Consider the following 288358-nt stretch of genomic DNA (forward strand, 5'->3'; position numbering starts at 1 on the left):
GACGTATTGATTCATCATACACTTATAAGGCCTCTTAGGCCCTTGGAATGAAACCGCAAATCAGACAAGATCCTTAGTTATCACGGAAAGTGCATTTGTTCTATCATTACCGGGCAACCTCTTTGGAGAATGGCAACCCACTCCAGTATTCTTGCCTGGAGAATTCCATGGACAGAGGAGCCTGGCGGGCTACAGTCCACGGGGTCGCAAGAGTCTGGACACGACTTAGAGACTAAACCACCACCACCACCACCACCCTCTATGGGGCTGACCCCTGCTGCTGTCCAGGGAGCTCCGACAGGGCCCCTGCCTACAGGGAGTCACCATCTAACCAGGGTAAGGGGATGCCCAAGTGATCACAGGGGAAGTGAAAGTCACTCAGTCGTGTCTGATTCTTTGTGACCCCATGGACTATACAGTCCACGGAATTCTCCAGGTCAGAATACTGGAGTGGGTAGCAGTTCCCTTCTCCAGGGGATCTTCCCAACCCAGGGATCGAACCCCCGTCTCCCACATTGCAGGTGAATTCTTTACCAGCTGAGCCACCGGGGAAGCCCCAAGTAATCACAGGTACAAACCCACAATCACCTACCAGGCTGAATGGTACCAGGACAAAGGACAGGACAGGAGGAGGATGCTTAACAGCAGGGCGGAATGCGGGGGTGGAGGCCCCAGGGACGCCTCTCTGAGCAAGGGGGTGTTTGACGGAAGACCTGTGCAAGACAAATAAGCCTACAGGGGCCACAGGTCGGGTCATTTGACAGGCACCAGGGAAACTGTGCACAGGTAGGTTGTGGGAACACCAAATGGGACTGCCAGCCCACAGGCCATCCGTTCTGTCCCAGAACGCACCTCTCACCTCACCACCGCCCCAGAATCCACCTCTCCCTGTCCCAGAATCCACCTCTCCCTGCCCCAGAATCCACCTTGGTCATTCCTAGAACCCACCTCTACTGATTTCCAGAATCTTCACCTCTTTCATGTCCCAGAATCCATCTCACCCTTGTCCAGGAACCTACCTCTACTGTGTCCCAGAATCCACTTGTCTCTCTCAAAAACCACCTCTAACCATCTCTATTAGAGCCCCAAATGCACATCTCTTGTGCCCCAGAATTTACCTTTGCCATATCTTAAAATCCACTTCATCCCTGTCACCTCCCCACTTTTCTTAAGTCCATAGGAGGAAGAACTTTTTTTTTTCACCTCTTTTATTCTACTAAAATAAACCAAGATGCATACATTGGGAAACTGTAAAATGCATCCAGATTTGCTCCAAGTGTGGGTAATCGACACGGGTGTCAGATTTAGAAACATTAAACATGTTGTATCTTTTCACTGCCAGACTCGCAATGGTTGAGCCTGGGTAGGGTGGAGAAGAAGATAGGAGGGTATTTGGTGCCTCTCACGTTCAGAAAGTTGCTCAAATTTAGACTTCTCCAAAGACACATATATTCAGTCACTGCATCACCCTGACAAGGGTGAAAAAGAAAACTATTTCTTCATAGTTGTAAATGTGTGTTCCATTGCTGGACCACACCATCTGTAGTACATTATGAATTAATATGGTCTATAAATCTCATAATTATCTTTGACCAGTGCAATTATATAGCTCTGTATTTGTTAAGAGTATTTATTTGTTCAGTGGCGACATTACCATACACACATTCTGCTAACCCTGCTTGCCATTCTTTCCTCTGGGAGATCCTAGAAGGTGAATTCCCCCACGGAAAAGGGTATCAGGCCTTCCAAAGGGGGCTTTTGGGTGAAAGCTCCAGAGGAATTGTCACTGCACTAATGGAGAATTTGAGATGAAGGCCAAGTGCACGTAAATTGCCTGTCTTCAGCCTGGCTGTCACCAGCACCCCTCCTCCTCTCCCTGTCGTCTCTAGGGCAGTCATTCCCGACCCACTCTCAGGCTGCATACCCTATCATTATGCCATCTCGTGCACTTGTGGGGTCCACCCAGCTCCCTCCTCCTATAGATGGAGTCACTAGGGGTCCAGACAGAAAACATGCCTTGCTCAATCAAGGTCACAGCAAGTCAGTAGGGGGATATGTAGACCCTCAATAAATACTTGATTGGTGCATGAAACAAACGGGTATAGTCACTTTATAGAGCAATTTGGTAGCATTTGCTGCAACAAATATGTATACTCTAAGAACCAGTAATTTCACCGCTCTATATGTACCCTAGAAAAATCCTAAAGGAACAGTTATATTTTCAGGTTATATAACACTGTGTAGCTATTGAAAAGAGCTACATGTATGTATGAAAATATAAAGCTCCTGAAAAAATGATAAAGCCAAAATAAGAATTAAATAAGCAGTATAATTTCATTGACATAATACACACAAATACAACACAAAACATCATGGTGTCTGTGGACACATACACATATTTATGTAAAGCGAGGATAGAAGCACTGGAAGAAAACCCTAGTATCTTCTCCTTTTTAAAACCTGAAATAACAGGACTTCCCTGGTGGTCCAGTGGTTAAGAATCTGCCTGCCAATGCAGGGGACATAGGTCTGATCCTGGTCCAGGAAGATCCCACATGCTGCAGGGCAGCTCAGGCCTGTGTGCCGCCAGTACTGAACCAACGGTCCAGAGTCCAAGGGCCACAAAAAAAGCCACCGTAACGAGAAGTCCCTGGAACCAGAGAGTAGCTCCCGGTTCCTGCAACTAGAGAAAGCCTGCATACAGCAACAAAGGCCTCTTTTTTCCCAGGCAAATGCTATGCACTTGCAAATATACACAAGTATTTTAACTTTTAAAAAAGAAAAGACACAGAGGTTCACTCTCATCACTCCTACCCAACACTGTACTGGGCCTTCTCACCAGTGCAATAAGGCAAGAAAAAGAAATAGGAGGTATTGGGGGGAAAAAATTATTCATAGTAGCAACAAAACTGTAAAGAACTCAGGAATGAATTTAACTAGATTGGGGAAGATAAAAAAGTGAAATAAAAGTATTGAAGGGCACAGAATAAATCATGAATAATGACAACGTATGCACAAATTCATGGATACCAAAGAGATGACACCATAAAACTGTCAGCTTCCCCGAATGATCTATACAATTTAAATCAGTTTTTATGACAGTCCCCCTATTTTTTGTGCAACAAGATAAACTGATCTTAAAAAGTTTATAGAGGAAAAAAAAGCAAAGGGCCAAGAAAGCTGAAGACAAAATGAAATTACCTAATAAAAGATAAGCCAGGGATACGAGCAGGCAAGTCACACAAGAGGAAACACAAGCAGCCAATAACCAACTGGGAAGGTCGAGCATGCCCTCTGCTCATGAGGGAAAGACAAATTAAAACCACAATGAGATACTGCTCTGCTTTCATCATGCTGGTCAAAAAAAAGGCCAGCTGGTGCCAAGTACTGGTGAGGCTGTACAGCAACGGTGCTCTTGTATACTGCCGGTGGAGCGCACATTTGCACGCCCACTTGGCCCTCTGTCGGAAACTCTGAAGGTGTGCACAGCCCCCAGGGCTGCCACGCTCCTTCCTGGTATATATACGCTCCAGGGCACTGATTTTGAAACGGAGGTTTCCACTGGTGGTTGCGGAATTTATACAGTGAGTCATGACCGCAGTTTAAATGATGAAATAGCTAAGACAGTTGTCTTTTGTTTTTTAGCTAAGACAGTGTTTTTTTTTTGGAAAGCGTCCTAAGAGTACTGTGTATCTGTGTACATGTGAGTGTTGCACTGGGTCTCAGCATAACATGAATTTCTGATAGCTGGTGGCAGTCAGGTCAGCTTGAAAGCCTACCTGCTAGAGAAGTGTTCAGGGTGGGACGTGTACAGGAATGTACACTGCAACATTTTGTGAAAAACTGGAGGTGGCAAGCATTCACGGGAGGAAAGTGCACACAGAAATTCATACAAACAAATATGATGCAGCAGTTAAAGTGCTCGAGACAGAGCTCAATGTTTCACCATGGATAAATCTCCAAAATATAAAGTTGAGCTGGAAAAGGAAATTGTAGATAGTATGCATAGGATGATAGAGATGCTAAGTGTGAACTCATGCAAAGAAGGCTGTTTAGGAAACATACATATATTTTATATGTTATATATGCATGCATAGATACACATTAGTGTTCACAGAAAATATATATATTAATATATGTATTAATAGTAAAAATCTTGCATGGGGACAATTAATGCAAATTCAGGGGGAGTTACTTCTGAGGAGGGAGTACAGAGGAGGAGAGGAGAGGAGAGGGACTGGGGGAGAGGGTAAATGGTGAGAAGGGCTCCAACAGCATTTTTAATATGTTATTCCTTTATAAAAACCAAGGCCTTCCCAGGTGGTGCTAGTGGTAAAGAACCTACCTGCCAACGCAAGGGACATGAGAGGGTTCAATCCCTGGGTTGGGAAGATCCCCTGGAGGAGGGCATGGCAACCCACTCCAGTATTCTTGCCTGGAGACTGATGCTGAAGCTGAAGGCCAACTCATTGGAAAAGATCCTGATGCTGGGAAAGATTGAATGCAGGAGGAGAAGGGCGCAACAGAGGATGAGATGTTTGGATAGCATCACCAACTCAAGGGACATGAGTTTGAGCAAACAACAGGAGAGAGTGAAGGACAGGGATCGCAGAGTCTAATATGACTTAGCGACTGAACACCACAAAAACCAAAGCAACAAAGCAAAATGTTAAATTTTCTAAAAGTGAGGGGTGGGTCCATAAATGTCCTGTCATTCCCTATGAATGTTTAAACTGTTGTACAATTATAAATTATAAGGAGGCAATCTGATTAGGTGAAACAAACTTTGCTTTTAAATGTTTGGGTTGCAAGTTTCCAAAATTACCTGAGCTACTGGGAGATTTTCCAGAACAGCTATTTCAACTGTTTCAGCTTGGAGGTTCCTAGTAACCCAGTAAGGGCCAGAAGAGGGGCCAAAGGGAGTGGGGTGACAGGCACGTGCCCAGGGTGTCTTAGTTACTTGCCTCTGAGCAGCTGGCTTTTCATTAGCTTCCATTTTTGGGCACCAAAAGATCCTAAGACTAAAATAAGTTTGTAAACCATTGCCCTGCTGCTGCTGCTGCTGCTGCTAAGTCACTTCAGTCATGTCCGACTCCGTGCGACCCCATAGACGGCAGCCCACCAGGCTCCCCTGTCCCTGGGATTCTCCAGGCAAGAACACTGGAGTGGGTTGCCATTTCCTTCTCCAATGCATGAAAGTGAAAAGTGAAAGGGAAGTCACTCAGTCGTGTCCGACTCTTCGTGACCCCAAGGGGTGCAGCCTACCAGGCTCCTCCGTCCATGGGATTTTCCAGGCAAGAGTACTGGAGTGGGGTGCCATCGCCTTCTCCGCTACCCCAAATAAAAGGTAGGAAGTACTGGGAGCAGGGTTGGGAGGAAGGATTGGGAGTTCGAGGTTAGCAGATGAAAACTCGTATACGCAGGATGGATGAAGAGAAAGGCCCTACTGTATAACACAAGGAACTAGATTCAATAAATATCCTGTGATAAGCCATAATGGAAAAGCATAGGAAAAAAGAATATATATGTAAAACAATCATTCTGCTGTAGAGCAGAAATTCACACAACATTGTAAATCAACTGTACTTCAGTGAAAAAAACAAAGCTACAAGGCTTTGTTGTGGACACTATCAGGATAAGCCTGAGGCAGAAATCTTATAGGGAATGCATTTGCATCTCCCCAAACAGCTTGATCACACTGGATGATACACTCTGGTTGGGGAGCATATACGGAGGAGTAACTCTTATCTGCCCAGAAAGCAAAGCCACACTTCCGTTTCATCAAATGCCTAATGGGCTTCAAGAACACATCTAAATCACCTTGAGCAGATCCAATAAAGTGCTGCTAACATCTCCTTTGTGTCTGAACAGACGGTGAACTTCCTGCTTACAATGCAAAGAAGGAGAAGCAGATGTGAGCCTGCTGCTCATGAAGCCCAGGAGAGCTCGCCGTAGACACTGGACTTTCAGTGAATTCATCGGAATTTCTTCGCAAAGCCAACACCTGTTTCCGCCACTGTCTTCCACTGGGTCACCCCGTCCTTGAGCTGGCTCACTGCCTTCATCTGGACCACTCCAGTCATTCCCCCATCTCCAGAGGCTTTGAAGGGTAGGCGTGAGAACCTACCAGTCTCTGTGATGGAAAGACAGACATCAGAAGCATGACCGGGTTCATAAGCTCTTTAAGAGAACCAGCCACTCTACCCAACCTGGAACAGACTTCAACCTCTAAATGGACTTCAGTGGGTTTTGCTCCCTTTCCCACCTTTAAGAGCCCTTCTTGGTGGTCATCAACTGTGATCAACATAGGCTTCCATTTCTGCACCCAGTGGGGGTTGATATTAAAATTATTTAACAACCAGCACACCATGGCAGCAACCATCAGAATGGATACAGACTATCAAAACAACAGGCACAGCCAGACCAATGCCTACAGACCTGCAGCAGCCTCAGACCAAGTGGCAGAGAAATCTTATCTTTGTGGAATTTCATCCAGGCTGCCTCTGAGCTCAGCAGCAGACACATCTTAAAGCTCCCAGCTAGAATGGAGAAGCAGCTTCTTGTTCGGAGCCCACTTTTCTACATTCCCAACAGTAGGAAGCCGTACTGCCCATCAGCTACTTCCAAGCTCTGAGAAGTCACCTGAGAAGACTATTCAGCACAGAATTATTGAACATACACTCTGTGCTGTGTCCACTGAACACTCAGCAGTGATCGAGTACTGGTGGCTTCTGGGTTAAATCCAGCACAAAGGTACGTTCAGTGTGGCCTGCATGGGGCTTTTAAAAATTGTCAATCTGAAGACAGAAGACCTAAATAGACACTTCTCCAAAGAAGACATACAGATGGCCAACGGGCCCGTGAAAAGATGCTCAGTATTGCTCGTAATTAGAGAAATCAAAACTACAATGAGGTATCATGTCACACTGGTCAGAATGACCATCATCAAAAAGTCTGTCAAGAATAAATGCTGGAGAGGGCACAGAGAAAACGGAAGCCCTCCCACATCGCTAGTGGGAATGTAAATTGGTGCAGCCACTGTGGAGAACAGTGTGAAGGCTCCTTAAAAAATTGAACTCAGAGCTATCCCATGATCCGGCAGTTTCTCTCCTGGGCACATATCCTGACAAAACTCTAATTCGAAAAGGAACATGCACCCCAGTGTTCACAGCCGCACTATTCACAACAGCTAAGACAGAGAAGCAGCGTAAGTGTCCATCAACAGATGAATGGATAAAGAAGATGTGCTACATACACACTCACACAATGGAATGTTAATCAGCCACATAATGAATGGAATAATGTCAACTGCAGCTACATGGATGGACCCAGACATTATCATCCTAAGTCAGTAAGACAGAGGAAGACAAATAACCATACAACGGAATCTAAAACATGATACAACGTGGAATCTAAAATATGATACAAATGAACTTATTTACCAGACTCACAGACATAGAAAGCAAACTGAAGAGTTCCCAAAGGGGAAGGATAAACTAGGAGTTTGAGAGGAACAGATACACACTACTGCCCATAAAACATAAACAAGACCTACTTTATAACACAGGGAGCTATACTCAATATCCTGTAATAACCCATAATGGAGAAGAATCTGAAAAAGTGTGTGTGTGTGTGTGTGTATAAATCGCTTTGTTGTACACCAGAAACAGAACATTGTAAACAACTACACTTCAATTAAAAAAATTGTCAACTTTAAAAAATTAGGAGACACCACGTGCAAACCTGGACTTCCAGCTTATTTTGAAAAAAACCGGCGATTTCTGGACACATGGGGCCAGATTTCAGCAAAACAGCAAACAGGCTGGTAGGAGGCTTGCTGCAGGCACCCCCCAGTGTCGCCGCTCCCAGGACCAAGGAGGACAGTCACTTGCTCCCATCACTGTCTCTGCACTGTGTGTGTTTTTATACTAAGAACTAGTCCCTGCTTTCATGTCTCTGTCAAAAGTGGAAAAACAAAAGCCAGACCGAGAGAGCTGAATGATTTTTATTAGCCTTGGCCTCCTTCCTTGTTTATGTTACCTGACATGTTCCGTAGCCCGGAACACAGCGATGCAAAAAAAAAAAACCTTTAAAAAATGAATTTCTGCCTCTGAGAACTTGCAGGAGTGAGGATTAAACTTGACAAGCTTCGGAGCCGGCAGAGGGGAGGAAGGAACAGTGAGTGCAAAAGGCTTACAAGTGTGAACAATCTGGGCATGTTTACAAGTGGACACAGGGTGGGACGAATTGCGAAATTCAGATTGACATGTGTAAAGTAGATAGCTAGTGGGAACTTGCTATAAAGTTCAGGAAGCTCAGCTGGGTGCTCTGTGATGACCTAGATATGTGGGGGGTGGGGGTGGCAGGGAGGAGCAGGAGGGAGGGGATGTTTTATGCATATGGCTGACTTCACTTCACCGTACAGCAGAAATTAACACAACATGGTAAAGCGATGACACTCAAAGAAAGAAAGAAATGGCAGGAAGCCCACGTGGCTGGGGGAAGGGAGGGAGAGTGTGGAGGGAGAGGGGTTTGGAGAGAGAGCAGGCTCAAATCTTTTAAGCCCTGGGAAGGAGCTTGGGTTTTATTCTAAGTGGCCTGACCTGGGTTCTGCTCAACACCACGCAGGTTCTTGAATGAGTCTTGGTTACTGGTCCTTGTAGATCAGGGTAAGTCAGGGTGGTGCCAACAGCAGGGGAAGAGGAGAGGTGGGTCAAAAGATACCCAGTTCACCCTCCAGGAAAAGGAAACCACATCCCAGCGTGGATGAGGAGCTAGGCTCAGGCTCAGGGTCTGCCGACAAGGGCTATCTATGGCCAGACGTCTCCAAATTCAGGGCAGAAACGCCTCCTGGTTCCAGGAAGCCCAGGGATGCAAGCAATAAAAAAAATTTCAGGATCTGGTTTGGAAGATAAGCTACTTGGATGCGGACTCAGAACTGCCGAGATGGACTGAGAGGCACATTCGATTGGTCGGGAGTCCCTCGAGAGATGGCCCTGATCTGATCTTACTGGAATCTGCAACTCCTGTAAAATGCTGCCCGGGGCATGACTCACAGAGGTGATGTCCAAACCGCTGCCTCCATCCCGGCCCCCCAGGCTCCTCCCTCTTTCTGCAGCTGCAACCCGAGAGGCCTCTGCTCCCTCCAGGGAGGGGCCCTGGGACCTGGCGTCAGCTTCCTTGCCTGGCCAGCTGCCTCTGCACACTGCAGGTCACCCGGATGTCCTGGATTTCAGGGCAGAGCAGCATGTTGGGAGAGTCCAGACAGCAGAAGTCTCGTCTCAGGTCAGGTTCCTAGAGGGAGCAGGTGAGCGTGTAGAGACACAGCTGGAAACCACCTGGGTCACTGTTACAGGCTCCTGCTCAGTAAATAAGCCTAGGGTGGCTCCTCAGACCTAAGTCATCTTTGCATTTCTTATTAACGAGTTTGGTTTTCATGCATCTGGGAATTTGCAACAGCCCGAACCAGATGCATGGGGGTTTAGTTGAGGGGTTTTTTTTTTGCAAGCTTCTATTTTGCTGTCTTTTGCTCTACATTTCCCCCTTGCTTCTACCTGTCTGAGGTAGTCATTTAACAGCCCTACCAGATTCTATCTAGCTGATTCCATGGTGGTGTGGGAGGGTGGCTGGGTCACGACATGTCATCAACTCAACCTACTGGTCGACACATACGCCCTCCCTAGAACTGCAGGGCTGTGTATTCCAAGTTCCTTGGAGTCTTCAGATGGCAAAGTTGTCATGGTTTTTCTTAACCTGAGATGCACTGTTGGGAATTTTTTTTTTTTTCCTTTACAAACTCACTGCACTTGGTGGGAAAAGCAAGGAGCTTTAGACTCAGATCCAGGTTTGAACGCCCAACTCCATCCATCACTGGCTGTGTGGCCTTACACAGGGGTTACCCGAACTCCCTGAGCCTCAGATGTCCACCTGACAGGCTAACTACCAACCTCATGGTATGGCTAAGGACTCAGTGGGGTGACATGAATCCCTTATACTGTCAGCTTTAGGGGAGATCCAAAATATCAGCGTCCTCCTGCCCCCAGCCTTCTTATTCCCACATTTCAACCCTTTTCATCCAGGCTGCTGCCCTCAGGATCTCGCTTAACCACAAGAGGAGTTGCTGTGATCACACAGTTCATTGCCCTTCACAGACTCCAGTACTCCTCAAGAGCTTCAGCCAGCATGGAGCCCTTGCCAGCCTTCTAAAGGCTGTGTCCTGTAGAGTGTGATGCTTGGAGCACCGTGTTGATTTGAGAAATTGGAAATTCAGAGCGATGGATTGGAAGTACAGGGGGTAGGGGGGACATGGAAGAGACTTGGGGGATCAGAAAGGGCTGTGAAAAACCATGGGACCTGCTGAGAATAGCAGTGAACAACCCTGATGAGGCTGGGCAGTGGGTGCTGGAGAGATCTACCTGGCATACAAGAAGGAAGCCTTCATACCGGCCAATGAATGAACTTGCGGGATGAAGAAGAACTTGGGGAATGGGCAAACCAGCCAGCAGCCTCAGGGCAGTTAGAAGGATTGGGTTTTTGCTCAAAGAGGACCTCCTTGGCCTGGGACATACAACAGCCCTTGAGTTGATGCCCTGCCTAGCTTCCCCGCAGTGCTTACCACCATATTGCATATTCACTGTCTATTTATTGGTTTGGCTCCTCCACTAGGATACAAGCTCCAGAAGGGCAGGGACACTTGGTCTCTCTTGTCCTCTCCTGCATCTCCAGCTCCTAGAACGGAGCTTGGCACACTGCAGAGACTTGGTACCTACATGTGAATATGTATGTGACTGAATACATGAGAGCCATCAAGGAGATGGGTGGGGATGGGAGGACCCTGGAGATAGATTTGCCATGGTTCCCAAACTTAGGATGTCTCAGGATCACTGGGGCTGGGTTCAAATGGGGATTGTTTGGCCCTGTGCCTGATCAGCTCAGTCTGGGGGTCTGCATTCACCAGCTCTTCAGACTGTTCTGAGGACCTCAGATGTTTTGAGGGCCCCACTGAGAAAGCCTGGACTTGCCTTAGAAGCTGCTGGATTTCCTCCCATCTCTCCCCCTCCTGGAACAATCTTCCCTGAACTCATCTCAGAATCACTTTGTGCTATCCAGGCTCTCGCCTTAAACAGCTCTTCTATATACAAATCTTGATCCATCACCTTGGGGAAGCCCACCCAGAGTATCTTGAAGCAGCAGCAGCAAGAGCTTTCTCCAGATGGTTCCATTCCCAGATGATGCTCCTGGGCTCCCCAAACACTCCTTCCTACGAATTCTACTTGCCGGCACACTATGAAAATTAGTTATTTTCACCTTTAGCTGTTTGCTATTCAGTACTTCATGGCTTCTGGGATCTTATTTCTCAGTGAATTTCTGTGTCTGATCTGCCCATGGTAGAGAGCACGCTTGGAGGACAGGGACTGCTACTTTTATTTTCCGTCTTTCCCTGAGTGCCAGCTGTCTGAGAGGATGCTCCATGAATGCTCTTACCTCAGTGGCCAATTAGCAGCCACGGCCAGGCAGTGCCCAAGTGCCTGGGACGTGAAAATGATGATAAGGGCGATAACAAGAGCAGCTTCTTAGCTGTGCAGCCTCTGAGCACCTTCCTTTTCAGAGGACCTGTGACTTGGTAGAAGAGGAATTTTCCAATTGTTATGTAACTTTCACTGTTTCTTCCCTACTCTTTGGCTTTCTTTCCTGCCCTGATAACGTGATCTGTCCCTAAAGGAATTTAATCCTTTAGCCTTAAGAAAAATATGCCCACAGTGTGAATCTTTCGGTGGATGCGGAGAGCTGGAACTTTGCAGGCAGAACAAACGGGGCGCTAATACCTTCACCTCTGCTGACTCACCTTCCACTGACAGCAGAAATCGGCAGGACAGATGGCTCTGGCCCTCTGCATTTGTGGAAATGTTATTTTACTTCTGTGCCCATTGCTCATGATAAAAGCAACAGCAAAAATAATCAAAGGGCCACCATGCCTGGCCGTCAGTTGTTGCTGGTGGGGGTGATGTATGTATGTATGTATACATGCATGCATGTGTGTGTGTGTGTGTTGCACCAAATAGTCTGATCTTTCATGAACATGCTTCCGACACTCCTTCAGTTTTTCCTCCCAACCCCAAACCAAAGACCCCTCCTGGCTCCTATCTCCATCGCTGGCCCCCACCGCCCCCCCAGCACCGTTGTTTTGAATATTAGAAGCCAACTCTGATTTCCTTCCACTCCCAAGTGCTTGCTGCAGCCGGTGGACACAGCCCCCACCATCTCTCCCACCAGCATCCCACTTTCCCATTCTCTTGGTTACTGTGGCAATTCCCAGCTTCACCATTCCCCAGTCAGTATCCCCCCATCCATTCACCTCGTATATCACTGACAATTTCGGCTTTCTAAAGCAACTTCTGAGCTTCCCTGATAGCTCAGCTGGTAAAGAATCCACCTGCAATGCAGGAGACTCCGGTGCAATTCCTGGGTTGGGAGGATCCACTGGAGAAGAGATAGGCTACCCACTCCAGTTATTCTTGGGCTTCCCTGGTGCCTCAGCTGGTAAAGAATCTGCCTGCAATGTGGGAGACCTGGATTTGATCCCTGGGTTGGGAAGACTCCCTGGAGAAGGGAAAGGCTACCCACTCCAGTATCCTGGCCTGGAGAGTTCCATGGGACTATATAGTCCATACAGTTGCAAAGAGTCGGACACGACTGAGCGACTTTTTCACTTTCAAAAAATCCCTGGTTTCAAAGCCTCATGATGTACCCATGGAAAAGACATGCAGATTCATTGGCTTGGTTGTCAAGTCCTTCCAAGGGAGCTCCAACCAACCTGGCCACACTCATCCCCTCTCCTCTGGCATTGGTATTTTCACAGGTCGTCTCTATGTCCAGGGCTGCCCTCCTTCATTGCCAAGTCTGTAGAAACCCCGTTCACTACACCAGGCCTCATAGCGTGACCATCAGTGGATGTGTCAGTGTAGTCAGTCCTCACTGTTGAGGGCTCTGGGCACGGCGCTAGGTGCTGGGGATTACAAAGATGAAAAAAGCATGGCCCCTGCTCTCAGCAGAGGTCACAGTCTAGTAGAGGAAAGCAACAAGGGAGCAGTCAGTAAAGCTAATTGCTTCAATAATTCAGATTTCTGTGTAAGCAGAGAAAAGAGGTACCTGACTTTGACCTTGCTTGCGGGGCCAGGATGGTGGGAAGGGAGGGAAGCAGATATGGAGGCAGTGATCCGGGGGCAGTCAGGTGAACGTGAGAGGGTGGCCCAGGAGCCCAGGAAGGAGACGAAGCAAGCACAAGGGGCTGAGGGAAGCCCAGCCAGGTGGTCTGTCACCGGGGACAGCTGGGACAGGCAGCACAGAAACCCTGGGCCTCAGCCAGTTCGCTGGAGAGGGGAAGCAATGGGAATTGTCTCCTGGCTCTGGATGCTCATTGGTCAAAGTTTATCCCTTGGGGCTTTGAGTCTCCATCGAGGCCTCTAAAGAAGCTTCTGGGGAGATCAGATCCCAGGTCCTGCTACATGAAGCTTCAGCCAAGCCTAGACGTGATGGGAGGTGCAGTCTCCACGAGGCTGGTGTGCCTGCGGACCTGGGTACCAGAGCTGCTGTGGCTCCTACATGCAAGTGCGGTGGACGGTGTGCCTGATTCCAGCCTCACTCGGGAGGTGGTGGGGGGCAGAGGGGGAGGGGGGCAAGGAAGTCAGCAATGGGGTCCGTGGAGACGGGTGATGGCAGCTGGGCTTTCCAGGAAGCAGAGCATCACTTCTGAGCGGTACCATCCACCTCTTGAATTCTCATTTATACTTATGCCTTCTCATGATATCTGGCTTCCAGACCATAATGCCTGGTCTCTTTTAGAAAACAAAGCTACCACATGGAAGGTAGATTTCAAGAAGGCAACTCTAGGGGGCAGAGAGATTAGCTAGGAGGCAGCTGCGATTATCTTAGTAAGGGATGATAAGCATCTCAACTAGGATGGTGGCAGTGGTGATGGAGAGGGAAAAAAGAACCTGGTAGATATTTGGGAGGCAACATGAACAAGATTTGATGGCTGATGGAAATGGGGATCTTATGGACTGCATCGTGCCCCCTCAATTCATATGTTGAAGTCTTAACCCCCAACATGATGGTATTTGGAGATGGGGGTCTTGGTAGGCAATTAGATTTAGAGGAAGTCACAAGGGCAGGCCCCTCATGATGGGATTAGTGCTCTTATAAGAAGAGACACCAGACAGCTAGCCCTCCTCCTCTCTCTCTGCCTGTGAGAACAGAGCAAGAAGGTGCCTATCCATAAGTCGGGAAGAGAATGCTCACCAGAATGCAACCATGCTGGCACTCTGACCTGGGACTTCTAGACTCCAGAACTAATGGGAAAATAATTTTCTGTTGCTTAAACCACCCAGTGTATGGTGCTTTGTATGAAAGCCTCAGCTGACTAATACATGGAGGTTGATGGAGAAGAAGGAATTAAAGTTGATTCCAAGGTTTCTATCTCGGGTAACTGGAAGGAAAGGTGGCAATTTCAACTTGTGAAATGGAGAAGGCAGAGGTTTTTCTATGATTTGAATCATGGGAAAAACCAAGGGAACAAGGACACTGGTTTTGAATGACCCGAACAAAACCCAAAGGCCAGAATAGGAGGATGCAGTTGACATGTTTTTATATCATAAGAGAAATTTCAAAAACTCTCATTTGTCTAATTCTTTTTCGAATCTATTTTTGAAAAATTAATTAAAGGAGATGAAAAGAAAAATCTCATCTTCTGGTATGCCAACCTGACAACGGTTAAAGAAAAGCATTATCTTTCATTTCACGTTACCACCTTACAGAGTGGCTTTAAAAAATAGATATATAATCATCCCAGTTGCTGAGCTCTTTTTTAGCTCAGAGAGTAGGAGGTAGACAGGCATGCAAGAGGCTCATTTAGCAAGTGTATTCCCAGTTATGTTGCTGCATTGTCCTGTGGAGATTTAAACTCTGAAAACAGCAAATAGGCTTGCTGTCCATAACAAAGCCACGTCTGAAGTCAGGAGCCCGTGGATCATGAATCTGCTTCAGCCAGTATCTCCCTGGGACTGATTTCTAAAGGGCAGAATCAAGACAGCATGCTGGGATCCACAAACGCTGTCAAGCCACTCTTATTATCATTCCTCTTCCATTGTCTTCTTTGCCAAGTTGTGCTATTGTTTCTCTTTCAAATCAGGTCTTAGAAAAACACATTAGAGGGACAGTTTTGGACATCTTGAAATTTCCAGCAGCTCTTTCAGTAAGTGCTGCTCTGTTCCCATGGAAACCAGCAATGTTTTGAAGAGGCAGTGACAGGTTCAGCACAAACCAGCTACCATGGGGAGTGCATGTCAAGTCTACCGGCTGAAGTCAAAGGCAGAATTACCACCTTCGAGGGCTTTCCTTGACACAGCCAACCTGACCTTCTAAAGAGAGAGAAACAGAATGATGATGATAAAGTCATTCCCCACCCCCACTTCCCGGCATGCCAGGTCTGTATTCGGTTTCTTTCTCCATCAGCAAGTTGTTCTGACTGTCTTCGGTACTCCCACTTTGAAGCCACTAGCGGAGCAGATGTGGGGATTGTGAAACATGTGTGATCGCAGTGCTAGCAAGAGGAGACGTGCTCTGGCAGGGGACATGACTCGCCCATTGGCTGGCATTTCCTTCCTTGCGGAATCCATTCCCAGGAAGCCTAGCCTGTCTTGCTAGGAAATTTCAAGTTGGATTAGTTGTTTTAAGTATTCATGGTTTTTATTGCATCAAAAAAGAAAATACTTACGAATAAACCTTACCAAGGAAGTGAAAGACTTAAATGAGAACTACAATAAAAGAAATTAAAGATGATTCAAAGAAATGGAAAGATATCCCATACTCTTGGTTTGGAAGAATATTATTCAAATCACCATACAACCCAAAGCAATCTACAGATTTAACGTAATACGGATCAAACTACCCATGGCATTTTTCATAGAACTAGAACAAATAATCCTAAAATTCATATAGAACAATAAAATACCCAGAACTGCCAAAGCAATCCTGAGGAAAAAGAAAATAGCAGGAGGCATAACCCTCCCAGACTTCGAACAATACCATAATGCATTACCAGTCAAAACAGTGTGCTATTGGCACAAAAAGAGACATATGGATCAACGGGACAGAATCAGCTCAGTCGTGTCTGACTCTCTGGGACCCCATAGACGGCAGCACGTCAGGCCTCCCTGTCCACCAACTCCTGGAGTGTACTCAAACTTATGTCCATTGAGTCGGTGATGCCATCCAACCATCTCATCCTCTGTCGTCCCCTTCTTCTCCTGCCTTCAATCTTTCCCAACATGAGGGTCTTTTCCAATGAGTCAGCTCCTCGCCTCTGGTGGCCAAAGTATTGGAGTTTCAGCTTCAGCCTCAGTCCTTCCAATGAATAATCAGGACTGATTTCCTTTAGGATGGACTGGTTGGATCTCCTTGCAGTCCAGGGGACTCTCAAGAGTCTTCTCCAGTACCACAGTTCAAAAGCGTTAATTCTTTGGTGCTCAGCTTTCTTTATAGTCCAACTCTCACATCCATACATGACTACTGGAAAAACCACAGCTTTGACTAAATGGACTTTTGTTGGCAAAGTAATGTCTCTGCTTTTTAATATGTTGTCTACGTTGGTCATAACTTTTCTTCCAAGGAGCAAGCACCTTTTAATTTCATGGCTGCAGTCACCATCTGCAGTGATTTTGGAGCCCCCCAAAATAAAGTTTGTCACTGTTTCCACTGTTTCCCCATCTATTTCCCATGAAGTGATGGGACCAGATGCCATGATCTTAGTTTTCTGAATGTTGAGTTTTAAGCTAACTTTTTCACTCTCCTTTCACTTTCATCAAGAGGCTCTTTAGTTCTTTGTTTTCTGCCATAAGGGTGGTGTCATCTGCATATCTGAGGTTATTGATATTTCTCCCATCAATCTTGATTCCAGCTTGTGCTTCACCCAGCCCAGCATTTCTCATGATGTACTCTCCATATAAGTTAAATAAGCAGGGTGACAATATACAGCCTTGACGTACTCCTTTCCCTATTTGGAACTAGTCTATTGTTCCATGTCCAGTTTTAACTGTTGCTTCCTGACCTGCATACAAATTTCTTAAGAGGCAGGTCAGGTGGTCTGGTATTCCCATCTCTTGAAGAAATTTCCACAATTTATTGTGATCCACACAAAGGCTTTGGCATAGTCAATAAAGCAAAAGTAGATGTTTTTCTGGAACTCTCTTGCTTTTTCAATGATCCAGCAGATGTTGGCCATTTGATCTCTGGTTCCTCTGCCTTTTCTAAATCCAGCTTGAACATCTGGAAGTTCACAGTTCACATACTGTTGAAGCCTGGCTTGGAGAATTTTGAGCATTACTTTACTAGTGTGTGAGATGAGTGCAATTGTGCGGTTGTTTGAGCACTCTTTGGCATTGCCTTTCTTTGGGATTAGACTGAAAACTGACCTTTTCCCGTCCTGTGGCCACTGCTGAGTTTTCCAAATTTGCTGGCATACTGAGTGCAGCACTTTCACATCATCATCTTTCAGGATTTGAAATAGCTCAACTGGAATTCCATCACCTCCACTAGCTCTGTTCGTAGTGATGCTTCCTAAGGCCCACTTGACTTCACATTCCACGATGTCTGGCTCTAGGTGAGTGATCCAACCACTGTGATTATCTTGGTCATGACGATCTTTTTTGTACAGTTCTTCTGTGTATTCTTGCCACCTCTTCTAATATGTTCTGCTTCTGTTAGGTCCATACCATTTCTGTCCTTTATTGAGCCCATCTTTGCATGAAATGTTCCCTTGGTATCTCTAACTTTCTTGAAGAGATCTCTAGTCTTTCCCATTCTATTGTTTTCCTCTATTTCTTTGCATTGATCGCTGAGGAAGGCTTTCTTACCTCTCCTTGCTATTCTTTGGAACTCTGCGTTCAAATGGGTATATCTTTCCTTTTCTCCTTTGCCTTTCACTTCTCTTCCATTCACAGCTATTTGTAGGTAGCTACAAATACACAACTTTGTATTTGTGTAGGTAGTTACTTCCTTTTTAAGGTGAACAGTATTCTATTGTATAGATGCACCCAATTTTGTTTATCCATTTGTCTACTAATAGATATCTGTCTACTAACAGACACTCCATTTTTTAAACTGAGTGAACTCTGGGAGATGGTGATGGGCAGGGAGGCCTGGCATGCTGCGATTCATGGGGTCGCAAAGAGTCAGACACGACTGAGCGACTGAACTGAACTGAAACTATTATAAATAGTACTGCTATGAACATCTACATACAAGTACTGGTTTCAGTTCATTTGGGTCTATATCACCTAGAACCGCAATTGCCTTGTCTTCTGATAATTCAGTGTTTACCTTCTGGAAGACCCGCCCAACTATTTCCACATGGTTATACCCGAGTTTCAACTTCTCCACAATCTCGCCAACACTTACTATTTTCTGTTTAAAATTATGTCTATCCTAGAGGGTGTGAAGTAACTCAATAAGTTTTCCATGTGCTCTTTCCCAAACACACGGAAAAGTTAAAAAAACAAAAACTAAAACACACCCCAGAACACCTGTGTTCCCTCCGCTTAGCTTCAACAATTTGGATTTGCCCGAGTAGTTTCTTGTGATGTCTTTCAACCCGTTCGTCCACCCTAGGAATTTTCTGTAAACTAGGAATTGTGTCTAAAAGCCTGACAGGTTCAGGTGAACCATCTCAACATTTTAAACAATAATAGCAGATGAGAGTACTGAGTACTTACTAGGCTTCCATTGTTCCACAGACATATTCTTACGGAATCTCAAAACGAAACAGCAGTTGTCTCTTTCTGCCTGGAATCCACCGTCTCTCTTCTGACCACAACACTTTGACTTTCTTCTCGGAAACCACCATTCCTTTGCTGGTCCTCCTGCTTAAGGGATGCAGACCCCCAACCCTTAACAGCAAAGAAGCACCTGATTAAGGCCTAACAACAAGAGCCACAGTGATTAGCCAGCTAGAGGCATGTGATCTTCTTGGGCCAATGAGAGCCAGCTTCTGAACTACTCCAGTTAATAGAGTAGAAGGCCTTTAATTGTAGTACTTTACTGTTCTTTTATGTAGAGAAAGTACTGCCAAATAGTTATGAAAGGGCATCATTTGTCAGATATACCCTGAGTTCAGAAATGCGCACATGTGAAAACAAAGACTTCCCTTTGTTTTGTGGCAGATTTGGTAAGAATCCACGTGCCAATGCAAGGAACAGGGGTTCAATCCCTGATCTGGGAAGATTCCGCGTGCAGAGGGGCAACTAAACCTCTGGGGCCCAACTACTGAGCCTGCGAGCTGCAACTACGTGAAGCCTGCATGCCTAGAGTCTGTGCTCAGCAGTAAGAGAAGCCGGTGCATCGAAACACAGAGTAGACCCCATTTGCCCCAAACAGAGAAAAGCCTGTGCAAAAGGAACGAAGACCCAGCACAGCCAAAAATAAAAATAAAAAAAAATTTTAACTGTGGAAAGTTAAAATGTCTGCCATCTCAGCCTCCCTAGAGAAGAGCTGTCTGAAGAGTGGGGCGGTGTTTTCTGGGGAGAATTGTTTATTTCGCCACGTCCTCTTTCCTCGTCTCTAGTGACTGGGAGTGGAGAAGGAAATGACAACCCACTCCAGTGTTCTTGCCCGGAGAATCCCAGGGATGGCGGAGCCTGGTGGGCTGCCGTCTATGGGGTTGCAAAGAGTCGGACACGACTGACGCGACTTAGCGGCAGCAGTGACTGGATGACATGAACTGGGAGGATGCCAGCTGCAGTTCTGGATGCTCAGAGAACCCATCCAGTCTCCCCCAACACGTGCAGAAAATGCCCTGTACTCACTTACTCATTTTCCCTAATGACCAGGGTCTCTTGGGGCCCCAAATTTTCAGAGACTCGGACTCCATTTTGATGGTGGCAGGGTTGGGGAGGGGGCGGAGGCATTAGAAGCAGCTTCACAGTTCCCAAAGGCCGTCTGTGATGGACAAGACATTCCCATGGGGACTACGGGTGGTGGTTCAGGGCACTGGGAAGGAGGTCCCAGGAGCCACGATACCCCCAGAGATCTCCAGGCACTAGAGAAGTCAGAAATCAGAATGTTTGAAGGGTGACCACTCAGCTGTGTGATACTGGGTAAGTTACCCAGCCTCTCTGAGCCTCAGCTTCCTTATCTATACTGGTTTGCCACTTACAGGGTTGCTGAGAGGCTTGATCACAAATCCAGGCAGACTGTGGGTGCTTACCGCTTGTTAGCTGTCACTCTGCCCAAGGTCATCCAGACCTTAGGGCTTGGCCAGCCTTGAACCCAGGGAGGTCTGGCTCTCCTGGTGTGTTCTTAACACCTCCCCAGGATCCTTTCGAAGTCTACTTCTCCTCCCCCTTCTCCCCCGACTCTTGTCACTACCTTAAACTCACAGCTAAATTGTAACAGAAGAAGGTTTTGTGGCAAATGGCTCAGCAAGATTTAGAAGCAACTTCTGGGAACATCTGCGGCACATGTTGATGAATTCCAGAGGACAAAACTGGGATCAACTCAGCTCACTGCCGAGATTTACGGTGGGGGTGAGAGAGGGGGAGGCGGGGGGCCTGGGTGTGGAGTAACACCCACCCACCGGGACCTCCAGGGCCCTCCCAGACCCTCCAGTTGCGTGTCTTTCAAAATCAGGAAGCTTAGGATTGAGGTTTTTGTCCATGCTCTTTCTGCTGGACTCTCAGAGGTCAAAAGATATTTTCACGGAGGTGGACACAGGAGAAATCCAGCGATGGATGTGCGAGGCAGGTTTCCAGGCAGCCGGAGAAATGTGCAGTGCCTGACAATCGGTCCGTGGGAGAGGGAGCTGGTGCGGGGGTGATGTGGTGGATGGGGGCGGGGGCAGGATACAGGCAGATATCAAGAGAGAAACGGGGACAGGCGGAGAAACAGAGAGAGACAGAGGGAAACAGAGACACAGAGAAACAGAGAAGAGACAGAAACACACAGAGAAGGGCAGAGAGAGAAGCAGAGACGGAGAGACAAAGAGACAGAATCAGAAGGAGAGAGGGCAGAAGGAAGGAGAGGAGAGGATATTTATTAACTTCAAGAGAAAGACAAGAGAGAGCCAAGAAAAAAGAGGAGGAAAAAAAGGGAAGAGGGGAACTTGAGGCGAGAAAGAGATCAAGATTAAAGAGAAAAAGGACATAGAGGAGAGAAAAGCTGAGGGGAGGGGAGAAAGGAGGTGGGAGGGATCTGATTTGCCAGAGAGGCCATTTCCCATATCTGTCTCCTGTGTTTTCCCTCCAGCAGGAGGGCTAAATTAGCAATAATCTCAGGCTTGTGGAAGCTCCGTACTCCAGTCTAGTATCGAGGCTGTGTTAGAGGTTTAGGGACCTGCTTTTTAGCCCACCATTTTCTGCCCCAAGGTAGACCCCTCTCCCAGGCACTCAGTGCTCTATCACAGGGCATGACTTTGGGAGGACCCTGTGAGACATCTGTAGCTGGAACCGGGCATATGATTTGCAAAATGAAAACACAGACCCCTTGTTCGAAAATTAAGACTTTCAAGACATTGGCAGCTGAGCAGTAAACCAAGCAGGGGGTTCTTCCAAGTACAGGATACCTACCACCCCCATTTAGGTACTGCAAGAGAGTGGGAGAGGAAAGAGCCCAGGGCCTCAGAGAATAGTAAGAGGCACTTGCTGTGGGCTTCTCTGTTGATTTCATTCATTCAGGAAACAGATATTTAACTGCTAGCCTGCGGCTACAGTCTTAACTATGGCAATAAACATCTTCATTTCTCAACTCTTTTCACATGCTAAGCACTTGCATTATTTCATTTTATTCTCGTTCATAAAAAGCCAACATGGCTGTTATTACTTCCAGCCCCATTTTATGAATGAGGAAACTGAGGCCACTGGTTGAAGTCCCAGGGCTATTAAGTGGTAAAGCCACACTCTTCACTGTCAAGGCCAGTCTGTCTCCTCTTCCAAACAGGACAGGAGATGTAAAGTGAGGCTCAGGAAAAAGGAGCGTCAGCTTCAGGATTTCTGTTGAACAGGGAGACTAGACCGACGGAAAGGAGAGTAGACTTTGAACAGGGGTAGGCGTTTTCACATAAACATAGGCGTTTTCACACCCTGGGGAATGGGCAGGATTGACGGGAAGCAACAAATCATGCCCCGCACCCCACCCCAAGCACAGCCCGGAGCACAGGAATGAGCAGAGTTCATAAATTCAGCCTTTGATGTGCAGTGAAACCGTCAGGTGCAAGGAGTTGCAGTTTCGTAAGTCTGGTTTGTTTTTTGAAGTCGCTAACACACCATATCAGGCTCCCTTGCTGTGGGCACCATTTGATGGATATCCTCCAGAACGGGGTTCTAAGCCTGGGGGTAGGAGTGGGCTCCGGTTCTCCTGTGTTTGGGTGTAGCTTTTCTGGTGGGTATTCTCCCCAAGCAGATGTGGAGTCAAGACCTTTTGGTCCTTCCCTCCCCCTCCCCACCCAGCCCCCAGCCGTGTCCTCAATGTGTCTTTTGTCTTTGGGAAAAACTTTAGCTAAAGAATAAATTTAATCCGAGGAATGAGAAAAATGCAAAAGTAAATTAAAAGCAGTCAGACAAGACAAAACAGCAATTGTTTAGTCATTAAGCACAAAGACCCTCATTTCCTCCTCAAGGGCTATAGATAATATTCTGAGCCATATCCTGTGAGCTGTACACGAAACTGAAACCCACACCTGGCGGAAGAAGTTAACCACATGATGACCGGACTGTAGCCAGGACATAAGCTGCCCCAATTCCAAGACTTGGCCTCAAGGAAATAGGGACAAACCAATCAATCCTAGAAGTGAAGATTAACTGTACTTAAAGCAGTCAAGATGATGCAGGTCAGACCACCGTGTGACCAATTTCGAGAAGGCTGTCAGAGCTGACAGTGCGTTTCTGCATGTAACTGCCTCCCCCAGCCTATAAAAATTCGTGCCCACTGATTGTCAGTGGAGGGCAGTCTGCCTCTGGACAGGCATCCACCCTCCCCACTGGATGCCAGCATGCAAAATAAAGCAAACTTTCCTTTCCACCAACCTGGTCCCTTCAATGGCTTTTGAACTGTGAGCAGCCGGACCCTGACTTTCAGTTACCAAAAATGACACTAAAAGGGAATGTTTGGGAGGTGATTCCAGGAAGCATCTGAAGGACAATAGGCAAGTAACCTTCAGAGGGGAAGGAAGACTATAGTGTGTTCTGAGCACTGGGCCACCTGATGCAAAGAGCCAACTCATTGTAAAAGACCCTGGTGCTGGGAAAGAGTGAGGGCAAGAGGAGAAAAAGGCAGCAGAGGATGAGATGGTTAGATAACATCACTGACTCAAGGGACATGAGTTTGAGCAAACTCCAGAAGATAGTGAAGGACAGAGAAGCCTGGTGTGCTGCAGTTCATGGGGTAACAATGAGTCAGATGCAACTTAGCCATTGAACAACAACTGAGCACTGGGAACTCTGGGGACAGCATAGAACATACCTCAGTTATTCCTCCCAAGGGAAGTGAGAACTGTGCTATTAATCCCTCAACTCCATCCCTCATTGGCTGAGAGCTGCTCCCAGGTGTATCTTACAGATGCCCTGTAAGCCACATAGAGCGTGTGATTCTTACCTGTGGGTCTTGACGTTCAGTGTATGAGTTATTACTAAATATAAAATACTATAAATTTTCATATATATATATGAAATGTGAATATGTGAATATGACTGCCTGAGTATGTTTGTTTGTGGGGAGAGGCAGGAACACAAGATCTATTTTCTCAACTACTTGACAAAAATAATGTTCCATTTAGTACTATATCTTTTAGTTTCAAGGGACAGACCCCAACTCAAGTTGGCTTCATCCCAAAGAGGTTTGGTTCAGATGATTCCAAAGGCCAGAAGAAGTGGGGCTGACTTTCAGTCCAATTGGATCCCAGAGACTCAACCACCTCACCAGGAATCGTGTCTTTTTCCCACTTCTGGGCCTTGTTTTTCTTGTTCTTCTTTTCATTGCCAGCCAAGCTTATCCCACGTGGAAGAAAGATGGCTGCCAGCAGGTCTGGGCATCCCTCTTGCAGCCTGGCAACTCCCCATGGAGATTGAGCCCACTTTGGGTCATGTGATCACCTCTGAGCTAATCCTGGAATCTCTGATTGGCCAGGCTGTGGTCTGCTCCAAGAGTCAGGCTGTAGGGTGGCTCCACCCAAGCACGTGGACTGAGATCCTCTCTCTCCCAGTGGCTCCCCAAAGTAAAATGGTGGAGCTCTTAGGAAGAGAAGGGAGCCTGTGTTTCCATTACAACCAGCATGTGGGGTGCTTTCCGCATAAAAGGAACTTCCCTTTTGGAAAATGTTGGGATATAGACCAAAATGTACCAGCATTTTCTTAAGAGATAAACAGTTGGTTACCCATGATTTGGGGATAAAATTGGGGTTCTTGCCTCATAATCTGATGAAATCATTTTGATTATATAAACCTCCCAGAGGAACCTCCAGTAGAAAATAGTTTAAAGTCAGGAAGGAGGGACTGTGGGGGAGGGAAACTGAGGCAGATTGAATACATCTCCATTGTAGAGAAGAGGTTCAGATGGAAGAGTCTCCTTCCAGGAGGGATCCCGCAGTACCATGGGTTAGAGTCCGACTGATAAGAAAAAAAGACTCTGAAACTGCTGGCAGAGTCTTTCAGATAAATAAGCACAGCGGTTCCCTACTGATTGTCCTTCACATTCTTCTTAGCTTGTGACACGACATTCTGCTGCAATAAACAACCCTTGTAAAAAATCCTCCACCCCTGGTGCCTTGTATTTCTGTGGGATAAGTGGAATAAATTATGATTTCGCACACCATAGGCTATAACTCAGCTTTAGAAAGAATGAGCTGGAGCTTTGTGTAATGACCTGGCGAGATGCTCAGGATAGATATGTCCTCTCGCTATCAAGGGGGATTTTTAAAAAGCAAGGTGCAGAATTTTTTCTCTTTTTTGAGGAAAATGAAATCTCTCCTTTGTCTTTTTAGGAGCGAAGGGAATGAATGGTGTGGAAGGAAACCCATCGCACAGTGAATATTACTGTTTTAAGGATGTGGGACTAGACTTGAGAAGGTTATTAGCTCACTTGCTAGTCTGGTGGATTGTGTGAATTGTTTTAATCTGCCTGGGCTATTTTTGTACACATATATTTCACATGCAAGCAAAAATGTAAAGACAGAAATAAATATGTGGCATTTATGAATGACCTCAAAGTAACAAACCTACCCTTTCTGCTGACCCCCGCTTCTGAAACAGTTGAGGAAGGAGGTCCAGGTTGGGGGTTGGGGAAATGAACAGGCATATCTTGCTTTTGCAGAAGAGGGTGGTAGGGTTGGTAGATAAAATATCCAGTTAAATGTGAATTTCACATAAAGGATGAATACATTTTAGTATAAGTGTATCCCTAACTGCACGTTCCCACTGGCTCAGCTTGGGTCATGTGACCATCTTGGGACTAATCAAGGAAACTCTGATTGCTCAGAGGGTACTCAGGTGCTCACAGACTCAGAACTTACTTACACTACAGAGTTACATATATTAAAAAATCTGATTTTCAAATTTAACTGGTGTCCTAGAGTTTTATTTTCTAAATTCGGTGACTCGATGTGAAAGGAAGGAAGATGTCCGGTGGGGGGTGGGGGTGGTGAGCAGCGGGCCCCAGTTCTAGAGCGGGAGAGCGCGTTAAAGTTTGGGGAGGGAGAGAGATGAGGACAGGTGCCCAGGAACATGAGACTCTTGGGGACAGAACTGGAGACAGAGGATTTAAAATAAGTTTCCTTGGCAGATATGCCTCCCCCTCAGTTCCCTTGAGGGACCGTCAATAGAATTCAATTCTCACCAGGCTTCCCTGGTGGCTCAGATGGTAAAGAATCCACCTGCAATGAGAAGACCTGGGTTCAATCCCTGGGTTGGGAAGATCCGCTGGAGAAGAAAATGGCTACCCACTCCAGTATTCTTGCCTGGAGAATCCCACGGACAGAAGAGCCTGGCAGGCTAGTCCCTGGCGTCACAAAGAGTCGGACGCGACTGAGTGACTAATATTTGTGAACTTAGAGTGGTTGAGGGTGAATGAGCCCTGGGTCCAAGGTGAGCCCATTTTTTAACCATAACCCCTTTGGCCCGGGTCTGTTTCGTGGGCAAGGAGGAAGAACCAGGGACGTTTGTTTCTCTTTCTCTGTCAAGAGTCAAGGGCAGTGCACTCATCCTTCAAATTGAAAACCATTGTATCAGAAACAATGCATCTCATCGGATGACTTTGTCCACAGGGAATGACCCACAGGCAGTGACGCGTGCCTGTCCTTTAGGATTAGGCAGACCTTCAACTAAAGCCAGGCGGAGGTTGCCACCTGGTGGAGGAAAGCTACCCAGACCCTTGCAACCAGTCATACTTTGGTTGATATTCTTTCTTCACAAATACTTAAGAATGCCTGTGTCAGGCAACAATGTTGCCAACAGTAGTATTAATAGCATTGTCTTAAAATGGGAATTTCTGGGGCTTTCTGGTGGTTGAGTGGTTAAGACTTTACACTCCCAATGCAGGGGGCCACGGGTTCGACCCCTGGTTGGGGAACTAAGACCCCGCCTGCCATAGGGTGTGGCCAAAAAAAAAAAAAAAAAAAGATAAAGGACTTTTATTGTGTGTTTTTTTTAAGTTGTACATTAAAAAATAAATAAAATGGGTATTTCTTAGTTGAATGTAAATAAAAACTTAGAAATGTGAGGAAATAAAAAATAGGTCTTTAAAACTTGTAAGCCATGAAATTCATATTAAAGCTACTTTTTCTGTCCTGTGCCATCTTTTAGGTCAGAAGGTTAGTAAATCTTGGACAGACTCATAACAAGGAGAGAGAAAGATGGGGAGAAGAGGGAAGACATCGGAGGGAGGTGAGAGACTTGGAATGGGAGGTTGGTGGGGGCACAGGAGCTGAAACATTGATAGAACTTTCCAGAAAGTGGCATTCATACCTTATCTTTGCTTTTAGGTTCTGCTTGGGTGAAATATTTTCTCTGTTTATACAGTTTCTGAACATACAGAACCATCACCTGTGTTCACGGAGCTGGTTTCCAGCATTATTATTCTTGGGACAGGTAGGTGGATGTTGGCGCCATCAGAGGCCCAGAGTTTTCTATCCACTTAGTATCTGTCCATGCTTAGTGTCTTGCCTTTGTCCTCATGCTGGAGTCTTTCATTGCATGATGGACACTCAAGTCCTGAAGCATCATGACTAGGTTCAGAAAGGAGGAAACAGGGAGCAGGGATGTTGGTGCTGTATCAGCTGAGTCTGTCCCCTCTTCCCAGGAAGGCAAAGACTTTCGTAGACAACCCTCCCTCCCCAGCAACACACACACACACACACACACACACACACACACACACACACACAGCCAACTTCAGCTAATGCGCATTGACCAGAAGGAGTTAGAAGATCAACCCTAACACCAAAGGAGGCTGGGGAAATGGGTAACAGGATTGTCATAATTGAAACCAACCGTGACCTGTTGTTGGAAGATGGGCTCATGGCTGCTGTTGTTGCTGAGCAAAACTGAAGTTCTGTTAGCAGAGAGCAGAGAAACAGACATTGGATAGGGTGACTTTCAGTGTCTGCCCCAACATTCTATCACTTTTTCCTCCCACACACAGGGATGTAGAAGCCCCATACCAGGGAGCTTCACAATGATGTAGAAAGACATCTCCTTCCTATTGGGGTCCCTCACCCCAATATGCTGCTTATCATTGATTGAGTCAAGATTCAGACTCAGAGCTCTAGCTCCTAACCACTGCTGAGTCCAGCCAAACACCTCCGGGGACAAAGCCAAGAGAGGCTGACACTGCATTCAGGGGGTCCATGGGATAAAAGCCTGCTTGGGTTCTGGGTGCTCCAGGAGGGAGCGGCACTGCTCAGGCTGGCCTGCAGGCATTCCTACCCTGGACATGGACCAGGAGCCGGACCTCCTGCGTTCCTTCCCTCATGGACAAGCTGTGTGGACTTGGGCGAGTGACTTGGCCTCTCTGAGCCTCAGGCGCCACATCTGTAATGACAATAATTTTACTAAGAGTAGAGCCCAAATGAGAGATTAAAGGGCATCAAATAACTAGCAAACCCAAAAGAGAGAGGGCTTCCCTGGTGGTTCAGTAGTAAAGAATCTGCCTATCAATGCAGGAGATGCAGGTTCGATTCCTGGGTGGGGAAGATCCCCTGCAGAAGGAAGTGGCAACCCACTCCAGTGTTCTTGCCCGTCAAATCCCATGGACAGAGGAGGCTGTCGGGCTACGGCCCATGGGATCACTAAAGAGTCGGACAGGACTGAGCGACTGAACAACAACAAATTTAAAATGTAGGAAAAAACGAAACGGCACGCAGTCAACAAATGCTAGTGACTAGGACTATAATGGTTATTGTTGCTGTACTATCCTGGGAGGGGTCTCACTGGTCACTGCCTTAGGGTTATCTTGCTTCTGGCCCAAGGCAGCCCGTACTGCTCAGTTTGAAGCGCATTTACTGGTGCGGGTGGGTTCCAGTCTCAGGGAGAGTTCTTGTCTCTCCACTACTGTTCTAAACCTGCAGGCAGTCGGGCCTGGGAAACAGACTCTCGGTTTCCGAAAGTATCCTAGGCACACTACCTTGTCGTCTTTATCTAGTCTGTCCTTCCTCCTCGTCTCCGTTCCAGGACTGATTGAGTGACAGGCCTATGGGTGAGTCAGCCCCACCCTGGTCCCGCCAGCGGCCCCGCCCCCTAGGAAGGTTCTCCCCGGAGGACCTATCAGAAGCCCCGCCCCTTCGTTTCATCGCGGAAGATGATTGGACAGCTGCGAGGAAGGAGCACGCCCCCACCACCACAGGGATGCTACCGCACGTGCCTCTCCAGCCCTTTCTCCATTTGTTGTGAGTTGTCCCTGAGATCTAGAGCGACCTTGGAGACCCTGTTCCCCTAATCCTTGAGAATTACTTAAGCTTTGGATTCGATTCCCCACGTGGCCGCCGGAGAGAACATTAAACAGAGTCCAGTCCTGTCTCCCTGCTTGGGGTCTGTCCCCTTGCACCCTCTCCGCCCCTCTCCCACCAAGCAACCCCCTCGCTCCACCTTCCAGCCACACTGGCCTTGTCCTTCAAAGAGGACAAACTCCCATCGGCCTCCCTCTGCCCCGAGGATTCCCCAGCAGCCCGGTATGGCTCTATTCCTCTAAAATCACCTCCTTGATCGCTCACCCCCAATCCCCCTCCGCACCTGGCTCCTCCCGGCACTTGTCATTCTTGGCACGAATCGTGGCTTGCAGTCATCTATCAGGATTTCTCTACTTTCTTCTGGGTACCACTTGGAGCATCGCTTTGTCAAATGGAGACATGCTAGTGATGGTTAATTGTATGTGTCAACTTTACTGGGCTAAGGGGTGCTCAGCTAAGGCTAAGGGGTGAGTCTGTAAGGGTGTCTCCCCTAAAGATTAGCGTTTGAATTGGGAAACTGAGTTACAAAGATCACCCCCACCTAGGCAGGTGGGCATCTTCCAATCCACAGAGAACAAAAGGTGGAGGATGGAGAATTTGCTGGGCTTGAGGTAGAACATCTCTGTTCTCCTGCTCTTGGACATGGATGCTACTGGTATGTCCTGGATGGTGGTGTGTCTGATGACGGCAGTGGACACACTGTTCTGCACTTTCCCAGAACCATTCCCGAGCTGGCAGTCCTGCCTTGGCATCAAAGTGTCAGTATGTGTCACCCCAGTCAAATCCCCAGAAGCAGGAAACAGTTCCCTCGGTGCCATCCTGGAGTGTTTATAACAAAACCCCCATAGCTTTGACTCTTTTTCGTTTGTTTTATTAGCATCAATATATACAAAGTGGAAAATGACTTCATTATTTTAGCTTAGAAATTTTGTTTTGCATTTAATTTGGGCAAAAAAATGGAAATGAAAACTCCCCAGGAGAAAGCCTACCTACCTTTGGGGGCTCTAAACAACTCAATAAAACCTGACCTCAAATGACCCAGTGACCTCAAAAAGCATAGGAAAGTCAGACCCTTTGGGTTGACCCTAAAGAAAAAGTCATTTTTACCAAGGCTCACACTCAGCCTCAATCTACCCATGTGTTTGCCAAGTCCCGTCCACGTATACAACCATTTGGGTCACGCAGCCACTTTGTTTCTTGCTGGGCTGTTTGGCAGTTTCCAAAGCCATCAGCCTGAGGTTCTGCAGGCTCTCCAAGGAGCTGGCTTCAAAAGATCATTTTTTAAAGCATGTCTGTGGAACTAAGTAAGGATGGCCATCAAGTAGCGACCGGAATACTTATGTTGGCTAAATAATTCTACCCTCTACCCCTGAAAAAAGCAGAAGGATGAGTTCCAAGCTGAAGAGGATTGAGTGTGTGCCTTTTAAAGCACAAGGTGGTAGCTGGCAGATACAGCTTATACGAATTAGCATGTAATACACACCATCACATGCATTCTTTGAAGCTCGAAATCTCTGTAAACGTATTTCCCCGATGTTTTACAAAGGGTAGCTTGTAGGACGGTTCAGTCCGTTCTCGAGTTTCTCAGGATTGTAGCCTATTCAAAAATATTTAATCCCAGCAGATTTTAACATTGATCTTAGAAAAACAGACATGACAGGAGCTGAAGTGAGATGCCTGGTAAATTTTTGGCATGATTATCATGATTTGTTTCACCTTTACATATTACAAAGACACATTCAGATATTTGAGAAAGAAAAATAGACACCAACCTGTCCTTCAATCACACTATACCTTGTCAAGCTTGCATGATCCAACTTTTGGCTTAAACAAACTTTTAAAACATGGTTACAGGAGCTGTACTACTAAGACAGAACTGATACATTGGAATCCTTAAAAAAAAAAAAAGAAAACAAAACTCCACCTCTCTACTCTTTCCAACAGCCAGTAAGAAAGCCTAGGCCATAGCTTGGCCAGTTTTAGGGAACGGGGTTAGAATGAAGATTTTATTTTTTGTCAGTCTGTACGAAAGGCAAACGTTTAGTGTTCACGTAACCATAGTCTGTTCTAATATTAAATGTCATTAATAGACTTCTTCATTCTGGATGACCCAGGGTTAGGGCTAAATCAGCCACAAATAGATATCAAAGCAACGACTGGATTCTGCCTTTTTTTTTTAAAAAGGGTTTGCATTATTTGCATTGCTGCTGTTTCTCCAGACATGACATTGCTCACTAACAGTCTGGAACATTTCTCCTCTGGTTCTTTCATAGAATGGGGTGGACTCTGGGCGGATGGAAGGCAGCGTTTTATGGCCTCTTGCTGTGCATCATGAGTGCATGCTGGAAGGAGCAAGTGTGCAGGATCCTTTTCTGGCAGAAGGAAAATATAGTGGGCCTCAGACCCCCCGAGACTGAGGACCACGGTCCTGCTGGGAGGAGGGTGTATGTGTCTGTGTGTCTGCAAAGCCAACTGCTCTATTCTGTTCCAGAGGCTTTCTAAGCAAGCGTCCAAGACGTGGACTCCAGGCCATTGCCCCAAAGGCAGGGCAGCCTGAAAAGCCTTTCAATGTTTGAAAACCGGCTGATTTAAAACAATTCTAGAGAGCATGAGAAGGTGCCAGAGAGGACCCCCAAACCACCAGGCTGGTGCACCTCTCTGAGCCATCAGCCATCACTTGGGAGATGAACTAGCCTCACATGGGCTATTACTTCCGAGCATCCTTACCCCTTGCCTTCTCTTTACACCTATATTTAGAAAAAAAAATCTTCCAGATAATCACATGCTCACCAGTCCTATTGGGGTGGGGCAAAGGACCCTGATAAAATACCAGGATGCTCACAGGATTAATGAGCTGCTGAGAAGCCCTTCCCGGCCTGAAACTTCTCCTTCCCTCCTCATTGGAGTGCAAATAGTATGATGGGATGCCATGGAGGTTTTAAATCCCCTTTCCTATTTCTAAGCACCTCCATGGTCAAGCATTCACACCACCATTCAACATCTGGCTAGAGCTTCAGAGAACAGAAAAGCAGTTTCTTCCTATGGGACCCTCCCTCCAAAATACTTAAATGTAAGGGTCTTCTGAAGGTGCCACCTTGCTTGAATCTCCACTATTTTAAGGGCTCTGGCGTTCCAGCATCCCGGGAGGGCATCAGAGCTCATCTCTGGATTCCTCCTATGCAACCCTATACCCTTTTAACTATACAGGCAACATTCCTCATGCCTCCAAAGCATGCAGATCAATCATCACAGCTTGAGGGTGGCCTTGCTGAACACAGTGATCGCTGGCCCTGGGGGCATAAATTACCTGCTCTTTCATCATTGGAAGAGTGTCACGGAAAAGAACATTTTATCCACTCCATTCCCTTACCCAGCGATCCCCCTCATCCAGTTCTTCACTGGAATTCAAATCGCTCATCTTCTCTGAAAACTTTCCTTTGTCATCTGTCACCTTTATAGAAAGAAAACATTTTCTTAGTTTGCCAGCAGCCAGGGAGGCTGGGGTGGTGAAAGAGAATGTTCATGTCACAACTTTGCTGCCCCCAGAGGGGCCGGGGGGAAGAAGCTGGGGCGAATCCTTTGAGAAGCCCGGGAAATCGGAAGGATGGATGCAGACTGATTTTGGAGCAGAGCTGTTTAAGTCTCCGTGCCAAATTCCAACCCCAGTTAATTCAACAAGAAATACCCCTTTCCAACCTAACCTTAGATTTGTACGAAAACACCATGGGCATGGATCCTGAAGATGCATGCAATCTGATGCAGCCGTAGTTGCTTATGGGAGAGACAGCCTGTTGCGTTCTGTTTTTTTCCCCTCTTCCCTCAGCTGCTGCGTTTGCCGTTTTACAGGTCCTCCACCCGCCTTCACGACTGAGGCCGTGCCACGAATTTGGCTGCAGCTGCTATACATCCAACCACACACCTAAACTCGATTTTAAATATAATAAATACAGCGAAGAAAACAGTAAGTCTCCAGTAAAGAGTCTAAAGAAAAGCCAGCCGACACTCCGGGGTTTCCATCAAATGCCACATGGTCTCTAGATGGGTCTCTCAAGGAGGTTGTAGCTGCGTTCGTATTTGTACGTTCCCGTCCCACGTGGAGCTCTCTCTAGATGGAAACTTCGTACTCTCTGGTTTCCTGTGAGAAAGCGGAGCACAGATCTGGTGACCCCTTGTGTGGCAGAGGGACTCCTGGCATGGTTCTGGATCTCCACTCCTCCCTGTACCCAGCACTGGACAGAGGACTTTGCAGTGCTCTTGGCTCTGGCCTTGACCTGCTTTTGCCAGTGGGTTATGGTAAAGTGGGGCTTAAAGAGTACATGTGTGTTTCTGCCTGTGTCTGCCCTTCTGCCATCAACATAAGCGGAACATGCCTTGATGGCCTCTGGCACGATCAAGATGCTGATGAGAAGATGAGAGTTCTGGACAGCAGAGTTGGGTCACTGGCCAACAAGCCAGTCCCAGATGTGTACGTGAGGGCTGCTGAACCAGGACTACTGCCCAGCTGAAACTAGCCAAAAACACTGTCCCATGGATTGATGAGCAAATTAATGCTTTTTGGTTTGAGCGACTGACTTTAGGGGCTGTTTGTTACTCAGCATTATCATAGTTCTAGGTGACTGATACACAAAAGTCTAATACACATAATGATACACATGAGTCTTAATAAGGTCTACTTTCCAAAGTACTATTTTTCGTCAGCTTGACCTTCTTTGAGGATTCAGAAACAAGCTACATATGTGTAAAATAACATATGACTTTGTCTTACCAGTGGCAAATCTAAAATGACCACAACATGTAGGCAGCAATCAGTTCCATTTCTCCAATATTCACTGAGTGTGTGTGATACACTCCAGGCTCCCAGGGCAGAGAAGGGAGATACAGGAGTCAGAGACTTGGACCTGGAAGGGGTTGCTGTCATATGCTTTAATGGAAGTCTGTATTTCCCACTGGGTCAACACAGATAAGCAATTCTGTCTGTGTTTCATGGTAGATGAGACTGTGGTGGGAAGACTCCAAGGTGGTCCTCATGATCCCCATCCGCCTGGCTTTCACATGCTTGTATGATCCCTTCCCCTTAACTGTGGACACAACCTATGACTTGCTTCTAAGCAACAGAGTACAGAAAAGGTGTTAGGATGTCACGTCTGTATTTTATATTTTATAGGACTGTGGCTTCCTCTTACAAGGAGACTCTCTCTCTCTCTGATTTTGAAAAACCAAACTGCTATGTTGTGAGTCGTTCTACAAGAGGGACACACGGAAAAGAACTGAGGTTGACAGCCTACAAGAAACTGAGCCCCTCGGTCCAACAACCTGCAAGGAACTGGATGCCATCAGCATCCATGTGAGCTTGGATGTGATCCTTCCACAGTCAAGCCTCAGATGAGAACGTAGCCTCGACTGACACCTTAACTGCAGCCTGTGAGTCCTGGAGGAGAGGACCTGCATAAGCTGTTCCTGGACTCCTTACCTACACAATCTATGAAGTAATAAATGGGTGCCTTTTCAGGTTCCTAAATTTGCAGTAATATTGTCACACACCAATCAATAACCAGCGCAGGAGCTCAGAGTAAGTGGGAGTGCGAGAAGGTTAGCAGGGACAAGGAACAAGTCAAGTTTATGCCCCCCAAGTACTGGGAGACAATTGTACACCATCACACAGTGAATTTGAAGGGCTGTGATGCTGCAGAATCACAAGTAGTCTTCTGGGGTCTTGGTGGGGATCAGCCACTGGCCATGCCTTTCTGTCAGCGGCATCGTGAGCAAGAGGAAATTAAGCCTCTTGTTTTGATGTCCACGAGTTCAGAGCAAAGAGGGAGATCCCGGGGAGAGAAGGGAGACCGACTCACCCCCGTCTCATAGATGGGGTTGTCGAACTCGGTCTCCACGGTGATCTGGCTGTAGGGGTGGGAATACATCAGAGGCAGGCGGAGGTTGGAGTAGTAACGGCACCTGGAGAGAGGCGGTCAAGGGGACAGAAGTGACTTCTCCTGCACAAGGAGACCTCAGCTTGCTGGTCATTGAGGGGGTTGAGAGCCCCCATCCCCACCCGGAGCCCCGCCGTACCTGGTGATGTAAATGTAGGCTCCTCCCAGCAGTAAGGAGATGATGAGGACAGGGATGAAGATAGCCAGAGCCATGTTTCCTCCTTCCAGAGATGTCTCTGCTGCCGCTTCTGCTACTGAACACACAGCCGGTGAGGGTACCCGGCGCCCAGCGCGGGGCCCCGCCCTCCCAGCCCTGCACCTACTCCAGGAGCTAATGCCGGAGTGGGTGAAAGCCTTCCTCCTTGGAGAGCTGTCTCCAGAAGGGAGAAGAGGCGGAGACTGGAGGAAACGGGGCTGGTCCTTTGCAACAGAGCCCAGACTCAGCCCTGGATGGGGTGGTCATGGACACCATGGAGAATTACACGCTTTTAACTCGGCTCAGTTGGTAAAGAATCCGCCTGGAATACAGGAGACCCATGTTCGATTTCTGGGTCAGGAAGATCCCGTGGAGAAGGGATAGGCTGCCCACTCCAGTATTCTTGGGCTTCCCTTATGGCTCAGCTGGTAAAGAATCTGCCTGCAATGTGGGAGACCTGGGTTTGGTCCCTGGGTTGGGAAGATCCCCTGGAGAAGGGAAAGGCCATCCACTCCAGTATTCTTGCCTGGAGAGTTCCATGGACTATACAGTCCACGGGGTTGCACAGTCCGACACGACTCAGCGACTTTCACTTTCAATTCGTTTCTTCTAGGGAGGGGTGAGGTGATTAACAGTTACAATCTGGTTAAAACCGAATCCAAGGGAAGACTTGGAGAAAACTCGAAACGTGCTAACTGGAAAGGCAGGTTTGCTCGACTTCAAGAGAAGACAGGGTTGTGTCTAGAATGGCAGGTCCCCTCCAGACCTGCTTAATCAGACTCACCAGCAGAGGGCGCTGGGCAGTCAGGTCAGTGCGCGGTACCCACACGCCCCATGACACCCCAACTGTGCCAACTCGGGTTTGATTCTCAGAGGCCGCGGCTGCACACTCCCGGGTAACCCTCTCGGCCTCACCTGGAGCCCTCCACTATCTCCCAGTAATCTGCAGAAATCACAGGAACTATCAGAACTGACGGAGGACGAGATGGCTGGACGGCATCATCGACTCCACGACAGGAGTTTGAGCAAACTCTGGGAGATAGTGAAGGAAGGGGACCCTGACGTGCTACAGTCCATGGGGTCGCGAAGAGTTGGACACGACTGAGTGACTGAACAACAACAAAATGATAATTCAGTGTGGAGGTGAAGGGGGGATGGGGGTGTTTTCCCAGCAAAGCCCCGCATCCCTTTTGGACACTTGACCTCCGTTTTTCTCTGCCATTCTCTGTGGCCATGTCTAACAGAGCTCGGCTGCATGCCAATCTATAATCCATTAACTGCCACTGTTTGGGCCTGAAAAATCAATTTTAATACCTATGATAAATGCGTGAGCACAGAACATCACAATGGCATCATGCCCTCTGAACATCATGCCCCCAGGCGTTTGAGACGTTCTCACGGTTCACAGGTTCTTGGAAGACAGCAAAGGAAGGGCCTGAGTTGAGCATAAATGCCCTGTTTTTCCAGCGGACTGGCTAATACAGGCTCTGTTCCTGTACACACTTGAGCCCCAGTTCCATCTGCTCGGATTAAAATGTCATCTGTTGCAAGAGAGTGCAACTCATGACATGTAATTCCTACCGCCCCAGATTCTAAGTGAACTGCGTATAGTCAGAAAGACAAGCGGCTCCAGAAATAATTTAGAAATCATCCAGTTGGTTAAACTTAAAAGATAGTTAATTTGTTTTGGCTGTGCTGGGTCTTCGCTGCTGCACAGACTTTTCTCTAGTTGCGGCGAGTGGGTTTCTCATTGCTGTGGCTTCTCCTGCTGTGGAGCACGGGCTTAGGGAGCACCATCTTCAGTAGTCCTGGTGCACAGGCTTGGTTGCTCCGTAGCACGTGGGATCTTCCTGGATCAGGAATTGAACCTGTGTCTCCTGCACTGGCAGGTGGATTCTTTACCACAGAGCCACCAGGGAAGCCCTAAAACTTTTTCTTTTTTTTTAAACAAAATATTATTATTATTTTCTGACTTGAGTGGTTTTGGACCAAACTAGATAAAGGTTATACAGAACACAACATTTTATGTATGAGAGGGGTTGAAAAGGGAAGACAAAATCCTGTATCACTTTTAACATCTGTTCCCCATTAATAAGTCTCGCTTGGTAATTTCTAACAAAAGAATAGAAAACAGGGACTTTCCCGGCAGTCCCTTGGTTAAGAATCTGCCTGCCAGTGCAGGGGCCAGGGTTCGATCTTGGGTTTGGGAAGATCTCACGTGCCGTGGGGCAACAAAGCCCGTGTGCCATGACTGTAAGACTGAGCCTGCACACCCTAGAGCCTGTGCCCCGCAGCAAGAGAAGCTACCAGGGTGAGAAGCCTGTGCCCGCAACCAGAGAGCAGCCTCCACTCACGGCAACTAAAAAGAGCCCACGTGCAGCAACAAAGACTCAGCACAGCCAAAAATCAGAAACATACACACACAAAAACAAGGGGCGGGGGTGAGGTGGGGTGGGGTTGCCCAGGTATAGCTGTATTTGGGGGAAGCAAAAGATGGAGGGAAAACCAGGTCGCAGAGCATCCCCTAGGGAAGAGGTTTCCCTCCTGAAACCAGGAGTCTGCTCAGCATGAAAGGTGAGGCGTTCCTGGATTTAGTTCCTCAAATAGCACCACATGGTTGAAAAGTTTGACAAGAGGAGCGTGTCTTTCTCAGGCATGTGGACCCCCAGATGTTTTCCGCTTGGCATCATGAACAGAACTGGCGTCTGATCTCTTTCGGGTCATGGTTAGGACCATAAATTGCAAATGCAATTTTTTTTTTCTTTACAATATCATTTGTTTTCAAATTAGCTTCAGCAATGTGAAGGCAGAATTTTTGCTTTTTTTTTTTTTTTAAGCATCTGGATAAGGACCTTCCCTTGCTTTCTGCTCTTAGCTTGGTTAATGAGGTGTTTTTCTTCGTGGGACTCACCTTCTAAGGCGTGTTCAAAGCTGTCTTGATTAACTGAAAGAGAAAAATTGGAGCACTGGTTGGTGTCGGGTGAATTCACTCTGCTTGTATGAAACGAAGGTGCCCCTGCCCGCCCCCCTGGTGCTCCCCTGCCCCCCGATTAAGTGCATAAGTCCATGCCCTGCTTTGCTGAAGTTAGTGCTGCATTTGTCTGTTTGTTTGAAATCTTGGGCTTCTGGAATTAGTGGGAATGCCTGGCCTCATTCCCTCCCTATGTTCCTTAGAGAAGATGAGACATACGAAAGGAACAGGGCAGAAATCACTGAAGACTCACCACGTGTCAGATACCAGGCGTCAAGACCTTTATATATATTTGTGCTTAATCCCATTGGGTGCTTACTATTATCATCTCCATCTAACAGATGAGCAAACAGAGGTTCAGAGAAGGGAAGTGATTTCTCTGACACCACACAGCTTCTAAGTGATGGAGGCAAGATTTGATCCTGCTTGGCTTCCTGCGGCCTCTGCCCTTAACTACATAGTTCTGATCCCTTTAGTGTTTTTCAAACTTTGAAACTTTTCAGTTTTCAAAGGCTGATGGATGGTGAGGGGTGAGGCAGAAATCTCCAGTCCTCAGCCCAGCCAGGGGAGACACTGTTCTCCTGCTTGGAAATATGCATTTAAGTGAACCTTTCTAATTTCACTGTTATTTTGTATTGATTTGGAATATAAGGTTTATATGCCATATTTTCATTCATTTATTGCCTTAGACTGGAACTCTCTGGACTTTGTTTATTCACTGTGCAACTTCTTTGGAGGTTGAGGATGCTGGAGGCTGGCATCTTCATGCTTTGGCATCTAAGTCATCATGATAACTGAGCACAAAAATATACCCACACAGGGACTTCCCTGGTGGTCCAGTGGTTAAAACTTCACCTTACAATGTAGGGGTTGCAGGTTCGATCCCTGGCTGGTGAGCTAAGATCCCGTGTGCCCTGTGGCCCAAAGGCGAAAACATAGAACAGAAACAAGACTGTAACAAACTCAATAGAGACTTTAAAAATGGTCTACATCAAAAAAAATCTTTAAAAAATATACCCACACAGGTGGGGTTCAAGGATGGAAACCCCCAGAGTGAAGGGCCTTGATGAAAAGATTGTATGATAAGGTAATGAGAAGCGGTGACCCACCCCAAAGGCTCAGCGAGCCTCACGTCATACCTAATACCAAGGCTTCCTAATTAGAGCTTTGGTCAAAGTGACTCTGACTTCCATCATTACCAAGTGATGATAACAAAACCAGCTGAAAAAATAGTGTACTAACTCATTCACTGACTCCAGCCATCTCTGGAGCCAGGGCTTTAGGAAAATGGAAGGATTAAGGCAGATGTTTTCCACCCAAGACATGAATGGGGCCTTGACTGTGTGTCTGGGGGAGGGGGCACGTAAGCTTCCATGAAACCTTAGAAATGGAAGGAGATGTGGAGCCAAGTGTGATCATTGGCCTTGTTGGGGGTGGGGGGAACACATGCCAAAAAGCAGGTTCTTGGACTCTTTTCTGGACCTGCCAGTGTGGCATGTTTGGGGGTGCATGTCTGAAACTCCAGGATTCTGAAGCTGCTGACCCAGGCACTGACTCTCCCTTAGAAGCCCTGACCTCAGTTCAGTCCAGTTGAGTCGCTCAGTTGTGTCCCACTCTTCGCGACCCCATGGACCACAGCATGCCAGGCCTCCCTGTCCATCACCAGCTCCAGGAGTTTACTCAAACTCATCTCCATTGAGTTGGTGATGCCATCCAACCATCTCATCCTCTATCGTGCCCTTCTCCTCCCGCCTTCAGTCTTTCCCAGCATCAGGGTCTTTTCAGATGAGTCAGCTCTTTGCATCAGGTGGCCAAAGTATTAGAGCTTCAGCTTCAGCATCAGTCCTTCCAATGAACACTCAGGACTGATCTCCCTTAGAAGCCCTGACCTGGGCTTACCCAGTTATCTCACACAAAGGGAAACCAAGGTCGGAGGTGGCGGGGAGCGGGGCTTCCCCAAGGCCATACAGGTGGCTGGAGCCTGGGGTCCCTCAGTCCCAGGGGGTGGCTTTATATTGGTGCTCAGTCATTTCTCCAACTCTAGACCATAAGCGATGAACCTCACTTATTTGGGGAAGAGGAAGTGATTTATTATTTCCTTACAGAGCTGGTGGGGTAGGTCTCAAGAGTGGCAATGGAGCAGAGAGACAAAGGCAATTATCTCCCAAGGCAGTGTCTTTCCTGGTGGGCAGTCTGTCACAACTGAGGGGCCAGGACCAACTCAAACCTGGCGGGGTTTCAAAGGCAAGGAATTCACCATTAGCAGAGGTGGGTGCAAATCCTAAGCTTATCTTGTTACCAGCTGTGTGGTTTAGGGAAAGTCACTTAACCTCTCTGAGCCTCTCTGTCCCCATTTGTGAAATGGCTCACCGATCTCAGAGTAGAGTCATGCGGCCTCCATGAGGTGATTTGGGGAAAATCTTTTTTATATGGGTAAAATTCACATAAAATTAACCATTTGAATTCTGTGTCCAATTCAGGGGGCACTGATGACATTCAGTGCTGTACAACCATCACCTCTATTTAGTTCTAACACCTTTTCCTCATCTCAAACAGAAATTCAGTATCAATTAAGCAGTTACCTCGCCCTCCCCCCAGTCCCTGGGGCATAACTAATACCAGTCCCATCTCTGTGGATTGACTTATTCTGGGTATTTCCCTCCGACTGAGTCTACACTACGTGACCTTCTGTGTCTGGTTCTTTCACTGAGAATAACTTCTTGAAGGTTCATCCACACTGTAGCACAGATTCGTATTTCATTCCTTCTTATGACTGAACAGTGTTCCCTTATATGAATATGCCACATTCTGCTTATCCATTCATCAGCAGATGGACACTTGGGGTGTTTTCATCTTTTGTGAATAACGCTGCGCTGGTCGTTTGTACCAGTGTTGGTCTGAATACCTGTTTTCACTTACTCTGTGCCCATACCAAGAAGTGGAAATTCTGGCCGGGAAAGTATTTTTAAGCCCTAATGCCGAACTTCATTAACAGGCATTTGGGGATCTGCTGAAGTTATGGGCTCCCAAGGAGAAACGTAGAACTGTATGTCTCTCTTCCCCTGGGGAGAGAATTCAGAGGATTTCTGCCTGATTCTAAAAAACGGTATTAATATTTTAAAAGGTTAAATCCACTTGCCTACAGCATTGAATGTATTTAGGATACGATTAAGAACGTCACACCTCAAAGATGCGAATAAGTGGACCCAAATCTCACTAGGTGCGTCATAACTTAATTTCAATGATTAGAAAGAGTTCACTGATTCTAAAATACATTTCCCCTCTTTTGCCCATCTCGGAGATGGGGGTGTCTTACAATCAATCACACGGGAGTTACAATCAGTGCCACCAGGTGGCGCTCACGATGCCTGTGCCTCTGCAGCCTTCAGTCCAGGACCAATAGCCTTCGGAGATGGGGGTGAGCATCTCGGGAGAACACCCCAGAGATGACAGGGGAATACCCATCACCCTCGGGAAACAGGTGGTTGTGAGAAGGGGCTGAAGGCGGCAGGAAATGTTTAAGCCATGCTGTCCAAGCAGGAGTCACGAACAGGCAGCCTCTCCTTTATGATAGAAATCAAAGCTCATTTAGGAAGTACAAACATAAATGCTAAGCACGGAGAAGGCACGGTGTCATGGTTTAATTGGTAGCCATTTCCTTTCTCAGCGGTGCAGAAAATAACGGTGGTGTCTTAGTTGTAGCGAAAGTAGCTCGGCTTTTTAAAGCAAATTTAGAGTCACTGCAAGTCAGTCCCGGCAACTCTGGGTCCCTCGGTCCCCATGACCCTGGGAGGGGGCGGGGTTCTTTACCTTTGCAGACGGGCAGCGGCCCGTTCCAGTGCGATGGCTGTCCCAGGATGCAGCGAATGGTCACTTCGCCCATCAGCTCGAAGCCCTCGTAGCACATGAAGGTGAGGGACTCTCCAGGCAGGTAGAGTCGTTTGTAGAGGATCTGGTACCCGTTCTCCGGCAACCCTGGGTTGTCACAGGCCAGGGACTCCTCCGCTGAAGCGCAAGCCAAAAGGAGCTCTGATGAGATGACGCGAACCTTTGGGGCCTCCCATTCTGAGCGCGTGTGATCTGAGGCCAGGCTCTGCAGCCTCATTTCTTTGCAACCCCGCCTCGCACTGAACTGTCTCGAATTCACCTTTCCCTCTCCCACCTCTGGGCCTGGGTTACATGTGGGCACAGTAGAGTGTACTAAGCTGTGGAATCTGGGTTAAAAATCTGGGTTCTGCTGCTCGCTAGCTGTGTGACCTCCAGCATGGGCCACAACCTCTCTGAGCCTCAGCTTTCTCAATGGTAAAATAGTAGCAGTACCTATCTCACAGGGATTTGGAAGATTCAATAAGATAACGTGTACAAGTGCTTAGCATGCCCTTGAAATGTAGGTACTCAGTAAATTATGAACTCTTCCTCTTTCTTCTCAACTTGCACCTCACCTGCTCAACCAGTCTGGGTAAGTCTTGTCTTTCAACACGCAGTCCTCATGTCTCCTCCTCCAGGAAGTCCTCCCTGATGCCCCCTACCCCTAATTGAGTCACTGGTCTCTTGGGGGTTCTTCCTCCACCACAACACTGCCTACGCTGTACTGTATTTAATAACAGTCTCTTTCACTTGAGATGAGCCTGTTAAGGCATGCCTGAACCCTGCTAAAGCATACTTGAAGCTCAGGGCCTGGTATACAGTAGGAGCAGCATAAATGACCTCAAGAGATACAATAGGAGCATCATAAATGATGCCTACTAGCTTAAGAATTATTGGAGAGTTGAACTGCTGGTTTAACCCATTCCAGGGCCAGCGTGTGATATAGTTCCTTTTCAGCACCTGGATGGAATGGACACCCAGTGAAAATTGCTCTGCATACAAGACTACAAATCCTGAAACATTAAAACACGTTTATTATTTAAAAAATTAAACTGTGGTAAAATCCACAATATAACATGGACCATCTTAACCATTTTAAGTGCACAGTTGAGGAGTGTCAAATACATTCCTACTGTTGTGCAATGTCCAGAACTCTTCATCTTCCCAAATGGAAACCGTCCCCATCTAACACTGACGCCCCATCGCCGTTCCCAACCAGCCCTTGGCAACCACCATTCTACTTTCTGTCTCCGTGACTTTGACTATTCTAGGAACATTATGTAACTGGAATCACACTGCGTTTGTCTTTTTGTGACTAGCTTATTGCACTTAGCATGATTTCCTCAAGAGTCATCCATGCTGTAGCATATGTCAGAATCTTCTTTCTTTTTAAGGCTGAGTCATATTCCATGGAATATGATGCTTAAATGATGCTTACTCCTTGGAAGGAAAGTTGTGACCAACCTAGACAGCATATTAAAAAGCATAGACATTACTTTGCCAACAAAGGTCCGTCTAGTCAAGGCTATGGTTTTTCCAGTAGTCGTGTATGGATGTGAAAGTTGGAGTATAAAGAACGCTGAGCGCCAAAGAATTGATGTTTTTGAAATGTGGTGTTGGAGAAGACTCTTGAGAGTCCCTTGGACTGCAAGGAGATCCAACTAGTCCATCCTAAAGGGAATTAGTCTTGCATATTCATAGGAAGGACTGATGCTGAAGCTGAAACTCCAATACTTTGGCCACCTGATGTGAAGAACTGACTCATTGGAAAAGACCCTGATGCTGGGAAATATTGAGGGCAGGAGAAGGGGATGACAGAGGATGAGATGGTTGGATGGCATCACCAACTCAATGGACATGAGTTTGAGTAAACTCTGGGAGTTGGTGATGGACAGAGGGGCCTGGCGTGCTGCAGTCCACGGGGTTGTAGAGTTGGACACGACTGAATGACTGAACTGAAGTGAATATTCCATTGTATAGAGAGACCACATCTTGCTTATTCATTCAGCCATCAATGGACACTTGGATGGCTTTCCCTTTTGGCTACTTTGAGATAATGCTGTTATACAAACACGGGTGTGCAAACCCCTCTTTGAGACACTGCCTTCAATTCTGTGGGTATATACCCAGAAGTGGGATTTCTAGACTGTATAGTAATTCTAGGTTTAACTTTTTGAGGAACCTCCATTCTGTTTTTGACAGGAGCAGTACCCCTTTGCATTCGCACAGAGAACCAAGGTTTCAGTTTCTCCATGCCAAATCCTAAAACATTTCTTTCCTCCTGGATCTTGCTTTGCTCTACAAAGACCCAGGCCTTTACACATCACAGCTGCACTTGCCATCCATGTTTCAGAGAAACTGGCTTCTTTCAACAGCTTTCAGTGCTCACTTGATTAGCGAAACTTCTCAGAAGAGATGACATGCTGTCTCTTTTACCTGAAGGATTCCTGTAATATCTGAGTGATTTCTACAACTTAGAGGTATTATTCGCCAGCTTGTCATCAACCTGACTCTTCAGGCCCTCAGCTTAGAACATGGAGTAGGCGGTCTTTTATTATTTCATAGCTGGTGATTCTGTTCCACTGGGGGAAGAGGCAGGTTCTCCTGGTTGGGCTGTCACAGCTTTGTGCGTCGGCTTCTTGCCCTCTTCTTGGCTGGTTCCTGGCTTTACATTGAATTGGCCATATTGTGCTAGGTGGGTTGATGCTGATCCCTCTGCCCGAAATGCCCTTCCCCTTCCTATCTAGAGGAGAGTGCAGTGGAAAGGCTAAGACAGACCTCAACAATCTTCACCTGCCACATTAATGCTCTTCGTAGCAGGACCTGTGACTCACTTCCAACCAATAAACTCACAGGAAGAAACGCTGTCACTTCTGTGAGGATGTAACCGAAGACTGTGGTTTTGTCTTGCTAGCGCACTCTTGTCTTCAGAGCAACAACTGGCCATGTAGCAAGGAACTGAGGGTGACGGCGGCAAGGAACTGAGTCCTTCCATTAACCACGCAAGCTGGAAAGCGCCTCCTTCCCGAGCTGAGCCTTCAGATGAACCAGGGAACCCAGGGAAGCCGTTTCCCTGACTCCTGAGTGTTATCTGCAGTGCAGCAGAGTGGCCAGCAGGGGGCAGTGGCAACTCAGAAGACTCCTCGCCCACAAACTTTCCCTGGAATTTTCTTCATAAATGAACGGATGAATGAATATAACAAAATAATTCACTGAGCACTTTCTATGTGCCTGTCACTGTTCCTGGCCCTGGGGAGATAGAAAGTGACAAAGGACAAATTCTAGGACCTGGAAGCAAAGGACGATACGGCCAGCAGGAAGAGGAGAGGGAGCTGTGTCCAGCTGTTCTCGCCCGGCTTCATACGAGAATCACCCTGGGTTATTCAGTGAGCTGGCTCTACCCGCTAAGGTATTTTAATCAGTCCCCCAGAGCATTCTTTTTAAAGTTCTACAGGTGATTCTAAAATCCAGCCAGCAAAGAAGATGTACTGAGAGCCAAGAGGCACACAAAAACACGCTTCACATTGCTAATTATTAGAGAAATGCAAATCAAAACTATAAGGGACCACCTCACACCAGTCAGAATTACTGTCATCAAAAAGGCTACCAATAATAAATGCTGGAAAGGGGGTGGAGAAAAGGAAGCCCTCCTACCCTGTTGGTGGGAATGTCAATTGGGACAGCCGCTATGGAGCAGTATGGAGGTTCCTTAAAAAAAACTAAATATGGAGTTACCATGGGACCCAGCAATCCCACTCCCTGAGCATACGTCTGGAGAAAAGTCTAGTTCAAAAAGACACAGGTAGCATTGTTTACAATAGCTAAGACATGGAAGCAATCGAAACGTCCATCAGCAGAAGAATGGATAAAGATGTGATGTATTTAAGGCTTCCCAGGCGGTGCAGTAGTAAAGAATCTGCCTGCCAATGTAGGAGACACAGGTCCAATCCCTGGGTTGGGAAGATCCCCTGGAGAAGGAAATGGCAACCCACTCCAGTATTCTCGCCTGGAAAATTCCATGGACAGAGGAGCCTGGTGGGCTGTCGTCCACGGGGCTGCAAAGAGTCAGAAGTAACTGAGTGACTGAGCACGCATGCATACGTGCATGCCGTGGAATTCTGTGCTCACTCAGGCGTGTTGGACTCTCTGTGACCCCGAGGACTGTAGCCTTTCAGGCTCCTCTGTCCATGGATTCTCCAGGCAAGAATACTGGAGTGGGTTGCCATTTCCTCCTCCAGGGGGTTTTCCCAACTCAGGGATTGAACCTGAGTCTCTCATGTCTCCTGCGTTGGCAGGCAGATTCTTTACCATAAGCACCACCTCTTTTAACTATTACAACCCCAAGACACACTGTTACGGCCGTCCCCACTTTATATCTGTGCAAATGAAGAACTGCTGGGGTATCCCACTGGATAACCTGTCAAGCCAGTTAGTGGGAGAGACAGGATTCACATCCAAGTGGTCCAAGTCCTGTTAATCGCTGCACCAGAGAGCCCATTTTACAGATGACGAACCTGAGGCTCGGGCAGAGGTCTCTTGTAAAAGGTACACAAGAAGGAAGTGGCTGAGTTGTGGTTTGATTCTCTGCCTCCAGAGTCAGTCCAATTCAGTTTTGACCCAATCATCAGTAACAGTGAGAAGAATTCCACATGGAATTCCATCCCTGGTAGAAACCAACTGTCTTCGAAGGCATCTGTGTTTATCTCCAGTTCCCAGAAGACGGCAGGAAAGTGACATGGGAAGTAACTTGAATTTGAAACTGGAGGCCAGGCTCTGCCGCTTGCTTCATGTCTCTGGACTTCATTTTTTTCCTGCCTGTTAAGTAAACGGACTGGACCAAGACCTCATCTGTGAGCTGAGATGTGGCTGGACAATGGCATTCCCCCTGTGAGGATGTACTCACACTTTGAAATAAGGTTGTTTAAGGCAGGTATTTTCCAACCTAGATGCTACTGACATTTTTGGGCTGGGTAATTCTTTGTGGGAGGGGGGTGGTCCTGAGCCTTGCAGGAAGTTGGACAGCATCCCTGGCCTCTGCCCACTAGATGCCAGCATACCCTCTCCCAACAACAATCAAAGATGCCTCTAGAAACTGTCACTGACAGCTGTCCCCTGGGCAGCAAATTCAGCCCGGTTGAGAATCACTTGTCTGAGGTCTAAACAATTCTGATGGTAATCCGTGTGATGTCGTCCTGACCTCTCCCAGGAATTCAAGTGAGTTGGACTCACGGCTTATAGACATAATCACCAAGCTACCCTCATTCCCTCCCAGCCACTCCTCTCTCCCCTTTGGTACAGGAAAAAATGTACATTTATGGAGCACATGTGAGCAAAATGCTCAAAATCAGGTTGCTTGCTTATTGCTATGAATGGTTTATAACACACTCTACAGTACTGGAGCATTGAAACTGAGTGGTAATTAGCAACCAGTATTAACCGAACACTTATTATATGCTAGACACATGGTTATGAGCATCTGTATCTATGGTTGTCATGGTCAGTTTTTCTGATGAGGACACCAGCTTTGGCTTGTTTAAGTCACGCAGCTGACAAGTGGCAGGGCAAACTTGACCTGCTGGATTTGAAGTCCTGTGCACTTAGTGGTTCTGCGATAATGAAGGTTTGTTCCAGTTGGAGCTAGTGGTAAAGAACCTGCCTGCCAATGCAGGAGATGTCAGAGATGCAGATTCGATCCCTGGGTTGGGAAGATTCCATGTAGAAAGGAATGGCAACGTGCCCCAGTATTCTTACCTGGAAAATCCCATAGACAGAGCCTGGTGGGCTACAGTCCATTAGGTCGCAAAGATTTGGACATGACTATAGTCTAAGCTATAGACTTAGCCCAGCACACATTGCTTTCACAGAGACAGGAATCTCTAAATGCTCGAGCCTGGCATGCTGGCTGAGGTGAGGCTGCTGGGGACGATTCATCAGTGGAAACTTTTACTATGGCCACCATCTGGCCACGAGGGTTCGGTCCAGGCCGGGAACTTTCCAGGTCTCATATTTGTGGGTTCTGGGCTATGAAGGGCCAGGGCCTCTTGGGGGATCCCTACAAGCCTCCCTGGAGATTCCATCCAGGAAACCCTCACTGACTGTGTCAGATCCTCATGACTTTTCACTCCCTCCAAAGAAGGGAGGTTGCAACAAAGCCACAAAGCGTGATAAAGAGCACGTTAGCACTGCCAACCATGACAAAGACAGTAACTGCAACAAATACTGTCATTTTTTTGAATCTGCTGGGACCGAGGGATACAACGACCAAATGGATACATTCCTGGTAAGTGTGTGACTCTGAACATAACAGCAGATCATTTCAATCAGCTGCAGCAAGTGCTGTGCGGCTATAGGAGCCGTGGGAGCAGGGAGGAGGGAAGCATGACCGTGCCGAGGCGGACAGGGAGGCCTTCCTGGAGGAGGTGATGCTGAAGATTCATTGTTTTTCCTTTTACCGACTCGTGTCTCCTCCCACATCTTCAATAGATCCCAGGCTTCCTGACTATGCGGATTGTGTCTGTTTATATATCGCTGTGTTTTTTGCTGTATTTTCAGGACCTACCACCACTGTTCCCAAACTATGGACCGTGGTGCCCGGGGTGCCACTGTGAACTCATGAGGGTGCTATGAGGTTTTTAAAAATGTGGAGGAGACACAGTGACGCCTTCCAGCCCCATGTGAACTCCTACTTTGGGGAAGCTCACTATTTTAACATCAGAATGAGCTATGTCCTTTTCGATGATGCTAGGTTTTCTCTGGTTACTCTGCTAAAAAGCAAGGGCTGTGACAAAATCAAGGTGGACCAGGAGATGCGGGTGGCAGAGCCCAGCCTGACGCTAAGAGGCTGAGGTGTTTGGGAGAACCCAAAAGGCACACACATCCCCACAGTAGTAATTGTGTTATTAATTACAGATAAGGGGACGGGGGAGCCTGGTGGGCTGCCGTCTATGGGGTCGCACAGAGTCGGACACGACTGAAGTGACTTAGCATAACATAGCATAGCATTATTTAAGAATGAAATAAAAATACGATCCTTTCTGTGAATTCATGGGCATTACTTTTTCAAGCAGCTACTAAGTTGTCAGGATATAGCTACTTATTAAGTGGTTTGGAGCTAACTGGTTAATAAGTGTAACTGCTAAGTGTTCTATCCTGGGAAATCTATGAAACAATCCTGGCATTCTAGAGATTCTGTGAATTGAGAAAGTTGGGGGGCCTCTGTGTCGGCATCTGCTTGCATATAAGAGGACCCATTAAATGACTGAGCTACATCCAATAACCCTGCCTGGTAGGAAGTAGTAATCCCCTTTTCACAGATGAGGGATCGAGGCCCAGAGAGGGCAAGCTACTTGCCCAAGGTCACCCAGCAGAGCCGGGGGTGGGTCTGATGGCAAACCCCAGACTCTTCCTTCTCTTATGATCTGTCTCTTCTTCAAGTGGCCTGGGGTAAAGGAACCAAGAGTGAGAACTCATGGCTCTGAGTCCCAGCCTGACCAAATTATGGCGTTGGTAAGTGACGGTCAACAGAGGCTGCAGACATCCTGAGCTTATACAATTTGCCGTCTGCTTCCTGATTCTCTTGGTGGAAGAGCTTGGTCAACAGCAGAGCCCCAGAGCTCTGCCCAGGAGCTATGATTGCAGAGAGGTGAGGCGGGAAGATGATGCTTTGGGGGCCCCAGAGCTCTGCCCAGGAGCTATGATTGCAGAGAGGTGAGGCGGGAAGATGATGCTTTGGGGGGTTAGTCAGGCTTGAGCTGGAATCCTGAGCGCTTCCCTCGCCTGCTGTGTGACTTCAGGAGAGGTGCTCACCCTCTCTGGGCCTTCTCAGCCTGCTTTCGAGTGCACACACGCACACAGCTCATGCAGTTTTGTGAGGGTTAAGCGTGTGAATGTTGGGGAAGGGCTGGGCACAGCCACAGTGCCCATCAAACTGGGCTGTTTCCTTGGCTCAGCAGAGGAAACATCTTAAAGCTGCTTTAGGTTCAATAACCTCGTTCTCATCACGGAATCCGGATGCAGCCTCCCCCTCATTCTGGGCACCTCGCTGCTAGACTCTGGCGGTCCTCCTGTCTCACGCGTCATCTCCCGTCAGCCCCGACAGGCCTGGAATGATGCTGGAACCCCACGCCAGGTTCTTCCAGCATCTAAGAGGAGGACGGCGTGTCTCCTGACACCCGGCTTGACTTGTGAACTGATTAGCACGGGTGTCAGGGACGCCTTCTCACCAGAGTGCTGCGGATCCCGGGAGAAGCAGGGGACTGCCTTCTGGGAATCCCAGCAGCTGCTGCGGCCCAGAGGCTCTTTGAAGACTGTGCCTGATGAGTGAGGGGCCTTTCCTTTCTTTTTAAAAAATATCTCCACCCTTCAGTATTTTTAAATCAGCAGCTATTTTTAGCTTTTCATCTGTAGGTCTCAGCAGCTTGCATGACTCAAGATGCTTCTGACCACCCCCCTCCCACATTGGGTGCAGTTCACCTTCGGGGCTTCCCTGGTGGCTCAGCAGTAAAGAATCCGCCTGCTAATGCTGGAGACCTGGGTTCAGTTCCTGGGTCAGGAAGATCCCCTGGAGAAGGGAATGGCAACCCACTCCGGTATTCTTGCCTGGAGAGAATCCCATGGACAGAGGAGCCTGGCGGGTTACAGTCCATGGGGTTGTAAAGAGTCAGACACAACTGAGCATCTTTCACTCACTCACAGTCACTGGGGGACATGAGATCTGTATTTGCTTCCTGGGTGGCTGTAACGAAGGTCACTAGCCAGGGGGCTTAGGACAAAAGTCACTCCTTGTCTCCTAGCTCTGGAGGCGAGAAGCCTGAAGTCAAGAAGGCAGCAGGGTCCTGCTCCCTCCAAAACCTCCAAAGGCGGGTGCTTCCCTGCCTCTCCCCAGCTTCTGGTGGTTGCTGGCCATGCCTGGCACCCTCGATTTGCAGGCGCGAAACTCCCATCTCTGCTTCTGTCATCACGGGATGCTCTCCCAGCGTCTCTGTCTCCATCTTGGACCAAAATCTCCACTTTACTACAACATTTGCTTTTATCGTGGTTGTCTGGACCTGAACCCACAGTAACTCCAAGGGCTGCCTGTATCTGTTTATCCAGTAGAAGAGGACAAGGACTTTCTGGCTTTCCAATTGTCCTCCGACAGCGACGGCTTTTACCCGTCTGAATGGCAGGACCGCTTGTTTATGTGGTCATGAAAAAGGTCCACGAAGCCTATTTGGAAGACTCGTGAGAAGCGATAAAACATAGCCGCTGGAGCGGAAAGCCACGTCCTTAAGCCCTTTGCATCAGATGTAGATGAAGTGAAGTGAAAGTCGCTCAGTCGTGTCTGACTCTTTGCGATCCCATGGACTATAGAGTCATGGAACTCTCCAGGCCAGAATACTGGAGTGGGTAGCCTTTCCCTTCTCCAGGGGATCTTCCCAACCCAGGGATTGAACCCAGGTCTCCTGCACTGCAGGCAGATTCTTTACCAGCTGAGCCCCCAGGGAAGCCCCCAGGTGTAGATGAGTTTACAATAAACATAAATAATCAACATCTACCTTCTTGGTGTTCTAACTTTTGATTTTCCAATACTATCGTAGGCCTCAGTGTGGCTCTGGGAGCTTGGGCTGGCTGTGGATCTGCTTGAAACACACTCACGCAAGACAGCGCACAAACAGCAGTGTTGCCGATGCCTCTGAATCCCGGACATTGCGTGAGGCTTTGAGCCTTCTGCGGAGCCTCTGCTGCTGCTGCTGCTGTCACTTCAGTCGTGTCCGACTCTGTGCGACCCCACAGACGGCAGCCCACCAGGCTCCCCCATCCCTGGGATTCTCCAGGCAAGAACACTGGAGTGGGTTGCCATTTCCTTCTCCAATGCGGGAAAGTGAAAAGTGAAAGTCAAGTCCCTCAGTCATGTCTGACTCTTAGCGACCCCATGGATTGCAGCCCACCAGGCTCCTCCATCCATGGGATTTTCCAGGCAAGAGTACTGGAGTGGGGTGCCATTGCCTTCTCTGCTGCAGAGCCTCAGGCTTTCCTTAAGCAATGGGTCCCATCCCTCTCAGCACAGCAGAATCCCTGGGGAACTTCTGAAACTCAGGCTGCAGCCCAGACCTACAGCGTCCGGATCTCCAGGGAGTTTTCAGACATTCTAGACGATTCCCACGCGCTCCTGAGGCTGAGACCTCCAGACCCCTGCTCTCCACCTCCTCTGCCTGGTGAGAATATGGTGTTACTCTTCCATTCTCAGAGTGACCTTAGGAGCCTTTTTGGAGTTTTTATGGTAGAGAAACCCCCAAAGAGTTTTTTTTTTTTAAAGCCAAACATTTGTTTTCATGGCTCCATAGAGGAGGCCAAAGAGTTTAAATCCACTCTATTTACTGCCCTGTGGATGCTTGATTTTAAGCACGCAGGGTCAGGCCGGTCTGGGTCTGCCTCTGGCCTCCTGCATAACTAACTATGCTGTGTGAGCTGGGGCAACGATTTCATCTCTCTGAACCTCAGTATCTTCTTCAGAAGATGGAGACAGTACTGCTGTGTTCACAAAGCTACTAGAGGAGGGAGAGAGGGAATTCTGGTAAAGGAATCAACCAGTGTGTGTGTGCACGCGCGCATGTGTGTGTGTATGTGTTAGTCGTGTCTCTTTGGGACTCCATGGGTTGTAGTGTGTGTGTGTGTGTGTGTGTGTGTATATGTTAGTGGCTCAGTCGTGTCCAACTCTTTGGGATGCCATGGGCTGTAGTGTGTGTGTGTGTGTGTGTATGTATGTGTTAGCTGCTCAGTCATGTCAGGCTCTTTGGGACTCCATGGGCTGTAGTGTGTGTGTCTGTGTGTGTGTCTGTGTGTGTGTGTGTGTCTGTGTCTGTGTGTGTGTGTGTATGTGTATGTGTTAGTCGCTCAGTTGTGTCCGACTCTTTGGGACTCCATGGACTGTAGCCCGCCAGGCTCCTCTGTCCATGGAATTCTCCAGGTAAGAATACTGGAGTGGGCTGCCATTCCTTTCTCAGGGGATCTTCCAGAACCAGGGATCGAACCAGGGTCTCCTGCATTGCAGGCAGACTCAGCGCAGTGCCTGATAACTCACTGTAAATCTTAACCATATGATAACGTTTACCATAAATGTCGGAGTAGCAGCACCCTCAATCCTGTGAGCTGTGGTCATAGGACGGTAATCATAATAAATGCTCCCAACAGTGGGTGCTGCCTCCTCACAGCCCAGCCCTCCACCAGTAAGAAAAGGAAGCCAGCCCTCCCGGCAGGGTCCCCCGGGGGCTCAAGTCAGTGCGGAGGACTCACAAACACAGTGGGGCAGGCGAGAGGTCCAGATGGGGGTGCCGGTCTCGCGGCTGTAGCAGGTCAGGAGCGAGCTCCCCTCCAGCACGAAGCCCGGGTTGCAGGTGTACTGGATGGTGGTGCCCACCAGCAGCACGGGGTCAGAAATCAAGCGGGTCGAGTGGTCCACTTCCCCGGGGTCGGTGCAGTACATGACTGTGCGAGACAGATCAGACCAGGCGGCGTTAGGGCCACACGACCACCGGTTTGCTGAGAACTACAGAACGATCTGGAACACTTCCCCACTTAGTTTTTTCCTCATTTGAAAGACAATGCATGTGGCTGGAGAATAGGCCAGGACAAAAGAGACTTGATTTTAATTTTGCTTTTAAGAATTGGCGCTCCCGAGAAATGTTTGTGCCAGGGTCCGAGGACCCGTATGCAAGGTTGCACACTGCACCTAATGGTATTTGTAATGGAGGGATTTACCGTCTGATGACCTAAAGGGAAAAAAAGCCAAGACGGCTCTTACTTTTCTCGCAGAATGGGGGGTCGCTGCTCCAGCTGAGGTCCCACTGGCAGGTGAGGGTGTCGCTCCCCACGATGTCGTAGCCGGGGTCACACTGGTAGGTAATTCGGGCCCCCCTCACGAGCTCCGTGTGGGAAGTGGTTTTCCAGCCGTTCTGGATCTCGGGCAAATCAGAGCAGGAGTCGTTCCTCGACACCTCTTTAAAACAAAAATGTCATCCTTAGATGCGAAGGTGGCCTCTCTGTTGGGGGTTTGTTTTATGAATGTCAGAGGGAAGAGCAAATAGAAGATGAGGGCTCTGGAAATATGCAATACAACTTCTGAAACCTGGCAGGAGCTCTTAACCTGCAGGAACTCTTAACCTGCAGGAACTCTTCTAGAGGGGGCTTTTACGATGACTTTTTCCCACTGTGGATGTGCGACCTCCGGCCCCAGTCAAGCCTTTGGATGACAGCAGCTTCAGCTGACATCCTGACCACAACCTCATGAGAGATCCCAACTCAAGACCACTCAGTGTGAGCTCCTCAACTCTTGACTCACAGCAACTGTGAGGCAGTAAACATTTATGGCTAATTTGGGCATGGGGAGTCATCTGTCACATAGCAGTAGGTTGCTCCTGTCCTCAGCCTTGGGCTTCCCAGGAGGCTCAGTGGTAAGGAATCCGTCTGCCAATGCAGGAGAGACAGGTTCCATCCTGGGGTTGGGAAGATGCCCTGGAGAAGGAAATGGCAACCCACTCCAAAATTCTTGCCTGGGAAATCCCATGGACAGAGGAGCCTGGTGGGCTACAGTTCACAGGATCACAGCAGTCGGACATGACTAAGCATGCATACATGCACATGGCCTCAACCTCATCCTAAGAAATGTCCATAGATCTATGGGCTTGATGGATTAGCCACATACATTTTTTGTACTGCAGATTGAGACAAACATGTAACTATTAAGATAGAATAACTATTGGTTGCATTCTTCAGATCCCATTGCCTGCCATCAGTGAACATTAACCACACTCCAGAAAATGCTACACACAGCTTATCATCACACAGTCTTCCTCCAGAATAACTCTGTTTTCCTCCTGCCAACCTTTATTACTAAGGTAGCAATCCAAAGCCCACCACTATGACTCTCGCTTCAGAGTGCCCACTGCACAGATTTTGAGACAAGAGCTAATTACACCATATAATTAATTTGCGGCTCTTCTGTGCTTCTGGGGGAAGCAAAGCACCTCCTCTGTCTGCGGGAAAGTCATTCTGAGAAACAAGCAATGGTTTTTCCCCGGGATTTCATCATGATTTTATTTGAGGGAAGGAGATCTCCTGGGTGTCTGCGAGAAGGAGGGGAGCGGGAAACGGCTTCTAGAATTGCCTGGTGGGGAGCAGAAGCCTCTATTTTTAGGCCTTTGAAAAATCAGCCAAGCCCTGGATTTGGGACACAGCTGCAAAAGCTCAGACTCTGGATGAAAGAGGAGAAATGGGGGCAAAGACGGAATCTGCGGTCTGCCTTGTGCCAAGAGTTTTGAGACAGAACGATTTGCTTGCCTGACTTATTTTTTTGCATCTTCTTTTTTTTTTTTAAATATTTATACTTTAATTAGAGTACAATTGCTTGACAATGTCATGTTAGTTTCTGCTGTACAACAGCGTGAATCGGCTATATGCACACATATATATCCCTTCCCTCGAGAGCCTCCCTCCCGCTCCCCTCCCGCTCCCCTCCCGCCCCTCTAGGCTGTCACTGAGCATGAGTGGAGCTCCCTGTGTTAGACGGCAGCTTCCCACTAGCTGTCTATTTCACTCAGTGCTACTTGCTCCACCCGTCCCTCCCTCTCCTGCCTCAACGTGTCCACATGTCTGTTCTCTACATCTGCATGTCTGTTCCTGCCATGTGAATAGTTTCATCAGTACCTTCCTTCTAGATTCCATATATGTGTGTGCCTTTTCAGTGAGCCGACACGACTACACATTTCCACAGGACCTCCAGTCTCCTCCAGGGCACTCATCACGTTTGCCATTGCTCAGCGCTGCCACCGTGCAGCAGAGCCTTGGCTCAAAGTGTGGCCCCACTGTCCACTCACTGGGTGACCTTGGCCCAGTCACACAACCTTCTCTTCTTCAGTTTCAGATTCAAGAGACCCCCCCTGGAGACCCTGCTTCAGGAATCTACGTGTTCACCAAACATGCCAGGTGAAGGTTCTGGCATGATCTGTTCCTATGAAACTCTGTTAACTTTGCCAAACTTGCCTAGGAGGCAGATAACTTCCCTTCTAATTTTTTGTTGTTATCGTTCATTTTTTAGAAGCTGTGTGGCGCCTGTCACGTCAGTAAATATCTCTGAGCCTCACTGTCCTCAATCATAGAGTGGAGACAAGAATCATGACCCTGACTATCCCTAGAGGCAAGGTGGGAACTAATCAATGTGCAGGATGCCAGAACAACACTGATATGAGACGTATGGAGTCAGTGATTTGTTTTGACTAAGACATGAGTGCCTACCATGTGGCAGGTGCCAGGATTTAGGGATCTGAAGTCATGGTTCCATTTTCATGGTCAAGATCAGCACGATGGTCCAATTTTTGGCAAAATATGTATTGAGTACATGCCACCACTTCCCAGTCTTATGCTCATAGCAGACATCACTAATCAATCACAGCAACTTCTTTCTTTGAGTCAAGCTGAAACCTCACAATCCTTTTCCACACAACACTCCAGGGAGCCACAGTCATTTGATTGGAGCTAACCCACAATATGGAGCTTATTTATTATCCTGGGATTAGAGGAATAAACACACAAGTGACCAATAACTCTTTGCAAAACACTGCTTACTCATCTCTGCTTTTTAAGTCCCTTCCCTCCCATATGCTTGACCACAGACAAAGCAAAACATAAGAAGCAATGAGGAGACTGGGTCTTTGCTTCCGTCTGTGCAGACAAGGATTATGGGAAGTCAGAACCATGTAGGTTCAGGGTTCCCATGGACAGTTCTGACAGCATCCAGGGCAGATAAGCCTTGGCCACCTTGCAGAGCTGGGGTCAGGCCTTGAGATCAGTCTAGGAGCTTCAGAATTCTCTAGATGACAAGAGAAACCCCCAACCCTCCCGTTTGACCCCTCTACTGGACGGGAGTTGCATCTACATCTGGTTAAATCTAGACCCAGTGTAGCAAACACCTCTCCCGTGCCCATGACAGACATCACTAATCAATCATGGCACCCTTTTCCACTGACTTCAGACCTGGCTTCCTCTGAAATCAACATGGTCTTCAGGCCAGGTTCAGTTCAGTTCAGTCGCTCAGTCGTGTCCGACTCTTTGTGACCCCATGAATCGCAGCACGCCAGGCCTCCCTGTCAGGCCAGGTAGTGATGAACAATTGATTGACATCAAAATTAAATACAAGGTTTCCTCGGTGGTCCAGTGGTTGAGAATCCACCTTGTAATGCAGGGGACCCCAGTTTGATCCCTGGTCTGGGAAGATACCACATGTCGTGGAGCAACTGGGCCTGTGCGCCACAACTCCTGAAGTGGTACAGTTAGAGGCCATGCTCTGCAGTGAGAGAAGAGGCCCCAACAAGAAGCCTGCACCCCGCAGTTAGAGAGTAGCCTCTCTAGTAGCCACACCTAGAGAAAAGCCCATTTGCAGCAACGAAGACCCAGCACAGCCAAAAAAAAAAAAAAAAAAACTGTTAAAAAAATTAAATACAGAAATTAGCTATGTATTTCTTTAATAGAAATAAGAAAAACTGGAACTGTTCTCTCTTTTTGTGTTACCTATACGAGCCAGGCTGTGCACCCCGGGGAAGCACTTGCTGGAATCCTGTGCTCATCAGGATATGGTCCTGCTATTGTCTGCTAATGGGACTCTCTCTCCCATTTTTACTAACTGGCTCAAGGGCAGGGAGAGAATTCTATTTGTTCCCGTATCCTGATGCCTCGCACAGGGCCTGGCATGAAAGTTTGTGAACCAAACGCTCTGGAAACAAAGACAATGGATTTGAAGATGAAATAAAATAATACACATAATAGTGCTGGCCAATTTCAAATTGTCACACGAATCTGAGTTTTCCGGCATCAATTAACAAGAACACCTCCTCTTCAAGATAGTGCCAAACTGAACACTGGCCGGGCTTTCTGGTCAACCTTGGGCAGCCTTGGGGAGAGTCAGATTTCCATCATCAAGCTGAATGCAATTTTGGAAGACTGACCCGGGTACCAGAGGAGACAAACGAGCAAAACCTATGACCTCATCTTCCAGGAGGGAGGGAGGTGGGGAAGAAAGGTCTAAGGAGATGGATTGAAGCTGAGTCACCAGAAACTCTCCCTCCAAAGGCAGCTGACTCCGGAGGGCACCTGGCCTGGAAAGCCTCTGCCCAGGGCATTGGCCGGTAAAGAAGGCGTGGAAAGTGGCAGCCATAACACTCTGAAGAACTCAGCACTGCAATCAAGGGTGAAAAGGCCCCCGAGACACGTAACAAAGAAGACAGACACTTGTGACTGCTTTTCTGAGAGATGCATGCAGAGCAGGGAAGGGATGGGAGTGTCCACCAGCTGGAAATAAAAAGCAGGGGACCAAGAGGGCTATTTTGAGGCATTATTCTGCCATCTTCTCTGTCTGCCAGTTTCCCAAATGAAGTCATATTCCCTGCCTCAACAACAACACCAACAAGCAAACAAAACCAAACAAATGCAGGGGACTTATTTTCAGATGCATGAAGCTCCTTAAGACAGCCAGTGGTCAGGGAAGTGGGTTGCATTCTGGAGGCCAGAGAAGGTACAAAGAGAACACTTTGCATTGGCTGGATATGGGCAAATCTTCAAGCCAGTGGGAAGAACCAAAGACATGGAATCTTGTTCAGGCAAGACTACTGATGGAGATGCACTATGGCCACAGGAGGAGTTAAGTTCCTGCAAAAATCTCCAGGTCAATAACGTGTTAAGTCATGATCTACTAAATCCTGGCATCAACCCCGTGGAAGACGCATCACTATTTCCATTTTACAGATGACAAGAAGAGGCTCAGAGAGGTTAAGTGACTTGCCCAAGGTCACACAGCCATTGATGACAGTGCTAGGACTCGAAACCTGGTCCTTCCGATTAGAGAGCCCACCTCTTAAAAAAATGAAAAAACAATGTATATTTCCTGTGCCAATATATTAAAAAACTCAGATAGCACCACACTCCCCAAAAGACACATCTAGAGGGAATGGTCTTGGCTTGCATCTAACACAAAGACAGACAGTAACTGGCTAAAACACTTACCGATGTAGTTCATGATGAATCCCTGGCCCTTCCCAAAGATGAGGCCGGCGGGGTCCGAGTGGAACTGGATGGTTAGGTCCGGCGTGGACGAGTACAGCTTCTGGGGGCCGCTGTTTCCCAGGTACTGTCCCAAGATGTGGGGCATGACCTCGTCACCGTCGTAGATGGTCAGGATGTCACTGTTGCTGAGGTTCAGGCTTGGGGGACAGAGAGAAGAGGAGGGGGTCTTGAGAAGCCAAGTTACAGGCATTCAATAAGACTATTATTTTTTTTCAGGCAGCACTCATTCTCTTGAGATATACTATGTGGTCAGGGCCCAAGCTAAGAAGTGGGGGGTGAGGGAGCCACAGGCTGAACCTGTAAATGGCCCATGCTGGTCTTTCCTGCACGCAGGAATGGATCTGTACATGGACTGGGCTTTTGAAGACTCATTCATGAAATGACCATTCCTGCCGAGAGGTCACCGCAGGGCCAAGTGCTGCAGAGCCAGCAGGTGTGCCTTCGATACCCCCGTCATTAACAACCCTTCCCTGGGGGAAATGAGTGCTGGCCCTGAGCCCCCTGCTGGCGGTGTGACATGGGTCTTCCATCTTTCTCTGACGCAGAACAAGCTGACTGCTTGCTAACTATAACTTGCCTCCTCATATAAAGTGAAATGATCTTTCCACTTATTATGTGACAAATGCCTCAAAATCAGCCAGGTTATCTATTATGTTTTGAGGATGGGACCGCGGGTGGGGTGGAGAAAGACAAAAGATTCATGGAAGATGCTCCAACCTGCCATCACTATTCATACCGGCATGGGATGACACGCTTTTAAAGACCCAAACACAGGACAGTCCACTGATGAAGGACAGTTAACAATCCAGGAAGCACTTCAGTAAGGCCCAGAAACCAGGGCTATGGCAGGCGTGCTGGACAAAACTGATCTCTGATTGTAGGGACGCCAGATAATTCAGCTTTGGCTGCATCAATCAAGGCAGCCCTGATTGTGTCCCCTCCTTTCCTTGTGTCCCCTCCCTAATATTTCCAAGCATTTACTAGGTGTTAGGGCTTCCCAGGAGGCACTAGTGGTAAAGAACCTGCCTGCCAGTGCAGGAGATCTAAGAGACACGGTTTTGATCCCTGGAGGACGGCATGGCGGACCACTCTAGTATTCTTGCCTGGAGAATCCTATGGACAGAGGAGACTGTGGGCTACAGTCCATGGGGGTCACACAGAGTCAGACACAATTGGAGCAACTTAGCATGCACGCAGCATGTGGCAGGCGCTGTGTGGCGCTCAGAAAACAGGAGGAGCCACAGAACAGTGGTCTGTTCAGACTAGAAAGCCAGGGATTGCGGCAGGAGTTATCATCGTAAGTGCAGAGAAGGGAGTCTAACGTAGATGGGGCGCAGCATGGAAGCCTCCCTGGAGGAGGTGGCACTTGCTCAGGACCCAAAAGAAAGAGAAGGGGACCACAAGGCAGGCGTGCAGGAGAGGCAGAGAGGGCAGTGCCCGTGGCAGAGGGAGGAAGGGAGAAGGGTCACGGCTCCCAAAGGGGCACACCTGGCGGCCCCTGTGCCCAGCTTTGGGAACAGACGTGGGAATGGAGACTAGGCCACGAAGGATTTAGAGAGCCAAGTTTAGGTCCTCTGGGTGTCACCTTGCAGGGGATGGAAGACACGAAAGGATATTAAACAGGAGCATCCTGACGGACCAACTCACTGCCAGAGGAGAGGCGTTCCAGGAAACGGCCTTCAGTGAAGTTCTGGGAACTGATGCGGGATGATGATGCCTCCCCCCACCAAGCTTCATCCAACGCTCGAGGGCAGTGTTTGCTGCCACTCTGGGAGCAGGGAGGAGATAAGAAAACTGCCCCTGGTGGTGCTTCGAGGAATAAGAACAAAGCGACACAAACACAAGGCCCGCCGCTGAAGGTCTGCTTCCAGCAGGCAGGGGTGCGCGGCATCCTCCATCCCTCATGTCTAGTTGCTCCAACGAGTGGCTTTGGGAGATTCCAACTGCCCCCACACCCTGCATCAGCTTCCCCTGCACCACTCCTCAGAATATCCTCTCCTGAAAAAAAGGTCTGCGCTTGCTTTGCACACAGGGCTTTAAGACTAAGTTCCCAGACTCAGCCTATCCCCTGCCAGTTTCCAACTAAATGACAACCTCTAAACCCCTATTACATTTACATTCTGGAGTCACTACCTTCTTCTGCATACAGTAGGTGCCCAGTAGATGCTACGCTATGAAAGAGCCTGCCGGAGAGTCTATTTGGCAACAGAAATAGTAGGGTTAATGTCAGCTTTTGGACTATGGAAGAGCCTCTTAACTCTAAGTACCGTGAAACATCAATGGCTCATGAAAGCGCTGGAGCAGGCCAGTATGAAACGCAGCAGAGTGGAGACGTTTGTTCCATAAGCCGACTTCACAGCCAATTCGCTGCAACAGTGGTTTGCAGACATGCATGACTTCACTTTATTCTATCATTCATTTCAATGATCTCAGTGCAGCAGAAGCATCTTCTAGGGTGCAAAGACCTTTCATTTGAAAACCCAAGAGCAACTGTCTGTTCTTTCTAAAATAGGAAGGAACAGTGCTCTGAGAAGAGCACACAGCCTTGGGAATCAGAAAGGTCTGGTTTGATTCCTGTTTCGACACTTTGATGGAGGGCGTGTGGTTTTTCTGAAGTTCCTTGCCTATGAATTGGGCTTACCATTTCCAGTCTATGTCATGGGTTTTCAGAGTGATGTAAGGGATGCAGGAGATCTGGGATCAGATTCTAGGTTCACTGATAGCACCTGGGCAGAATGTTATGTCATGTTGTAATGTTATTATGGGCATCATCACCATCCCCATCATCACCACCACCATCATCATCACCAACACCACCACAACCATTATCATCACCATCAACACCATCATGACCACAACCATCATCAACACCATCATCAACATCACCACAAACATCAACACCACCACTACCATCACCACCACCACAAAAATCATCATCATTATCATCACGACCATTATAATCATCACCACCACCACCATCATCATCATCATCAACACCACCACCACCATTATCATCACTACCACCACCACCATCACCACCATCCCGATCATCATCACCACCACCAACACCATCACTACCACCATCATTATCATCACCACCATTATGACCAACATCAACACCACCACCGTCATGACCATCATCACCACCATCACCATCAGTACCATCACCACCACCACCACCATCATTATCATAACCACCATCATCACCATCATCAACACCGCTGCCATCATCAACACCACCACCATCACAATCCCCACTTTGATGCTTACCAAGAAAACAGTAATGATAAAAATCAGCCTGGAGCTGCTGCCTTCCTGGAGGCAGAACAAAGGAAGAAAGGGGAGGTACTGGGAGTGAGCCGCCCATCACTGGCAAGAACAGAGATGTTTCCCAGGTCTGGATGTGAACCCTGATGGAGGCAGCCCCTGTGCATCTCCTTAAAAATGGTCCCACCCTGAAAGGGCAATAGAATCCAGCAGAGGGCAAGGTCCAGACCATCCAGGCTGCTGCTGTTCAGTCATTTCAGTCGTGTCCGACTCTGTGTGACCCCATAGACGGCAGCCTACCAGGCTCCCCTGTCCCTGGGATTCTCCAGGCAAGAACACTGGAGTGGGTTGCCATTTCCTTCTCCAATGCATGAAAGTGAAAAGTGAAAGGGAAGTCGCTCAGTCATGTCTGACTCTTAGCGACCCCATGGACTGCAGCCCACCAGGCTCCTCCATCCATGGGATTTTCCAGGCAAGAGTACTGGAGTGGGGTGCCATTGCCTTCTCTGCCAATATCAAATACGCTCTATAAGAGCAAGGAAAAAAGATTAGCACTCTATACCTTCCATAGTGTAACAGGGTGGTGACATTTGGCTGTCCTGTGAGAAAGAAATAGCCCAGAGCCCCTTTCCCTTTGCAGAATTCCCAGCCCAAGAAGACCTGTAGAGGGAGGGGTGAGCTTTTACAACAAATAATCTTTAGAGCTATATGATTATTAGACTCAACTACACTTGTTGTGACCAGAAGACCCATGAAAACAAAGCTTTCAGCCAGAGAAGCAAAACAATGGAGAAGGTGCATGAAGGATAGTGGGAGAAAGAATAAAGGTACTTTCTCCTGTATCCTTCTTGTTCAGTCGCTCAGTCGTGTCTGACTCTTTGTGACCCTGTGGACTGCAGCACACCAGGCTTCCCTGTCCTTCTGGATCCATCTTTTTGAGAGGCTGGTTCCAATGATATATACAAATGCTGGTAATTGATTTTCCCTCCTGATCCAAAGATGAGCCTGTGTTTTTGCTTGCCTATTCAGCTGTGTTTGATACACTGAGTTCATCCAGGGTCCCTGCCGCTGGGCCACCCCCCAGCAATCGAGAGGAAAACGCAGAGACTTAACGGCGGGCAGATTGGCCACAGGGCAGAGCAGGGCTTTCAGCAGGGGATAGAAGAGAGATGTCAGCTAGATACAATCTGAGGAGGCGCCGAGAAATCAGGATGTCAGTTTGACTCCAGTGCCAACGGGAGATGGAGAGGTGCTGGCAGGCAGGCGGGTTTGATCTGACTGGAATTGGGTGTAGCAGGTCCCCCGCAGGGAGGATTCCACAGGAAGACAGAGCTCCCCACGGCCAGCCCCCGCCTGTGCCAGCCCCCCTTAGCTGTCAGAGGGAAAGGCTTTCCTTGGGCGCAGGGGTCTTGAGCTCTTGCCGGAAGATCGCGGCCTCTGCGTCTCCTTCGACACAACAAGCCATCTCTTTCTCCTTAGTCTCTGCCATTGGCTTTTCTCCGTCTTTCAGCTGGATTGTGGGGTGATCTGAAGGCTTACTGACTCCATCCTACCCTGGCTCCCACCCCTCTCCCAGCAGCAGTCAGGTAAATCCTTCCCAAACACAAACCTGGACGCCTTCCCTCAACAGTTCAGTAGAGGAGCAGACGAGGTCTATTCACCCAATGGAATCTTATTCAACCATGAAAAGTGTCTGGGGACAATACCTCACTTAGCATTTAAGTGACGCTACCGGCTCAGTATTACCCATTCAAACAGCAACCCCACAAACTAAGACATATTACCATTTCCTCACAGAGAAGGAAACTGAAGGTCAGCCAGGAGAAGCCATCTGCCCAAGGTCACATATGTGGTCACATATGATCCACACCTTGGATCAAACCTATGTCTGTCAGAGCAAAAGCCCAAGATAGGAACCACTGTTTCATACAACATCCCATGAAATTCCCACACAGATGTGCCCCCAAAGTGTACCCAGACAAGGACCTATTGTATAGCATGGGGAACTATATTCAATATTTTGCAATAATCTATAAGGGAAAATAATCTGAAAAAAACACTTATAACTGAATCAACTTGCTGTATGCCCGAAACACATACAACACTGTAAATCAACAACACTTCAATAAAAACAAGAAAGAAAAAATATGCTCAGGTTCAGTCTTATCTCAGAAAATGCAAATTAAAAATTACAAATAAAACTTGCAGAATGAGGAAGCCTTGTTTCACTGTTCCCTGCATCCCAATATGCCTTTGGTTCACATGCTGTCATGACTAGAGTTCATTTGAATATTTCTTCTTTCTACAGACTCCCCATGTAAAAAATATTTTGTCTCCTAAACATTTTACATTTCTTGGTCACAAATTTGTTTCATCTTGTTGCTGATGGCATACAACAGAGTATGTGATAAAGTCAGTGTTAAACTGACTACTTGGTCTGGGTGGTTTTATTTCAGTAGAATGAGATTTGTTACAATTTTGCAAATATTTTAAGAGTCTGGAAAAGATGCTTAAGAAACGGATATAGCGTTTGTCTCGATGGGGGGGGCTGTTTGCTGGGGAAGGGTGGGAAACTTTCATAGTAGACCCTTCTGTACCTTTGGGGTTTGAATCATGTGGGTATTTTATCTCTTCACAAAGGATAAAACCAGCCCGAGGGACCCTCATCATAGCTTCCACAAGGGTCTAGAAAGCCAAAGAGGTGAAGATAGAATGTAAATTTGAATCTGACATATATTAGCAAGTGTACTTCCTCTTGACCAGCAGAGGGCAGTGTGCACTTAAGCAAGACACAGGCATCTCTTTCCCCTGCAGGGCAACCCCATCTCCCCATCCTTACTCCAACAAACCAGGACCCTGCAAGTGGGGAGAAGGTGGTAGGGGAGCTTTGTAACCGCTGAGCTGTAGTTAATATTCCACAGAAGGCGCAGAAAGAAATGACGAGCAAGCCACCTTGCTTCTCTTACTCCTTTCCTAACAAACATCTGACCTTTGCTTAGCAATCTCGCCTTTAAAAGCCTCTCCTGAGTAGTATTCACAAGACGATTTGCGGTAGACAAACATCTTTGGAAATGTCTAATGGTTATGTATTTATTTAAATGTGAATTAGAAAAATATATAAATATATGGTTTGCACATCAAACTTCTCATTTCATGGACATTATCTTGCTTAGAGGAAGTCAAGTGAAAAAGGCAAGCCAATTTAAGGAGGGAAATAAAAAGCAGCTGGTAATAGAATTGGGCTGTGGAAATAGCAAAAATTAGCCCACAGAATTCCACTCCGTTTTTCAGCCTTTCAGGACTTCCATGGGGTCCACGGGGCAGGGGAGGGGCGGGCAGCCCATCTCTGCTGTCTCAAACATCTTTGGACACCAGATCCTTTGCAGCCTCAAGACCTGCCTTAGCCAGGCTGGTCCTCTAATCTGGAATGGCTCTCCTCTCCTCTCTGCCTGACGTCATTTTATAGGTCCCTCTGCGCTTCCTACACCCTCCTGCATCTATGGCCGTATGAAGCTAGCCAAGGCTTTCAGAAGGCTTCCTCAGAGCCAGGAGCTGTTCTTAGCACTTCACACGCGCCCTTTCATTTTATCCTCAGATGAACTCTCCAAGAAGCATCATTCTTACTCATTCCACAGATAAGCAAACTGAGGCACCCAGAGGTGAAGAAACACGCTGAAGCTCACAGCTGGTCATACGGGAGAGCTGTGTAGTTATAAGGCGTGATTCTAGCACTGAACCGTGGGACTCTACCTGCCTATGTCAGCTCTCATACCAGGCTGCGAGCTCCCCGAAGGGACATGCCCAAGCTCAGGGCTTCATAAAGGTGAAATAAATGATGAATGATGGTGAATTTATTTCTGCTTTTTCCAGGTGAGCAAACTGAGGCTCAGAGGGATTCAATGACTTTCTCAAGAAAACACCACCTTGCAATCAAGGCAGGACCTCCACCGGACCACAGAGATGGGTGATTAAATACACCATTGACTTTAAATAAGGGAAAGAGGAGCAGAACCCATAAATGCAGTTGTAAGTGCAATAAAACTTCTATAAAACACGTTTTTTCTGAAGGCCTTAAGAAAAAGACTTGTTTAGAATTCTTTTGTATCCGTTCTCTCTTCATATCCCCTCAGCCACATGGTGAGGAGACCTGAGAAAATGAAGTCCCATTTCACAGAGAAGTAAACTGAGCCCACGAAGGCCCAGATCCCAAGGCCTTGGCTCCTTCACGAAGCCACGCGGCCAATGCCAGGCACTCCCTGGCACCGTGGAATTGCTGAGGGACCCTCTGGCCCAGGGCTAATTTGGTTTCAATTTAATTTGATAGAATAGAAGGTGGGACAAGAAACCATGTCACCTCCGGGGAGGGCAGAGAAAACCAATTTCTCTGGCTCCCTAAAAAGACCCATTAAAGCATAAAAAATGAACAGTTTTCTCATTTCCTTCTCTGTCCTTCCCTATGTCTCTGCTTTCTTTCCTTCCTTTCTCTTCCAGATGCTCACCAAGTGCATGTCTGTGTAGGGCTCAGACCCAGCCTTCACTCAGTCCCGGCTACACAAGAGAATCTCTGGGGAGATTTAAAAACTCCCGATGATGTCCAGGCTGCATCCCAGGTCAACGGGACCCTCAGCATCTCGGGGTGCAGGTCCCCGGCATCAGTGTCACTGAAGTTCCCCAGGAGGTTGTGCTGGCAGCCGGGACTGACGGCTGCTGCCCTGGAGGTTTCGATGTGGGTGAGACCCCACCTCTGTTCTGCCTCTCTTCCCTCCTTTTCCTCCACTTTTCTCCTTGTCTTGACCAATTCCCCCTCGGATCTCCAATCAGAAGGAGAAGAAACATACTCCCCCCTCACTGGATGTGCCTTTCCTCTGGGGCCACCCCACGGGCTGACCTGCCTCATCCCTGGGCTGAGCTGATTCACAACACGGCGGGCCAGGCTTCAGCAGGATCAACAATAAGGCACATCGCCCCCAGCGCTGCAGACCAGTGGCAAGCCCAGCACTTCTCAGCTGCCTTGCTGGGAAAGCAGAGAGAAATCAGTCCGTAGCCGCCATGGCGCTTTTTGCTCCATCTTGAGAGGTAGTGTGAAGAGAATGAACTCTGGGTTCAAATCCTCAGTGTGCTGGTTTCTAGCTAGGCGACCTTGAGAAAGTGACTTAACCTCATTGATCCTCAGTGTCCTCACCTGTAAAATGGGGATAATATTGCTGAAAGCTGTCAACATCATAGTCAATGCCAGGAATTCAATTAACAGAGCATATTTTTTTTTGTCTGTGAAAAAAATATATTCGTAATGAATTATACAGCCTGCTAAGGGGAGAGGGTTGTGGTGTCAGGAGATATCATTGAGAGCCCCCCTCCCCCTGTTGCTTCTTTGCTTTGTGACTATGGACAAGGCACTTGCCCAGCCTGGGCCTCAGTTTTTCTAGATGAAAATCTCAGAACGCACCAATTGTAAAAAAAAAAAAAAAGAAAAGAAAAGCAAGAAAGTGTGGCCACAGTTTCCTTCTGCTTCACGCTTTCCTTCTTCCCAAGAGGTCAGACCCCCATCTTCCCTGCCGTCTCCATCATGAGCAGGTAAGGGATGGGGTTGAGAACTCAGGGATTCGGACACAGGCTGGTGAAGCTTGGGTTTCCCGCACCCAAGGGTGGCCAGAGGCGGCCTCGCGGCCCTTCCCGGACTTTCCTGTGTGCAGACGCCCACATCGCTCCCTCTTTCTGGACAGGAGTTTCTCCACATTTACACAGTTAGTGGGTGGGACGGAGGCCTTCTTCATTTTAGGACCTCTGAGTCAGGGTAAAAGAGCTGAACTTGAGAGAGTATAATTAAAGCATAAATTAGAGTTTAATTAAGGGTGGGTTGGGACTTGTGGTGTGTGTGTAGTGCGTGTGGTGTGTTGTCTGTGTGTCTTGTGTGTGTAGTGTGTATGGGGTATGTGTGTAGTGTGTGTGTTGTGTTGTGTGTGTAGTGTGTATGGTGTCTGTGTAGTGTGTGTGGTGTGTTATCTGTGTGTGGTGTGTGTGTAGTGTGTATGGGGTATGTGTATAGTGTGTGTGGTGTGTTGTGTGTGTGTGGTGTGTGTGTAGTGTGTATGGGGTATGTGTATAGTGTGTGTGGTGTGTTGTGTGTGTGTGGTGTGTGTGTAGTGTGTATGGGGTATGTGTGTAGTGTGTGTGGTGTGTTGTGTGTATAGTGTCTGTGTAGTGTGTGTGGTGTGTTATTTGTGTGTGTTGTGTGTGTAGTGTGTATAGGGTATGTGTATAGTGTGTGTGTGTTGTGTTGTGTGTGTAGTGTGTATGGTGTCTGTGTAGTGTGTGTGGTGTGTTATCTGTGTGTGGTGTGTGTGTAGTGTGTATGGGGTTTGTGTATAGTGTGTGTGTGTTGTGTGTGTAGTGTGTACGGGGTATGTGTATAGTGTGTGTGGTGTGTTGTGTGTGTAGTGTGTTGTGTGTGTTATCTGTGTGTGTTGTATGTGTAGTGTGTATGGGGTATGTGTGTAGTGTGTGTGGTGTGTAGTGTGTGTGTGTTGTGTGTGTGGTGTGTTGTGTGTGTAGTGTGTATGGGGTATGTGTGTGTTGTGTGTGTAGTATGTGTGGTATGTTGTGTGTAGTGTGTGTGGTGTGTTATCTGTGTGTGTTGTGTGTGTAGTGTGTATGGGGTATGTGTGTGTAGTGTGTATGGGGTATGTGTGTGTTGTGTGTGTAGTATGTGTGGTATGTTGTGTGTGTAGTGTGTGGTGTGTTATCTGTGTGTGTTGTGTGTGTAGTGTGTATGGGGTATGTGTGTAGTGTGTGTGGTGTGTAGTGTGTGTGTGTGGTGTGTTGTGTGTGTAGTGTGTATGGGGTATGTGTGTAGTGTGTGTGGTGTGTTGTGTGTGTAGTGTGTGTGGTGTGTTATCTGTGTGTGTTGTGTGTGTAGTGTGTATGGGGTATGTGTGTAGTGTGTGTGTGTTGTGTGTGTAGTGTGTATGGGGTATGTGTATAGTGTGTGTGTGCTGTGTGTGTAGTGTGTGTGGGGTATGTGATCTGTGTGGTGCGCACGTTGTGATCTGTATGTGGTGTGTGACGTGTGTGTTATGTACGTATGTGATATGTGGGGTGTAAGATGTGTGTGGGGTGTGCATGTATCTGTGTGGTTGTGCATGCATGGTATGTGAGTGCACACAAGCGCACACACACACTCCTGTGCAGAGAAACGCAGCCCCGGGCCCCGCATCGCTGGAGGAAGGTGCTCCGGGCTGTCACAGCGGGAGCCGACAGCTGCCGGATCTGTTTGCTGTCACTCTGAGTCCCCATCATGACACACCCTCTTGAAGCCATCCCCTCGTACAGCCTGGTGTGGCTCATCTCAGCTGCCAAAACACATCCCGTGCAACCCAGGGCAGGCTCCGGGAGGGCAGGAACGGTCCTCCAGGAAAAAACCAACCGTTGGGAACCTCGAGGGCTCCCCCGGGCTTCCCCTGGAGGTGTGATGTAGCTGCACAGGGGCCCCCCAGCCGTCACAGGGCCATGCTTGGAGCCTCTGCCCCCGTCTGGCTGCCAGACCCCACTGTGTGAACTCACGGGTTGTTTAGAGAATTAACTAAGTTGACAGAGGTGATGCACTCCAAAGAGTTTGGCGTGCAGTAACTGAGTGTTTTCTCCAAGCCTCTGATAAGCTAACGCAATGCCAGGCACGTGGTGGGTCCTCACCGAACACTGGCTGGAGAGTGAGTGCCAGGGTCACTGCACATCAGACAAGCGATGTGGCTCGCGGGACATCAGATCTAACTACGTCTGAGCGCTGTGGGCTCCTGGGTGTGCACCAGCAAGGCAGGGGCCAGGCTTGAGATGGGGGGTGGAGGGGGGTGGTCCCTCCCACGGCTGCAGATGCCAAGGCTGCGAAGAGCTGACACAGCCGAGGAGTGGAAAAGGGCATGTGCTGGGGAGGACCTGTCCTAGGACTGTGTTTCCGGTTACCACTCACACCAAAAACGGGGGGAAGGGGAGTGATCAATCAGTAGGACGTCTGGGGAGTGCCTTAGGATGAAGCTTCTTCATCCCTCAGTGCCCGAAGTTGGGGGCAACATTTGTGTGTGTGTGTGTATAGTTGTATAATAGAGCTCAATTTGTACACACATCATGGAAGGAGCTCATCATCATCATCATCATCACAGCTGCCAAGTAAACTACTGAGTGTGTGCATGGTGTCAGGCCCTTGCCAAGAGTTCCATCTTCCCAGGAACTCTAAGAGGTGGGGACTCTATTACTATCATCCTCCTTTTAAAGGCAGGGAATTGAAGCTCACAGAAGTAAAGTGATTCATCCGAGGTCACACAGCCAATGAGGCGCAGAGTTAGGACCTGAACTCAAAACTTCCTTTGCTGTTGTCGTTCAGTTGCTAAGTTGTGTCCCACTCTTGTCGATCCCACAGTCTGCAGCACAACAGGCTTCCCTGTCCTTCACTATCTCCTGGAGCTTGCTCAAACTCATGTCCATTGAGTTGGTGATGCCATTCAACCAACTCATTCTCTGTCGTCCCCTTCTCCTCCTGCCTTCTTCAGTTTTTCTCAGCATCAGGATCTTTTCCAATGAGTCGGCTCTTCGCATCAGGTGGCCAAAATATTGGAGCTTCAGCTTCAGCATCAGTCTTTCCAATGAATATTCAAGGCTGATTCCCTTTAGAACCGACGGGTTTGATCTCCTTGCAGTTCAAGGAACTCTCAAGAGTCTTCTCCAGCACCATAGTTCAAAAGCATCAACTCTTCAGTGCTCAGCCTTTTTTGTGGTCCAGTTCTCACATCCATACATGACTATTGGAAAAACCATAGCTTTGACTAGACGGATCTTTGACAGCAAAGTGATGTCTCTGCTTTTTAATATGCTATCTAGGTTTGTCATAGCTTTTCTTCCAAGGAGCAAGTGTATTTTTAAATTTCATGGCTGCAGTCACCATCCTCTATGACAGGCAAAAGAAGGGCTTTTCCTCTTCCTGAAAAAGTCTCAGGATCTTTTGAGAGTGCCTTCCGCATGTCAAGAAGCATCAGGTGGAGACAGAAACATTTTCTGATTCTTTATGCCAGGCACTGAGCCCTGGGTAGAATTCATAGCTGTGGGATCATAGGCAAGTTACTTTACTTCTCTGGGCCTCAGTTTCTTCATCTGTAAAATGGGGATGATGATAGTCATCTCCTAGGGACAGTTGTGCACAGGGATATCATTTGGAGCTTCGGACTGGGACCAGGAGACCTGAGTTCTCACCCCTACTCTTTGTTGGGTTTAGCTTGAGTGCAGAAATTATTTCAAAGCTCTGGGGCTCCGTCTGTGTCCAGACCCTTTGTATGGAGGCTCCCAAACATCTGCCACCAAGAAATGGAGTCCACTTCTCCATCCCTCGAATCTGGTCTGGCCCTTCCTTTGTGATTCGCCATAGGATACCAATGATGTCGTGCCAATTCCTGGTCTAGGCTCACTCAAGAGGCAGTGAATGCTTCTGCTAATGGCTGTGGAATGCTGGCCAGTTGCTACAGGAAGGAGACCAAGCCAGCTGTTGGATGATGAGAGACCCATGGAGTAGAGGTGAGCCATCCCAGGCTATGGCTGCTTAGACTGACAGCCAGCCCACCCCAAATACGTGAGGCCAGCCATGGACCCATGGGGCCACCTACCTGGCCCATAGTTGTCCACAGACACAGCAGAGAGTCAGCTCAGACCAGGAGAACCCCCCTTGCTGACCTGCAGACTCATGAGACAGGACACAAATTTTTTGCCAAAGCCTTTGACTGTGTGGATCACAATAAATTGTGGAAAATTCTTCAAGAGATGAGAATACCAGACCACCTGATCTGCCTCTTGAGAAATTTGTATGCAGGTCAGGAAGCAACAGTTAGAACTGGACATGGAACAACAGACTGGTTCCAAATAGGAAAAGGAGTTCGTCAAGGCTGTATATTGTCATCCTGTTTATTTAACTTATATGCAGAGTACATCATGAGAAACGCTGGACTGGAAGAAACACAAGCTGGAATCAAGATTGCCGGGAGAAATATCAATAACCTCAGACATGCAGATGACACCACCCTTGTGGCAGAAAGTGAAGAGGAACTCAAAAGCCTCTTGATGAAAGTGAAAGTGGAGAGTGAAAAAGTTGGCTTAAAGCTCAACATTCAGAAAATGAAGATCATGGCATCTGGTCCCACCACTTCATGGCAAATAGATGGGGAAACAGTGGAAACAGTGTCAGACTTTATTTTTCTGGGCTCCAAAATCACTGCAGATGGTGATTGCAGCCATGAAATTAAAAGATGCTTACTCCTTGGAAGGAAAGTTATGACCAACCTAGATAGCATATTCAAAAGCAGAGACATTACTTTGCCAACAAAGGTTCATCTAGTCAAGGCTATGGTTTTTCCTGTGGTCATGTATGGATGTGAGAGTTGGACTGTGAAGAAGGCTGAGCGCTGAAGAATTGATGCTTTTGCACTGTGGTGTTGGAGAAGACTCTTGAGAGTCCCTTGGACTGCAAGGAGATCCAACCAGTCCATTCTGAAGGAGATCAGCCCTGGGATTTCTTTGGAAGGAATGACGCTAAAGCTGAAACTCCAGTACTTTGGCCCTCATGCAAAGAGTTGATTCATTGGAAAAGACCCTGATGCTGGGAGGGATTGGGGGCAGGAGGAGAAGGGGACGACAGAGGATGAGATGGCTGGATTACATCACTGACTCGATGGACATGAGTCTCAGTGAACTCCGGGAGTTGGTGATGGACAGGGAGGCCTGGCGTGCTGTGATTCATGGGGTCGCAAAGAGTAGGACACGACTGAGCGACTGATCTGATCTGATCTGATCACTGAATTTGGGGTAATTTGTTATACGGCAATAGCTGACTGAGAGGGCAATCTTGGGACAGGCTTTCCCCATCTCTGGGCCACAGTTTCCTCATGTGAAACAGGATGAAATTTGGGCTCTATGAACTGTGCTGCTCCAGATTCCCTAGAGTTTTTGGCTCTGGAAAAAAATCCTTTCTCTCTCCACTAATGGACTGGAGGGCTTTCTTTCTATTGCGGCCATTTCTCTTCATGATTTATGCTTGCCGTCTGGATATGGGTTCCCTTGTGGCTCAGATGATAAAGAATCTTCCTGCAATGCAGGAGACCCGAGTTCAATCTCTGGGTTGAGAAGATCCCCTGGAGAAGGGCATGGCAACCCACACCAGTATTCTTGCCTGGAGAATCCCATGGACAGAGGAGCCTGGTGGGCTACAGACCATGGGGTTGCAGAGTTGGACACAAATGATTGACTAACACATTGAGTGTCTGTGCTTCTGGGGGGCTGCCCTCAACTCTTTAAAAATATATATTAGTGGCATGCAGGATCTTTGCTTCATCATGCAGGATATTCCATTGCAGCACACGGACTCTGTAGTTGTGGCTGTGGGCTCTCTAGTCATGGTGTGTAGTGTCTCTAGTCGTGGCTGTGGGCTCTCTAGTCGTGGCTGTGGGCTCTCTAGTCATGGTGTGTAGTGTCTCTAGTCGTGGCTGTGGGCTCTCTAGTCGTGGCTGTGGGCTCTCTAGTCGTGGCTGTGGGCTCTCTAGTCGTGGCTGTGGCTCTCTAGTCGTGGCTGTGGGCTCTCTAGTCGTGGCTGTGGGCTCTCTAGTTGTGCTGCGCAGGCTCCAGAGTGCTTGGGCTCATCAGTGGCGGCACACGGATCTCAGTTCCCCAACCAAAGACTGAACCCCTGTCCTCATACTGCAGTGTGGAGTCTTAACCACTGGAGCAGCAGGGAAGTGCCTGCCCTCAGCTCTCGGCTCTCCCTTCTTGCCTGGCTCTTGGGCTGAGTTCTCACCTCCCAAAGAAGCTATATCTGTTTGATGGACAGGAGTGCCCCTGGACAGGCACTTAATTTTTAGGGCTTGGAATTAACTTAGCGCAGAACGGGTTGGCAGCAGCTGAAGAGACATATTCCATAGCTATCAATCATATGGTTACTGGGGTTTGCTATTAGGTTCTTTTATTTCTTGGCTGATGGATTGTGCTGGGGTCCATAAACAGGGAGAGATTTGGGGCTGTGCTCCACAGTGGACCCAAGAAAAGCAAACTGGAGCTTGGCTGAAATTTCATTTTTACAGAAACATATATATGTATATATAGAGAGGAAGTAGGTGTATATATATATATGAAGTAGATGTCCAGGAAAAGGGAGGAGGGTATCTCTTCAAGCCTCAATATTTCCTTCTGTAAAATGGGTCAAGGGATTTCTCCTTCGCTGAACACTTCATTATCATTTACTGTGTGGGTATAATACTGGATTTTGGCCCCAGAGACCTGGGTTCAAATCCCGCTTGGTTTCTTTCTAGCTGGGTGACCGTGGGCAAGTGACTTCACCTCTCTGAGCCTCTTGAGTTTTCCCATCTGTAAAATGGGAGCAATCACAATGTGACCACACAGGTTTCTCAAGTGAGAGTTATATGACTTGAAAAGCACTTAGTGGCTGGCAAACAGGAAATGCTCAATGAATTTAGATATTTTGATGCCAATGATAACTGCCATCATCATTCATGAAATAATTCCTGCCAAGTGTTTGCCATAAAGTCTGGCATATAGTAGGGATGATTATCTGCCAATTTGATGCCAGAAACCTTACTGAGAACTTTACATGTTGTTTAATAAACATACACATTCAAGATATCTCTCTCTCTCTCTTTTATTCAACAGATATTTATTGAGCACTTACTGTGTGCCAGGCCCTGGGGATATAAGCAAAATATCCCATTGCAAGGCAGCCACCTTCTGTCACCTGCCTGAAAATGCAGTCTGTAAGCAGCAGAGTCAGACTTCAGAGGAACTCTCTCTGACCCTAAAAGAGCTGATACCCACTCTAATGGCAGAAAGTGAAGAAGAACTAAGAACCTCTTGATGAGGGTGAAAGAGGAGAGTGAAAAAGCTGGCTTCAAACTCAAACTTAAAAAAATGAAGATCATGGCATCTGGTCCCATCACTTCATGGCAAACAGATGGGGAAAAGTGGAAGCAGTGACAGATCTTATTTTCCTGGGCTCCAAAATCACTTTGGATGGTGACTGCAGCCACAAAATTAAAAGACGCTTGCTCCTTGGAAGAAAAGCTGTGACAAACCTAGACAGAGTATTAAAAAGCAGAGACATCACTTTGCCAACAAAGATCCATATAGTATAAGCTATGGTTTTTCCAATAGTCATATATGGATGTGAGAGTTGGACCATAAAGAAGGCTGAGCACCAAATAATTGATGCTTTTGTACTGTGGTGTTGGAGAAGACTCTTGGGAGTCCCTTGGACTGCAAGGAGATCCAACCAGTCAATCCTAAAGGAAATCAACCCTCAATATTCACTGGAAGGACTGATGCTGAAGCTCCAATACTTTGGCCACCTGATGCAAAGAGTCAACTCACTGGAAAATACTCTGATGCTGGGAAAGACTGAGACAGAGGATGAAATGGTTGGATGGCATCACTGACTCAATGGATATGAGTTTGAGCAAACTCCAGGAGATAATGAAGGACAGGGAAGCCTGGTGTGCTGCAGTCCATGGCATCTCGAAGAGTCAGACATGACTTAGCTACTGAACAACAACTCTTTGACTCTAGAAGCTTTGTGTCTGGCATGCAGCATCTCCGAGGTTGTGGCCCCAGGGCTCAGCTCTTGCAGCCACACTCAGGCTGTCTTTCAGGGCCTAACTCTGACTTGCTGCGCAGTGCTGGGCAAGCCACCTTCCCTCTCTGGGCCTCCTGCCAGGTATTCCATTCTTGAGCCTCTTCTCCAACCACTCCTTGGTTTCTTTATTCCCCTTTTTATGCTTTACATTTTGAGAGAGCAAGAATGAGAAAGGAGAGAGATTTCAGAAATTCAGAAGGCTTCAGGGACTTCCGTCGTGGTCCAGTCACTGGGGCTGTATGCTCCCAACGCAGGGGGCCTGGGTCCAATCCCCGCTCAGGGAACTAGGTCTTTTAGCTGTGGTAAGACCCCATGTGTTGCAAAGACGATCAAAGATCCTGTGTACTGCAACTAAGACCCTGGCTGCTGCTGCTGCTGCTGCTGATGCTAAGTCGCTTCAGTCGTGTCCAACTCTGTGTGACCCCATAGACGGCAGCCCACCAGGCTCCACTGTCTCTGGGATTCTCCAAGCAAGAATACTGGAGTGGGTTGCCATTTCCTTCTCCAATGCATGAAGTGAAAAGTGAAAGTGAAGTCGCTCAGTCATGTCCGACTTTTATCGACCCCATGGACTGCAGCCTACCAAGCTCCTCCATCCATGGGATTTTCCAGGCAAGAGTACTGGAGTGGGTTGCCATTGCCTTCTCCGGAGACCCTGGCACAGCCAAATAAATAAATAAATATATTTTTAAAAAATTCTGAAAGATTTAAAAGATTCACATCCAGATGCACTTTAGGGTAAGCAGCGGATTCCTGACGGAACTGGCAAGTACAAGGTGGGTCAAGGACTAGGTATTTTGGGTATGAAGGAGGTACAGTCTGGGGGCTCCTGACTCATCCTACCCACCTTCTTACCTATGATACTGACAACACAATTAGAGGGTTCTAATTACTGCTGCTCCTTGGAAGAAAAGCTATGACCAACCTAGATAGCACATTAAAAAGCAGAGACGTTACTTTACCAACAAAGGTCCAAATAGTCAAAGCTACGGTTTTTCCAATAGTCATGTATGGATACGAGAGTTGGACCATAAAGGAGGCTGAGCACTGAAGAATTGATGCTTTTGAACTGTGGTGTTGGAGAAGACTCTTGAGAGTCCCTTGGACTGCAAGGAGATCCAACCAGTCCATCCTAAAGGAAATCAGTCCTGGGTGTTCATTGAAAGGACTGCTACTGAAGCTGAAGCTCCAGCAGTTTGGCCACCTGATATGAAGAGCCAACTCATTGGAAAAGACCCTGATGCTGGGGAAGATTGAAGGTAGGAGGAGAAGCGGATGACAGAAGATGAGAAGCTTGGATGGTATCACTGACTCGAGTGATACCATCACTCGAGTTTGAGCAAGCTCTGGGAGTTGGTGATGGACAGGGAAGCCTGGCGTGCTGCAGTCTATGCGGTCACAGAGTCGGATAGGACTGAGCCACTGAACTGAACTGAACAAGGTGGCTGCTGCAGTTCAGGGCATCCTCTGCGATGCCTGTAACACTGCTTGAGTCCTTGGTTCACAGGGGCCCCTCGGGCAATGCCCTTTTGCCATTACAGTTTCACCAAAGGACACTCCTCAGAATCCTGCTTGGAGGCCACCCTTTCTGTGACATTTCCATAACCCCAGTGCCTCAACCCAGCCCCTCCAGCCACAGCACTGTGCCTGTATTCCGCGGAGTTGTCTGCTTATGGTCCTACTTCCCTTCCTGACCTGTGAGTTGCTGGAGGCCTGGGACCCTGCCGGCTTCATCACTGAGACATATAGCTGCTGCCCCCAAAAGGTTGTTCAAGTCAATGCAAGTGTAGGCTATGGTGTGCATGTGAGCCCTGGCTCTGTCCTTCCCCAGCTGTGGGAACTGAGGCAGCCGCTTCGCTCTCTGCGGTGTCATTCCCGAATCCACAAAGCGGTGGGGATCAAGGCGGACTCATGAGGATCCCTGGCACCTGTAGTCCTCATTGACGAAGCGCCAACTACATGCCGGGCCCCATGTGATGCGCTCTGCGTACGTTATCTCTAAATTTGGGTAATTACCCCTCTGCAATTATCTCTGCTCACATTAGCGCTAATTTATGTAATTATTATCTCCACATAATAATGTTCACATTCGTTACTGCTCTCTGGGATGAATGATGCAGCTCAGGGCTGGGCACGCAGTAGGTCTTTCATAAATGATGACTAATTAGAGCCGCTATCCTAATGCCCACAGCATCAAGAGTTGGGCCCAGAAGACAAGGGGGAGAAGAGTCCCCCCTCTCGCGGGCCACAGGTGGCTGAGGTCCTCATGACTAAGCAAACATTCCAGCACCTACTACAGGCCACCTACCCAGCTAGTCCAGCAGCGCAAAGTCCTTCCCCTTTCCCCAATGTGATAAATAACAATTGCAAACACTTAGGCCACGTGAGGGGCCCCGAGGATGGAATTATTTTTACTATCAAAGCCAAATTGGTTTACTAAAACTGTCAGCGGAAACCAAGCAAGATAAATTAAAGCCAGCAGCTCCTGGGCTGCGTGGCTTCCTCGCTAGTGAGATGCTATTTTCTTTCCCTCTGTGGGAGGAAGCGGGCGCCAGGCCCAGATACTGCTCTGCCAAGTGTGTGCTGGGGTTTGCCGTGGAGAGACCCGGGCTGGTGACCCCGAGGGCTCAGCTCCCTCCTGCGATGCTTTAATCCTGTTAGCTGCCTGAACCCCTTCCCCTGCTGCCGGGTTTGGGCACATCCAGACTCCCTGATGTGGCCTTCAAGGCCCTGCCTGATCCCACGGCTTCCTCATTGGTGTCGTGCCTCTCATATCTCTGAGCTCCAGACACACAGGCTAGCTCCTCTCACAGGCTGGCGAAGACCCCAGACCCTGGAGACATGGCAAGCAGAGTTTGAATCCCAGCCGTGTGATCACAGTCACCGTTCTACTTCTATGCACGTGTGTGTGCTCAGTCGCTCAGTCATGTCTGACTCTTTGTGAACCCTGTGGGCTGTAGCCTGCCGGGCTCTTCTGTCCATGGGATTTGCCAGGCCAGAATACTAGAGTGGGTTGCCACTGCCTTCTCTAGGAGATCTTCCCGATCCAGGGACTGAACCCGCATTTCCTGCATCAGCAGGAGGATTCTTTACCACTGAGCCACCCGGGAAGCCCTCTACTTCTATGGGTTTATTCATCTGTAAAGTGGAGATAACAACCAGACTTGCCGCCTACGTTTGTTCACAAGGGATGTGAACGCCTGGGATGCATTAAACGCTCAGCGCATATTCCATGTTATGGATGAAAAATCAGAGTCACTCTTCCCGCTTCTGGACCTTAGCGTGGGCTGTTCCTTTTGGCTGGAACACTGTTCCCTCCATCTTTGCCTGTGTTCTGTCTGTTCCAGTTCACAGGCAGTGTGCTGGAACCAGTGGCTCCTTATGGGTCATATGAGCTGATTGTTAAGGGTCCAGGCATTTGGTGAGCCTGTTGATGTTGTGTTGATTGCTTGAAATTGGTTTCACAGTGTAAGTATTTACACCGAGGAAATTGGCAAATGCTGCAAATCAGGGAGCTGCTCCCCAGCCCACCAGCCAAGAAAAGCCATTGTGGAACCTTGACCAGCATCCTCCTGCTCTAGAATAACCCCATGTCTTTTGGGTCTGAGCAGCTGGCAGGATAGACGACTCCTTTCTGAGATGGGAAGATGAGTTAAAACAGGTTTGGAGAAAGAGAATCAGGGGGTTTAAGTCTGGGGACTTCATTGGAGATGCCTCTTAGATATTGAAGTGAAGAGGTGAGAAAGCAGGTGGAAGTAAGGTGAGCATAAGAGCTGTATATTGCTCCTAGGATTACTTGGAGGAGCAAATCAATTAACACTTGGGAAGAACCTCGCAGACAGTAAGTACTCAGTGATGAAAACGGCTTTCCTCACCACCTGCATGAGAAATGACCTTAACCACCATCTAGACTTGCAGTTCCTCAAGTCCGAATCTGGTAGGGAGATACTTCTTATAAAGAGGGGGCATTATTTCTAAAAATTGAATTTACATTCAATAATATTGCAGAGAATATTCAAATATATTGCAGAGAAACGCAAATCAAAACTACCATGAGGTCTTACCTCACACTGGTCAGAATGGCTTCGTTAAAATGTCCACAAATAACAAATGCTGGAGAGGGTGTGGAGAAAAGGGAGTGCTCCTACACTGTTGGTGGCAGTGTAAACTGGTGAGCCCCTACGGTGAACAGTATGGAGGTTGCTCATGGAATGAAAATAGAGCTGCCATACGATCCAGCAATCTTACTTCGGGCATATAGCTTGACAAAACTATCGATATAATTTGAAGAGATAAATGCACCCCAATGTTCACTGCAGCAGTATTCACAGTAGCCGAGACATGGAAGCAACGTAGATGTCTGTCAACAGGTGAACGGATAAAGAAGAGGTGGTACATATACACACGGGAATACCGCTCAGCCATAAAAAGAATGACGTAACGCCACTTGTAGTGACACAAGCAGACCGAGAGACGATCACATTAAGTGGAGTAAGTCAAAGGCAAATACCGCATGATATCACTTATACGTGGGATCTAAAATATGACACAAATATCGTATGATATCACTTATACGTGGGATCTAAAAATGACACAAATGAGCTTATCCACGAAACAAACGCAGGAGCGCAGAGAACAGACTTCTGGCTCCTGAGGGCGAATGGGGTGGGGGGAGGAAGGGTTGGGAGTTTGGGATCAGCAGATGCAAACTGTTATGTAGGATGGATAAACAGCAAGGTCTTATTGCATAGCACAGGGAACTATATTCAATATCCTGCGATAAACCATAATGGAAAAGCATATGAAACAATACATGTAACCCCTACCCAACCTCCACACTCCAGCCACATTAAACTCCCGTTTAGCCACTAAGTGGGCCACTTTCTCTCTCATTTCCAGACTTTGCACATGCTGTACTCACTGTCTGGACCCTCTTCATTTCTCTTCATCACTTGTGAATCTTCTTTCATCCCATCCCATAAGTCACTGCCTCCTGGAAGCCCTCCATGATTTCACACAGATGCCTGCTCTCCCCATCATTGCTCTTATCACACTGCACATAGTTTCATGTCCTCATTCACTAGACAGTGAGGGTGGAGACTGTTCCACCTTTCTCACAACTGTATCTCCAGTGCCTAGCCTCGTGTTCCCACACAGTAGGTGCACAGCATTTTTTTTTTTTCAGAGTTTATAGAGACCAGTCAACCCACTCTTCCAATATAAGCTTTATGGCTGAGTTGGCAACTATCAGAGCCTTTTCAGTGCTTGGCTCATAGCAGATACTCAGAAAACATGTCTTGAATGAACGAACACTTTATTCCAGGCTCTAGAAGTCAGAGAGCTAAGAATGGGAGAAAGGGGGTGACTTATCATTGAGGAGGGAGGGAGGCAGTGGGCAAGGGAGACTTAACACCTGCCTCCAATAGCCACAAAACACCATGTTCCAGGAATCTCATTATAGATGAGAAAAGCCAAAGCCCAGAGAGAAGTCCAGAGTCACAGCTGTAGGTGGAGGAGAAATTCTGACTCAGGTTGGCCCGACCCCAAAGCCACAAGAGACAACTGTATAAATCTATGACTCAGGGCAGCCTCTGAGGACACTCCCTCTGCCTCCAAGGGACTGCTCCAAAGACAGTCACTCATAGTCTTGCAAATCATCTTCCTCTTGCCAGGCTCCTCTGCAAAGCCAGGTAGCCCTGGAGTTCTGCTTCCTAGTCAAGTGGGTTCTATTCAAGCTTGTGGGGAGAGCTGACCCCCAGAGGTCCTGTCTGCATCCAGAGAGGCCCTCCTGAACTTGGCACCCAACCACGTGTCCGAGCCTGCTGGCAAGCCCTTTCTTCTGCTTTTCTAGCCACCACTGTCTGTCTCTGTACCCTTCTCCTGATCCCTGTGGACTGAGAGAGGGAAAGTTCTGGATGGAGCATCTAATAGGTATCCTCACTGAGTATTGGAAAATAGACACACAGCCAGGGAAAGTCCATTCATTATAACACGTCTCTTTCATTTGGCAATCACTGTCTGAGCATCTGCTGTGTCAGGCTCTGTGTAAGATGCCGGAAGAGCGATAAATCAGACCAGGTCCTGACTGCAAGGACCTTCTTGTCTAGTTGAGTGAGACAGACAGGAAAACAAACTACTGTGTGTGTTAGACTTCCTTCCTCCTCCTGACCACACTGGCCATTCGGTCCTCTGAAAATGCTGTCCTTGCTCTTGGCACAGGGCCTTCAGGGGATTCTGTTCCTTTTGAATATGTTCACTCCAATTCATCTTTACATTCTGAGCCTTCTCAGATGCTCCAGGAAAGGCTTCTCTGACCTTCCTCTTGACATCAGATCCCCGTTATAGAATCGCATAGCATCAGGCACCTTTCCTTACCAAGGTGCTTTAACAAAGTTACATTGAAGCATCTCCTCATTTAGTGCATGCTTCCTGAGCAGACTGAATTTCCTGAGGACAGGAGCTCTTTCTGGGTGTGTACAATGTTGCTCCCCCACCATAGGGACCCCGGTTCTTTGCACAGCCCCCGACACACAGGAGGTGCTTAATTAATAGTGGTCGAAACAATCAAGCAGGAGCAATTTCTTCCTCAACTGGCTAGACCTGGGGGTCCACCCATCAGAAACACTCACAACTGGATGTCTAAGAAGATCCGCTTCTCCTCGCCCACATGGATCTTCCAGACACAGTCTTCACCTTCCACGTAGGGCTCCGGCCAGTTTGGTGACAGCACCACCCCGGCCACGGCAGAGAGCTCCCCACCACACATGGCTGTAAAAGACACAGACAGACAGACATGATGCATAAGGAAACAGATATGGTATAACAGCTAGGAGTGTGGGCTATGAAACCAGACAGTCCATAGTGTGGAAGGATTAAATTCAGACCAGCCACCTGTCTCCTCCAGCGGAAGGCTGGCAAAGGCGGTCTAAGGACATTGTACTGGGGGTTCTGCGACCCTGGGGTTCAACCAATTGAGAAGCAAAAGTCTTTGAGAAAATTCCAGAAAGCTTCAGAAACCAAACCTTGAATTTGCCACTCACCAGCAACTGTTCACATAGCATTTACATTGCATTTAGGACATTCCTGTATCATTTACATTGTGTTTGCAATCGTCTACGTAGTATTTACTTTGTATTATAAGTAATCTAGAAATGATTTAAAGTATATGAGAGGATGTGCCTTTTTATAAAAGGGACTTGAGCATCCATAAATTTTTGTATTGGGTTGGGGGGTAGCGATGGTTCTGGAACCAGTCCCTTGCAGATACTAAGGGATGGCAGTTGCTCTTTCAGGACCAAGGACAGAGCCCAAGGTTTCAAGGAACTCTTCAACAGCCTCCCCCTTGAGCAGGGGGTGTACTGATCAAGAGATGGTGCATCTGACTCATGTGGACCTGAGTTCGAGTCTTGTCTCAGCCACCAAAGGATCTGTTGACAAGGCATGTAAGTTCTTGGAGCCTCAGCTGTCTCCCTCTGGACAGCAGGAAGAAACACCAGTGTGGACCTCACTGGATAATTCTGAGGCTTAACTGAGCTCATGGATGTCAGACACAGCACAGTGCCAGGCACAAGGTAAGCATTCAGTAATTCTTAGTTAATGTTACTGTGGAGGGTCCTGGCTCTGAACTGGAAGTGGAGATGTGTGGCCACACCTGGCCCTTTAAATCTCACTCTGCGTTTGCCTCTTTGGAAAGTTCTCAATGTGGCAGAGGCCAAAGCACCAATATATTCCGCTCTGTTAAACCAGCACATTTAATACAGGGATCAATCCCTCACCACGGCAAGGCTATGACTTCACGCCAACCACCATCTGGGCGGCGGCTGCCAGGAGCCAGGGCTCTGTTCATTATTCCACATTCCCCACATGAGTTCAGGCTCGGAGCGGCTCAGCGGTCTTAAATATGGAGAAGCAGGGAGGGCAGGGCACTGGGCACCCACATAGCTGAGGGTTCCAGAGAGCCGACACTGTCCAAAGGGGCAGAGAGCACAGCTTTCGGAGAAGAGAGAGACCAGAGTTCCATGCCTGCTTCTGCCAATTACCCTCAGTGTGTTCTGAGGCATGTCACATCACAGCTGCTATTTCTTCGTCTGTACATGGGATCAATAATAATATGCACCTCAGGTGGTGGGCTTCTCTAGTGGCTCAGCAGTAAAGAATCCTCCTGCCAATGCAGGAGAGTTCAGTCCTTGAGTTGGGAAGATCCTCTGCAAGAGGAAAGAGCAACCCACTCCAGTATTCTTGCCTGGGAAATCCCATGGATGGAGGAGTCCGGTGGGTAACAAACAGTCCATGGAGTCGCAAAGAGTCAGACATGACTTAGCAACTGAACAAGACAGGATTGTGGTGAGGATGAAATCATATAATGGACAGAGTGCCTGCAACAGTTTTTTTTTTTTTTTGCACTCCTCTTAACAACTATTATTATCATCATTATCATTAATTAGACTCAGGGTTGCCATGTGCTGTTGGGTGAGTTGTGCACTGCACAAGTCTGCATAGTGTATGTAGGAACTGAAATCCATGCAGAGATCTTCTCACCAAGCTATGCACGATGGGGCCTTGTGTCTGGAGGAAGGGGCCCCTTTTCAATTTTATCCATTTTGTGATTTTCTCAAGGATCAGCAGCAAACCTGACCCAAAGGAGAGTGAGCCCTGGAAACGGTTCTGATCCTAAAATCAGTACACAAGCTGGATCTCTTCATCTGAAGGAGTAGAGGGCCCTGGGACACCCTGGAGGGAGGGCTGTGACCCACTCACCTCTGCACAGGGGCTCTGTGTCATTCCAGTACGGGTCTCGCACGTTGATGCACTCAATGATGGCCGGGCCCTGCTCCAGAGAGTGGCCAGGGTCACAGGTAAACTCCACTATGGTCCCGATGTTATAGGTTGGGTCGGACGTGGTGAAGTTCCCGTTCTGAATGTAGGGCTCGTAGCAGTGGCCTTTCTCAAAGGCTGGGGCCAGAAAACAAAAGAGGGCAGCTGCTCACGCGAGCCAGGGGAGGCTCACAGGGCTGTGCTTACGTGAGTCAGGGGAGGCTCGCGGGGCTGTGCTCACGCGAGCCAGGGGAGGCTCGTGGGGCTGTGCTCACGCAAGTCAGGGGAGGCTCGCCGGGCTGTGCTCACGAGAGTCAGGGGAGGCTCGTGGGGCTGTGCTCACGAGAGTCAGGGGAGGCTCGCGGGGCTGTGCTCACATGAGTCAAGGGAGGCTCGTGGGGCTGTGCCACAAAAGCAGGTGCCCCTCCTGCTGCTCAGCGAAGTCCCATGGAAAACGGGTACCAGACCCCCCACTCCAGCTCCTGCTGACCTGCTGAGGGCCCTTGGCCATTCACCTGGCCTCTCTACCTCTTTATTTTCATATCTGAAATGGGAACAAGGACCGTTGCCTCCCCAACCCCAAAGAGGCAGCCTTTGGAAGTCCAAGGGTCAGTCTAGCCATGGCCTCCTCTTCAGTCTTAGCAGGTCACATTTCTACCTCCCAAGACCCAGCCCTGCCATGCTTCCCACAGCGACAACCCAGCAGAGGGGGCGGCCCCCCAGGACCCTCACCCTCGAACCGGATGTTGAAGGCTGAGGCCGCCGGCGGCTGGTTGGACGTGAATTCTATGCGGATGGTGTGGCCATCGCTCAGCAGGCCCTCAAAGGGGACATTCTCGGTTTGGAAGGAGTCGTAGAGAAGAGTGGACTTGTTGGTCAACCCTCTGTAGACCATCATCCTGGCAGTGCGGAAGGAGATGGGGGTCAATGAGAGGTCTTCAGGGGCCACTGACATACAGCAGCAGGAGGTGTGTGCTGTGAGCACCCACTCTGGGACCGCATTCCCTGACTCACACCCCGATTTCACCCCATACTCACCAGGATACTCTGCATCATCTCACCAAATTTGTCTCCCTTTCTGTACAATGCTTATCCTAGACTCATGGATGGATTCTGAACTTGAAGGAAGGTGCTGGGTATGATGTAATGACCAACTGAATTAATAGACACCAATTATTTATTACTAATATGGGCTTCCCCAGTGGCTCAGCAGTAAAGAATCTGCCTGCAATACAGGAGATGAGAGAGATTTGGGTTCAATCCCTGGGATGGAAAGATCCCCTGGAGGAGGAAATGGGAACCTATTCCAGTATTCTTGCCTGGAGAATCTCACGGACAGAGGAGCCAAGCAGGGGGTCCATGGGGTCGCAAACAGTCGGACATGACTCAAGTGACTTAGCAGTAGCAGTATTTATTACTAACTAAGAAGTTGCGATGATTGGGCTAGTAACATTCTTGAAACACTGATACACACACACACACACACACACACACACACATGTAATCACAGTCCCGACTTTAAATTCTGAGCTGTGGGATTTTGGACAAGAACATTTTACCCCACCGAGCCTCAGATTCTTCATCTGTAAAATGGGTACAAGAGTGTGGGGATTAGAGGCCGAGGTATAGTGTGCAGGACAGAGCAGGTGTGCAGGTCAGACGACCAAGTGCTGGACCGCTATAGGGTCTGCCACTGACTCTTGCCCCCTGAGGACACTGTGCGTGCAGTTAGAGGAGTCCCAATTTCCAGTCCCCAGTTCCCATCCACTGAGGTTACACAAGTCTCAACCCATCTCGGGCCTCACTTTCCACAATCCTGAAAGGAGGGATCACAAAGTCTTTCCTATCTATCTTACAGGGGGCTTTGAAAAGATGAAGCACCCTGAAAACTGAAAGGTATCAGACATGTTGGTATTCATTCTTAGTGTTATTAAAACCCTTTGGCACTTGACTCTTTGCTAGCCGTGGCAGTTTTAAAGAAGTTATGCAAAGATGTGGAAGGAACCAGTACACAAATTGGATCACTTACTTTTATGGATGGAATCATAAACAGGCATTTTTAATTTTTCAAGGTTTTTTTTTTTTTACCATGACCCATTAAAAGGGTTTATCATATGAATTTCTAATGTCATCAAAATGTAGAAATGTTGGAATCTCAGTTTATTCTGCCTTGTGTCCACTGTGATTCAGATAAGGAGGGGGCTGGGGTGGAGGCCAAGGGCCTCTTCACAACCTTCTAATCCCTCTTGACTTTATTGTGTCTTTGGGGTCATGCCCAGGACTCTTCTTTAGGAGCATTGAAGCCTTTGGCAACAAGGGCAAATCCTCAGGATCTCAAAATCTCTACGGTCAATGACTCTTCCCAAGATAGCAGTTTTCTAGCTATGTTCTCTAGAATGTCTGAAATAGGGAGAGTTTATCTCAAATCTATGTATAGTCTATGGTCAAATGGGCTTGGAAAATTTAAATGAAAATTAAACATTGTTTTCCCCTGCAAGACTTGGCAGTGCCTTTGCCAGTGAACATGCCTTGATACCAAGATAGAGCCTGGGTATAGTGTCTCCTAAACATATTGACCAGAGAACCCACTTTCTATGCTGCATATTATGGGACTGGAGTTTAGAAAGACTTCATTCTGGGGGGCTGGAAATGATCTTTAAAATTTCATTTCACTCCTCTACTCAAAATCCTTCCATGACTCTCTAGAGCTTACAGAAGCATCTGGCAGCCAAAGCCCTTCAGAAGATGGCCCACATTTACCTCCTCATCTTCGTCCATCTCCACTCCTATTCTCCCAGCTTGGGCTAGCTACTCCATCCACTCACCATATTTTGGGTTCCCTGACTGAATCTCTAAGGTTTAGATCAAGGTCCCATATCTTACATGGAGCCTTCTCTAGCTCTAAGCTCTTGCAACTGTGGTATTTAAGCTGTTTTTTCCTCATAAAGTCCATAGACAGAGAAAGCTCCCCTTTCTTCTTAGCACAGGGAGTATCTTCACTCGTGTGTGTGTGTGTGTACACACACACACACACACACACACAAACGTGCGCGCACCCTGACCTTTGATCTTGATGAACGACTCCAGACTTCTTTCCCCAGAGACACTTGAGCACCGGCTCTCCCTGGTGGTTGTCAACACCTCCCTTCCATAAACCTTTGCAGGGCTCCACCCGGTGAAACTACAGTGTCCATGTATGTGTCTGTCGGCTCATTTATCAGGATTTCATAAACTTTCAGAAAATACTCATTTTGGTTAATTTTTCTTTCTCTCTGCTCTCACTGTTTGGTCCACACGTACACTTGGTTTATTCCCAGCACCGTTCAGAAGAGCCAAACCGGAGGTCTGAACGTTAAAAAGCATTCATCACTGAGGGCTCCCAGGTCTTGCTTCTCAATGAGTCTCCAGGGGGAAGAGACTGGGCATCTATTTTTCTTAAAGGTTCCTGAGGTCATTCTGATGCTACAGAGAATCCACGCTCTGAAGCCCCTATTCCACACCTTGTACTTTAAGGCAGTGATTTATTGATACGGAGTTGTTCAGGATAAAGCTGGATGGTTTGGAGGGAAGTGGACTCCAGAGTTGGGTAAATTATTCAGTTGTCTTGTATTTTCTTAGAATCCTTTCCCAGAGGTTAATGGTTTAGGTCTGAAGCTTCAAAGAAGCCAGGACACTGTAATTTTAAGTTGAAAGTCGGACGGGCTCCAGGACTCGAAGGTGCTGGCATTCTGTGGATGCCCTACCCGTACCCCTCAGCACTCTTTGCTCACCCAGCTTTGGCCGGTTTCCAGAGTCTCTGAGAATCAGCCAGTTCAGCCAGCTCAAGGGGTGAGAGCAATGCTGGGGAGCCAGTGTGTGTCCAGGAGCACCCCTCCTCCAACAGTGGATGAGTGGGTAGATAAACACCCCAGCTCCCTTGCCCTCTGACAGGAACTCTCTGAGCCATGCTAAATACAGCTTCCTGGGGCACCCCTGTAGATAAGACACCTGACTATTAACACACACTGTATCTACTCCCTTTCCTTCTCTTCTCATTTTCTTGGTGCTTTCTAGGATCAGCTGCCAAATAAACCACTTTATCTCACACCATTGTCATCCTGTCTGTTTCCAAGGGAACCCACTCCAACAGAGCAATTCTAAGCAGCCAAGATCCTAATTTTCTAGAATGTTCCACAATATTCTGGAATAAGGTCTCAGCTTATCAAAGTTTTTGGATTCCGGCTTCTGTGTTTATTACTTAGCATCAACATATGTGCTCTTAGCTAAATGCTGTCTTGTTATCGAAAGTTCCTTCGTGTGCATACATCTGGTTTTTGAATCTCAATTTCCTGTCACACCAGGAACCAATGTTCTTCTCTCCCATTCTCCATCAAGGCTAACACATGATTTGGGCACAGAGCAGGTGCTCAGGAAACTCTCTCTCCTTGCTCCACTGCAAAAAGGCATGTGCAGGAGAAGGGACGAGGCAGTGCAAGGTAGGGGGGACTCCCTTCCTGCCTTCCCCCTACCCTGTGTGACTCGGGCAAGCCTCTTCCCCTCTGTATGCCCTGGTTTCCTTACGTGTAAAAGGAAGAGATCAAAACTGACGGTTTCTAATATCCTTGCCTCCCTCCCCAGCTCTTCCTTTCTTGACCTCCATGAGCCAACAATTTAGCCATTTCAAGACTCCCAATCCCCAGCCACATCCTAAGAGTCTGGGAAGGTATGAGGCTGCTAGGGCCCTCGGGGGCTTACCTGTCCCTCTCGTGCAGCGCCAGCCTCTCAAAGTGCAGGTGCAGCTTCTGGCCCTCCGGAGCCTCGATCGTCCACACGCAGAACTGGCTCCCACTGGCATTTGCAGAGTGACTTGGGGACAGGACGCGGCCGATGGTGGCATTGTGCACCGCCCCTCCACAAGGGGCTGGAGCCAGACGGTAGGGGTGGGTGGGCAACGAGAGGATTGCAGAGAGAGGTGGAGGGGAGGATAAGTGGGTGTTTTATCCTTCTCTGACCCCAACCCCTTAGGAAGAGGAAAACCGTGGGCAAGTCCCCTCCTCCTGAGACAGGTTCGTCCTGTTTGACAGGAGGTGCAGTCCCCCGACTGGAACCCCTGCCACGTGCGCTCCACGGTGGGGAACGAATGACTGTGAGTTAACGCACTGGCTGCGCCCTGGTTCTCAGCTACAAAATGGTAATGAAGAAGGACATAAATAGGCAGTTCTCCAAAGAAGTCTGCTTTTAGTACTTAGTTAAGCACTCAAAAAATTCCGCCTCACTAACAATAAAAGAAAAGCAAATCTAAACTACATTCTATCTCCGTCCACCTAACTGGTCCAGATAAAGAGCAGCAATAAACGGGAGGCGCCATCCTCAGTGATGAGAAATGGTCGCTCTCATTCAGGTCTGGTTAGAATGCAAATTGCTATGACCTTTCAAGGGGGAAATCTGATGAAAAATATGGAAAATGCGTTTAAACACTTTGACCTGGTAGTTAAGGTTCTGTGGACTTATGTCAAAAAAAGACTTACAGAGTTTCACAAAAATGTATGATGTTTACTGTTTGATTGCTTTTAAGAGCAAAACACTGAGAAACAACACGAATGTCCACTTACAGACGCTTGGTTAAGTGCATGCCATTCATATCGTTTTTAAAAACCTTGTTACCAAAGAGTACTTCAGAATATAGGAAAATACTCACTATATTTTAAGTGGGGGAAAAAAAGTTAGAAAATGGTCCGCCATACCTATTTCAATGAGCTGTATGCAAAGATCAATTGAGATCAGGGGTATAAAAGTGATTTGTCAGACTCTTCAGCAGTTTCGTATTTCTTGGAAATATTTTTTTTTTTACCAGAGTCATATATCACTTTTATCATAAAAATCTAACATACATGAAAAAATGATTTGTGAACTGAGAAGAGTTCTGCAAACGTTGGGAGGTAGTTTTATTCTTAGAAGATATTTGGCTCTCATTAAATGTTTGTTGAATGACGTCATGACTAATAAAGAATTGCAGAGATGAGAAAGGCCGATAGCTCCCTTGCCTGCTCTGGACTCTGCTGTGTCCTACAGCAAAGATGTTGCTAGGAAGACTGGCACTTTTTTTCAGGACCACGGACAGAGTACCCGGTCACCCATCTCTCCACTCTGCCTCATGTCCCAAAGTGGAGGTTCAAATCTGCCTCGTGTCACTTACCTGCTGTGGATCTAGGACAAGTCCCTGAAGCTCTCTGAACCTCTAGTAAAGCGGTAATAATAATTCCACCCTCCTTATGGGCTGAGGTGAGAAATGAAATACTGCGTGGAGAGGGCTTGGCGCCATCCCTGGCACAGAGTAGGTGCTCAGAATGCAGGCAGTCTTATTGCCCTACAGCTCAGGGGCCGAGGAGATGGACGAGCTGTCCCTGGTGGGGGGCTCCAGCCATCTGTCCTCTCTGAGCGGCTGCTCATTTGCTGCCTCTGTGCTCCCCTTCCTTGCCTTATTAAGCCGACTGATGACTCTGTTTGGCTTCAATTTGCCAGCCGTGGCTCCCCATCCATCTTTCTTAGCACAAATTGAGGCTTAATTCCTCTCTGATTTCATACATAGATAAAAATTAACTCGAGGGAGGCATGGAGACCAACTGCCCAATGGTTTGGATTTTTCTTTTCTTTGTTTAAACACACACACACACACACACAAAATTCTGAACTGCCTTGAGAGAACAATACTGCAATCATTAAATCTCGGAATTTACCATCAGCTCTCATTTGCATCTTGAATTCCAGGGCCCACAAATGCCTGGAGGGCAGGAAGGACGTTTTTCTTATTCCCAGTATCCTGTTTGTACGTGGCTCATGGCCTGGCACATAGTAGGTCAATGTGAGCAGCCTGTACTCTCCTGGCCACGGTCAGGACTTTTGAGAATCTAACAGGGTATTACTCTCTCGATAACTGAGGATGGTCAAGGTTGCGACCACTGGTGCAGAGAGAGTGCAGTATAGTGTGCTTCTCAATCTATGATGTGCAGCCCATGAACCACACAAAGAGCATACTAAATGCAGATTTTTGATTCGCTTGGTTCTGTATGGGGCCCAGGATTATGAATTTCTAATAATCTCAGCAGTCTGCACTTTAAATAGTGAATGTGTAAGGGAAACAGCTCAAGAGAGAAGGACTCTAGATCCAGTTCAATTTCTATCTGGTGACTGAGGAAGAAACTTCACCTCCACGAGCCTCAGTTTCCTCATCTGTGAAATGGGGATAATGGTTCACATCGTGTAGGACTGCTGTGAGGATTTACCACAGCCCTGGTGTATGGACTGGGCTCATAATATGGCAGCTGTCACATCAAAAGCTCAAGCAACAACAACCAGAAAAAAAAGCCCATAAATTAGACTTTGTCAAAATGAAGGACACTAGGGGGCGACAAAGGATGAGATGGTTGGACGGTATCACCGACTCAATGGACGAGAGTTTGAGCAAACTCTGGAAGATAGAGAAGGACAGGAAAGTCTGGTGTACTGCAGTCCGTGGGGTCACAAAGAGTTAGACACGACTTAGTGACTGAACAACAAAAAGCACACTATTGAGAAGTGAAAAGACCACCCACAGAGTGGGAGAAAATATTTGCAAATCATATATCTAATAAGAGACTAGTAACCAGAATACGTAAAGAATTCTTACAACTCAAGAAAAAGACAACTACATTTTAAAAATGGGCAAAAGACTTGAATAGACTTTTCTCCCAGAAGATACACAAATGGCCAACAAGCATAAGAAAAGATGATCAATGTCATCAGCCACTGGGAAAATGCAAATCAGAATCACACTAGGATACCTTCACACTCACTAGGATGGCTGCCACAATAAAAAGAAGACATGGAAAATAAGTGCTGGTGAGGATGTGCAGAAACTGGTACCTTCATACATGGCTGGAGGGAAAGGAACACGGTGCAGCCAGTGGGAAATACTTTGACGGTTCCTTCAAAACGGAAATGTGGAATTACCATGTGACCCAGCAACTCCGCTTACGGGTACATAAGCCAAGAGAAATGACAACGTATGTCCACGCCAAAACCTTTACACACATGTTCATAGCAGCACTATCCGTGACACCTCCGAAGTCCAAAACAACTTGAATGTCCCCCAATAAGGGAACAGATAAAATGTGGTCTATATAATGGAATATTATTCAGCCATCAAAAGGAATGAAGTCCTGATACATGCTACTATCTGGATGAACCTTGAGAACACCACGCTGAGTGAAAGAAGCTGGATTCAAAATATCACATAACGTATGATCCCAGGCATACGAAGTGTCCAGAGTAGGTGAATCTGTAGAGACAGAAAGCAGGGGCTGGGCACAGGGGGAAACAGGGAGTGACGGCCAATGGGTCCCGAGTGTCCTTTAGGGGGTGATGACAGAAGTGGTGACAGCTGCACAGCACTGTTAACGTCCTAAATGTCACTAACGGTCACTTTTATGTCACGTGTGTTTTTATCATGTAACGAAACTGGCTGCCACCACATTTTTGGAGCAGTCTCTTTCCTAAGGTCAGTCTTAACACCACGGGCTTCCCTTGTGGCTCAGACAGTAAAGCATTTGCCTGCAATGCGTGAGACCCAGGTCGGGAAGATCCCCTGGAGGAGGGCATGGCAACCCACTCCAGTATGCTTGCCTGGAGAACTCCACGGACAGAAAAGCCTGGCAGACTATAGCCTGTGGGGTCACAGAGAGTCGGACATGACTGAGCGACTAACACTCTCCCTTTAACCCCCGGGGGCTGGTCTCTCCTCTCTTGGGAGACCATCCATGGTGGGTCCGGCTGAGGCTGGCGTGTACCTGAGCAGATGGGCTCCCGGCTGCTCCAGTGGGGCTTGGAGGCATTGATGCATGTCAGTGTCTTGGCGCCCTGGAGCTCATAGCCCAGGTGGCAGTGGAAGTGGGCCTCCCCGCCCGAGTGCAGGTCCATCACCGTGACGTCCCCGAAGTCAGGCCGGCGGGGGAAGCTGCAGCTCAGCATGAAGGCTGGGGAGAGATGCCGGGGCAGACGGTCGTCTCTCAGAGCCAGAGACGGAGAACGTGACCCACATCCCGGGAGCTGGTTTATGCTGAGAAAAGATGAGGCCCCCGGGGACTCCCGAGTGCTAAAGGAGTGTATTTTTGTGACTCGAGTTAATCACGTGCTGCTGAGACTGCCGGATGAGCACTTTTCTCTAGGCTCCAAGCTCACCCCCACCCCCCACCCTGCCTAACCGGAGACAGCGGGTTTGGGGTGGAGGGGTCCCCACCCCTCCCCGGAGCCTCTCTCCATGTGGAGACAGAACTACTTTCTCCTTGAGCACAGGAGGGACGGGATCACCCAGGTAGGTTAGTCCCACTGCACGGGCAGCTTAGCTGTTTGTTAAAAATGCAGGCTCTTGGACCAGGGTTAGGAGAAGCAGTTCTTTAGGAAATGCCAAGGATGTGAGAGCTGGAACTAAGTCCCGGGAGGTCAGGGCTTGGGCTGTGGAAGAGACTGATGTGAATTTACGTTCTCTTACTCCATCACTTAAAAACCAGGTGACTTTGGGGAAGTGACACAGTGCCCTGAACTTCACTCTTCTCCTCTAGGACTGTCCCTATCGCACGGGTGGCGGTAAGGATTAAATGGGAAATGCCAAAGGAGAGCCTCCTTTGGCCAATGTGCAGTGCACAAAGCTTGCTGGATGCATCGAGTGGCAGAAGGGTGCACATGGCCACATTGAGCTCCTCAAGTTTTATTTTCATAAGAGAATGCAGAGTCCATCCCTGGACTGTGGTTTGACCTCTCCTGCAGTTGAGGATTTCTGCATTCCCAGTACTCATGAGGAGGACTGAATTCAAGTTCATGGCTCAATGAGCCATTTTTTTGCCCATTTTTTAATTAACAAAGACAACAGATGCTCATCTGCATACTGAGAAGGTGCGAGGGAACGGATACTCCTGTATACAGTCATCCATCTGTTTCAGAAACATCCAAGGGGAAATTTTTAAATGAAGTATTTTTCCAGACATTTGGTCAATGTGATGTAAACGTGGATGGCTGCTGATTTCCCGAGGTGTGGCGAAGGGAGCCCCCTTCCCTGGCAGATACTTGGCAAGTACCCAGGGAGAGCTCCCAGGAAGGAAGCGTCCCAGGAGGTGGGGGGAAATGGGATGACACTGAAGGAGAGAGAGAAGGAAGAGAGAAGAGGGGGGTGGGAATGAAGCAAGGGAGAGGAGCAAGAAAAGAAACGAAGGAAGCTGGGACTTTCCGGATAGTCCAGTGGTTAAGACTCCGCACTTCCAATGCGGGAGGCCGTGGGTTCAAGCCCTGTTTGGGGAACTAAGAACCCATATGCTTTGTGGTGCAACCAAAGAAATGATAAGAAAGAAAAGAGGGAAGAGAAGGGAGGGAAAAGATAAATAAAAAACAAAAGGAGACCAGAAGCAGACAAATACAAAAGAAAGTGGAGAAGAAGGGAAAAAAAGCAAGGGACCCTGGCGGCAAAGGCTCCCTCCCAGAAGCCCGTGGGCCTTCATGGGGTTGGTGTCAAATTCAGGGGCCATGAACTTGAATGGGAAAAGGGGGCTTGCTTATTCTTCACTGAACAGGTTCAGGGTTAACTGCAAAGGTAGACGACAAACTGTTACAGTCACAGTACCGTGGCTTTGTCAAGGGAATCAGATATGTTCACATCAAAATGAGTATCTTGACATATTTCTTATGCTCCTTTGAAATTACAATAATTATCAGAGCCACTGGGAAATATGATTTAATGTGTTAATAAAGAAGCACATAGATTATGATATCATAGATCAGAACAATGTTTTGACAACTGCTATCCAATATGAACGGCTTCCTTTTGAATTGTATATATTTTATTTTATGCTCTCAAAAACACGAATCTAAGGGACTTCCCTGGTGGTCCGGTGGTTAAGAATCCACCCTGCAATGCAGAGGAGCTGGGTCTGATCCCTGGTCAGGGAACCAAGACCCCCTGTGTCTCGGGACAACCAAACCCGCATGCAGCAACTAGAGAGTCTATGTGACACAATGAAAGAGCCGGCACGTCGCAGTGAAGATCCTGCGTGCCGCAGCTAAGACGAGATATAGCCACATTAATTAATTACAAAAGGAATCGGGAATCTAAGAAGGGGTCCACGGTGTTACCAAACCAGCACAAAGAGGCTGGCAGTCCTTGGTGCTGGAGGGGAATGGAGGCCAAAGGGACACCTCAACAGCCCCGGCCCGGCCTTACCCTGGTAGTGCAGCTGGAAGGTCCCGAGGCCGTCGTCCTGGAAGGTGCGGAAGTACACGGAGATGGTGTTGGTGGGGCTGCGGATGACCTGGCCCTCGACCAGGAGCGTGTGGTTGGCCAGGACGGTCAGGGAGGGGCCGTCCACCCCTCGGATGGAAAGCAGCTCCCCCTCGGACAGGTTCACGCTCTTCACCTGGGGACGGGCAGGGGCAGACAGGACCTGAGTTGTGTTTGAGACAGCGGGTCCTCCCAGGGTCTGAGGATCCCCAGGCAGCAACCCCCTCAAGGGGCCCCTAGTCCACGGGGTGGACGGGGGCCGCGACCCAGCCCTGGAAACTCTTGGAGCCCTGGGAACTTCTGGGCCCCCTGCCAGCTCCCAGGGGAGGCGCTGCAAGGATCTTCAGCCCCCTTCATTGGGTCCCACAGGAGAGGCTTTCTGGAGGCTGGCAGCTGAGATAGATTTTCCTGCAGCTGGCAGGTAGGGGTAGGGCTTTGATCAGCTTGGGCCTGAGGTCCCACCTCCAGGGAGACAGGAGAAGGCATTTCATCTGAAGGTCAGCTCCAGGGAGGAGGGAAAATTTTTCTGTTGCTCAGGGTCCCCAGGGCCTAAAATAGTGCCTGGCACATAGTAGGTGCTTGACTATGTGCTCGACTTTGCAGACTGACTGAAGACATTCTTGCCCTTCTGCACAAACTGGGGAGGGAGTGCGGGGTTGGGGGAGGGGATGGCTATCTCTAGGGCTTTCTCAGGTCCACGTTCTTATCCTCCCCGATGCTGGCTTCAATGGCAGAACCTCCTCACAGGACTGTGTACTTGGTTTGCCGAGTCCACTTCCCAGGCTTGGGAGAGGAAGAAGGGAGATACTTTACTTACAAGGATAGTGAACAAACGGAGGAGGGGGTGGGGTGGGGACTTAGTCAGTCCCCAGTGCCCAATTTGAATGTTTCCAATTGCCGTAGTGTGGCCAGGGACTCCAGATCCTCTGCCTCTTGTGTAAACAAGGCAAGAATTACCCACGAGCCCTTCCCCTTTCAGCCCATATATATATATACACCTTACTCTTTTTTCTCTTTGATGAACTCCTACTCATCTGCCAAAGCCCCACTAAAATTGCCCTCCTCTGTGACACCTTCCCTGACTGCCAGGGAGGTTGCCTGTCTCTCCACTGTGATCCTACATCCTCTGTGAACGCCTGTTAGAGGTCATTTCAAACGGCAGCCCAATGTCTTCCATGTGCGTCTGTCTCAACCATAAAACAGTGACCTCCCTTAGGGCAACTCCTGCACCAGTTTTGACACCACCATGCCCCCCATTGCTACGACTGGAACATTATGGATGCTCGATGAAGGAACTCTGCTGTCCCTGACAACAAGCGCCACACAGTATTAGACAGAGTGGATCTATTCAAGTGCAGGGAAGTGTTCCTCAACTGTCAGCATCAGATGAACGGCAACTTTTCTCCAGTTTAATTCCGGGAACATTTATAAAGTACCGACCACATGCCACGTGCTGGGCCAAGCTCTGGGCACACGTTCTGCCGAGAGGCTTATCTTTGATTCTCTCTAGAAGTCAGAAAACCTTCCTAGGGTAGAGTTCTGCTTAGGTCATGCATGACTCTGCTTAAAATCTTTTGGGGGCGCTGTCTTGCCCATGAGAACAAAGCGCACACCCAGCCTTCTGCCCTTGGCCTGGAGGGGTCTGCCACCACGTGGTACCGGCCTCCATTTCTGGCTTCAGGGCCGCCCTTTCCTCTCCCGGACGGTGAGCCGGACAGGTCACCACTTGTTGCCACGTTGCCTCAGTGCATATAAAAAAGCGCTTCTAAAGATGGGGCGGTGGGTTGGGTGGGGAGAATGGGTAACAGGCATTAAGCACCCTCTCTCTCCCCTAGACTCTGGCTGAATACTCTGTGCACTGTCATATATATTCCTCCCTGAAACTCCATAAAGTAGCAACATTTTCATCTCTGTTTCACTGATGGGGAAACAGACTCAGAGAGGTGGAGTCCCTTGCCCAGAGTCATGCAGCATTAACTGGTAGAGCTGGGACTTAAAACCCAGGCACTTGAGGATGATGCTACCCTGCTTTTCCCTTCTTAGTTTGCAGCCAAAAGTTTATGAATCAAATGAACCATGTGGGGCTTCCATGAGTTTGTGTGTGTTGAACAAGCAGGATATCACAGGACTTTCCTTCTGGGTATAACGGCTTACAATCTGTCAATACATCCCCTTCCCTCCATGTGTGCCAAGCTAGTTCTTCTGAGTTGGGAACTCCTATTCAACTGCCAAAGCCCAGCTCAACTCGTCCCAGTTAGGGCAAAGAGAGAACCAAACTGGTTAAGATGAAAATAAGCCTGACTCAGATGGCCCTTCAGAGGAGACCTTCTGCTGGAAGAGGCAGCCAAGGCAGGGCAACCTCGTGGGGTTACCTGGAGCTCCACCCCATAGCCAGTGTAGACCGTCGCGTTGTACGTGCACTCCAGGAAGTTGTTGAGGGGCAACGGCGGGTAATCACTGGAGTCGATGTACCCTTCAGGGTCAGAGAAGCTCACACTGCAGAGAGCTGGAGGAAAGGCACTGTCATCAGGACACAGAGAAGAGCTGAGGTGGCATCTCTCAGGTGGGCTGTTGGCTGGAATAGGGCCTCTGAACACTGGTGTTCCCATCCCTGCTCCTTCCCCTGCTGTTCCTCCTCCTCAGCTCCACACTCAACATAATAATCAAATGGCAAGAGCTGACACGGGACTGATGTTTCACTCTTATCTTAGAGACAAGTAAAACAAAGCTCAGAGAGGGAACACATTTGGGCCAAGGTCACACAATGAGCAGGGGTCAAAAATCCAGAGCTCCCAGTCTTTCCTGAGCAGCCACATTGCATCTGTCCCAGATCAACGTGTAATTGACAGCCGATGCCCCTGTGATGCGCTTGAAGATGGGATAGAAGACGGAAGAAAAGACTGGAACACGGAAGTGTGTTCTATCAAGTTCACGAGCGGGGAGAGCAAAAGCACCTTGGAAGGCTAGGGCTTTTTAGGCAGGTGAAAGGACTCTGTCCTGGCGGAGCGGTTTTGAACCCTGCTCTTCAGCTGTGAGACCTAGGGCAGGTTGTCTGATGTCTTAGGGTCTCAGGGGTCTCATCTCTGAAATGGGGATGCTAGTTTTGAACCCCAGGGTCAAGTTCATAGCTAGGGCTGCATAGATGGTAACCAATGGCAGGGCATGCACCTTCCCGGCCCCACCCCCCCCCCCCCCCGCCCCCACCACGCACTCCCTCCCCCCGTCGCAGAAGCTGCCTCCTCACAGTGGCTGCAGCGCCGGAGGGGCTGGGGGCTGCCTACCTGGGGCCTGCTCGGTGGTGATGACTGTGGTGGTGATGATGGTGGACGTGGTGGTCTCCTGGCTCTCCTCTGAGGCTGACCCGGTCAGCTCGGTCTCCCCTTTGTCCATCACCGTCACGGGGCTTGCATCCTCGGGGGGAGCCTCCGGGGCCTCCTCGGGCACGGCCGGCGCCCCGGGGTCGGGGCTCCGGGGGAGCGTGTGGGCCACCAGCGGCTGCGAGGTGAAGGGGGCGATCTGCAGGGGCGCGGGGGTCGTGGGGACCGCGCCTTCCTTCCGCTCCAGCCAGAGGGGCTCCTCGGAGGACAGAGACAGCGGGCGGGTCTCCTCCCCTGCGGAGGCCATGGGGTCCTGGTCACCGGGTGGGCGGGGCTTCCCCGGGGCGATGGACAGAACTGGGCCCGGGGATGCCGGCTGGGACGCGGTCCTTTGCGTGGCCGCTGCGGGCGTGGCCTTCGGCCTCAGCTGCTTCCTGGCCGAGTTCACCTGCTTGAGCGAAGGCGGCTTCTTCCTGGCGGGGAAGGAGTGCCTGGTGCCCGGCTCCTCCGGAAGCGGAAGCAGCGTAGACACAGCCGCTGGGTCTTGAGGCGCGAAGGGGACGGTCCCTTCCAACTCCGGCTCGCGAAGCTCATCCCCAGACTGCACTGGATTCAGAGGGGCCGTGGTCACGCTCTCTTCGGGGTTCTCCTTGCTCAGACTGCTGCTCCCCAGGATTTCGGAGGGCAGAAGGTAAGTATCTGATTGGCCGGCATCTCCCTCCGGGGGCTCATCTTAGAAAGAGAACAGAGGCCAGTTAGCGTGGGGCCGGGGACTTTGAGTCCTCTACCCGGCCCACGCTGAGGGTGGCCCGTTTAAGGTGGGACCCAAGGCTTGCCAGGACGCTGGCACATTTTGATCCGTAGATGTGGGGCTGCCACCTTTCTTTCCTTCCTTTTGCTGACTATGGAGACTTAGAGTGATCTGGGCCAGCCCCAGTTAAGCATTAGAGCTATAGAAATCGAGGACGCAGAATCTCATGGTCCTAATAAGAAAGCAGAAACAATCGTATTCAATGTGATAAATGCTTAGGAAGAGAGCAGCTCTGTGTGCCAAGAGGACAGAGAGGATAGGCCTCTAATCCAGTCTCTGGGCGGGACCACCATGTACAGTTGCGCAGGTTGCTCACTGCACAAGTTCATCCCAGTAAGAGGATGAAAGGGGCTGTAACCAACCCACAGTCTCTTCTCCAAGTTGTGTGCCCTGACTCAGGGCTGTATTGTCCTGGGACTGGGGAAGTTTGGATGTTTTTTGTTTGTGTTTTGCTTATTTTTAACTAAATACTGTACAAGTGACCTTGTAAGAGCTGCAGGAAGATTTGAGGATCCAGAGTTATGAGGCAGAACAGAGGAGTGTGGGAAGACCCTGGAGGCCTGGCTGAGGTGGGTGGAAAAGAGGAACGAAGAACAGGGGACAGAGTTGGGGGGTGATTAGAGAGAAGGCTGGGGAGCAAGGAGGTCAGGGTCAGGCTCTGGTGGGCCTTGTATATCCTGCTCGTTCCTTGAGATTTATTTCTGTCTTGAAAGTAAAATCGCCTATAATTTTAAATAAGGGCTGGCCCAGGCCACTGTTTGGCAGAATCATGTCTGAAAGCAGCCTCATCATCTACTTCTTTGACATTCAGTTCTGCCAAATGGAAGCTGGCAAATGGCTTTACCTCTCTGAGCCTCAGTTTCCTGAGCTGTGACATGGGGCTGTTGTCCCCTGTCTCCTAGGGTGGTCATCGTACAAGAGGGTGATGTAGGCAAAGCAGACATACACATTTGCACAAATGGGCCCCTCACCCACAGTGAGCGCCTGGCATCGGCTGCTGTCATATAATCACCCCTCAGCAGGGGACCTGAGCAGTCAGAACACTCCAGATGAGGAGCTCGAGATAGAGAGGAATTACGTCCTGGGGGACAAAGGACTGATCGCTGTCCTTGTCAGTTTCCCCGCAGAAAGACACTCACTCAGCCACACGGTCTTGGGCCCTTCAGCACTGTCATTCAAACTGATCTCCCTCAGAAAGGTTCATTCGCTTTCATGGAGTCAGCAGTGGTAGTGGCTCAGTCTATCTAGACTGCAACAGTGCGATTGAAATCAACAAATATTCCTGTGGTATAACACTGATTACCGGCCGGTGGGCATTCCAGGCCTATGGGAACGCTGGGGCGGAAACAGACATCGGGGAGGAGAGGGTGTGCAGAAGAGCTGAGCACAGATCCAGGTCACTTATGCCAAGCAGGTTGTCTTGGTCCAAGGTGGGATGCATTGAGGCTTTGGGGTTAGACCTGGGTTCAGGTCCCACCTTTGACAGTTGCTAGCCACATGGACCTGGGAAAGTCCAGTAAGCCTCTTTTATGTAACAGATCATGGGATCAGATCAGACATGGGGCTGCTGGAAAGCTGTAGCTTTTACGCTCACAGTCGCTTTTATCAGATGATTGGTACTGACCATCTTTGTAGATTGTCAAATGAGAAGGCTATGGGGCAGAAAGAAGAGAGGATGAGAGTTCAATACACCTGGCTCCCAAGACCCAGCTGTGGTTCGACGCACAGAGCTTGGATGCAGCCAAGAGCTTGGGGGACCTGCACGGTGGTCCTCTCCCGGCTGCCACTCCCCATCATAACTGGGTATGTTATGATAGGTAGGTTTCTTCTTCTCTCGGTGTGTCAGATGGACAGCTAGACTGGATGAAGTCTAAGGATCCTTCCAGCTCTGACATCATTGATTTTTCAAACAATCAGGTGACTGATAAGTATGCTCAGGGCCTGTTGGTGATCTTGCTAAAAGGGACAAAGTGACAACCTCAGTCCTGACACGGGCTTGTGAGTTTTGTGGGGCTCTCTGGCTACATTCGTTTCTGCCAGTCTGTCCACAAAAATGTCCCCTTGATCACAAGGGACTGGAGGAGAGACAGGAAGAAGAAGAGGGAGTGGGAGACAGAGATGTTAGGAAAACACGCTGTGTCAAAGGTGATAAAAGATTATAGATGATATAAAGCACGTTGATGTGCCTTGGCCATAACAACAGTGATATTTATAACATTGCCTCCTGATTGCTTTATTGAGTGCCGAATATGTGCCAATATTTAGCTGAATATTTGTTAAACGCTTTGTATCCATTACTTCATTTAAGTCTTTCTCGACCTTATTAATTAGAAATCAGTATTCTTATTTTACGGATGGGCAGATGGAGGTTTGGGATATTCAATAACTTTCCAAGATCATAGAACAAAGCTGGGTTTCCTGCCTTGGTTTTCCTGATGGCACAGACTGTGCTGCTGCCTTTAAGAAATATGGGGCATATATATTTTAAGAACATGCAGTGCTGTCAGCTGCACCCCCCTTGTCTGCTTGAATCGGCCTCTCCCTGCTGCAACACCCTTCTCTCTAAACCCTTGTGTTGCATTTCTGCTAACTGGGATACAGCGTATTCCAACACCCCATAGATGATAGCCCCATCCCTCAGTGCATTCCTTGTTAAAATACAAATTGCTGGTCTCCCCTGCCAGACCCATCACATCTGGATCTTCTCTGAGCCCAGTGAGACCCAACACAGCCGGGGAAAGCAGAAGGAAACAGGAGAAAAATGATCCTATAATCAATTCCTGACTCCCAATCACTGCTCCCACCTCTGAGGTCCCCAGGAAAAAACTGGTGCCAATCTCAGCAGCGATAAAGCATTTTTGGAAGCAAATCCATGGGAATCAGTCAGTCTTTTCCCCACTGAACACCTGACTTCCAGGAAGAGTTGTATATTTGCTGTGTCAGTTCACCTCCCTGCCCCCAGTGCCCCTTACCCCTCCGAGCTCACACGCACTGGGTTCTGGCTGGCCGGCTGGCTCCAAACTGAAGGCCATGTTCAAGAGAGATGAGTACGTATCTGTGATCTGAGTGTATGCAGCCCTGGAGATGCAGCGTTTGTTCTCGACTGGGACACAGGCCAAATGAGTGCCACGTGAAACCAGGTCCCAGTGGGAATTAGTCAAATTGGATTCCACGGCCTCAGAGATCCAGAGACTTCGCTTGCTCAAATAGGCTGGCTTTTCCCGGGGCTCCAGTGACCACCGAGTTATGTTAACTCCTCTTCCCCGAAGCATTTAACTTTTTCAATCCCCATAGTTACATTTGGCTGGTTCTCCCTTTAATGCGGGCATTCAGCACCCCACTGGGATGCTGTCAATCAACTACTGAGTGAAGGTGCTGGGTGCTGACTCTCCCTGCCGGTTGACCCTCAGCGTGAGAGAGTCAGCGCTTTAGGACATGGTCCCTGTGTTCGAGAACTTCGGAAGGCGTAGCAACAGGTCCTCCTGCATAGCACAGGGAACTATATTCAATAACCTGAGGTAAACCATATGGAAAAGAACATGAGAAAGCATGCGGATAGCTGAATTGCTTTGCTGTACAGCAGAAATTAATACAACGTTGTGAATCAACTCTACTTCAATTTGAAAAAAAAAAAAAAGTTAGGAAGGCAGACAAACAACGAAAACTCAACATGGGTACCAAACAGAAGAGACGGAGTTTTAATTACATCCGTATGCTGTTTTCCTCTCTTGAGACAGCGTGGAGCAATATCGAAGGCAACTGAGCGTTTGTTCTGCCTTCCAAGTTGGGAGAAACACCTCTCTCTCTCTCTTTACTAACGTTGATGGGGAGATGGAAGATTAGACTTGGAAGCATGCCATTAAAGTCGAAAAAGCACATGTTCGGAAGCCTTGAAGCTGACGATTTTTTGTCTTAAATGCCCAGCAGCAGTGGAATGGCCAAGAACGGCCTGGAATCTGAGCAACCGCGCATCATCACACAGGCGCGAAAGGACAGACCGAGAAGCGGAGGAAACAGAAGCCGGATGACGCTTCTGCTGTAACGTTCCGTGAAAACAGCAAGATGGAAAGTTCTAGGTGTGGATGCAAACGACCAGACGCAAACAACTCAAGCAAATGGCGATGCAGAGTCTTTTTTTGACTCAGAGGAATGGCCCCCACGCATGGTCCTGGCTGCCTCTGGGTGGTGGGACTTCTGGAGACGTGTTTGCTTCCTTCTACTTGTGGGCATTTTCCAAAATGTGTGTAAGAAGTATTCAAAACTTCTAAAGAGAAAAAGAATTATGAAAAGAGGAGGGTTTAGATGCTGCCTTTAGCGCCTTGTGATGGGGAGGAGGCGGGAAATCAGACACACATTTGTAATCAGGGATGTGCTTTGTTCATTGAGTCACTGAACCCCGTGGGATGCGGTCTCCTGGTGGGGATGTCATTGGGCTGTTCACAGTGGGTACTTTTAAGAGGAGGGCGTGGCAGGTGGATCGATGGGTATGTTTGCTAAACGGCGGTACAAAAATGCTAGTCACTCTTTTCTTCGACATTACTCATATCTGATTCAGTGGTGCGTTCTCGTACCTTCACTCTCCACAACGAGGACTTGCTTAGCTCACTCTGGTGGGTTTGCCTGGCCTCATCAAGGGACAAAACCCCAAACTAAATGTCACCTCCTGCAGATGGAACGTTTCCCAGAGTTTCTGGTCACGAGGTATCCAGAGGAAGGGCTGGAGGTCTAGAGAGGGAAAACGGACTGCCCAGGATCGCACCGCCTTTTTGTATCCATAACAACATAATGAGAAGCCCACATCCCGCAGCTAGAGAGTAGCCCCTGCTCTCCACAGCTAGAGAAAGCACGGGCGTGGCAACAAAGACCCAGCGCAGCCAAAAAGAAAGAAAGAGTGTTTGAAACTTGGAAAAAACCACACCACAGCGCATCACGCAAAACCAGAAACAAGCCCAGGAACATCTGACTGCCCTGAAGAATGTCAGTTGATTCCACGCTTCCTATATCTGGGCTGGGCCGCAAGGGGCCATCCCATGCGTTGCAGAATGTTGAGCGTTAACCCTGGCCTCCACTCCCTGCAGGACAGTAGCACCCTTTCCCCAACCCTTGGGGACAGTCAAAAATGACCCAGACCTTGCCAAATGTCCCCTGGGTGGGTGGGTAGGGAGGTAGCCAAAGACCCTCTAGTTGGTGACCACTGGTATTGCCCTCAGAAGTGAATAGACTTCCCGCTTCGTTCCTGGAGTTGATATGCTTTGTTTCACTTACGTCGTTGACTTTTAGGGCGGAGAAGGTCTTAGGCTTATCCCTACTTTACACATAAGGACACTGACATGAATGAGGGCGGTGTTTCTCCCTCTCACTCACGTTTGATCATACATTCAGTGAGCACCTGCTGTGGTCCAGACACAGGCAACAGGGGCTGGCATGCAGAGGTCCACCCCAGAGGGCAAAGAGCCAGAGCTGATGGGTACGACCCGGAGAGGACCCGGCTCACCCAGCCCACTCAGGCCTGCAGGAACGAGGCCCCTGGGGGTGGATTCGTGGTTCTGATCACACCTGGATTGGAGAGGAGTTTCTGGGACAGAAGGGGCAGAGACAGATAGAGGGGGTGGGCTTGGGTTTCATCTCGTGCTTCACTGGCCGCCTTCCACCTACACCCGGGCGAACAATACTGATGTTCAGGCTGTGATCAACACCCTGTGAAGTGCCTTCCCAGCTGTGATCTCATTCCAGCCTCCAAACAACTCTGTGAGTTTGGTGTTTTGTTTTTTTCCATTTTATAGATGAAAAAAAAAAGTCAAGGCTCAGAAAGAGGAAGTGACCTGTCCAAGATGATTAGAGCAAATTGAGGATAGGATTAGATACTTTCTGACCTTGTTCCCGGTGTCCTTTCCTCTTTCCCACATCTGCAAATATTTTTTCCCCTATAAAATAGTTTATTTGCAAAATGCAGGAATACTTGAAAGGTATGAAGTCAGAAGTGTCCGCCTTGTACCACCCTGACTCATCCACCAGTCCTGCCTTCCAGAGGGAACCCCTGTTAATGGGATCTTGCTTAACCTCCAAATAAAATGTATTGACGTAAAAATAGTAAAGTATGTTACCTTAGAATGTGGGGCGGCACATAGGAGTGCGGGCTTGGGGTCAGAATCACTGGGGTTCCAGACTTAGCCTGCAGCTAACTGCCCACGAGACCCTGGACAGCCCCTCCCTTCTCTGGGCCTCCCCTTTCTCATCTGTAAGATGGGGTCACACAGCCTTATCTCTTAGGGTCGTGGGAAAGTACAATGAAACCACGAGTGTACAGGACAACTCACGCAGCAGCCGTCAACTCTCATGAGCTCTTTCATTGCTTTCCATTGATCTGAATATTCACCGGATTATGACATTGTGTATACTGCTCTGTCACTAAGAAATGCATTTTGAAACATTTTAGTCATTCAGAAAGAGTTCAAGGCTAAGCCAGCAAATACCCATGTGTGTATACCTTTAGCTTAAGAAACAGAATGCTCACCAGTACAGTCAAAGCCTTTGTGTGTTCCTCCCTACCATCTTTCTCCACGTCCTGGGAGTAACTTCTGTCCTGAATTTGGCCTCCAGCATTCTCATTTATTATGTGCATTACCTGTATTTAATATTAGCAGTTATTGTGTGCATTTATTATACATGTCAATACCTCTGAACACTGTATGGCACTGTGCAAACTTTCTGCATGAACCCTCCTGAAGCTTGCTCCTTTCTTTTCTTTCCTTGCCCTTTCTCTTATTTGACACTTTGGGATTCATCTACGTTGATTAGTGTGGTTTGGACGGATTCCTTTTCACTGCTGCATACTACTCCATCATGCTGGTGTTCCACCACCATTTTTTTCACTTAAAGTCCATCGTGGCTATCTTTCTGTCAGCACCTATGCAGCCATCTCATTCTTTTTTAATGGCCACATTAAAATATGGGCTTCCCTGGTGGTATAAACATTTACATGGTTGAACCAGGCTCTTGATTAACATTCAGGTTGTTGGCGTTCTTTACCCTGTCATCCCAAATAACACAGCGGTAGAGATGTACCTTTGGTGAGCATGTCCAAGTAATTCTTCAGGAGTGTGTCCCTGAAGTTGCACTCCTTGGCCAAAAGATTTACGTATGTAAAATGTTGGCACTGAAAAGGCACCTTCCAAAAAGACATGAACCTGTTTATTTACCCTGCCGCCAACTCTACACAAGACTGCTACTGCCCTCCAGGCTCTGTCTATGCATAACTTCCAATGACTTTTTTAAAAAATTTAAATTTATTTATTTATCATTGACTGTGCCGGGTCTTCATTGCTGCGCACAGAGGGATGGGATATAGATGGGGAAACAGTGGAAACAGTGTCAGACTTTATTTTTTTGGGCTCCAAAATCACTGCAGATGGTAATTGCAGCCATGAAATTAAAAGACGCTTACTCCTTGGAAGAAAAGTTATGACCAACCTAGATAGCATATTCAAAAGCAGAGACATTACTTTGCCAACAAAGGTCCATCTAGTCAAGGCTATGGTTTTTCCTGTGGTCATGTATGGATGTGAGAATTGGACTGTGAAGAAAGCTGAGCGCCGAAGAATTGATGCTTTTGAACTGTGGTGTTGGAGAAGACTCTTGAGAGTCCCTTGGACTGCAAGGAGATCCAACCAGTCCATTCTGAAGGAGATCAGTCCTGGGATTTCTTTGGAAGGAATGATGCTAAAGCTGAAACTCCAGTACTTTGGCCACGTCATGCAAAGAGTTGACTCATTGGAAAAGACTCTGATGCTGGGAGGGATTGGGGGCAAGAGGAGAAGGGGACGACAGAGGATGAGATGGCTGGATGGCATCACTGACTCGATGGACGTGAGTCTGAGTGAACTCCGGGAGTTGGTGATGGACAGGGAGGCCTGGCGTGCTGCGATGCATGGGGTCGCAAAGAGTCGGACACGACTGAGTGACTGAACTGGACTGGACTGTGCCGGGTCTTCATCGCTGTGCACAGACTTTATCTAGTTGTGGTGAACAGGGCTCCTCTTTAGTTGCGCTGCGTGGACTTCAAATTGTGGTGGCTCCTCTTGCTGTGGAGCACAGGCTCTAGGCATGTGGGCTTCAGCAGCTGTAGCGTGGGCGCATCCGGAGTTGTGGTACTCAGGCTTAGTTGCCCCGTGGCATGTGGAATCTTCCCAGACCAGAGATCAAACCGGTGTCCCCTGCATTGACAGGTGGATCCTTAACCACTGGACCAGCAGGGAAGTCCTTGCAGTTGACTTTTAACTCAACCATCTGAGCTGGAATCTGGGGCAGATGGATCCAGGCACGGTGCGTTTCTAGAATACCACCTTCGAAGGTGATTCTGAGGTGCTCTCTCGCTTTCTCTAGTTGGTGCTGAAGCTGTGTCCAGGTTTGGTCCTGACCTGTTGCCTGCATCATCAGACTTTTATTCCAGAGCATCCAGGAAGCCCACCTTCCACGGGTGCTTCGGAAGCCCGCCCCACCACAGCCAGACTTTATGTCACAGATCAGGCTGGGGATCGGTGGCTCAGGAAGGCTGGGGATGCTGTGGATGCTGGGGCATGAGAGCAACAGATGTCCTGTCTGAACAGCAGTAGATTTCCAGGTAGATGAGGTGCTTAGTCAGGTCCCAAAATAGAAGGACAGCTATGGTCACGACACCCACTGGGATGGTACAGAGTATTCACAGTACAAAGTATTATTTCTATTAGCAAAAATGTGCAAACAATTGACCTGCCTGTCTCTAGGGGGCAAGTTAAATGATTATAGAAATGCAGTGGAATACAGGCAAGGTTCAAAGAGATGAGATGATGTCATTGGTGAATTATGTGGTGAGTAACCTGGCAAGAACATTCAGAATTACATCTCCCCTTTGACTCAGCAAGCCCACTTCTGGGAATTTATCCTGCAGACACAGGTCTGCCCACATGCAAAATGACGCACACACAAGGTTAAGCAATGCAGCACTGTCTGTTGTAGCAAAAGACTTGGAGACAAACCAAGTATCCATCCGTAAGGTTAAATCAATGACAGAACATCCAGACAGAATGCCGTACAGCTGCAAGGAAAGGCTGGCGAGACTGTCTATGGACCACAGGGGAGGGAAGGCGAAAGTCTGTGCCAGGTTAAAGAGCAAAGTGCACAACAGTGTGAGGAGTCTGTTGCTTTTTGTGTAAAAAAAAAGGGGGAGAGAAAATAAAGCTAGATATGTTGGCATTGGTTAATATGTGCATAAAGAAGCTTTGAGGGAGTGGGAGGGAAGTTCACGAAGGAGGAGATATATGTATATTTATAGCTGATTCACATTGTACAATAGAAACCAATACAACATTGTAAAGCAATTATCCTCCAATTTAAAAAATGAAATAATCATAAAAAGAAACTTTGAAAGTGGTTATGGGGAGGTGGGGCATTGGAAATTGGGAGGATGACCAGAAAGAGTGCGAAAGAGAATTTCCACTGTATACCTTTACATTGACACATATGTATGTATCTATGCATATGTATATATACATTTATAGCTGTATGTCCTACTCAACAACTATGTAACTAATTCAAAAATAGCATGAAGAATGGCAGAGCTATGTGCCAAGGCAATTCAGTATGAGCTGAAAAAAAATCAAGGTAGAGTAGTGGGCATACGAGCTCTCATGGGAATAAAGGGAATACATTTGAGCAAAGTATTGGAAACTGCCTTAGCAGAGCAGGAGTGAGGCTTGCAGTGGAAGAGGGAAACACTTTTTACTGCAACTGTTAAATAGTTTGATTAATTTGTAATGTGCATGCTATAACCAGAGATGAAGTTGCCAACATCCATTGGATCATCTGCCTCTTGAGAAATCTGTATGCAGGTCAGAAAACAACAGGTAGAACTGGACATGGAGCAACAGACTGGTTCCAAATAGGGAAAGGAGTACGTCAAGGCTGTATATTGTCATCCTGCTTATTTAACTTATATGCAGAGTACATCATGAGAAATGCTGGGCTGGAGGAAGCACAAGCTGGAATCAAGATTGCCGGGAGAAATATCAATAACATCAGGTATGCAGATGACACCACCCTTATGGCAGAAAGCGAAGAAGAACTAAAGAGCCTCTTGATGAAAGTGAAATAGGAGAGTGAAAAAGTTGGGTTAAAACTCAACATCCAGAAAACTAAGATAATGGCATCTCGTCCCATCAGTTTATGGCAAATAGATGGGGAAACAGTGGAAACAGTGACAGACTTTATTTCTTTGGGCTCCAAAATCACTGCAGATAGTGACTGCAGCCATAAAATTAAATGATGCTTACTCCTTGGAAGAAAAGTTGTGACCAACCTAGACAGCATATTAAAAGCAGACATTACAAAAGTCCATCTAGTCAAAGCTATGGTTTTTCCAGTAGTCATGTATGGATGTGAGAGTTGGACTATGAAGAAAGCTGAGCACCAAAGAACTGATGTTTTTGAACTGTGGTGTTGGAGAAGACTCTTGAGAGTCCCTTGGACTGCAAGGAGATCCAACCAGTCCATCCTAAAGGAAATCAGTCCTGGGTGTTTGTTAGAAGGACTGATGCTGAAGCTGAAATTCCAATACTTTGGCTACCTGATGCGAAGAACTGACTCATTGGAAAAGACCCTGATGCTGGGAAAGATTGAAGGTGGGAGGAGAAGGGGATGACAGAGGATGAAATGGTTGGAGGGCATCACTGACTCAATGGACATGAGTCTGAGTAAACTCTGGGAGTTGGGGATGGACAGGGAGGCCTGGCGTGCTGCAGTCCATGGGGTTGCAAAGAGTCTGACGCAGCTGAGCGACTGAACTGAACTGACCTGAATAATTAGTAATAGTAGTGAACTCCCTGAGGTTTGCCATCCCAGTTTCAAAGGAGAGCAGAGAACAAACCCCAGCCTTTCTTCAGGTTTCAGACAGTTCTCACCTTTCCACAGGCAGTGGGGAAATGTGCCTCACTCCAGCAGGGAATGATCCACTTCTCCATCCCCAGCCCCCTTCCACAGAGTGGAGGGACCATCTGATTGGAGGTGTAAGGGAGGGAGGTTCTCGGGATGTCTGATATCCACAGCATCCCGTATCCAGGGCAATGTTGCTGAACCAAAAAGCCAGCAGTGTGGCTCCCCCTCTTTCCCTCTGTCTTTCCAGACTTCTCTCCTTGGGCCTGGGTACCCAAATCAAAGTCACCTGAGAAGGGCAGGGCGTAGGCGCCCACTGTGGTCTTCAGCCCAGCTTCACTGGTCATCAGACTGGTCCCATCTGGCTCCTGGCGCCCGCTTTCCCGCACTTGGTTAAACCAGAGGAGAGGGCCACTGAAGGGAGTGACAAGCCAATCAGTCGGTGCAGTCCCCAACTCTGCACCAACTAATCAGAGTCCCGAGTCTCAGGAGAAACTTCTCCCGGTCTCATGACGTGCTTATTGTATCTTCACCTGGCACTTCACACTTGTCAAGGGAGTATGGAATTTGCAGTTTTATCACGTGGCCGGTGGAGGGCTTATACTTTTGTCAAGACAGATGGGAATCTTCATACAGATAGAGCTTTGCGAGGCATTTAACAGGTGCTTAGGACATAATGAAGTCCCCTTCTAATCCAGAAATTCTAGAATTCTGAATGTGGTCATGCCTGGGTGGCGGGGAGCAGGGTGTGGGCATCACGCACACAGGATCAAGTGCCCAGGCCTCATTGTGGTACAAGCTACTCTGGTCCAGTTCTCAGCTCTCACAGAGCCATTGCTCTGACTTCCTTTTTAAAAATCTCTATTTCTTCTCTGATCTCTATTATTTCCTTCCTTCTGCTGAGTTTGGGTTTTGTTCCTTCTTCTTTTTCTGGTTTGTTTAGGTGGCAGCTTAGGTTGTTCACTTGAGATTTTTCTTGTTTTTTTTTTTTTTTTTGTTATTGTTGTTTTTTGGTTTTTTTTTGAGGAAGGTCTGCATCACTCTGAATTCCCCTCCGAGAACTGCTTTTGCTGCATCCCGTAGATTTTGTATGGTTGCACTTTCAATGTCATTTGTCTCAAGGCATCTTTAAATTTCCATTTCAATTTTCTCATTGACCCATTGGTGTTTTTAGTAACTTCCTTCCCTTTCAACCAATTTTCTCTTCAAGACTGAAATGGACAGGCTTCTATTGCACATTCTCTTTCCACCTGTCGATGGGCTAACTGACAGGGAAATGAACCCAGAAAAAGCGAGCAGGCTGGGATCATGGATTGACCATTCATGATCCAACGCTTCCATTGTGGGGGCACAGAAAGGCCCAGGACCCCACAAAGAGGAGAGGCAGGAAAAGCCCTCAGCATGGGATTGGCTGGCATAACCCAGATCATCTAGCCATCCTCTCCACCAGGCTCAGACATTCATCACTCTGAAAAAAAAATCATCAAAGGAGATTATTTCTGGGAGCACCACGTCGTCGCAGACAGAGCATGGGAAACATTCAGGGCAGGCCAGACCCCGTGGGCGGTCAAGGCGCCAGGGTTCCTTTCTACACAGTCCAGTGGGGGAGCCGGATAAACCCAGCTTTTCATTTTCACAAAGCACCGAGGAACCCGAGTGCCACCATGACAGGAGATGAGACAGCAAGTTGTATCTTACAGAGGTATTTTTAGCTGTCTTGTTATTCCTACAACATGGTTATGAAAACCCCGTTTCTCTTCTGGACTTGACCTCATAAGTCCAGCCCATTCCACCCACAGCAGGTCAGGAAGATCTTTCCAGACTACCCTCTTGCAGTGGCAGGTGTCTCTCCTGGATTTTTCTGCCGTTCCCTTAACTCCTAACAGTACCAAAGAGATACTCTTCGATTTTCTCACCTTATCTTGATTCCTTCCAAAAAGATAAGCTGCCACATAAATCAGGCTCTCCTATTTGGCTGGCATCTTCCCCGTTCTTCCTCACTAGGAGCAAGTTTCCCGAGGACAGCAATCAGGTCTGCTCCATTCATCACTGTCACCCTGGAACCTCTTCCATGACCATGAGCCTGATACACAGGCAGCCCCGCATCAAAATCTAGTTAATGAATCATGGTCACGCCTGCAGCACTGTTGAGAATAAGACTTGGGGTCTTAGATCAAGTCCACCTCTTTAAGTGAGGGATTACAGACCAGCAGACTGTTAACACTACTGGCCCCCATGAAGGGAAATCCTGAGGGCTTCCCAGGTGGCTCAGGGGTAAAAAATCCGCCTGCCAGTGCAGGGGACACGGATCCTTTGGGTTGGGAAGATCCCCTGGAGGAAGAAATGGCAACCCACTCCAGTATTCTTGTCTGGAAAATCTCTTGGACAGAGGAGCCTGGCAGGCTTCTCTCCATGGGGTTGCAAAGAGTTGAACGTGACTGAGCACACACCCAAATGGAAGTCCTTAGTAGACAAAGATGTTTTGGTTTAAGGTTTTGAGGCTGGGAAGCTGTTCTCAGTGAACGTACATACCTACTCGTTCTGATTACAAAGCAGAATTTCATCACATTGCAAGCAGGGAGCAGGAAGGCAGCCCATTCCCATTTAGCAGTGGGAGGGCAAATAGAAACCCAAATCATGAATTTCCCTGGCACTGCTCAATATGCCATAGTCATATGGCTGGAGGGGAGATTTTGGTGTGGTGTAGATATCACCTGAAAAAAAAAATCAACCCTGAATATTCACTGGCAGGACTGATGCTGAAGGTGAAGCTCCAATACTTTGGCCACCGAAAGCGAAGAGCCAACTCACTGGAAAAGACCCTGATGCTGGGAAAGCTTGAAGGCAGGAGAAGGGGATGACAGAGGATGAGATGGTTGGATGGCATCAGTGACTCAATGGACATGAGTTTGCGCAAACTCCGGGAGATAGTGAAAGACAGGGAAGCCTGGCATGCTGCAGTCCATGGCGTGACAAAGAGTCGGACACGACTGAGCGACTGAACAACAACAAACATATCACCGCAAAGAGCACCCCAGCTATACCTGTGAGAAGACCCTCTGACTCACCCCCATTCCCCCCCAACGCCCCCCCACCGCCAAGTCTGCAGCAGAAATTCAGGGGGCTACAGGGGACTTGGAGCAGGTGTTAAAAGGACAAGCTTGTACAGGCAAGAAAAGACTCAGTGTTTCCGCTGCAAGAGTAATTATCCGATAATTGTCCTCTGTGATCTGGCGTCTCCCCCACGAATGGGCCTCCTTTGTAATTCGTGTTGGGTTCAGAAAGCCTTGGACGTTCTTTTATGTCCAGTTACATCTCATCAGAGCAATGCCGGGGGTGCATCCATCTTCCCCGTGAATGAGCCCAGATAGCTGCTGGCATGGGGGTGTGAGCCTGCCTTTGTGCCTTCAACAATCTGATTAACTGTGGGTGACATCAGTACCAAGTGATTAGCATCTAAACACTCCTCTCCCTTCCCACCTCCATCACCACCCGCCCCCGCCCCCAACCCCGGCTCCATTCACATCTCATGGGGCTGCGACATTGTCATTTCTTGCCGGTAGCGAGGGGGAGAGGAACTCAGTGTGATTTATTTGTGTACAGGAAACTCAGTGAGTCATTGAGAGCGGGTTGGGAGACAGACACGCAAGACAGCTCCGAGAGGAAACCCTTGGTGGGACATCTGTCTAGATCCAGTTACCTATATAGTCGCATAGACAGATACCAGACTTGGGAATGGACCCAGATGGTCCTGAGTGAGTTCAAGAGACATCAGGAAGCTTCCAATTTCCCTTCACCTGATTGCTCAGGTTCACAGACGAGAATAAAGAGCAGATTGCCATCCGGGGATGCTTCTATGACAGGCTCAGAGAAGAGAAGACCAGGGACTCGGGAGACCTGGGTTTGGGCACTGGTTTCACCACCAATTTCCCATCTGCCTTAGGCAAATTCTCCCTCTCAAAACCTAGCTCCTTGCTCTGTAAATTCAAGAGAGTCATCTTTGCCTGGTCAACCTCAGAGGAACAAAACCGTGACGATGGGAGGGGTGGGGAGTGCTGTGTAAGATTAGCGTTACAACTGTGAGGCTTAGTTTGTTTCATTAAAAAGCTGAAGGCAGGCCTTTCTGCAGACAGAATGTGAACAGCAGTGACTTTACTGGCTGGAGAGAAACAGAGCATTTCTTGGCTTTACCTGAAACACTGAAATGCTCCCCGCCCCCCATCCCCAGCCCCGCCCCCCATTTCCTGAAATGTAGCTATTGTTATCTTCATTTTAATGATGGGGAAACACAAGTAAGTGGTAAAGAGCTAGGATCTGAACTGGGGCCATCTGACCCTCAAACCTATATTTGTTCTGTGTCCCTCCTCCAGTTGATCCCTGACCCTGGCCTGGCAGCTTCCAGAGCGAATGTCAAGTGTTACGCGCTACTGACAAATTTCAGAAGACCTGCTCCAGCTGAGAGGTCCCCAGAGATGGTGGAGGACGCTGACTGTGTAGCAGAACGCTGGTTGCTCCTCCAAAGGCCCAAACTACAGAGAAAAGTGGAAGAATAGCTTCTGCAAAGGTAAAACCTGAACAGGTAGGGGAGGCGGCCCCAAATCCCCATTTTACAGGCAGGTAAACTGATGCTCATAGCATCTGGTCCCATCACTTCATGGCAAATAGATGGAGAAACAATGGAAACAGTGAGAGACTTTATTTTGGGGGGCTCCAAAAATCACTGCAGATGGTGACTGCAGCCATGGAATTAAAAGACGCTTGCTCCTTGGAAGAAAAGTTATGACCAACATAGACCACATATTAAAAACCAGAGACATTACTTTGCCAACAAAGGTCTGTCTAGTCAAAGCTATGGTTTTTCCAGTAATCATGTATGGATGTGAGAGTTGGACTGTAAAGAAAGCTGAATGCCAAAGAATTGATGCTTTTTGAACTCTGGTGTTGGAGAAGACTCTTCCCTTGGACTGCAAGGAGATCCAACCAGTCCATCCTAAAGGAGATCATTCCTGAATATTTCATTGGAAGGACTGATGCTGAAACTGCAACTCCAATACTTTAGTCACCTGATGCAAAGAGCTGACTCATTGGAAAAGACCCTGATGCTGGGAAAGATTGAAGGCAGGAGGAGAAGGGGATGACAGAGGATGAGATAGTTGGGTAGCATCACTGACTCAATGGACATGAGTTTGAGTAAACTCCAGGAGTTGGTGATGGACAGGGAGGCCTGGTGTGCTGCAGTCCATGGGGTCGTAAAGAGTTGGACAGGACTGAGCAACTGAACTGAACTGAACTGAAACCGAGGCTTATGGTACAAAGGAAAAGGCAGATTAGGAAGGTGAGGATGCCTTGTTAACTCACCCCACGGCCTTTGGTAAGCCCACTCTCATCTCTGGGCCTCAATTTTATCCTCTGTTTGATGGAATCATCTCTTCAAATAAAACCTTAAGACGGATGACAGTGTATGATGGAAAGAGTTAACTCAGCCAGTCTTGGCCATCCCTACCCTGCAGAACCCTTGCCCCTGGCTCCTGGGGTGTAACCTTTAGGCCTGGAGGAAGAAACTGTTTCTACTTACCTTGCATGTCTCCCCTGCTCTCTTTCAGATGACTTTGTCCATGCCAGCTCCACACCTGCTAACGTCTAGGTCAATTTCAACAGGGACTTAGGCAGAAATTAAAAAGCAGAGACGTCATTTGCCAACAAAAGTCAGTATAGTCAAAGCTATGGTTTTTCTAGTAGTCATGTATGGATATGAGAATTGGACCATAAAGAAGGCTGAGTGCTGAAGAATTGATGCTTTCGAACTGCGGTTCTGGAGAAGACTCTTGCAAGTCCCCTGGACTTCAAGGAGATCCAACCAGTCCATCCTACAGGAAATCAACCTTGAACTTCCAGTGAATTCATTGGAAGGGCTGATGCTGAAGCTGAAGCTCCAGTACTTTGGCCACCTGATGCGAAGGGCCAACCCCTGATGCTGTGAAAGATGGAGGGCAGGAGGAGAAGTGGGTGACAGGGATGAGATAGTTGGATGGCATCACTGACTCAATGGACATGAATTTGAGCAAACTCCAGGGGACAGTGAAGGACAGGGAAGCCTGGTGCACTGTAGTCCGTGGCGTCATCAAGAGTTGGACACGACTTAGCGACTGAACGACAACAACAACAGTCCCATTCCATTCTGTCTGGTCGTGTGCTATACATCCTGTCTCATTCCATCCCCTCCCAGCTCACTCGTCCCCTCCCACCCTACACCCTCCCATCCCCTTCCATTCTATCCCATGTGTAGGTCGGGGGAACACAGGAATGCATGACACAGCGTTTCTACCCACAGCCTCACTCAGGTCAAGGTTCTCACCAGGCATAAATGAGCTCAGCTCATCCCAGGGAGAGGGGTTGGCACCATCCGATGCCAAGCCCCAGGCTCCTCCATTCTCTAACCCCTAGGCCTTGATGTCTGCCTCCTGGAGTCCGGCCAGCCTCTGCCCAGAGCCTAATGAGCTCTTGCAGCCAACAAGAACACTGCCTCGGGTGTGCAGGGGCCCAGGGCTCAGCCAGCACACAGAGCTGCCCTTCACTCCCAGGCCCGCCCACTGGGCAAGGTGGTGGGCACGGGGCTCCAAGAAAGCTCCGTGGTTGGGGGGGCGGATTTGATGGTCTTCAGAGTGGCCATTGTTGACCCCCGAGGCTGGCAGGGACTACACAGAGGGCCTCAGTGCCCTGGCACCCACCTGGCCCCCTTCATGGGCACTGTGCCTGCCCGCACTGGCGCCAGGCCATCTTCCTGGGCTGGGGGTGGGGTGGTGGTGGGGGGAAGGATGTCTTCATTCACTTGGCAGCCGACTGTGCGAAGGTTGGCTCAGCACATGTGGACTTACGACACGGAGAAAGAGAGAGGGCTGAAGGAGGAAAGGTGCTCGGCCCTCTTGTTCAGGAACAATAACCGCAGCTTCATTCATTTTTACAACAGCCAGCACTTTGGAACTTTCTGAGGTGCAGCATTTTCCACGCACTGTCATTTAATCCTCACCACTGCTCTGCAGCAAAGGAACTGTTAGTCTCCCCATTTTGCTGATGGGAAAACTGAGGCTCAGAGAGGGAAATTTACTCACCCACGAACACACTGGGAGAGGGTGGTAGAGCAAGCACTCAAAACCAGGCATGTTTGACCTATAGGCCCCTTAACTTCTAGCTCTTGCATTTCAGGGCCTATTGAAAACATTCTAGGTCCATTATCTGACTTAATTTTCACAGTAGCCATTTGTCCCTTCATCCATACCCTCATACCGTCCTTCAGCAAACTCACCAAGATCTCACTGGGTGCCCGGCACTGTGCTCAGAGATGTGGAAGGAGGAATATAAGACAAAAGAAGTCTCTGTTCTCAGAGCGGGTGGAAATGAAAGGGGAGGCACCTAACTCCAGATCCCTGCTTTTCCTCCGGGTCACCCACACCCTTACTTCTGCCTGGACAGTGTAGGTTTTCCACTTGTCATGAGATAACCAGACGGAGCCTTGCCAGGGAGTAAGAACATCGGGTGAGAACTCGAGTCTCCTGTGTCCAACAACCAAAGTGAGGATGGTCATGCAGACTGTGCTTAAGAGTCTCTCGGTCCCAAACATACATTTTCATCCTTTGCATAAACCTTACTTGAAGTGTAACCTATGCAGAGAAAAGTCTACTCAACTCTTTCTTAAGAGTCTACTCAAAAGTCTTTCCCAAGCTGGACACACCTGCACAGCTAGCAGACAGATCAGGAAGCAAAACGCTGCCAGCACACTGCATCTGCTGGTAACACCTCGCTCCAAGGGAACCCCAGTTTTGTCTTCTGAGACTTGTTTTGGCTGTTTATGAAGTCATTGGGTAATTAGGCACTGTGATCTCTTTTGTATCCAACTTCTTTCATGCTCTTTTCTGTGTCTGACTTCTTTCACTCATTATGTTTGTGAGATTTATGCATGTGATTGCATGTAATGGTAGGTCATCCCTTTTATATTGCTGCATAGTATTCCATTTGTGACTATATCATATATTATCTGTTCTGGACATCTGAGTTGCTTCCCGCATTTGGCTGTTATGAGTAGTACAACCATGAACATTGTATTATGTGTTTGTTTGATTTTGGTGCACGTGTGTGTTCATTACTGCCTTGATATTCCCAATGGAATGCTGGTAGCACAGAGTAGCATGTTCATCTCTAGGAGACACTGCCAAAGGTTTAGTCCAAAGCTTCCAACTTTGATGAAAAAATCATCCAGCTGCTTTCCTATGATGCAGTAAACTAGCAGACCAACAGAAACCTAATGTTGTTTATAGAAATACTAATAATGACTATTTTTATTGCTGTTCTGTTGTTCCTATCTTTCAAGGACTTGGGAACAAAAGCCCATGCTAAGCACCAAATGAATGGTTTGGATATAAACCCTACCCAAGCGCACATTCAAAGAGGCTAATCACACATTATTCCAATACCAATTTCCAGTTTCCAAGGGTCGGCTGGCCATGCGCCCTCCTCATTTTGGTGTCTGGATCGTTAGTGGACATCTCATTACATCCTCGAATGGGAATTGTTTCCTGCAGCCCCTTACTTAACTAAGTGTAAAATAAATCCAAGCCCAGTGGGAGGAGGCTGGGCTTGCCTGTGATGAGGCTTCAAGATGGCTATGCACATTGAGGGGCGGGAAGGTGGAGTCGAGGGGCAGGGGTCCAGGCATGGGGGGAGCCACAAGCAGCCAGGAGCCACCAGGGAGGCTTCCCCGTGAGAGCCAGCCTTAGGGAAGCAGGCTTTAAGCCGGAGGCAATGCACCCCTGCTGTGTACCAACTTGACCTCCTTTGAGTGAAGAGATGACATAGGGAGTATAGAGACGGAGTCGGACAATTCTACAGTGGTCCAAAGTTTAAGTCTCCCCTCTTCAAGGCACTGGAGACATCTGTTCTATTCAGTACATGCATGCATGCCCAGTCACTTCCGTCCTGTCTGACCTTGTGGACTGTAGCCCACCAGGCTCCTCTGTCCATGGGATTCTCCAGGCAAGAATATTGGAGTGTGCCGCCATGCCCTCCTCCAGGGGATCTTCCCAACCCAGGGAGTGAACCCACGTCTCCTGCACTGCCGGCAGAGTCTTTACTGCTGGGCCACCAAGAGGGGCCCTCTACTCAGCACTCTCGCCCCTTCCTATTTTCTGCCATGTCTTTGCTGGTGTTGTTACTGCCACATGGAATTCTTAACTTCCTGACACAGAAGCTCACACACATCACAACCATGCACACCAACATCTCTGTTTCCAAAATCTCTGCTGCACCTGCTATATTGCAACTTAAGCCTCTTGCTTTTGCTACTATTGCCTGGTTTTTCTTAGAGAGGCAAAGGAATCCTTATTTGTTTAGTTGGAGAAACTGAGCTCATGGAGGGAAAGTGACTTATCCAGTGTTCCCCAGGAAGTAATGAAGATGACGACATAACAGTAACATCTCAATGATAATAATTGAGTCTTTACTATGTGCTAAGAGCTGGCTTCAACATACCACCACACATCATCTGATTTAATCCTTCTGTGTCAGGCCCTGTGTCTGCTCCATTTTATAGATAGGGAAGAAAAGTTGTGACCAAGCTAGACAGTATGTTAAAAAGCAGAGATATTACTTTGCCAACAAAGGTCTGTCTAGTCAAAGCTACAGTTTTTCCAGTAGTCAGGGATGGATGTGAGAACTGGACTATAAAGAAAGCTGAGCGCCGAAGAATTGATGCTTTTGAACTGTGGTGTTGGAGAAGACTCTTGAGAGTCCCTTGGACTGCAAGGAGATCCAACCAGTCCATCCTAAAGGAGATCAGTCCTGAATATTCATTGGAAGGACTGATGCTGAAGGTGAAACTCCAATACTTTGGCCACCTGATAAGTGAGAAGAGCTGACTCATTTGAAAAGACGCTGATGCTGGGAAAGATTGAAGGCAGGAGGAGAAGGGGATGACAGAGGATGAGATGGTTGGATGGCATCACCGACTCAATGGACATGAGTTTGGGTAAACTCCAGGAGTTGGTGATGGACAGGGAGGCTTGGCGTGCTGCAGTCCATGGGGTCACAAAGAGTTGGACACAACTGAGTGACTGAACTGAACTGATAGATAAGGAAACTGAGGTTCAGAAAAATGAAATTACTATCCAGAAGCTTCTGAACTCAAACTCAGCACTGTCCCCAGGTTTGCCAACTCTGGAGCAAGTTTTTTGTTTTTTGTGTTTTTTTTTTTTTTTAATTTATTGGCTGTGCAGGGATTTAGTTGCAGCATGAGAATTCTTTTAATTGCAGCATGCGGGATCCAGTTCCCTCACCAGGGATCAAACTTGGGCCTCCTGCATTGGGAATGTGGAGTTCTAGCCACAGGGAAGTCCTGGGCAGTATTTTAAAGCACATCTTGTATTTCCTGGCTCCCCGACACTTTCCCAGGGCTCTCCTTTCTGATACCATCCTTTTCCTTGGATGCCCTCTCCTCCGTCTCTTCCCAGTCCTCACCCTTTGTACACTAGGCTTGTAACACAGGAATGACAACTCACTGGCTACCACGAAAACAATATTGGTGGGTGAGATAATGCAATATTGATCTTCCCACGGTAGATTTGGTTCCTTGCAGCCAAGTGGAAGGGAGATTAATGCAGGGCCCCAGCGAATAGCAAACAGCATCTGTAAGGCAGCTTCTGTGAAAAGCAGGATAACATGCTTTATTAGCCTCATGACAAGACAATGTTTTACCATAATTTTTGATCAGAGACTGGGTGATGTTAGTATCAAAATGGGTTTGGGAGGCGGTCACGCTGGATAAGTAGCAAATGAAAAGTGAAGTTGGTGGTTGGGACTGGGAGGTCAGGGGTAGAAGTTAAACTCTGTTTTTCCAAAGCGACACAGAAAATGCAGTGTGATTGCTCAGATCCCCAAACTAGGAGGCTGGGGTTCCAATGCTGACTCTGGGGCACTGACTCTGGGACTTTTATGCCTCCATTAAAGTCCCTGATCTTCTGCTAGAAAACCTTGGGCATCGCTCTCTCTGACACCAGTGTTTCTCAAGAGACCATCTGCAGCAGAATCTTCTGGGTTGATTTTTTTTAAAATGCAGATTCCTAGGTTCATCTCAGACCCTGTAAATTAGAATTTGGGTGGAGGGGTGGGGCCAAAAGGAGTCTGCAGTTTTACCAAGTGCCCTCAATGAGCCACATGCTGTTTAAGCATGATGTTTCAGAATCATTGCCTTGGACTTCCCTGCTGGTGCGGTGGCTAAGAATCTGCCTGCCAATGCCGGGGACACAGGTTCGATCCCTCGTCCTGGGAGATGCTACATGCCGAGGAGCAACAAAGCCCGTGTGCCACAGCTACTGAGCCTGAGTGCCCTAGGGCCTGTGCTCTGCAACAAGAGAAGCCACCGCAATGGGACGCCGGCACACCTCAACTGGAGAGTGGCCCCCGCTTGCCACAACTAGAGAAAGCCTGCATGCGGCAACAAAGCCCCAGGGCGCCCCAAAATCAAGAAAATATTTTAAAAAAGAAGCATGGCTTTCAGGAATTCTGGGCATGGAGAAACTTACATCCCGTAACATCCCCACAGCTGTGCCATCACCCCAGTAAAGCTGAGTTGAACCGCACTGCAGTGAATCATGTAATCTCCGTGCAGCACTTGGCCACGCACATGGCACGGTCACATTCACTGTCCAATTTGATTCTGGAAGAATCTTGGGGAGAGAAATAATCCTTTCCATTTTACAGAAGGGAAAACTGAGGCTCAGAGATGCAAAGGGCTGTGCCAAAGGCTTCGTTTCCACTACACAAAGCAGCCAGCGCTGATTCCCTTCCTTTCCTTCCAACACATCTTGCTCTCTGGCATTTGCCCAAGGCTGGTGGTTCTCAGGGCTTCAGCTGGGGGTGATTACGCACCCCCCTGCAAGGGGACAGTTAGCAATGTCTGGAGACATTTTTGGTTGCCATGATTGGGGTGGCGTCTAGTGGGCAGAGGCCAGCTCCCTCTCCAAGAACCATCTAGTCTAAATGTCAGTAGCGCTGAGGTGGAGAACCAGGCCCTATAGGCCCTATGTCATCCCCCCTGATTCTATTCTAAGTTCACTAAGATGCTTCTGGTGAGTGTAGGCCCTGGATCCCTCTAGCTGCTGAAGGGAGGGGGCTTTAAGGAGAAAAGGTAAATTCTGGGAGACAAGGTTAGGAAGCTGATTCAATTGTTGCATGATCTTGACCATGACACCCCTCCCCACTGAGCCTCAGTTTCCACTTAGGTAGGACAGGGGTGAAGGGACGAGGCTAAACGAGACTTCTCTCTCGCTTTCAACCTGTCCTGTGATTTAATTATGTCTAATCTTCCGTTAATGCTGGGTAACCTCTTTTGGAAGGCGAGACAAGAGCCGAGAGGCTGGCGTTTGTGAAAGGCGAAGTTACACTGCATTTTGGCCGATCCATCTTCCCACCTCATCAGCCAGATTGGCTCCATGTTCAAAAAGGAACTCCCAAAGCACAGAATGCTTTGGAAGGAAATGGGATCGGAATTTAATTGATGGCCCGGGCGGTATGCCACGGCTGTTAAATTACCCTGAAAAGCCAGCCCATTGTTCTATACAGAAGCCGCTCGGCTTTGTTTGGATAATGCCGTGTGTTTGAATTCAGCTTCTTTCCCGCTGGACCCACTGTGAGTTAAAGCCTCTCTCTGATGATGCCAGTGGGCCAGATGCAGGCCAGGGTCCCGACGGCCTTCACTCACATCCTTGTTGGGAGGGTCCTGAATTCAGCAGAGCCTCTGCATCTAACGCCTGTGCTGTATTCTCTCCAGGCACCTTTGCCAGGGTCCGGGTGATCGTCTTCGATCTGACCACACCACCCCCTGCCTTAAACCCCCTGCCACGGATCTCTGTCACCTATGCCAGCCACCCCCAGGTTCTGGGGGCTAATGAGAGGTGTGCCACCGGAGTAAGTTTGGAGATACACTCTCCTCCTCCTGGACAATGCCCACTTTCATGGTCAGGCTCTGGCAAATCCTGCTGCAACAAGAAAATGCGTCCAGCTTGACTTGAACCATGTTTCCCAAATCGTTTGCATATGAATCTCCCTCCCACTCTCCTTTTTATCCACATCTCACTATTTGTGTCTTATAAAATAGGCTTCCACAGAACTCTGGTCTGAGAAACACTGATCTGTAGAGAAGCTCCAAAGGCCCTTCATGGAAGGGTTCTTGGCTACCTGGCCAGCCTCACATCCTGTCTTCCCTGCAGTCACCCTACGGCCATTTCCAAATCCCTGACATTTCCCCCAAACCCACGTTTTGGAGGGGCAGGCAGTAAAGTACAGTGGTTATAGCCAAGCCTGGAGTCAATGAGTCACTGAATCATGTTTTTGACATTTTGGCATTTCCTAGCAGTCTGAGCTGAGAGCATTAACCTCCATGACCTCAGTCTCTTTACCTGTGAAATGGGTATAAGAGCACCACCTCATGCTGCTGCTACTGCTGCTAAGTCGATTCAGTCCTGTCCGACTCTGTGCGACCCCATGGACGGCAGCCCACCAGGCTCCCCCATCCCTGGGATTCTCCAGGCAAGAACACTGGAGTGGGTTGCCATTTCCTTCTCCAATGAATGAAAGTGAAAAGTGAAAGTGAAGTCGCTCAGTCGTGTCCGACTCTAGCGACCCCATGGACTGCAGCCTACCAGGCTCCTCCGTCCATGAGATTTTCCAGGCAGGAGTACTGGAGTGGGGTGCCATTGCCTTCTCCGGTACCACCTCATAGGTAGTTGTGAAAGTTAAATGAGCAGATTATAGAAAGAGCTTAGGACATAGTGGGCTCAGTCGCTTCAGTCATGTCCAACTCTGCAACATCATAAACTGTAGCCCACCAGGCTTCTTTGTCCATGGGATTTTTCAGGCAAGAATACTAGAGTGGGTTGCCATGCCCTCCTCGAAGTAGGACATCAGTTCAGTTCAGTTCAGGTTAGTCGCTCAGTCGTGTCCGACTCTTTGTGACCCCATTAATTGCAGCACACCAGGTCTCCCTGTCCATCACCAACTCCTGGAGTTCACTCAGACTCACATCCATCGAGTCAGTGATGCCATCCAGCCATCTCATCCTCTGTCATCCCCTTCTCCTCCTGCCCCAATCCCTCCCAGCATCAGAGTTTTTTCCAATGAGTCAACTCTTCACATGTGGTGGCCAAAGTACTGGAGTTTCAGCTTTAGCATCATTCCTTCCAAAGAAATCCCAGGGCTGATGGCCTTCAGAATGGACTGGTTGGATCTCCTTGCAGTCCAAGGGACTCTCAAGAGTCTTCTCCAACACCACAGTTCAAAAGCATCAATTCTTCAGTGCTCAGCGTTCTTCACAGTCCAACTCTCACATCCATACATGACCACTGGAAAAACCACAGCCTTGACTAGACGGACCTTTGTTGGCAGTATTGTCTCTGCTTTTCAATATGCTATATAGGTTGGTCATAACTTTTCTTCCAAGGAGTAAGTGTCTTTTAATTTCATGGCTGCAGTCACCAACTGTGGTGATTTTGGAGCCCCCAGAAATAAAGTCTGACACTTTCCACTATTTCCCCATCTATTTCCCATGAAGTGATGGGACCAGATGCCATGATCTTCATTTTCTGAAGTAGGACATAGTAGACCCTTAATGTTAGCTGTCCCAGCTTATGATGGCTTGACTTACAATTTTTCTACTTTGTGACACTGCAAGAGTGATATACATTCAGTGGACACCATACTTAGAAGGTTGAATGTGGATCTTTCCCCAGGTTAGCGATAATGTGGTCCAATCCTCTCTTGATGCTGGGCAGTGGCAGCAAGCTGCAGCTCCCTGTCGGCCACGCAGTCACAACCAGTACACTTAAACCATTTGGTACCCATACAACCATCTGGTTTTCACTTTTAGTACAGTATTCCACAAACTTAATCAACAATTGTAAAATTGTAAAAAGGTTTTGTGTTACATGATTTTGCCCAACTTGAGGCAAATGTTAAATGTTCTGAGCACATTCAAGGGAGGCCAAGCCATGATGTTCAGTCAGTTGGGGTATAAATGCATTTAAACTTATGATATTTTCAACGTAGGATGGATATACTGGGATATAACCCCATGGTAAGTCAAGAAAGATTTGTATACTGCTCTGACGTTTTACACATTATTCCCTCTGTCAGAAATACCATCCCACTTCTTGGCCATCTGGTAAACCTCTTCTCAGTTTCAATATCCCAGCTCTGATATCATCTCTGTGTATAGGCTTATTCTTGCCTCTTTGGAAGAGACAGGTGTTCCCTGCCCTGTTCTGCAGGATCTTGCCGGCCTGCTTGCCTTTCTTCCTGCCTTTATTCATTTAGTTTAACCAAGTGCCTGCTCTGGGCCTGCTATCCTCGGCATTGGGGATGCATTGGAGGCAGCACAGATCTGGTCTCTGACTTCCTGGCACTGAAAGTCTAGAAGGAAAGACAGATGTGAAACAAAGGCACAGAAGATCAGCTGCCACCAGGATGGGAGCTACGGGGCCACTTACCAGGGATCTGGTTTCTATTCTTGCTCTTAGTATGCTGCATTTTAATGATTTGTTTTCAGTCACATCTCTCCCATCAGACAGGGAGCCCCTTCAGGGAGTCTGACTGAATGCCTGGAACAGGAAGATGCTCCTGAAATGTTTACTGAATGGTGGGGCCGGGTGGGGGGGCGGGTGGGAGCAGGAGCGGTTGGGAATGACCCTCATCCCTGTGTCCCCTTTGACCAAACATACCTGCCAGCTACTATGACATTTACCACCGGTTATATCATAAACCCAAGCCCTGAAGGAGGAGAAGAGAGAATGACCTGGTTTATTCTGTTTGAAGAACTCAGAGTTCCCAGTGCCCTGGGTACCTCTCAGAGCTCCATTTTTATTTCTTAAAGAAAAATAATAAACCAGGTTAGCACTAAAGAAGATGAATAGGCAGAGAAACAGGCTGGCCGGCGGTCCGCCGCTCTCCAAGGTGCCATCCTTGTCAGTTCCAGGGAAAGGGAGGGAGGAAACGCAGGATTCCTCAAATAGCTCCTCTCTTTCTGAGGTGGGGAATAGGTAATCGTCTCAATTAAAATACAGACCAGAATATTTAATGGCACGGAAATTGATTTTGATGCGGTTTAAATAAATTCCCCCTGGGGAAAATGGATATTACTTGGCCTAATTTGGTGGAAGTGTTCATTTCCTTCCCAGCTCAGAACTTGAGTATGGGAGGTTCTGTTCACACAAACGCAGAGCTGAATTTGTGTCTGGCTCAGAGGACTCTTCCAGGGGACAAGACGAGGGAGGAGTCCAAGCACAGGTCAATCAGAGCAGAAAACTTGCCCCAACTCCACCATCCTCGGCTCCTCTGAGTGCGTTTCCATGGGAAGAATCTTCTGGAGGGTGGGTCTCATGGTCCGGCAGCACTGTCTATGGTGTCACTGAGAGTGGGAACCAGGTGGAGGAGCGGCCAGTGATGCATGGCCCTGTGTGATTTCCCCAACCCTAGCAAAGCATCTAGTGCAATATGAACACACCGCACCCTGTAGGAAATTCACGCGTCGGTTCTCTCTAAATTGCCTTTCTTGGAAAGAGGGTGTGAGGAAATGAACCTGCATTTGCTGCTCACCAGACACTGCTGGGCTTCCCTGGTGGCTCAGGGGTAAAGAATCTGCCTGCTAATGCAGGAGACCTGGGTTCGATCCCTGGGTGGGGAAGATCCCCTGGAGAAGGGAATAGCTACCCACTCCAGTATTCTTGGCCTGGGAAATCCCATGGAGAGAGGAGGGCTACAGTCCGTGGGGTTACAAAGAGTCGGACACGATGGAGTAACTAAACAACAACAATAATAAGACACTCTGCTAGGCCCTTACAGCTCCTCTGTGCGTATCCCACATCAGACATTATCACCGGCAAAGGGAAACTCCTGGCGTGCGTATCCCACATCAGACATTATCACCAGCAGAGGGAAACTCCTGGGTTGAAAGCGGAGGCAGGCAAACCACGGCCCATGAGCCAGATCTGGCTCACCGTCTGTTACGGTAAGTAGTTTTATTGAAGCAAAGCCATGTTTTCCCTCTTACAGAGAGTCTATGGCTGTTTTTCTGCTGCCATGGCAGAGTTGAATGACTGTCTCAGAGACTGAATGGCCAGCAAAGCCTCAGATATTTACTATCTGGCTCTTTGAAGGAAAAGTTTGCCAACCTCTGGTTTGAAGTGTGAATGCGTGAAATTACCATTTTAGCCATGCAAAGCAGAAACAGGTCAAATGGCACCAGTCTCACGTGGTTCGATCTAATGCCCCATTTTGGTGTTAAACCCCATTACACCCCAAGGTGTTACACCCCAAGCTTGCACAGCGTGTCTCATTCATCCTCCTCCCTTGTCTTTGTATCGTAAACAGAACTAATGGTCAGAGAGGTTAAGTGATTTGCCCAAGGTCACACAGCTGGAAACTGACAGGATCAGGATGCACACTAAGGAGCCCAGCTCCAAGATAATGGCTCTTCCTGCTCCCCATGGCTCCTCCCGGGGAGCCCTGACAAGGTCTGTGCTCTGTTGTCAACCTCTGTGCCCTGGGAGTCACCGAATATTAACACCCTTCCCCGCCGTGCTTATTCTAGCAAGTGCAGCCTCAGCGTCTGCCAAGAATCCAGAAATGAGATGACCCTGCATTGATTCTTTGTGTTACTAGCAGTAAAGTTTGTGATTGGAATCCTTGATCTGAGAGACGGCCAGAAGTCATCTCATCTGTCCAGGTCAAAGGTTTCAGAGTTATCGCGAGAGCAACGAGGGTTTTACACATGGGGGGAGGGCAGAGGTGACACACTAGCTGTGCAAACATCATTCTCCCTTCTGGCTGCAGCTTGGAGAGGGGCAGGGGTGAGAGCAAAGAGACCCATCCAGGTGAGAGATGATGAGACGGGTAGCAGTGGAGCCAGAAAGCTGAATTAAATCTAAGACAGATCTGCTTAGAGCCAAGAGGTCTTGGGACTGGAGGGTGGGTGGAGGCGGGGCGCGTGGATTGAAAGAGGGAAAGGTCGCAAGGGATGGTGCCTGGTGCCAGGCTTGTGACTGAGCAATCCAGTGGAGACTGAGGACTTCCCTAAGAAGGACAATTCTGAGTGAGGACTAGGGTTAGGAGGAAGGTTGGGTTTGTTATGTAGGTCACTGAAGAAAGGGGCAACTATCTCAGTTGGTTTTTGGAAGAATAACTGAGAGAATGTTTGTGCAGAGCTGAGCACGTAGTTGGTATTCTATACATGCAAAGTTTGAGAACGTGAAAGGATTTCAACAAAGGCACGGGGCAGAGTGAAGAGAACATGGCTTCTGCAGACAGACAGACTGGGGTTCGAATCCCTGGGCTGCCGCTTTCTCTCTCATGTGACTCTGGACGCTCTATTTCATTCATCTGGGACTTGGTCCCTCTTCTGGAGGCTTGGATGGGTAGGCACCGTGCTAAGTGATTGACACACCTGTCCACATTGACCCTCACACCTGCCCTGATAGGTAGAGGCTGCTACTGCCAGCCTTGTGTTAGAGATGAAGACAGCGGAGCTCAGGAAGGAGAAGCCACCTGCCCCAGGTGCCACCGCAAACGGCGGGGCTAGACTTGGCATCCAGGCCTGAGGGCTCTGCAGTGATTCTAGTCTCCAGGTAATAATGTCCCTGCTCCCTCTTGCGCTTGTAAAAATGAGATCAAGCGAAGGGCTAACATGGTGTCTGGCACCTAGTATAGATTTCAGGCCGCACGGCAGTGCTGAGAGGTCTCAAGTCCTTCCCATAAGAGTTTAGGGGAACAAAGGGTAGGTGGTCTGGGAGGCTTCCTGGAGGAGGTGGTATTAGATCTGAGACAAAATGGTAGTCATTCTAGGAGGGCAAGTCTATGGGAAGAGGAGAAGATGCTTATGGATGCTCTAAAATACAAAATCAGTCATTCTGTAGATTGAAAGGGAACCAAAGTTCTTTGCTTTGTGCTCAAACCGTCCCCTCTTCCTTCTGATTTAGCAGCCTCAAGCTGGTCTCTCTTTAGGGACTGAGCTTTGTCAAGATAAGTAAGTTGGGCTTCACACTTTGGGCTCCTGGCACCACCACCCTCCATCAAACTGCACACGTTTGTCCTCTGTGTCTCCAGTGGTGACCTTTTTCACTCAGATTTCAGGCTCTTTGCTTAAACATCACCTCTGCAGCTTTTTAGACTAGGTCAGTCCCCATTTCATGCTCCCTGAGCTCCTGTGCTTCTAATTACTTGCTCAACATCTGTCTCTCCCCTCGGAAAGAAGCCCGAGTGGAAACAATACCTATTTTTACAAAACTAGCCCTTGCAGCAGCTCTGAGTCGGGCGCACACAGGAAGCTAAATAAATGTTTGAATAAATGAATGGATGGGTGAGTTTGTATACCTCATCTTGGTTCTTTTCCACACCGGGATTAATAACTCTCCCTTCCTTCCTTCCAGGGATTTCTATAGATTGCCAGGAGATGATATGTGGCTGAGTCTCATGTCTACCACAGTGATCCAGAAGGCTCATATTTACCTTCCAACTTAGAAGAGTCATAGCTTCCTTAAAAAAAAAATACCCACCAGCCTAGCCCTGGTCACTCTGGAACTCCTCTTTCTTCCTAGGATAACCCAGCTCCCTCCTCCCTGGAGATGAATCCAATTACTCAGTCTAGGCTTTTCAGACCCTCCAGTGCTGGCCCAAGCAAGAAAGTGAAAGTGAAAGTCACTCGGTCATGTTGGACTCTTTGCGACCCCATGGACTGTACAGTCCATGGAATTCTCCAGGCCAGAATCCTGGAATGGGTAGCCTTTCCCTTCTCCAGGGGATCTTCCCAAGCCAGGGATCGAACCTAGGTCTCCTGTACTGCAGGCGGATTCTTTACCAGCTGAGAAACCTCCCCAGTATTACCTCCTCCTGACCCCTGATCATTTAGGCTCTCTCGCCCACACCCCTGGAGCCCTCACATGATCGAAATCCTGTGGTCCCCTTTGCTCTTCCCCCTTGATCAACCCATCTCCTCCTCAAAGCCATCCCCAGTCACCCCAATCCAAACTGACTGCTCTGAAATACCTGTATCCCTTCTGTCCAAACCCTTCCTTTTTGGCATTTGATCTGTGTCCACTCCAACACCCCACCTATATTCTCTGAGAGAAGAGGAGGCCCTGTCTTGGCCAACTCTGTTTCCTTAGAGCAACTAGTGCCTTATGCTGAGCGAGGACATGCTACTTACGGACTGCCTCTCTGAAACACACCCATACCCCCTGCAGCTGCTCTTTCAGTGTCTGACTTCCCTACCAGACCACACCTTTTATGAGGGCAGGGCATCTTCACATCTCCTGCTTCCTGGCCCACTGCACTGGAGCAAGTACGCAGTAAGTGTTGGATGAATACAGCACGTACCTGTCTCACCCTGACGTTTCTCTCTGCACTGTGTATCTTTCATCCCCTAATTTGATCCCTAATGTTGACAAATCAGCATTTGGTGGTGGGGGGGATACTTTCCCTCCCCATATTCTCAGGAGGAAATCATTTTGCAATCGTTCAAAGCATAATCAAACCTTCATAAAATTACACACCTGCAGGGCCACACGTAAGTCATGGCTCAGTTTTTTTTTTATCCTTCAATAGGACAGAGATCACAAACTTTTTTTTTTTTTTTTCAGTTTTTCAAGAAGTTGAGAGAAACTATGAGTTCTGGGAGAGGGATGACGGACATGATCCGTACTCTTGAATTACAAGGCGTGTTTAAGATCCCCTGGAAAAGGGAATAGCAACCCACTCCAGTATTCCTGCCTGGAGAATTCCATGGACAGAGGAGCCTGGCAGGCTACAGTCCATGGGGTCTCAAAGAGTCAGACATGACTGAACGACCAACGCTTTCACTTTTCCTACAGAAGACAGTGATTTGAAGGATTGTGCCCTTAAGAGCTCCTACCCCTGTGTTAAGACACTTCAGGTGTCTCTCCAAGTCCAGTGTCCTCTTAACTCCCCGGACCCCCTTTCCTGCCATGCTCTCTCCTGCTATCCCATTCCTTACACTCACTTTTTTTCCTCTTCCCCATGGATCTGTGACTTTTGTCCTTTCTTTGCCAGCTGAGCTAAGAAGGAAAGCCAGTGAGAGCAGAGGGGTCTTGCAGCTGTGAACTCATGGGTTCCTCACCTTTATCTGCACTCCCAGCTGCCTTTTAAGATTAAACTCTATTTTGAAACTCATTACTGTACACACAGATTCCCCCGTCCCCCAATTCTCCAAGTCTGTCCAGGACAGAGGGAAATAGTAATCATTTACATCAAGGCTGTATATTGTCACCCTGCTTATTTAACTTATATGCAGAGTACATCATGAGAAACACTGGGCTGGAGGAAGCACCAGCTGGAATCAAGATTGCTGGGAGAAATATCAATAACCTCAGATATGCAGATGACACCACCCTTATGGCAGAAAGTGAAGAAGAACTAAAGAGCCTCTTGATGAAAGTGAAAGTGCAGAGTGAAAAAATTGGCTTAAAGCTCAACATTCAGAAAACGAAGATCATGGCATCCGGTCCCACCACTTCATGGGAAATAGATGGGGAAACAGTGGAAACAGTGTCAGACTTTATTTTTCTGGACTCCAAAATCACTACAGATGGTGACTGCAGCCATGAAATTAAAAGACAATTATTCCTTGGAAGGAAAGTTATGACCAACCTAGACAGCATATTAAAAAGCAGAGACATTACTTTGCCAACAGAGGTCCGTCTAGTCAAGGCTATGGTTTTTCCAGTAGTCATGTGATGTCAGAGTTGGACTATACAGACAGCTGAGCGCCGAAGAATTGATGCTTTTGAACTGTGGTGTTGGAGAAGACTCTTGAGAGTCCCTTGGACAGCAAGGAGATCCAACCAGTCCATTCTGAAGGAGATCAGCCCTGGGATTTCTTTGGAAGGACTGATGTTGAAGCTGAAATTCCAATACTTTGGCCACCTGATGCGAAGAGCTGACTCATTTGAAAAGACCCTGATGCTGGGAAAGATTGAGGGCAGGAAGAGAAGGGGATGACAGAGGATAAGATGGCTGGATGGCATCACTGACTCGATGGACGTGAGTCTGAGTGAACTCCGGGAGTTGGTGACGGACAGGGAGGCCTGGCGTGCTGCGATTCATGGGGTCGCAAAGAGTCGGACACGACTGAGCGACTGAACTGAACTCTGCATATAAGTTAAATAAGCAGGGTGACAATATACAGCCTTGACGTACTCCTTTTCCTATTTGGAACCAGTCTGTTGTTCCATGTTCAGTTCTAACTGTTGCTTCCTGACCTGCATATAGGTTTCTCAAGAGGCAGGTCAGGTGGTCTGGTATTTTATCTCTTTCAGAATTTTCCACAGTTTATTGTGATCCACACAGTCAAAGGCTTTGGCATAGTCCCCTTCATAGTCTAACCCAAATCGTAACCCAGTGCTCTTTTATTTCTCTCGTGTGCGGTGAAAATATAATTCCCTCATCACTTCAGCGACTGTGGGGGTCTGATGGAACCTGTGATTCTAGAAGCCTTCCATTCCTGCTCCCTTCACTTCCACTCAGCCACGGAGTCTTGTAATTGCTCATTCTTTCAGCTTCACCAGGTCCTCTACCCTCCACGCCCTGCCATGCCCACCAGCCCAAGCTACCGTCATCACGTGCCTGGACGATTATTATATCCTTCTCACTGGTTGCCCTCAGTCCACTCCCTCCCTCCAAAAGATCCTCCTTTCACGATGATTTTTCTAAAATTCAAATACAGCCATAGTACTCCTCTGCCTAACAACGTATTGATCAGAGATGTATTAAAACATCTGTTACCTGAACGTTACTGACTGGAGTGTCTCAGTATTCGCTTACATAACAAATCGCTGGCCACAGGCATTTGTTTTTGCAAAAATCCCCAGGTCAACAATGTGTTAAAATCCTTGAGATTTTACCCTCAAAATATGGTTGGACTCCTCCGAACACCGTGTGCAAGGCCTTTCACTTCCCAGCCAAGCCTTCGTTTGGAGCCTCAACTCCCCTTGGGTCCCCACTCCAGATCCTTTATGATTCATTAGCTAATGATACAGCATTAAACACACACTAATAGATACGTGAGTAGAAGCATAGTGGTTAGGAATATAGGTCCACCCGTCAGACTGCCTGGGCTTGGATCCAGTTCTGCAGTTTGCTAGCTGTGTGTCTTGCCATTGTACTCGTTTTCTCATTTAAAAATAGAAAAAGAAAAAAAAATGTAGTCGCGCCTACTTCAGAAGGCTGCTGTAGCGTAAATGAGATAATTTACACAGAGGTCTTAACACAGTACACACCTTTTAAGAATGTTATTACAAATGCTGTATTACCTGTGCCTTAGTCCACACTAATGCTTTTGTCCTCTCCTCGCCTGGTTAATTGCTAATCTTCTTTTTAAAAAAACTATTTATTTTGGTTGTACCGGGTCTTAGTTGCAGCATGTGGGATCTAGTTCCTTGACCCGGGTCAAACCCAGGCCCCCTGCATCAGGAGTGTGGAGTCTTAGCCACTGGGCCACCAGGGAAAGTCCCTAAACTATTCTTTTTTTTTTTTTTAATTTATTTTATTATTGAAGGGTAATTGCTTTACAGAATTTTGTTGTTTTCTGTCAAACCTCAACATGAATCAGCCATAACTATTCTTAAACTCTCAATTCAGGAAGCACCTCCTCCAGGAAGCCCATTTGGATTCTCAGGCCAGGTTAACGACTCCCTGATCTCTGTTATGTCTCACAACGACCTGTGACGATGTGTGTATCTGACACATGCCATGTGAGTTAGGGGCCGCGTCTTCTCTTTCTTCATCCTCAGCGTCTGGCCCCCACTGGGGGAGCATCTGTCGGATGGATGGACATGTGAGAATCTTACTTTCCTACGAGCCTGTGTGTATTTCAAGGGTAGAAGCTGCTGCTTCTCTCCCTGCTCCCCCTCCGACAGCTCTCCACCCAGACCTGGGCAGAGTGGATGCTAACAAAAGACTTTTTAGCTCGACTGAATTGGAAATGACAGACTCATTCCAGGAGTCCTTGCGTGGCCATCTTGATGCGGGGAGAGGGCGGCTGGTTGGCAGGAGCATGCCAATAAAGCGAGCCAGAGTTGGTATAAGCCATTTATTCTGAAAGAACGAAAGCTAATCTTTCACAAGCAGTCTGGTCAGATCCTCGTTTCTAATACAGATGCTATCAGGGTCTTAGATGTGATAAGCTCTCCAGGGTTTCTGTAAGACTCTGAATGCTGGCTGGAGTTAAATGCCTGTTCTCTTCTGAGTCCCAGCAACTCCCTCTAGACCAGCGAGCTGCGGATGTGCTCGATGTCGGGGACAAATCCAGATTCTCCTTGCAGGCTGGGGTCACGGAAATGGGGGGGTCCTTGGCACCCCCTGCTCCCTCTCCCCATGGCTGCCCCTCTTCAGCCTTCAAATCTCATCATGAACACCTTCTCAGAAGGATCTTCTTCATCCACCTTAAATTAAGAAGGCTTTATGATTTTACCGATGCCCCATTTACTGTGAGACATGAGGGCAGAAGTAATTTCTGTCTGCTTTCCCATTATATCCTTTATGCCAACACAGTACTTAGCACATAGTAAATCCTCAGTAAATATTTATGGGAACGGATTCATGGATAGGAATTAGGAGTGCTGGGAGGCCCTAGGGGACCATTTCAGTTCTCTGGCTCCTTTCCTCTGTAAAGCGAGAGAGTTGAATGGGATTTTGTCGGGTCCCTTCTGAGTCCACTGTCTGCGAGCTTCCAGGAATGAGATCAGGGAGAAAAGCATCTCACACTGGATGTCTCTCTTCTAAAGCTAGAGCCTTGCTAGGAGTACTCACCTAGACTGGGATTTCTCAACACCCGCATTCAATGTTTGGGCTGGAAAGTTCCTTGTGGAGGTGGTGATGATGGCGGGGGTCGCTGCCCAGTGCACGGGAAGGTAACGAGCAAGATCTATGGCTTCAGCCCACAAGATGCCAGCAGTAGCCCCCCGAAAAAGTTATAACAACCCCAGATCTCCCCAGACATTGCCATACATCTGTTAAGGGTGAGTTGCTCCCCACCCGCATTGAGAGCTCCTTCTGGGGACCATGGAGGCCTGCCCTGATCTGAGGTCATGCTGAGGCATCCAGACTCTTTCCTTCACCAGGAGCATGTCTTCCCCTTGAAGGACTCTCAGCAGGTGCCAAGCTCCCTCCCTGGCAGTGGCCCTCAGACGTGAGTGGGTATCAGGATTCCCTGGCAGGATCCGTTAAAGCCAGACTGCTGGTTCCTGCCTGCCCCCCTCCCCCGAGCTTCTGAGGCAGCAGGTCTGGGGAGGGGTTGCAGATTCTGTGTTTCTAATAAGCTCCCAGGTGATGCCGCTGCTGCTGCTGGTCCAGGAACCAGACTTGGAGAATCGGTGCCCTAGGGCAGTGGTTCCCTAACCTGGCAGGACACGAGAGCCACCTGAACAGATTCTGCCAGCCCAGGTCACACCCCAGCCCACTACATCAGCATCTTTAGGGTGGCACCGAGGCAGCTGTGCTTCCTAAAGCTCCCGGGGTTGCAGACAAGCCTGGGATCTCTGTCCTTATGGTACAGAGTGAGCCATGAGCACCTTCTCTACGCTTTCTGCATTCTGTTCACTCATAAGGAGCCCTTGGACCATATTGGCCACGGGGAAATACTGCGAGGGGAGAAACCTGCCTTCCATTCGTGTGTCAGTCCCCTCTCCACTCAGTTGGCCTCTTACCCACTTTGTCAATTCACTTATTGGCTCATCTCCCTGTCCCCGTGTCTCTTTGTTACTTGTTTTCTGCACATGCCCGTTCATCCCTTAATACCGCACCGCTTATCCGCTGCTCACTCCCTACCTAGCCTCTTATTCATTGCCCTTCTCCCCTCCCATTGGTCATTATCCTCCCCCATTTTTAAAATTCGCTCATTTATTTTCCTGTCTTGCTTCGCGAGCAGGGAGCTGGATGACTAAGATGGCAGACCTTTGCACATGGAACTCTCTCCCCCGCTCCCCTTCCCCACCTCCTCTCCCGATCCTCCTTGAGGTTTCAGAGTCATTGTCACTTCCTTAATCTCCCAGACAGGCTCAAATCCCTTTCCTGTACTCTTACACCCCTACAGCTCCCACAGATGTCATTTTACAATGACTTTTAAATTATGTGATCACTGTTCGTCATCTGACTTCATTAGGGCAGGGGACCTGTCTATTTTTGCTCTCACTGGATGGCAGTGTCTAGCCCAGTGCCCGGCCTTGTGTTGAATGAATACTGCGAGGCTGCTTGGACACCTGCCGCAGGGCACCCTCCCCTGTCTGCCCCTGTCAAGGTCCTTTGTCCTGGCAATTAGTGGACACAGAAGTGACAGCCCCAGGACTCTTTCTCTAGCAGCTGTGGGCCCAGGTAGATTAAGAAATCACCTGGAAAAGATGGAGGCAAACCTAATCCCTATCTTGGCAAAAGTTATCCTTGGTGGTCAAGAGCGATTTCTCAGGTTGGTCTCAACTGCTGCATTTCAACCCAGGATGTTGAAATGGCATGCTATCTGACATTTGCCCTTCAGAGCAACTGATTTTAGGTTTCTCTCTAGGCCTTCCAGGCTTCCCCGGTGGCTTCCAGGCCCCAGCTACCAATGCGGGAGATGTGGGTTTGATCTCTGGGTTGGGAAGATGCCCGGGAGAAGGAAATGGCAACCCACTCCAGTATTCTTGCCTGAAAAATACCTTGGACAGAGGAGCTTGGTGGGCAACAGTCCATGGGGTCAAGAAAGGGTTGGATACAACTTAGTGACTATTTAACAAGAGCCAGGTTTCCAGGCCTCTCTAGGTGGGAAAGCTGTAGGGGCCTAGCGTAGACTTCCTGAAGTATTCACCAGACTCCTGGGAGGAGCACAGGGCAAGTTTGTAAATGCAGACGCCTGGGTTTAAGATGGGTAATGCCTTATGATGCCTACATATCCCTAGGCCAAAGGGAAATGGGCCATGGGAGAGAATTCCAAAGTGTTCTCTAGAGCTGGTCTGCACAGCACACCCCAGGCTGGTTCCTTAGCCCTAGTTAACCAACACAAGTTAACTTTAGAAACCGGAAGCTCCTGACTCTCTCACCAGCAACGAGCTAGGGGGACCAGGTAACAGAATTCTGAGGACAGGAAATGAGGGGTGAATGGCTCAAGAAGATGAGGTGCACATGTCACCATGGAATGCTACTCAGCCATGAAAAAGAGTGAAATAATGCCATTTGCAGCAACAGAGATGGATCTGGAGATTATCACACTAAGTGAAGGAAGTGTGTCAGAAAGACACAAATCACATGCTATCACATATGTGGAATCTAAAATAGGACACAAACGAACCTATAAAATAGAAACTGAATCACGGATATAGAGAAAAACTGGTGGTTGTGAATGAAGAGGGAGTTGGGGGAGGGAAGGATTGGGAGCTTGGGATTAGCGGATGCAAACTTTACATATAGGATGGATAAGCAACAAGGTCCCACTGTAGAGCACAGGGAACTGTACTCGATATCCTGCGATAAACCGTAATGGAAAAGCATATGAAAAGTATATGCATGCTCTACCTGACCTCCATAGGAAGGGCTGGGAGGTTGGGGTTAGCAGATAGAATGTTTTCTATATAGAATGGATGAACAGTAAGGTCGTACTCTATAGTGTGGAAAACAGTATTCAATATCCAATGATAAACCATAATGGAAAAGAATATAAAAAGAATGTATATGTGTGTATATGTGTCTATATATATATATATATAAAACAATCAATTTGCTGCGCAGCAGAAATTAACACATTATAAACCAAGTCTACTTCAACTGAGAAAAAAAAAAGAATTCTGAGGACAGGAAACAGCCTGGAGATACCCACAGACTGACAAAATCTGTGCAGCATGCCCTGCTGCCTGGGCAGCTGTCCAAGGTCCTAGCTTTGCTGGGATTGTATCACTATTCCAGACCTTCCTCCCTACGACCCCTGACTCTGACCCTCTTTCCCAAAGTCCCCCACTCCACATGGGCCAGGCACGCAGTCCTTCCTAGTTGGGAGGGCCGGCCCAGGGAAGCCACTGCCTTGGGAGTATTTATCTCATGTTCGGGGACACGTCTCCCTCCTTTCCTCTCTTCCATCACCAGTGCTGGCTTTGACTAATGAGCATCTTTGTGTGTACAACTTCCACTCCTGTCGGATCCACTTCTAAGCACAAATTCCCCGGGGTGAAATTCTTTGGTCAAAGGGCATGCAGATTTTTACAGCTCTAGCTGAAAGAACTGCCACGCTGCTTTCCTAAGGGGTCTTTCAAATTACAAACATCCTCGCTTCCCAATAACACAGTAACCTTGCCAGCACCCAGCCTTGTTGGTTTAAACATTTGGAGCTAATTCAGTCAGTGTGCTGCCATCCCTCAAGGATACCACCAGGGCCATTCACTTGACCCCCGTGAAGGATGAACCTTTCCCGTGAGCTTTCCACTTGTGGCTTGTGGTGGTGAATTATTTAATTATGCACTCTATTTGCGTTTTGTGGTCTAGATTTTCAAAAGGATAACTGTGAATAAATTATACTATAAGCCTGTGTTTATCAAATCTTTTCTTTTTCATTATCACCCATCCCAGCAGGCTTTTAAGATAATTTTTTTCCATGAAAATTTAATCCGGCAGCTAGACTATGTACCTCTTTCTGTACTGTATGTCGATCTGTGCTTTACACATACACAGGAACTCAAGAACTAATTTTTGTCCCACTGGGGGCAATATTGCCAGTATTAAGAATGGATGCAACAAACTAAATTCAACTAAATAATTCAGTGAAGCATAATAATGAACTAATGATCCCGAACTAAACAATAATTCGGCTAAAGACGTAAATTCCACAAACACTTCCTGGGACTTCCTTGGTGGTCCAGTGGTTAAGATGCTGCGCTTCCAAGGCAGGAGGTGCGGGTTTGATCGTTGGTTGGGGAATTAGATTCCACACGATGCGTGGCCAATAAACAAATGAATTAATTTAAAAAATAAACACTTCCTGGGAGGCTGATATGTACCAGCAATGAGTTAGTCACTGTGGATTCAAAAATGAAGATGGCAAGGGCTCTGATATCTTCTCTTCTGTCATTTTTTAACGCAGATAGATGAGGCTGTTGAGAAAGGGCATTGCAAGGGGGAGGCAGAATGGACTGCCTGAAGAAAGGTCTGGGAACAATCAAATCCAACCAAACAACAACAATAGGAGCCGCAATGCCAATAAAGCAGGTGAGAGGTTTGTGGGCAGAAGCATTTCAAGCAGGAGCAGAAGCGCGATCAAAGATTACACATGAGACGTCCTCCCGGTGCGTAAGGATGGGCAGCCTGGTGGCCAAAGGGGGACTCGGCAGCAGGGGACCTGGTTCCAAGCCCAGCTTGTAACGGACACGCCATGTGACTCTGAACCCGCCACGTCACCTTGGATTCCAACTCTGCAAAATCAGGGAGACTGATAAGACCCACCCCACCAGGTAGGTCTGAGGGTCGAATAAGATAGTGTCGCCTAAACTCTTGGCACAGTGCCTGGCTCAGAGTCAGGGCTCGAAGACAGTTTGCTGTTAATACCACTGTGTTCATGTTAAGAATGTTGCCTGGAGGCTGTCAGACACTTGTGGGTGAGGAATGACCCCGCCCAGAAGGGGTTTCAAGGGTCCCAGACAGAGTGTGACCTTCTGATGTGGCACTGGAAGTATATACAGTGGGCTTCCCAGGTGGCACTAGAGGTGAAGGGTCCGCCTGTCAATGCAGGAGATGCAGGTTCGATCCCTGGGTGGGGAAGATCCCCCAGAGAAGGAAATGGCAACCCACTCCAGTATTCTTGCCTGGGAAACCCCATGGACAGAGGAGCCTGGCGGGCTACAGTCCATGGGGTCGTAAAGAGTCAGACACCACTGAGTAACACTTTCACATTTTCCTAATCCAGTATGACCTCATCTCAACCAAGTACATCTCCAAAGACCCAAACATCGAAGTTGTATCCAGGAAAGGTCAACGTTCTGAGATTCCCGGTTGCTATGAACTTGGAGCGGGAGTGATTAACCCAGGAGAGAGGGTGACTCATCTGAGGAAGCAGCAGAGCTCAGGCTCATACCCAGATTCTGTAAAGCCGACATCTGCGCTTTGGGCTATTCACTAGGGACACAAGTAGGACCCCTCCGCCTTCCCATGCCCTCGTCCACTTGGGTGTTGGGTGCACATGAGCCAAACAAAACAAAAAGCTCTGGGCAAAAACAGGAAAGCCAGAGGGTCATTTCACATCATGGGATGAAACTCTGGGCCCCTTTTACCACTATGGTGGAGCTCTCTCTGCCTCTCCATTCAGACCACACAGTCTCGATGCCTGTAAATCCCTCCAGTGTTTATACAATGCGTTCACATATGTAGCACCCCAGAATGACTGGCCTTCTGACAACTTCACGAGGTCTGAGCAGTCACTCCCATTAGTCTGATAGGAAAATGGAGACCCAGATGGTGCCTTCAGGAAATGCATTGGAAAGAATGGGCTCAACATCCCAAAGTGCTGGGCTAACAAAGAGGTTTATTAATAACTAATTAAGAGTAGCAACAATAATGCTAATAGTGGCTGCCCGTAACCAATGCAATTCTGTGCAATAAACATTTCCAGGCGTGGTGCTAAGTACTCAACCAATATTATCTCATTTAATTCAATTAACGAGAAACGTGGTGAGTTAATTGACTCTGTTGTGAGGAGAAGTACTAGCAGATCTGCAACGAGGATGCTCTTGCATCCTGGAAATATTTTGTTTTCTTCTTTTGGGCATTTGTGAGTAAAAGGGAAGAGGGGCAGACTGGGTCATGGTGGGGGGAATAGAGGACTTTTCCACTGAGAGACATACGAGAGGGTCTGTTTCTATTTCCTTCTCCAGATTAACTGTCTCAGAAAGCAACATGCCCCCTCCTCCCCTCCCTTCCCCTTCCCTTCCTTCTTCTCTTCTAACAAACACCTATGCACCATTGGGGGAGGGTTAGGAATACAGCAATGAACCAAACCTGGTCTATGCACATGCTTTTCTTCTATAGGAGGCTGGAGGGCGGGGAGGGGTATGTCTCATAAGCGCCTGAACTCAGGATTCTCAATAGAATTTAGCATCGCCTAGTTTGGAACTGGATGTACAACCCAGACCAGGCCTGGGAACTCAGGGACAGCGAGAGTTGGGTCAATTATTAAGACTCAGACAAATGAACGCTTGAGGATTAACCTGCCTAATTACTCTCAATACCCATAAGCAATCCCGTCTTGATGTGTAGATGATATAGTATTTAATTTCCTTGAGCTCTTTCCTATAATTATGTCTCAAAAAGAGAAGATGAAAGGGTACTGTGTTGTCTGCTTCAGTCTGATGATCTCACATTCTCCACTAAGTGGACGGTTTACAGGATTTGATCTTTGCCCTCTGCAGCAGAGACCAACAGAGTAAGGGGTTATCATCGGTCAGCCAGTCAGTCAGTTCAGTCGCTCAGTCGTGTCCGACTCTTTGCAACCCCATGCATCACAGCACGCCAGGCCTCCCTGTCCATCACCAACTCCCAGAGTTCACTCAGACTCACGTCCATCGAGTCAGCGATGCCATCCAGCCATCTCATCCTCTGTCGTCCCCTTCTCCTCCTGCCCCCAATCCATCCCTGCATCAGAGTCTTTTCCAATGAGTCAACTCTTCGCATGAGGTGGCCAAAGTACTGGAGTTTCAGCTTTAGCATCATTCCTTCCAAAGAAATCCCAGGGCTGATCTCCTTCAGAATGGACTGGTTGGATCTCCTTGCAGTTCAAGGGACTCTCAAGAGTCTTCTAAGAAGTACTAATACTAGCAGTAATACAGTAAAAATAGTAATAATAACAACAGCAATAATAATCAATTTTAAGAGCTTGTGGCACACAGGAAAGAGGTAACATCTCCGTAAGGCATAGGGACAGGGAGATCCAGAAGAAAGGAAGCGGTTCCCCTCAAGGCCACACTCCAGGCCGTGGCTGGCCTGAGCAGAAGACCTGGTGTCCTGATACCAAGGCCAGCACTCTTTATGGACAATGCCAAAGAAAGCAATAACCACCAGCATTTGGTGCCATTTCCCCTGGGCCAGGCATTGGGTAGGCAAAGAGTATCACAAGTCATCACAAGAGCCCTGAAAAGAGGCACCGTCAGCCCATTTTCCAGACTGTCCTAAGCCCCCATGGTACAGGATGCAAACCAAGGGGTAAGGGCAGGCTTGGGAGAATCCCTGCCTGGAAGAGGGAGGAGGAAGGGGTATGGGGGTGTCCCAAGGGCTACCTTGTAGCCTGTATCCCAATTCCAGCTGAACAGTTTTGCCTCAATTCTCCCTACGTCTCCTTCAATCCTACCGCGTTTCTGTCTTTCTAAAGTCAAGCTTTCGGCTGCCAGCGATGCTGGCTTCAAGGTCCACAGGAATGATGCCTGGGGAACTGCAGAGCTATCTTTGCTATGGGCAAGCAAAGGTTGCCATGGAAACCCTTCATCCCTTCGCAGACCTGCAGCCTGTTCTCCCTCCCCTGATGCTCTGTCCCTCGCTTCCCCACTACACAGAGGCTGGGTTGACCAGAAAGCCCAGATAAAAGCCGGGCACAATTGTCAGTCTTCCTTTGATGCATACTTGCTTCTCCACCTCTGGCCTCCTTCCAATCCATCTTCTACATGCTGCCCAAATGATTATCTCCTGTCCAGTTCAAGTCATGTCACCCCCCTGCTTAAAACCTGCCATGGTGCCCCAAAGCCAGAAGGAGCAAGCACAAACTCTTTGTTCTGATATTAAAATGTCCCCCTCCTTCATAATAGAGATATACACAGGAGCATTAAAACCCCACCAGTGTGTGGGCTCCAAGAGGGACTAGGTCTGTCTTGCTCATTATTGCTTCCCTGGCACCTAGCTCAGGCTTACAGCAGATAGGAAGGAGAGAAAAAGGAAGAAAGTGAAAAATGCTGACTTCATCTACCCTTAGCAGACCCTCTGCTTCAGTTGTCCATGAGACAAATTCAAGTCTGACATACTTCCTCAAAGTTCTTCCTCCAAGACCAGGCTGGTCTCTTTCATAACTCTCTGCCAAAATCCCACTGATTCTTAGAAAGCTCAGCTCAGCTGCCACCTCCTCCAGGTAGACTTCCCAGGTACTCCCTTTCGAACCAATGTCTCTCTATTCTAGAGCTCACTGGGGTGAGCTCTGTGTGTGCAAAGCACCTTTGCCTCTCCTCTGTAAGTACTTTGAGTTTCTACATCCCTGCCCGCCCCGCCCGCCCCCCACCTCCCCAACCGGCGACTAGAGCTAAACACCATGAGGTCTCAGGAAGCAAACATATTTAGGATTTATTTGCATCAAAGGCCATTGTGACTTTCCCTCACTCCAGGGCTTCTTAGCTCATGGAAGGGCAAGGTTCTCAACTTCCACCTGCACTTCCTTGGGTGATGGCCCACTCTGCTGATTTTTCTTCTCTGGAGAGTCTAGTGGGTTAAACAAAGTCACCAGACCAAGTCCTTTGATGAACCTCAGGGCTCTCTCTCTCTTCTTTTAGTTGCCGTGTTACCATCCTTGATTTCTTTGCAATCTGTTCTCCATGTATCAGCTAGTGATGCTTATAAAACTCCAACCTCAACAAGGTCGCTCCACGGCTCAAAGCCCTCCAATGGCTTCCCTCTTGTTCTGAGTGATAGCCAAAGCCCTTGGTCTCTAGGATGACAGGCTGTGGACTGAGACACAGGAGGGAAATGGGGCACGGTGGTCCTGGCTGCCCATCTGGGCAGTGAGTCTGAATCCCAGCTTCAGGGATAGCTGTGTGATTCGGGCAACCAACTCCTCCTCTCTGAGCCCCGGGGACACCAGTGAAGGCATCTGAATCCCCCTATTATCACGCGCCCCCCCCCCCCCCCACCAAAGTCAATTTTCCTTGAGCTTCTTGGGTATGATGGTTGTCATTGATGTGTATCAATCCCTTAACACCCAGTTAATCATAGCATCTCACTCTTTTTAAAAAGTCTTTCTTCAATTTGTTACAATATTGCTTCTGTTTTATGATTTGTTTTTTTGACTTCAAGGCATGTGGGATCTTAACTCCCCGACCAGCATCCCTGCAGTTTGAACCTGCACTCTCCACGTTGGAAGGCAAAGTCTTAACCACTGGCCCACCAGGAAAGTCCCAGCATCTCACTTTTAATAACCTCGAGGAAGCCAGGCTCAAGCCCTGGGGCTCCCTTGTTCCTTGTGCCTAAGCTACGTATGACTTCTAAGCCCATGACGCTGACAGAGAGAATGCCAGCCCGTGGCATGAGGCAAAGAACCTCCACTTAAAATAAGACAGAAGCCTGAAAGCCCCAAAAGCTATTTTTAACGGAGTCTAGAAGTGTTTGTTTTAAAAATATCATGAAATGGTTATTACCGACCCTTTTTTCCCCTCCTCCTGCCTTCTTCCCAAACAGGTGCAGTAAGATTAGTGGTAATTTAAAAAAGCAGGATTGCCTCTATGTCAATTTCTTGCTAATGAGCAAAACATGCCGTGTAATTGCTACGTATTGAAGGAGGCAACAATACATCCTTGGCGGCTGTTTAATACACTGGGGCTTGGCGGAGCAGATGTTCTGAGACTCGCTCTCCAAGACGGAGGAGGCAAGCCCAGAGCAAGAAGGTGATGCTTCTCTTTCTGCTTGGTCCAGTGCTGGGCCCCTTGGAGGGCGTCAGACAAAGCCACGTGTGTGTGACTCAACATGATAGATTCCCGGAGGCAGAGCAGATGAGCTGGAAAACAGGTTGGGGCAGTATGGGAGGAGGGTGAGGGTGCCCTGCAAACCTCTGGATCATAGCAAGTTCTTGTATTTTGACTTGCCACAAGCCAGGGATGTCCCCTGGTAGCTCTGTGATCTTTGGCCTCTCTGAGCAGCAGCCTCATCAACCCGCGAATGGGGATCGTAAGACCCTAGTGCATCTGGTGGGGATGAAATGAATGAAGGACTAGGTGGGGATGCCTGTTTCTAAAGTGCCCACGTGGACTTCCCTGGTGACTCAGCTTATAGAATCGGCCTGCCAATGCAGGAGACACGGGTTTGATCCCTGGTCCAGGAAAATCCCACTTAATTGCTGAGGAGCAACCAAGCCCGTGCGCCACAACTCCTGAGCCTGTGCTCTGAAGCCTGGGAGCCGCAAATACTGAGCCCTCGCACCGCAACTACTGAAGCCTGAGCAGCTACGGTCCGTGCTCTGCCACAGGAGAAGCCACTGCAATGAGAAGCCCCGCGCACCACAGTTAGAGAGTAGCCGCCCACTGGCCGCCACTAGAGAAAGCCAGGCAGCAACCAAGACGCAGCACGGCCAAAAAATAAACAAATAAACCGTTCACGTGACTCACTCCCCCACAGGGTGCATGGATGCCTGCAGAAGTCACCCTCCTCCGTCTGCATGTGGCAAGGTCCTTGGTGCTGGGGAACTGGTGGACGTGGACATCAAATATCACATCTTCACGGGGCCTTCCCTGACTACCTCCCGACTCAAAGAGGGTGAAGACTTATCATCTGTATTTTTCTTTTGCTGATGAATTCCAAGCAATGAGATGGTGCCTGGCACATAGTAAGCGCCCGATTCCTCTTAACTAAATGATGCCTTTGGAATACCTACCCTAGCGCCCATGACACAGCAGTAGCTCTGTAAGTGGCAGCCCATAAGTTATTTTTTAAATTGCTCTGGACTTCCCTGGTGGTCCAGTGATGAGAGTCAGCCTCACAACGCAGGGGACACTGCTTTGATCCCTGGTTGCGGAAATAAGATCGCACATGCCAGAGGGCAACTAAGCCCATCCTGCAACTACTGAGCCCGCGAACTGCAAAGGAAGATCCCGCAGGATGCAATGAAGACCTGATGCAGCCAAGTAAATAAATAAATAATATTTTTAAATGAACTGCTTGGAGCAAAGCGCTTTCACATTGCATTAAGTGTCTGCCGTCTGCCAGGCCCAGGAGCAGATGCTATTACATGAATTATCTTCCCAGTGCTCCCAACAGCCAAGTAAGGCAGGTACTGTTATCACCACATTTGACGGAGCTCAGGGAGGGGAGGCAAGGCGCCCACACTCACACAGCTGTCAAGAGGCAGGGGCTGATTGCACATCGCTCTGTCCTGAGTTCCAGGTCCCCTTTCAGGGCCAGCCCGGTCCGTGGAACAGATGGTCATGGAAGTGCCTGATGAATGCCTCTTCCCTTCCACCAAGAAGGAGGGCTTGTCTGTTGAAACCTTTCAACAAGGAGCCAACAGGAGTGAGTGAGCGGAGAGGGCGCAAGAGACACAGGGAACAGCGTGAGCAAAGGCGTGAGGGGTCAAACCAGATGCGTTTATCATGCTTCCACTCTGGGTCCCACCCCTGGGGAAGAGGCAGTGATGGGTACCCAAGGAGACACACCCACCTGGGAGAGAAACAACACCTGGAAGATGCCAGTGGATGATAAGCAAGAAGAGAATAATCCCATGATTCAGTGTTTGCAGCTCCAGAAGCCCCAGCTCCAGGCTGGTGGAGGGAACCTGCTCTCCCTAGGTTAAACCGAGGCTGAGCTCTGTGTGTGTGTGTGTGTGTGTGTGTGTGTGTGTGTGAGGGGGCAGGCAGCCCGGGGAGGTGCTGCTGGAGGTTGGAGAGGGAAGAGGAGGACATTAAAATGGACGGCTTCCTACCTAGGCTGCACGCAGCAGCCCAAGCTCACGCTGGCAGGTTTCAGACGCACTTCTCCAAAGTAGAAAGTGCCATGAGTGTTTTGCAGACCCTGGTGGCTCAGGGCGGCAGCACAGCACACCGGTGTCATGTTGATAAGGTCAGCAAATGGGCTCAATTGCCCCTTGGGCCCGAGGAAGAGGCAGCAGGCGGAGCTGGAAGGATCTGGGGGCTGGGGTCTCGTCTTGCATCTGTCCCCCAGGGAATGCAAAGCCAAAGAACCTGGGCCGTGGAGTCCTGGGGCTTGGGTTCCAGTCTGCACCCCACTTCTCACTTCTCCGTTTCCTCCTCTACAAAGTGAGGGTTTGCATAGTCCCTCCTCACGGACCAGATAGATGAAACGATGCCTTGTGAACACTGAAGAAATAGGGGGCAGGGACTTCCCTGTGGTCCAGTGGCTAAGATGCCACTGTCCTGATGCAGAGGGCCTGGGTTCGATCCCTGGTCAGGGAACCAGAGCCCACAGGCTGCAACTGAGTTCACATGCCCTAACGAAGACCCGAGGCAGCCAAATAAATATTTTATAAAAAAAGACAGAAATAGGGGGCAGAGGCTTGCCTGTCGGTGCTTAGAAAGGCTTCGAATCAGCAAGTTCCTGCCGACCACCTACTATGTGCAAGACACTAAGACGCGTGCTGGGGAGGGGGGGTTGTGAAACCCACTGCCAAGGGCTCACCCCAGCCTGCCCTTCAGCTGGGTGTCTACTTTCTGTAGTTGCCACTCAGCAGTTAAACAAGGTGTTCTAAACACAAAAACAGCACCGTGCGCTCTAGGTATTTTGAGAGGCAGGCTAGCCTAGTGGTTGGCGGCAGGAGGGTCTGGGGTCAGATGGGGCTGCTCTCCCTCGTGATTCCGTCCCGCCTGCCTGGGCCTTCACCCAGAGACTCACCCTTCTCAGAGCTCCAGGCTCACCATCTGCATAGCCGGGGTAAAAATAGGCCCTCTCTCACGGAGCTATTGTGAGAGTAAATGAAGAACCGTGTGCGGAGCCTGGCGTACTGTCAGCACCCGATCCACGGCCACTGCTTCTGCACTAATCATTGTTGTCGTGTGTGCACTTCACGAGCTCGCCTCTTACGTGGCTGCCTTCCGGGAAAGCAGGGCCTGCGTTTTGCTCCCCACTGGAGTCTACAAGTCCTCAGAACCATCCTCACTTCATCATAAGGTGCTAAGTTTCTAAGTAAACGAAGGACGATTGAATGAAAGCCATCTTGTCCCAGGGCCTGCCTTTATCAACACAGTTCCTGACTTCTCCACTCTTTCAGATGGAGCTGGTATTTTCAGCTCTTATGCTCATGCCTGGGTTTCCTGGGTTTCCTCTTGTGGGTGCTTATGAAACGCCAGCCTATGTGCCTGGGCATTACCCTGGACACTGACAGCATGGGGCTCCAAGCCACAGCTAAGCCACCTGAGTTAGTCCCCCTAATCCTCTGACCAGTGCCTGGCCCTTAATTAATAACAGGGACATGGTTTGCTCAAGACCCCACCTCTGCCCATCTACCTACCATCCTGGGTCATCAGGAAGACCCCGGCCCCTGGGGAAGACCCCCCTAGGAAGACCTCCTCAAGCATTTGGGCCTGGCTGCTCCTCCATCGAGAATAATCCCAGGCTGCAGGCCTGAAGTGGAAAATGAATATTCTGGCCGCTTTTCAGTTTCCAGATTGATTGGGGACAAATGGGAACTCGGCCCCCCTCAACCAATCATCCAAGGCAGTCAGCTGTAACTAGGTACACACTTAAACAGCTGGCGTGTGAAATAGCACACCCGTACTCTGCTGATGACAGAAAAAATAACCCGAATCCTCATTTCTTGCAGTGGCTGGCTTGGAGGCCGGGCCGTGGGTGGGATGGGTCAGGGGAGAGACGGGGACACCTCAGTAGCCCCAAATGTTTCCTCATTAATGCCCTCTACCCCATCGTATACTGTAAAATATGTTCCGCCTTCCACAGTGCTTTGGTGAAGTAATGAGTCATTCAGTTCCCTGGTTTTATCAATCAAATAATGAGTGACACTTAAACAGTGTTCACTTTGTGCCAAGCACTTTACATGCATTAACTAATATCCTCCCAGCAACCCCACAAGGTAGGTGCTATCCTAATACCCATTTTACAGATGAGGAAACTGAGGCACAGAGTGGGGAAATAACCTGCCCAGGTTCACCCAGCTGGTAAGCGGTTCCGGTTCCCTCTCTGACATCTTGGGACATCTTCATGCAAACGTGTACCAGGAGTCTCCTATTCCTGAGGCGTTGCACCAGAAACTGAGGATAAGGGATCCAAGACTGGTCCTGTCCCCTTAGAGGTGCTGCGGGGACAGCAGACCTGTAAATGAAGGCAGGGAGCCACTGCCGATTGAAGAAGACCATCTCAGAGGCAAGGCAGCACTGAGAGCCTTCGCAATTCCATTTAATCCCCGTAACAACCCCACGAGGTAGGAACGCAAGTACAGTATGCGTGTTGGACACGTGGGGAAACAGAGGCCCAGGGAGGTGCTTTCATGCCTCTGGGAGGTGGCTGAGCTGGGATGTGAGGTCAGGTCTGTGTAACTCAAGATTCCACTTCCTAGAGGGTCCCCGGAACACAGGTCTAGGTGGTCAGGAGACGCTTCTGGGAGGCAAGATGGTGAGCCAAGGACTGGGTGAGGCAGAGGGTGAAGGGGGAGCTGGGAGGGGTCTCAGGCAGAGTCTGGATGTGAGAGAGGCTGGTATTTATGGGCTTCTGCATGGCAGAGAAGACAGTACTGGATCTCAGCCAAAAGGCCGAGAAGGGATGAGAAGGGAGCAGAGGGAGGCAGGAAGGGACGTGGTGACAGCGAGGTCCTAGCGGCTGGCAGTGCCCATGCCAAGCTGAGCCTCAGAGGTCACAGTTAGGGGTCATCCTGCAGACAGTATCCATGAATTTTAAACTCAAATAACCTGACCTCTGAGCTAGCAGATTCAGCCTTGGTTTTGTTAAGTAGAGAATCCCCCGCAGGATTTTCAGAACCCTTACCCTAGTTCTCAAACCCTCCCCCATCACCCTTTTCAAAGACCATTAGGGTCTGGGGACCCCAGACCGGGAACTGGCACTTTAGCTGATAAACTACCTTTCTGAAATAAATGTCATGACTGCAATTTATCAGGTCCACAGGCTCAAAACGTTTGACCCCTCCCTCCCCCTCCCAATTCCATTCCCATTCCTTATTATTTAAAGTTCCCTTCCTGGACAGATCAACCAAACACATAAATGAATGGTCTAAAAGAGCTGCTGGAAATGTGGGGGCCACACTGGGAAGACCACACATCACTCAGACACGAAGAAGTTTCCACACCAAAGTTCTCAAGCAATTAGAGGGTCGGGGAGACCTAACAGGCTGGCAGCTGTGACTCCGCAGAGATGAGCCGTGTCCCCAGTCTGTCTTCAAACTCCAAGCATAATCAGGGACGGGATGACAGGTCTAAAGGCAGGGTAGCTGAGAACTTTCCCCTCACATCAACCTAGAGGGGCTGTGATCACTGAGAAACCACTGGACAGGAAGGTGGCCTTTGTGGGAGGTGGCGGGGAGGAGACAGACTGAGCCACTGAGCACTGCATGGAGACCCACACGTCTCCTCTGCAAAAGGGACCTCAAGGGCAGGGCAGGCCTATGCCCCAGGATGCAGAACTGCCACACTCCCCTGAAAGGGCCAGGTCTGCCCACCTCAAGAGCTTCGCTTATCCCAGGTCCTTGGTTTAGACTGCCTTCTCTCCCTTTCACCTGGCTAATTTCTATTGATTTTTAATATTCAGGATAGGTGTTGCCTCTTTCAGGGAGCCTTCCTGGAATATACTATCCCACTCATACTCCCACAGCCTCCGTGCTCCCCCATCATAATTATTGGCTTGTCTCTCTTCCTGTCTGGCCTGGTGACTCCCCGAGGACAGTGGATGTGGCCGTGGCTGTGTCTTACACGTATTAGTGTTCCTAATGCCTACCGTGGTTAAGTATTCAGTAAATGTTTGTTGAATGCAGGAATGAAAAAATGAATGAATGAATGACTACATAGAGATCCCATGACAGTGGTTCTCCAAGTGTGACTTTGCCTCCAGGGGATACTTGGCAATGTCCGGAGACATTTTCTGTTTGTCGCGACTGTGGAGAGGTGCAGCCAGGGATGCTGTTAAATATCTTAAAGTGCACAGCACAGGACAGGCCCCCAGTCCACTCTTGGCCCAAATAATTACCCAGCCCCAAATGCCAAGAGTTCTGAGGTTGAGAAATTCTGCTCTAGGGGTTGGGTCCACTGTGTCCTGTGTCTACGGCTGTAGGAAATTGGAAGGAAAGGGGAAAACACAAGCCCCGCCCCTGGTGAGTTTATAATCTGGCAAAGCACATAAGAGAAACATCTGAGAAAGCACTAGAAAAGAGAACAGGACAGAAACTCACCGAACACTCCCTACTATCAGGCACTGTGGGTAGATCTATCCCGTTGAACTCCTACTCATCCTTCAAAACCCAGCTGAAATATCACCGCCTCTAGGCAGCCTTCCCTGATGCCCCAACCCAGGCTCAGTATGCCCTTTTTCTCTGCTGCTGCAGTTTCCATTGCACCATCCCATAGTTATTCATATATGTGATCATCACCCCTCAAGCCTGAGGACAGAGGCTATGTCCTAATTATCTTTCTTTCTCTGGTTCCTGGAGAATAGTGAATAGTTTACTAAATGTTAGAGGACATGAACATAAGAAACAGGACTACTGCAGCCAGCAAGCCAACGGTGGGGTTTTGCACCTTCTGGAACCTGGGGGAGGACTGCGTAAGGGCCACCACCACTGAGATGCCCAAGAATGCCAGTGAGGTCCACCACCACTCTTGACCTGCCATGGAGGAGGAAGGCTGTTCTGGGCTGTCAGTGCTTTGTCACTGACTCGGCTGCCAAGCCAGAGACAAGACGTCCTCCCAGTGAGCCCGTCAACTAACAAGCTATAAATTAAAAAGGAGGAAAAAAAAAAAAGGTCTGCTAATTCCGACCCACTCTATTTTTTACTCGCAGCTGCTTGGGAGGGAATGCACTGTGACTTTCAGATGGAACATTTCTTTGGCTGAAGTTCCCCTCTCTCTGCCTGCCCTGGCATTTCCCTCCTCCAGGGTCCGGGCTGGATGGAGTCAAGCAAGTGTGGGCTTTGAGTTCTGGCCCTGCCGCTTCTTCACCGTGTCTCTCTGCACCTTCCTTTTCTTGCCTGTAGAATCCCAGTATCTCAGCAGTTACAGGAAGCACTTAGGGGTGAAAGGTTGCCCATCCATTGCCCTCCATGCCAGCATCTCCCAAGTGCCCTCAGAGGATCTGAAACTACTTGCAAGATGCTCTTAGTTCAGAAGGAAGCCTGGACTTCTGATCCCTGGAAGGAAGCCCTCCCCACCCCAGCTCCCAGTCCCCAACACTTCCCCCTCGGTATCCCTTTCCAGCCTTTAGAGAATATTAACACTCTGTCTATGATAATCGGGTCTCAAATATCACTGAGTCATGCAACTCCCTCACTGCACACATGGGGAAACTGAGGCTCAGAGAGGGGAAAGAGCTTAGCTGGGCCACACAGAGAGGGGTGCAGAGGTGCTGGGCCCCTGGGCCTCTCTTAGGGTACTGCACTTTCCCTTTCAAAGTTATAACAAGGGCATCTGCCGTTTATTCAGTCCTTGTTAATGTGCCAGGCACTGAATTATCCTAAAGCTTGTAAGGGGAAAGAAATACCCATAAAAGGGAAAATTGATAAATTGAACCTCATTAAATGTAAGAACTTCTACTCTTTGATAGACACTGTTAAGAAAACATAGTCAAGCCACAGATGGGGAGAAACTATCTGCAGATTTCATATCTGATAAAGAATTGTTCCCAGAATACATAAACGATTCTCAAAACTCGATAGTAATAAAATAAGCAATCCCCCAAAGAGGGTAAAATATTTGGACAGGCACTTTGGTACCCCAAAGCTACATGGACGTCAAGCAAACTCATGAAATGATGTTCAACATGTTAATCATTAGGGAAATGCAAATTCAAATCGCAATCAGACACCCTGACACCCCTATTAGATTGGCTAAACTAAAGACAGATAGTTGCAAGTGTTGACAGAGACCAGAAGCACCTGGAACACTCACATATATGTGGTGGGAGGTAAAATGGTACCACATTGGTAAAGAGAAAGCTTCTTCAATGTAAACCTGCCCTACGATTAAGAAACTCTACTCTTGGGTGTTTACCTGAGAAAAATGAAAACCTATATCCATATAAACACCTGTATACATGTCTACAGGAGCACTGTTCATAAACAGCCACAAACTAGAAATAACCAAATATCTATCAGTTCAATAGGGGAACGTATAAACAAACTGTGGGTCATTCATTGAATGGGATTATGCCTGGCATAAAAAGGAATGGTCTTTTGATATCCATGAAAACACATATAAATCTCAAAAAACCACTATACCGAGTAAAAGAAGCCAGATGAAAAAATCAGAGTACATATTACATGGTTCTATCTATAGAAAACTCTGGGAAAATGCAAACTAATATATAGTATGGTAGTGGCATGGAGAAGATGAGGGGAGTAGGGAGGGGTAAGAGGGAGGAATTTTTTTTTGAGTGTATGAAGACTTTTTAGGTGGATGGATGTGTTCATTGTCTCGATCGTGGGGATGGTTTCACAGGGGTATATGTATATCAAAATGGATTGACTTGTACATTTTAAACGTGCAATTTATTGGATGTCAATTATAGTTAAAGAAAGCTGGAATAAAAAAAATAACGCTGTGAGGAGTAAAACAATTTTCCTCCTATTTTATAAGTTAAACTGAGGCTCAGAGAGGTTACGTCACTTGCACAGGGTCACCCAGCTGGTAAGCGATGGAACTGGGACTCAAAGCCATGAGGGGGTGAGTAAGAAGTCCTACCTCTCAATCGCTAGTCCAATCTGCTGCTAGCTCCCAGTGGGTGGTGTTATCTGTCATATCGCCCATAAGGCGAGAGAGAGAAAGAGACAGAGAGAGACAGAGATGGGAAAGAGAGACAGAGAGAGAAACAGAGAGACCATTTGGAGTTCCTCCCTCTCATCCCTCTCCACCCCACCGGCTTCCCCCACGCTCTCACAGATCTGCTCACTGTCAGTATGCCTTAGTTTGCATTCTCTACCCCATTTTATATAACTGGAATCGTGTAGTGTGTAGTCTGGTTTTTTTTTGGTCTGGCTTCGTTCACTCAGTATAATGTTCTTTTTTGAGATTCATCCATGCTCTTGACAGAGATGGGGGGAGGGAGAGAAGAAGGGGGAAGAGAAAGAAAGACTCCCCCAGGGGAAGAGGGGAGTTGCCTGAGGTGCACCCACACCTCTCCTGGATGATTAGTAGCCGGGGGGCTATGTTCCCCAAAGTCTGGACCGACCAGCATCAAAGCCTGTCCCCCAGAGAAGCTTCTTCCCAGGACACCTAGCTGCACACACCAGCGCCTCCAGGGGGCGCTTGTCCCGAAAGGACTGGGCTCCCCTCAGGTCCTGTCTCTGCCTCTCCACCTCCACTCCCGCACCCAACTCTAGCTAGCCTGCCTCCCCTCGATGTCTCCCAGGCTGGGGGGGCTTCCCTGCCTTGGGTCCTGACACGTCTCCCCAAGTGGTGTGTGCACTCAGTCGTGTCTGACTTTTTGCGACCCCATGGACTGTAGCCCACCAGGCTCCTCTGTCCTTGGGATTCTCTAGGCAAGAACACTGGAGAGGGTTGCCATTTCCTGCTCCAGGGGATCTTCCTGACCCAGGAATTGAACCCACGTCTCTTGTGTCTCCTGCACTGGCAGATGGGTTCTTTACCTGCTGAGCCACCGGGAAACCAAGGCGGTCAGAGAGGTCCTTAAAGTGTTGAAGGATGGCCTTGGCCCTCTTCGTGGCCTCCAGCTGCGCTAAGACTGGACTCTTTCACTGGCCTCAGAGCCCCATGTGGACTTCTCCTCCCAGGTCCCCAGCCCCGCCTCCCGCAGTCCCATCCTCACTCCCAAGCCTGCTTTTCCTTCCCGGAACCCTCCCCTGCTAGATCCCTGAGCAGCCAGCTACCCCTCACTGCCCCTGTCTCAGCTCAAAGACCACCTTCCATGACGGGCTCCAGACCACCTTTGTAAGACATCATGTGTGCACACCCCCACACCCATGGTTACAACCCCTTTGCATTGTATGGTCACAGTCTGAAATCACCCTGCTTATTTGAGGGTTTACTCGCTTGTCATCCGTATCCTGTGTTTAGATAAGAGACTTGTATATACTAAGCACCCAAGAGATACAGCTATAGGGACTTTCCAGTGGCTAAGACTCCATGCTCCCAATGCAGGGGCCCTGGGTTTGATTCCTGGTCAGGGAGCTAGATCTCACGTGACGCAACCAAAAAATCTCACATACTGCAACAAAGATCAAAGATCCTGCCTGCTGCAAATAAGAACTGGCACAGCCAAATAAATAAGTAAATAGTAAAAGAAAAAAAAAGAGAGAGAGAGAAATACAGGTACAGTGAGGAAGGGGTGTCTAATCTAGCACATTCACCCCAATCTTGGAGAAAAGCTGTGTGACACTGGTCCGAGTACTTAACATCTCTGAGTCTCAGGCACCTCACCTGTAAAATGAGTGTAATAGACTTTCCTTCCTCACAGCTGGAAGGGTGGAGCCAGACACAAAGAGTGCTATTAACACATGATAATGCCCCCTTTTTAAGTAGTAGTATTTCCTCTTTGGGTGTGAGGATTGATAGCTGGATTTGGGAAATGACTGCAGGACCTTCTGGGCCCCTAGTCCAGGACAAGCATCCACTTTCCGTCTGCAAGACTGTTCTGGGGACAGTCACTCCACGCACGACAGGATGGGGCAGATCCCAGCAGACGCTGCCTCTGAAGAGCGTGAGGGAGACGGCCCTGGTGAAGAGGTTCCGCGAGAGACAAGGGGAGATTTCAGACAATCTCGCATTTGTATTCTCCACGCAATGCACAAGGACACTGCATCTCTAAAAAGGGAACAATCGGAGATTAGGGAAGATTGCTGTGAGAGAAAACCTTGTTTAAATCTATTACTGAACAAAAATGGTCTGTGGGTTTTGAATGGAAAATTTGTGTTTCTGTTCCCATCTTAGATTAACCCGTGGCAGAGCGCCGCTGAATCCAGGAGGGGGTGTGGGGGTGGTGTGGGGGCAGGGTGGACAGAGTCTAATGGCTGATATTCAGACACTGTTTCTAAATCCCCTGTGCTGAGAAGGAACCTGCAGGATCCCTCAGAAGCCCCAGACCACCACCTGACATGGTCATCCCTATTTTACAGATGGGGAGACTGAGGCTCGCTGGGAGGAAGTGGCTTGGACAAGGTGATACATTCAGGGCAGAGAAGGCTGAGATTTGAATTCATGTCTCTGTTTTAAGTGTCTCAACTCCTAGCATATGCACAGATGTGTATGCGTGTGCATGTATATGTGTACATGTGTGTGACTTACTGACTTTTAGGGCAGGAGGGACCTCAGAGGTCAGCTTATAGGGCCACTTCCTTTCACAGATGGGGAAAATGAAGCTTGGCTGGGGAAGGAATTTTCTGGGAACTTGCCCAGCTGATGCTTGGAGGATTTCAGGAATTCCCGATTGAACGAGCGCTTATTAGGTACCAGACCCCGTGCTAAGGCTTCCTGTTGATCTCATCCACTCCAGGAGGAGGAAGGCACCACATACCCATTTTGATAGCTGAGGAAGCAGGGAGAGGTTAAGTGGCCATGCAGCCATCAACAGTGGGGCAGAAATCAGAACCTAAATCTGCTGGACTCCAAGGACAGTGCTCCTTTCATTCAACAGATGTTCACTGAATGTACGTGCCAGGCTCCATGCCAGGGATGTGCAGAGTGCAAACATATTCACAGTTCATGTCATCATGGAGCTTGTATTAGAGTCTTATGGGAACTTCCTTGGTGGTCCTGTGGTTAAGGGTTCGCCTTGCAATGCAGGGGGTACAGGTTCGATTCCTGGTCAGGGAAATAAGATCCCACATACAATATTGTAACAAATTCAATGAAGACTTTAAAAATAGTCCACATTAAAAAAAATCTTTTTTTTTTTTTAAAAAAGAGAATCTTATAGAACAAGTGCAAGTTCTATGGAACTAACTCAGCTATTGCTAGTTACAGAGCCCCAGCCCGTAGCAACAAGAGGTCAGTGGTAAGTGGACCAAGGCTGACCCAGCCACTCCACTGTGCCAGAGTCATCCCGGCTTCTTCTCTTTCCACTCCCTCATCCTTGTGTGGCTCTTCTCTTCATGGCTGAAAGATGACTGCTACACCAGTCTTCATTGGGTTGGTAATCCAGCCAAAGATAAAGGGAAGAGGCAAAAGGGCAAAGGGCATCCAAATTGAGTCTGTCCTCTTTTGAGAATCTTTCCCAGAAGTCTCAACAGGACCTTCTGCTTGCATCTCATTGGCCAGATAGTGTCACATGGCCATTCTTATCTGCAAGGAATTCTGGGAATTCAACCACAGTAGAGAAAGGCTAGTGAGGATGGGAGTGGGTCAAATGTTGGGTAAATCCATGTGCAGCTTCAGCCACAGGGCTCACAAGGAGGCTGATTTTAACAGAATAATCACAGAAAAATGCAAGTGCAATTACTAGCTGAGATAAGGAGTCTGAAGGAACAGAATAAGATCCTCTGAGTATATATTTAAGTTTCCGACCTCAAAGGCAAAGGGCACTGTTGCTTTGCAGAACTGATGCTTGAGTTGGCCTCTGAAGGATGACTATGTGAGCTTGCTGAAGGTAGGAGGGAAGTGTGTTCCAGGCGGACGGAACAGCTTGTGCAGCGGTGAGAGGTGGGCAGGGACTCAGACCCTGCTGGGAACAGTAAATTATATTCATACTTTTGGTCTCTATTCTGAAAGCAACGGGGAGTCACCAAACGGTTTTTTAAAAGGGAGGTGGTGTTGGCAGACACGTGTTTTGCAAAGATGGCTGTGGTGGCAGCATGGAGGGTGGATTGCCAGTTGGAAACCAGAAGACCAGCAAGGGGCCTGCTGCCGTCGGCCTGCTGAAAGCTGATGGAGGCTATGCCTTGGTTGATGGCAGCAGGGATGGAGGGAAAGTGAGCCGCTTGGAGGAATATTTAGGAAGTAAAATGGACAGGTCTTGGGAATGGATTGGATAAGGGAGTGAGGGACAGCGAGGTGTGAGGGATGGCTTCCAAGTTTTTGTCTTGCTCAGGCACACACATGGTAACAAATCGCCACTTGGGATGGCAACACTTTTCCTCGAGCGCATCATCCATCTCTCTTTCTCCATAGGAGATGTGATGCATTACCCAGCGTGGCAAAAAGCATCATCCTGTTGGTTCTCTTACTTCCTGGAGTCATCCAAATCCTCAACCGTGGATGCTGGGCCTGGGTCACTGTCTAGTTTTCCTTTTATTTGTTCAGCTTGTCCCCCCATCCTCCTTTTCAAAATCAGCCAGCCCTGCTGTCTAATGGCTTCTGACAGGTTGAGTGAGCCCGCTGCTTGAAACCAGTAATGTAGGAGCAGGCACTGGCTGGCAGAGGTTGCCATTCTTAGTATTATGTGGATGGCATCGATTAGGGGAAGCAGGCCAATCTCTCTGAGTCAGCTTCTTGACTAGTGACAGGCTTGTCCTGTGTTTGGCCTGACAAGCTACTTGCCCAACAAAGTTCCTGCTAGCTGTGCAAAGCTAATCAGAAAATTGAACTTGCTTGACTCTGGGGTAAACTGGAGCATCCACTGATGTCCTGAGTTGCAGGATGGCTGGAGCAAATCTTTCGAAGTGTTTTTAGAATCATTCCACCACAGATGATTGTGACCCATCTGAATTGGGGCTGATTTGTTATGCAGCATTATCATGGCAATAGCTGACTGATACAGGTAACTGGCATCCATATAGCTACTTAATCCCTAATCTAGGGTAGGGACTGACCTTGATTGTCTCCTTTCTCTCTTACTCTGTTCATCCAATCCCTCAGCACCTCTTGCCAACTTGTCCTTCAAAATACACCTTGCCTCTGTGTGCCTTCTCCATCAGCCACTGTCACCATGCTAATCCTATGTCAGCTTTCTCTAAACTCTCATCCAGATGACAGTGATAGGCTCCTGCTGGTCTCCCACTTTACCCTTCTTCAGCCTGTTCTCCAGCCAATGGCCAGAGTGAGTTTTAAACACTCATATTAAATCACCCCCTGCTCTAAACCCTACAGAGACTTCCCATTTGCACTTTGGAAAAAACTCAGTCTCTTTACCAGGGCTTCGTAGGCACGAGGTGATTTGTCCCTGCCTGCCTCTCTGGCATCTCCTATTTTTCTGCATCCATCACTACCCCTGGTTACAGAGAACAGCGCTGGGCCAGGGCCCACCATCCTGACTCCCAGTCCACTCCCCCTCCTGCTCCACAGAATAACTGCATGTTGGGGTAACAGGTGTCCTCAGACATCCCTTACTTCTCCTGCATTGCAGACTCGCCAACTGAGAGACATCTGAGACAGAAAGGGTAAGTCGACTCCTTCCTCACTCCCCTCCCATCGTAGTTTCTGCCTCCAAAAGCTGTCTCACGATTTACAGGCTCCTTAGATTAATTGTCAGCAGCAGTCAGGGTTATTAGGGATTTTCCAATTGGATTCAGGATGGCACACTAATTCAGGTTTTTTTTCTTTCCCTTGAGATGTTTTTCTCAATGATGATAACCCACTGGGTCTGCCCCTGATCCCTCGGTGCTTAATAACAAGGCCACTTTAATAGTAATTAATTCCAATATTGAATATATTTTCACTAAAAGCAGAAATGACAGGTTAGATTTAGTGAGCTATGAATTATCAGACCTAGACGACACCAGCTTTGCTTTACAAATGCCGAGGATGCCCCAGAGTCTCAATTTCCCACCTTCTCCTAATACTAGGGACTTAATTATAGTGACAATGATGATGATAACAATAACTATTACTGTCAACATTTATTATTTTCAGCTTACCAAATACTGTGCCAAGCACTTTACCTGCATTATCTGAATTAAAACTCACAATAATCTTTAATACTGTGGCTCCTATTATCCCCATGTTACAGTTGAGAAAACTGAGTCGCAAAGAAATGAAGGGATTTTTCTCAAGGTCCCACAGCCAAGAGTCCTCAGGGCCAGGAATCAAACTCAGGCTAACCATAAAATCTGCATTCTCCACTCCTAAGCAACACTTCTCTCCACTGAAGGGGAGGCCAAGGAGCAGATATTGTGCGTCAGAAGTTATGCTTGAAATTCAGCTTGAGAAACTCAAGGTACTCTACAATGTAATTAAAATGAGTGGATAAAAAGGACATGGGACATGTGTACAGTGGAATATTTGTTATTGTTGTTTAGTCTCTAAGTCACGTCCAGCTCTTTGCAACCCCAGGGACTATAGCCCGCCAGGTCCATCTGTCCATGGGATTCTCCAGGCCAGAATACTGGAGTGAGTTGCCTTTTCCTCTTCCAGGGGAATCTTCCTAACCCAGGGATCAAACCCATGTCTCCTGCATTGGCAGGTGGATTCTTTACCACGGAACCGCCAGGGAAACCCACAATGGAATATTACTCAGCCATAGAAAGGAATGAAAGAGGATCATCTGTAGAGATGTGGCTGGATCTAGAGTCTGTAGTGAAGGAGGTCAAAAAGAGAAAAACAAATATCACATATTAACATGTATATGTGGAATCTAGAAAAAAGGTATAGATGAAAACATCTGCAGGGCAGGAAGACAGACACAGAGAATGGACTTGCAGACATGGGGTTGGGGGACAGGGAAGGGTGACATGAATTGGGAGAATTGGATGGACATATATATACACTACCATGTGTAAAATAGATATTAATAGCTAGTGGGAATCTGGTGTACAGCACAGGGAACTCAGCTCAGGACTCTGTGATGACCTAGATGGGGGAGGGGAGGCCCAAGAGGGAGGCTCAAGAGGAAGAGGATAAATATATACTTAGAGCTGATTCATTTCACTGTACAGCAGAAACTAATACAACAGTGCAAAGAAATTATACTCCAGTGAAAAATAGACTGTGTTTGATACAAAGGACTTTCATGGCTTACATTGCAACATCTTTAGACAGCCCTGGAGTTGACGTCTAACTTCTTAGCAGTTGTGGGATCCCTGCCTAGAGACTTCATCCAGATATAACCTTATTTCCTCTCTTTTTCTGTCCACCTCATCTCCTTCCACCCTAATATACCCATTTTGTGGATAGGAGATGGAGCATCCAAGGGAAGGGTTGAGTGCCTCTCGTGTCTGGTGTGAGCCATCCGGACCAGCGGTTATACTGCCCCCTAGCGGTGGTGCGTGTGTGCGGTGGCGACTGACTGAGATCTCATGGACTGTAGCCCACCAGGCTCCTCTGTCCGTGGGATTCTCCAGGCAAGAATACTGGAGTGAGTTGCCGCTCGCTCCTCCAGGGGATCTTCCCAACCCAGGGATGGAACCCACATCTCTTTCGTCTCCTGCACTGGCAGGCGGGTTCTTTAACACTAGCGCCACCTGGGAGATAACCGCAAAGGACATCATAACCAAAGAAGAGTTTCGTGTCGTGCAGACCAGGGTTCCTCAGCCCCGGCCCTATTGACATTTTGGACCAGGTAGTTCTTTGTCTGGGAAGCAATCCTGGGCACCATAGGGTGTTGAACAGCATCCCTGGCCTATACCCACTAGATGTCAGTCGTCCCTGCTCAGCTGTGACAACCAAAAATGTCTCTAGACATTGCCAGATGTTTCCCAGGGGGCCAAAATTGCACCCCCCTCCCCCAGTCGAGAACCACTGCTACAGATAAAACTCTAGCAGCAACAACGTGTCACAGGCCGGTGTTATTAGGGATTCCTATTGGGTTCCAATATGTAGTATATTCTGTTTACATGAATGAAAAAATGGATTTTTTCATATTAAGCCATTTTAAAATCATTTTTCACCACATGGATGATGAAAGGGCTCCCCTCAATTTCTCCTGGAATATTGGAATTGTTCTCATATACCAGCAGGTTTTGTTTCTCTGCAAATGCTGTTTCTCTCCGATTCACAGCTTCCTTCTCTAGAATGACAGGCGTGATAATACCTAGCCCTTAGGATTGCCAGAAGTTCCTGTGTAAGTGCCTGGTGTACAGTAAAGGTTCAATAAATACTAATTTCCTTCCTCTCTTGAGCCGGCAAGGACTTCTTATAGAAGAAGAGGTAAGTGGAGCAAAGCAGGGAAGTGAGTGGAAGACTGAGAACAGGGCCCTTGGTCTGTATCCTGGCCCTGCCACTGGTCTTGCTGTGTGACCTTGCATAGGTTGCCCACCCTCTGTGGGCCTTACTTTCCCAAGTCTGTAAATTGAGGACGTTGGATTAGAAACTCTCAAAGGCCCCTAAGCTCTAAACTCTAGGTTTCTATAAAGCTGTGCAGGGCAGTAGTTCCCTATCCCAGCATGCACTAGAATCCTCCAAGGAACTGGTTAAAATCAAGTTCCCCAGGCCCTGAGATTAAGGGTTTCTTATCTAGGGAGTTCTGATGGAAGGGGTTCTGGGCCCATGCTCTGGGAAATCTTATCCTCACCTACTGATTATCCAAGCGCATCAGAGGGCCCGAAAGTTTGTTGAGAACACACACTGATTTTTCTTTTTTTCTCTGTAATAAACTCACTTCTGAAAAGTTGGCCTGAATATAACAGGTGGCAAATCGAAACTCACTTAACATAGATCTTTTGAAATGAAACTTCCTGGACTTTCGGTCCAAGCAGACATCAACCAAAAAGTATTCTGGATTCTTAGCCCTGTGCTAGGGGCGGAGGGGTGGGTGGTTTTATGTGTGTGTTTTGGGGGGAGGTGGTGAGTGTGTGTGTATCCTGGGGAGGAGAGATGGGAGGAGTAGTCACTTTTTGAAACCTCACAGTGTTATTGGGTAGAAAAGATGTTCACAGATCACAATAACACTGGGTGTCACTAACCCGAGTGAGGGCTTGTTTGCCCGAGTCGCACCTAAGCTCGCTGCATGCTTTTTCACAGGCAGTCGTCCTAACACTTCTTCAGGGCCGTGGCGGCGTCTCTGTTGCACACACAGGACAGTGGAGCCTCCAGACACTGGACTAGCATTCTGTCATTTTGTTAGGAAGTGGAAGACCAGGATCCTCCCAGCCAATCTTCCTCCTACAGCCCAGTGATTTAACCATGGCCTGACGCTAACAAGCGCTCCGGTCAGTTTCAATCATGGGAAGTGAAAGTTGTGTAACCAAGATGCTAATTGGCAATTAGACAATGGGAACACACCGTGTGAGAAAAAAGACCAGTCTCTGTGGCTGGAACAGACAGCAGAGGGAGATTTAATTGGGTCTTGAAGGCTGTGGGGAGAATCAGATGGACAAGGGCAGGGGGTAAGCTGTGGGAGTGAGAGAGGGGATCTGAGTTGCATTTCATTCTTTTTATTTGTTCAACATTCATAGACACTTCCTCAGGAAGTTTGCCTATTCCTTTCTCTTTCCATTCCTCCTCCTTTTATCTTCCCCTTCTTTTCTTACCTCTCTTTCTTCTTTCATCCACCACTCACCCTACCTCCCAGCCAGCCATCCAGCCAGCCAGTCAGCCTGTCTTCCACCCATCTGTCCATTCATCCTGCCACCCTTCCATACATCCATCTACGTGTCCATCCACCTATTCATCCATCTATCCATCCTGTTTCCCTTCCTCCCATCTATCCATCCATCCTGCCTTCTTTTTATCTCTCCATCCATCTAGTCATCTATCCATCAGTCTAATATTTATTGCATGATATAAGGCAGAAATTCCCCTTCCCTCTTTTTCCCTTCTCCCCTTCCCTCTCTTCCTTCCTCCCTCTTTCATGCCTTCTTTCATTTCCACATATATTCCCCCAAGCGCTTGCTGGCTGCTAGACTCCTCACTAAGCCCTGGACATACAAGAGCCCCCCCGCTCTGCAGGAGCTCCAAACCTGATGGGGGAGAGAGAGGCAGAAGATTATGGGATGACAGTGATCGGTTCTGCGCATGCTACATAGGGTGGCATCCATCCCAGGGATGAAGTCCAGGTTGAGGAAGAAGCCTGTCCCATGAACTCACCTGGCAGTAAGAGCTGGTTTCCCCAAGACAGCTGGGAGAGTGGAAAGAGCTGGGAGTGCCTGGGGCACTCCTGGGTGCTCAGTTTCCTCATCTCTACAGTGGAGAGCCACAGCTGCTCCGTCTGCCTCCAAGGGATGTAGCGGGGTTGAGGAGCTCAGAGTCAATGAAGGTCCATTATTAATACTGCGTCTGACTCAGGAATTCTATGCCAATATCAGCTCCACTGGTGGGGCTTGCCAGTCTTGATCAGCACTGCAGCCCCTGTATTGTAGAACATTCCCGCCACACAACAGGTGATCAGTAAATATTTGTTGAGTGAACGAATGAATGGGTGAAGATTTCCACTTGGCAGATATGGCATCCGTGGACCAGAAAGCTGGAGCCATCCGCCCGCAGTCCCACAGTGAGTAGGTTGGTGGGCATGACGCTGGCGTTTGTGCACTTCCCACTTGCTGTGAGGCTTCATTCTCCCATCAGAGCTCACTGGCATCACCACCACATCCTCCTCGTCACCTGCCCGGTACCCGGGTGATCGGACACCATTCTTGTTATTGTCATTGCTGTCACTGGGCACTGCGCGTCCCTCCTCACTGCCAAGACCAAATCTGCCCTGTTTCCACAGCCAGAAGCCTCAATGAGTCCCCCTTGGGCTTCTGCTTCATTCTTTCTGTTGGTTTTTCTCACGGCATGTGATTAAGAAAAAACGCTTTTAGAAAGCGGCAGATTCTAGGTTCCCTGGGCTCAGAAGATGGATTCACAAGAGAATGGTCCTTGACACGGGAGACATGAGTTCATACGGAAAGCAAAGCAGCATGTCATCTGCTCAATGATGAGTTCTAATTGCTTAATTCTTTCAAACCAGCCATATATAGAACAGAATTTGAAAAAAAAAATGCACAGAGGACTCTGTCTTGCTTACATTTCCATTGTGATACAATTTGCATCCTACCTGCCTTCCTGCTGATGTTTGCCAGGAACATGGAAAACCTGTATTTTTTCAGCATCTTCTATGAAGAAGAACTGGGAACATTCACAAAATTTGCTTCACTGAAACATTCAAACTGCCCTGAGAGGAAGGTGATGGGATCCCTACTCTGTCAGCAGAGGGAAGTGGGGCTTAGAAAAGTCATGCGCTTGTTGGTGCCAGAACCAGGGCTTGAACCCGGGACTTTCCAATGCTACAGCACGCTGCCTCCATCAAGACATGTGAGACTTCTGGCTGCAGCCAGGGGATCATCTTTGGCAAAGAAACAGAGCAAAGCTCACTGCTCTTGGTGGGGCCTGGACACTTACTTCACCACTTTGAGCCTCAGTTGCTGCCATCTGTGAAACGGGGATATGACTAGCCCTTCAGAGGGCTTTGGTTGGCACTGAAAAGGGATAATGAAGTGAAATTTACAAAGCACTTAGCACTGCCTGAAACATACAACCCTTCGACAAAGGGGAGACCATGGTTTCCTCTCCTACTTGATGGTTGTTTATATCTTTGCATCTGTTTCCCTTCTCAACCCTGTGTTCATACAAGGCAAGGAACATGTCTAAGTGACCTCTGTGCCCCAGCACCCAGGAGACTGACGGGTCTCCAGGAACTGTTTGCTGAAGGAACAATGAAATGAACGTCGGTGTTCACTTTTTGCCTTCACCAGTCTCAGAACGCTTCCTGAATTCGGGATTCGATTCACCTCTTTATGAGAAAAAGCCAGGCTCCTCATTTCCTATAGCAGCAGGTGGTGAAGGGATTTTAGAAGCTGTTCTATGGGAAGTCTAAGTGGAAATCCCTTGGAGAGGGGACTTCCCATGGAAGCACACTTGCCCGGCCCACTTGGGGCCCCAGGAGCCCATCTCAGACCAGCCCTGGAGGCTTGTCACCCATTTTACAGATGAGGAGAGTGAGGCCCAGAAACAAGAGGGCAAGCTCAGGTCCACACAGATAGGGATTGTATGGGTGGGGACTTAAGTAATTCCATAATCAAATAATAATATCATTCAAGTGAACTTGAATGATATTATTATTTGATTATGGAATTATTCTTTGAATCACTTCCAAAGAATAGCAAGAAGAGATAAGAAAGCCTTCTTCAGCGATCAGTGCAAAGAAATAGAGGAAAACAACAGAATGGGAAAGACTAGAGATCTCTTCAAGAAAATCAGAGATACCAAAGGAACATTTCATGCAAAGATGGGCTTGATAAAGGACAGAAATGATATGGACCTAACAGAAGCAGAAGATATTAAGAAGAGATGGCAAGAATACACAGAAGAACTGTACAAAAAAGATGTTCATGACCCAGATAATCACGATGATGTGATCACTGACCTAGAGCCAGACATCCTGGAATGTGAAGTCAAGTGGGCCTTAGAAAGCATCACTACGAACAAAGCTAGAGGAGGTGATGGAATTCCAGTGGAGCTATTCCAAATCCTGAAAGATGATGCTGTGAAAGTGCTGCATTCAATATGCCAGCAAATTTGGAAAACTCAACAGTGTCAGTTTTCATTCCAATCCCAAAGAAAGGCAATGCCAAAGAATGCTCAAACTACCTCACAATTGCACTCATCTCACACGCTAGTAAAGTAATGCTCAAAATTCTCCAAGGCAGGCTTCAGCAATATGTGAACTGTGAACTTACTGATGTTCAAGCTGATTTTAGAAAGGGCAGAGGAACCAGAGATCAAATTGCCAACATCCCCTGGATCATGGAAAAAGCAAGAGAGTTCCAGGAAAACATCTATTTCTGCTTTATTGACTATGCCAAAGCCTTTGACTGTGTGGATCACAATAAACTGTGGAAAATTCTGAAAGAGATGGGAATACCAGACCACCTGATCTGCCTCTTGAGAAATCTATATGCAGGTCAGGAAGCAACAGTTAGAACTGGACATGGAACAACAGACTGGTTCCAAATAGGAAAAGGAGTACGTCAAGGCTGTATATTGTCACCCTGTTTATTTAACTTCTATGCAGAGTACATCATGAGAAACTCTGGACTGGAAGAAACACAAGCTGGAATCAAGATTGCTGGGAGAAATATCAATAACCTCAGATATGCAGATGACACCACCCTTATGGCAGAAAGTGAAGAGGAACTCAAAAGCCTCTTGATGAAAGTGAAAGTGGGGAGTGACAAAGTTGGCTTAAAGCTCAACATTCAGAAAACTAAGATCATGGTATCTGGTCCCATCACTTCATGGGAAATAGATGGGGAAACAGTGGAAACAGTGGCTGACTATATTTTTCTGGGCTCCTAAATCACTGCAGATGGTGACTGCAGCCATGAGATTAAAAGATGCTTACTCCTTGGAAGGAAAGTTATGACCAACCTAGATAGCATATTCAAAAGCAGAGACATTACTTTGCCAACAAAGGTCCGTCTAGTCAAGGCTATGGTTTTTCCTGTGGTCATGTATGGATGTGAGAGTTGGACTGTGAAGAAGGCTGAGCACCAAAGAATTGATGCTTTTGAACTGTGGTGTTGGAGAAGACTCTTGAGAGTCCCTTGGACTGCAAGGATATCCAACCAGTCCATTCTGAAGGACATCAGCCCTGGGATTTCTTTGGAAGGAATGATGCTAAAGCTGAAACTCCAGTACTTTGGCCACCTCATGCGAAGAGCTGATTCATTGGAAAAGACCCTGATGCTTGGAGGGATTGGGGGCAGGAGGAGAAGGGGATGACAGAGGATGAGATGGCTGGATGGCATCACTGACTCAATGGACGTGAGTCTCAGTGAACTCCGGGAGTTGGTGATGGACAGGGAGGCCTGGCGTGCTGCGATTCATGGGGTCGCAAAGAGTAGGACATGACTGAGCGACTGATCTGATCTATCTGAAGTGGAATCACAATAGGATGGATACCCCAGAGGAAGAGAGAGCGAGCTTGGGACTTTCCTGGTGGTCCACTGAAAGGTTAAGACTTCGTCTTTCAATGCAGGGGGTGCAGGTTCAATCCCTGGTCACGGAGTTCAGATCCCGCGTGCCTCCCAGCCAAAAAACCAAAACATAAGCCAGAAGCAATACTATAACAAATTCAGAAGACTTTAAAAAAAGAGAAAGAGAGTGCTCCGTGGGAATGACAGGCTGAGAGCTGAAGGAGAAGTTAAGGTCAGGAGGCAGGGAGGAGCACGTGAAGGGAATGTTGAGGAAGAGAATAGCAGGTGCAAAGGCCCTGTGGCGGAGGAGCCAGTGTGGCCAAAGCACAGAGAGCGAAGGGAGGATGTGAGCAACGCAGATGGAGCCGTGAGCAGGGCTGGGATCCTGTGTGCTTGGAAGTCCCAAGGAGGAGTTCGGGTTTGGTTTCAGGGAGGGTTGTGAGCAGAGGGCCGACACAGTCAGGTTCGGTTTTAAAACACCCCCGTGGGAGCTGGGGAGACAAGAATGGAGAGATTTTGAGTCCCGGCCTGCTGTTGCCTAGTGGTGTGACCCTGGGCGACTGCAGGCTGTGACATCAGTTCACGAGATTGTTGACTGGAGTAAGTGAGATAACAATGAGTTACTAGAGTCCTCATTAGGGTTTTCCGGGTGGCTCAGTGGTAAACAGTTTGCCTGCCAAGGCAGGAGACACAAGTTCAATCCCTAGAGTGGGAAGACCCCCTGGAGAAGGAGATGACAATCCACTGCAGTATTCTCACCTGGAGAATTCCATAGACAGTGGAGCCTGGAGGGCTACGGTCCAAAGGGTCGCAAAGAGTCAGATACAATTTAGCAACTAAACAGCAATAACAACAACATAATCCTCATTAGTCAAAAGAGCTAAGAGCCAGGACCTCTGGGTTCAAATTCTGATTCCACCCCTTTATCCCTCTGGGCAGGCAGGAGAGTCCAGTGGTTAAGAGCTCTGGCTCTGACACCAGATACCCGGGGTCCAGGACAAACCCTGCCACTCACCTCCTAGTTGCATGCCCTTGAACAAGTAACCTTTCCTCCTGAAGCCTCAGTTTTCTCATTTGCAAACTGGGGACAACGATGGGAACCGCCTGCTGGGGTGGTTGTGGGAATTTCATGAAAATGAGTAGCATAGTGTCTGGTAAGTAGGCAACCATTATTATTATTATTATTGTGGTCTGTTTCTATTTGCATTAAGGACAATGCGCTACTTCCCGGATCAACATTCAGAATAATTAAGGAAACATCCAACAGCTTGGGGATGGGTCAGCTGTACCCTCAGAGGTCAAAGTCCTGAGAGTGATTTCCCGGGGTAAATTCTAAGATGACTCAACGGACAGACTGTTGTGGCCAAAAGCACTGGGTTCCATCCGCAGCCCCTCCGCCAGCGGATTGCGTGGCCCAGGCCCCGGCTCGCCCTAGCTCTCTGTTTCCTCCTCTCCGAGCATCGCTCCTGAAAGGAAATGTGTGCCTTTAACTCGCTGCCTGATCAGAATGCTCCAGGCTGGGGGCAGGGAGAAAGGAGGATGGGAATCACTCAAGCCCAATTTCCGCGGCTTCACCAAGTGCTCCTGTCACTTGATAAGCAGAAGCCAGGACCTCAGCTTTGCTGGTGTCAGGGAGAAGTCGGGATGGTTCGGCGCCTAGCAAAGCTCGCTCGTGGGATCAGCCTCTGCAGATAAGGTCCAGCTAATCAGACAAGATGCCCTCCAACCTTCCTCAGATCCTCGCTCACTGCCAGCCGCCAAATGGCCCTTCTTTCTAGAGGCCAACGCGTTGAAGGCGATCCCTGATGAGGCTCTGGGATTGAAAATTTATCCCAAAGCCCAGTACGGCTCCTGGGCCTAAACTTCAGGCTGTGAAATGCACAAAGAATTCCTTTTTATCCATTCATTTCTCCCTGCCTCTTACAGCTTTGCTCTCTGATTCCCTTTTGGATGGACTCTCTCCTCTTCCTGTCTTTCATCTCTTCCTGTGTCTCCATCAGGGGCCAGTTTGCCTTTTTGGTTTACCAAAGCATGACGGCGGGAGTAGTCCATCAAGAAAGGCCTCCAGGTAAAGGAAAAGAAAACCAAAGCCTTACCAAGAGAATGTGAAACCGTGTCTTAGGCCAAAATTGAACCATACAATGATCTCATTTAACTTTCCAAGTTGAAATAATTTAAAATCGAGCCATCCAAATGATCTCACATTCCAATTTAATTAAAAAAAATTACAACATCTATTTACATATATGAAATTCAGTTCTAACCAAATACCACGCATGTAGAAGTTGATGGACGTTCAGTTCTAAGAAATGTTCCTGTTGAAACATTTTGCTCTCTTCCTTTAGAGTAACCGTTTCTTCAGCTCAATAAACATGTACTGAGGGCCTGCCTAGTACCCAGTCGCTCACTTGCAACACTTGTATGTCAGATTCTCTAAATACACCATCTCATTTATCACCCGTGCGACCCCATGAAGGGGCATGTGCCATATTTCACTGATTCTCAGGTCCACATTACTTGACATTTTAATGTCTCTGATATGAAACGCATTTCTGAAATCGACACACAGCATGTCAGAGTCCCATTGATGGAGTTTTTAAATTCCTGAGTGGCCCATAAAATACCAGGTATCTTAGAGTCAATGCAGGCTTCCCTGGTGGCTCAATTGGTAAAGAATTTGCCTGCAATGCAGGAGACCCAGGTTCAGTCCCTGGGTTGGGAAGATCCCCTGGAGAAGGGAATGGCAACTCACTCCAGTATTCTTGCCTGGAGAATTCCATGGACAGAGGAGCCTAGTGGGCTACAGTCCATGGGGTCACAAAGTGTTGGACACAGCGACCCCTGGGTTGGGAAGTTCCTCTGGAGAAGCGATAGGCTACCCACTCCAGTATTCTTGGGCTTCCCTGGTGGCTCAGACGGTAAAGAATCCGCCTGCAATGCTGGAGACCTGGATTCCATCCCTGGGTTGGGAAGATCCCCTGGAGAAGGGAATGGCAACTCACTCCAGTATTCTTGCCTGGACAATCCCTATGGACAGAGGAGCCTGGCAGGCTACGGTCCATAGGGTCACAAAGAGTCGAACATGACTGAAAGACTAAGCACAGAGTCAATGCAGAAATAGAGTCACAGATGTAGAAAACTAACTTATGGTTACCCAGGGGCTGACGGGGAGGTTCAGTTCAGTTCAGTCGCTCAGTCATGTCCGACTCTTTGAGACCCCATGAACAGCAGCACGCCAGGCCTCCCTGTCCATCACCAACTCCCAGAGTCCACCCAAACCCATGTCCATCGAGTCGGTGATGCCATCCATCCATCTCATCCTCTGTCGTCCCCTTCTCCTCCTGCCTTCAATCTTTCCCAGCATCAGGGTCTTTTCAAATGAGTCAGCTCTTCGCATCAGGTGGCCAAAGTATTGGAGTTTCAGCTTCAACATCAGTCCTTCCAATGAACACCCAGGACTGATCTCCTTTAGAATGGACTGGTTGGATCTCCTTGCAGTCCAAGGGACTCTCAAGAGTCTCCTCCAACACCACTGTTCAAAAGCATCAATTCTTTGGTGCTCACCTTTCTTTATAGTCCAACTCTCACATCCATACATGACCACTAGAAAAACCATAGCCTTGACTAGACGGACCTTTGTTGGCAAAGTAATGTCTCTGCTTTTTAATACGCTGTCTAGCTTGGTCATAACTTTCCTTCCAAGGAGTAAGCGTCTTTTAATTTCATGGCTACAATCACCATCTGCAGTGATTTTGGAGCCCAGAAAAATATAGTCAGACTAGCCATTGTTTCCACTGTTTCCCCATCTATTTGCCATGAAGTGATGGGACCAGATACCATGATCTTAGTTTTCTGAATGTTGAGCTTTAAGCCAACTTTTTCACTCTCCTCTTTCACTTTTATCAAGAGACTCTTTAGTTCCTCTTCACTTTCTGCCATAAGAGTGGTGTCATCTGCATATCTGAGGTTATTGCTATTTCTCCCGGCAATCTTGATTCCAGCCTGTGCTTCTTCCAGCCCAGCATTTCGCATGATATATTCTGCATATAAGTTAAATAAGCAGGGTGACAATATACAGCCTTGACGTATTCCTTTTCCTATTTGGAACCAGTCTGTTGCTCATGTCCAGTTCCAACTGTTGCTTCCTGACCTGCATATAGGTTTCTCAAGAGGTAGGTCAGCTGGTCTGGTATTCCCAGTGGGATGAATTAGTTGGGAGATTGGGAGATATGAATTGGGAGATATACACACTACCTCCTACTCCAGAGGATTTCCTGACTCAGGGATTGAACCCGTGCCTCCTGTGTCTCCTGCACTGCAGGCCAATTCTTTACTCATTGAGGCATCAGCTGAGATACTATATATAAAATAGATAGCTAATACGTACTGTATAGCACAGGGAACTCTACTCAATGTTCTGTAATGACGTATATGGGAAAAGAATCTAAAACAGAATATGTGTGTGTGTGTATTTATATACATGTGTGAGTGCACATATATATATTTATGTATGAGTTGACTTTGCTATACAGCAGAAACTAACACAATATTGTAAAGCAACTATATTTCAATAAAAATTAATTTAAAAAATGTCATATGAGAGTCGATGAAATCTTTCACAGTGGAGGAAGCAGAGGCTCAGACAGTGAAGCCACATAGCTGGCTGGTGAAAGAGTTGGGATCCAAGCCCACACCTCCCTCCTGCACAGCCCCAGGCCCTCAACCATCTGCATCTCATTCCAACTCCGTATCCACCATCCCTGGGAGCCTGGGGTCAACAGATCCTGCCTCAATCCAGCCTAGACTGTCAGAATTAGTCCTGACAAGTCTGTTCCAAATCTAGATGGCTAGATTTGGGAAAATCTAGCCAAATAACCTTGTGGATGACCTACTTCAAACACTTCCTCTTCCAGATGACTGGCCAATGGGTTCACAGCAAAATACTGAGAAAGCAGTGAGACCAGGATCCAGACTCGTGACCTCTGGGCGTGTGATTTTGTTCATCAATGTTAAGAGTTCGATTTCCAACCAGCCCCTGTCTCAGAGGAGACATTTGCCTCTCCTCTGTCTCTTTCTATCTGTAAGCTGCCCACTCTCCCTTCCCTCTGTTCCAAATCTGGGCCTATGGGCTCCCAACTCCCTTTGTTGAGGTTTTTTATAAAAACAAGGTGTTACTGTCTGTTCACACTTTTCCTCTGGGCAAGCTGCTTCCTCCCTGAAATTCCCTCTGAGCTCCAGCCAGCAAATTCTCATATGTCACCTTCCCAGCGATATTCTTGCTTTGTATGGTTCCACGTTTTATCTCCCTCTTCTCTTCCACCACAGAATCCGTAACCTTGAATCCTGCAGCATATCTGGGCAAACGGGTCTCCATGTGCATAGCTAAGAATAGCCAACAATTACTGTCTCTTTCCTGAGTGCCAGGCCCTGTACTAAGTACTCCGTGTGCATCAGCACATTTCATCCTCAAAACAGCTCTATTGCTGCTTCCATTTTTCAGATGGCCTCAGAGAGGTGAAGTGACCTGCCCAAGGACACACAGCTAAGTTGCACATAAAGTTGATTCCAAAGCCCCTTTCACAACCTCCAGACTTTACAACTTCCCCCTCCTTCAGTGCTTCAGGAAGTCACTGACCACCCCCCCACCCCCAAGTTAGCAATTTCTCTTGCAGTTTCTTTTTTGGTTCTCACAATAATGCTGTGAGTACAATTGCATTCCAGGCAACTTGTGGGCAGAGAACGGCATTGGGTACAACCTGTCTTGCCTCTGGGCTTTTGCACCACATTGGACTTGTTATTCAATCCTTTCTAATTTAGAAACTTTGAGTCCGCTGTGTGCTGGGTGCTAAGGAGAGAAAGCAAAGTTGAAGTTCTGTTCTCAGGGAAGAAAGTTTAGAAAAAGGCAATAGGAGCTCTTAACCTGCGATGCAGGGATAGGCTTTGGGGGGGCGTGGTCTGTGAACCAACCAAATTATACGCCCCATGGTGTTCAGTACGTGCATTTTGGGTGCTGCTGTCCATCTCTTTCAGTTGGCTGTGGTCTTCTTGTCGTTGTTTAGTTGCTAAGCCGTGTCTAAGTCCTTCCCGACCCCAGGGACTGTGGTGTCTCCAGGTTCCTCTGTCCATGAGATTTCTCAGGCAAGAACACTGCAGTGGGTTGCCATTCCCTTCTCCAGGGGATTTTCCTGACCCAGGGATCGAACCTGGGTCTCCTGCATTGGCAGGTGGGTTCTTTATCGTCTGAGCCACCAGGGAAGCCCCAGATCCTCTAAACAGATACAGACCACATGTGTTATGACAACGGCCATGAAGCTCAAGATAAAGTGGAAAGCATGGCTGTTTTCACTCCGCAGATGGGAAAGCTGGGCCCCAGCAAGGTAAGGAGACATGCCCAGGGCCATCCAGCCCCTGCCCGCAGCCAGGAACTCAGTCCATTTCCTAGCTTCCTCCTATCAGGTTTCTGCTCTTCTCACCCAATGATAAGTGAAAGACAATTACCCCATGATGAAACAGCTGTTTTGCTTTAAAAACAAACAGAATCAAGGAGAGGGTTATGTGACAAATTAAGCGTCATCGCAGCCACGCCATTTACTGCAAGTCATTCTGACCACCGTGGGCGGGGCTTACGGACCCTCAGCCGGCCCCCACCCTGGGACTGAGGACGTACCTGGATGCCCAAGTCACTGATACTGGACTTTGGTTCTGGTAACAGGGTTTCTGCCTCCCCTCCAGTCTCAGCCCAGGGCTTGTCGGTTCTGCTGAGTCTTGCTAGTCCATGCCTCAAGGACCAGAGTGCTGACTCCAAGACTGGGGTCCAGCTTCCTGCTCTAATCTTACCCTGATGTGTGACCACAATGTGCAGCCCTACTCTCCAGGGACTGTACTCTGCCTTTCCTCACATCTCTAGCTGCTAATGCAGCACCCTGCCTGCCACCTTGCTTTCTCCTTCCAGGGGTACCATCTGCTTCAAAGCCCCCCTATATCCTCAGGCTGTGCCTAACTGTATCCCATTCTAAGCCCTAGTGTCCTCATCTCTAAAAGCAGTGGCTGGAAAGATTGTCACTATCGTTGTTTAGTCACTGAGTCGTGTCTGACTCTTTGTGACTCTTTGATGGCAGCCCGCCAGGCTCCTCTGTCCATGGAATTTCCCAGGCAAGAATACTGGAGTGGGTTGCCATTTCCTTCTCCAGTGGCAGGGGATCTTCCTGAGCCAGGGATCAAACGTGCATCTCCTACATTGGCATGCAGGTTCTTTACCACTGAACCACCAGGAATCCAGCTGAAAAGATACACCCAATCCAGTGTTCACTGCAGCACCAATTACAATAGCCAGGACATGGAAGCAATCTAAATGTCCATCAACAGAAGAGTGAATAAAGAAGAGGTAGTGTGTGTGTGTATATATATATATATATGTATGTATGTATATATTCAAGGGAATATTACTCAGCCATAAAAAGGAATGACACTGGGTCATTTACAGAGATGTGGATGGACCTAGAGAGTATCCCACAGAGTAAAATAAGTCAGAAAAAGAAAAATGAATATCATATATTGATGCATATATATGGGATCTAAAAATAGTACGGATGATATTTGCAAAGCAGAAATAGAGAAACAGATATAGAGAACAAATATATGGGTGCCAAGGGGTAAGGAGGGTGAGAGGAACTGGGAAATTGGGATTGACATGTACACACTATTGGTAGTATGTATAAAACGGATAACTATTGAGAACCTACTGCATAGCACAGGGAACTCTACCCAATGTACTGTGTTGAGCTGAATGGGAAGGAAATCCAAAAGGGAGGAGATATATATATATGAATGGCTAATTCATTTTGCTGTATAGTAGAAACTAGCACAACATTATAAAGCAACTGCTGCTGCTAAGTCGCTTCAGTCGTGTCCGACTCTGTGCGACCCCATAGACGGCAGCCCACCAGGCTCCCCCATCCCTGGGATTCTCCAGGCAAGCACACTGGAGTGGGTTGCCATTTCCTTCTCCAACGCATGAAAGTGAAAAGTGAAATCGAAGTCGTTCAGTCGTGTCCGACTTTTCGCGACCCCATGAACTGCAGCCTACCGGGCTCCTTAGTCCATGGGATTTTCCACTCCAATAAAAATTAATTACAAAAATAAAAGCAGTGGCTGAAGCTGTGATTTTTCCAACTGTTTTTAACTATAGATCTGTTATTTCAGTGAGAACGTATCATGAAAGATGATATAAATGGGCTTTTCTGGCTGACTCCATGGGGCTACAAAACCTTTAAGTTTTTATTAGAGTAAGCCCCAGGACCCATACCATGATCCGAAAAGCCCTGCATGGCCTGAAACCTTCCCATTTCCCTATTTTTTCTCAGCCACTGATCTGCTTCTAATTCCTAACACCACACACGTTCCCTCCATCCTGAGCTGTGGAATGCATGCATCGTCCTCTTTCTCTGAAGCACCTCTCTCCTTCACCTCGCTAGTTTCCATCTGTCCTTTGGATTTGATCACTTAACCAGGAAAGCACCAAGCTCAGGCTGGAATCTCTGACACACGAAGGCACGGCCCCACGCCCTTCCCCCTCTCTCCTATGTCTGACTTTCTCTCTGAGGACACTGATTCTGTCCACTTTTGCTCCGCTTTGTCTGTCTGTCACGAAGTAGCTTTTGATGAATACTTGATGAATGCCTGAGTGTGATGTGAAGCTCAGAAGCCCCCCTGGGCTGACCATAGACTTCGCCAATATCCACTGGATCCTGACGGGGGGGAGGGGGGGAACCTTCTGCATCACTTGTATTTTTCTGAGGCTAAAGTTTTCTAGAACTATGGCTGCAGTACTAGAGAGGGCTTCCCTGGTGGCTCAGTGGTAAAGAATCCGCCTGCAATGCAGGAGACATGGAAGACGCAGGTTTGATCCCTGGGTCAGGAAGATCCCCTGGAGGAGGAAATGGCAACCCGCTCCAGAAGTCTTGCCTGGAGAATCCCATGGACAGTGGGGCCTGGTGGGCTACAGTCCACGGGGTCGCAGAGTCAGACAGGACGGAAGCGACTGAGCTCGCATGGCTGCAGTACTACTGTAGACCCAACGACACCTCAGGATGGCTAGGTAGGCAGAGTGGGTCTTCCTTCCCTCAGACTTTATCTTCTGGGGACTCCCCTGGTGGTCCAGTGGTTAAGACTTTGCCTCCCGACGCAGGGGGTGTGGGTTCGATCCCTGGTTGAGGAGCTAAGCTCCCATATGCCTGGTGGCCAAAAAAACAAAACATAAAACACAAGCAATACTGTAACAGATTCGATAAAGACTTTAAAAAATGTTCCAAAAAAAAAAAACCTTAATTTTTTAAAATTAGACTTTATCTTCTGGGCCCAGGATCTAGAGCAGGAGAGGGGCTGGGTTACGTTCTTGTCCACAGCTTTGTTTCTGGATGGCATTGCTCTTCAGTGAAAGGGCAAAGGATTTGGCCAATGCAACTCACAGCACAATCTCATTCCAACAGACTCCATCAATGAAATGCCTTGGCAGGACTGAAAGTTGATTGTAGAGAAACCTCTTGAATGGGGGGGGGGCGGGAATCAATCTTTGAACTAGTGTTTCCTTTCATGGGGTGGAAATTTCCATCACCACAGTACAGATCCTGTCGGCCTCTGTGGTTCTCTTCTCCAGGAAATGGAGAAAGAAAAGCGAAAGTGTTAGTCTCTCAGCGGTGTCCAGCTTTCTGCAACCTCATGGACTGAAGCCTGCCAGGTTCCTCAGCCCATGGGATTCTCCAGGCAAGAGCACTGGAGTGTTACCTTCTCCAAGGGGTCTTCCTGACCTAGGGATGGAACTCAGGTCTCCTGCATTGGAGGCGGATTCTTTACCATCTGAGCCACCAAGGAAGCCCAAGAAATGGAGAAACCTGGTCAAATCTGTGGGGGGAGGCCAGAGCTTGGGGGATAATAAAGCTTAAGGGCAGGATTCATAAGGTCAGATGCCTATGAAAACTGAGAGAAACTGTGAATGAGTGGCCAGCGGGGACCATGTCATCTTATGGGACAACCCATGCCAAATTAAGGGGCATGATCAGCTATTCACAGTCTGGTAATGTGGGCCCTGGGTTGTCAAATCTTCTGATTTCTCTACAGATCCCTGAACTTGGGATCTTTCCTACAAATGTCTTCCCTGTTAAACGTTGGACTAATTCATCGAAAATGTAAAATATTTCCAGGCTGAAGCTAAAAATGCGTGTGGGTTAGTTTTGGCTTGTAGATTCTCTCTTCTGATTAGACGCTTGGAGAAAAGTCCAACTTCCTCTGCCTCCCCAGTAGTCCTTTGGACTGGAGTCAGAAAACCATGGTGAGAAAGGGGGTGGGGAGAGAGGAAATGTGGGCGAGGGCACTGGGCTGGTGTACGAGGGTGCGGGTACCCACTCTCCCAGGCAAGACACAAAAGAAACCGCCTCCGACTAGAAGCTGACTAGCCCATCACTGCGTGTCACTGACATCGGAATTGCATTAAATTATCACCACACGAGTGCCTTCCGCGCTTGTTGTTTGTGTTCCAAAATGTCCCAATGAATTCTAAAAGGAGCGCTATGTTCTCTTAAAGGAAAAAAAAAAAAAAAAACAAGCCCTAATGTTCTGTCCTTGATCAGAACCCACTCAGGAAAATGAGTGTTCTGAATGAGAGCCTTCCCTCCTCCTCGCTGGGGGAGAGGGGGAAACAGTGAGAATCGACTAAGACTTTGGACTAGTTCAAGGAAAAGTTTATTTTTTTTTTCTTTTATCATTGCTTTGTCTTTCCATCAAGAGAAAGTGACCTGATAGATCTCAGAGGAGAACCAAGGGAAAGAAGCAGTCTGTGCATTGGGGCAGAGGGTGGGATAAGTGTAGTCTGTTGCTTGAGTTGCTATGTCGTGTCTGACTCCTTGAGACCCCAGGGACTGTAGCCCACAAGACTCCTCTGCCCATGGGATTTTCTAGGCAAGAATACTGGAGTGGGTTGCCATTTCCTTCTCCGGGGGATCTTCCTGAGCCAGGGATTAAACCTGCATCTCCTGCATTGGCAGGTGGATTCTTTACCACTGAGCCACTAGGGAAGCCCAGGGGAAGGGTATATATTTACTGAGAAGCTTTTCAGATGCTGGGACTGGGTTACACTCCCGCCTTGGTTCACAAATGAATGATACCTTTTGCTGCATAGATGTTCGGTACCTACAGCTTCACAGGACATATTTACCATTGACTGATCTTCCCTTCCTTCCTTCTCCTTCTTTCTCCTCTTTCTCCATCCATACCTTTATTCAGTAAACATTTTCGGAGCATTCTCTCCCTCTCCGGCACCAAGCTAGGCAGAATGGATAAGATGCATCTAATCCAGTCACACCAGCTGCATAGTTAACAGCTTATCGAGCTAAGGTGTATTAACACATCATTTGTTCCCCAACACACATTATTGATGGGAGACATATCAATAGTCACTTACATAACAAATCGCTGGCCATCGGCATTAGTTTCTGCAAAAATCCCCCGGTCAATAATGTGTTAAGTGACATGAGTCCATCTCCATGAGCTCAAAAAATAAAGTTAAATAATTTGGGCAACTTGCTTTAATGTTCTTCGAGACAAGTATTGACCAAGGTCATGGACATCTGCCATTCTTGGTCGCTGTCCTCTCACTCCTCTCAAAGGGTTGAACGTCTTGCAAAAAAGTAAGTGGTCTTAGGGCATAATGTAAGAAGAGTATGGTGGAGAATATTGGGTTTTCCCTAAAACTCACTTCCTGTTTCTCCTGGGCACAAAGTTAGACCTCACATACCAGCCTCCGCGGTAGTTAGTACTGACTGAGCCCTGCCTGCCTGTGTCACTTCCAGACCCACGCCATTAAAAGCCCCAGTGTTAACCTTCGAGAACCCATCAAAGAACTCAAGGCCCAAGGTTCTCGGCCAGACCCCCAAGAGAGAAGGAATTTACGTGCCTGAATGTCCGAGAGGACTGGTGCCTGTTAACTTGGAATGTCCTCAGTAGTTCTAAGTCTTTTTATTTGTCATTTACTTGTTAAAGCATCTTCCATTACTTACCCTAATCAGTGCATCAGCTCTTTCACCAAATGAAGAACTGACCACCTGTTGCAAGACTGGATTAAAATCTGGCCAATGGGATGGATAGGCAAGAGGTATGTGGTTCTCCTCTGTGGTTGCAAGCTATGGGATTTTTTTCTTCTTACCTTATGATCCAACTTTAGAGCCTCGACCATGGATCTAAAGGTGTAACTTCTCTACCTGGAGCATCATCTGGGACAGTTCATAGACAAGGCAATTCAAACTGAGCCAATGCTTGGGTCAAATGAAGAAGTAAAACCTCAACTCCCATCCTCCCAACACACATGACCCACAGCAATGTCAGTTACCTGGGCCATTTCTGCACAAGTAGATGTTTACCTGGGCTTCACTGACAAAGTGATTATAGCAAGGTATGCCCTGGCATGCTTTCAGAAACCCACTCAGTCCTGTCCTGGGTCAGGCTAGAGCGCAATTCACCCAAACTTCCAGTCCATGTGGGTTTATCACTCATCTTGAAATAGAGACAAAAATAACCAGTTCCAAAGATTGTGGATTACACACACACACATGTGCACACACACACACACACACACACACACACACACACACACACATACTGCTACTATGGCTGGTACACAGTACCCTTCCTGTAATCAGATCCCAAGAATGACCCTTCAGAGATCAAAGACTAGAACCTTTACAAAATGCTATAATATTATGATGATGGTCATGATGTTGGGTGACTGACGTGCCCTCAGATAATAGCTATACACGCTAGAGCCATTGGAAGGTGAACAAAAGTAGGCGGACTTGTAAGAAGATGTGAAAGAAGTAAAATAAACCACACGGTTCAATTGTTTGTTTTTGTGGCTTTTAGCGTTAGAGCAGGCTGAAGACAGTGCTGCTGGGGAAAGCCAAAACTCCAGGAAAAACGTACGGTCTCAGGAGGAGCAGAGGGGGGAAAACAAAGAGGAGAGACCCAGACAAACAAAAGTATACCAGAAGAGATACATTTAATCTCCCTGACCCTTGATTCCTTCATCACCATGAACCTGAATATTTCTCTCACAAAGTTGTTGTTAGGACCAGATTAAATAGTGCAGGGAAGTTATCAGGCACATAGTCGGCCCACAGAACACAGCTCCTACCCTCATATTGTTGTACTCAGATACTCAGTCATGTCCGATTTGGCTGCAACACATGCTATCTTCGGTCTTTAGGTGTGGCATCCCAACTCTCAGCTGTGCTGTGTGAGATCTGGTGCCCTGACCAGGGAACGAACCTGGTCCCCCTGCATTGGAAGCACGGTGTCTTAGCCACCGGCCCACCAGGGAAGTCCCCATGTGAACATCTAAGGTGTGTGGTGATGTTATTGCTGGAGGCTTAGTCTGATGGCGGGAGTTTTGAATCTTGACTCTTCCTTCTTTTAGCTGTCTAACCTTGGACAAGTCATTTTACCTCTCTGGGGTTTTTTTTTCCCCCTCATTTTCAAAGTGTAGACAGTAAGAGTGCAGGAGACATGAGTGGCACTTTTGATCCCTGGGTCGGGGAAACCCCCTGGAGAAGGAAATGGCAACCCACTCCAGTATTCTTGCCTGGGAAATCCCATGGACAGAGGAGCCTGGTGGGCTACAGTCCATGGGGGTTGCAAAGAGTTGGACACAACTGAAGCGACTTAGCACACACAGATGATAATAACAGTGCCCTGCATCTGACCTTTGGGAGGTTAGGGGAGATAATGTATGTGAAAGACAGGGAGCGGCTGGCATACAGGACATACTTAACAAAAGTCCAAAAAATCATATGCTAGGCAGAGCTCCTGGCCCATAGACAAGGAGCTGGTATCTGTGTCCTGGGGCAGAAAGGGGAATTGAGAAAAGGACGTGGTTCTGTAAATTTTCTCAGAGGAGGGACAATCTGGGTTCAGTTCTGAAGGGTGAAGAGTAGTTTTCTAAGTGGGTTGAGTGGAGTAATTATTCCAGATAGTAGTAACAGCATTTTCAAAGGTTTATGTGGTAGGATATTGGCTGGAGGGGTGGGAATAAAGCTGGAAACTTAGGCTGTGATGAAGCTGTGAGGGGTCCTGTTTGTGCAGTGAAGGATCTGGGCACTCACTCTGCAGGAGATATGAAAAAGGTAGAGACTGACACTTCACAGGCACTAAGCGGGGAAATCACTTCAGCAGGAAGGCGGAAGATGCATTCCAGAGGCATAACGTGCAGACTGGAAGAAGTCTGACTTGTCTGGCTTAGGACCCATGAAAGAGGTTGCTGACCTGCACTGAGCAGTAGCTGTGAGGGTAGACAAGAAAGGGGGGAAGTCTCAAATCGCTTCAGAGATGACTAACCAGATACCCAGAAATGCTTGAAAAGAAATTAAGGCTTGATTCACTCTCGAAGAGGAAGAGATTCTGCTAAATTGATTTTTGAAAGGACTCTCAGGAGAATTAAAATTAATTCAAGAAGAAAGCAATTTGGTTCAAGCCATGGTTCTTAAATGGCAACGTGATTGGTTTGGAGGAGTTGTTAAAATACTAATTCCGGGTCCCCTCCCCCAAAGGTTCTGGTGCAGAAAGGCTAGGGTGGGGAGCCAGAAACCACATTTTTAGTAGGTGCCCAGGGGATTCTGAGGGCGGGGACTGAGAAACAGGGGCTTAGGGAAAGAAGAGTAATAGGCAGGATGCACTTAGAAAGCCATGCAAGGGACTTCCCTGGTGGTCCAGTAACTAAGACGCCGAGCTCGCAATGCAGGGGGCCCAAGTTTGATCCCTGGTCAGGGAACTAGATCCCTCATGCTATAACTAAGGTTCACACCTTAGTGAACACGCTGCTAAAGATGCAGCGTGCAGCAACAAAGATCAAAGATCAAAAACCCCACATGCCTTCTACTAGGACCTGGCACAGCCAGACAAAACGTAATAAATAAATATTTTTTTTAAAAGCCAGGCAAGACTAAATTGAAGCAAGGGCTTCAATTCCCTGAAGCAATCAGGGAACACTTGAGGAAGAAAGCCCCCTGTGAGCCGAATCTTAAAGGGGGAGATAAGCAGTGGGGAACACATCCAGGTAAGGAATTTGGCACAGTTAACAATCGGTGCCTAGTTACCAGCAGTGAAAAGACCATCCTGGCAGATGGTAATTCATTGAAGACAACCCTGAAGGGCAAAAAGAAATCAGACTGGAAGGCACCTTGACTGGTGGGTAAGCGGTGGTGGTGTTTGACCGGAGGTGCCAGCGACAGCCATATCGTCTTGAACAAGTAGAGGCAGTGAAATCCACCAAATAAATGGAGCTCCACCTCTCTTAAGATCCGACACTGAGCTGTCTCTGCCAATTCTATCAACAGGAGGGAAAATGAGGAGGCAGACGAGGGCAAGAGGGAGTCAGGGCTGCTGGTTCAGAGGCCTCTTGGTTATGGGATGAGTCTGTTCGCATGGTGAGCCCAGTGGGTTGCTGGTTGCCACAAGCCACACTGGTGTAAAGTGGTATCTTTAATCAGAAAGAGAGTGAGAGCGTGAGCTGGGAGGGAGCAGAACTCAGAACCACGACACGGATTTCTGTGATGCTTCTTCAGGAAGCTATCAGAAGGTTCAGGACTTCCCTGGTGGTCAGTGGTTAAGAATCTGTCTTAACCACTTAGAGCATATGTGCTTCAGTCTCTGGCAAACTCGATGAGCTTCAGCCTGCCTGGAGCCTTCTCATATACCGTTCCCTCCGGAAGAACACTCTTCCATGCTCCACCTAGTAAACTGCTTCATATCCTTCCACTCTCAGTAGAAAGATACTTCCTCAAGGAAGCCTTTCCCAGCACCCAGGCTGGACTAGATGTCTGTTTTAGATGCCCTCCAAGCAATAGACCCAGGTGGTTAAGAACCTGGGCTCTGGAACCAGATTGCCCAGATGGCGCCACTTAGCAGCTGTGTGACCTTGGGAAAATGTCTGAATCTCCCAGAGCCTGAGTTTCCTCATCTATACATTGAAGACGATATTAATAGCATATACGTCATAACTGAGTGTGATTTAGTGCATATAGTGTGCTAAGAACAATGAGTGTCATGTAGTCGCTCAGTCATGCCCGACTCTTTTGTGACCTCATGGACTGTAGCCTGCCAGGCTCCTCTGTCCATGGGATTTTCCAGGCAAGAACACTGGACTGGGTAGCCACTTTCTTCTCCAGGAGATCTTCCCCACCCAGGGATCGAATGCGTCTCCTGCATTGGCAGGAGGATTCTTTACAACTGAGCCACAGTGACTAGCACATAGCAAATGCTACAGCTATTGAGAGCCCTCCGTACTGGATGTTTTTCCCCTAAGCAGTTTGTTCTTGTCACAGTGGTAGAAATGATTATGTGTATGATCATCTGTGTCACGGCTGACTTCCCATGCAGATTAAAGACCCTAAGAGGGATCATGTCTGTATCATGGTCCTGCTGTGACTCCAATTCTGCCATGTAGCTGATACTAATACAGGTTGGGTGAGCATATTTAGTCAAACCACCTTGAAAGCTAGGGATGGGAAGTGCTTCCCCAAGGCTGCAGAGGGCATGGGTGCTAGCATTGCAGAGGGGGTTCTAGAATTAAGGGGCCTTAAAATTCAAAACCCTTGGGGAAGCACTTTGGACATTTTAGAGTGTTCTACTCAAATTCTGGCATTAACATCCTTCTTGCCTCATAGTCACAATGCCCTCCTTGTCAAGAATGAGAAAGAGAAGTTGAAATATTTAATGTTCTCTCTCTCTTTCTACATCTGTTCCCCCTCAGCTCCTGGGATCTCCATCATGCGGAGAGCCCACCTGGCCTCACCTGGAGGCAGGGCAGGCAGGAGGCTGTGATGGTTTAGGTCTTTAAACATACCAGGTTCCACGAGCTTCCCTGATAGCTCAGTTGGTAAAAAAGTCTGCCTGCAATGTGGGAGATCTGGGTTCAATCCTTGGGTTGGGAAGATCCCCTGGAGAAGGGAGTGGCTACTCATTCCAGTATTGTGGCCTGGAGAATTCCATGGACTGTGTAGAGTCCATGGGGTCCCAAAGAGTCGGACACGCCTCAGTGACTTTCTCTTTCACCAGCTCCAATGCTGGCTACCTGCGGGACCCTGGTTGGATCTCACACCTCTTGGACCTCAGTCCCCACATCATACTGTGGAGGTGACAGAGTGTAAACTTCCTTGAGTTTTGTTGAGGGTTTAGATGACAAAATCCTGCCTGGCACATAGTATGGGCTTAGTAAGTGTTCCTGTGGTTATGACAGATTCATCCTTATTTTACTCTGGGAAACTAATCCCAGGGAGGTGAGGGCTGTGACAGAGGACAAGAACGAGAGGTTTGAGCATCCATTCAAGAGGACTGTACCAAGCCTTCTACTTGCCCACTGTTTATCAAGGAGGTGAACAGGAAACTGCTCTCACCTCGAGGGGCTCAGAAACTCCTAGGAGAGAGAGAGAGAAGCTAACAGTCACCACAGGTGCTGTCCACAAAGAGACATATCTGGGACTGGTAAGTCACTTCAGTTGTGTCCGACTCTGTGCGACCCCATAGACGGCGGCCCACCAGGCTCCCCCATCCCTGGGATTTTCCACGCAAGAGTACTGGAGTGGGGTGCCATTGCCTTCTCCTATCTGGGACTAAGGGAGCACAAAGGTCACACCTAAGTGAATCTGGAGGTTTCCGGGCAAGGACACACAGACATGTAAGGACAGGCCGCCCAGGCGAAGGTGAGAGATGAGAGAGGGGCATTCTAGGAGATGGCAGAAAGCAGATTTACTCCTCAACAAATGTCTGTGGGACATGCTTTTGTATACAGCGCTCTAGGTCCTACAGAGATGGTCTAGACCCTGACACCTTGACTGTTCATAAACCGATCACAAGGGCAGAGGCTCTGAGCTGCAGGCCCAATTCACAGCCAGGCGGCTTCTCGCCAGGGCAACTCTAGGAATTGCTCCATTAGGGGGAGCTGCAGTGACAGCCTGTCCTTAGCCGTTTGATTAGAAAAACAAAAGTATATAAAGAAACTTTCCATGAGTGAAACAGATCGCCAGTTCCAGGTTTGATGCATGAGACAGGGCACTCAGGGCTGGTGCACTGGGATGACTCTGAGGGATGGGAGGGGGAGGGAGGTGGGAGGGGGGTTCAGGAGGGGGGGAACACATGTACACCCATGACTGATTCATGTCAATGTATGGCAAAAACCACTACAATATTGTAAAGTAATTAGCCTCCAATTAAAATTAATTAATCAATTAAAAAAAGAAACAAAAAATTTAAACATTAAATAGTGCTGTATAACAATTAAGGAAAATTATTGCAGCCCACTTAAGTTTTGAATTATTTCTATTAAGCACTAGTTCATGATGATTAACAATTCCTCACATGCAAACTCCGTCACACGATGAGTAGGGTGAGTATTCTAAATCACCCAGGGACTGATGGTTTTCGCAAAGGTCCGCTCTACTTTTGCGTGATTGCGATTGAAGAACAGATCTGCCCTTCCACCCACATCATCGTGAAACTCTCCTCTCCTCTGCCACTAACCTCATCAGAAAAAAAAGGAAGACATAAAATTGATGAATTGTTTACCGGGAGAAGAATATCAGAGTTAACCCCCATCACCTCTCTGTCCCTCTCACTCAGGATTCAGTGTCTGACAATGGCCTTGAGGAAGTGTTTTGGGGAGGAGATGGGCAGGCCTTCTCATCCATCAATCTCAACAGCCCATGACTCTTTCAATGTCTATTAGAGAATGTGCTAGCCTGAATTTATGGAAACCCACGAGGACCTCTGTGCCTACCATACCTGTGGCTGAGGAAGTTGGGGGAAGGACATTTCCGTTTGCTTATTGGGTTCATCAGACAGTAGGTTCTACTTCCATATGAATCAGAAATGTAACCATTTGTTTAAAGGGATCTATGAAGATAAGGACATAGATATGAGGGAGACAGAAAATGGATCCCTCAGGTGTGGAGACAAAGGAACCCTCCTAAACTCTTGGGGGGAATGTAAATTGGTGCAGCCACATGGAGAACAGGATGGAGGTTCTTTAAACTAAAAATAGAACTACCATTTGATCCTGTAGAGTCCCGCTCCTGGGCATATATCCAGAGAAAACCATAATTCAAAAAGAAACATCACTCCAATGTTCACAGCAACACTATTGACAAAAGCCAAGATATAGAAGCGACCGAAACGCCCACCAACAAATCAACGGCTAGAGAAGAGGTGGTCCATATACACAATGGCGTATTACTCAGCCACATGAACACACATACAGTCAAAGTTTTAATATTAGAGAAAGGAAAAGAGCTAAAGGGAAGTATGTCCGTTAGGAGGAGGAGATGGTTTGAGGCAGGGAGAAGGAAGAAGAGGGATTCAGGAAGTCTGGGGAACCAGCGACATTTCAATCTCACCCCACCACTTACTGTCAGTGTGATCTTGGCTAAGGAACTTAACCACGGGGTCCCAGTTTCTCATCCATGACGTGAAAATAACAGCAACAGCACCAAGTTCAGAGGGCCGTTTTGAGATTTGAAGGACTCCATCCAGATGAGGTGCCTGGCCCAGGACTGGGCTCATAATAAGCACAGATTAAAGGTTGTGACAGCGACCTCCCTGGTGGCCTAGTGGTTAAGAGTCCGCCTGCCAATGCAAGCGACACAGGTTCAATCCCTGGTCTGGGAAGATTCCCGGTCCTGGTCCTGCCAGGACAATCCCAATCCCTGGTCCTGCCGCAGGACAACCAAGCACTTGCACCACGACTACTGAGCCTGCGAGCCACACTACTGAAGCCCTTGCAACCTAGAGCCCCTGCTCTGCAACAGGAGGAGCTGCCGCAATGAGAAGCCCACACACCACAGCTAGTGAGTAGCCCCCCGCTCGCTGGGGCTGGAAAAAGCCCGCTAGCCACAACAAAGACCAATGCGGCCAAAGATGAACAAATAAATACATATTAAAAAAACAATAAAGGCGGTAACGCACAAAAACTGTCAGGCTCACAGGTTTGTAGGAAGTGCCCGTGGACACCAGCTCCCTTTCCTCCTCTTCCTGTGTTTATTTACGTCTGAAGACCCATGGGGGCTGAAGCTACAACAACCTCCTTTCTTGCCCCATGGTAAGACGCTACCTATTTGCTGAGTACAAATTAGCAGAAGGGGATTCATCAAGCTGCGAAAAAGCTGCCCTGATGGTTATCCTTACCTTGGGCCCTGGGTGTACCTCTCTTTGCTGAAGTTTTGCCACATAAAGATGTCTTGGAAACATTCAGAGATAATGGGACTGCAGGAAGAGTACCAATTAAATTAACCTTTCCCCAATGGCATCAGGTAGACGAAACAAGCCCAGATAATTAAAGAGACGGCTTTTGCCTCTCTCTTAAGTTCCCATTTTGTACAAAGTAGCTTCCGACCGTCATCACACTGTGGATTTCCTCTCAGATGAATAGACACAAGTTCAATTAGTTCCCAGATATCCTCTCCTCCCGGGCCTGGCTGTTGTGCAAAGAGTAGGCTTGAGATTAGCCGAGAGGGTGAATGCTACACACAGCCCCTGCTCTGCATCAGGCCCTTGGCAACTTGACACCTGGTATGGTTCTCCATCTACTTTTTTTTTTTTTTTTTAAATCACAGGCTCTAACACAGTGATGGTGCAAAATGTTGGTCAGAGAATGACAAAGGGCTGGCTTCTTCCGTCACTAATTTGCAAGTGACTTGTTCCAGTTTTTTTCCATTCTCTAGGAATCAATTTTTTTTTTTATTCATTTACCAATGAGCAGACAACTCTGACTTTAAGGACCTGTCCAGAGTTGATAATCTCTAAATGTCTTCAGTAGTCTAGGCTTCCTATAAAACTTCAAATGACTCTCTGATCACCCCCATTGTCTTTCCAAATTGTTGAGCATGACTCTCCTAGAACTTGGCTGAGACGGCTGGTTTCCCCCATTACATTTTTCCTTCCTCTTTTGTTTAATTATAAAAATCGCCACGTTTTAGCTGGAGACACAGCCATCCAGGATATACTGATGTTCTCAAACTATCTTGTAGTTGTTCTCAACCTATCTTGTAGCCCATGGGGCTACGTTATGGCCAACAGGAAGTAAGAGGTATGACTCCCACCGAAAACCCTCAAAAAGAAGTGTCCACCACTCCCTACTGACCCTTTCCCACTGGCTGGAAGGTGGGTGTAAGGACATGAGCTGGAATGGCTGTCTGTGATGATGTGAAGGAAGGTCCTTGTTGAGGATACTCTGCATTCTCTAAGCAGGAAGGAGCCTGGGGTCCCTGGGGATTCCAGAGCCGTCCTGTTAGCTCTGGGCCATCCATATTGATTGAGAAACCAGCCTCTGTCTTAGCTACTCAACCCACAAGTGTATTTTGATTCTCTGGCGTAAGAGTTGACCCTATGTTATTAATAACTTAGCCTGTAGAGGTGAGTCTTGCTTTACCCAGTAGTAAGATTCTGGAAAATGTATGAATAAACAGAATTATTGTGTCTTCAATCACACTCTCCATGTGCCTGGAGAAGCTGTATGTTGGGGCAGTTAAGAGTAGGATTTTGGAGCCAGCACTGAGGTTTAACTCTATTGCTATCTGTGTGGCCTTGGACAAGCTTCTTAGCATCCCTAGGCTTCCCTCTGTTTTGTTTTTTCGTGTTTCCATTTACAAAGTGAAGGTGATTGTATTCATCTCACAGGTTTATCTCGAAGACTGATTGAGATGCTGATTATAAAGTCCTTAGCATGGGAACTCACACTGTAGAGAAGCACTCGGTAAATAATATTCTATGAAATTATCTGGGAAGTGAAAAAAAACAAATGTCCTAGAATCCACCAGCACAGATTCCGGTTCCACTGGTCTCGAGTGGGGTCTTGGTAACTATGCATTTTAAAGCTTTTCCAGGGACCTCCCTGGCAGTCCAGTGCTTGGACCCCCGCACTTCCATTGTGGGCATGGCACAGGTTTGATCCCTGGTCAGGGAAGTAGGATTCAGCAAGCCACATGGCATGTCCAAAGAAGTGAAATAAAGCTTTCCAGTTCCTTGAATAGTTGGGAACCACTGAATTAAAGGAATCTAGGGGGAGAACTTTCTAGAAATCAGTTCCTGATTTGTGCTTGCTCCTTGGAAGGAAAGCTATGACAAACCTAGACAGCGTATTAAAAAGCAGAGACATCACTTTGCCAACAAAGGTCCATATAGTCAAAGCTATGGTTTTCCAGAAGTCACATATGGATGTGAGAGTTGGACCATAAAGAAGGTTCAGTGCCAAAGAATTGATGCTTTTAAATTGTGCTGGAGAAGACTCTTGAGAGTCCCTTGGACTACAAGGAGATCAAGCCAGTCAATCCTAAAGGAAGTCAACCCTGAATATTCACTGGAAGGACTGATGCTGAAGCTGAAGCTCCAATACTTTGACTACCTGACGTGAAGAGCTGACTCATTGGAACAGACTCTGATACTGGGAAAGATTGAGGGGAGGGAGAAAAGGGGACGACAGAGATAGTGAAGGGCAGGGAAGCCTGGCACACTGCACTCTGTGGGGACGCAAAGAGTCTGAGACGACTTAGCAACCGAACAACAACGAGGGAGAGGCCTTTCGGTAAGTCAATTCCTGAGTCGCCCATCGTGCGAATACAGCCACACCTCCAGCTGAATTGTCCTCGTGGCCCCTTTCTGTTTTGTTTTCTTCCCCGTCATCTCTGGATACACGTGTGTTCCTCCCATCACTGTCCATAGCATAAGCTTCCAGAGGGATTCCTGAGTCTAAGGTGCAGTCTGGCCCTGATTCCAGTGATAACTAATATCTGTATGGCTTATGGGCTTTCTGGAGTACTTTCATATATATCATCCCACTAGATCTTGGCCACAGCCCTGTAAAGCATTTAAAACTGGTTTTTACCACCATCATCACTCTCACCTCTGTTTTAAAGATGAGAAAACTGAGGAGGCTCAGAGTGGTTAAATAATTTCTCCAATGGGAGCCCAGATTTGAACTAAGTTCTATCTGATTTCAAAACGTGTGATTCATTCCTGAACCCCTCTGCTTCTCTAATATTACATTGTGATTACTGAATGAGTCATTTCTTCATTTATTCAATACACGTTTGTAGTCTCAAAGACCAAAGAGATGGATAATTGCGGGAGCTGATGAAACCCTGGGTAGACCAGCAGTTTCTCCCTATTTGCTCAAATCTAGCTGTGAGTTTGGTGAAAGTGTCAAGGAGATCCGAAGCCGCTAAAGCCCTCTGGAGAATCCACAGGGGGACACCAGACCATGCCAGAGTTGCCCAGGAATTCCATGTGAGGAAAGAAAGACTGCACAGATGGTCTTTTTGTCCTTTTCTCCAAATCCACCCCTTATCGGATGAAGCCATTCTCTTTGGCCAGAGCAGCTTGAAAGCTGCTGTGAGGCCACTCTAACGTCTAACTTCCCCCAAGCCAACTGTAGATCAAAAACATCAAGGTGAAAAACCCCTGTCATCCAGAAAGCCTGTATTCCATTTGCAAAAAAAAAAAAAAAAAAAATGTTTCTCTTACATATTATATAACTCCAGGGAGGCAGTTGCTTAGCAACCAAACCCAGTTGGCTGGGCTGGGAGGAGTTATTAACTCTTCCTGCAGTCAATCGACATTGTTGAGTCTTCCTGGAAGGCCACCAGCTACCCCATTTTCATAACGGAAAGCTCATGACATTCATCTGTCCCTACACCAGCACCCCTCCTGGCTTTCTTTTCGCCAGAATTGCCTAAGTGACAGCAGGAAGCTCACCTAGCAAGACCAGCCTCAGGCTTTCCTCAGCCCATGGAGAGAATCTATCGAGAATCCATTTGGTCATTTGAGTTACATGAAATGAAACACCCAGCAAGCAATAGAAGTTAAATGCCCACGTTGCCGTATCAACATGCATAATTACATTTTCAGCAGGAATTTATAGAACACCTATGATGTGCCAGACCCAACGTTAGGTACTGGGGATCAGCAGTAAAAAAGATTGTCAGTGCTCCAGCCTGATGAACCTACATTCTAGTTGGGCACATAGATGTTACCTATGAAAAGAGAGAAATAAACAGGCAAATTCTCTAGCTAAACTGTAAGTGACAAGCCTCACAGTCGTTCAGAGTATTTGAATTGACTAATAGAACAACATTTGGATACAGTGTATAAGCATAACATGTGCAAAGCGAAAGTTCTTCATTTGTGTTGCATGGACTCTTTGCAACCTCATGGACGATTCAGTCCATGGAATTTTCCAGGCCAGAATACTGAAGTGGGTAGCCTTTCCCTTCTCCAGGGGATCTTCCCAATCCAGGGGTTGAACCCAGGTCTCCCGCATTGCAGGCATAATCTTTACCAGCTGAGCCACAAGGGAAGCCCAAGAATACTGGAGTGGGTAGCCTATCCCTTCTCCAGCGGATCTTCTCGACCCAGGAATTGAACCCAGGTCTCTTGCATTGCAGACAGATTCTTTACCAACTGAGCTATCAGGGAAGCCCAATATGTGGGCTTTACACCATGATACACTTGACTGGTAATAAAGACTAAGTCCTATGTAGTATATGTAACTTTTGCCAAGTAAATAGAATCAAACATGAAAATTTTATGAGTGTTTCAAAAAAGAATGGTTCCAAAAGGCTAAAGACATTGTATAGCTATCTTTGTATCATATTTATTAAAGGATTTTCTCTAATGTTAAAAAGAAAAACAAGCTAATTCTGTTTATCTTAAGTGCTTTGAAGGAAATAAAATAAGGGGTTGTAACAGAGCCCAGTGCCTCTGTAGGAGGGGGTGTATCTATATCTACAGATATCTGTATGCCCTCACATAAATTTATCCATCAATAAGATGTGTCCGTATGCTGGAAACACCGGGTTGCTGCTGACAGATATCTTCCATTCAATGGCAGCATTGCAAGAGCCCTAGAGCTGATCTTATTCAATCTCCAAAATCCTTCCCATCCCTGTGAATGGTGCTCCCGGATCCAGCCAGTCACTCAGGCAGTAACCTGGGGCGGGGTGGTGGGGTGGTAGGGTCCTGGGGTTGTGGGGGAGCACCCTTGATTCTGTTTTCTCCCTTTCCCCCACATTTTATCCACCAACAAATCTATTGACTTTGATTTCAAAATATACCTTCAACCGGCCACTTCTCTCCATCTCCACAGCTCCCACGCAAGTGCAAACTGCTCCTCTGCCCCTGACTCTTAACAGCTTCCCCACGGGTATCCTCTGACAGTCCTCTTTCCACCCAGCAGCCACAGTGAGACTTCGTCAGTGGAACTCAGACCCCATCACCTCCTCCTCTGCTGGTCACCTCTCCGTGCCTTGCCTCCCACCGTTCTCGGGCTGCCTGCGGGAGCCTAGCTGCTTCTCTTGACCCGACTCTGACCACTCCCGCCCTCACTTACCAGCCATGACGGCCTCGGTTCTGACTCAAGCAGGGCACGCTCATTCTTTACTCGGGGCCTTTGCACACGCTGATGCCTTTGCTCCAGGGCTGACAAACCCTTACTGCTCCATCAGATCGCAGTTCTAAGGTTGCCTCCTCAGGGAGGCCCCCCCCCAACCACCTGATCCCAGCACCCTGGCTGATGCATTTGCAGCAGTCCTGTTTGTAACTGTGCTGTAAGCAGCCTTTGGCAGGAAACAGCTCTCTCCAGGGAGCCCCTTTCATCCTCTCACTAACCTTAGACAAGTCACCCTCCTGCTCTGCCCATCTCAGGCCCTAGCACACCTTTCAAATCTATTGACCGCACAACACCTCGCCTATCAGTTGGTTCTTTTCATAGATCAAAGAAGTAGAAACAAAGAATAAGTAATGAACAGATGATCAGATCTATCCCCTTGCTTCCTTATCAGTAATCTCATGAACAAACTGTAAACAAACTCCAACGTTCACTGCAGCACTGTTTACGATAGCCAGGACATGGCAGTAACCTAAATGTCCATCAGCAGATGAATGGATAGATAAGATATAGTACATATATACACTGGAATATGGAATATTCCTCACCTATAAAAAGGGATGAAACTGGGTCATTTGTAGAGATGTGGATGGACCAAGAGTCTGTCATACAGTGAAATAAGTCAGAAAAAGTAAGACAAATATCATTTATTAACATATATGCAGAATCCAGGAAAAAATGGTACAGATGACCCTATTTTCAGGGCAGGAATAGAGACAAAGATGTAGAGATCGGAAGTGTGAACTTGAGCTGGGGAAGCTGGGGTGAGATGAACTGGAAGATTAGGATTGATATGTATACACCATCACGTGTGAAATAGAAAGCTAGCAGGAAGCTGGTGTATAGCACGGGGAGCTCAGCTCGGTGCTCCATGATGACGTAGGGGGCGGGATGGGGGTGCAGGGTGGGAAGGAAGCCCAAGAGGGAGGGGATATGTGTACACGTGTGCCTGATTCACATCGCTGTACAGCAGAAACGAACACAACACCATGAAGTATACGCCCCGCCCCGCCCAAAAAAAGATAGCATCTAAGGGAAAATCACAAGGAGTCAACAAGCCTGCAAACAGTGGCAAATGGTGATGCCCCCATCTCCATGATAGCCATCCATGCCATCCAGACTCCAGGTAGCCATCTCCATGACTAACCGAGATTACTTCCCCTTTTCTCTTAAAAAACTCACATGGCTGAGCAGACTCTTTGGAGGTAGGTTTTGGGTGACACTGAGTTCACCATCTCCCCAGATGGCCGGCATTCTGATTAAAAGCAATTTTCCTTTCTACCCATACGTCTGTCTGTCTTCTCTCTCTCTCTCTCTCTCTCTCTCTCTCTTAGTATTGATTTTTGAGTGGTGAACAGTTGGACCTGATTCAGACCGTGTGTTTCTGTACAGATAAGTATGTATGTTTAACTTGCTTGTTGTTTTTCTCCTCTTATAGACTGAGCTTCATGAGGGCAGAGACCACATCTATCTGTTTGCAATTATATCTCCAGCATCTGTCCTGGAGCCATGGCATATAGAGACACTGTTTAGATATTTCTATTTTCCAAATGAATGAATACAACATAATAAAATAGCTAGAATTTACTGAGAGTGTACTACTTCCCAAGAACAGTACCAAACACTTAACATAGTTAAATTAAATCTCATTTAATTTTCATGATAACCCAAAGAGGTAGGTGTTACTATCCCCATTTTACTCATTTATCAAATTTTAAATTAATTTTTCACATTAAAAACATTTTTAAAGTCTTTACTGAATTTGTGACAACATTGCTTCTGGTTTTTTCATTCATGTTTCTTTTTTTTTTTTTTTTGGCCACAAGGCATGTGGAATCTTAGCTCCCTGACCAGGCATCAAACCCATACCCCCTGCATTGGAAGGCAGAGTCTCACCCACTGGACCACCAGGGGAGTCCCTACTATCCTCATTTTAGAAATGAGTCAACTAAGGTTCAGAGACAGGAGCCGATAAGACCAAGGTCACACAGCCAGGCAGTAGCTAGGATGAAAACAGAACAAAGCTTATTTTGACTCCCAAAGCTGGGCTTTTCAATCATTGTAGAATTCTTAGTACCTGGAGAAGTTTTATGACACTTTTTTTTAAACCACACCCCTCTGCTTTACTGCATGAGGAATATTTCACCCAAAGGCAGCAGGCTTATCAAAGGCAGCTTGAGAGTCTGACATGGCATTGCAGGTGGGCTCAGTCAGGCCAGTCTTGCAAAGTCAGGCAGAGTCCAGTTATCTGGACAACCAGAGCAGACAAAGGACGAACCAAAATAACTCCCCACATGGAGTCATTCCCAATTGTGCCTGGGAGGTTTGCAGGACATCTGAGATGCTCTGCAGCACAGGGCATCTCCCCACTGCTTTATGTCCAGCACAGATCTGGATTATTAAAAAGAATGTGTCAGTGGAAGCAGCTGGAGCTCAACGGTTCTGGAGGTGGAGGGAATTTGGTTAGGATTAAAATAAGATGATGCAAATGGCTACCCCTTGTTGGGTGTTCGGAGCCCTCAGTCACGATCCTTACATGCCTCTGGATCCACTTGAAGTCCTTCCAGGTGGGCACTCTTATCCCAATTTTACAGATTAGAAGAGGAGAGATACACCGGTCCGCTTCAAGTTGTATGGCCTGTAAGTCGTGGATCTGGAGTTCCACCTGAGGTAGATGGAGATCCAGAGTTTTCTTTCCTGTGCCATCAGGAATACCCCATTCTGTGATCTCCCAACCCATCTCTAAGGACCTACTGCATTGCCCAATGATTGATTCATATACAGATTCCTATGATATCATGAGATGGCCAGGAGGAAACTGTTATTGTGGGTCACAGATAGTTGATATGCCATTCAAGCTTGCCAACTAGTGAGTGTAAGGTCAGGCTTTCTGAATTCCGGGGTGGGATTAGATAGTCACATACACATTTAATTCACACCACCTTTGCTTCAGGGTGTACTCAGTTCAGTTCAGTTGCTCAGTCGTGTCCGATTCCTTGTGACCTCATGGACTGCAGCATGCCAGGCTTCCCTGTCCATCACAAACTCCCAGAGTTTACTCAAACTCATGTCCATTGAGTCGGTGATGCCATCCAACCATCTCATCCTCTGTCGTCCCCTTCTCCTCCTGCCTTCAATCTTTCCCAGCATCAGGGTCTTTTCAAATGAGTCGGTTCTTTGCATCAGGTGGCCAAAGTATTGAAGTTTCAGCTTCAGCATCAGTCCTTCCAATGAATATTCAGGACTGATTTCCTTTAGGATGGACTGGTTGGATCTCCTTGCAGCCCAAGGGACTCTCAGGAGTCTTCTCCAACACCACAGTTCAAAAGCATCAATTCTTTGGTGCTCAGCTATCTTTATAGTCCAACTCTCACATCCATACATGACCACTGGAAAAACCATAGCTTTCACTAGATGGACCTCTGTTAATAATGTCTCTGCTTTTTTAATATCCTGTCTAGATTGGTCTAGGTGTACTAGTTACAGCAAATATCTGCAGGATAATCATCTTCAACATCATCATCTTCTTCTAAAGGCCAGGATGATCAACAGAATGAGCTAGCCTGTACAATAGCACTCTACCCTCAAAAACCACTTGCTTTCCCCATCTGTGAGATAGGTATTTCGGGAGTAGGCTCTGGTTGCATCTAAGGTTGTTTTTACTCCCAAAGCTGTCACCTCCAACCTTTGAGTTTGCTCTTCTCTGAGCCTGAAATGCCCTTCTTTTTTCCATCTTTGGGATAAGATCTCTTTACTCATCCTCTGGGATCCAGCTCAGGGATCACCTCCTCCAGGAAGCCTTCCTTAGAACCCTAGTCTGGGTCAGGTGCATCCTTGGAGTTCTGTGGCTGATTTCTCTACCCCGGGACACATTGCTGTTTGTCAAAATTGTCTGCTTATCCATTCAGCCTCCCCATTGGCCTCTGACTCTTTTGGAAGCAAGGATTCTGTCCTAGACAGCTTCTTTCCTTCAACAACCAGTATGGTTCCTGGCATTCAAGAAACACCCAGCATGGATTCTCTGTATATGCAGCACCATGATCTCCGATGTGGTTATTATTCCTGGGAGAACTGAAGCCAAGCAGCCACAGGGAGCAAAATTGAGTGCTATGACAAGTCTAAACATCACAGAGACTCAAGAAGCATATAGAAATATAAAGAGAAAATGGCTTTTCAAAGTTGAAAAGAAGGAAAGAAAATTCACATTGGCTGTGAGTTCACATAGGCTTTGTTGATGTGCTGGGGTCGGGATGGGATAACTAATTTTCTCCATACATCTCCCCAGTGTTCAAAAATGTCCAATAAGGGGGGAAATCAAATTGGAAAAATAGTATCTTTGTAAAATTCACACTATTTTAGGACAATGTAATGCAATAAGATTGAAGAAGAGCATCAAGCCAGGGTCAGCTCTTGGCCTAGACGTACACTTGCTCTGTGATCTTGCATGAGTTACCTTCCCTCTCTGAGTCCTGTATGCTGAAACTTTAAAAAAGGGAGATGGACTAGGGTATTCACCAAGTGTTCTGATGCATATATATTCCTCAGGCACGGAACCATGTTTTTCTCATGGATTTTCAGGTGACATATTAAGGGTTTTTTTTTTTCCTTTCCTTTGGGGAATTTTTCTCGTTTTTCCATGTTCAAAGACACACAAATGGCTCACAATTCCCTGCTGTTGTAAGAGCAATTTGCCTTCATTACCCTAAAGCTTTCAGCATTTCTTGAAACCACTTTTTATATGGAAAAAAATTGTTCGTGATGTGATCACAGGAGATAAACCTGCTATTTCTTGTTTCAAAAAGTAATCAAAATGCTTCCTACTAGAGCAGGTACTCATTACAATTTATGACGAGGGCTGAAAACTACCTTTATTGTCTTCTTTCATCTGCCCAGAATTATTGTTTCTGTTTAGGACAGGAAAGCCTAGAGGGGTGGAGGGTGGATGTGCTCTTCGGCATGATGTTTATGCTTCATGTTGTGTTTCTTTCACATATCACAATACCTTGGGTCAACCAGATAGCTCATTTGTATGACCTCCTTCCTTTCATTCAGTTCAGTTCAGTTCAGTTCAGTCGCTCAGTCATGTCCGACTCTTTGCGAACCCATGAAGTGCAGCACGCCAGGCCTCCCTGTCCATCACCAACTCCCAGAGTTCACTCAAACTCATGTCCCTCGAGTTGGTGATGCCATCCAGCCATCTCATCCTCTGTCGTCCCCTTCTCCTCCTGCCCCCAATCCCTCCCAGCATCACAGTCTTTTCCAATGAGTCAACTCTTCACATGATGTGGCCAAAGTACTGGAGTTTCAGCTTCAGCATCATTCCTTCCAAAGAACACCCAGGACCGATCTCCTTTAGAATGGACTGGTCGGATCTCCTTGCAGTCCAAGGGACTCTCAAGAGTCTTCTCCAACACCACAGTTCAAAAGCATCAATTCTTTGGCACTCAGCTTTCTTCACAGTCCAACTCTCACATCCATACATGACCACTGGAAAAACCATAGCCTTGACTAGACGGACCTTTGTTGGCAAAGTAATGTCTCTGCTTTTGAATATGCTATCTAGGTTGGTCACAACTTTCCTTCCAAGGAGTAAGCGTCCTTTAATTTCATGACTGCAATCATCTCATTCAACTAGGAATCAAAAAAAAAAAAAAAAAATAGAGGGAGGGATAAGAGAGAACTTGGGAAATGGACCTATTTTACTCATTAAGGCCTGAGGCCTACAAGCTTTTTAAGAGACCATGAAAATGTCTGGGAGCTAAAAACAATATATTGGCTCCAAAATAATAAAACTGCACAAGCAAAATTAATAAAGGCTCAACTTAAATGGCTCCATAACATACCATTATGTCAGCCTTAGTATTTTTGAAATTTAGTGTTCATAAAGTTTTATTATATTTGAAAAGAGCTGATGGGTTAAAGTCTCATTTCACAAGGATTCTGAGTTATGCTTGATGATTTTTTCAAGAAATTACAGATAAACGTAAATTGAGAGACTTACTGTGGTAACAAAATAATTCCAAAAGCATAACTTTAATATTTCCTGTAAAATGTTACAATAAAAATGTATTTAATTTCTATGATACAATGTGAGTTTGGGGCGCCAAAGGAAGAATGTTTAGGGCAAATCAAGGTCCTAAAATGGCCTTGCATAGGATGTGCTGATGAACAGGTTGATAGATGAACAGAGGAATGGATGGACGGATGGATGCTTGGGTGGAGAGAGAGATGAGTGGATGGATTCGTCAACAGGTGAACGGATGAAAAGATGGTTGGATGGATAAACAAATGTATTTAAGGGCATCACTCCAGCCCCAGTGACTGGTCCAAAGATGAAGACATAAATCAAGTCTGACTCTATAGTACATATATTAGCCTACTTAATCCTTCTTACCACCTTCTGAAAATAGGTCCGCTGCTGCTGCTGCTGCTAAGTCACTTCAGTCGTGTCTGACTCTGTGCGACCCCATAGACAGCAGCCCACTAGGCTCCTCTGTCCCTGGGATTCTCCAGGCAAGAACACTGGAGTGGGTTGCCATTTCCTTCTCCAATGCATGAAAGTGAAAAGTGAAAGTGAAGTTGTTCAGTCATGCCTGACTCTTAGTGACCCCGTGGACTGCAGCCTACCAGGCTCCTCCGTCCATGGGATTTTCCAGGCAAGAGTACTGGAGTGGGTCGCCATTGCCTTCTTCGAGGTCTGCTCATAAATGTCTTTTAAAGATGAGGAAACTGAGGCATAGAGATGATCAATAACTTGCCTGAGATTGTAGAGCTGATAAATGATAGAGATGCAACTTGAACCCAGGTGGCCTAATTTTAAGCTAGCATGCGTAATCGTACAATATCTGGCCTTTTAGTATTTGGTACATAATATGTCATCCAGAAATAACCAATTGATGGGTTTTATCATAGATGCTGAAAAATATATGTTTCCTCGCATTAAGTGCTTAGTTTACAAATTTAAAGTGACTGAACCCCTAGGCGAATTTGACTGAATGACCTCATGTATTTTTCTACATATGACATTTTCATTTTTCTGGAACTTGACTTCCTGGTAGCCTTCAGTAAGTGGAAACTGCTAAGAACTAAGAATGAGTGAAAAATGAAAGCTTGCAGTAAAAAAATGCTGCAAAGTGTGGGCTCTAAGGCTAGCAGCTACTTTCGTTGGAAGAATCCCTCACTCTGATTCCGCACGCTACTTCACATGAATGTTACCTGTCTTCATAGCTCAAGGTAATTTGGCCATCTGGGAAGAAATCAGTGTAACCTTGTGGAAGGAGTCGCTGACTCGTGAATCAGACTGATTAAAGGGTTGGTATCAAGTGTCCAGCACATAGTAGGTCCTTGATAAATCATGCCCATTTTGATGGGCCAGTGACAAGGTTTTCATCCCTTCTCTCAGTTTCCTCACTTATAAACTATGGATTATAAGAAAAGTCCTCCTGGGGTATTTCCCAAGTTTGTTGGATAGAGTAGTAAGATAACAGAAATAAAAATGACTTTTAAGTGGCCAAATGCTGCTTAAGTGTAAGGCAGTATTACAGTTATTACTTCTAGAGCAGTAGGAATTATACTATTGTTAATACTTTCTACAATGAATCATTATGACTACCACTATCATTATTACTGCTGCTACTATAGAAGAATATGATATTAGTCCTTAGGTTCCTGTAATATTTCATGATAATCTTCTGGGTTAAGAGTCACCACCCTTGGAATGAAGACCCAGAGTTATGGGCTCTCTACTGAACCTGAACCAGTAGCCCCTCCTTGGTACCTGAGATGAATTTAACAAGGGTCCCTTGGCACAAGGAGATATAGATTTAAACTAAGTATAGTGAGGTGAGAGTACCTATCATAGCAGCTTCCAAGCACATGGTAATTGCACAATAGATTCTCTATCATGAATAAGTATGAGAGGTAGCTTAAAGATGGCTGCCAAGACTGCCATCAAAAGTCTAATTCCTCTCCTCTTGAATCTGAGCTGGCTGTGTGACTTGTTTTGACCAACAGAGAGCAATGTGCAACTTCTAAAGCTGGCCCCTGTGAGATCCTAAGCTTTTTCCTCTGTTCTTGCAACACTCCCTCTTAGAACCTAGCTGTCATGCTGGGAGAAGCCCAAGTCACATGAAGAAACCACATGAGGGAAAGACAGATGCTCTGGTGATAAGAAGCTCAAGGTGTCCAACATGTGGCTGAGCCCCTTAGGTCTTCCAGACCATGTCAAGCTGCCTGATGTCCGTGGCTCCATCCAACACTATACGGACCAGAAGAATCTCCAAGCTGAGTCCTGTCAAACCACTGAATCCCTGGAGATAATAGATGGCCGCTATTTTAAGCCGCTAAGGTTTAAGGGCGGTTCGTTATGCAGCAATGGCTAACTGAAGCAAAGTGGGTGTTGGTGTTCCAGTGAGATGTTCCTAACCCAGTTTCAAGAGGCTCGGATGGCTCCCCGAAAGACAGCATGTGGAAGGCATATGGGGTTTGCGGATGATGCAGGCATGAAAGGGTTCCAGCTTTCACACATGAGTCAACCCTCTTCTTTAAATGATGCTTTTGAGTCCAAGGCAGATAAGTGACAAGAACCAGAATTTTAAAATCTTTTCTCACCCGAATAATTGTTTCTCCTCTTTAGGGATCAGCCCCTCTCCCCTGGCTCTAAATCAAAATGACAGAGTCTCCAAATTGGTTCAGGTGCTCATGCATTTATAAAAATGTCTTTTGCTGGAAAAGTCTTGGTATGTCTAATTTCTGCCCCAAGCACATTTTTATAGTTAAGCTATATTATAAATGTCGTTTAATTTACCCTGCAATGTTGGGCCGCCATTAAACCAAGAGCCAGTGATAATACGTATAAGCTCTTTTTTGGACAGTCTGATCAGGGCTTGGGAGGAGGGGATGGGGGGCATTTAATCATCATTTGTCCAAATTTGTATTCTTCTCCTCACCTCTCTGCTGCCTTTTCTGTATTCTAGCTGCTGCAGGAAGGACAAAGAAAGCCTTTCAAAGCACCCGGCCAGGTTTGAGGGGGCAAGTCTGTGCATTGGTTGGAGGTTTGAAACACAGCTGAAGGGTCAAGGGCTGAGAATCCTGTGGACTTCTGAGCAGGCTCAGAGCATCAGTCTCCCTTCCATGGTGCTTGGAGAGACTGTGCTTGGAGGGGTGGGTTGCACTGGATGGAACTTAAATGGTTCCAAACCTTACAAAGGAGGCAGGAAACAGGTGAGCCTGTCTCATGGTGGGGAGAGAGGAAGTGGGATGAATCGCCCCCTCTCCAGCCCTGTCTGTAAGGGTTTCCTAAAGAATCCTTCACTTTATCAACAGCTTTGGAAACCAGATCAGGCCATCCCCCAGCTCACAGTGGCTTCCAAGCATGGGAGAATAAATCCCCAACACCTCTTGGCCGCCCTCCCTGCACTGTAGGTTCTGGCCCCACCACCTCCTAACGCCCTGTGCCCACTTTCTTCTCTTGTTCTCAACACTCTGGCCACTAAGGCTTTTGCTTGCTCTCTGAATGCCCCCAAACTCTGGCAACTTACCCTGGCCAAGCTCAGAGCTGGATCCTAACATATCACTGGATCAGCCTGGGCTCCGCAAGAGCAGAAGTGGGTGAGAGGGCTGACGGCAGAGGTAATTCATGTCAGGGAGGTCGGCCCAGTGCACGGCAAACCTGGGTCTGGTGCACAGGAGGCTGGGTGTGATTGATCCCCTGCTCCACGGGGCACATTTATTTGGCTCATTAAAGGAGTTAACTAGATTTCCAGAAAGAGAGGAGCTGGGAGACCAGGACTGCCCCTGGGGAGGGAACACAGAGTAGGTTCCCACCTCTACTCGTGCATCAGAGAGACGCAGTGGATTCATTTAAAAGTCCTTCAGACACAAATAGAAATCCCAGCTCGGGGTCTTTCTAGAGCTATGTGACCTTGAGCAAGTCCCTGACCCCCTCCAAGCCTCAGTGGCAACTGCTGTAAAGTGGGCATAATAGTCTATAACATACACGGGTCCACGATGGGGCCTTAAATGAGATAAGGCGAGTAGAGGTCATAGCGTGTGCCTGGCAGGTAAGTGGTCAGCATAATTATCATGAACAAAGGCATCATTAAAGGTCATGGTTTGGGGTCAAATAACCTGAGCACACTTTACTGGTGCATCAGAAATCTGTAGATATAGTGAGGTAGCGCTTCCAAGGAATTAAGCAGCGGTGTAGGCCAAGTATTTGTCTTTAAAAGCTCCCCATGGGATTTTAACTCCCGTTTAAGTCCATTTTGGAAACTACTGATTGAGTCCAGGCCACTAGATTTAGAGATGCAGAAACTGAGGTCCAGAGAGGGAGAGCGATGGGCCCAAGGTCACACAGCACATCTCCACACACACACGCTCAGCTCCAGAGTGCAGCTCTCCGACTCCTGGCTGGCTGGGCTTTCTGCTAGTCCATGCCAAGAAGTTATGTTAGGGCTAGGGTACCTGGTTGTGTCTAAGCCCCCAAGGGCAGTGTGAGGGATCCGCTCTTGGCTTATACTCTTTAGAAGTTAGACATGCTCTCAGAGTCCTCAGCTCCTATTTTAAGTATACAGCGCCCCGGAGAACATCTAAAGTTATTTGGAAACTCTTTGTCTTGTTTATCATCACACACTGGCAAGCTGAATCTTTTCTCCCCCATGGCTGGGCTGGGCCATCCCTTTCACCCCCTCGTGCAAATAATGAGTGATGGCTGCAGAGGAGGCAGCCCACCCAGCACACGGGCCGTTCACGGATGCCTGATGGAGCAATGAATGAATGAATGAATGTGCCGAATCAGGGAATAAATGAATGATCACCGAGAGTAAGTTCCTTGAGGGCTGGTACTGTTGGTTTTTGTTCCAGGGCCTGGAGCGGAGCCTACCCAGTAGATACTCATTAAATATTTGCTGTCATGGTTGAATCAAGTGAATTTCCAGCACCTCAGTGGGAAAGACAGATGCCTAAACAAAAACCAAGAATAGTACAGGCTTATTCCGTCAGCAGGGGTGCCAGCCTGAGGCCTTGGCACTGGCAGAGAGAGAGGCGGCAGAGAGGAGGCATCAGAGAAAGGACCCCAGAAGTGGGTACAGGGTATCGAGAGTGGGGAGGCAGCCAGCAAAAGACAGTCTATCTCGGATTAATTCTGGGCCTTGTTCCAATTACAGCAAAGGGACCCAAGAAGTAGAAAAGCAAGTCACACACCAATGTGGGAAGCATGGTGCCCTGCTGTAAGAATTCAAATTGTATACGCTGGGACTTCCCTGGTGGTCCAGGGGTTAGATTCTGTGCTTCCACTGCAGGCGGTGGGGGTTTGATCCCTGGTTGGGGAACTAAGATCCTGCATGGTACACAGCGTAGCAAAAGTAAAAACAAAAACAGTGGATATGCTTAAATTGAAACCAATGGGCCGGTTGTCTGCCAAAATTTCAGTGTCAGGAAAAACCAAGGCCGAGAAACCATTTCTTACATGAAAAATAGGGCTCATTTTCAATATCACTAGGCTCTCGAAGTTGTTTGTGGCTATCTAATACGATAATGGGTACTCTCTGCCACATGTGCACAAGTAAATGACTATGTTTATTACTACTTAAAATAAAACTAGTCCAGGACCTGAAAGGGGTAATTTGTTTGCAGCCAAACCTCATGAACTGATTGTCCAAGTTTATGTTTTATGGAAATAGTGGGTATCCAATTTACGTATGTACTTTCAGGTGTGTCTATGTGATTCTCTGCAATTCGGGATGTATTTTTCCACATGCAAAAGAGAATGTGGTGCCCACGGAGTTGCTGTAAGTGAAATCAGTGATGTTGCTCTCAGTACATCCTGATGGAGGTCTCTCGTCTGTATCTATGAAGTCCGGGATGGTTCTTGAAAGTTCTCTTCGAGTGGCACACTTTTGTGTTTCATGGAAGAGCACCCACTAATTTTTTTTGTTTGTTTTTTGTTTTTTTTTCTAGAAATGAGGGTAGGTGATACCAGGGCATTTTGCTTTGTGCAGATACTAGCCAGGAATGACAGGCAGCAGCCCTGGGAATTCACAGCTCCCAGGCCTGGTCCCTTGGGGAGAACCTCCCGCTCGCCTGGAAATCATCAGGTCAGCCCAAGAGAGGATGGAGGAGAGAAGAAAAAACTTGTATTTTTCTGAGTTACACCTGAGTTTGAAGAATGGTCAGCTGTTAAACTCTTTGAAGGCAAGATTATGTTTTATTCATCTATCTCTAGTCTGTGCCAAGTACCTGGTACAGAGAAGGAGGTCTTGCAGGATTCCCTGCAAGCCACAGCAGGGATTCCCTGTTAGGGCATTAGAGGAGCTTGTTTCCTTCTCAGCCTTTCCAGAGATCTACTTTAGAAATAGGGAAGGGGCATAGTGGAGAGACAGACAGAAAAGACACAGACTGTGCCCTCTGTAAGCCCCTGATGGCAAGGGGGTCCATGGAGGACCAGGCCATGCCCACCTGGTTCCTCATCTGGGGTTCTGTGGCTGATCTGAAGTGAACTTTGTACATAAAACACTAGCCAGGGAGTGATGGCTTCACCCACCTGGATCCCTGCATTCTTCATAGAACCTCAATTTTATGAAATAAGATGATAAAATATCTTACATTGGGGAGCAGCATTTAGGTTCGGCTATTGTAAAGTCAATATACCTCTGTGAATGAATTCCCCTAAAACGTTTTATCTGTGGGGTTCAGGCAATTGTGAATTCTGTTCCTGCTGGTAGTTATATACAAGTCCCTCTTCCTCTGTTGAGACTCTTGGGAAAGGTCATTCATTCATTTATTCATCAGATCAGATCAGATCAGTCACTCAGTCGTGTCCGACTCTTTGCGACCCCATGAATCGCAGCCATATCTAAATCGAGTGCATAATTTGCTTCAGGCACTGTGCTACGTCTTGATGGACAATTCTTTATTTCAAGTAGATGAAAAGCTTTTTTCCACAAAGCACAAACAACCTTCCGTGGGTATGCACCCAGAAGTGATGAAACTGGGTTTCAGACTCTAGTCTCTCTGACCCTAAACTCTGAGCTCTTGGCCACTGCCCTACAGCCAACAAGCACCAGCTGATGGCCCGATGTGCCATGCTCAGATGTCATTGACACAGACTTGAGGAGTTCTTAGTCTGGGAGGCAGACAACCATGCCTTAGCAGGCATGCTGATACTAAGCATTTCCTGCACACTAATTAAGAAGAATTCCACTTCAGCAGTCATTCAACCAACAAGTTTGCGTTTATTGAACTTCTGTTTACTGGAGATGGACTGTTGAGTGGTGGGGACTGAGACAGAAATATGATCTATTCCCTGCCTTGGAGGACCTCATTGTCCAGGAGAGGAGAGAGGCTTCCCAGTGCTTGCATCTGTGGGGAAGCGACTGATGATGGCCCATCTATGTATCCCACAACCAGACACCTGCTGTGTCCTGACACAAGTCTAGGTCCTGAGCTCGGAATCACTCCCTGTGGGTACACACTATAGTGCATCCTTTTGACTTTTCTGTGATATCAACTGTAGGTCTAATGCAGGAGATGTAAGAGATGCTGGTTTGATCCCTGAATCAGGAAGATCCCCCGGAGGAGGGCATGGCAACCCACTCCAGTATTCTTGCCTGGAGAATCCCATGGACAGAGGAGCCTGGTGGGCTAGAGTCCATGGGGTCACAAAGAGTGAGACACGGCTGAAGCAACTCAGCACACCTGCAATGTAGGTCTAGACACATGTTTAATTAATAAGGATGATATATGTTACATATTGGAGAAGGCAATGGCACCCCACTCCAGTACTCTTGCCTGGAAAATCCCATGGATGGAGGAGCCTGGTAGGCTGAAGTCCATGGGGTCGCTGAGGGTCGGACACGACTGAGCGACTTCACTTTCACTTTTCACTTTCATGCATTGGAGAAGGAAATGGCAACCCACTCCAGTGTTCTTGCCTGGAGAATCCCAGGGACGGGGGAGCCTGGAAGGCTGCCGTCTGTGGGGTCGCACAGAGTCGGACACGACTGAAGCGACTTAGCAGCAGCAGCATGTTATATATATTATACATGTTCCTACATTACTCAGCTCCTACCATGGGAGCCAAGTTATTCAGTTATTCTACAAGTTATTCAGAATTAACTCTTGGCTCCTCACTACAATCCTATGATATGGGTCCTCCTGCCATGCTCACTTCACAGTTGAGGAAACAGACCTAGAGAAGTTAAATTACTTGCCTGAACTTACAAAACTGGCTGAACGGGAGAGGCCTGAGGCTTTTTTGAAAAAACAACCACAACAAAAAGTTATTTCTAACTCCAACGCAAGTGAAAGTATGCAAATTAGCTCCAGCACATCATCTTTTATTTATGCCATAAATTAGGCAAATTTCCCTTCCAAAGCCCTGGAAAATGAGGCCTGATTCCACATATTTTGCATTCATTTCCAAGGTGGCTGGCCCCCAGTTAGCTTTACAACTTGGTAAACCTGCTTTAAAGTGGGGCACGGAGGTGCAGGCCTGATCAGCGGTCCAGGGAACGAGGAGTAGGAGGCGCACTGGTCCTCTCCCTGGGCAAATCGCTTTATCGTTTGGGGGTGCACGTCCACTTCCAAGGCTGCCGTGTACAGTTGCATAGGTCGTGCACTGCTTAACTTCAGGGGAGGTTTCACATACACTGCAGTGTGACTAGCTCCTCCTGCAGTTGTGCAGGTAAGCGGTCCTCTGCATTGCATTCTCACAATCCACCCTGTGGAGGGAGGCAGAGGAAGCACCATGTTCGCGTTCGACAGATGGAAACCGAAGCTTAAGTTGATGAGAGCACTCCCTCCAGCATCCCATGATGACACATAAATGGCAGAGCCGGGGTCCACGTCCAGGCCTAACACGGGGCTGAGCTCACCAGTCTCAGAAAGTTCCCCCTGAAAACAGTTCTTTTAAGCTCTTCCTCCCCATTTCCGTAATGTTAAAGCTTTGGAGAGAACCAACCTACAATAGCTGTGTTACTGAAACCACGCTTAGAACCACATCCTGTTTCCCCACTGGCCTCCGACATTGCTGTGCTTCTGAAGGCCCGGTTGTCATTCCGGAGATGGCCTTTCACGGGAACGGGCAGGGCTCCTGGGACCCGATCTCGAAGCTTCTCTTCACTTGCTACCTTAGTCTGATTTCCAAAGAGAATGAGGGTCACGTTAAATACCTGAAAGTGAAAGTGTTGGTCACTCGGTCGTGAACACTCCTTGCGACCCCGTGGTCTGTAGCCCACCAGGCTCCTCTGCCCATGGGGTGCTCCAGGCGAGAATACTAGAGTGGGTTGCCATTTCCTTCTCCAGGTGATCTTCCTGATCCAGGGATCAAACCCGAGTGTCCTGCATTGCAGGTGGATTCTTTACCCTCTGAGCTACCAATATACCCATTTGTGAGAATCCATCTCATTGACTTAGATCATTCTTTCCTAAGTTTACCCAAATGTGAAGATTGTGCATTTCCTACAAATGCCCTTCCTTGTGCTCCCCAAATTTGAGCCATTCATGGCCGAAGAATGCCTTTCTTTCTCTCTTTCTTCGTTTTTTCCTTCCTTTCTCCCCTCCTATCTTCCTCTCACTCCTCTACTCACCAGAACATCTGAGAATAGAGAGAGAACCCCTGGCCCCCAGGGCCTCACTGTCCAGTGAGGGGGCGCAGACAAACCACAGACGCTCAGGACACACTGATTCTCTCGAGCTCTCTGGAATGTGTTTGTCAGTGAGGCCTCCGCTTGATGAATATGGATGTGCGGCAAACGAGTTCCAGAGCCACATCTTCGCAATTAGAAGGGCTGAAGAAGCAGCAGTTGAGGCCAGCGGAGCAAGTGTGTGAAATGTCATTAGCGGCGATTACTCAACCCCAAGTGAAGACCTGAATGGCTCAGGGTTATGCCTCATGCAAGCTTATCACCCCAGCGCGCACGACTGGATCAAACACACACAGCCAAACCTACTGCCTGAGCAGGACAAGCCACGTTCCTCTTAAGAACCTGAACCGGGAAACACGAAGAAGCTGGGTGCTAGCGGTATGTCTACACTGCCAGGACCCAGTACCGTCCACCAGAGCTTTCGGTCAAGATGGAAACATTCTCTCTCCATGCCATCCAATAAGGGCAGCCACTGGCCACGCATGGCTACTGAGTGCCTGAGATGTGGCTACCAGGACTGAGACAGTCACATTCTAATTTGATTTATTTTAATGAATTCAAATCTAAAATTAGATAGCCACACATGACTAATGGCCTCCACAGGAGGCAATGCATCTGTAGAGTATGAGCTGGAAGAAAGGTGGGCATGAGCTGCTGTATCCGCCCACCACAATCTCACCTCCAGCCCCAGGGATGATCCCTGGGGTCTTACTCGCCCAAAGCCGGCCCTGACCACATCAGCTATGCCTCCTGTGACCCTTCCCTGACTCTCTCCACCCCAGGCCCCACCCCTGCTGGGTTGCTCAATCAGCCAGCCTCTACAACCCGTGGTGAGAGACAGAAAGCCCAGAGTTGCACCTGGCCTGGGACCTGCATCTCTGAGCCTCCCTGGCTAGCTCTTGCTTGCCTGACTCCAGCCGTCTGCTTAGATGTTTCCACTGTGAAGCCACGATGGTCCGCGTGTCAGTGGAGGTGATGAGGGAACTGGACAGCGTGTGAGCAGAAGGGGACACAGGCAGTGGAGGGGCAATAGATGTACAGAGAACGGCAGATGCCGTGAAAGAGAAACGGACAGGGGAGCCAGGCCCTGGAGCATCCCTGGTCCATTATCTGAGGTATCTTTTGAGCAAGTCTTCTTGTTCTCAAACTATCCTGAACAAGTCTTTGATCTTTACAGCCCAAAGAAGTTGTGGTTCCTCTCCTGGAAGCCAGCCCGGATCTGGGAATTTGAGAATCAGCTCAGAGCAACAGCGGCAAGAAGGCATCACCGTCATTTCAGAGCGAGGCGGCTTGTCTGAGACCACGCAGGTGGGAAGGGATACCTGACTGCAGAGCCTGTGCTATTTCACTTCACTGCCTTGCCCAGTGGGGCTCTTGATCTTGGGCCAGTGCCTCGTTTCAGCTGAACTCACTGATTTACCAGCTAAGCTTTGGCACGTGCCTACCCCCAAGCTAGGAATGGGTGAGACCAGACAAGGAAACTGTCACCCAAGAGCTCAAACCCATTCTTCTTGCCTCTACAACTTGTCACAAGCTCCAGCTCCCATGTATTACACTGCATCTGCCCTCCTAGCTCTCATCTCCAGCCCCTGGATCATCTCTGGGATCCCAGTTGCCCAAGGCTGGCCCTGACCACATCAGTTCTGCCTCCTGTGGCCCCTCCCTGGCTCTCTCCACCCCACAGCCCTGCTGGGTTCCTCAACCAGCCAGTCTCTACAACCCGTGGTGAGAGCGAGGAAGCCCAGGAGGGGCACCTGGCCTGGGACCCGCGTCTCTGGCTGCCCTGGCTTGCTCCTGCTCGCTTGACTGGAGCCATCTGCTTGGATGGCCCCCTTCCCAGGTGCAAGCTGGTTCACTGGTGCCTCAAGATTCAGGTGCCAAGTCAGCAGAGGAGGAGGAAGCTACAGTTTGATTTCAGCTTCTGCTGAAGCTCCGTTCATGCAGTCATTCTGCCATGGCCACATAAGATAAATATCCAATGTGAGTAACGGAGGCTACTGTTTTACCAGACACATGCTTTCATAGCCTCATCTCTCTGGGTCTCAGAACATACACTTGAGAAGAGCTGGGATTCTGTGGTTCTTAAAAAAGGGAGAGAGTCAGTTTAGAATGGGAGTAAGGGGCTTCCCTGATGACTCAGTGGTAAAGAGTCTGCCCGCCAATGCAGGAGACACGGTTCAGTCCCTGGTCTGAGAAGATCCTACATGATGCAAAGAAACTAAACCCGTGGTGTGCAAGTTGTCCGGTCGTACTTGACTCTTTGTGACCCATGAACTGTACAGTCCATGGAGTTCTCCAGGCCAGAATTCTGGAGCGGGTAGCCTTTCCCTTCTCCAGGGGATCTTCACAACCCAGGGATCGAACTCAGGTCTCCCACATTGCAGGCGGATTCTTTACCAATGGGTTCTTTACCAGCTGAGCCACAAGGGAAGCCCAACTAAACCTGTGTGCCACAGCTAGTGAGCCTGTCCTCGGAGCCTGGGAGCTGTAACTGCTGAAGCCTGGCGTGCTCTAGAGCCTGTGTCCACAGCAAGAGAAGCCACCACAACGAGAAGCCCACACGCTGCAACTAGAGAGCAGCCCCTGCTCGCCGCAACGAGGGGAAGTCTGCACAGCAGCGAAGACCCAGCACAGCCAAACACAAATAATTAAAAAATAAAAAAGAATGGGAGTGAGAAGAAAGGAGTCAGAGGTTCCAGCTCCAGCCCCGCCACTCACTTGCAGTGGGACCTTGCGTAAGTCAGGCCCTTTTTGTCTTTGAGTCTCTTTCCTCAGTAAAATGAAAACATCAGGAAGAGGATTAAGGCAGGTGGGGGAGCTTGAAGAACTGCTTCGATCTGAAGAATATCACAGACCCCAGGAAGCGTAGCTTATTAACTTCTTTTGCAGAGCATCTCTGTACCAAGCCCCACTCCACCCCCGCCCCGATCCTCGAGAAGCAGGCGGAGAATAGACCGTCACCCCCAGTAAAGGCTCGGTGCTGGCTCAGAGTGACAGAGCAGTTTGTTCAAGGTCACATATCTAATGGAAAGCAACAGAGTCAAACCCAGGTTGTTCTGACTCTGGAGTCTGGGTTTTCATTCACTTTGCTACTTTTTCTGTTTTCAGCCAGGCATTTGCTGTTTTCACAGCTGAAAGATACTAGAGAAGGCAGATTCTATAACAGCCCTTGTGGTGTCCAGGAAGTTCCTAACATGAAATGAGCTAAGGCAAGGGGTTAATCATTGCATCCGATATTCCCTTTGGAAAGAAAGGTGCCCTCAGCAAGCGTTCAATGAGTGGCCCATCTCGTGGCCCTGTGTCTGCGCAAAGGTTATTTTCTCCTCTTTACACAATTTCTCTCCATCCTCATCTTCTAATTTTTCTTCCCCCCTTTTCCTCTTTGTAGAATTCTTCAGTGAGTTCACATCTATTATCTCATTGATTTTCCTCATGGCAATCCTATGAGGTAGACACTATTATCAGCCTCATTTTTCAGGGGAGGAACCAAGTCTTTGCTGCCAAAGACCACACAGATGTAGGAGAACGAGTCGGGAGTTAAATTCAGATCTCAAGATTCTACCACCTCATCACTAAGATTAAGATGAAAGGTAATTTAACAGAGTAAATGTGTTTGCACTTACACTGGGTTAGATGCAGACTATGAGAGATTCAGCTGAGGTTTTTGAAAAGTGGCTCAGACAGTAAAGAATCTGCCTGCAATGCAGGAGACCCAGTGTCAATCCTTGGTCAGGAAGATCCTCTGTAGAAGGCGATGGCCACCCAACTCCAGTATTCTTGCTTGAAGAATTCCATGGAGAGAGGAGCCTGGTGGGCCACAGTACATGGGGTCACAGAGAATTGGGCATGATTGAGTGACACACTTCCACTTCAAGAGAGATATGGATGAGTATGATTCAGCTCAGGTGTTTGAAAAGGTTATTGTCTAGTGGGAAGGAGGTGTGTAAATTGGTGACTCATTGGAGCATGAGTTACCAGGAATAAGGGAACAGAATATGTTGGTGGGGGAGACAGAAGATCATTCATAACTGGTGTAAAGAGGAGAGAGACAAGGGATGGTCTTATAGAAAAAGATAATTAGGGACTGGGTTTTGAAGGATGAATAGAAGTTCACCAAGTGAACAATACTAGCAGTAATGGCAACTTTTTATTGAGTGCTTGCTCAATACACATATCTACATATGTGTATTCTTAACCATCTTGCAAGGGAGACATGATCCTCCCATTCTATGAATCAGGCCAGAGTAGTTTCAGAACACTAAAGCAAATAGCTTAGATCATGCCGCTAAATCAGCCAGCTGGGGATTTAATCTGGTCCTCTCTGAACTCCTCCAAATGCCTAGGATGACAGCACAGGTTGAGGAAAAGCATGAGGCAAAAATGAAGGGTGGCTTTACCTAGAAGCCATCAGAGTGGGCAGAGAAGGTTAGGATGGACTGTTTCTCCTCTCTGTGATCTGCTGTGAAACACCTGGCACCCGCCCCTGGGTTAGAAAACATCTCTCCTCCTGGAGGCCAAGCTGCCTTGATTTCTGGGTTTGCATCAGCTCTTGATGTAGCCATTGCTATGGGATACCTATACGCTAGCACCCTAGTATTTAGAACAAACTCGTGCTTCAGAATCAACCAGTCTTGGGTTTGAATCCTGACCGTATCACTCATTTGCATGACACCTTGAGCAGCTCCATCATCGTTGCCATGACACCTGTACCTTTCTAAGAATCAGTTTCCTCGTCGGTAACATCTAGTTAGCAATACCATCTGATAAGGTTGGGAGAGGATCAACTGAGTGAATAAAGAGTAAGGACACGGATGATCCTCTGGCACAGAGCTGCCCACACTCAGTGGCAAACAAAAATGTTGTAGTTAGTAATTCTCTTATAAAAAGCCCAGGAAGAAACACACGGGGGTGTTTGGAGTCTTTCGTGCCAGCACCCACCTCACTGAAGCTTTGCTTTTCTGGCATGCATGAAGCATCTTGCCTCCCGTGTCTCATCCAGCCCCTTGAGGACAGCGTTGTATATGGGGTAGTGATCCATTTTACAGATGGGAAAATTGAGGCTCACAGCCAGGAGATGCCTGAGCCCAGGTCCTGAACTCAGGGGCTTACAGAAACCAGTCTTCTACACTGTGAGTTGTCCATGACTGATTGAGTGGCCTATGAACATGAGAAAATACAAACAGCCAAAATTTCAAAAGCAACCAATGAACCAGCCGTATCACTCAGCTTCTTTCATGAAGTCTCCTTCCCCTTCCTGGGAACGAATAACCCTTATGCTTTTTTTTTTTTTTTTTAAGAACTGTTAAGTGCTCGAGAAAGCTCTAGTTGATTTTGGCTTCTGTCATGTCAGTCTTTGAAGTTGGGTGAGGTGGAGGTTGGGTCCATGCAGCCTGGCTGCACACTGATGGTGAAGGAATCTGTACACATTTCACTTGGAAATATAGCAGGACCTAGCTTGGAAGGTGCTATGCCCTGCAGTCAAGCCCACAAACTCAGCAGTTGGGTACCTCTAGGACTTCCTTCGTGGTCCAGTGTTCGAGACTCCATGCTTCCACCTCAGGGGGCATGGGTTCGATCCCTGGTCAGGGAACTAAGATCCCACATGCTTCATGGCACAGGCAGAAAAAAAGAAAGGAACTCTACACCACAACAAATCCTATGTCTGCACCTTCTAGCTGACAACTGTGAGCTTCCAGAACAGATCGCAGCTTCTCTAAGCTTTGGTTTCCTCATCTACACAGTGCAGAGAAACGGTGATGATTAAATAAAATAACCCATGTAAGGGCCGAACATATGTCAAGTACTCATTAGATATAAAGGCAGTGAATTAATTGCCTACACATTCATTGCAGCCTCCTTCACTTTACCACTCACTTCAATTTGACCAGTTTTACTCCTGTGCTTACAACATGCCAGAAATTGTGTAGCCAGAGGACAGACACCCCCCCCACACACACCTGAAAAGTATGTATCAGCCTCTCCCAGGAGTCCACAGAACCAGCACGTTAGCTGGGGGAACGGCAGCAAGAGGCAGTCGTGGGGGACGGGGTTCTAAAGGCTTCTGGCTCAGGCTTGGGTCTGACGCCAGATTACAACCACTTCTTGGCTTTGTGACTTTTGACTCATTGCTTAACCTCTCTGTGCCTCTCTCTCCTTGGTCAGGAAGTAAGGATAATGACGGCATCTATCTCTTGGGGCTGTTGTGAGTATGCTCGGAACAAACCTCCACAAACCAGTTATCACCAGGCTCGGAAGGAAATCAACACTCCTTAAATGCTGTGTTCCTCACTGACACAGACCCAGTCAATTACGTCACTCTGGTCCATTGACTTCACCCCGACACGTCAGCCTTTGAGCCTCTCCTAAAGGCAGCCAGTCCTCTCCCGACCCCCACCGTCACCACCAAAGGGCTTGGGAAGGACAGTAACCAGAGGATTATGTGAATATGCAAGTTCCCCCCGGAAGCAGTGTTTACCCAGGGCTGTGCGCTGTTGCCTGTACTCAGCGTCTGGGCCTGGCTGTCTTCGGAGAGGAGTCCCTCGATGTCATCACAGCCTCTAGTGGACAACAGCAGACACTGTGGCTTGTGGCCTTTTGTTCCAGCTCTCAGCCCCTCGGCAGTGGAGTCTAAGGGAGTGCAAGGAGGGTGGGCAGGTCCCAGGATCTTTCTGGGCTTCTCACGTGTGAGCGTGTGTGCGTGTCTGCCTCCCTACCCCACCCGCTCACTCCTGTTTTCCCTGATTCCACAGGTGTGTGACGTGTTCCGAAAGCGAAGCCTTCCTCAGGATCGTCACTGCCCCATCGTAGAAATCTCCCATGCGGCTGCTGATACTTGGACCAGCTCAGATCCTGCCAGCTCAGGGAAGACCTCACCAGCTGCCTCTGGCCAGAATGAAACATGCCCACCTGTGATATCTCTGCACTCAGATTTACCCCCCACCCTTGACTCCCAAGCGCACATCATGTGGCTAGGACGCTGGTGATTTACCTGCAGGTCTTTCTTGCTAGGCTACCATTACCCGGATAGCGGCCTCATCCCATCATTCCATGTCTCCGGCACCCCACGCAGGGCCTGCTACATGCCGAGAGTGCTCCTATATCTGTGGCTCAGTCGCTCAGTCGTGCCTGACTGTGACCACATAGGCGGTAGCCCGCTAGGCTCCTCTGTCCATGGAATTTTTCAGGCAAGGATACTGGTGTGCGTTGCCATTTCCTTCTCCAGGGGATCTTCCTGACCCAAGGATCCAACCCGTGTCTCCTGCACTGGCAGGTGGCTTCTTTACCACTGAGCCACCTGGGAAGCCCATGTAGAAAGTGCTTAGTAGATGTTGAATGAATGGACGGATAACTGGATTTTCCAGAAGACTCTCTCCTTAGGTCTTCTTTCCAACCACTCTTCTGCCATCCTATATCTTTGGTATAATGAACTCTGCTTCTTGGTGGTAATATTGAGGTTCAGAGAGTTATAGGAAGAGAGTTTGAAAAGTCTGCACCATGTGATGAAAATTTCTCACCTGGGGCTACTCCTTACCCTACCTCCAACCATCTACTTGGGACTAAATTATGCGGGTGTTTATGTCAACGTTTCCTTCACACCAGCCTCAAGGATCTGCTTTGGAGTGGCAGCGTGGTCTTTGGAAAGGAGGGAAGAAAAGAGAGTAAGCATTACTTGAGTACCTACTGTGTGCCAGGAGCTTTACAGGCATACGTGTTATGAAGTCACAGCAACCGTCCTTCTAGTCTGGGAACATTAATCCCCATGCCACCCCCACCCCACAGGTGGCGGAGCGGGGGCACCCTTCACCATTGAAGACAGCACATGAGCAACGAAGCTGGACCTGACCCAGGCCACTCCGACCGCAAAGCCATGTACTTCTTTTCCAGAACTGTTTAAATCTAATTGCAGGGTCCAATCCAGTCAGACTCCTCAGAGGCACCATGCTGTGGCCTCTTCGATGTTTTTGCAACTTAGCTCCATGAAGGAAACCACAAACTCATATAAAAAAGGCAACTGGACTCTGTATTCTAACGATGCCTTCCTTGGAGCATTCTCTCTCCTTATTTTCACCTTTCTTTCCTCTTTATTCACTGCATATGTCAAGTGCCATCAAATAATTTCTCTCATGGAAACAGGAGAGCTCCATTCTACTGACCTTTGGCACTGCACACGCTTGGTGGTTCCAAAGGTCAGAATTCGCCTCGTCTGCCCTCAATCACCAACTGTAGCTTTGAGCGCCCCTAGTGGAAGTCTGTGCCAATAGCATGTCGCAGAAATTGTGGACCAAACATGTGGACCAATAAATTGAGCCCTTTGGAATCACTTTTTGAGTAACAGGAATGAACTTGTGAGCAAAACTAGAAAACAAGCCATTCTGATCAGGAAAAATCCCTTTGCTCTGGAGGAGGAAAGAGAGGAATGTAACATTATTTTCCTAACATCCAGCTGAGCCATACGAACACAAGAATCGTCAGGCTTTGAGGAGGTGGCCCCAGGAAGGGGCCGTTCACACTCCACAGGCCAAAAAAAGAGAAAAGCCATTCCATAATGAAAATAGTCTTTAAGTGAATCTAACAACGGTGTACATTAGAGACTGGAGGAAGCAGCAATTTTGAGTCTTACTAAGTAATACAGAATTTACATTATTAATTCAAGGAAAATGAAAAGAAATTACACTCAGCTCTGCAGTCTTAGCACGTAGTTACAATTATTCCCCATGTGCATATCTTAGACAATAAGAAGCCTCTTCAAAAACAAGTTACACTTTATACTTATTCATGCCTCACAGCAAAATGGCCCAGAGAATCACGTGACCCGCATAAGAATTTAGCAACAAGTTTCTTTCAAGTACTGTATTTACAAATCTCCTCACTGCACAAAAAACAGAAGGACTGGCTTGCAACCCCGAGTTAGATGAATGGTTCTCCAGCTGACATTAGTGGAAGTTGGGCTCCACGTTAAAAACAGAATGTATTGGGGGAGGTCAGTTGCTTCCAAATTCTAACTGGCTACCCTCCCTCCCTTCTTATGACTCAGAGTCTTAGAGTCAGAACCACACTGTTATTAATGAGCCTTCTGAAGTAGTACACCGGTTGACTTTAATTTGGCAATGACCTGAAGTTAATGAAAAATATATGCTGGCTAGCTATAGAGTCGAGCAGTTGGAAAAATAATATAAAATGTCTTAAAAATTAAAACACGCACACACATTTTGTGAGTGAAGCCAGGGGAGGAGGCAGGATATAAAATCCTTGCCTTGGATGACGATTCAATATGTACCATTAAGACTTTTTTTTTTTTTTTTCCTGGAGGGGGATATGTTTTAGAGTGCGTCCTCAGAGGTAGAATGACTTTAGAAAAGCCAGCCAGCAAGCTTCCCATTCTTTTTTGTGTGTGTGTTAGTCACAACACAGATTCAAAAAGGGGGATGAGGGAGAGAGAGAGATCTGGACTCCGTTCAAGGCCACCAAGCCATTGTTGGAAAAGACAGCTAATTAAGGAAGGGCATGAGGTGGTGGAAACGATTTATTTAAGCCAGTTCTCTTCCCCCCATCCTTCCCAAAGAAACTGTCCAGAACTGGTGTAAATTGTGAATATTACTGCCTCATAAAAGGGGGGTTCTTTAATGATATGCTTTGTTAAACAAAAGGTGATGAATTATTTCCTTCGCTCTGTGCTCTGGGCTCCACGTTTACAGAGGAGGGGGTGGGGGTAAAATGCCTGATTTATGCTGAGGAGGGCACTCCAGGCTGTGGGGAAGAGTTGAAGAGGAGAAGACCCAGAAACAGTGCCCAGGAGCGCAGAGCTGTCCACGGCCTTTGGTGCTGAAACCAGGTGTGTGCGCCCGGGGTGTTCAGAACGCCCCAGGGAGAAAGGGCAGCGTCTGCCCCCTGGTTCAGGTTCTAGACGGCCCAAACCAGACAAGGGGATCGAGATGGACAGAGTGTGCGCCATCCGGCTTGTCTTCAGCCTGGGCAGACCCTGCAGACTGCCTGCTCTTTCCCGCCCGAGTTACTGGGAACGGGGGAGTTGGACCTTTCAAGAGGGGAGTTCTACCAAGGCTCCCCTCCCCTCTGGGGTCACCAAGTGGCCTGATCAAACCCGCGAACGCTCCTGGGGTTAGCTTTGAATGAGTTAGGCGCTGTACTCGCCTCTATCTCAGCTCCCCCTCCCCAACCATCCGCTACAACTTTCCCAGTGGGCGCTCAGCCGGGTGGAGGAGAGGCTGCGGCTCCAGGTCTGGGAAGGAGGAGCGACCATTCTCCCCTTTCCAACCTGCAAGCACGTGCTGGGTGAAACTAGAAAGCCCTCCCCCTCCCCCAACCCCCAATTGAAAATAGTGCTCAGAGACGCCGGGCTGTTAAAGGGAGAAAAGGACGGGGGTGGGGGAGTCGCTCAGGTTCCCGCCTGTGATCTAAGATCTCCTCTCCCTCCCTCGCTAAGTTCGGAGAGCCCGGAGCCCCCCTCCACCGGCCTCCAGGCGAAGGCCACACCCAAGTTCTGCTTCCAGACACTTGGTTGGGATCGGTCCAGGGACCCAGGCCCCCGGGGGCAGCCTAAACCGAAAGAAAGCACGGGGTCCCACAGTGGGAGGGCGCGGCCCGGGAACGACCCCCAGGCGCACTGTTTAAATCCATCCCTCAGTTGCACGGCAGGTCAGCTACCCCCTTCTCGTCCTCTCCCCGAAAGGGTGAGAATTATCTGGCACCCGGCCCCGGGGGTGCGGTTTGCAGTGAGCTCCGGGAATGTGGGGGATTGAAGGCGACCCCACTCCAAGGAGACTCTCTGGGACTGCAAAGGGGAGTGAGCCCCGGAGCCAGGGAGGCAGGCAGGGAGCCCGCGGCCGAGGCAGGAGAGCGCCCGAGTCCTTCAGACACGTCCCCGCCTCCACACTCCCAGCAACACGGCCCAAGGGGACGCGGTGCCCAGCCCCGAATGTAGGCAGCCGCCCCCTGCTCCGCAGCCCAGCCGATGAGGGGCGAGTCCTCCGGATCAGCCAGGACGAGCCCCCCCACCCCGCAGCCGCCCAGTACTCGCGGCAACTTTGCCCCCTCCCCCGCCCCGCCCCTCCGGGCGCTTACCTCCCGCTGGAGCCGCCGCGGGGCTGCCCAGGAGCAGGGCGAGGAGCAGCGCGATCCCGCCGGGTCCCGCGGCTGCCGGCCGGGCCGCGGGCATCGTGGCTGCGGGGCGCTCGGAGCCGCGGGCTGAGGGGCGGGCGGACGGCGCGGGAGCCGGGGAAGGAGGGAGGGGGCGAGCGAGGAAGGGAAGGAGGCGGCAGCCGCGGGAAGGGGGCCGCGGGCCGGGGCAGCCGCCGGAGCCCCCCGGAGCGGACGCGCGCTCAGCCCGGCGATCGCTCTGGCCGAGCTGCGCCGGGCGCGGGCGGGCGAGTGAGGAGGAGCCGGCGAGCGAGCGAGCGAACGAGCGAGGAGCGGGCGGGAGGAGGGAGGGGGCTGGGGCCGATTCGGTGCCGAGCGAGCGCGGGCAGGAAGGGAGGGGGCGGGCGGGCCCCGGGTGCCAGCCTCCTCCCCTGGCCGCCGGCCCGTCGGCCCTGCAAAGTTTGACGCCGGTTCCCCTGGCGTCCTGGGGGCCGAGCGTTTCCTCTCGTTGGATGCTCCGGCAGCCCTCCGCGGGCACGGCCAAGCTGAAGAGCGTCCGGACCATTTCCCAGACGGTGAGATGGAGGCCTCCGAGCTGAGCGCAACCCTCAGCCTGCGCTGCAGCCTAGAGTCTTTTCCATGGCTTACTCTTTCGGACAGATCCCAGTTTCAGCTCTCTCGGCCCCAGTCAGCTCTGTTCCCTGACCGCCCTGCGTGTTTCCAAAGTGAAGTCCCCATAACCTAGAAAGTCTCCGACTCTGGGGACCTGATGAGAGCTGTCAATCTCCCGGCACGGTGCAAAGGACCGCAAAACCGTGCATCCCCGACCCGAGGGCTTCCCACACCTCGGAAGCCCAAGCTGGGACTGCAAGTTACAATGTATGCACGCTCTCATCCAGGCACCTCGCTCAGGTTCCTCTCGCTAAGGGGGCTCCGAAGCCGCCGAGGCTTCCTCAGCTCAGTCCCTTCCCCGCGAAGCTGGCGTCCAAGGCCTTCCCTCATCCCTGTGCTCCTGACCAGCCCTGATTCTCACAACTTGTCTTTTCTCCGCAAATTGAGGTGACGAAGGGAGACGGGCAGAGGCTTAGCTGCACCCAGGCGGGGCACAGGCGTGCACCCACTCCTGAAAACTGTGCAGACCACCTTTGCAGATCCCCAGTCAGTTCCCAGGGCCTTGCACCCAGTTTAGAGGCGCTCCCTTTCCCTCCCCCCATCCACCTTGCCACACTGTGGCCGCTGTTGCAGCCTGAGCAGGCAGAGGGAGACAGATGGAGAGAAGGTTGCAGGCAGCCGTGGGGAGGGATGTGTCTTCAGCAGAGTGGAGGAGCTGGGAGTCCCTGTAAGGAAAGAGTGGGGGAGGACGGCAGGGGAGAGGGGAGCACTCTGGTCCAGGTTTCCCAAATACCCTCCCCACCCAAAGCTTCCCGAGTCATGCATGCCTTTGGTCCTCTTGTACAGGGTCCTCACTAGCGGTCCAGGTCTCCATCAGGTTCTGGGGGTGTGTGTGTAGAGAACCCCCCAATAAAACCCAGTCCTTGGCTGCAAGAAGTTTCCGTTCCTGGCAGTAAAGCCAAGTGGTTTTGATAAAAGAGGGAGGCTGAAGCACACGGCGCCCAGGAGCTGATTTCTCCTCTGGGGAGGATGCAGCAGCCCCTTGCTTTGCTGGGTTAGGCTGGGGGCTCTGGGAGGGGTGACCTTGCCTGTCCTGCTCATCACCACCACTCAGCACCCACACAGCGCTAGCATACAGCAGGCTCACAACAATGCTTGTTGAGTGGAAACGTAAGTAAGGACAGAAGATGGACAAAAAGGGAGAAAGCAAGGGAGGGGAAAGCAAAGAGACAGACCAGCTCTACACCTGGAAGCAAGGAAACTGCTGTTTATAAGCAGCTCCTGTTTGCCAGGTGTTACAATGGTATAATTTCATAATGATCCTAATAGTGAGGTGTGACTGTATCAATCCGACAGGTACATTCCTGAGCCCTAGAGCGCATCACAATCTATGCTGAAGTCACTTGGCCAGGATTCAATGCCAAGTCTGAGTCCAGAGATCAGAACCCACTGCATCTCAACAGGCTGTTTGCCAGGTATTTGATGGCTGTGAGTCCATGGATGTTACCACCCCCTCCCCGAGCCATGCTGCCTGTGGGATCTTAGTTCCCTGACCAGGGGTTGAACCTGTGGCCCCTGAAGTGGAAGCGCAGAATCCTAACCTCTAGACTACCAGGGAATTCCCTTCAACACTTCCTTGTTACCAGGAGACCATAGTGAATAAAAGTCCACCATCAGAGACACTCCTTTTGGTAAAGTCATGGGGCCTCTAGAAGATCAATTGCTTGCATGCAGGTGCTTTATGTGGTGGGAGTGACATCGTAAACTCTTTAACTTATTAAACACATGGGTGGGGATTTACAAAGTCCTGAGAGAAGGAGACAAAGACCCCGTAATCTGAAATTGTGATGGTGGGACTATAAGGGGATTTTCTAACAGCAATATCAACCCCACCCCCACCCCCAAGAAGTAATACCATGATAGGAAAAGAATTCTGCAAGGAACCAGAGTAACTTGCAGAAGAAAAACTTCCATAGCACAATTTCAATACCCGTTTCACAGATGAGGAAACTGAGGTTCAAGAAGGCGAAATGACTTCCTCAATATCATGTACTTGGTCTACCTTTGTCCAGGCTTCTGCTCTGTTGCCCTAGGCCACTTCTGGACTGGATTCTGGTGTCAGGGTGGACCTCCCCACTCCCCACTGCTGCTGAGGGAAAGAATCCCAGATTTTCTGCAGACCAGATGATATGTGCTTACAATGCTGGCTACTTTATATGTTGCCACTTGATAAATCAGCTCTTAGGCAGCTAAAATTGGTCCAGTGGAAACAAAGTGTTAGATTCTAGCCTCATCTCTTCCTGCTGGGTAAGAAGGGCAAGTTATTTAACCTCTCTGAGTCTTACTTTCTTCTTCTGAAGAGTGGGGATAAAAGTGACACTTAGCCATAAGTTATTTAACCTCTCAGAGCCTTACTTTCTTCTTCTGAAGAGTGGGGATAAAAATGACACTTAGCCATCTGGGGTAATTGACACAAATGGATAATAACATCACTGTGACAGGAGGGGACACAAGAGCATGTATCTCAATAGGGTTCCAGGGAGCATCCCTTGAACCATAAACTGGCACAAACCATAAGGGAAACACTCAAGGTCATTCTCAAATGTTTGGTGTTGTGAGCCATAGAGTCCTGGGCTAGGAGTCTTCAGCTCTGGTCTCTTTTCTGCTGACACACTGTGTGATCTTAGGTGAGTCACCAGCCTCTCTGGGACTCCATTTCCTTATCCACACACCCACCTATCTGTTCATCTATGCATCCATCTATTCATCCACTCACTTACCCACCAGCCCATCCATCTCTCTATCCCATCTATCTGCAAGTATTTCTTGAGCATCTACCATCTATTGAGTGGTTGTGCTAAGTCACTTCAGTCGTGTCCGACTCTTTGCAACCCCATGGACTGCAGCCCATGGACAGGCTCCTCTGTCCAGGCAAGAACACTGGAGTGGGTTGCTGTGCCCTCCTCCGGGGGATCTTCTCGACTCAGGGATTGAACCCATGTCTCTTACATCTCCTGCATTGGCAGGCGGGTCCTTTACCTCTAGCGCCAGCTGGGAAGCCCATCAGTTCAGTAGCTGCCAAACGCTATGCAAGGCGATGCGTCCACAGCAGACTCTACCTCTTGCTCTCTAGGGCTGATAGTTGTGACGTCAGGCAACCTGAGTGCCCCGGTTCTTTCCAAGGTTAACGTTCTATACCAGGGGAAGCAGAGTGGTTAAAAATGGGCTTTGAAACCTGACAGACCTGAGCTTGAATTTGAATTATTTCTCAGCTCCTAACAGCGGTGTGCCCTTGAACAACTGTCTTAACTTCTCTGAAACTGTTTCAACAAAAGGTTCCCATTTAAGATGAAATGAAATAATCATTATCAAGCCCTTAGGATAATGCACATAGTATGTAGTCAACTCTTCATCCGTCTGTCCTTCTATCCATCCATCTAGCCATCATTTCAACAAATATTTTTTGAGCACCTCCTATGTGCCAGATACTCCCTTAGACCCTGGGGATGCACAGATGCACGAAGTCCTGATCTTTGGAGCTTATCTTGTCAGGTGAGGGATAGACGGTAAAACCTTAATAAGAATTTCAGAAAGTCTAAGTTCTGTGAGGAAGAGAAAACAGCATGAGTTGAGAGTAAAGGAGGCACAGCACATTCCTTTCCAGGGATCAGGAGATGTTTAAGCAGAGGAGTGAATGTTGTGGGAAAGGTACCCAGTGAAGATTTGGGGAAGAGCACGTTCTAAGTAGAGGACACAGCAAGTGCAAGGCTCTGAGATGGAAAGAGGCTGTTGTAATGCATGCTAGCCATTGTAATAAATGCTAGGCATTGTCATAATTCTCTGATGCCATTTTTCTGTCTACAGGGATCATAATTAACCAGGGGATTGACTCAGAGTGCTACAGGAAGTCTATACTCAGCAATTACTCTCGCCGACAACATACAATATAGGAAGTGTCCATTTTTATTCACAGTCCTGCCCCGTCCAAACCCAGCATCAGTTTCTCCCCTAGGAACATCTGGTATTGGAAAAGTCTTTATCACTGGGGGAAAAAAAAAGAGAAAAAAATCTGTTGTTTTGGAGTCAAAATAGGATAGGAAGGAGACATCTTGAAAAAGATGGAGTGAGTAAAAAGAATAAAAAGAATTCCCAGCAAGAGTCTAGTCCAGGAGACAAATCCAGCCTGGGTCACTGATGGGCAGGCAGAGCATCGAACCAGCATCTCATGTGTTTTCAACCCGGGCTGCTGAAGCTATGCAGCCCCATGCAGGGAGCCCCGTGGCTGTCACGTCACTAGTCAGATGCTAACAAGGGAACGGTGACCAACTGCAACGCAGGCACCCCTGCAACTGTGCCTCTTTGGTTTCCGCGGAAATGCTCCATCTCTGTCTCTTGCCCTGGCTCTTGAGAAATGCCGGCTGCCCGGCAGAGATTCGACCGCGAGACAATGCCTTTGTTTTCAAACTGAAAGTTTACGGAATACAAAGCGAGCCTGCAAGATGGCTTTGCGTTTCCCAGAGGCTTGTCTGGGCAGACAAGACGGGAACCCAAAGCACTGTCAGACAGAGGGAAGAGACAGAAGGAGCGGGGCAGACGAACAGGATCTCAAGGGACCCCCACAGTCCGGCTCCTACAAACCCAGCTGGGAGGTTTTCCTGGGTTTAGGTTTTTGAGTCGCAAAGGTGAGGGAAAAAGTCAGTTAAAGATGCCATGGATATTTATACACTCTGCTGGTGCTATGAATTTTGACACATAACATTTTTCAGACAGTGAAGAACAGCTTGTATCTGCATACGAGGACAGACCTGGGGACTATTCTAAAGACGTTCATATATGGTGGCCCTAGGAGCACTTCTGTCCCTTGGAATCAGTTGATGTGTAATGCCTGAGTCTGAGGGAGTTGGTGTTCCCTCCTCTATGTGTCACCTCTGAACTTCAAGCTCCTTGTCTGTAGAAAGCGAGGGATATTAGTAATGACTTCCTAGGGCTTCTGTAATGGTAAGAGACAGGATCTGTGTTCAGTGCTGAATCAAGTACCCATGCTGTCGCAGGTGCTCACGAAACAGGAGGAATTATAATAATGTATTATGCAAATTGTAGTAAGATCCCCCTGGAGAAGGAAGCAGCAATCCCCTCCAGTATTCTTGCCTGGAGAATCCCTTGGACAGAGGAGCCTGGTGGGCTACAGTCCATGGGGTCGCAGAGTCAGACATGACTGAGCGACTAACACCTTTTTTTTTCTCATACAGATTGTAAGTGAAAAGACAGCCCAGATGCCATAAGAAGCTCTTCTCTAGTAGGGTTTATTAAATGTATTTATGTATGCCCAGAACCAGAGGAAAGTCCAGCTGGGGTTAAGGGTCTAGAATCAATAAGACTCCCAAGCCCGTCGGGGACTTAGCCAATCTGATTCATGTTCCACGTGACTTGTCTCACTTGAAATTAACCAAGGCAGTGCTGCTTTTTTCATTTTATTTATTTATTTTTCTGCTGGATGGTGCAGTACCACCAACGTTACTTTATTTTTTTTTTTTATTTTATTTTTAAACTTTACATAATTGTATTAGTTTTGCCAAATATCAAAATGAATCCATCACACGTATACATGTGCTCCCCATCCTGAACCCTCCTCCCTCCTCCCTCCCCATACCATCCCTCTGGGTCGTCCCAGTGCACTAGCCCCAAGCATCCAGTATTGTGCATCGAACCTGGACTGGCAACTCGTTTCATACATGATATTTTACATGTTTCAATGCCATTCTCCCAAATCTTCCCACCCTCTCCCTCTCCCACAGAGTCCATAAGACTGTTCCATACATCAGCGTCACTTTTGCTGTCTCGTACACAGGGTTATTGTTATCATCTTTCTAAATTCCATATATATGCGTTAGTATACTGTATTGGTGTTTTTCCTTCTGGCTTACTTCACTCTGTATAATAGGCTCCAGTTTCATCCACCTCATTAGAACTGATTCAAATGTATTCTTTTTAATGTCTGAGTAATACTCCATTGTGTATATGTACCACTGCTTTCTTATCCATTCATCTGCTGATGGGCATCTAGGTTGCTTCCATGTCCTGGCTATTATAAACAGTGCTGCGATGAACATTGGGGTACACGTGTCTCTTTCCCTTCTGGTTTCCTCAGTGTGTATGCCCAGCAGTGGGATTGCTGGATCATAAGGCAGTTCTATTTCCACTTTTTTAAGGAATCTCCACACTGTTCTCCATAGTGGCTGTACTAGTTTGCATTCCCACCAACAGTGTAAGAGGGTTCCCTTTTCTCCACACCCTCTCCAGCATTTATTATTTGTAGACTTTTGGATCGCAGCCATTCTGACTGGTGTGAAATGGTACCTCGTAGTGGTCTTGATTTGCATTTCTCTGATAATGAGTGATGTTGAGCATCTTTTCATGTGTTTGTTAGCCATCTGTATGTCTTCTTTGGAGAAATGTCTATTTAGTTCTTTGGCCCATTTTTTGATTGGGTCATTTATTTTTCTGGAGTTGAGTTGGAGGAGTTGCTTGTATATTTTTGAGATTAGTTGTTTGTCAGTTGCTTCATTTGCTATTATTTTCTCCCATTCTGAAGGCTGTCTTTTCACCTTGCTGATAGTTTCCTTTGATGTGCAGAAGCTTTTAAGGTTAATTAGGTCCCATTTGTTTATTTTTGCTTTTATTTCCGATATTCTGGGAGGTCGGTCATAGAGGATCCTGCTGTGATGTATGTCAGAGAGTGTTTTGCCTATGTTCTCCTCTAGGAGTTTTATAGTTTCTGGTCTTACGTTTAGATCTTTAATTTTATTTTATTTTTTAACTTCGGTGTTTTGGTTGCACTGCACACACGTACGATGTTAGTTCCCTGACTGGGAATTGAACCCACGCCCCCTGCAGTGGAAGTGCGGGGCCCTAACTGCTGGACCGCTGGGAAACATCTTCCAGCCCGCTGCCTTCCTCTCCCACCTTGCCACTCTCTTCAGAATGGAGTACTGAAATACCAGGCTGTGTCAGGTCCCACCTGACCCATATCCTGACCTTTCTTCCGGTTCCCCAGCCAAAACCCAGCCTCTGTTCCCAGAAGGACAGGAGGATGGGGAGAAGAAGACTAGGGTCTGGTGACCCTCTGAGACCCTGTGTCTTTCCATTACCCTACACTGCTCCCCAGAAGGAAGCACCACTCAGCATCACAAGAACAGAGACCCAGGGAATCTCTCTTCAGAGGTCACGGATGGACTTGAGTCCAGGAGCCCAAGGGAGAGCAGAAGGAAGCTGGGGAGCCCAGAGACTGCCCCTGACTCCTGTGTGATGTCTGTAAGTTCCATGCCCTCTCTGACCCTTCATTCACCCATAGGAAAAAGGAGAGTACTGAGGGAGGCCTGGAGTGCCGTCAATCTATGGGAATAACTTCCACATCCAAGTGATGATGGGCTGCAGATATCCCGGAGAGAATAAAAGAGGATGTTTTACGGCACTTGCCTTAGTGTTTACCACTCAGTACCTCATTTAACCCTTACAGCCACCTGAGGAGGCTGAATCACTGTAACCCTAGCTCTCGGCGGTGGCGGTGTTTTACTTACTCAGTTCAGTTAGTTCAGTTCAGTCATGCAGTCGGTCCGACTCTTTGCGACCCCATGGACTCCATCACCAACTCCTGGCGTTTACTCAAACTCATGTCCATTGACTCGGTGATGCCATCCGACCATCTCATCCTCTGTTGTCCCCTTCTCCTCCCTCCCTTAATCTTTCCCAGCATCAGGGTCTTTTCAAATGAGTCGGTTCTTCACATCAGATGACCAAAGTATTGGAGTTTCCGCTTCAGCATCAGTCCTTCCAACGAACACTCAGGACTGATTTCCTTTAGGATTGATTGGTTGGATTTCCTTGCAGTTCAAGGGACTCTCAAGAGTCTTCTCCAACACCACAGTTCAAAAGCATCAATTCTTTGGTGCTCACCTTTCTTTATAGTCCAACTCTCACATCCATACATGACCACTGGAAAAACCATAGTTTTGACTAGATGGACCTTTGTTGGCAGAGTAATGTCTCTGCTTTTTAATATGCTATCTAGGTTGGTCATAACTTTTCTTCTAAGGAGTAAGCGTCTTTTAATTTCATGGCTGCAGTCACCGTCTGCAGTGATTTTGGAGCCCAAAAAAATAAAGTCAGCCACTGTTTCCACTGTTTCTCCATCTATTTGCCATTAAGTGATGGGACCAGATGCCATGATCTTAGTTTTCTGAATGTTGAGCTTTAAGCCAAATTTTTTTCACTCTCCTCTTTCACCTTCATCAAGAGGCTCTTTTGTTCTTCTTCACTTTCTGCCACAAGGGTGGTGTCATCTGCATATCTGAGGTGATTGATATTTCTCCCGTCAATCTTGATTCCAGCTGGTGCTTCATCCAGCCGAGTGCTTCTCATGATGTACTCTGCATATAAGTTACATAAGCAGGGTGACAGTATACAGCCTTGACGTGCTCCTTTTCTGTTGCTTAGTCGTGTCCAATCTGCAACCCCATGAACTGTATAGACCACCATGCTCCTCTGTCCATGGGATTCTCCAGGCAAAAATAGTGGAGCAGGTAGCCATTTCCTTTTCCAGGGGATATTCCTGACCAGGGATCAAACGAGGGACTCCTGCATTGGCAGGCTGATTCTTTACCACTGAGCCACCAGGGAAGTCCAACCCAAATTCCTACCCTAGCCTGGAGGGTCCAGATCTGGCCCCTTGACCTTCTCTGACCTTTTCCTTTTTTAAAAAAAGACATTTGTTTGATTATTTGGCTGCACCAGGTCTTCGCTGCTGCATGTGGGATCTAAGTTAGCCGACCAGGGATTGAACCCCGGCCCGCTGCATCGGGAGCATGGGGTCTTAGTCACTAGTCTCTCTGACCTTTTCCTGTGCTTCCCTTTATGAAGGTCCAGCTGCCAACAGTCAAAACCCAGGGCTGTCTCTTGTTCTTTGTGCTTGCTCTTCCCTGCTTGGAAGTTCTTCTCCTGACAGGCACACAGGTGGCTCATTCCCACCTGCAGGCAGCTAGCATGGCACCTCCTCAGAGAGAATGTCCTTGGTTTTAAATCCTTTTAGCAAGTATCACCGGAGAAGGCAGTGGCAACCCACTCCAATACTCTTGCCTGGAAAATCCCATGGATGGAGGAGCCTGGTAGGCTGTAGTCCATGGGGTCGCACAGAGTTGGACACGACTGAAGCGACTTAGCAGCAGCAAGTATCACTCTCCAAAGTCATCTTATTTCCAGAAGTGTTTCTAGGTGTACTATCTATGTTCTCCTCCTAGATTCTAAGCTCCATGAACGGAAGAATTCTTTTCAGCATAAAGCACAAAAGAGGTTTTCAATGAAATCTTGTTCAGTACTGATTGATTGACTGACTGACTGAATGAATTTCCACATTGCAGATGAGTAAACAGTGGCAAGGAGATCAAACCAGTCCATCCTAAAGAAAATCAACCCTGAATATTCACTGGAAGGACTGATGCTGAAGCTGAAGCTCCAACACTTTGGCCACCTGATGCAAAGAGCTGATTCATTGGAAAAGACCCTGATGCTGGGAAAGATTGAAGGCAGGAGGAGGAGACAACAGAGGATGAGATGGTTGGCTGGCATCATTGACTCATTGACATGAATTTGAGCAAACTCCAGAAAGTAGTGGAGGACAGGGAAGCCTGGCAGGCTGCAGTCCACGGGGTCGCAAAGAGTCTGACACAACTTAGCGGCCGAACAACACCAAACAGAGGCTCAGCTGGGGGATGACATTTGCCAGCAGTCACCAGTCAGTGACAGAATGGGGACTCGAACCCAGGGCTGTCTGACCTCTGCCTGGAGTTTCTAACCACTCGACCACACTGCCTAGGAATGAGGTATACCTCCCGGCAGTAAGAGTCTAAACCAGCAGGAGTTCCCAGCCGGAGACATGATCTAGGTGCCACTGTCTGAATGTCTGTGAGCATTTCTAGTTGTTTCAAGAAAAGGCGACGTCAGCGGCACCATTAAAGCCTGCTGTTCCCCGTGCCATCCCTGCCATCCCCACGTATTAGAATAATGGCGTGAGAAATAAACAGCCTTTATGGACAATTTTATACAAATGGCACGCACTGTTTGTTTCTCTTACCGTTACCATGGCAGTGATGGTCTCTGGATAACTTCCTGTTTCTACATGATGGAAGGGAATGGAAGAAAATTGCTTGGGGAAAATGTGCCAAACAAAGGCTGTTTCCTTTTTCTCATGCCCCACCCCCTGGCACTCCACGGCAGCTGCACACTCTGAATACCTATGCCCAGGGCCAGGGCTGCCTCTTAACCTAGAGCCTGCCATGGCTCCCTAGTGCCATGAGCTGAAGGCCAGGAATCTTGGCTCGGCTGTAAGGTGTCTACTGCCTGCCTTCCTCTCCTGCGCTTTGTCTTCCTGTCTGTAGCAACCCCCTCCTCATTTTGCCCCCTCCCCTTGACACGTCACGCCCCATGCTGTTCCAGCCCCCTGGGCAGCACGTCTGTCTCCCATGTCTCTGCCAGCCCAGCTGTTACTCGGTTTTTTGAGTCATGGTTTCCATGTGTCCCGTGACCTCTCTTCTCTCCTCCCATGCCCCAATCTGGGTGAGATATTTTTCCTTCCAGTTTTTCCCACAATCCCCTCAAGCATGGCAGGATATGATCACTCAGATATCAGCCTATTGGCGGGCAGGAACAATGCCTGATTCTCACAGTGTGCCAGGAACACAGTAGATGCTCAATAAATGCTGGTCAATCCAAATCATAAAAAGAAAAATCAGCCTGTGTGAGAGGCTGCCTATAGGCGTGTTGTCTGAGTGCACCTCATTCTTTGGGAATAAATGTGTGTCGGGGCGGGGGCGTGGGGTTTAAATCAACACCCTGAGACAAAGCGGTGCTTCTCAACCTCGGCTGCAACTTGGAAGCACCTGGAAGCTTTTGAGGAATTCTGATGCCCAGGCTGCCTCCTAAGTGAATCACAGAGACTCTCTCTGGGAGAAAACCCGGGCATCTGTGTTCTTTAAAGCTCCCCAGGGGACCCTAGAGGGCAGTCAGGGTGAGAGCCACTAGGCTCGAGGTTCCCAATGAGTCTCTAGAGTGGTTCTGTGTGAAAGTGTGGGACCAGGGTCTCCTGCAGACTGAGTGCAAGGACCCAGAGCTGGGACTGAGCCGAGATCCCCATGCTGGCTGCATGGCAGGCAGCTAGGTGCCTTCCATGCAGCACACCAGAACCCTCTCTCTAACCTGTACGGCTGACATCATGATACTGAGACTCAGACAGCTGTGAGATTGCCCACGTCCCCATGTCCAGGCGATGGCAGAGAAAGGATTTGCACCCCATGCCCAGAGCCTATGCCCTTGAGCACTTCTCTAATGCAGGCAGGGTGAGGCAGAGGGGAGGAGCTGCAGATGTCAGAGGTAGCCTGGCCACCCAGGACCCGCCCCCTGCAGAGGAGTGCCCTCTGCCTCTTGCTGGCTCAGGCAGTGCCTTCCCCTCCCTGTCCATGCCCTGCTTTCTATTCTCTGCCTTCTCCCTCCCTCTCTCTTTCTCTGTGTGCCTGTGTCTGTCTGTATCCCTCTCCCTCCCTGCTTCCTTCCTTCTGTCTCTCTCCCTTTCTTCCCCACCCCCAGTTCTTCTAGAGCGGTGGCTGGGAGCAGCAGAAACAGCCAGCCGCCAGGGCTGCCCGGAGGTCCCTAATTAGAGCATCCTGGGAGCTGGGGCGGGGGTGGGGATGGCGGGGGTGGGGTGGATGGAGGGGGCCTGGTGATTGCAAACCACCCTGTGAGCCACAGCCTCAGCAGTTTCTGGGGCACGTCTGGGATGCGGCATCCCCAGGGCGATGATTTAGGATTGGAGGAGGAGGGCCGGTGCTCCCCACACACTCAGCGCTGACTTGGCATCCACTGGGCTTCTTTGCACTTGTTTTCCAGCTGATGTTTATTGTGTGCTTTTTAAGTGTCAAGTCCCATCCCCACAGCCGCCCTATAAACCAAGTCACCTGCACAGTGGAATTTGGCAACAAGAACAAGAGAACACACATTTCCATTTTCCCAGCATTGCTCAAATTGCAGTGAAGCCTTCCTTGAACAAAGGGGTTATAAGTTGTGACCCCTCTTTGTCCCACCTCTGACACCGCGTGCTACCCCACCTCCTGTCCTGCTTTATCTCTCCACACACTACTTCTGAGCATCTGACTACTCTACATTTTTATTGTGTGTGTTATTAACATCTGCCTCCTCCAACCAGAATATCAGCCTCACAAAGGAGAGCTGGGAAAGAATGTCTGAGGACGGCATCTCAGCAGCTGTAGGGACCTAGGAAGCTGGAACCCTCCTGAGCCCTTTAAAGAGGCTGCACTTGGTATGGAATCACTCTCCACGGCAGGTCATGTGCCCACCTCTTGGACAGAACAGGGTAAAGTCTTTTGATTGACAAGCCCACCAGGCCTGCATCTGATGAATGGTTCTCAGAACGAAATAGAATTTTGGTCTGTTTTTTCTTTCTTTCTTTCTTCACTCTTGTATCCCCAGCACCTAAATGTGCATTTGCCCATAACTGGAAACCATGGTGCATTTGTGGAATGAATAAATATGTCTACATTTTACTTAACCTCAGAGTTCTGCTTTCTTAGTCCATCAATCATAAATGTCACCCCAAACTTAGAGTAATAGAGTCCAGCATATTACCCAGCACATGATGGGGGCTTTGTCAATACTGGATGAAATTCATTACTATATTTGGTATCTAAGGGCCTTCCTAGGTCGTGCTACTGTTTAAGAATCTGTCTGCCAATGCAGGAGATGTAAGAGACTTGTGTTCGATGCCTGGGTCAGGAAGATCCCCTGGAGGAGGGCGTGGCAACCCACTCCAGTGTTCTTGCCTGGAGAATCCCATGGACGAAGGAGCCTGGCGGGCTACAGTCCATGGAGCTGCAGAGTTGCACACTACTGAAGCAACTTCGAACTCATGCATACTTAAGACTTTTAAAAGGAAGAGTCTTGAGAGGAAGCTGATTTTGGCTAAATTCAGCCAGAAACAGGTGGGAGAGCTTTGTCAGAAGGTTAGGAGTATCTCACAGACCAAAGAAGAGTTGGGGAAGCAGGTCTGAAGGCAGCATCACCAGGACGCTCCCACACTCTTTAAAGAGGCTGCACTTTGTCTGAATCACTACCCAGGTTGGCCCACTTCTCGGACAGAAGACAGAGTAAAACCTTTTGATTGACAAGCCCACCAACCCTGCACCAAATAAGTGGTCCTCAAAACAAAACTAGGTGATGATGCCAAGATGAAGATGAGTCCCATGGCTTCCCTGGTTGCTCAGTAGTAAAGAATCCACCTGCTGGTGCAGGGGACATGGGTTCTATCCCTGATCCAGGAAGATCCCACATGCTGTGGAGCAACTAATCTCATGAGCCACAACTACTGAGCCCTTGCACCCCAGCTACTGAAGCCCACACACCCTACAGCCCAGGCTCCACTGAGCATTGCACCTAGAGGGTAGCTCCCACCCGCCACAACTGGAGAAAACCCCACACAGCAGTGAAGACCCAGCACAGACCCTTCCCCCCTGCCAAATAAATAAATTTAAAAATAGAGATGAGTGTGAGTTCTGGTTAGGGGAAAGCAGTGGGTGCCCATGATAACTGACCTACCAAATCCATTGGGTACCCCAGTAGCATCTATGTGGCTGTGAATGACCCATGTAAGGACTTCAGGGTTTTGAGTTTTCCATGTTTCTTTGTCCCAGCCACCTGAACTATCTGGATAGCAAGGGACCAGCTGCAGGTTGCACGGATGGGCATAAGCATTATGGCAAATCTCTGAACTTAGAAGACCCAGATCCCCTCCAGTCTACTTAAAATTGGTTCTGGAAAAAAGGTCCACCAGTCAGTCTGGCAATGGCCAATGGCCAACAAGCCATTAGTGCCTTTAGAACAAGAAGCACAAACCAAAAAGTGGACTTGATGGCAGAGACCAATCACTGTATTGATCAGCATAAGCTAGGTTACACTGCTGTAACAAAGAAGCCTCAAACTTCCAGTAACTTAATGCAATGCTGGTTCATTTTTCACTCGCAAAGGTCCTATGGGGATTCCACTGCTCTCCAGGACAGTTGTCCTCCCTGCAGGGATGATCTAAGTAACTTTCATCTTGTCGTCTTGTTATCTCTACATGTGGTTTTCCAGCCACCACTCTTTATTGCCTCGAAACAGAAGTGACATATTTCTGCTCACAGTCTATTGGTCAGAAGGAATCACATGACCTCACCCCAACTGCAAGGGAGCCTGGGAAATGCAGAGGACCACATGGAATATTTGATGGGCTCTATTATCTCTTCCAGATATACAGATGGCAGAAAAACTTCCTGGCAACTAAAGCTATGACGGTGGGACATGAACCTTGCAGGAGGCAGCACAGAAAATCCTCTGAGTGAAGGCTGTGACTTGAAACCTGGAGATTCTTGATTTTCTATTCTAGACATGCCTGAGCCATACCACCACCACTGCAATCTGTTGAGTGGATGGAACTAGATATTCAAGTTGGAGAATCAACATGGTTCAAATGGCTAGCTCCATGCCGGGCACAGCCCGCATCCCTCGTCACATTCCCAACATTCCCTCGAAAATTTCGCTCATTTTACAAATAAGGAAAGAAATACAATGACTTGCCTGAGACTGAATATCTTATAAGTGGCACAGATTAGAGGGTTACCTGAAGCGAAACTCATAGACTTTCCCCCACACCATGAAGCTCACCAGAGACATGGCAGGTGTTACAAGAGCCCTCTCTCCGCTGGATGGAAATGACAAAAATGATGTTAATGGTGATAAAGATGATGCCAGTGATGCTGCTACTGCTGATAACAACTCCTAATGATTAATGTGTGACTTCAGTTGAAAAATGAATAATCTTGTTAATTCTCTCAGTCACCATGTGAGATGGGTTCTACCACTGTTCCCATTTTGCAGATTAGGAAACTGAGGCTCAGAGAGGCCAAACGAAACTGCTCAATGTCACATGGCTAGTAAATAGTAGAGTTAAGATGTGGATGCATAGTCACCAAGTTCAAAGCCACTCCATCCTACAGAAAAGACAATTCAGTTGGTCGTTTTGTCTACATACTTCCAATCACCAAGTTTAGTTATTTTTCTTTAAACCATCCACTTCCTGTTCAGGAATTTCTTAGATGTCTACACAACTTTCATCCTTTTTTGAAACAGTTCTTAAAAAGGAATGAGAACAGCGTGGCCTGCCCTACCTAGGATCCAGAAAAGAAAGACAAACACCCTGATTATGTTCCCCATAAATATATACATCCCCACTTCATTGTCCTTAACAAAAGACAGATGCTAATTAAAATTTTCACTAGCATTTACAGGCTCCGTTTTAATTGTACCAGATCTATCTGAATTTACTGTAGCCCTCCGACTAACAGGGGAAGAAAATCAATAACCATACCGAAAAATTTGGATGTGTTATACGACTAATTTCAATTTTATGTTATAATCATGTTTTAATGTGGCTCCTAATTACCATAATTAAGCTGCCTGTGACAGTGTTGGCTGGGACAGAAGCTGTTACTATTCTAAGATGACTTGTCGAAGGTTTTTCCCGGATTCCGGGTGCAATTTGCCATTTGGCTGGTTTGGGGTGCGATGGGAGTGGAATGTGTGTATCTGTGTGTGCGTGTGTGTGTGTGTGTGTGTGTGTGTGTGTGAGATAGTTCTTGGAGCCCTAACTCTTCCCAGAAAAGCCTTGGTTCTAAGGTTAAAGCTGAACCAAGTATCATGCCCACGTCATTTATTGAATATTCACTGAATACTTACTATGTGCTAGGTCTTATTCCCTTTTCTCCAAAAGTTAGTTTGGGTATTTTGTAAATTGCTATGGGAAAACTTGAACAAACTTCTTGGCCAGCCCAATACCAGGACCTGGACTGTTGTTCTCTTGACTACATTGGATGGTGCAGCTCTGGCGGGGCAGGTGAGGACCACACGGACAAGCTAGGTTAACAGCTCCCTGCCTGAGAAAGAACACAGGAGCTTGGAGATCAACTGCCAGGATATTCAACCACAGGGCTTGCTTGTTCCCAACCTTTAATAGCCTGTGGGATCCCACTGTGAAACTCAATGAACATGCAGGCTCCGGGGCTCTTTCCCATGAAGGTTGTGGTCCAATGGGTCGAGGGTGCGGCCTGGGAAACTGCCTTTTAAGTAGTATGATGGTGATTCTGAAGCAGGTGGTCCACAGGGTTCTCTGAGAGGAATGCTGCTCAAGCTTAATAACCATCTTTTACAGATGCAGCAACCGAGGCTCAGGGGAAAGTTCAGATCACAGTAACCTGGATGATCAGAACCCAGCCATCCACCTCGCTGGCCAGAGCTGCCCTCTGCTAGAAGAGGGAAAAAGTCAGCATTCCCAGGTACTTGGTATTTCAGGCACACCCTCTGTTACTGACAGACAATCACGGTGGTAACAGACTAAGGTGACCTGAGTTCACCCAATAATTGCAGGTGGGGCTAAAGAGTAAATATAATCCTCATTAACATAAAGCAAACTTCACTACAGAGATCTTATACGAATTTTAAGCACTGGCACAGACGAATCACATCCTTCATTTATTCATTTAGCTTACAGGAAAAAATATTTCAGAATGCTTGTGAAATACATGCAATAAGAGACACCAAAGCTATATCAAGCTCCCCAAATTCAGTGTGTGTAACTATGTATTTGAATTAAGATGAGAGGCGTGTGGACACAGGCATATACCCAGCTAGCCAGCTTAGATGATCACCTGGACAGAGAAGCAAGAGGTGAGGAAGAGAAGGCATGAGAAAAAAAATGTAGCAGGATGAAATAATACAGATGGCATAATGCTAATTAGATGCAGGGTACAAAATTCTATACATACATTCCCACAGAGGTATAAAACTTAAAAATGCATCTATACAAGTTCTGAGAAGAACAAAATAAGAAGAAAGTAGAATTTCCAGGTAATTAAGTTTGGTGTTTTTTTTTTTTTAACATTACTCCCCATCCCTCCTGACAAAAATAAAGAAATTGGGGAGACAAGGATATACGAATGTAACAGCAAGAGAGAGTGGAAAAGGAGTTTCTATCCTATGGGCATTCTCTAGGCAGGGATTCTCCAACTTTCTCAAAATAATAATTATCTGGAGGGTTTGTTACAATGCAGATTCCCAGGCTCATCCCTCAGAGATGCTGATTTTAAGGAGAGTCTCGTGTAGCTCTGATGTATATTGTGATTAGGACACAATCTGGTCCCAGACAATAAAGCCTTCCCTCAGCCCCCTTCCTCCTGGCACCATTTGCTCAGGCCTGAAATTCTGGTTAGAATCTGCTTCCTAAAATAAGCCTATGTTAAAACACAATCTCTATCTAGAGGATCATCTGTTAAAGTTGATCTTTATAAGACAGTGTGCTAAGGTGAATCAGACCTTTAAAACTTTTCCTGATCCTGGGTTCATGTGCTAAGAAAAGCAAATATTTATCGATTGCTTACATGCCCAATGCTAAGAGCTTTCTATGCTCTTAACAGCTCCAGGAGCTAATACTCTGATGATCACCATTTTCCAAATAAAAAAACTGAAGCACAGAGAGGTTGAGTAATCCACGCAAGGTCACACAGCTAGGAAGTGGAAGAGCCAGGTTTTGAACCCACATTATCTTATATTAATATGTGATCAAACCCAGATCTCTCGCGTCATGGGCAGATTCTTTACCATCTGAGCCACCAGGAAAGCCCCATATAAATATGGGACCTCTCCCCAAAGGAGACAAAAGGAGGAGATGATATTATGACTCTGGGAATCCAAAATGAGGAAAAAGACACACCACAAGAAGGTAAAGTAGGGATCTAAACCAAGTCTGATAACCATATTTCCCAAGTCAAAATTCCTATGCCTGGTTAGACAAAAAAAAAAAAAAAAAAAACCACCACAAAAACATTTTTTCCCCATTTAGCAAAGGTTTAAAGACATAATCATGCTTACTTATCTTCTTAAGAAATAAGATATATTGAAATGAATAGAATGACCTGATTACACTGGACGGAGAATGGACATGTGAACACAGCAGGGAAGGAGAGGGTGGAATGAATTGGAAGATTAAGGCTGACATACACACACTGCTGCTGCTGCTAAGTCACTTCAGTCGTGTCCGACTCTGTGCAACCCCATAGACGGCAGCCCACTAGGCTCCCCCGTCCTGCCTGGGATTCTCCAGGCAAGAACACTGGAATACACACACTACCACATGTAAAACAGAGAGCTAGTGGCAACGTGTTATAAAGTGCAGGAAGCTCTGTGATAGCCTGGGTGGGTGGGATGGGGGGATGGGTGGGAGGGAGGTCCAAGAAGGAGGGGGTGCATGTATACATACCACTGATTCACTTCCTGTACGGCAGAAACCAACACAACTTTGTAAAGCAATTATATTCCAGAAAGCAGCAAACAAAAAACCCACCTGACTATGGAAATGTGACTGGATCCCTCAATCAGGATAAAGATATGGGTCCTGGGTATGGAGGGTACCAAGGCCTGGGGTGGGAGTGTTTTATTTTAAATCCTCTGACATCAGGGAGACTTTCCCTGTAATCTGATGCTTCAAGGAAAGTGCTGAAATATACTAGATGAATGAAAAGTATCAAGAGACCAGTAGTACTGCATTGGTATGGAAACATCGCAGTTTTTCTTAACGGACATACCTGTGTGATGGGCATTCGGGTTGTTTACTTTTTGGCTATTACAAATGAAGCTGCTTCAAGAATTTGTTTACAAGGGTTGGTGAGGCACGTTTTCATTTCTCTTAAGTAAATCCTTAGGAGCGGAACGGCTGTATCGGACAGTAGGTGTGTGTTTAATTAGGAACAACACGATGGCTTTCCAAAGTGGTTGCATCATTCTGCATATCCTCCAGGAGCTTGTAAGAGTCCCAGTTGCTTAACATCCATGCCAACACTTGTTATAATTCAGTTTTCTCGTTTAAGCCGTACAGTGGGTGTTTGGCGGTTTTAATCTTCATTTCCTTAATGACTAATGATGGTGTGTATCCTTCCACATGTTTATTTGCTATCCAAATATCTTCTTTGATGTATGTTTAGTTCTTTTGCCTATTTAAAGTTTGTTTTTATGTTTTTAAATTATTGTGTTGTCAGAGTTCTTCATATATTCCAGAGGAAAAAACTTTTGCTGGCTATGTGTTCTCTAAATATTTCCTCTCAGTTTGCAGTGTGGCTTCTCATTTTCATCAGTTCAGTCGCTCAGTCATGTCCGACTCTTCGAGACCCCACGGACTGCAGCGCACCGGGCTTCCCATCCATCACCAGCTCCTAAGCCTGCTCAAACTCATGTCCATTGAGTCGGTGATGCCATCCAGCCATCTCATCCTCTGTCGTCCCCTTCTCCTCCTGTCCTCAATCTTTCCCAGCATCAGGGTCTTTTCAAATTAGTCAGCTCTTTGCATCAGGTGGCCAAAGTATTGGAGTTTCAGCTTCAACATCAGTCCTTGCAATGAATATTCAGGACTGATTTCCTTCAGGATGGACTGGTTGGATCTCTTTGCAGTCCAAGGGACTCCCAAGAGTCTTCTCCAACACCACAGTTCAAAAGCATCAATTCTTTGACACTCGGCTTTCTTTATAGTCCAACTCTCACATCCATACATGACTACTGGAAAAACCATAGCTTTGACTAGATGGACCTTTGTTGGCAAAGTAATGTCTCTGCTTTTTAATGTGCTGTCTAGGTTGATCATAGCTTTTCTTCCAAGGAAGAAGATAGACACACTTAAGCATATCTTAAATATTTTTCAAACTTTTGTGAAATTCAAGCCAATAGAGATTTTTTTCTAATTTCTCTCCTAAACATTTTATAATTTCAGCTCTTGCCTCTAGGTCTATGATCTCTTTTGAGTAATTTTTGTATCTGATTTGCACTGAGTCAAGTTTCTTTCACTTATTTATTTTACATGTAGCCATCCAGTTGTTTTAGAACTATTTAATGAAAAGATTGTCCATTCCCCCGTGGAACTGCCTTGGCAACACCACTGGAAATCAATTAGTCATATATATGTGGGTCTATTTCTCAACCCTCTATTCTGTCCCATTGATCTAAATGTCTATCTTTATGTCAATACCAAACTGATACTGTCTTGATTACTGTAACCTTATAATGCATGTTAAAATCAAGCAATGTAGGTCTTCAGCTTTGGTCTTTTTCAAAATGATTTTTGCTCTTCTACATCCTTTGCTTTTCCATATGAATTATATACTCGCCTTATAAATTTCTGCAAAAAAGTCCTTCTGAGGTTTTAATTGGGATTGCACTGAATCTATAGATCAAAGTGGACAGCGCTGACATCTTAACAATATTGAACGTTCTGACTCATAAATGTGGTTTATCTTCCCATTTATTTATGCCTTCTTTAATTTCTTTCAGCAATATTTTATAGTTCTCAGAGGTCTTAAATACTTTTTGCTAAACTTATCATGAAGTATTTCACATTTTTGATGTTATAGTGGTGGCATTAATTAACTTCAGCTTCCAAAGAGTTGTTCTTAGTTTTGTTGTTTGTTATTTTTCAGTCACTCAGTTGTGTCCGACTCTTTGCAACCCCATGGACTGTAGTACGACAGGCTTCCTTGTCCTTCACCGTCTCCTGGAGTCTTCTCACATTCATGTTCATTGAGTCGGTGATGCTATCGAACCACCTCATCTCTGCCTCCCCTTTCTCCTCCCGCCTTCAATCTTTCCCAGCATCAGGGCCTTTTCCAATGAGTTGGCTCTTTGCATCACGTGGCCAAATATTGGAGTTTCACCTTCAGCGTCAGTCCTTCCAATGAGCATTCAGGACTGATCTCCTTTAGGATGGACTGGTTTGATCTGCTTGCAGTCCAGGGCCTCTTAAGAGTCCTCCAGCAGCACAATTTGAAAGCATCAATTCTTTGGCACACAGCCTTCTTTATGGTCCAAAACTCACATACATACGTGACTCCTGGAAAAACCTAGTTTATAGAGATGCAATTCATTTTTTGTACATGAACCTTGTTAATCTCACTTATTACTTCTAGTAGCTTCTTTGAGGATTCCTAAGGATTCCTTTGCAAAATCTTTAGGACTTTCTATTGAGACCATCATGCCTTCAGCAAATAATTTTGGTTTTACTTCCTCCTTTACAATCTATATGCCTTTAATTTTTCCCCCCTTCTTTATTGCCTTGAAGAGAACTTCAGGCAAAATGCTGGATGGACATGATGAGTGTGGACACCTTGCTTCACTCCCCGTCTTGGAAGAGAACCACTCAGTCTGTCACCATTAAGGGTGTGTTATTTGTAGGTTTTTTGGGTAGACACCTTTTATCAGGTTAAAAAATTTCTTTCTATTCCTGAATCGATGAAGATTTTTTATTAGGAATGGATATTGAGTTTTGTCAGATGCTTTTCTGCATCAACTGAGCAGTTCATTTAATTTGCCTTTTTTGAAACAGTATTTATTTATTTGGCTGTGTGCGTCTTAGTTGTGGCACGCGGGATCTTCGTTGCTTCATGTGGATCTTTCATATGATGAGAGTGTCTCTTTCAGGGAGTCCGCATGACACATGGACTCTCTAATTGTGGCATGGGGGCTCCCGGGCACATGGGCTTCAGCAGGTGCGGGACTCGGGCTTAAGTTGCTTTCGGCTCATGAGATCTTAGTTCCCTTGCCAGGGATGGAACCAGCGTCTCCTGCACTGCAAGGTGGATTCTTAACCACTGGGCAACCATGGAAGTCCTCTTAATTTTCCTTTTTTTAATTCCTTAATGTGGCAAATTCCATTTATTGACTTTTCAAATCTTAAATCAGTCCTGAATATCTAGCACACACCACACCTAGTCACAATGTATTATTCTTTTTATATATATTGTCAGATTTTATTTGCTAGAACCTATCTGCCACTGCAGGAGACATAAGAGACGTGGGTTCGATCCCTGGGTTGGCAAGATCCCCTGGAGGAGGGCATGGCAACCCACTCCAGTGTTCTTGCCTGGAGAATCCCCACAGACAGGGGAGCCTGGAGAGCTACAGTCCATGGGGTTGCAGAGTCAGACATGACTGAGTGACTAAGCACGCAGGCATGGTAAATCCATGGTAAATTCCAATTGCTAGGAATTGCCAAACTGTTTTCCAAAGTGGCTGTACCATGTGCCATCCCCACAAGGCATACAGTTCCAGTTTTTTTTTTTTTTTTACATGCTCACTAGTGCTTATTAAAGTTTTTTTTTTTTTTTTTTTAATTACGCACTGCTTTTTTTTGACCCATTAAAAATGGCATCTCAACTTAGGCTCCCCAGGTGGTGCCGTGGTACAAAATCTGCTGCCAATGCAGGAGACACAAGAGACTCAGGTTCGATCCCTGGATTGGGAAGATCCCCTGGAGAAGGGAGTGACAAACCACTCCAGTATTCTTGCCTGCAAAATTCCATGGACAGAGGAGTCTGGTGGGCTACAGTCCATAGGGCTGCAAAGAGTCAGACACGACTGAGCACACACGCACACACATGATTCAACTTAATACCGAGGCAGGAAACAGATGAGACCCAGGCTGAGCCACGGGAGTTCATCCCTGTGGACTGATACTCCAAGACAAAATAGCAAGAGAGGGGCTGAGCCCTTCCCAGGTATGAGACCACATATTTCTCAACTTTGAGGTTAAGGAGAACTTCCCAACTATACGCACACAGAAAGGCTCTTTGGAGGTCAAAAGGGAGGGGGCCTCCACAGTAGGTGAGGTCAACCAACCCAGAGGCCTCTTCACTAAACTCCTTCTTGGCTAAGAAATGCGCACTTGGGAGAACCCTGCTGTACTGGCAGCAGGAGGACTCTGAGCCAGACAAAGCAAGACGACCGGTCAAAGGAAACCTTGAAGAAATGCCCCACATAAGTGATTCAAGGGACTTCCCAGGTGGCTCAGTGGTAAAGAATCTGCCTACAACACAGGAGACTCAGGTTCGATCCCTGGGTCAGGAGGATCCCCTGGAGAAGGGAATGACAACCACTCCAATATTCTTGCCTCGGAAATCCCACAGACAGAGGAGCCTGGCGGGCTGCAGTCAGTGGGGTCGCAAAAGAGTCAGATGTGACTTAGCTACTACATCAAGACCATGACATGATTCAAATGACTGAGAGCGTGACTCCTCTCTGAGCCCGCTGGCTTGTGTCTATTCACATGTACTCTTTTTCCTCCTAATAAGCGCTTTATCCATTTCACTACTTTCCATTTCTTCATTAAAATTCATGTCTACAAAACCCATGGGCCAGGGCCTCGTCACTGGCCACTGGCCCTGGTGGTATAGTGACTAGGATTCTGCACTCTCGCTACCACCGCCTGACTTCAGTCTCTGGCAAGGAAACTGAAATCCTGCCTCAAGAGACTTCCCTGGTGGTCCAGTGGTTAAAACACCACCTTCCAACAAAAGGGGTGCAGATTCGATCCCTGATTAGGGAGCTGAGACCCCACATGCCTCGAGGCCCTGAAACCAAAACCAGAAAATAATATTGTAACAAACTCAGTAAGGACTTTAAACATGGTCCACATCAAAATAGATAAATAAGCATAGCTTAAAAAAAAAAAAAAAGAAAGAAATCCTGCTTCAAGCTGCTGCAGGCTGAGGCCTCAACTAGCAGCCCATTATACAGATGTGGAAGCTGAGACTCAGAGGTAGGAAGCGGCAGAAATCTGACTCCAACTCATGTTGGTCTGTCATGCAGACTCCAGCTTTCTGAGATGTGCATGGCTGCCTCTCTTTCTCACTGAGAACTCAGCTGTGACTTTCCTCTCCAGTCTCCAGGGGACCAGGCTCCAATCTCAGAAACCCTTTCATCTTTTTCCTCAGGCCCTCTGGAGGCTGGCTTGGCCTCTGGATTTGTTGCCTCGGCTTGGCTACGGAGAAAGCCCCGTTCCATGCGTGTTGCCCGCACAAGACAGATGCAGAGAGAAATCAGGGCTCGCCTAGGTGTGTCTGAGTCCCATGGGGTTATTCCCAGATTGGTATTCACACCAGGAGTTTCTCAGCTGCGGCTTCATGCAACCCCTATAAATTGTGAGATAAGCTCGTCTGAGACTGTTACTACATTATTGTTACAAGAAATCCTCTTTCAGGTTTGTTCAATGTGTGCTATTACCTGGGGAAGAACAGATATATATATAGTACACAAATATAAAAATTATAATTTCTCCAGCTACTTATCAACACACAATTTTCTGAAAACACATTGTTTTAGAAACATGCTCTAACACCCCAAACCTCTGTGATATAGCCCCTCTCCGGGGCAGGAAACACTGGAAACCTGGGCTGGAAGGCCGGGCTGGCTTCTGCTGAGGTCTCCACTGCTCTGTGGGGAAATCAGAAGGGTAATGTTGAGAGAGTGCTCAGAAAGCCACACTTTTGTAATTTAAAGGGCTCTCTTCCATCCTATGATTATCTGTTTTTCCTACCTTTGAGGGACTAAAATGCCCTTGCTTTATGAAATGATGGTGGTGAGAGACGGTAGTCATTTTTACCGGAAAATGGAATACACTACATCCATCCACATGTGTTTACTTTTTATCTGTTTACTTTTGTGACTGATCAGTGATGTCCCAATGTCTGGGAAGTACTGTCCGGATGACCCAGGGTTGGTGGAAATATACAGACCTGGCTTTCACTGTGGCTTGACCACTCTGTAGCAATCTGATCTTTGGTAATAAGAACAAAAGAAACAATAATAATGGTAGAAATAAACACCAGTAGATGTCTTTCTACGTGCCAAGTACCTTTCTAAATACCGTATGTTCATAAACTCATTTGGTTTTTATGACACCCAAGTGACGTAAATAGAATTAAAACTGCCAGGATAGTAGTGACTCAATTAACAAGAAATTGACAAGAAAGCTATTTGGCTTTTGTGCCTGGTTCCTGGCACAGAGTTCCTAAAACCTTTGTAATTTCCAGAGTGATAAGCATCTTTAGTTTGAATGAAGTGCCTTTTAAATGAAGTACCTAGATAACTTCAGGATGGAGGCTGGACCACACAAAGACCTTGTTCAGAAGCTTGGAACATTCAGCCCTGCCTCTCCAGCAGAGGGGCTGAAGAATCACCAGTGGCTAATGATTTAATCAGGCTTCCCAGGTGGGTCTCGTGGTAAAGAACCCACCTGCCCATGCAGGAGACATACAAGATGCAGGTTCGATCCCCGGGCAGGGATGATCCCCTGGAGGCGGGGCATGGCAACCCACTCCAGTAATTCTTGCCTGGTGAATCCCATGGACAGAGGAGCCTTGTGGGCTGCAGTCCGTAGGGTTGCAAATTGTTGGACACAACTGAAGTGAATTAACAACAGCAGTAGTGATGACTGAGTCAGTCACACCTCTGCGCTGTTGTTGCTCAGTCATGTCCAACTCTTTGTGACCCCATGGACTGCAGCACGCCCGGCTTCCCTGTCCTTCACCATCTGCCATAGCTTGCTCAGACTCAGGTCCATTGAGTCGGTAATGCCATGCAACCATCTCATCGTCTGTCATCCCCTTCTCCCCTGCCTTCAATCTTTCCCAGCATCAGGGTCTTTTCAAATGAGTCAGTTCTTCACATCAGGTGACTGAAGTATTGGAGCTTCAGCTTCAGCATCAGTCCTTCCCATAAATTTCAGGACTGATTTCCTTCAGGATGGACTGGTTGGATCTCCTTGCAGTCCAAGGACTCTCAAGAGTCTTCTCCAACACCACAGTTCAAAAGCGTCAGTTCTTCAGCACTCAGCCTTCTTTATGGTCCCACTCTCGCATACATACATGACTCCTGGAAAAATCATAGCTTTGACTAGATGGACTTTTGCTGACAAAGTCGTGTCTCTGCTTTTTAATATGCTGTCTAGGTTGGTCATAACTTTCCTTACAAGGAGCAAGCATCTTTTAATTTCATGACTGCAGTCACCATCTGCAGTGATTTTGGAGCCCAAGAAAATAAAGTCAGCCACTGTTTCCATTGTTTCCCCATCTATCTGCCATGAAGTGATGGGACCGGATGCCATGATCTTAGTTCTTTTGAATATTGAGTTTTAAGCCAGCTTCTTCACACTCCTCTTTCACCTTCATCAAGAGGATCTTTAGTGGCTAACAAACACATGAAAAGATGCTCAACATCACTCATTATCAGAGAAATGCAAATCAAAACCACTATGAGGTACCATTTCACACCAGTCAGAATGGCTGCGATCCAAAAGTCTACAAGTAATAAATGCTGGAGAGGGTGTGGAGAAAAGGGAACCCTCTTACACTGTTGGTGGGAATGCAAACTAGTACAGCCACTATGGAGAACAGTGTGGAGATTCCTTAAAAAAGTGGAAATAGAACTGCCTTATGATCCAGCAATCCCACTGCTGGGCATACACACTGAGGAAACCAGAAGGGAAAGAGACACATGTACCCCAATGTTCATCGCAGCACTGTTTATAATAGCCAGGACATGGAAGCAACCTAGATGTCCATCAGCAGATGAATGGATAAGAAAGCAGTGGTACATATACACAATGGAGTATTACTCAGTCATTAAAAAGAATACATTTGAATCAGTTCTAATGAGGTGGATGAAACTGGAGCCTATTATACAGAGTGAAGTAAGCCAGAAGGAAAAACACCAATACAGTATACTAACGCATATATATGGAATTTAGAAAGATGATAACAATAACCCGGTGTACGAGACAGCAAAAGAGACACTGATGTATAGAACAGTCTTATGGACTCTGTGGGAGAGGGAGAGGGTGGGAAGATTTGGGAGAATGGCATTGAAACATGTAAAATATCATGTAAGAAACGAGTTGCCAGTCCAGGTTCGATGCACGATACTGGATGCTTGGGGCTAGTGCACTGGGACGACCCAGAGGGATGGTATGGGGAGGGAGGAGGGAGGAGGGTTCAGGATGGGGAGCACATGTATACGTGTGATGGATTCATTTTGATATTTGGCAAAACTAATACAATTATGTAAAGTTTAAAAATAAAATAAAATTTAAAAAATTAAAAAAATAAAATAAAATTCAGTCCCACCCTCAAAAAAAAAAAAAAAAAAAAAAAAGAGGATCTTTAGTTCTTTGCTTTCTGTCATCTGCATATCTGAGGTTATTGATATTTCTACTGGCAATCTTGATTCCAGCTTGTGCTTAATCCAGCCTGGCATTTCACATAATCTACTCTGCATATATGTTAAATAAGCAGGGTGACAATATACAGCTTTGACGTACTCCTTTCCCAATTTGGAACCAGTCTGTTGTTACAGGTCCGGTTCTAACTGTTGCTTCTTGACCTGCATACAGGTTTCTCATGAGGCAGGTCAGGTGGTCGGGTATTCCCATCTCTTCAGAGTGCCTAAAGAACTGTGGATGGAGGTTTGTGACATTGTACAGGAAGAGTGATCAAGACCATCCCCAAGAAAAAGAAATGCAAAAAGGCAAAATGGTTGTCTGAGAAATCCTTACAAATAGCTGAGAAAAGAAGAGAAGCTAAAGGCAAAGGAGAAATGGAAAGGTATAAGCTTATGAAGGCAGAGTTCCAAAGAATAGCAGGGAGACATAAGAAAGCCTTCCTCAGAGATCAACGAGAACAATAGAGAGCATTTCATGCACAGATGGGCTCAATAAAGGACAGAAATGGTATGGACCTAACAGAAGCAGAAGATATTAAGGAGAGGTGGCGAGAATACACAGAAGAACTGTACAAAAAAGATCTTCATGACCCAGTACCATGATGGTGTGACCACTCACCTAGAGCCAGATATCCTGGAATGTGAAGTCAAGTGGGCCTTAGGAAGCATCATTACAAACAAAGCTAGTGGAGGTCATGGAATTCCAGCTGAGCTATTTCAAATCCTAAACGATGATGCTGTGAAAGTGCTGCACTCAATATGCCACCAAATTTGGAAAACTCAGCAATGGCCACAGGACTGGAAAATGTCAGTTTTCATTCCAATCCTAAAGAAAGGCAATGCCAAAGAATGCTCAAACTACCGCACAATTGCACTCATCTCACACGCTAGTAAGGTAATGCTCAAAATCCTCCAAGCCAGGCTTCAGGTACCTGAACTGTGAACTTCCAGATGTTCACCTGGATTTAGAAAAGGCAGAGGAACCAGAGATCAAAGTGCCAACATCTTCTGGATCATCAAAAAAGCAAGAGAGTTCCATAAAAACATCTTCTGCTTTACTGATTACACTAAAGACTTTGGCTGTGTGGATCACAGCAAACTGTGGAAAATTCCCAAGATATGGGAATACCAGACCACCTGACCTGCCTCCTGAAAAATCTGTATGCAGGTCAAAAAGCAACAGTTGGAACTGGACATGGAAAAACAGATTGGTTCCAAATTGAGAAAGGAGTAAGTCAAGGCTTTATACTGTCAGCCTGCTTGTTTAACACATATGCAGAGTTCAGTTCAGTTCAGTCGCTCAGTCGTGTCCGACTCTTTGTGACCCCATGGACTGCAGCACTCCAGGCCTCCCTGTCCATCACCAACTCCTGGAATTTACTCAAACTCATGCCCATTGAGTCAGTGATGCCATCCAACCATCTCATCCTCTGTTGTCCCCTTCTCTTCTTGTCCTCAACCTATCCCAGCATCAGGGTCTTTTCAACTGAGTCTGCTCTTTGCATCAGGTGGCCAAAGTACTGGAGTTTCAGCTTCAATATCAGTCCTTCCAGTGGACATTCAGGACTCATTTTCTTCAGGATGGACTGGCTGGATCTCCTTGCAGTCCAAGGGACTCCCAAGAGTCTTCTCCAACACCACAGTTCAAAAACATCTATTCTTCAGTGTTCAGTTTTCTTTACAGTCCAACTCTCACATCCATACATGACCACTGGAAAAACCATATGCAGAGTACATCATGAGAAACGCTGGGCTGGATGAAGCACAAGCTGGAATCAAGTTTGCTGGGAGAAATATCAATAACCTCAGATATGCAGATGACACCACCCTTGTGGCAGAAAATGAAGAGGAACTCAAAAGCCTCTTGATGAAAGTGAAAGAGGAGAGTGAAAAAGTTGGCTTAAAACTCAACATTCAGAAAACTAAGACCAGGGCATCTGGTCTCATTACTTCTTGGCAAATAGATGGGGAAACAATGGAAACAGTGACAGACTTTATTTTGGGGGGCTCCAAAATCACTGCAGATGGTGACTGCAGCCATGAAATTAAAAGACACTTGCTCCTTGGAAGAAAAGCTATGATCAACCTAGACAGCATATTAAAAAGCAGAAACATTACTTTGCTAACAAAGTCCATCTAGTCAAAGCTATGTTTTTTTTCAGTAGTCATTTATGGATCTGAGAATTGGACCATAAAGAAAGTTGAGCACTGAAGAATTGATGCTTTTGAACTGTGGTGTTGGAGAAGACTCTTGAGAGTCCCTTGGACTGCAAGGAAATCCAACCAGTCCATCCTGAAGGAAATCAGTCCTGAGTGTTCATTGGAAGGACTAATGCTGAAGCTGAAAGTCCAATATTTTGGCCATCTGATGCGAAGAACTGACTCATTTGAAAAGACCCTGATGCTGGGAAAGATTGAAGGCAGAGGGAGAAGGGGATGCCAGAGGATGAGATGGTTGGATGGCCTCACCAACTCAATGGGTATGAGTTTGAGAAAGCTCCGGGAATTGGTGATGGACAGGGAAGCCGGGTGTGCTGCAGTCCATGGGGTCACAAAGAGTCGGACACGACTGAGCAACTGAACTGATTCCCATCTCTTGAAGAATTTTCCACAGTTTGTTATGATCCACACAGTCAAAGGCTTTAGCATAATCAATGAAGCAGAAGTAGATGTTTTTCTGGAATTCTCTTGCTTTTTCTATGATCCAACAGATGTTGGCAATTTGATCTCTGGTTCCTCTGCCTTTTCTAAATCCAGTTTGAACATCTGGACATTCTCAGTTCGCATACTATTAAAGCCTAGCTTGGAGGATTTTGAGCATTACCTTGCTAGCATGTGAAATGAGTTCACTTGTGTGATAGTTTTAACGTTCTTTGGCATTGCCTTTCTTTGGGATTGGAATGAAAACTGACCTCTTCCAGTCCTGTGGCCACTGCTGAGTTTTCCAAATTTGCTGGTATATTGAGTGCAGTACTTTAACAACATCATCGTTTAGGATTTGAAATAGCTCAGCTGGAATTCATGACCTCCACTAGCTTTGTTCATAGTGATGCTTTCTAAGGCCCACTGGACTTTGCATTCTAGGATGTCTGGCTCTAGGTGAGTGATCACACCATTGTGATTATCTGGGTCATGAAGATCTTTTTTGTATAGTTCTTCTGTGTATTCTTGCCACCTCTTCTTAATATCTTCTGCTTCTGTTAGGTCTATACCGTTTCTGTCCTTTATTGTGCCCATCTTTGCATGAAATGTTCCCTTGGTATCTCTAATTTTCTTGAAGAGATCTCTAGTCTTTTCCATTCTATTGTTTTCCTCTATTTCTTAGCATTGTTCACTTAGGAAGGCTTTCTTATCTCTCCTCTGTACTGAAACCTCCACAAAACACTTGAACGATGGGGTTTTCGGTTGCTGAACATGTCAAAATGCTGGCAGGGTGGCACACCCACCTGGAGAGGGCATGGAAGACCCGCACCACTCCCCCATTCCTTGCCCTGTCCATCTCTTCCATTCGGCTGTTCCTGGTGATTTACCTTTCATAAAACACCAATAATAACGAGTGAAACACTCTGCTGAGTTATCAGAGCCCTTCTAGCAAATTATCCAGCCTTGGTGGTGGGGTTTGCAGGAACCACCCCTGCCCTGGAATGGGTAGCCAAGTTGGGCAGAAGTGTTCTAACCTGGGGAGCGCAGGCTTGTTGACTGGCACTCCAAGCAAGGCAATCTTGTGGGACTGAGCCCTTAACTTGTGAGGTCTGCATTGACTCTGGGTCATCAGTGTCAGAACTGAATTGAACTATAAAACTCCCAGTTGGTTTCAGAGAATCAAGAGAGTTGATTGGTATCAGGAGGGAAAAAAAAAACACCTCTCCAGGGTCAATATGTTGCTGACCCATAGTAAATGTCCAATTAATGATTCCTTCTCTGCTTGTTTTCCTCCAGGCAAACGCTCTACACTTCTCACAAAGGGCATGTTAATTGGTTAAAGACTTGGGTTTGGGGATCTAACAGGCCTGGATGCAAGTCTGGGCTCCCCCCTTTCTGGGTGGGCAACCCCTGGGCAGTTTGCTCACACCCTGGGCACCTCAGTGACTGAAGACTGGAGGGCAGCTTGAACTTTATATAGCAATCATCTGCCGTCGGCGGAGAAGACCAGGAATGAGAGACTCGGAGGCAGTGTCTATATGAATTCTGCTTCTCCATTTTCCTCCTCCTGGATGGGATCCATCTCTGATTGCAGTGATGTGTGACTTAGTCTCCTGCCCGCCCTCCGCCTGGCAGAGCCAGCTTCCCTCCAGCCCAGTGTCTCCTCCCCATCATCAGTGCTAACCCCAGCGGATGGAGGCCTGGCCCGCTGCAGCGGAGCGTTAACAAAAGCTTGAGTCAAACTTCATTTCCTCTTGCCCGGGGAGCATGGCCTGCCATGGGCCAGGCGCCAGGCCAGTGCGCTGCTGGCAAATGAGCTCATGCTGCCTGAATTCACCACTTGCAGTGTGTGGGTGAGCAGGCATGCACACTGCCACCCTCACCCCTGCCATCGAAGAGGCCCCAAGGAGATCAAGCTCAATGCCCATTGTGCAAATGAGAAAACCGAGGCTTGGGTAGGTAGGCAAGGTTGCCTGCAGAACAGCCCAGAGCGGGAAGCAATGGCTGGGGCTCAAGTCCAAGCTTTTTCCAATTCTGACTGTCCTTGCTTTTATGCTGTTTTTCTTGTTTGGTCTTAGGTGCAAATGACTCATTAACCAAGCTCAAAATACAACACCCTCCTTGGAGAGCCTCATGCAAGGCAAGAAATACAGCAGCTGGAGGGGAGGGTTTTAGTGGCTCCAGAACTGTCCTGCAGGGTCTTGAATGCTTATTTGGTGAGCATTGAGGAAAGCTAGTGGTTGGACTTTTCATAAATCAACTCATGCCATCCTCATAATGACCCAGTGGGGTCAATGTGAACAGTCCCCAATTTGCAGATACAGAAACTGAGGCTCAGAGAAGAAATGTAGCTGTTTCAGGACTGCACAGTCAGGAAATGTAGGGTGATGATGTGAACTCAGGACAGTGGCTTCAGAACAAATTTCTTGTTGTTCCTGAATGTTAACCCACGTGGCAGCAACCTGTGCCTCCTGGGGCTGGCCCAGGGGTGCACTGCACAGACCCGGATGAATCTTTGATATTCTCTCTCCTGCACACAGTGGGCACGATGCTGATCACAGAGGAGCTATAAATACAGCAGAACAGAACCTTGCGCCTCCAATGGAAAGTGTCTAGCTAGGGAGCAGGGACACCTGGTTCTGTTCTTGGCACTGTCACTCAGGGCTTACCCTTTTCTTCTTGGAGTCTGAATTCAAATTCAATCAAAGAGGGCAATGAATTCCTACTTGTGTGCCAACTCCTATCCGTTGGAACTTGACGTCTAGCATTGTATTGAAAAAAATCTTGAGACTCAGCAATCGATTAGTAATGTCTGTCACAACAGGGGTGGAGACGGGTGTGTTTCAGGAGTTGCTTCTGCCACATTTGCAAATCCCAAACCAGGGGCTAAGATCTGGAAAAAGAACCCGAGTCTCCTATGTCAAAAAGCAGCCTGCTTTCACTTCAGCACTCATTAAGTGGGGCCAAGACCTTAGGGTGTGCCAGATAAAACCTGACATTTGCAGTTTTACTTGTTAAAACTGTCTACCCTGCAGGAGTTGCAAGTTCGAGTCTCCAGAAGTGTCTCTCCAGCAGCTTGATTTAATCTCAGAATTAGCCACAGTTGATATACAGGCACGATCAGCTGCAGACTTCTGTGAACTTTCTTCTTCGTTATGCACTCAGCCTAGCTCGGGAGCTGTGAATAGAGGTATAGTCATACCCCAGTATCTGCAGGGGATTGGCTCCAGGACCCCACCCCTGGAGGGTGCCAAAATCGTCCATGCTCAAGTCCCTTATATAAAATGGGGTGGTATACGCATATAACCTATGCACATCCTCCCATATACTTCAAATCATCTCCAGATTACCTGTAATACTTAATACGGTATAAATGCTGTATGTGTGCACACGAGTGCTTATTTGCTCAGTCGTGTCTGACTCTTTGCGACCCCACGGACTGTAGCCCTCCAGGCTCCTCTGTCCATGCGATTCTCCAGGCAAGAATACTGGAGTGGGTTGCCATGCCCTCCTCCAGGGGATCTTCCCAACCCAGGGATCTAACTTGAGTCCCCTGTATTGCAGGCTGACCGTTTGAGCCACCAAGGAAACCCAAATGCTGTATGCTGTGCTTAGGCACTCAGTCATGTCTGACTCTTTGCTACCCCCATGGACAGTAGCTCTCCAGGCTCCTCTGTCCATGGGGATTCTCCAGGCAAGAGTACTGGAGCGGGTTGCCATGCCCTCCTCCAGGGGATCTTCCCAACCAGGGATCCAACACAGGTCTCCCGCATTGCAGGCAGATTCTTTACCATCTGAGCCACCAGGGAAGCCCAATAATTCTGGAGAGGGTAGCCTATCCCCTCTCCAGGGGAACTTCCCAACCCCGGAATCGAACCAGGGTCTCCTGCATTGCCCGTGGATTCTTTAGCAGCTGAGCTATAAGGACATGCTGTATGAAGAGTTGTAAATATAAAGTAAATGTTATATAAATAGTTGTTGGCTGCTGCTGCTGCTGCTAAGTCGCTTCAGCCGTGTCCGACTCTGTGGGACCCCACAGACGGCAGCCGGTCGGGCTCCGCTTTCCCTGGGATTCTCCAGGCAAGAACACTGGAGTGGGTTGCCATTTCCTTCTCCAATGCATGAAAGCGAAAAGTGAAAGTGAAGTTGCTCAGTCGTTGTCACTGCACTGCAAATTCAAGTGTTACTTTTTGGAACTTTCTGAGAGGAAGTGTTTTTTTTTTTTTTTCCCAAATATTTTTTAATATGGTTGAGTCTTTGGAAATGGAACCTAGAAATACAGAGGGCCAACTGTATTAGCTTTGCTAAGTCAAGGCAACTGAGTTATTTCTGGGGCAGCTGAGGTAGGGTTAAAAGTAGAGTTACTTCTTGGGAGAGGGATGTTTAGTCAGGGTTTTTGTTTTTCCTTTGGTAATTACTGCAACAATTCAGGATTCTCCTCCCTCACCCCCTTTGCTTATCCCTGGGTGCTGTCCGAGTCCAGAGAAGGCTTCCGTCCTGGCAGGCCTGTGCTGATCTCGTGCCAAGTTTCAGGGGTTATCTTTCACCCAGTTGATGCCCAAGTGCACCAGGGTCTGCAGGTGAAAGCCCACATGTCATACTTCGTGGTTCTAGCTGGGGGGCTAGGGGGGCTTGGGATTTTACTGCACCCCCTGGGAGCTCTGAGTGGCTGCCTCAAGTCTAGCCAACTTGCTGGGTTATTGCTAGTCTATGGTTGAGGGCCATGTTGATTTGAAGCTTCTCTGGGAAGCCAGGGTCCCTGGGATGCATCTCAACTTTCGGAGGTGTTAGTGGCCCCTGCCTCTTCTTCTGCCCAAATATCAGGACCCTGGGGACCTCTCAGGACCCTGCTGGTTCTGCTTTTCAGCCCACTGCCAGGGAAGAATGGATATTCTGCTTCACACCTTCTTCTGCGCTCTAATTTAGGCCAGCATTCAGATTTTTAGTTTTTTAAAAAGGGTCTTTTTTTCCCCTGCTCAAACATTTGCCGTTTTCAGTTGAAACCCATGGCTCTCAATACCATGGTTTCTGTTATGGATTCACAAAAGTCTGCCTAAGAACTCTAAGCCAATACTTTGATTCTCAGTTCTTTTTTTTTTTTTTTGCTTCCTTTCCCTGAGAACTGATAGCTGCTAGAAAGCTAGGGAAAAGGAAGGGGCTCAAGGACTTGAATATAAATACAGTTTTTAATATCAATATCTTACGCTGCTATGGATACACTCAGAATAACTTACGAAGTCCACAAACCAAAGGAATTTTATCTCCCATACAAAAGAAGATTGTGTAAACACAGCTGAGCATCTCATCTGACTTATTTCCAGGGATATTCACGTATCTGTGGCTAGGATCCTACTTTCCAAAGGTATTTCTATCATCCATTATCACCACACTGTGAAAAGACTCCTCCAGACTATATTTCTAGAGTCTTGGAGTCAACTGTTCATTCATTTTCTCAGTCATTGACTCATCTTTTCATCTGCAGTATTTCTTGCACCTGCACTCAGAGTTAGGGACCCAGTGACAAGCAGGAGACAGCCTTTGCCCTCATGGAGCTCCCGTGTATGTGCCAAGCAGTCTTGGAAAATGCTTGGTGAGTGAATGAGCAGGTTCTTCTTGGATATCCCTTGGTTATTGGGTTATCTTACTAGAGCTGCCATGACAAGGGTGCGTGGACTAGTGGCTTACAACACAATAGAGATTTGATGTCCCAAGTCCTGGAGGCTAGAAGCCCAAGATCAAGAAGTCAACAAGGATTGGGACTTCCCTAGTGGCCCAGTGGCTAAAAGACTCTGAACTCCCAATGCAAGGGGCCCAGGTTCGATCCTTGGTCAGGGAACTAGATCCCAAATGGGGCAACTAAGAGTTTACATGCCACAGCTAAAGATCCCACATGCCGGATTAAAGATTAAAGATCCTTAGTGCTGCAGCTAAGACCTGGCACAGCCTAATAAAATAAATACATAAAAGTAAATATTTTTAAAAAGTCAATGAGATTTGCCTCTTTCTGAGGACTGTGAGGAAGAGTCTGGCCCATGCCTCTCATCTTGCCTCTAGTGATTTTCTGGGGACCTTTGGTACTCCCCGGCTGGTAGGGGCATCGTCTTGATCTCTGCCCCATCTGCACACGGCGTTCTCCCTGTATATATGTCTGTGCTCAGTTTCCTCCTTTTATAAAGACACTAGTCATAGTGAATGAGGGCCCACCCTAACGACCTCATCTTGAGTAACAACATCTGTAATGACCCTATTTTCAAACAATGTCACATTCTGAGGTATTGGGGATAGAGACTTCAGCAAATAAACTTTGAGGGTCACAATTCAAGCCATAACAGTTATACAGTAGGCTCACGGTTTTCATATCAGGCTATGGACAAAGAAGGTCTCCTGTCATCTCAGTAAACAAAGGATGCTGCGGCCATGAAGCCATCAGTCCCAGCAGGTCCCTGCTCTCGAAGCATCTCGTGGAGTCACATCACTGTAGTCAGGGCTTTAAGGGATTAGGGGTCCGAAGGGGTCATGGGTCAGAGGTCACCTGAGGGGCTGATAGGGATGAGGGAGGCTGGGACCACATCCCCCAGCTACTCAGAGCCTATCTCAGCCATCAATGGCGTTCCTCATGTGTGAGCATCCAGGGAAAACCGCTGCCCAGCCAGGACAGGGCTGCAGCCTCCTGCTACTCCCTGCTGCCCTCTCTCTCTGTCTCAGGTGCAACGCTTTGCCCCCTCCAGGGGCTCTGCCTTCAGTCTAATGCGTGGATATTTCCGCTTCACAAGCACTGTCACGGCAAATATCCAGCTCATCCCTCTCCTCTTGGCCTCCTGGAGTCGGCCCTCCGAGCCTGGAGGGGGGGACCACACATCTAGTAACAATGGTTGGCATTGCCGTCAAGACTCACGAGCCCCCATTCTGAGCACATGGATCAAACACCACACGCGCTCCCCCTCCAGGCCCACAGCTTCCGGGTCTGGCTCTCCTGCAGGAACTCTGGCTCCAGGCAACTTCCCAGGGATTCCAGGGTTTATTTTTGCCTGTGCAAGCTCATTTCTTACCACCCCCTACCCTCTTTTACTCTCTCAAGGTTTTGTTTCTGGCACAGTCGCTAGAGATGCTCTGGCTTCACCGTGAACTGAAATGTGATTCATCGCAGGGGGAGAAAGAAAGTAAAGTGAAGGCTGCGGCTTCCCATAAAATAGGTTTTTAGTCATCAGGGAAAAGCTGTGGTGAGGAATGGAAGTACAAGCTTTGAACTCTCGTCGCAACATGCTTCCCACTTGCCTCTAAGAGCCTACTTGTGGTCCAGTTGCTAGGAGGCTTGTAGAGGGGTCTCCAAACAGTACCTGATTCACTGATTCATTCATTCAACATTTATTGAGCATCTTTTATGTTTAGGCACTGTGCTGGGTGCTTGTAATATACTGATAGAGAAAACAGACTTACTGTCTTGCCTTTGAATCTTATAGTCGTGGGACAGAGATACACTATGACAAATTACCCAACAAGGCACAGAATAGGAGAAATCTTTGAAAACTGTGTATATAATAGAGGTTAATATCCAGAATACATAAGGAAGTCCTACAAGTCAATAACAAACAACCTGCTTCAAAAACAGGCTAAGGACTTACACAGATATTTCTCCAAAGACAAAAGACGAATGGTCAATACGGAAGTGAAAAGACGCTTACCATCACTAGTCACTGGGGAGATGCAAGTCAAAACCACAATAAGGGGCTTCCCTGGTGGCTCAGTGGTAAAGAATCTGCCTGCCAACGGGGTTCAATCCCCGATCTAGGAAGATTCCACATGCCGCGGAGCGACTAAGCCCATGCGCCACAACTACCGAGCCTGCGCTCTAGAGCCCGGGGGGCCGAAACTACCGAGCCTGCGCGCTAGAGCCCGGGGGCCGCAACTACCGAGCCTGCGCGCTAGAGCCTGGGGGCCGCAACCACCGAGTCCACGTGTCACAGCTATCGAAGGCTGCACACCCTAGAGCCCGTACTCAGCAGTGAGAGAAGCCACCAGAATGAGAAGCCCGAGAACTGCAACTGGAGAGTAGCCCCTACTCTCCCCAACTAGAGGGAGCTTCACAAAGCAGCAAAGACCCAGCACAGCCAGAAAACAACAACAACACCCACACACAATAAGATACCACCTCATACTCATTAGTATGACCACTAGGGAGAAACCAGAAACCAAGTGTTGGCTGGTGAAGAGATGGAGAAACTGGAGCCCTTTTTGCACTGCTGGTGAATGTAAAGTAAAATAAGCTAGTCACTAAAAGACAAATACTGCACGACTCTGTGTATATGAGATACCCAGAGCAGTCAAATTCACAGAGACAAAGCGAGAATTATAATTGCCAGGGGTTGAGGGGAGTTGTTTGACGGGTTGCAGAACTTTAATTTTGCAAGATGAAAAGAGTTCTAAAGATAGATGGTGGCGACAGCTACACAGCTGTATGAAGGCACTTAGCACTGCTGAACTGTACACTTAAAAATGGTCAAAATGATCAACTTAATGGTAAAATCCACAAGTTAAAAACATTTACCCAAAGGCTTGGTTTTAAACTGTAACAAGTGCTTTATGGGGAAAGCCCAGGAGCTATGGCAGGTGCACCGGGGAGGGCCCAAGATCCTGTTTGGTGACTGGTCGGGGAAGTGGTCCCTAAGGAGGTGACATTTCAGCCGAGACCTGGAGGGGGAGGAGGAGTCCAGAAACCAAAGAGAGAGGAAGGGTCCTGCCGGCAGAGGGAGCAGCACGGGAAAGGCAGGGCGTCTGTGGGTTGAGCAGATTGAGAAAAGATGAGGTATGACGGCAGGAGGTGGGGGGACTCCAGAGTCTAATGGGAAATCACTGGAAGGTTATAGCCAGATTCATCATGACTAGATTCTTACGTTCCAGTGCTGACTCCAACTTCATTAAAAAGAGGACTCTCCTTCAGATGTGATCTAGCAATCTCCCTCCTGGGCATATATCCAGAAAAGATGAAAACTCTAATTCAGAAAGAGCCATGCATCCCAGCGTTCACTGCAGCTCTATTCACAGCAGCCGAGACACAGAAGCAACCGAAGTTTATCAACATCTGGATGGATAAAGCAGATGTGGTCTATATACACAACGGAATATTACTCAGCCGTAAAAATGAAATTGTGCCATTTGCAGCAACACGGGTGGGCCTGAGGGAAGTGAGTCAAAGACAAGCATCAGATGGTATCACGTATATGTGGAATCTAAAAATACGATGCAAATGATCTTATTTACAAAATAGAAACAGACTCACAGACATAGAAAACTATGATTACCAAAGGGGAATGTGGTGTGTGGGGATAAATTAAGAGTTTGGGATTAATAGATATGCATTACTATGTATAAAATAGATAACCAAGAAGGACCTACCGTATAGTGCAGGGAACTATATTCAATATCATAAACTATAATGGAAAAGAATGTGAAAAAGAACACACACACACACACACACACACACACGAGTGCTAAGTTTCTTCAGTTGTATGCAACTCTTTGTGACCCCATGGACTATAGCCGGCCAGGCTCCTCTGCCCATGGGATTCTCCAGGCAAGAATACTGGAGTGGGTTTTGATGCCTTCCTCCAGGGGGTCTTCCCAACCCAGGGATAGAGCCCGTGTCTCTTACTGACCTGCACTGGCAGATTCTTTACCACTGGTGCCGCCTGGGAAGTCCATGTATGTACGTGTGTGTGTGTGTGTGTGTGTGTATTACCGAATCACTTTGCTTTATACAGGAAACTAATATAACATTGTAAATAAATTAAAAAAAAATTAAGACCGCTCTTCCTCTCTTACAGAATGGACTGTGGGGGCAAGAGCGGAGGGAGGGAGACCAGTTAGCCCAGACTAGAGATGGGGGTGAGGGGTCGCGAACAAGCAGTGGTGACAGTGGAGGTGGAGAGGAGGGGCAGACTCAAGAGCCAGGTCTGAGCGGAGAGACGCCAGTAGCTAATAATGAATAAGTGTCCCTCAGGATTAAGTGTCTCGTCCACAGAAGTGGAAGCCAGGTCTCTGATGGAGCACCTGTGGTCTGCGGTGGGCAAGATGGTCAGTGGGACACAAGTCCCAAGGTCAGAATTGGAAGCAAGGAAGGGGGCAGAGACGGGGGCTAGGGCTTCAGGACTCAGCACGTCCACAGCCCCGATCCTGCCCCCGCATGCTGGAAATCTGCTTGTCCGTGTGGACTTCCTGGCACCGAGGCAGCCCTCATGCCCAGGAGGACTGGGACACTTCTGGGTGTTTCCTGCAGCTGCAAAGCAGGAGGACATCCTGATGGGACCAGCCTGCAGGAGGCTGTTATGGAAAGACTCTAAAGCCTGGTTCTGTTTCGGTGGGTACCCTAAGTATCCTATTCCTATCTTACAACACTGGGCTCGTGAGAACTAATGACCACCTGAAGTTTTCTGCGCTGCTATGGTAACCCTTCCAAGCGCTGGAAGTGAGACCCTTGCAGAATGGAGGAGATGGAATTGGCAGGATCTGAAAGATGGCTCCCACGACCTTGGGGAAGAAATCTCTATTTAGGCTTATTAAAAAACCTGCACCACTCTTCTATGACAACCATGTTTTATTTGTGTGGAAAAAAACAAAACTAGAGAAATACAGTATTTGGGCTCCTTCATTGCCAGAGGCCACTTGTACCGATGCAAAAAGCACCAGGGGCGGGCAGATATCAAGATTCTTTGCATTGTTTATGACTTCAGTTGCAGTAACTGTACTTCTGAGATTCTTTCTTCATGAAATAATCCTCAGTAGGAAATAAAAGCTTTACAGACACAAGCATGGTCCCTGAGGTGGTACTTGTAATAGGTGAAAAATTGGAAACAGTCTAACTGTCCAAAACAAGGGTCAATAAATCCTGCCCCATTCCACGCATAACAGAATATTATGTAGCCACTTAAGCCGATGATTACAAAGTATGCGTGCCAACCTGGGCAATGCTTATACTAGAGGAATGCCTGGGTAATTGATTTCAACAACTGAACGACAAGTCCACGACCAGGAAAACAGCATTCTCAACAAAATCAAGGCACACGTGTAAAATATCAACCTCCCTGCGTGTTGCAGTGATGCAACTACTGACGCTGTTCTTTGTTCCGCTTTCATTTATACAACGATATTTCTATCATGTGTGTGCATGTGATAACGGGGAGTTATTTTTCATAAGAAAGACCTTTCCCGGTTAGATTTCTACCGGCTAATGACCTTCCAGCCAGGTCTTCGGAATGGATGCAGGGTTCAAGGCGTTGAAGGAAGGACAGGGAGGCGTGTTTCGTGGTGATTATGAACTTGGCTTTGGGCTTGGTATTAGACAGGGCTTGAGTCTGGCAGGCACCTTGCTGACTGTGTGACCTTGTGTAAAGAAATAACTCAACCTCTGTGAAGATTCCTTTCTCATCTGCTGCCTGGAGAGGCTAGCAGTACCCGCCTCCGTAGGGTTTCTGAGGGTTATTTGAAATGAGGAACCGCTTAACGATACACCTGGCACATAGACTGCCCTCCATAAACATTAGCTATTATTAATATTTTTATTGCCAAGGGACAGGCTTAAAGGGCTATCTGTAGATACTGTTGACAGCCAGAGTCCAGGTTTCATTGGTCTAAGAGAAGCAGGCTGTGTAGGCGTTTTTGCTCTGAAAGGAGAGTGACGCTGCTATCAACTCTCTGTGAAGGGAGGTAATGGTGCATGGCTGAGGCAGCTAGCGGGCTAAGGGTCCCCCACCTTCCCAGGAGTTGCCAAGGGCACCCATGAAAGGGTTCACATCCAGTGGGCTCATGGGCGCCGTCAGGCCATGGAGAAATGTCTGGCCGAGGCCACCTTAGTATTTCCCTGACTGTGAAAAAGTCTCTTCCTCCAGCTGGTAGGACACGATCTTGCATGTTTGTAGTGCCTCAAAGCTAAGCTGTCTCCTCCCCTTTGAATGTGCCTCCCTCGGGGCAGTGGTAAAGAATGCGCCTGCCAATGCAGAAGATGCAGAGATGTGCATTCAATCTCCAGGTCAAGATGATCTCCTAGAGTAGGAAATGGCAACACACTCCAGTATTCTTGTCTGGAAAATTCCATGGACAGAGGAGCCTGGCAAGCTATCGTCCATGGGATCGCAAAGAGTTGGATGTGACCGAGTGTGCGCACACACACCCACCCGACTCCTTCTACCTTCTGTGATCTCCTTCTCTGCCTTCAAGACTTGGCTCAAACGTCACCTCCTCTGGGAAGCCTTCCTGGATTGCACTGCCCTAGAATGCATCGTCCCTCACAGATAACACCTCTGTGCCTCATACGCCATTAGAGCTTAATGTACTTCTGTCATAACCCATGCTTTGCTTCTCCTTTTGTAGCTCTTGTCATAACTATTCTAAAAACAATTCATTATGGAATTGTCTGTCTATTGTCTCTGGGGTATCTCTCATGTCATGAAAGTTATCCTTAGCAGGACCTGGAACACAGTGATTGTTTAATCAATGTTGAATAGATCAGTCGATGCGTGGATGAACGCTTTTCACTTTATCGGTGCTCAGTTTTAGGTATTCCACAGAAGAGCTTTTCTCAGACAGAAGGGAGGCTCTGGCAGGGCTGGGACTGTGTTTGGCCCATTACTCTCTCTTGTCTCTCTTGTCATGGAACTCTCATCAGGCGCACCGCCCAGACACCTCTCCTGGTGCTGCTGGCAGGCAGCCCTCTGCTCTCAGCCCTATTCAGGGAAGCTCTACTGCAAAGAGCTGCCTCATCCAAGGTCATTGCCTTCCTGGGGTGGGCACACCCAGCGAGTGATTGGTATGGTCCAGTTTGGACTAGTACTGGGTGGCCATCCCAGGTCCGTGCCCTTGTGGAGGTGGTCAGGGCTGGCATTGGTCTGCATGTGGCTGCTCTTCTCTCTGCCCCACCTTGCATCCTTCTCCATCCTTCTACAGGTGTTCCTCTCAAGAGCTCTCTTGACTTCCCATGAACCCTGTCTCGGGCTCTCCTTCCCCAAGAACCCATCCTGTAGCATCTTCAGTCTGTGAGGATTGGAGGGGGGCACTGAGCGAAAAGTGAAAGCATCAGTTGCTCAGTCGTGCCCGACTCTTTGCGACCCCATGGACTACAGCCCAGCAGGCTCCTCTGTCCATGGGATTCTCCAGGCAAGAATACTGGAGTGGGTTGCCATTCCCTTCTCCAGGGGATCTTCCCAACCCAGGGATCGAACCTGGCTCTCTCACATTTCCAGCAGATTCTTTACCATCTGAGCCACCAGCTACTTACTAAATATTTCCTGAGCAAATAGACGGATGAGCGAGTCCCCCTCTGATTGACTGGCTGCTCTGTCTCCCTCTCCTCCTCTCCCTCCAGCCCGTGGGCTGTCTATGGGGGTGACTGTGTTTCCTTCGTCTCTGTAATCTCAGCACCCAGCACCGTGCCACCATATAGTCGGTGCTCCATGAGTGCTGGAGAAATGATGGCTCCATGAGCCCCCGAGGAGGACTGATCAGGGCCAGAGAGTGAGGAGGAATCTCAGATCTTAAAGGACTGTCTCATCAGCTTCCTTGCCAGGGGTGGGCCAGGAGCGCCGTTTCTAGAACAGTCAGGTGGGATTGGTAAGTTTCCTCCTCCGCCTTCCTTCTCCAAGGCTCTTTAAATTCCACTTGTTTGAGGAATAGATGCTGGCTCGGAACACAGCCGAGGTTGGTAACAATAAACACCTCTTTAGAAATGACTTCCATTACTTGTGGTCAATTTGAGGCTTGCAGGCCATAGAAACAGGTCTCAGCAGGCTTGGAGTTGTGGGGGATCAGCACAAATTGATTCTGGCAATTAACACGGCAGTTCCCTAAAGCCCAGGCCCAGGAGAAGCTGCCCCCGCCCCCCACGCCCTCCCCACACTGCAGCCGGGCTAGTCCAGAAGCAGTCAGAGCAGTGGTCGGCATCCAGACTTTGATCACCTACGGGCCATCTCCCAGCTGTGTGATCTCAGGCAAACAGCTTCACCCCACAGTGCCGGGGACCAGCCCCGGCTGATCCAGGGTATTCGAAGGAGAGACTGCGTAGGCGAAGATCAGGAAACAATTGCTTAATTAAATGTTAATTAAGGATATAAAGAGTAATAGAATGAGGATAGCTCAGTAAAATTCAGTGAAGAAAAGAGGCTGAAATAAGGATAGCTCAGTGAAGAAATTCAGTGGAGAAAAGAGGCTGAATAATTCAGCCAGAAGGTAAGAGAAAGAACGACATGGTGAGACCAAGTTTCGGTGAACAAGGCCCGCACTTTATTTTTCAAAGTAGTTTTTATACCTTAAGTTATGCACAGAGGATAATGGGGGAAGGGGTAGAGTCTTGCAGCAAACCAGGCTTTCTTCCTGCAAACTTATCATATGCAAAAGCTTAGGTGATTTGCATCATCTTCTGGCCCGGAGGCCTGTTAACATTTTAAGACCTTTTCTTCAGAAAACTTATTTTTCTCTAAAGGTGATTGGTCAGGAGCCACCCTCCAAAAGCATTAGATAAAGTTGCATTCCTACAGAGCAAAGGTGTGGTGGGCTACAACAAGAAAAAGAATTAACTCAAGGGTCCCAGGTTACAAACATTAAAGCTACTATTTACACCAATTATATTAACCAATACACTGCCAGGGACACAGCAGGTAAGGGATATGGAGACTTAGCAGCAAACATTGGCCCAACAAGTGAAAATCCCTTCACCAATACAATTTCTAATCAATCTTTTAACTACTCAAAAGAATCTGTGTTTAGACAGTTTAGAACATCTCCTGCCTCTCACAGTTGGGAGGCTCTGAACAATCACATGAGGCCGGAAAAACCTATTCAGGCAGGCTAGAGGATTTCCAAAGGAGTTTGTAGGTTAAACACTGTCACACCCAGGAATTATTAACTGGAGCTGTAAGCTAACTCTTTTTTCAGAGAGGTAGTGGGGGACAGCCCCCCGTAAAGTCAGAGGTGTAGGTGAAAGCACAAAGCAGAAAGTAGGCAGACTCTGGTTTTGGGGGTATATGCTCGAGAATTTCCAGGGGTCTCCTGAAGCTCGATCCCGCCTTTGCGTATGCCGAGCCTCCTTCCTCATGACCTTTGTCATGGGCGGAGTTCCTCACGCTGGCTACCGGCAGTGATAGAATTCCAGTTGAGCTATTCCAGATCCTGAAAAGTGCTGCACTCAATATGCAATATGCACTCAATATGCAATATGCCGGCTCCCGGCACCACAGAACCTCAGTTACTTCTCCTGTAACATGGGGCAGGCCTCCTCTAGGCCAGAAGAGAACAGTAGCCATCATAAGCTAAAGTTTGATTCAGATGAATGGGATCTGAATTCCAGCCTTACCCCTCGTTCAGCTGTGTGACCTTGAGAAAGATGCTTACCCTCTCTGAGCCTCAACTATTTCACCTGTAAAATGGGGTTGAAAATGCCTTTTAGAAGTCGTTGTAAGAATTAAGATTGTATTAATCCTGACTGAGTGCAGGTTTAATACAGGTTTGCTACTATAATAATTCAGGTTGTGAATGTAGTTCTATTGCTGAGGCAACTATTTTTGAGCATCTGTGGAGTCTACAAAGTAGCTGACAGAGGCTGGACCACCTCCCCATCGCTGGCTGGCCCAGTTTTTTCTTGCCAACCTGCATCATTTAATTATTATTATTTTTTTAATATTACGCTTTCATTTTCTCTGATTATATAAGTAACACATGTTCATTGTAGTATATTTGGAAACCACAGAAAAGCACAAAGAAGCAAATAAATATCACCCAGAGATAAACGTTGCTAACACTTTGGCTTATTTTTCTGCTGTCTGTATTCTGGGCCGCGTTCACATATGCGTGTGTACGTAAATACTGGTGCTTCCTCCCTTAAGTTAAGTCACATGGTATCATGTGGTACAAACTGATCGTAACCTGCCTTTTTCACTTAATAGGTTATGGACATTTTCCTGTGTCATAAAATAGTCTTCAAAAACGTGATTTTTAACTTTTCATGGTATTCTATTTTATGGGTGTATCCTATATCTTCATTTTCCTATGAAGGTTTCTCGTCACCCCAAATTTCATGATTGCCAACATGACTATGATAAACATCTCTGTGGCTAAATCTTTGTAGGCTCTTTAGAAATATTTGTAGGACAGAGTCTTCAAGGGGAATTTCTGGGTGAGAAAATATATTTTATGCAGCATTCATGCAGTCATGGTTTCTGTATAATATGATTTATTTGCAGAGTAAAAATTAACATGATTTCTAATTATTCTGTTGCCAAAATGCCCCCCAGAAATGTTTACCAATATTTATGCTTTTTAATATTGCTTGAGTATACAATTTCCTCATACCAACATTGGCTACCTGAACTTTTTTTTTTTTAAAGCTTTGCCTAATGAGTCTTTTGAAAATACAAAAATCAAGTCACACTGGATTTCCCCACAAGCTTGTTCTGTGACCGTGGACAAGTGACCACCTCTCTTTGGGCCTTCAATATCTTTATCTATCAAATGAAGGGGTAAACAGTCATAGGATTCTCTTGGTTGCAAGTGACAGATGTCAAATCCAATTGGCTTATGGCAATAATCATTATCAGTTCACATAAACTGTGAAGTAAGGAGGAGGAATTCAGGCACAGCTGCATCCAGGAACTCAAAGAACATCCTCAAGAAGCGGTTGTTTCTGTCTTGCAGAGGTTCTGTTTTGGTTTGCTTCTTGGGAAGGCACCCTCCAGGGAATCATCTGTGGCACTCCCAAGCTGATATTCTCCCAGCTTAGCAGCACCTCTTTTATAACAGAGTTCCAAGATTCATTCTGATTGGGCCAGCTTGAGTCCTGGGCCCATTATGAGCCAATCAGTGTGGAGAAGGAGGCTGGACTATGCCTACTGAGCAGATCTAGATGTTGGATGCCCTCTGCAGGAGGGGAATGCTGGCTCCACAGTGAGAATCAGAGCAGTGTGACCAGAGCTGGTGGAATCAGTGCTGGGCAGGCAAATCAGACCTGACAACCTCTGAAGATCCTCTAACCCTCATCTCTATCCCGGGAGTCCAAGAGGCCCTGGTTTCTCCTGACACATTTCCTGCAGAGGTTTTGCATACCCTGCTCTCTGCATGGCCAATATGTCCTGCCCATTAACTTCACGGGTGCCTTGTTTAAGCTATCTCTGCTTCTATGGGCAGTGAATCAGAGGGGAGGATAATTACCATATAGATTTATGGACCTCTGCTCAACAAACAGGGCCCTTTCCCTGCAAAGGCACAATGCCAGGCTTATAAATATTAATCAGAAGGAACCCGCAATCAACTCAAGTGGGAGAGGAAATGGCAAATTGCTTTTTCCTCTCTAGGACATAAAAGCAGCATCTATCTGTTGCATGACCAAAGGCTGTTGGCTGGGCTAGCCATCTCTCTCAGATTTCAATGATCGTCATGATAGCAATTACCATGTATGAGGCATCTGCTACGTGCTGCCTTTAAATATGGCATTTCACATACATTCATGCTAACTCCTATTTTACAGACGAGGAAACTGAGGCTCTGCAAGTTTAAGTCATTTTTCCAGGAAGACACAGCCAATATACAGTTGAGTCAGGATTCAAATCTCGTCTACCTGATCTTGGTGTCTGGGTCATTACCGTTTAACGGGCTGCCTCGGGCTTCTCAGGAGGTAGGAACCTGATAATCCTTTGAGTTTTGGGGGGGCGCCAAAAAATTCAGACTTCTATTTTATATATGCAAACGTCAGGGAGAGTAGCAAAGGGCTCCTGGCTGCTTTTGTAAAAAGTTGTCGACATCCGTACCTCACATCCTGAAGGTTCTGGAATAGTCCACTCCAGCTCTGGCTTTCGGCAGGAACCGGGTGCCAGGTGTATATTAACTGCATGTTTAAATAAACACCTAACGTAATTTTAGCTAACTTCCTCTTAACCAACTTGCCGTGTTTACAGACTCTCATTCTCTCCATTAAACAGGGTAATGGATGCCCACCACCCACCGACAGCTTACGGACACCGTCCTCATTCAACGCAGCACTGGGCACCCCTTAGCTGAGTTGCATACTTCCTCCAAGTCAGTTGTGTCTGTTCCCAAACCTGTTCTTGCCAGTTGTACTTGTTATTATAATTATACAATTTAATTAAGTAAACCGATTACACTAAATGTAGTGTGAAAGGAGCAGGAAATGTTTCTATGAATAGGAAACTTGATGCTGTGCAAAGACTCAGTGAAAAGGAGAGTTCCTGGGGCGGGGGAAACCTGCTATCAAATTAGGTGTGGGAGGTGACTGAAGGTTCAGAGTCAGGGCATATCACCCAGTGGTGGCTTTGAGGGAAAAATTATAGGAAGCTCCAATAGCAAAAACATACTCAGGGAAAGAGCCGTGTCTTCTGTCATAAGGGTATTGAATCTATGCACATGTCTTTGAGTTTAAAAAAAAAAAAATTGTGAAGGGATTTATCATTCTCCTTCTCAGTTTTTAATCATGTTCCTTTTGATTCATGGAATTACTGGGTTTGGTGAAGGCACCTCTGTGTACCCAAAATAACCAGTTCCAGAAAGATTTGGGGAGACAGGGGCACGAAGGAAATCAGCACATTGGAAATGAACTCCCACTACTCCTTTTCCCATCCTAAACCCTTTCCTTCCTCGGGAAGGATGAGCTGCCCCTGCATCTGTCAGGATTCTTAAGCCAAAACCAGATGTCATCACAGACTTGTCCTCCCCACTTTCATGCACAGCCCAAGTCTTGTCGATTCTCCCAAACCCACTCTGCCCTCCTTCCAATTCCCCTTGTCTCTCCCTGTCCTCCTGTCTCAGTCCTTTCCATCCTTCCTTATCCCTTCCCTTCTGTTCTCTCTTCCTCTCCTCCTTCCTTTAAAATGATTAATTACTGTGTTTGGCGGTGCCGGGTCTTAGGTGCAGCACGTGGGATCTCTAATTGTGGCATGGGAACTCTTAGTTGCAGCATGCAGGATCCAGTTCCCTCACCAGGGATGGAACTCCACCATGTACTGGCTACTGGGTTTACTCTGGGGAGGCACTAATAGGCAGAGCTGATTTCATCCCTGCCCTCAAGGAGGTTATAGTCTAGCAGAGATGATTAAATAAAGTAAACCAGAAAACCTATTAATACTTGTAAATTACTTAAAGTGCTGCGAAAAAAGAAAGAAAACCTGTGGAGGAGTCTGCTTTGGAGGAAATCCAGGAAGGCTTTCAGGAGGAGGTGACATTTAAGCTGACATCCAAATGAAGTGAAGGAGCACAAAAAAGGGAAAAGAAGTGGCGGGGGGCGGGGGGGGGGGCGGAATTCCACAGAGAGGGAACGCTATTGAGGGAGGCTTGAAATCAGATGAGACAAAAATGAAAGTTGCCTGGGGTGGCTAAAGTCAAGAGAATGGGGCATCGTGGGATAATTTGGGAGGTCAGTGGGGTCTACAGACCAAGATGAGATTTTATCACAAAGTCAGCAGGAGGCTGTGGATGGTTTTAGGCAGGGAGCCAATACTCTTTTAAAAAAGACATTAAAGTTTTAATTTTGAGAGTTACAGATTTACATGTAGTTACAAGAAATAAGACAGACATCCTCGGCACTCTCTGCCTAGCAGTAGCGTCTTGAAAAACTAGAGTACAACGTCACAGCCTGGATGTTAACATTGATACTGTCAAGACACGGAACTGGTGCGTCAGCACAGGGGTTCCTCCTGGCACCTTGTATGCCATGCCCACTTCCAGCCCACCACACCTCCTCCTTAGCCTCTGGCAACCATTCATCTGTTCTCCGTTTCTATGATTTTGGCATTCAAAAATGTTATATAAATGGAATGAAACAGTAATATTTACGATTGGCTCCCCCTACCCTGAAAAGTGGAATTATACAGTAATATTTGTGATTGGCTCTGCCCACCCCACAGATAACTCCCCATAGATTCATCCAAGGTTGTCGCAGACATCAACAGCTCTTCCTTTTCATTTCTTGGTGGTGTTCCACGTGTGGATGTACCACAGGTAGTTTAACTGTTCATCACTGAGAGACCTGGTTGTTCCCAGTTTTTGGCGATTACAGATAAAACTATAAACATTCACGTGCAGGTTTCTGTGTGGATGTAAATTTTCACTTCTCTGGGACAAATGCCCGAGAAAGCAATTGCTGGGTCTTGTATTTGCATACTTCATAAGGAACTGCAAAACTGTTTGCCCGAGTGTCTCTCCCATTTTGTATTCCCACCAGCAGTAGACGAATGATCCAGTCTCTCCACATCTTTGCCAGCTTTGGGTGTTGACACTATTTTGCTTTTTTTTTTAATTTCAATCGTTCTGAAAGGTGTGTAGTGATTCCTCACTGTGGTTTTAATTTGCTTTACCCTAGTGGCTAAGGATTGAAGCATCTTTTCACGTGCTTGTTTGCTACCTGCATACTCTCTTTAGTAAATCAATGCTCTGTTTACAAATTCATCACTGTGCTTTTACTGACAAGCCCCTCTCCCTTAATAAGACTTGAGAGTGGGGTCTGACCCATGGGTGATGCTCAATACAGGCTCCTTGGATGAAAAAACTCAGGACCAGGGACCTCATAGAAGCCTGGACCTGGCTCGCACTGGATTAGTGCCCCTCCTGAGGCTCCTAATGCTGACGCCAAGGGTACGAATCTGGTCCCTGCTCAGCCAGCAGGCAGCTGACAGCGTCAGTAAGCTCCATCTAGGAAGGCCTGGATACCCAGAGACTTCGCTCACTGTATAATTAGGTCTAGCAAAGCTTATGAAAGTAGTCTCAGATCGTAATCACTTTTTAATTATATTTACTTTTGTCTGCAGAGAGGTGAGGTATATTATTGGCTCTGGGAGGTAACAATTCAAATCTTCATCCAAAGAGGCAGATGCCCTGAGGAAGATGCCAAGAAATTAAAAATGATCCGCAGATACAGAGCTTTGGCTCCCAGAATGAGTCTGGAATTCTGAGGCCAGGAAGTCAAGGATCTTAATGTTTTCCATTCTCAGGGCACCAGCAGGGCGGGAGATGAATAACAGAGTTCAGACCTTGAGTGCTACATGCTAAACACTTTCCATAAATACCTTATTTCATCTGCAAAAGTAACTGGGACGTGGAAACCATTAGTATCATTCCTATTCTACAAAGGAAACTGAGGACCAGAGAGGGTAAGTGGCTTATCCAGGGTCACACAGCCAGTGAGAAGCAGGACCAGAATTCAGATTCAGCCCTGTCAGATGTCAGAGCCCTTGCAGGGAGCCCCAGTGCTGGGACCCTGAGTGGCTACAGCTGGAGCCTCTGACTCATGCTCTCTGCGTTCCCGGCCCCCTTTGCTCAACCTCTCTGGTTCATTAGGTGTGACTCTGAACAGAGTTTGTAATACTCTTTCCTCTTCCCTTCCTTAGGGAACATAGCAGGGGACATAGCGTCACACACTCCCACAATGGCCATCCTGATCCCTTTGCTGCTAGCAAGATCCAGACCCATTTCCAGAAAGTTCTGAGCTTGCAGGATCATACAATGGTGAGATGAGATTGAGGATGAAACTGGCAATGACTGCCATTTATTGAGCGCTTATTATGTGCTGGGTGCTGTGTTAATTTCCTCATAGGAATTACTGTATTGGGTCTCAGAGAGCAGCGGATCCAGCAGCACCATCACCTGGGAATGTATTAGAGAGGCAAGTTCTTCAGTCTCCAAAACCAGACCTGCTGCATCAGAAACTCTGGGGAGGGGCCAGTCCTCCAGAAAGAGAGAGAGAAACATAATTTCACTTCTATGTGGAATGTATAATGTGACACACATGAAATTATCCATGGAACAGACTCATAAATGAAGGGGACAGACTCGCGGTTGCCCAAGGGAGGGAGGCGGGGAGGGCTGGATAGGGAGGTTGGGTTTAGCAGATACAAACTATTTTATATAAACTGTTATGTATAGAGTGGATATGGAGAAGGAAATGGCAACCCACTCCAGTACTCTCGCCTGGAGAACCCGTTGGACAGAGGAGCCTGGTGGGCCACAGTCCATGGGGTCAGAGTCGAGCACGCCTGAGCCACTGACACACACAGGATGGATAAACGGCAAGGCCCTGTGTATAACGCTGGGGACTATAGTCAATGCCCTGTCATAACCACGATGGAAAAGAATATTTAAAGGATTATCTGTGTATCACTGAATCCTTTTGCCGAACACCAGAAGCTAACACAACATTGTAAATCCACTTTACTACAAGAAACAAAAGTCACTCCAGTATTCACTCATGAAGGACCTCTTGGCCTTTACTCTATGCAATGGTTAATTTTTTACATGTCAATTTGACTAGGTCATGGTACCCAAATATTTGGTTAAACACTAGCCTAAATATCACTTTGAAGGTATTTTTACAGATGAGATTAACATTTAATCAGTAGATTTGGGGAGCCCTCAGCATGTGGCTGAGGGTGGAAGCCCGTTTGGTTTGGGTGGGATCTTCTAGGCAGAGTTTTGGCTAGTGAGGCTAATGAGCAAAGAAAATCCTTAGAGGGCATTGTTATTTAATGATGAAACAACAGAGAAGAACCTTGATGGAAACAGAAATGTGAAGAAAGGTCCAAAATGGTATGAATAAACCCGAGCGTTGCTTCAGAGGCTAATGGAAAAAGAGTTATATGAAAGGATGTTATCAAAGGATAAAATGGCATACAGAGGTCAACTCATAGCTTTGAAGTCCAATTCAGCCGAGCTAACTTACTCAGATCCCTTTCCTTCTGTGTGCTTCAGTTTAGTCATCTAAAAATGGTAATAAGGGAGGAGCCAAGATGGCGGAGGAGTAGGACGGGGAGAACACTTTCTCCCCCACAAATTCATCAAAAGAGCAGTTAAACGTCGAGTAAATTCCACAAAACAACTTTTGAATGCCGACAGAGGACATCAGGCACCCAGAAAAGCAACCCAACTCTTCGAAAGGAGGTAGGAAAAAATATTAAAAACAAAAAAAAAGAGACAAAAGAGGGAGGGACGGAGTTCCGTCCCGGGAAGGGAATCTTAAAAAGAGAGAAGTTTCCAAACATCAGGAAACCTTCTCACAGCCGAATCTGCGCCGAGCTTTGGAAGCACAGAGGGCAATATAACAGGGAGAAAAAATAAATAAACAATTTAAAACTCGCAGATTGCGAGCCCTACGGTAACTCCCCCAGCAGAGAAGCAGCGCAGACGCCTGCATCCGCCATTAGCAAACCGGGGCTGGGCAGGGAGGCGCGGCGTGGGCTGCATCGCTGAGAGTAAGAATCTGGCCTGAATACCCTGAGCGCTATCTGAGCGAAATAATTTGGGCTAGCAAACCAGACTGTGGGATACCTACCACGCGAAAAGCCAGCCCTAACCTAAGACCGCCAGGCCCGCGCACGGAACAAAGGACTGAACAGAGATAGCCGGCTGCAGACCTTCCCCCTCCGGTGACAGGCAGCCAGAGCCGGAAGGGGGCAATCGCAGCCCCAGAGAGACATTATCTATAAAATTGTAAGCAGGCTTCTTTGCTAACTAAAACTTCTTGGGGGTCTGGACGGTCAACATCTGCCTGAGAAGGTGCGCCGGTTTTACATCCAGATAACCGAGTGGCGGGGAGGCGATAAGTCGCAGCATTGGCGCTCGCCTGGGAAGAGCAAATTGGCGCTCGGACCTGGGAAGAGCAGAAAACGCAGGCCCAACTGAGTCTGCGCCTCTGAGGACTACCCGAGTGCCTGAACCTGAGCGGCTTGGACCTGGGAGGTGCATGCAGCCCAGGGCCAGCCTCGGATTGTTCCCGGCGGAACAACCTAGAGTCCGAGCAGTGTGGACAGGGAGGCTACACGCGCCGTGAGTGGGGGCAGACCCAGGGTGGCTGAGGCACTGCGAGCCCACGCCAGTGTTATTTGTTTGCAGCATCCCTCCCCACAGCGCGACTGAACAAGTAAGCCTAAAAAAAAAAAAAAAAAGTGTCCTCCACCGTGCCCTTTGAGTCAGGGCGGAAACCAGATACTGAAGAGACTAACAAACAGAAGAAGATATAACAGAGGGAAACGCCTTGGAAGCTACAGGCAATAGATCAAAACCCTGTGGTTACTACGGACTACATAGGAAGGGGCCTATAGATCTTGAGAAATATAAATCTGACCAAGGAACTAGCCAAAAATGAACTGAACCCACAACACCCAAAAAAAAAAAAAAAAAAAAAAAAAAGCCCTAGATATATTTTTATTATTTTTACGATCATTCTTTCTTTTTTTTTTTAATTAAAAAAAAAAATTTTAAGTCCTCTATTGTTCCTTTAATTTTCACTTTTATAACCTATTACTTTGCAAAAAAAAAAAAAGACCCTATTTTTTTCTTCTTCAGCAAACTTCATATATATATATTCTATAATTTTTTGACCTTGTTTTTTTTTTTTTTTTTGTTCTTGTTTTTGTTTTCTCCTTCTTTTCTTTAACATTGTATTTTTGAAATTCCAAACTCTACTCTAGATTTTTAATTTTCGCTTTTTGGTATATGTTATCAATTTTGTACCTATAGTTTTTTTTTATATAATTTCTGTGACTTTTTTTTTTTTTCCTTTTTTTTTCTTCTTCTCTGTTTCTTTCTCTTCTTCTTTTATATAACATTGTATATCTGAAATTCCAAACTTTACTCTAGATTTTTAATTTATGCTTTTTGGTATTTGATATCAATTTTGTACCTGTATTTTCTTTATAATTTTTGTGACATTGTTCGTATTTGTTTGTTTGTTTTCTCTCTTTCTTTTCCTTCTTCTTTTCTTTAACATCGTATTTTTGAAATTCCAAACTCTACTCTAGATTTTTAATTTTCGCTTTCTGGTATTAGTTATCAATTTTGTACCTGTACTTTCTTTATAATTTTCGCGACCTTGTTTGTTTTTGTTTGTTCGTTCTTTCTCTCTTTCTTTTCCTTCTTCTTTTCTTTAACATCGTATTTTTGAAATCCCAAACTCTACTCTAGATTTTTAATTTTTGCTTTTATGTATTTGTTACCAATTTTGTACCTTTAAGGACCCAATCTTCAGGACCCATTTTTCACTAGGGAGTGAGATTACTGGCTTGACTGCTCTCTCTCCCTTTGGACCCTCCTTTTTCTCCACCAGGTCGCCTGTGTCTCCTCCCTAACCCCTCTCTACTCTACCCAACTCTGTGAATTTCTGTGTGTTCCAGACGGTGGAGAACACTTAGGGAACTGATTACTGGCTGGATCTGTCTCCCTCCTTTTCATTCCCCCCTTTTATCCTTCTGGCCACCTCTGTTACCTTCCTCCTTCTTCTCTTCTCTGTATAACCCCGTGAACATCTCTGAGTGGTCCAGCTGTGGAGTGCACATAAGGAAGTGACTACTGGCTAGCCCACTCTCTCCACTATTGATTCACCTCACCTCATTTGGGTCACCTCTAACTCCCTCCTCCCTCTTCTCTTCTCCATGTAACCCTGTGAACTTCTCTGAGTGACCCTCACTGTAGAGAAACTTAGCATCTTTAATGTAGATGTTTTATCAATGGTGCTGTATTGAAGGAGAAGTTTTGAAACTACTGTAAAAATAAGACCGATAATCGGAAGCAGGAGACTTAAGTCCAAACCCTGACTCCAGGGAACTCCTGACTCCAAGGAACATTCATTGACAGGAGCTCATCAAATGCCTCCATACCGACACTGAAACCAAGCACCACACAAGGGCCAATAAGTTCCAGAGCAAGACATACCAAGCATATTCTCCAGCAACAAAGGAACACAGCCCTGAGCTTCAAGATACAGGCTGCCCAAAGTCACCCCAAAACTATAGACATCTCATAACTCATTACTGGACATTTCATTGCACTCCAGAGAGAAGAAATACAGCTCCACCCACCAGAACACCGACACAAGCTTCCCTAACCAGGAAACCTTGACAAGCCACCTGTACAAACCCACACACAGTGAGGAAACGCCAGATAAAGAGAACTCCACAAACTGCCAGAATACAGAAAGGACACCCCAAACTCAGCAATTTAAACAAGATGAAGAGACAGAGGAATACCCAGCAGATAAAGGAACAGGATAAATGCCCACCAAACCAAACAAAAGAGGAAGAGATAGGGAATCTACCTGATAAAGAATTCCGAATAATGATAGTGAAATTGATCCAAAATCTTGAAACTAAAATGGAATCACAGATAAATAGCCTGGAGACAAGGATTGAGAAGATGCAGGAAAGGTTTAACAAGGACCTAGAAGAAATAAAAAAGAGTCAATATATAATGAATAATGCAATAAGTGAAATTAAAAACACTCTGGAGGCAACAAATAGTAGAATAACAGAGGCAGAAGACAGGATTAGTGAATTAGAAGATAGAATGGTAGAAATAAATGAATCAGAGAGGATAAAAGAAAAACGAATTAAAAGAAATGAGGACAATCTCAGAGACCTCCAGGACAATATTAAACGCTACAACATTCGAATCATAGGGGTTCCAGAAGAAGAAGACAAAAAGAAAGACCATGAGAAAATACTTGAGGAGATAATAGTGGAAAACTTCCCTAAAATGGGGAAGGAAATAATCACCCAAGTCCAAGAAACCCAGAGAGTACCAAACAGGATAAACCCAAGGAGAAACACCCCAAGACACATACTAATCAAATTAACAAAGATCAAACACAAAGAACAAATATTAAAAGCAGCAAGGGAAAAACAACAAATAACACACAAGGGAATTCCCATAAGGATAACAGCTGATCTTTCAATAGAAACTCTTCAAGCCAGGAGGGAATGGCAAGACATACTTAAAATGATGAAAGAAAATAACCTACAGCCCAGATTATTGTACCCAGCAAGGATCTCATTCAAGTATGAAGGAGAAATCAAAAGCTTTTCAGACAAGCAAAAGCTGAGAGAATTCTGCACCACCAAACCAGCTCTCCAACAAATACTAAAGGATATTCTCTAGACAGGAAACACAAAAACGGTGTATAAACTCGAACCCAAAACAATAAAGTAAATGGCAACGGGAACATACTTATCAGTAATTACCTTAAATGTAAATGGGTTGAATGCCCCAACCAAAAGACAAAGACTGGCTGAATGGATACAAAAACAAGACCCCTACATATGTTGTCTACAAGAGACCCACCTCAAAACAGGGGACACATACAGACTGAAAGTGAAGGGCTGGAAAAAGATTTTCCATGCAAATAGGGACCAAAAGAAAGCAGGAGTAGCAATACTCATATCAGATAAAATAGACTTTAAAACAAAGGCTGTGAAAAGAGACAAAGAAGGTCACTACATAATGATCAAAGGATCAATCCAAGAAGAAGATATAACAATTATAAATATATATGCACCCAACACGGGAGCACCACAGTACGTGAGACAAATGCTAACAAGTATGAAAGGAGAAATTAACAATAACACAATAATAGTGGGAGACTTTAATACCCCACTCACACCTATGGATAGATCAACTAAACAGAAAATTAACAAGGAAACACAAACTTTAAACGATACAATAGACCAGTTAGACCTAATTGATATCTATAGGTCATTTCACCCCAAAACAATGAATTTCACCTTTTTCTCAAGCGCACATGGAACCTTCTCCAGGATAGATCACATCCTGGGCCATAAAGCTAGCCTTGGTAAATTCAAAAAAATAGAAATCATTCCAAGCATTTTTTCTGACCACAATGCAGTAAGATTAGATCTCAATTACAGGAGAAAAACTATTAAAAATTCCAACATATGGAGGCTGAACAACACGCTGCTGAATAACCAACAAATCACAGAAGAAATCAAAAATGAAATCAAAATTTGCATAGAAACGAATGAAAATGAAAACACAACAACCCAAAACCTGTGGGACACGGTAAAAGCAGTCCTAAGGGGAAAGTTCATAGCAATACAGGCACACCTCAAGAAACAAGAAAAAAGTCAAATAAATAACCTAACTCTACACCTAAAGCAACTAGAAAAGGAAGAAATGAAGAACCCCAGGGTTAGTAGAAGGAAAGAAATCTTAAAAATTAGAGCAGAAATAAATGCAAAAGAAACAAAAGAGACCATAGCAAAAATCAACAAAACCAAAAGCTGGTTCTTTGAAAGGATAAATAAAATTGACAAACCATTAGCCAGACTCATCAAGAAACAAAGGGAGAAAAATCAAATCAACAAAATTAGAAACGAAAATGGAGAGATCACAACAGACAACACAGAAATACAAAGGATCATAAGAGACTACTATCAACAATTATATGCCAATAAAATGGACAACGTGGAAGAAATGGACAAATTCTTAGAAAAGTACAACTTTCCAAAACTGGACCAGGAAGAAATAGAAAATCTTAACAGACCCATCACAAGCATGGAAATTGAAACTGCAATCAAAAATCTTCCAGCAAAGAAAAGCCCCGGTCCAGACGGCTTCACAGCTGAATTCTACCAAAAATTTAGAGAAGAGCTAACACCTATCCTGCTCAAACTCTTCCAGAAAATTGCAGAGGAAGGTAAACTTCCAAACTCATTCTATGAGGCCACCATCACCCTAATACCAAAACCTGACAAAGATCCCACAAAAAAAGAAAACTACAGGCCAATATCACTGATGAACATAGATGCAAAAATCCTTAACAAAATTCTAGCAATCAGAATCCAACAACACATTAAAAAGATCATACATCACGATCAAGTGGGCTTTATCCCAGGGATGCAAGGATTCTTCAATATCCGCAAATCAATCAATGTAATACACCACATTAACAAATTGAAAAATAAAAACCATATGATTATCTCAATAGATGCAGAGAAAGCCTTTGACAAAATTCAACACCCATTTATGATAAAAACTCTCCAGAAAGCAGGAATAGAAGGAACATACCTCAACATAATAAAAGCTATATATGACAAACCCACTGCAAACATTATCCTCAATGGTGAAAAATTGAAAGCATTTCCTCTAAAGTCAGGAACAAGACAAGGGTGCCCACTTTCACCATTACTATTCAACATAGTTTTGGAAGTTTTGGCCACAGCAATCAGAGCAGAAAAAGAAATAAAAGGAATCCAAATTGGAAAAGAAGAAGTAAAACTCTCACTATTTGCAGATGACATGATCCTCTACATAGAAAACCCTAAAGAGTCCACCAGAAAATTACTAGAAATAATCAATGACTACAGTAAAGTTGCAGGATATAAAATCAACACACAGAAATCCCTTGCATTCCTATACACTAATAATGAGAAAACAGAAAGAGAAATTAAGGAAACAATTCCATTCACCATTGCAACGGAAAGAATAAAATACTTAGGAATATATCTACCTAAAGAAACTAAAGACCTATATATAGAAAACTATAAAACACTGGTGAAAGAAATCAAAGAGGACACTAATAGATGGAGAAATATACCATGTTCATGGATTGGAAGAATCAATATAGTGAAAATGAGTATACTACCCAAAGCAATTTATAGATTCAACGCAATCCCTATCAAGCTACCAACAGTATTCTTCACAGAGCTAGAACAAATAATTTCACAATTTGTATGGAAATACAAAAAACCTCGAATAGCCAAAGCGACCTTGAGAAAGAAGAATGGAACTGGAGGAATCAACCTACCTGACTTCAGGCTCTACTACAAAGCCACAGTTATCAAGACAGTATGGTACTGGCACAAAGACAGAAATATTGATCAATGGAATAAAATAGAAAGCCCAGAGATAAATCCACGCACATATGGACACCTTATCTTCGACAAAGGAGGCAAGAATATACAATGGATTAAAGACAATCTCTTTAACAAGTGGTGCTGGGAAATCTGGTCAACCACTTGTAAAAGAATGAAACTGGACCACTTTCTAACACCATACACAAAAATAAACTCAAAATGGATTAAAGATCTAAACGTAAGACCAGAAACTATAAAACTCCTAGAGGAGAACATAGGCAAAACACTCTCCGACATACATCACAGCAGGATCCTCTATGACCCACCTCCCAGAATATTGGAAATAAAAGCAAAAATAAACAAATGGGACCTAATTAACCTTAAAAGCTTCTGCACATCAAAGGAAACTATTAGCAAGGTGAAAAGACAGCCTTCAGAATGGGAGAAAATAATAGCAAATGAAGCAACCGACAAACAACTAATCTCAAAAATATACAAGCAACTCCTACAGCTCAACTCCAGAAAAATAAACGACCCAATCAAAAAATGGGCCAAAGAACTAAATAGACATTTCTCCAAAAAGACATACAGATGGCTAACAAACACATGAAAAGATGCTCAACATCACTCATTATCAGAGAAATGCAAATCAAAACCACTATGAGGTACCATTTCACACCAGTCAGAATGGCTGCGATCCAAAAGTCTACAAGCAATAAATGCTGGAGAGGGTGTGGAGAAAAGGGAACCCTCTTACACTGTTGGTGGGAATGCAAACTAGTACAGCCACTATGGAGAACAGTGTGGAGATTCCTTAAAAAACTGGAAATAGAACTGCCTTATGATCCAGCAACCCCACTGCTGGGCATACACACTGAGGAAACCAGAAGGGAAAGAGACACGTGTACCCCAATGTTCATCGCAGCACTGTTTATAATAGCCAAGACATGGAAGCAACCTAGATGTCCATCAGCAGATGAATGGATAAGAAAGCTGTGGTACATATACACAATGGAGTATTACTCAGCCATTAAAAAGAATACATTTGAATCAGTTCTAATGAGGTGGATGAAACTGGAGCCTATTATACAGAGTGAAGTAAGCCAGAAGGAAAAACATAAATACAGTATACTAACGCATATATATGGAATTTAGAAAGATGGTAACAATAACCCGGTGTACGAGACAGCAAAAGAGACACTGATGTATAGAACAGTCTTATGGACTCTGTGGGAGAGGGAGAGGGTGGGAAGATTTGGGAGAATGGCAATGAAACATGTAAAATATCATGTAGGAAACGAGTTGCCAGTCCAGGTTCGATGCACGATGCTGGATGCTTGGGGCTGGTGCACTGGGACGGCCCAGAGGGATGGTATGGGGAGGGAGGAGGGAGGAGGGTTCGGGATGGGGAACACATGTATACCTGTGGTGGATTCATTTTGATATTTGGCAAAACTAATACAATTATGTAAAGTTTAAAAATAAAATAAAATTGGAAGAAAAAAAAAAATGGTAATAACATATGCTTCTCAGAGCCACTATGAAAATGCTGGTAATATTAATGGCCTAGCACTGCCTGACACATAGCAGGTACTTAATAACTGGTATTTGCCATCCACGCCCCCACGACAGGCTCACCAATGAATGTTTCCAACTGAAAGAGGACCAGGGTACCCTCTACGTGTGCACGTCTCATTTTTTATTCTCACATGTGAAAATGGGATGAGTTGTGGAAAAGGCAGCGTAGCTGGGTGGGTTGGGTGATCTTTCCCTGCATGGTCTGGGCTGTCAAGAACTGGCGTGTCCGGTTCAGACGCTGTAGCGACTGTCATCTGACGCTGCGGAGAGAGTGAACTCCCACGGCGACGAGAGCGGCACCTGTGCCCCTGGCATGCACCCTGTCTGCAGCTGACGCGCGGGCTGGGATGTCAGAGCTGTCAGCCTCGCCTCTCATTTGAGCAGTGAACTCCCTGCAAAGTGGGGTGTGTGTATATAATTATCAGAGACGTAGATCCTGACATTAAAACAAACCGTCTCGAACCCCCATCATCTCTAAGGATGGCAGTTGAAGAAGGAAATGACATGCCAGCAATGATTAGGGAAGGCATATAACTCAGTGCGCTGGGGGGGATGCACGCAGCAGAAAAATGGAGGAGGCATTTAATAGCACAGATTATGCTTTTAATTGCGTTAGCAAACGAACTGTTCTTGTGCTCTGGGAAAGTTGTCGGTGAAGCCACCCCCGGTGTTCCTAGGCTGCCTCTGAGTCACCACCAGGATGGGGGCTGGCCTTGGGAAGCCAGAGAGCTTCTCAGGCAGTGCAGCAGGACTTGAAAGCCATGTCTTCTGCCCGGAAGACAGAAAATCCTTTGCTCCATCCCTCGATGGGGCGTTCAGATCATCACCAGTGGTATGGTCAAGAAGACAGATGCTGGAGGCAGCCCAACTGGCCACTTTTTCTCAACTGTGTGATCTTAGATAAGCCAACGGTTAGGTGTTGAATCCTGTCCCCCAACTCCACCAGTTTATATGCTGAATTCCTAACCCTCAATATCTCAGAATGGAACTTTATTTGGAAAGAGGGTCACTGCAGATGTTATTAGTTAAGATGAGGTTATGCTGGAGTAGTTGTTGCTCAGTCGCTCGGTCGTATCTGACTCTTTGTGACCCCATGAACTGCAGCACGTCAGGCTTCCCTGTCCTTCACTGTCTCCCAGAGTTTGCTCAAATTCATGTCCATCGAGTTGGTGACGCCATCCAACCATCTCATCCTCTGTTGCCCCCTTGTCCTCCTGCCTTCAGTCTTTCCCACCATCAGGGTCTTTTCCAGTGAGTCAGTTCTCTGCATCAGGTGGTCAAAGTATTGGAACTTCAGCATCAGCGTCAGTCGTTCCAGTGAATATTCAGGGTTGATTTCCTTTAGGATTGACTGGTTTGATCTCCCTGCTGTCCAAGGGACTCTCAAGAGTCTTTTCCAGCACCACATTTCTAAAGCGTCAATTCTTTGAGGTTCAGCCTTCTTTATGGTCCAACGCTCACATCCGTGCACAGCTACAGGAGAAACCACAGCTTTGATTATACAGACCTGTGTCAGCAAAGTGACATCTCTGCTTTTTAATGCGCTGTCCAGGTTTGTCATTGCGGGTGGGCCCCTAATTCAATGCGACTCGTCTCCGTATCAAAAGCGCAATCCTGGACACAGACACTCACAGGGAGGACGCGTATGAAGATGCAGGCAGAGACCAGAATGATGCTTCTATAGCACAGGGAGGCCAAAGAGGGCCGGCAGTGCCCCAAAAGCTGGGAGAGAGGCAGGGAGCAGACTCTCCCACAGTCCGTGGAAGGGATCACACCTGCTACACTTTGGTCTAGACTTCTAGCCTCCAGAACCACGAGACTGTTGTTTCTAGGTCATTTCTAGGTCATTCCTGTTATTCGAGGTCACCCAGTTTGTGGTACTTGGTTGCAGCAGCCCCAGAACCTTAATACAACAACCTTCTGTCTCTGTGCCTCTGTTTTCTCATCTGTAAAGATAATGATAGTATTTAGACCTCACGGTGTTGCTGTGAGGATTAGATGCAATTTATGTAAAGCACGTTAAACCATGCCAACTACACGACAAAGCTCTCGACCGCTATAGGCTGTCAGTTCAATTACTGAGACCCGTTCGGAAGGGAGTGCTTTGAATGGGGATTAAAAGACTTGGATCAGATCTTTAACGTTTATTGGGAGCTGTTCTCGGCCCCTTATATATCGTGTCTCCTTTGGTACTTAAAGCAAGAAGGCATTTTTCATCCAATTTTACTCACAAAAATGTTGAGGCTCAAAGAGGTGAAGTGACATCTTATCCCAGATCACCCAGGCTGTAAGTAGCAGGTGAAAGAGTGAACCACGAGCATCTGACTTGGAAGGTAGCAGCCACACCCTCTCCTGATGTAGTACCTCCAGAGCGCGAACACTGGAGATGTCATCTGTGCTCTTGAGACGGCAGAAAGCCGGCCGTGATGGTAAGGAAACAAGAAGCACAAGTTGTGAGAGGATCCTGGGGCAGATTTGGGTTCAGAACTGAGGGCTATCACCCCCTGGCTCTCTGACCATGGGCAAGTCACTTCCCAGTCCTTGGGCCTTAATTTCACCATCTGCGGAATGGGGACAATCAGGACTCCATTGAAGAAGTATGGTGAAGCCTACATTTAGTGACATAGACCAAAGCTCCTGATTCATGAGGGGCACTCGGTAGATTCTTGTTACTCCTATGATTCTTGCCAGGAGAGAACGCTTACATTACGTATAGCATGTGCCTGGATGTGGGCGGGTCTCTGCTTGATCGTTTCCCCGGGCACTCTCTGCAAGCCTCAGTTTCCACATCTGTAAGACAAGGGTATTATTCGTCTCAATCCTTTGAGTGGTCCCTTGTGATAGTCCCATTTAGCTGCTGAGTTCTGATTTTAAAGCCCTTGCTTATACAGAAATGGGAGGTGGGTGGCTTCCGTGACCCAGTTCTCAGCATGCACCATTTCTTTGACTTTTTATATATTTTTGCATTCCAGTCTTGTTTCAAATTTGGTTTCCAGCCTTGTTTCAAATTTAAAAAAATTTCAATTAGAGGAAAATTGCTTTATAATATTGTGTTGGTTTCTGCCATACAACGACGCAAAGCAGCCATAAGTACACATGTGACTCTTCCCTCTTGAGCCTCCCTCCTCCATCGCCCCCCCGCCCCGCACCCCTTTAGGTCTTCACAGAGCACCAGGCTGGGATCCCTGTGTTATACAGCAAAGTATCACCAGCGATCTGTTTCACACACGACAGTGTACCTATGTGGGCTTCCCTGATAGCTCAGTTGCTAAAGAATCTGCCAGGAATGCAAGAGATCCTGGTTTGATCCCTGAGTCGGGAAGATCTGCTAGAGAAGTGATAGGCTACCTACTCCAGCATTCTTGGGCTTCTCTTGTGGCTCAGCTGGTAAAGAATCCGCCTGCAATGAGGAGACCTGGGTTCCATCCCCGGGTTGGGAAGATCCCCTGGAGGAGGGCATGGCAACCCGCTCCAGTATTCTGGCCTGGAGAATTCCACGGACTGTATAGTCCATGGCGTCTCAAAGAGTTGAGCACGACTGAGCGGCCTCCGCTTTCACTTTCAGTCTTGTTTCAGTTACTATGGCTGCATAACAAATTACCCCAGAACTCAGCAAAACCACCATTTATTTACGTGTGCATGGATGCTTAGGGCTGGGAATTCAGACCGGGGCACAGCAAGGGTGGCTTGTCCCTGCTCTGCGATGCCCGGGGTCTCAGCTGGAACACTTGAAAGCTGGAGCTGGAACCATCTCAAGCCTCATTTATTCCTAAGACAAGAGGCTGATGCTGACTGCTGGTAGCAGGCTGGGTTCTCCTCTGCCTGGCCCCACTAGGGGGTCTCTCAGCAGGAGCTCGTTTGGGCTTCCTCCTAGTAAGACGGCTGGATTCCAGAGTGAAGAAGGTGGGCGGGGGTGGTGTAGAAGGGAGGGTGAGGAGGAGTGGGGAGGGGAGGGGGAGGGGGAGGGAGAGCTCCAGGAAAGAACTGCATCCTTTCTGACCATCTCCCCTTGCAAATCCCTTAGCTTTATTTCCATCACACCCTATTGATCCCAGCCTCTGCCGAGAGATGGGGGAGGAGATGTAGGCCCTATCTAAGGGATGTCAGTCCCATTATACAAAGGGTTTATGGGAATGTATTTATCTCCATCTTCGGAAAATACAACCTGCCAAGCTCTTCCATGACTCTTAGGTAAAAAATATATCATTAAAGGTCCCGAGAAAAGGCAGTGTTTGGATAACAGTGGGTAGAAACCATCGTACGGCTATGCAAGAGAATACCATCCTCCTTGGACCAAAACTCCCATGATGGATGATGGCAGGTTCCCCAAAGGAGTTTATAAGAGACAAACTATGCTATGGCAGCGTCCCCATGGCCCTAGCAGAGAGAATACTCCCCAGTGGACCCCTCACCCAGCCCTGCCTAAACCCCCTGAGGCTTCACCTGTGGAGTCGGTGGATAGCTCTGAGCCCCGTTATTGTTCCTTTGTTCAGTCATGTCTGACTCTTGTGACTCCATGGACTGCAGCACGCCAGGCTTCCCTGTCCATCACCATCTCCCAGAGCTTGCTCAAACTCATGTCTTTGAGTCGGTGATGCCATCCAACCATCTCATCCTCTGTCACTCCCTTCTCTTCCTGCCTTCAATCTTTCCCAGTATCAGGGTCTTTCCCAATGAGTCAGCACTTTGCATCAGGTGGCCAAAGTATTGGAGCTCCAGCTTCAGTATCAGTCCCTCCAATGAATATTCAGGATTGATTTCCTTGAGGATTGACTGGTTTGATCTCCTTGCTGTCCAAGGGACTCTTAAGAGTCTTCTCCAACACTACAGTTCAAAAGCATCAATTCTTCAGCGCTCAGCTCTCTTCACAGTCCAACTCTCACATCCATACATGACTATTGGAAAAACCATAACTTTGACTAGATGGACCTTTGTTGGCAAAGTAATATCTCTGCTTTTTAATACATTACCTGGGTTTGTCATAGCTTTTCTTCCAAGGAGCAAATGTCTCAGCCCCATGTACTCTGGCTAATCCTGCAGGTGCTGAGGTCAGGAAGGCGGCCTTGGGACCAGGCTGGACAGAAAAGATTATCATCATTGGATTCTCAGCCACATCGTCCCTTGTTGTCATGGGAACTCACACATCATGAACCAGAAAACCCTGGCTGTCTCTGGGACATGGGGCATAGTGGGGAAGCGCTCTAGAAAGTCATCCAGAATCACACAATCATATTTGTTTCACTGTGGGCAGACTGCATTCTTTTCATCATTCATTAAACGAAAACAACAACATATCAGTCCAGGGCGTCCTATGTGCCAAGTCATGGAAAGACTGTGGTGAACAAGCCTGGCTTAACGACCTCACAGTCAGGCGGGCAGTGATGATTCAGTATCTTGAATGTGCTGATGGGGGAAGCTGAGGCAGCTGAGGGCACCTAGAGGAGGCCCCTGACTCAGTCTGGAAAGCAGAGAAGGCTTCCTGGAGGAGGTGATGTCGAGGAAGAGTTTTGAAGTTGGTGGAGGAGTTAGATAAACAAAGTGTGGAAATGAGATTTCTCGATAGAGAATCCTGCATGTACAAGGTCCAGAAACTCGGTGAGGGAGACAGCGCGCCAGGGCAGAGCCTTTAGCCCCCTTCAGGGGGCAGAGTGAAGTTTCCCTCTCAACGCTGCTGAGCGCATCCTGGCCAGGGGAGGTGGCGATACTGACAGGTGGCAGCTCTCT

The 288358-nt window shown here is 47.5% G+C and overlaps 1 protein-coding gene across 3 annotated transcripts; it reads right to left on the reverse strand.

The window, feature by feature from the left end:
- Positions 1–29827: 29827 nt before the first annotated feature.
- Positions 29828–221314, reverse strand: SEZ6L (seizure related 6 homolog like). 3 transcript variants are annotated; one of them, XM_027566454.1, is made up of 17 exons: positions 220986–221314; positions 99340–100107; positions 98431–98564; positions 96002–96194; positions 93582–93767; positions 89512–89677; positions 85510–85676; positions 84721–84915; positions 82593–82731; positions 58971–59167; positions 53722–53916; positions 53214–53405; positions 41883–42077; positions 38013–38045; positions 35045–35153; positions 34828–34930; positions 29828–33113 (listed from the first exon to the last, which is right to left on the reverse strand). In XM_027566454.1, exons 1-17 carry the CDS (start codon positions 221077–221079, stop codon positions 33084–33086), a joined length of 3096 nt encoding a protein of 1031 aa, XP_027422255.1. In that variant the 5' UTR covers positions 221080–221314; the 3' UTR covers positions 29828–33083. The 3 variants fall into 3 exon arrangements, with proteins under 3 accessions (XP_027422255.1, XP_027422254.1, XP_027422253.1); XM_027566453.1 differs by having other exon boundaries at positions 35045–35156; XM_027566452.1 differs by having other exon boundaries at positions 35045–35159.
- Between the last annotated feature and the right edge of the window lie 67044 nt (positions 221315–288358).

This window comes from Bos indicus x Bos taurus, chromosome 17 (genome assembly GCF_003369695.1).
Source record: "Bos indicus x Bos taurus breed Angus x Brahman F1 hybrid chromosome 17, Bos_hybrid_MaternalHap_v2.0, whole genome shotgun sequence".
NCBI classification, from domain to species: Eukaryota; Metazoa; Chordata; class Mammalia; order Artiodactyla; family Bovidae; genus Bos; species Bos indicus x Bos taurus.

Excerpts from the sequence above, each read along its gene's own strand:
- SEZ6L (XM_027566452.1), bottom strand. The coding sequence starts at position 221,079 with ATGCCCGCGGCCCGGCCGGCAGCCGCGGGACCCGGCGGGATCGCGCTG. Across the intron at positions 89,678-93,581 it reads CCGGGAGCCCATCTGCTCAG|CCCCTTGTGGAGGGGCGGTG; the intron begins GTACACGCCAGC and ends GTCTGGCTCCAG. Across the intron at positions 42,078-53,213 it reads TCGCCTGCCCCACTGTGTTT|CGGAGGAGTCCCTGGCCTGT; the intron begins GTGAGTCCTCCG and ends CTTGCGCTTCAG.